The 236,551-nt window shown below is 40.2% G+C and overlaps 5 protein-coding genes and 2 non-coding genes across 16 annotated transcripts; 2 read left to right on the forward strand and 5 right to left on the reverse strand.

The window, feature by feature from the left end:
* Window positions 1–7,209: 7,209 nt before the first annotated feature.
* Window positions 7,210–137,377, reverse strand: maml3 (mastermind-like transcriptional coactivator 3). 2 transcript variants are annotated; one of them, XM_041982376.1, is made up of 6 exons: window positions 136,147–137,377; window positions 71,530–72,267; window positions 69,852–70,784; window positions 15,799–16,065; window positions 13,106–13,193; window positions 7,210–11,322 (listed from the first exon to the last, which is right to left on the reverse strand). In XM_041982376.1, the coding sequence occupies exons 1-6, from the start codon at window positions 136,516–136,518 to the stop codon at window positions 10,229–10,231; spliced, it is 3,492 nt and encodes a 1,163-aa protein (XP_041838310.1). In that variant the 5' UTR covers window positions 136,519–137,377; the 3' UTR covers window positions 7,210–10,228. The 2 variants fall into 2 exon arrangements, with proteins under 2 accessions (XP_041838310.1, XP_041838311.1); XM_041982377.1 differs by having other exon boundaries at window positions 13,106–13,187; window positions 136,147–137,376.
* A 35,587-nt stretch (window positions 137,378–172,964) lies between these two features.
* scoca (short coiled-coil protein a) lies at window positions 172,965–180,976 on the forward strand. Of its 6 annotated transcripts, none has more exons than XM_041982492.1 (4): window positions 172,965–173,159; window positions 176,515–176,586; window positions 176,677–176,754; window positions 179,304–180,976. In XM_041982492.1, the coding sequence occupies exons 2-4, from the start codon at window positions 176,568–176,570 to the stop codon at window positions 179,444–179,446; spliced, it is 240 nt and encodes a 79-aa protein (XP_041838426.1). In that variant the 5' UTR covers window positions 172,965–173,159; window positions 176,515–176,567; the 3' UTR covers window positions 179,447–180,976. The 6 variants fall into 6 exon arrangements, with proteins under 6 accessions (XP_041838426.1, XP_041838424.1, XP_041838421.1 ...); XM_041982490.1 differs by having other exon boundaries at window positions 172,969–173,159; window positions 176,674–176,754; XM_041982487.1 differs by lacking the exon at window positions 172,965–173,159 and adding an exon at window positions 175,388–175,522 and having other exon boundaries at window positions 176,674–176,754.
* Window positions 180,977–181,596: 620 nt separating this feature from the next.
* Window positions 181,597–191,762, reverse strand: clgn (calmegin). Its single transcript, XM_041982485.1, has 15 exons — window positions 191,528–191,762; window positions 188,922–189,176; window positions 188,773–188,846; window positions 188,613–188,671; window positions 188,309–188,450; window positions 188,130–188,211; window positions 186,973–187,165; window positions 186,700–186,889; window positions 185,488–185,601; window positions 185,228–185,384; window positions 184,898–185,113; window positions 184,650–184,766; window positions 184,396–184,546; window positions 184,160–184,308; window positions 181,597–182,376 (listed from the first exon to the last, which is right to left on the reverse strand). The coding sequence occupies exons 2-15, from the start codon at window positions 189,174–189,176 to the stop codon at window positions 182,302–182,304; spliced, it is 1,974 nt and encodes a 657-aa protein (XP_041838419.1). The 5' UTR covers window positions 191,528–191,762; the 3' UTR covers window positions 181,597–182,301.
* Window positions 191,763–192,727: 965 nt separating this feature from the next.
* On the forward strand, window positions 192,728–199,545 carry exosc9 (exosome component 9). Its single transcript, XM_041982486.1, has 12 exons — window positions 192,728–193,036; window positions 193,882–193,976; window positions 194,219–194,338; window positions 194,472–194,574; window positions 194,665–194,802; window positions 194,885–194,967; window positions 197,387–197,519; window positions 197,667–197,755; window positions 198,744–198,890; window positions 198,965–199,143; window positions 199,220–199,295; window positions 199,402–199,545. Exons 1-12 carry the CDS (start codon window positions 192,971–192,973, stop codon window positions 199,463–199,465), a joined length of 1,293 nt encoding a protein of 430 aa, XP_041838420.1. The 5' UTR covers window positions 192,728–192,970; the 3' UTR covers window positions 199,466–199,545.
* Window positions 199,546–200,276: 731 nt separating this feature from the next.
* On the reverse strand, window positions 200,277–200,348 carry trnaq-cug. Its single transcript has one exon. It is a non-coding gene; the product is annotated as a tRNA-Gln (tRNA).
* Window positions 200,349–200,547: 199 nt separating this feature from the next.
* On the reverse strand, window positions 200,548–200,621 carry trnai-aau. Its single transcript has one exon. It is a non-coding gene; the product is annotated as a tRNA-Ile (tRNA).
* Window positions 200,622–205,160: 4,539 nt separating this feature from the next.
* On the reverse strand, window positions 205,161–220,571 carry LOC121639075 (high affinity choline transporter 1-like). 4 transcript variants are annotated; one of them, XM_041984255.1, is made up of 9 exons: window positions 220,285–220,571; window positions 215,471–215,679; window positions 215,265–215,378; window positions 213,898–214,053; window positions 210,955–211,103; window positions 209,758–209,901; window positions 209,397–209,550; window positions 209,106–209,323; window positions 205,161–208,097 (listed from the first exon to the last, which is right to left on the reverse strand). In XM_041984255.1, the coding sequence occupies exons 2-9, from the start codon at window positions 215,652–215,654 to the stop codon at window positions 207,558–207,560; spliced, it is 1,659 nt and encodes a 552-aa protein (XP_041840189.1). In that variant the 5' UTR covers window positions 215,655–215,679; window positions 220,285–220,571; the 3' UTR covers window positions 205,161–207,557. The 4 variants fall into 4 exon arrangements, with proteins under 4 accessions (XP_041840189.1, XP_041840188.1, XP_041840191.1 ...); XM_041984254.1 differs by having other exon boundaries at window positions 220,281–220,571; XM_041984257.1 differs by lacking the exon at window positions 220,285–220,571 and adding an exon at window positions 216,094–216,737.
* Between the last annotated feature and the right edge of the window lie 15,980 nt (window positions 220,572–236,551).

Raw genomic sequence — 236,551 nt, forward strand, 5'->3', positions numbered from 1 at the left:
TAGAACTCAGCGGCATGTTGGCCTGCAGCTGTTTTTGGTTAAATTTTTTTTTATCATTGTTTTATTATAATTTATGTTGCATAAAAGTGTCTTATTATTGGTTTAATTATTTGTGAGAAAGGGGCAGATAATATAAGATTTTCTTCTTTCTGCTCCATTTCATTCAGGTATAGATATTTTGTTGTTTTGATTGTTTTGTTTTTGTTTTTTTTTTTGTGTTTTTTTTCTTGTTATGAATTAAATTAATATTTATTTTAAAAAATGCCAAGACTGAATTGGGTCGGTAGCTGCTAAAAAGGGAAGGATCAAACTTGGGATTTTTTATGAGTGGATGGATGACAGCATTCTTGAAATGATCAGGGACTTGACCAGACATCAGGGAAGAATTAATAATTGTGAGCACACATTGATCAATAGACTGGAAGACATCTCTGAATAGGGATGTACGTAACAGATCAAGAGAACAAGAAGATGCCTTCATCGTGCTAACATTATGGATTTTTTTTAGGCATTTAGGAGTTAAAATAATTAAAATTAAAAAAATTTAAAAAATTAAGATGAAAACTTGATAATAATAAAAGCAAGAAGGCATTGGTTCCTATGTCAATAAACTTGATAAACTACCAATCAGAATTGGGGTGGCCACAGGGGTGACCAATGATATTTTAGGGGATAACTCGATCTTTTATTCAACCACAAAGTCAGATTGAGATTTAAAATCTCTTTTACAAGGGAGGCCTGATCAAGATAACAGCCACACAACTTTAACTGTATAAAAAAGATCGATTATAAATGGAACACAAATTCCAATACACCAAAATCTGCTTCTGATTTCTGTTCCTCTCACGAACTTCAGATATCCCTTCTGGTTTAATCGAGCACAATCATCTGTTCTGTATTTGAGTGAATTCATTGCTTTAGTTTGTGGCAAAGTGTGTGTGACATTTCCACTACAAGCCTCAACAATTCCCCAGTCATTGGCAGAACAACAGACTATATTTAATTTTCATTGATGATATTTTAATGTTTTGCTTCCAATGACCCAGACTTTCTCTCAATATTTTAAAGTGGTCTTTAATATTAGATGTCCAGGTTTTCTTTTAAAGTTTCTCTTTGCACATTGGCTGCTGTTTTACTCACTCATTCACTCATTTTTTTTCTATACTATCATTTTATTTTTAAAACAGGCTTTGAGCAGGTATCCACTGAGATGTAGTGCTCCTCTTTCAGGTCTTTAAGACTGAAAATGTTCTTTTGATTTTTGTATTTCACTCCCACAGACTCATGGTGGGATTCATGTCTCCAAAATGTTAACATAGTTTTTCTGATGACAGTTGTTTTAGCTCTTTGCATAAATGATTCTGAACCCTCTAATTTGAGGAAAGTTTAGTCTTAATCTTGAGATATCTGGATTGACCAGATTCATCATGATCGCCTTCATGGTGATCAATTGACCCTGCAGGATTCTTGGAAAAACAAAACTGAATGTTGGGCATCTAGATATAGATAAATATTTAAATATTTAAATTTAAATAATTTTAACCACCTCAGCGACCCCAGCCCCAGAAATGGGAGAGCCAACACCAGGGTCCCCAGACTCTGCTTGCTTATCGGAAGATGTGTTGGTGGGATTGAGAAGGTCTTCGAAGTATTCACTCCACCACCTCACAACCTCCCGAGTTGAGGTCAGCAGCCCCCCATCCCCACTGTACACAGTGTTGATGGAGCACTGCTTTCCCCTCCTGAGCCACCGGATGGTGGACCAGAATCTCCTCGAAGCCGTCCGGAAGTCATTCTCCCTGGCCTCTCCAAACTCCTCCAGTTTTTCCTTTAGCGACCTCCAAAGCTACGCTCTGCTTAGCCAGCCGATACCCATCAGCTGCCTCTGGAGTCCCACAGGCCAAAAAGGCCCGATAGGACTTCTTCTTCAGCTTGACGAAATCTCTTACTGGCGGTGTCCACCAACAAGTTTGGGAGTTACCGCCACGACAGGCACCGATGACCTTACGGCCACAGCTGCGGCTGGCTGCCTCAACAATAGAGGCACGGAACACAGCCCACTCGGAGTCAATGTCCCCTGCCTCACCTGTGACATGGTTGATGCTCTGCCAGAGATAAGTGTTGAAACTTTTTCTGACTTTTTCCTAACCCTACTTCGCCAGACGTTCCCAGCAGACCCTCACAACATGTTTAGGTCTGCCAGGCCTGACTGGCATCCTCCCCCACCATCTGAGCCAACCCACTATCAGGTGAGTTGGCCCAAGACGTGTGTCGAGGTGAGTCCAACTAAATCTAGCCAGAACCGCTCAACCTCGCGCAACAGCTCAGGCTCCTTCCCCGCCAGAGAGGTGACATTCCACGTCCCTAGAGCTAGCTTCTGCAGCCGAGGATCAGACTGCCAGGGTCCCTGCCTCTGGCAGCTGCTCATCTCACACTGCACCCAACCCCTATGGCCCCTCCTGCAGGTGGTGAGCCCACGGGAGGGGGGACCCATGTCATCTTCTCGGGCTGAGCCCAACCGAGCCCCATGGGCAAAGGCCCGGCCACCAAGCGCTCGCCTCCGTGCCCCACCTCCAGGCCTGGCTCTAGAGGGGGGCCGCGGTGACCTACGTCCGGGCAAGGGAAACCTGGGTCCATGATTTGTCGTCATCATAGGGGTGTTTTGAGCCATGCTTCTTCTGGTCCCTCCCCTAGATACCTGTTTGCCATGGGTGACCCTACCAGGGGCATAATGCCCCTGACAACATAGCCACTAGGATCATCAGGACATGCAAACTCCTTCACCACGATAAGATGGCGGCTCAGGGAGGAGATAACTGTTTTCATTAAAGCTAATTTATAAAAAATAATGACCTAGCTAAGGAAAGCCAATGAATTGCATCAAATCTTGACTTTGCTTCGGCCTACATCTTGAGCATGCAGAAGGTGGGAGGTGACAGTGAAGAAGGGAAAACTCCCCCTAAACATGAAGGAAAGGCCTGGTTCAGGGAGGGCGGCCATCCGCTTTGACTGGTCAGGGTGGAGAGGACAGGAAAGAGAGATTAACAAGCTTCGCAGCTTTTAGCCAGAGCAACCTGTTGAGAGAGAGAGAAGATAAATACAAGTTAAGGATGCCAATAACGTCATAAGTTTATACATTGAAATAAAGAGCAGAGAGACAAAAAGGAAGGAAGTGTTCAGTGCATCATGGGACGTCCCCCAGGGAAGGTTTAAGGCCTAATCTAGAGAGCGTCTGCTTCCTGAACTCAAACTGGGAGATGGTTCCAAAAGAGAGGGGCCTGATAGCTGAAGGTACTGCCTCCCATTTCACTCTTAGAGACTCTGGGAGCCACAAGTAAAACTGCAGTCTGAAAGCAAAGTGCTGTGTTGGGAATATATGGAACTATGATATATTTGATACACAATAAAAACTGGTCACTTAGAGCTTTATATGTGAGGAGAAGAATTTTAAATTCTATTCTGGATTCAACAGCAAGCCGATGAAGTGAAGACAAAACTGGAGTAATATAATCTTTCCTTCTAGTTCTCGCTGCAGCATTTTGGATCAGCTGGAGGCTTTTTGTAGCATTTTTTTGCATTGTATTCTGTAATACAAAAACAAAGTTAAAAGAATATTTGCAGCATGTAGTCATGGTCCAGACTGGCCCCAAACCTATCCATAATCTGCAAACAGAAAACCACAGAAACTGGAAAAATATCCTGTAACATTTTTAAGGAGTTTGCTTGAATTCCTGTTTTACTCATAATGTAAAAATGAAAATATATGCATTATATATATATATATATATATATATATATATATATATATATATATATATAATATTTATAGTTTATTGGCACATGGCATTAAGTTTCACATTTATATTACTTAAAGTGATGAACTGAACGAAGCAACATTTCCATTTATAAAGACTATTCTCGTTTTGCTGGTTTGACTGGATTTGTGTTTAAAGCTTCCATGCTGCAGCTGCAGTCAACAGTTGCTCTGCATTTTCACACCAGTAATGAACATCTTCACATCACTTTCCAGAAGATGTAGGAGTGTGCACTTAAAATTGTTGCAAACACCTCCAACTGATGCTGCTCTCCGCCTCCCCTCATCCCTCCCATCTTCCTCCTGTCCTGTCCTTCATCCTCCCCCTTTACTCTCATTTTTTTCTGTCCTAGGTGGTGTCGCTACTGAGCATGAGTAATGATGCTGTCATTTCCGTAAGTCTCCATTTATCAATGTCAAATGGGAGAGCAGAAGTGTGTTGGATATGTGTGTGTGCGTGTGAGTGTGTGTGTGGTGATGGTGGGTGGGGGATCGAGAGGAGAAGAAAAACAAGGCAGCTACAGAAAAGAGAAAGGAGAGTTGGAGCAGAAATAGGAGAAGAAGAGGTAGAGGAAGGGGGCCATGATGATGCAAAAGGATGAAGAAAAGAGGTGTGGCTGATGGAGGATGAAGAGAAGGTGGATTGTGTGGAAGATGAATTGAACAGAAAGGTCTCAGCCCTGCATGTGGCCCGTGTGTCTGTCTGTCTGCTGACACCAACAGGGAGCCAGTGATTCATTGTCTCCATTACTGCCAGACAGAATTAAGGCTCTGTTCTTCAGCATATGCAAGTCTAATTATGCAAATCAGATCTGTTAGACAAATCATTACTGGAGGAGTTAGTCAGTCTGGTTTTAAGTGCTTCATGGTTGTGTGTACTTGTCTCTCCATCAGCCTTGAAATCTTAGTATCTACTAACACAGTAAGTATTAATAGTTTCTGTGTTCACAGTCTGAATATATGAGTATCAGTTGTAACCCTGAGACATACACTAATCAACCACTTTATTAGGTATACTGCTTTAATTACTTGTTTACATAAAATGTTATTAGATTAGATTGGGAAATAAAAGGGAATTGAAGTGACTTTGAACGTGGCATGGTTGTTGGTCTGAGTATTTACTGGGAATTTCAGCTTCACATCCAGGTGGTAGGGTCAGAATTTGGTGGAAACATGATAGCATGGATCCATCCTTTGTTGGTTCAATGCTTCAGGCAACTGCTGGTGTAATGGTGTGAAGGATAGTTTCTTGACACACTTTGGGTCCCTTAGTATCCACATGGCCTGGTTTAACCACCACACCTACCTGAGTATTGTTGCTGACCATGTCCATCCCTTTATGACCACAGTGTAGCATCTTCTGATGGCTACTTCCAGCAGGATAATGCACCATGTCACAAAGCTCACATCATTTCCACCTGCTTTCCAGAACATGACAATGAGTTCACTGGACTCCAACGGCCTCCACAGTCACCAGATCTCAGTCCAGTAGAGCAGCTTTGGGATGTGGTTGAACGGGAGATCCTTATCATGGATGCAGCCGACAAACCTGCAGCAACTGTGTGATGCTGTCATGTCAATACGGAACAAAATCTAAGAGGAATGTTTCCTACATATTGCTGAATCTATGACACCAAGAATTAAAGCAGTTCAGGAGGACAAAAGGGTCCAACCTGGTACTAGTAAGGTGGGCCTGAAAAAAACGGTCATTGAGTGTGTGTACAATATGTTATATATTGATGCTCTTAATATCTTGGTAAGATTGAAAAAATAAAAATGTGTGTAAGTAAGTGTGTATTTATGTATACTGGGGATGCTTAGCAAGTTTTGTTTTACAATTTTTTTTCAATGACAATAAATTAATTCATTTTGCTTTATTTACATCCCTCTTTACATTTTGTTGAAAACATTGAACTTTGTTTTTGGCACATATTCGCTATGGCGCTGTTTTGGTGAGATTATGTAAAGTCACAATATTCATTTCAGAGTTATATTATTTATCACTGAGATCTTACATATATGTGTGGGGAAGATGGACTGATGTGTAGTTTTCAACAGCACATCCCAAAGATTCTCAATAGGATTAAAGTTTGGAGTCTGTGGTTTCCAGTTCAGTCTAGTAAAATAATGTCTCATGATCCCAAAATCACTGTTTCACAGCTTGAGGCCTGTACTGTCCATCATGGTGGGAATATACCAAAACAATAACAAAAAAAAACAAACAAAAACAAAACAACAAAACAAACAAATAAAAAAAGCCCCCCCCCCAAAAAAAAATCAAAACAAAATAAAAAATAAAGTATCATTTTATGGTTGGAAAAACAGAGTTATTTATTATATTTAGGCATCAGCTTATCCTAATGTCTTCTGATAACCTTGCTGAACCTAAACCTAACCAAATGAAGCAAACCTGATCACTTTCCTACTTAAACCTACTTAGATTTTGTTCTTCCAGGTAATGCACAAAGCACATCGAGGAGAGGTTGTTCAGAAGGATGGGGGGGAGGACTTTATCATTTTGTAGTTTCCAAGTTACAGAAAGTTTTCATCAAAAATTATATTCAAAATGATCAAAGAGTCCAGAAGACTTTCTCTCACAATGCCTAAGTACAATACTGGTTGTCTGTTAAATTGGGACCATCGGGCTACGCTGCATTAACAATAGACAGTTCTGTGGTGGAAATCACTGCGTGAACTCAGGATCACGTCTAAAAACTATTGCCAGTGAACATAATGTCACTGCAAACACAAATTAAAGTTTAAACAACCAGAAAGTTAAAGCATAGATGAATGAAAGATCCAGAGAGCTGCTGCCTCTGAGGTCGAACTCATTAAAAAGAACTGAGCTGAAGAGTAAACCATCCTGAGGTCTCAGGAATCCAAATTCTGAATATATTTTTTGCGAATCATAGTTTTTGCATCCTTCTGTTAAAAAAAAAAAAAAAAATCATTAAACTTGTAATTAGTACAGAATGCCAGCTGTGATGGGTGTGCTTTTGTGAAGAAGGCACAAGGAGCCTGCACATCTGTGATAAGATGACCATGAAGAGAACCATCCAGAAGATGCATTATTCAGAGGATAATGTATGAACAACATGGCCCCTAAATAAAATCTACTAAGCTGACCTGCCATTAACTGAAAAAAATTCATGCATAATACAAACAAAACGAGATGCTGAACTGTTGAGAAGTCCAAAACTTAAGTAAAAGATGATAAACATTTCATTTTCATTATTTTTATTTGATATATTTGCATCAAAGACTCCTTATCTCAACAGCGAAGTGCAGATTCATCCAGGTTTCAGTCTGTTTATTGTACTGAAAACACTACAGCTTGTTTTGTGACCAAAACATTTGCAAAGTGATGCATGTCAAAGAGAATAACACTCAAAACATTTACTGAAATCATGGTCGAGTTTATTAAGTTAACATTTGGTTTTGTCATTTATATGTTGATGCAAACATGTTTACTGTTTTGGGGGATTTTGATGATGCAAATGAATCCAATGAACAACAAAAACGTTTCATATGATCAGCGAGAACAATCTCTCTTTATTGTATCTTTTTGAAAAACAAACAAAGAAAAAAAAGTCTTGTATTTCTCTTTTGTTAACATTTCAGTATTCTGTACAGGATAAAAAGAAATAAGCACTGCTTAAGAACTGAGTCAAATCTCAAATTAGGAAAAACAAAAAAAATCCCAAGAACAGATTGGAGGTTTACGATACAAATTAGTAGTAAGACATTGTCTGAAGTGCAATGGCATAGCTCAGATGGGTTAAAAGTGAAACCAAAAAACTTCAAAATAAAAATACATCTCTATTTTCCAACAAACAGTAAATTCTTTACAGAGTAGAGACTGTATTTTCTGATGTATTTAAACCTGTAAAAACATATTTACAAATAGCCATTATCTTTTATATACTTTTTCTCATAATCACATATATGTCAGCACCAGTTAAAAAAAATAAAAGAAATAAAACAAAGAACATCAATAACAATTGTTGTTAAAATGTCTACAGACTTGGTCCCAATACATGATATTTGGAGGAAGCTTTCTTTCTCTGCCTGAAGAGATTTCAAACCTTCACGTTTATAAAAGACAGATGGACATAAAGGTGTTTCGACACCTTCTTGCCTCCACTTTTGGGGGTGGTAAACCCCTCAGGTGTTCTCCCACGTACAGCCTCCATTTCACTGGTACTACACCGAAGCTCTGGGACTGTGAACAGAGGAGGTTTTTCTCTGCAGAGGGCAGATCAGACTCAACAGATCAAGGATTTATCCAGCAATGCAGGGTATAAATGATTTGACCACCTTTCCTTGATTAAAAAAAAGAAACAAAACTCGGGGCAGCTACACACATGTTCGGCCTTGATGTTCAGACTTTACACAGTGAGAGAACCTCCCGAAAACCGGACAAAAAGCAAAAATACACAGCCTGTTGTGCAGGTGCTGCTAAAATTGCAGCAAAGCTTACAGGACGACGCGTGTGGTGGTAAAAAAGTTCTATTTAAAGGGCTGGATTACACAACACCGACAGCAGATGATGATGAGGAGTTAGTCTGAAGAGAAGAAGGCTTTTTGGTTTTGTTGATTACATCATCGTCTCGAAAACTCTCACTCCGATGAGCTAAATACAAAGTAATACAGACACTCTGTCATCCATCTTTGACCCAAGATTATAAAACAGTTCAAGATGTAAGATGTCAACAAGATCGACTGTATTTAAAACTCTTTTGACACATTAATCACTCAAACATCAGGGTAAAAGAGAGATGAATGAAAGACATAACGCATGAAGCCTAGTTTCATACAGGGGAGACGCTGACTTCAGTGGAAGCACTATTATCGTCACCCATTAAGCCAAATCAGCTGTTTTAAGCTTTTCTACAAATTCAAGGCTTAGCAATGATTTATTTTTCTAGTAAAGCACTGGAAGAGGGGGGCGACTTGTATTTCTTCACAGTAGTGTTACAGTATAGCACAGTTGCAGTTTGGAGCGAGCTGTGGTAGAAGAGAAGCCATCAATGGATGGGAAGGCTGTGCTGCCACAGGAGGACAAACAAGACTTTCATAAGACAACACAATCCAATCAAAGGCTAATTTAAAGTTGTTTTTTTTTCCTTTATTTCTCCATTAATGGACAAAGACACAACCAGCATTATTCTTGAGATAAAAGAAGCAACAAAAAAAAACAAAGTAGTTGGGCTTTCAATTAATTTCCTTAAAAAGAAGAAGTCACTTGTGGTGCTTGAATACATTCAGTGCCCAGCGATCGCTTTGCTTGGTGTCACTCTGAAGCATGTGATGTGGCTTGTGTCAGACAGAAGGTTTCATGTCATATTAGCCCCGTTAGCTGCCTCACACACATCTGCACACCTTCTCTGGTTGGTGCTTTTTTTCCCATTTTTTTCTGTTTCTAGTTCAAGTGCTTGCTTTAGCTGCCTATACTGTCCCCCATCTTCCTGCTTTTCATTCCCTTTGTCTTCCTCTACATGCACACCTATCAGCCAGAGTGATGCAAAAATGCAAATTAACCCCTTCACGCGAACACCTCCCAAAAATGCCAACCCAGGTTGGTCGCCTAGCAAACACACGAGACAGTAGAGTGCACTTGTGTTGCACAATAGAGGAAAATCATTTGTTCTATGGTGATGTGCACAATCTAAACAGAGAAAAGAAGTGTTGAGAGCAATGAATGAGTCTCCGGAGGGAGGATGAGACAGGAGGATGGGATCTCTTTGAGAGAGATCAAGATAGAGAGAGATTTGTGTGTGTGTGTGTGTTGTTTATATATGGCGAGCACAAATCTGAGACAGGAAATGGGAGCATCAAGAGTGCTTTCTGCTCCCTTCTAGCTCCTCACATAGCTAAGAGATCTGAAGCGCTGAGCTGGGTGGCACAAACACACAACAAATAAATTGCTGTCTTGAGAACAAGTCTTCCTTCCTCTTCATCAGTCTGTGGTTTTCAATCAGCCCCGTCTGAAGCTCAAGCTCAAAACGCTGCGGTGTAAATGGGCTCGCTTTTAAAAACACTAGAACACGAGAAAAATTCATCCCCTGGAGAAACAAGTGAAACTAATGAAACATACCTTTTAATCTCTATATTGGTTTTTCATTAATATGCACAAGACATATGAGAGCTCTTTCCATCTCAAATACACACACACATACCACACACACACACACACACACACACACACACACACACACACACACACACACACACACACACACACACATACATACACATAAAACAACACAATAAGTCATTTGTAACCTTTGTCATGTTTTAAAAATGAAAACATGCCAGTCCACATGGTGTCATCTTCTCTGTTTTACTTTCTCAGGATTTAACATTTGCCCTTCTGCAATGTTTGGTTCCTTTCGAAAAAATATTCCCCATCGGCTATTGGCTTGGGAAAAATTCTTCCATCCAACCATCACTTGAGTCCAGCTCTGGACCTGAGCCATCACCCAAACCAAAGGCTCCCCCACCTGAGGGCCCGCCCCCATATCCATAGGATGACATGTCCTGATTGGCTGTCCTCTGGTAGCCCTGTGACTGACCTCCAACCCCTGGTCCATAGGGTCCACCTCCTCCTCCACCTGCCCCAATTCCTGGCCCTCCAGGACCTGGTCCAAACCCTCCCATTCCAGACATGCCCTGGCCCATCACCCCCTGGTTCATACCCTGGTTCATGACCATGGGTCGGGGCTGGTTGGTCCTGGGCTGACCACCCATGTGAGGGCCCATCATTGGGCCACCCATACCTGCAGCAGGGTTGCCCACCCTGGGGTCCATCCCCTGGCTCATTGCCTGTCCTGGGCCTGGAAAGTGTTGCTTGGCCATGCGTGGAGGCTGACCCGGCTGCATCCCGTAGCCCTGGGCAGAACTGAACCCCACCATGTCTCCACCCCCTCCTCCTGTAGTCCTTCCGACTCCTCCCCCCATGGCCTGCAGACTCTGTCCTTGCTGCTGCGGCCAGCCGCCAGCTGCCATACCCCCTCCACCTCCTCCGGCTCCCAGCATGTTTTGCAGTCTCTGAGCTTGGACTTTGGCATTTGGTGGGCCTTTGAGGGTCTGTTGGGTCATGGAGTTCATTAACATTCCTTGTCCTCCATACCCTCCAGCTCCACCACCCCCAGGGCCTCCAGGCATGCCTCCAACCCCTGGACCTGCACCTGCCTGCCGAGGCGGACCTCCGGCAGGATTGTGCTGTGGTGGAAGACCCATGGATGCTTGAACGCTTTGGCTCTGGTGCTGCTGCTGGTGGATCATTTGGCTCATGGAGGGGTTAAGCCCATACAGGGAACTCTGATTGGACCCCTGTGTGCCATATGGTAGTCCCATATCGGGTTGAGGTCCAACAGAGCCTCCCTGGCCCTGAACAGAACTCATCTGGACCATTTGCTGCTGACTGTGCTGCTGTTGCTGTAGGAGACGGGTGGCCCGAATGCTTTGGAGAGGTTGGCTCCTGGATGGGATATCCTGGGGAGGACCTATGAATGGAAATTGCAAAGAGTTAAAACAAGGAAACAATAAAAAGCATCTAAAGAGAGAAATCACCAAGAAGCTGAACTCTCAAGTTCTATTATATAACTTAAAGAATCACTACATAACCTTCTGACCTTAAAAGTATGTTTCAGATTTGTTTTGTTAGCACAGTGACTTTTATTATGTACATTCCCAGAGCCATCGTTGTCCCGCAGCATCAGGCTGAGAACCCACACTTCCCAACTTTTACTTCTGGGACGCTGCATCAGCTTACAGCTGAGTTTTGTTTGTGTTTTGCATCACATGCTAGCAACTGGATGTCAACACTCCGGCTGTTATGAATGCACACCCTGGCTGCTTTATCAAGGAAACACAAGAGGACATTATCTGAGGAAGAAAGGAAAAGAAAGAGAGAAAGGGAGAGAGCAAGAAATAAAACATAGGAGTTTTACTGTTACGTCCCTGAACTCTGCTTCCATCAAGCTCTGGGTAATTCTTGTGCAATAATTTTTGCCGTCCGTGCAATGTTAAATGCATTTCATCATTATTTTATCAGTAGTCTATCTATACATGAGAGCTGTTACCCCAATTTCACTGTACCCTGTGCAATGACCATAAAGTAGATTCTGAGAGAGCTCTGAGAACAGGTTGGATGCAAGATGGATGCCGAATTAGCCGTCATTAGGGGCACCTCACTGAGAAAATCTGTCCAAGTTCAGTAGTGCTTCTTTAATCCATTCACATCATAAAACAACTCATAAATCAGATTTAATAAATTAGTGGTGAGGCACAAATTTATGTCCCAAGACTAACTGTTTACTCCAGAACTTAAGGTTTTCCCACCTAATTTCGTTCCCCATAACAAAATACAGCTGAACACACTGGAGCACCGAAATCTCATTTCCACAATTTTTCCTATTAGATTCTGTGTAGTATCAGAGCTGAGGAGGTCTGCAAGTGTGGAAATGGCTCTAAATCCTCTAATAAACCCACTTCTGACATCATTCCACTAATCCCTCACCTTACAGCTTTGACTGGAAATGCAACGAATGAGTGAGAACGAAGTGAATCATTCACTCCAGACTCATAAGTGGGAGAAAGTGAGCAGAGTTGGAGGTAATGCAGCGCTGCACAACTGTGAAACACATTCTACCTGTTAGAAAATGCAGTGATACACTCACACACCGCAGGACAGCGGAGCTTACGGGTACGTTTTTTTTCCACAGACTTTCATGCCGATGCCTCCTCTTCCTCTTTATCTCGTAGACTTTCAGATTGACTGATGGCTATAAATGGCTTTCGACTTGACTCCCTTCCTCCGCCTCTGTACTTTCTTCATCTTCCTCTCACCCACTCATTTCTCTCTTTCTATATTCCCGACCTCATGCTCTACCTACAAGACCATCTACTTCTTCATCCTGCTACCAGTCCCCCCTCCACCATTTCCCTTCTCTCATCCATCTCACTGACTTCACCGGAACTCTGGGGGATCCAGGACAGACACGTTGCCGTGGTAACAGGCAAAGTAGGAATATTCTTCTTTTTTTTTCAGGGAGAGAGTGAGGAAGAAAAGATGAGAAAGAGGCTAAAAGCATCTAAGTGGTGACTGATATGTATCTGACTGAGACAGTTTGGATGAGACTCAGCCTCAGAGTGATGTTTGGTAGGTGCCTGCTGAAATGTGGCCCAGAGTGAAATGCAACATTCAGATACAAGCATTAAAATCTTGACTATGTTTACCATACATCCAATATTATATCCACAGATGCATGTGTTTGTGTGTCTTACCTTGGTATTGAGTGACTTGTGGATACGGGTTCCTCTGGCCTTGGCCCATCTGTCTGGGAAGATGCTGCTGCTGCTGCTGCTGCTGGAGCTAAAACAGAGACATACACAACCATCAGATCAAAAATGTTTTTGGTTTCTTTTTATATGCTACAAGAAGTATGATCAATATGGTAAATGGCCTGTACTTATATAGCGCTTTTATCCAAAGCACTTTACATGTACGTCACATTCACCCATTCACACACACATTCACACACTGATGGCGGAAGCTCCCATGCAAGGCGCTCAACCATGACCCATCAGGAGCAATTAGGGGTTCGGTGTCTTGCTCAGGGACACCTCGACATGAGCTCTCTGGGTTGGGCTCGAACTGGCAATCCTTGGGCTGTAGGACGACCACTCTACCCACTGAGCCATGCAGTACCATCAATATGAACCATGAATGTTATGCTTGTGGTTTCTGCTTTGAATCTGCAGAACAACAATTAGTCTTAGAAAGGTAGGGCAAGCCTTCATTTTCTACGCAGGACATTGGAGAACCTAATCCTGAATACATGTGGGGTGAAAGTTTACAGATATACAGTAGAAAAAAGGTGGAGAAGCTACCAGGTGTGTATATGTTATTTTATTAAAGATAGCTGACCTGAAATGTATAGTTTAGGGTTGTGTTAGAACAAAGAGTTTGTGAGTGCCCATGTCATATCTAAACATGCTAAACCACAACTGAAGTGGATTCAGATGATTTCTTTTTAAAATATAGCAAATATTCCAAATAATAATTAAAAATTAGAGCCAGAAACAGCTAGTCATACCTACTCTTAAATTATAAAGTGAGGTGAAGCCGACAAAAATATCTAAATGCACAATTTTGACAAGCACAGATTAATTTATAGGGATTAATAACATCTGGAGTGGGACTTTATGTTGTAATTGTTGTAACTGTGTTACATGTCCTCATCAATTTAGGATTTGCTGTCATCATAAAATGGGACACAGTTGAATTGATTGTATTAATTAAAGAGAATTAATTTCACAAAAGCTTTTTAAAGGGACTTAATTATCATTGGAAAATAAATTTCCAGAAGCAGAAAGGATCCTACATTCCCATTTTTCTATTTATCAGAGTCAGACATTTCATAATTGGATTTAAATATATTTCTGAGTCGCAGATCATAAAATATTAAACATTTTAAGATATTCTTATCTGGCACAACGTGTACAGGACAACTAATGTAAATAATTAATGACCTTTATGTTGATATACAAAACAGCTGACTTTGTTAAGGTGGGAATGGTCTCAGTATACACCAATAAAACTGTGTTTATTGTTGGGAAAGTCAAGACAGAAGTGTGAACAACAGATTTTGGTACTGTGGAGGTTAAGCAGATGTTAAGAAACAGTAGATGTTGGTAAAGTTTAAGTGAGCAGGGCTTTGGTTCAGATTAAGTAAGACAGATGTTTGGCACAGCAGATGTTGGTAGTGTTGAGGCTACACAGATGTTTAATACAGCAAAGACAGATGTTGGTACTGAAAGGATTAGACATATTTGGGGCAGTATTTAGCAGATGTTGGGAAGATTAGACAGATTTTTTAAAATATAAAAACTGATGTTTCTGTTGGATTTACGCAGATGTTGAACATAGAAGACACACAACTTGTACTGATTTGGTTAAATGTGTAGTGCAGACAGATGTTGGTGTGGCTGGTACAGTATAAGTGAGACAGATGTATGCTTTCTGAATTAGTATTGCATTACATGTAAACAGCTACAGAAGCCAGCACACAATCTGGCACAAGTCAAAGATGATGGTTAATCTGTCAACACATGAACAAAAGTCTTCATTAAAAATAAAAACAACCTTATCTGGCATTTAAAATAGTCAAATTACCCATTTACACGTGAATATAAGATACTGAACTACAATGAAGTTGGTCAGTGAAGATGCAGTTAATTACTTTGCATTTGTACTTGTTAAATAAAGTTACGCTCTTAATGCATTTTAGAAAATGGAGTTTGCTTTTAAAAGAAATGAACACAATAATAGAAAAAATAACTGATACTTTGTCATAAAAAGAACTTTAATACAGAAAAAGGTTGCTGCTGATAGTCAGTAATAAAGCCTTTGCCAACCAGTACCGAGGTAGAGCCGATTTCATTGTGTATCCCCAGAAAAAGGTAAGGGTTTAAATGAGATTACATTAGCCAGGAAAGAACATACACTAGAACTACACAGGGTGGGTTTAATTTCACACACCTATATTTGAATGTTTTCGCAGATCCAATTAAAAGCAACATAGTGGGATTTGACTTCAGAGTTCAAAACTCTTTAACACTTGATTCCCTCACAGAGAGAAAAATAAGAAGGAAACATCACATTATCACAGCAGGTGGCATGTGCCACAAACACACACATAGATGTACAAACACACACATTACAGAAACGAAAAGGGAACGGCGAAGAGGGGGCTGGTTGTGGGTAATTATATGTGCAACCAGACAACAGTAAGGAAGAAGGATTAGCTGCTCATCTGAGCTGCAGACACACACAGATATACATTCACGCACAAATAAACAAGGCACACCCACACATTAGAAATAAATGCATAACAACTGGATCACACAGGCCTTCTTCTTTTTATCGCCACATTAATGTGAAGCTAACGCTGTGTGTAAACTGAGCATAAACTCACCTGTTTTGCCAGTAGTTGCTGCTGCTGCTGTTGTCTCTGCTCTCTAAAAAGCTGCTGTTTCTGCTGCTCCATCATCTGCATCTGCACCCTCTTCTCCTGCTCCATCGCCATCATCTGCTTCATCAGGGCCGCCTGCTGTTGGTTGCCCACGTAGCCTGGAGGTGGACCTGACCCCTGGTTGGGCCCCACACCAGAGGATACACCCCCAGCAGGGTGAGGAGGTGGTATGGCACCAGGTGGTCGTGACATTCCCACCATGCCTTGTTCCTGGACACAAAGAGAAGAGGAGGCAGCAGACAATTAGTCATATCATACTTTACCTCTGTCACATGTCACATGCAGAACCCACTTAATATGATGCAAAAGTCAGCATTTAAAACTAGAAACTTTTCTCTGTCTACTGCAACATAAAAACTGCCCTACGGCTGCCTGAGAGCTCTTTACCATCCATATATCACTGTCCCTGGAGTCTTGTTTCCTGGCAAATGCTATGAGACAAGACAGAAGTCAGGGCACAAAACTTTTCCCCTCTTACCACAGCTGCATGTCATGATAATTTTAAATCTTATTAAAGCCAGCCTTTTCTTGAACAACTGTATAAAAAATGCAATAAAAGGAAGAGTGTCAACTTAGATGTGCACTGTAATTTGTTATTATTTTTATCAGTAGTACTGATAATGTCTGGTTCAGTCTGACCGAGCCATGCAGAAGCCATTTTATTCCCTGTGAAACAAACAATAGAAAAATTATTTTAAGCAATTAGTATTTGACCTTTGCGTAGCATCATCGCACATGGGCAAGGTTTTGTTGGTTTGTTGGAGACCTGTGGTCAACTTGTCTCTACAGCTTCTAACCTAGTTTAAATCTCACATCTCCTTTCTCTGCTTTGGCAGAGCCCTACATAAACCAGCATGAATGCTTTTTACTGTTATAAACCAGCTTGAATGGGGAGCTGACAGTAAAATCTTTCTCAGTCTACAAACAGCCAGCCGGTGCAACCTGTGTTGGCCTGTAGATGGCTTCGTCATTTTCCACCATGTCATTTTAGGATTTAGGCAAACTTTATGTTTCCACTTACATCCACAAAGGTAAGTACCATACATTATGTGTTACACTTCAGTATGTTAGTTGATACTAGGACAGTGATGCAGTCTGTGACAATATCCCTGAAGCTATATAGTTCATCTGAGTTTCAAACAAGAATTCTCCAACAACAGAGATCATTTTTATCGTAGGGCTGAGTGCTACAGATTCCTGTGCAACAGACTCCATCAAAAACATAATCTTGGCTTTATTCCAGCCATAGAGAACCCGTCTGCACATCATTCTCTCAAGCTTTGGCTTTGAGGAGAAAAAATATTGGCATTGAAACAAACACACAGTTATTTATGGTACTATTTACTTACTATGTTCACAAAACCAATTCTAAAATGGCTTGTTTTGGCACCACAGTGTGTGAAAAATGCCTTCTTCACTTTATTCCAGCCATAGCAGACTATTATTTTTGTTCTTTTGAGACAGACATAGAACTTTCTTGTCACGTGTTGATCATTGGCTGCTCCTGATCAGACACTACTGTCAATTTAAGCTCTCTGATTGGTCAAAGGTTTGACAGGAAGTGGCTCCATCATGTTTTCCGGGGTCAGTAGTGATAATGATGTTTCTTTTTTTTAAATTAAAATGTGATGAATAAATGGTGTTATCATGACCCAGTCAGTTTCCATATAGTATCTGAATAAACACCAATTTATAAACCTCCTGGATGGGATATAAATACCTGAAAAACTTCCATAGATCACCTAAAGGGTAAGGTATTGATCACAATTCATCCCACACAATACCGTTCCTGAGAAATTGTTGACAATATAAGCGATGATACTTTGGGGTGCCAGCCATTTAGTAGCGTTTTAAGGGTTAAAACCCATCTTATTCATATTTGTACACTCAAAGGCAACGGGCAAAAATAAATAAATAAAAAGCAAGCAACAAAAAGCTAAATTAGCTTCTGATCATTTCACAAATTAATTTCAGACTTGGAAAACCGCCTCTTCAGCGCCCTTGTCGCTTCTCTTTATTGCAAGAGAATGCCACACATTAAGATGCAGGTGCAGAAGGAAAGCACATACAATATTTTCTCAGAGTTGTAGGTATATGCAGTCATAGCTTTACACAGTCAGTATGTGGTTTTCCAGTTCACAAAGATGGTCCACAGTAAAGAAAGGCAGGACTGCCTCAAGAATCAGCAAGTCGGCCACCCTATGTCCTCCCAGTGGGGCACTGGTTTGTCCTCGCTGCATATATTATCTCTTCATTAGCATATAAAGAGCACTTCCCTCTCCACTCAGCCGTATGCTAATCTCTAATAGGATGAAATGGCCTGCTCTGACCAATGGGAACGGTGCATTTACGGATCTGTTAAAGGTTAGGCAGCTGAACGAGTGTGGACCTCGTTCAGGCCCACCAGCAAGAGAAAAAGGAAAACCTGAGTGGAAAGACAGAAAGAATCTATTCAGGCCAATAAAGAGTGTTTGCACACAAAAAATACAACAACACACAACCACACAGAAGGACTGACAGTGTCCAAGAAATCACATTTAACTGAAGGGAGGAATAAAACAGCAAAAGCAGGATTAGAGAACCAGATCATGGTGTTGACCACATCAAAGCCTCATAATCCGTGTTGAGACTCTGCTCCTCTTAGAAGGGAGTTATGGTGGAGATAAACCTCATATATTAGCACAAAAACACCCCGTAGAGCAATCAGCATCGGCCATTTAAGACTGGTTTACCAGACAGCCAGACCAGACTGATCGATGTTCAGAGATACGTGTCTCATCTCTGGTTGGCATGTTCCTGCCTGGATGACAGCAGAGCAGCCAGACGATGCAAGAGAGGAGAGAAGAGGGAGATGTTGTAGTGTGAGGAAACAACCAATGGGTGGCAGTGGTGATCTTCAAACTGGTGTACGAATCTGCCTCCTCTCAGCAGATGGCTCAATCATGACGGTTCTGATCTACGTTCTCTACCTCTCCCCCACTCGCTCTTCCTCTTTTCTTTTCTTCCCTCTAAACACACACCCCCCACAAACTCCTTTCTCTCCTCTTTCTTTGGTTCTCTCCATCTGTAGAAAAAGGTGGCTCTGAGTTATGTCCACACAACTGCAAATGAACAGAGGATAGATGGATTAGGCAGGAAAAAGGAGAGAAGTCTCAGGAAAAAAGCAGATTTTGGTGGAGGTGGTTTACGTGTGTTGTTGGTTAGCTGTAGAAACAAAAACTTCAACAGATACACGCCGTACTTAATCAAATGAAGTCATGCAGAGCAGAAAGGTAGTTTAAGATAGAGAGGAAAAAGTAAAAAGACTGGTGGCAGTATTAGTGTTATCTCAGCATTAGCAGCTCTTTGCTGAAGCATTGCTAATATACAGTGAATTGAATGTTACGCCAATAATACTTATTGAATAGGAAGCAGGTATCCTCTTCAGAGTGAAAAAGCAATTAGACCAACCGAAGTGAAGAGGAAGCATGTGTGGGTAGAGAGATGAGGGAGGAGAGGAGCGTAAGAGATGCAAGAGGCAAATTTGAGAGTTGATCTTGTTTTTGGGAGAAAAACCAAGAAGAAGCTAGGAGGTGATGAGCCATGGAGGGGAGGAGAGCAGGTACCCTGGCAACAGTTGCTGCAGGGAGGAGCAGATGGCGCTTGGAGAGGCAGTGATGGCCGCCGCGCCTGGTCACCCTCCAAAGCGTTGGGCAGACCCAAAACAAATCACAAATACAGCTTACAAACACACCAAGTTATCCAGCAATAACACAACTTTTTTTCCTCTCTGTTTATCAGATGTTCATCCAATCTCTTTGTCTTTATTCACAAATATACAGTAAAAAATTCTTCCCTTTTCTTCAAAGCAATTAAGACTCCCTTCTGATAGTTCTCCAGGCTTTCTGAAAGTCTTAATGATTTTCTTTGGACATTGGTGCTTTCACTCATTTTCAGTCCAAATCTTGTCAGACCATTTCCAGATATACATTTTCTTTTTTTTTTGTTAACGCCACTTAATACTGAGGTATGAATCACTGCAACATAAAAAGTCCATAAGTCAAGCGATCAACCAGTTTTGAGTCAACACACAAGATAAGATTTACCAAGGAGCCAGTTTTAAATATCTTTAGGTACTGAGTAGCTGCCTGACACAAAGACAAATAATCTGTTCCCATTTCTTTTGCTGCATATATGAAAAACACCAAACATTGTTTCACAGACAGCAAACAGAATTTTTGAAGCAACAAGGTGATTGGTTTAAAACCTGGCAGTTCTCAGCATGGTGTCCAGTGAGTCCTTAAAGCATTTGAGAACAGGACAAGTGAAGGAGAAAACAAGAAGTGTTGGGGCTAAATAAAACTATCTACAGCAGATGACCAAGATCTAAAAGGGATATCCTAAAGAAATAGGAACAAATCCAACAAAGACCTGACACGGGATCAGAGAGATGCATTTGGATTATCAGTTGATCCATCTACTGTTGGCTGAAACCCCATCAGAAATGGTCTACATGGAAGGGTAGCTGTCTTAAGGAAGGGATACAGGGGGAAAAAGGCTGAGGTATGTGACACAAGAACTGGACTGAAAATCAGTGGCAACTGGTCTGATGGAGGGATGAATCCTCCCCGGAGACTGGACCTCAACATCACTGAAGCAGTGTGGGATCATCTGGACAGAGAACAGAACAAAAGGCAGCCAAAGAAGAGCTTTGGAAAGTCCTTTACGAAGTCTGGAGAAGTATTTTTGAAGACTAATTAAAGCAATGACAGAATGCTTGTCTAGGAGGATGCAAACATTGTTGAAGGAAAAAGCTGCTCAGACCAATTAGAATAGCTTGTTAGAATTATACAAACTCTGTTTTTGACTTATTTACTGCATTAAAATTCACATTTGGATGTGTTTCAGTATAACACAGCACATATTTCTTGTTTTTCCTGAAAACATTTGAAGAGATGAGGAGTGGCTCATGGCTTTTGCACAGTATTGTAGTTTATTAATGTATTAAAGAACATCCAAAGTGTATTTTTCCATCCCTGTCTATTCAACTCTTGGTCTCAGTTTCAGTGCCCACCCCTGAGACTCTTCATTCTGGCACCATATATCAGTTCAAGCTTCTGCAGGGTACTTTTTGGTAGGTTTGAGGTAGGACAAGATGAAGGGAGGATAAAATGAAAGGAGAGTTTAATGTATTACAGGTCACTCCTGGAGGATGTGTGTTTGTTTGTGTGTGTGTCCGCGTGTTTGTTGGAGCCTGTCAGCTTTATTGGGTTAGGGGGCATGGAGCACCCAGGTGATTACATTACGCTTGCAGTGAGCGGAAATCATTGTGTGTGCATGTGAGAGAAACTGCCCATGCGCCCTATCACAGAAATACTCGTCCACTGTGTTAACTGTATGTTTAAAGATACATCAACACACAGAGGTATGATCATCCCCTCTGCAGCTGAGATGAATCCCCACAGGAGTGAGATTAAAGGTTGCACTTACTAAGAATTTAAACACACCTAAATACAGGCAGCCACAAAGACAAACACAGACGACAACAGCACAACATGACGCCTTACAATTTGCGAATAAAGAAACATGAATGCACACAGAGCCTGTAGGAGCGGCGGCGGCTGGCAGCAGAGCTTTGGGTGTGTGTGCTCTCCTGAGTAACTCACATCTGTCACCCACTTGTGTGAGAGAAGAGAAAGGAAGGGGAGGGTGTGAAGAGGAGAGAAGAGATGCAGAGTGAGGTTGGATGGATGAGGATGCTCTCACAAAGACTACGGCTGTAATCAGACTGAGACAGCGAACAGGAAGTGCATCTGCCGACATCATGTTTTAAGTCTGTATCCAGACTGGCAGGAGAGCTGCAGCTGACATGCAGCTGCTGATGGGTTTCTGCTGTGGGTGCATGGAGCATGCTGAAGCCGTGTCTCTGGTTACTGTGGCCAGCTGAAGGTCACACATCTCTTTCACAGCCAAAGCTCATCAATGCTTCAATGTCCTTCAAGCTCACAACTTACACTCTGACCTCTCTGGTAATATCTGAGATCTGCAGAAGTATGCTAATCCATCACAATGGCAGGAAAATGTGACCGGCTTCTGTACCGAGTGCGTTTTCGCTGGAGGGATGTTCAACTCTAACGCAGACAACACATATCAATGCATATGTAATTACCAGAAAAAACTAATTATCTCTTCAAATCTAGGAAATGTGTAATGATCTTTTAAGATATGAAGTCAACTACATTTTTTTAAATAATTATGACTGATGAATATTTTTCCGTAATTGTTTACTCAGTTAAAGCAACATTAGCAACAGGCTCATAACCTTTAAAAAATACAGAGACATGCAAACACAATTTCACATGCACACACAGTGAAATGGTTTTGTATGCATCATATCTGGCACTGTTGGCTGGGACTTTTGTTTTACTGCAATTAAGACCAAAAGGTTACAACTGAAGGGCAGAAGTTTTGCACAGATGAATCCTAAGTGCAAGGAGAAGGGATCAAATGAGAGAGTTGGATATTTATATGGGGCAGCATGGCTCAGCAAGGTAGAGCGGTTGTCTTGTAACTCGAGGGTTGCCGGTTCGGTGACCAAGTCGAGCTCATGTCGAGGTGTCCTTAGGCAAGACACCGAACCCCTAATTGCTCCTGATGGGTCGTGGTTGAGCGCCTTGCATGGCATCTTCCGCCATCAGTGCGTGAATGTGTGTGTGAATGGGTAAATGTGATGGTACAGTAAAGCGCTATATAAATACGGACCATTTACCATTTGTACAGTATCTGAATAGTCTGAGGTGAAGTAGAGCAGATTTTTAGTCTAAGCAGGGACTTTTTGATTGTGAGGGCAGACTTGGAAATACAAGAGTTTAATATTTTAGTTAAGTGCGTTCTAGACAGAAAAAAAAAACAAAAAACAAAATGTCGCCATAGCTTAATTTGATTAACAACTTTCCAGGGACACAACTGCTTCATCTCACATAGAACCACCTATTATAAATGGGATTAGTGCTAAGAAATACATGGAAATTCAAACTATAAATATAAAAATATGATACAAGAAATTAGATTGCACACAAATAATCATGCAGCTTTGCTATGTAAGATATGTGCTGATCTTCTCCTGAAAGGATAACAGTAAATATGCGCCGCTTATTAGGATTCATCATGCAGGTATGTTTTCACCTGGGAGAACAGAACAACTTCCAGTGCATGTTTAAATGTGTTTAATGTGAGGAAGGGAAGTCAAAGACTAAATGAGCGACTTGATACATAAATAACACATTTCATAAAAACAAGGAAAAAAAAACCATGTAGCATATTGGAGCTCATGGATAAAACATTAGCATTACGCATGTTATGCACCTGCTGACGGATTTATGAAGTCGCATGCACATATGAAAACACACAAATGCACTAACCCCAAGCAGATGGCATAGCCAGACCTCACAGAATTAAAGCATCCCCACTGCGCCAAAGGTAAAAAAGACATCACTCTGACACTCACACACACACACACACACAAAGTTGTGTTTTTATCACATCAGAGGGTTTTTATATTATGTTACCGGTATTTTCCACAGACCTGCCCCAAATATAACTTTAACCTAGTGTGACCCGAGCTCTAGTTTGAGTTGCTATTTTTGGTTAGAAGGAACCAATAAACATATTATTACACATATTTTAATAATTATACATATTTTATTATACATGATGAAGATATAAATATAATTTTAAAAAGAAAAAAACATCTCTTCTGACACCACCAAATGGTAGTGTAAGTTCAGTATTTAGTATTGTGGTGCAGACAAGTAAATATGAGGATGGTAAGTCTCATGAGGTTAAAACATGCCCTCATCCTAAAGTATAACTGGTTACATAACATTGGCTTCCTTTTATGTCATTAAAAAGTGAAGAGGACTTCCACAAAGTGACCGTGAAAACACATTCAGCAACACACAAGGAAACGCACATATGCAGACAATAGCTGGCTTTCTATTGCAGTTTTTTTGTGTTTAAACAAAGTGTATTAAAAATCTGAATGTAAACAGTAAACAAATAATTTTAAAACAATCTTTTGCTGATGTATGATGGTGGCGTTTGTCCTGTTTTAACAAAGACTTGATGCAGAAAAATAAAAATTAAATTTGTGCTATTCCTCAAATTTTCTCTTGAGGATGTCCAGACTTTCTTTTTTTTTCCTCTTTGGAATAAGAGGTCAAATTTCCACTTCTTCTGTGGTAGGGGTTGCAATTTAATCTTAAGTTGGCCAGACCAATAAAATAACAGCATATAAATTACAAAAAAACTCCAGATTTCTCCTTCCTTCAATTTACAAAACATATGAAGAATCCACAAGTGCAATTTCAACTATATTTAGCTTCATTTTGTCATTTACATTTATCATTTTATGTTTATTACAATTTACAGATCACAATGAATCTACAAATTGACAATACTTTTATTCAGTTACTTGGAATTGGAAAAATACAGCATTTGACATTATGAGTAGAATAGTGCGGAAGCTGAGAGCGATGAAAGCATGTTTTTTTTTTTAAGACTGTGGTAACGGGATAATTTATCTCGAAAAAACAAACTTTGTTTTCTTGAGATAATGGATTATTCAAATGCAGAGTTGCGAGGGGCCGGAGCTGTTCCTTGTCCATCACAGAGAGACAAACATTCAATCAGACTCACAGTCTCTGGTAGCCTGAATTTAGAGACTCAAATCAGCCAACATGCTTGTCTTTGGACTGAGAGGAAGCCGAGAGAGAACCCATGCATACAAGAGGAGAACATGCAAACTCCACACATGTTCCCTCCCAGAAACCTACTGGTTGTTAATATACAAGAATAAAAAAAAGTTATATTAAGTACAGTATGTACATGAATAAATTCTATTGGATTTTATTAAGTGTGTTTGTGGTCTACTGGGAGACTCTCAGACCTCATCCAAGCGCTCTTTCATGCTTTGGATGCAGCAGTCTGGCTCTGAAGGAGCTCTGCAGGACTGTCAGTGTTCGCATGGGGATGGGGAGATGAGAGCGGTGGGGATAAGAGCTTAGCCATTATCTTCTCTCCCAACTCCTCAACTGATGGATCCAAGAGGCATCCCAGTACAAAGCTGCTCTGTACTGGGATGCCTTAGTACTGCAATGGACGCAAGCTGACGTCAGATCGAGCAACCTCCGTCACTGATCAATACATCTGATTTTTCTTCTATCAAGTCTGACAAAGGCTGAAATTGCAACGTGTCTAAGTTTTACCGATCACTCATTTACATAATTACACCATGATGTAGTTCCTCCAATCAGCTGTGATGAGACCTGATTTGATCATTGAAATCAGGTGTCACACACTTACTTTTGAGCACACCATAATCATCTCCTTATGGAGAAAAAACTAACTTTGTTTTCTCGAGATAATGAGATAAATTATCCCCTTATCACAAGAAAGCTGTCCTTGTTATCTCGAGATAATGAGAAAACTAACTCGTTATCTTGAGATGATAAAAAAAAAAAAACAATAATAGCCAATAATGGCTGCTCGCAGCTTCCGTAGAATAATACTCAAGATGCCAAAGATTTTTATCCTGAAAGCTTCAAGCCATTTGTTGTAACTTTTGATCCACCTGTTTTTTTTTTGTTTGTTTTTTAATTGTAAAAATACATGCAAAAACACAACCATTTAGCAGCATAAAGGCCAGCCGGAGCAAGAAGAAAGACTTTATTACTAACAGTACTAACAGTAATAACACACAGATCAATGGTGACCAAGCCTTTACCCATCTGATTTCAGATAAAAGATTTTAGAAGTTGTCTTAAAAATGCATTATATAAAAAAATACAAACTCCTGTGGGAATATTAGAAATTGCAGTTAATGCCTTCTATATTATTTTCACATTTGCCAAATTATTCCACAGGCCAGATCGGACCGTTTGGCGGGCCAGTTTTGGCCCATGGGCCACACGTTTGACACCCTTGTTCTTTGGATTTAACATAAACGAGCATCATCGTCTCTACCCCCACCATCTGGCAACACCACATAGCAAGATGGTTCACTTTAGACTAGTCTATAGCTTCAGATTTACTTTTCTCGTGAATAAAAGTCCGAATACATCTAACTACCTGGACCTCACTCTCTAAAACACACACACTCACACACACTTACTCCGTTTCTCCCACAGGAGAGTTATATTTAAACTGGAGGAGAGGAGTCTTGCTCTCCACAGAGGTCTGTTTAATCTCTAACATCTCTCTGCTCTAAACCCTAACTGGCCTATTTCTCCTCAGTCTGCAAACACACACATTTCAGGGTGCAATGTCAAAGTGGAATTCACTGCAAAAATCTCCCGTCACAGACTGAAAAACAAAGAGCTGGGCTAACAGGGTTTTTTGGGATCATCCTGAAAGCATAACTGAACAGACATGATGCCGTGCAGGGACACTGTGAAATGCATGTAGGCATGCAGGAGTGGATCAGTTTAAGTAAATGAATCCCTGCAGCATGAACACTGTTTGGAGGCACTGGGCTTAACAAAGTGATTCTCTGCAGACAGAGGATGCCACCCACAGACAGCATACAGCCTGGAATGTCACTTCACGCTCGTTTGCAATCATGTAGCATGAAATTCTTTAAACTATGATTTCCACAACAACAATCACATTGATTAATGTTTATTTTTACAGCCAGTGAGAAGTGACATGCACACACACATAATATACACACTTAAGACAAATGTATTTATTCATTGCTAAAAATTATTTTCAACACTTGTCCCTTGATAGTGTCAGTGTTTTTATTGTTTGTTTTTTTTTTTTTTAATACTGTAACTTGGCTCCAAGAGTTCCATTCAAGAAACATCCACTTCACTCATGATAAAATAAGTTAATATTAATATAATTCCCACAACTCATTATGTTGTCATTTGATGTCATCTGTCCATCTAATTTGTGCTGGTTCTCCTGAGAATAATTGTGATCTTTGGTGAGCGTGAACTGACATGCATGTGAGCCAATAAGCGTGATCGATAAGCAAATCAGACATGAGATTCTTGTACAGCTAAATATAAGTCACATGATATTGGTTTGGATTCACGACAGTCCACAGACAATTGTGGTGTTCTTTTTCTGGGCTACATGTTCATCAGCTACTTTTTCAGGACGGCCTCCTATTCAGCTGCTTGTAAATACAGATATCTAATAAGCCAATCACATGGCAGCAATGTAAGTTGCTTTGGATAAAAGCGTCTGCTAAATGACTAAAATAGCAGCTTTATTTTTATTTTTTAAGTTGAAACATTTAAGTATTTTTACAATAAGTTCTCCTGGAAATGTCAAAGTATGTTGTATATGTTGGTGTTAGTCTAAGTGTGATAGAGATTTTCTCGGTTCTTGGAGATATTTTGCCTCTCATCTGAAATCCTTTATTAGTTCAGACTCGTGGAGAGTTTTAAGTATACCAGCTGCTGTTTTTTTTTTTTTTTTTTACAAATGAACAACAAACCGTGTGTCAAACTGTGTATGAACTTTTTTTTACAAAGTTAGACCTTAAAAGGCCTTTTGGATAAGAGGTCAAACCTCTTTAAGAACTAGTAAAAAAGGTCCACTTGTCCTCTATCTAAACACTTTATATTTAAAGTGAATGTTTTTATGCAAGCCGCTAACCAAGCCACTGGTAGTGGTGACTGAAAACTTAGGGCTCCACCCTACTGGCCAAATATCGTCTCTTTTGGCTCCAAAAAACAGTAAGTCTGTGACACAAATTCAAAACACATCTTTATCACAGCTACACCAATATTTTATTTACAAAACCAAACAGATTAAAGATGTGAAAGCTTACCATGAGAAGAGGGAAGCAGCAGTCGGAGGATTTCTGCTTCATTAATTAACTCAATACTTAACCAGTCATTTTCTGTTAATTATCTCATTAATTAATTGTCTGTTTCAGCACCACATTTCAGCATTGGCGGGATTTTGTAAAATATTTCATAAGCTAAAGAGTTTCCTTATGTGAGGACATAATCATGTCTTCACCATCCATGATGCGGGGTGGATAACCGGTAACTGAATATGATGAGCAGAGAGGAGACAGAAGATGGAGAGAACCGTGGTCATGACAACGAGCTGGGAGGTTAAAGACGACGACGAAGCACGAGCAGAGCAAAGGGATGAGATCACTGGTGGCCAGGGAGCGATTGAGGCAAGCAGACGAGCGTACCACCCTGAGAGGGACCAGGTGCTACTGTAAATCACCCTGGAAACGGTTGCCATGGAGACCTTAAAGAAACAACAGGGTGGGAAGCTGTGTAAATGAGTGAGAGACGTAAATGTGTGTACTTATCGGAATGCGTGTGCATGATAAGGAAAGGGAGAGACTGATGTGTTTTTGTGTAATCTAATCATGGCGGCTGTGAGTGGAACATCAGAGCGACACCCTCCAGCAGCAGCAGGTGGACTGCTCTTTCTCTTCTTGCCTCTCTCTGTAACTTTCCTTGTCTCGTGCTCCTTATTTCACAACATCCTTCACTGGTGTTGTGTGTTTGTGCACATAAATATTAAGGAGGAGGGAATACACCGCGTGGAGAGTGTGGGCATCCATGTGTGTTTATGTATGTAAGGTTATCACATTGGTTTGCCAAGTATTTGGTCTCTTCCCAGAGAAATTTCCCAACTAGAGGCATTGAATTATTCACAGCTGCAATCAGCGCTATTACACGGCTGTTAACGGAGATGAAGATACACTTCACACATCCGTCCATCTTCTCATCTCTGCTCCCTCCCTTCTCCTCCTCTCCCCTCTCAATGTTACAGAAAACTGCCCTTTTATCCATCCAGCAACCTCCTCTTCAATTTCCTCCTTTGCTGTCGCACCACCCTCCCTCTCAATCTCCTCCTCACCTGATTGCTTTCCCACTGCTCTCCCACTTTTACTTCTCCACCCCTTGTCGCCCTTCCTCCCTTGTTCTCCATCCACCCTTCAGCTTCCATCCATCTTCCCCTCGTTCCTCTCCTCTTTGTTCACCGTTCTCAGCTGCCTTACTCGCTCATCAGCTCTCCTCTCCTGCTTTCATTTGTTATTCTACCCGTTTCACATTTGTTTTTCTTCATCCCTGCTCATCCATCTTTATTCTCGTGGTTGCTTTTTTAACGTCTGCATCCGCTCCCTGCTTCAGTGGCCATCATTGCCCTCCCTCTAACCATCTACTATTTTTCACTCTCTCCTCCTGTTTTTTTTATGCTCCATCTTCAACCTCCACCTCTCTTTGCCTCTCCCTCCATCTACCTCTCTAAATCTATGTGCCTGTGTCATACCCCTCTCATTATGCCTTCTCCTCTTCTGCTCTCCTTTCCTCCATCTCTTTCCTTTCCCCTCTCCAGAGAAGCCATTAGGTGCAGTTGTAAGGCTATCACTCTTTTTCTCTATCCCTCTCTTTTCACTCTCTGCAATAGTCTCAGGGCAATAGGTCCCCCATCCCTTCCCTCCATCCCTCTGTCATTCCTCCTCAGTCTCTCCATCTCTCCCTTCCTGTGTTTCTTTAGGCGCTCTCTTTTCCTCCTTGCTCCCCCCTCCGCCTGCCTTCACATCCTCTGACAATCTGCTTCCATCCTCTTCATCTTTCTCTCCCTCCATCTAACTACCCCCACCTTTGGTTCTGTCCTACCATATTCCAGTGAGATAATCTTTTTTAGCTGTCCTATAGATTTTATTCTGTTAGGCTCTCCCATAGTGGAGAGGTGGCTATACCCATTATTATTATCACCATTATCTCGTCAGCTAAAATAGAATGAAATCAGATTTCACAGATTCCACAACGATGCCTTGAAAAATCCAAAGTATTTAGTTTAAGGTATTTAATTAAGAAACTGACTATTTGAGGTGCTACAGAGCAACATAAAGGTAACCTTTCTGCTTTCAGTTTCCAAGCTGATTCACAGTTAGAAGGTGATGGGAAAAAAATATAATGAAGATACTTTATTGGTTATGAGGAGGATGGAAATGTATTTTGCATGTTTGTTAGTCCTCACTGATGTTGCTGCAGTGACATTTAACACGACAATGTCTTTGTCTAGTGTGCAGCATTCTAACATGTCTCTCCCTTCCACACGTATCCAAACTTCTGACTTGCGTCACCTCTGCTGCAAGCTTGATTTATGGTAGCACACATATATCTGTTTACACCCTAAGTAAAGCATTATAGCAGGGGTGTCCAAAGTCGGTCCTCGAGGGCTGCTGTCCTGCAGGTTTTCAATGTTTCCTGCTTCAACACACCTGACTCAAATTAAATGGATCCAACAGCCAATTAAGTTTTGCACAATTACTCACTAATTTGAGTTAGGTGGTTTTGGAGCAGGGACACATTGAAAGCCAGAGGCTAAGGACACTGGATTTTTCTTTTTTTTTAACCTGTCCAACATCCTAACATACAGAACGGTGGTCTGTGTGCCATATTTTGCTTGACAGAGACACTAGAGTTTTGCAGCCTGTAGCGGCTAAGTCTACAATTAGCCACAGAGGGGGTGTTTGCACTGATGCACTTGCCATGCCACTATCGTGTCTTTACTTCTTTAAATGTATTTTAAGTGCTGTTAGTCTTTAGCATTGTCTTAATTTTTTCCTATTTGATGTCATACAGCTGCAACATTTGTGATGAGACCCTGAAACACCTTCTAGAAATAATATTCAGCTTTGTATAATAAATTTTTCTCTCTTGTCAGTTATAGTATATTCACAAGCCTCTGGTAAAGGAGCCTGTTGTAGCTGACTGTGTCAAACAGTATGCAGTCAAACAGTGCTGCATCCACAATGTTGACTCATTTGTATTTGGCCCTTGTGTTGCCTTATTTTGGGTAGCAAGCTGGGGGATGTGTCTGTGGATTTATTGTCACTGTCATCTATAAAAGGCGGATTTATACTCGGATGGTATCTACGTCTCCGCCGTAGGTGCTGAGTAGCTCTGCAGAAATGCGACGCACACCTCTTCCAGACCTGTTACAAGTACCCTAGCTATGCAAACGGTTACACGGAAGTACTCCCTTGTGATTGGTCATTTTGGGATTACGAGTTTCCGGATTTCTGGATTTTCTCGCTGAATTTGTATAATAACCGCCATTTTAAAAAACAAGACCCAATGGATCAGGTTGATGAGAAGCTGATGAAATTATTTCTTCATTTTTATCCAAAAGCTAATAAAAGACACTGAACTATGGTGGCCACCACTGCTGTATTAAAACAGAAAATATGTACCGGAACTGAAGTGAACCATTAAAAGAACTCTGACCTGGTGAGTTTACCGGTCGAAACCACCTCTGCTGCCATCTTCAGATTAGGAGGAGAAACTGCGACATCACACCAAAACGACGCGCACTCCCTACGCTCGAGTGCGAGAGCAAACTCACCAGCGTCAGCTACGCCATCACCGACCGCATGCAATCCGCCTTAACATTTGTGATGTAAACACACTTTCAAGTACAGGTTTTCAGATTATTTGGAGTTGTGATTGTCATTTTAGGATGGTTGTAATTCTTCTTTTTTCCTTCTTTCTTAGCAACATAGCAACCATACCTTTAGTTTACTTTATAAAGAAGCCACAAAGGGGTGTATTAGTTCAAAATTTTAAAACAGTGCCTGATGCTGGTCCACAAGGCAAACTACTTCTCATGGTCCATGCATCTGTCTATACAGCTGTTGGTCTGAAGAACTTAGACTTTTTTTTTAAAAACCTGTTACTAATATTTCAAGTTTGACATAAAGTGATAGCCTTAATGAAAAACAAAGATATTAGGTGCTGTGGACAATTAATCTTGTACTTTAATCTTTCACTTTAGTCCTACTTCACTACAAAGCAGATCTTTAAGGGTTAAATGTTTATTAAGGGCTTACTATTTTATTTTTCTGTAGCTGGGTATAGTTACACACGTTTTAAATGAGGCCCTGAAGTGGCAGCAGAAAGCTAAAACTGACTTTATCTTAAAATAAAAAAAATAAAAAAACAAAAGCAAAAACATACCTGCTTTTAAAACAAAGCCACAGATAATGCATAGATCCATCAGCACTATTCAATTCAGCCGATTTACGGCAGTCATCTCAAGGCACCTTTTCAATCAAATTCAGTGTAGTCCAAATTTAATCCAATTAAAAGAAATCCATTATATGATCTACATTACTTTAATTTATAACAACTGTGTTTATATCAGTCAATTCATAAAATAAAATAAAATACCCTAGCTAAGGAAACAAATGGCATTGCATTGAATTTTCTTTTCGATTCAATCCCCATAATGAGCATGTGCAAAGTGGTGGGTGACAATGGAGTGGAAAACACTCCCCTTTTCAGGACAGAAAACCTCCCGCACAACCAGACTGAGGAAGGGTAGCCATCTGCCTTGACCAGTTGAGAATAGAAATAAAAATAGATATTTAACATACTGTAAAATGTTCTGATGGTTTGCTTTTTCTGGAGAAAGAATATAATGAGAAGCAAATCAAATTTTCTACTGCACTTATTGTATTACAAGCAAACACTCACAAATCAGTCTGAGCAGGGACTAAAACAATCCACAGGACACAAACCATCTTCGTGTCCTTTTGTCTTCCACATTAAGCTGTCTTTCCATGCACCTTCTGCTATCTTCATCGCCCTCAACTCTGCCCATCTTTGTATGCCATTAATCTCTCCTCCTCCTCCTTTATTTCCCCTGCCTTTTCCTCCCCCCTCGAATGCAGGGGAGACAGAGACAGAGAGAATGACCATTATCCAAGCCAGCATCTCCAATAATTCCACAGCAGCCTATTATCCACAATAGAGCCAAAATGGCCTTTGGTAATATGATGAAATCTGCTGTAAAAAGTAGAAATGGGACTAAAAGCGTCAGAGTGTAGAAAAACCTCCATTCCTCAGCTGCTTTATCACATTACTGCATTCAACTCATCTCTGTCTGCAGCCCTCCTTCCTACACTCAGTGCATCACTTTGTCTTTCCCCAAATTCTCTTTATTTCAAAGTGTTAGTCTCTTTTATTTTGTTTGCTTGCTGATACTCCTCCCATCCTCTGTCACTGCGTGTTTCTATCCATTGCCTTTCTTGTCTTCGTCTCTCATGGTCAGTGTGACTCCCAATGAGCTGACTTGTGGTCGAACAAAGTTTAGGCCTTGACCAGTTGTTGTTTTTTGGTCTTTTCCAAATATAGTTAAAAAGTTAATCCAGCTCAGACACACACAGACATGATCAGGGGCACATGCACACAGAAAAAGGACCTTGCAATCAGCAGTGTGCTACAAAGAGGTGCAGGGAAAATATTTTGCAGCCATTTTTAACAGCTGGTGGTGTGTGCGTGTGGAGTGGAGGGTGTATGTGTAAAACAGAGCAAGAAAGACGGTCCGATCTCTTCCCTCGTTCTTCTCTCCCCTCCTCCACACGCTGTCCCATGAGAGGTGGAGAGGTGATGTATGAACCCTCTCCTGATCGCACCAAATCAGCAAAGCAGATGGACAGAGAGGCAGACAGACCAAGGTTTACTGTAGTAAACAGAACAAAAGTATCATGATTGCATGTGCGAGGACCGAACATGCTGGGAGATGACACGGTTGAAGCTTTGAACCATGGTGTTTTTTTTGTAATACACTTGTATGGTGGGGTTTTTCTAAAGGGGTATTTGGTGAAGATGTGCCTTCGTCTGGATTTTAAACATCATGTTGTGAGAGCTCACCTGGGGTATTAGCCTTTTCCTGCAACACTTAAAATAAGCATTAGACTACTAGTGTGATAATCTACTTTGGCTTTGAAATGTGCGCAATATTAAGGACACAAGAAATACATTTACACTCTTTGTCTTCACTCAAAACACTTCCAACTCTAAAGTTTTTTGTGACTTAGGAAGCAAATAATGCCTGAACCCATTCAGTTTCCTGACACACTTAAACACGACCCATGACCAATGGCAGAAAATCTGATTCGGCTGAAAATGATAATTTTGCACCAAATGGACCTCCAGTGAAAACAGTGATGAAATACTTTCCAGTTAGGTGAATGAAGGAAGTGCTACGGTTGCTCCAATTTTTAATGAAATGTTGCTTGTGTAACACATATCACCATCTATGGAATAATTTAAATATTTTATCATGTGTGGGTTTTATTTAAGGGTTGTAAAATAAGCTAAATGTTTACAATCTGTCTCTTTCTTTGACATCCGTAGAAACATGTGGCTCAGTGGGTAGAGCGGTCTGAGGACTGAGGGTTGCCGGTTCGATCCTCGGCCTGTCGAGCTCATGTCGAGGTGTCCCTGAGAAAGACACCAAACACCATATTGCTCCTGATGGTTCGTGGTTGAGCGCCTTGCATAGCAGCTTCCGCCATCAGTGTGTGAATGTGTGTGTGAATGGGTGAATGTGATGTATGACGTAAAGCGCTTTGGGTATCTTTCCAGGTACAGAAATGCGCTATATAAATACAGACCATTTACCATTTACCATCTGCATTTATTTGGGCAAAGTCCAGCTGCCACGTTGAATGAAAGATTAATTATTCTCTCTATTTCTGAGTCTGTTTTTTGGTGTTCACTAATTGCTGAGACATAGCTGTGTGTGCCACAGTGTTCACCGGCTGCTTGCTAACTTTGTGGTAGTTTGTATTTCATATTTTTTGTTTACCGCAAGCAGCTGCAGACAGTCTGAAATGAACAAGGTGAGATGAGAACCAATGGAGTGATGTTTCAGACTGTAAAACAATCATTTAAAATAAGCTACCACACCCAAAACTCCTAAAAAGTACAGGTATTTGTCAGCACAGGATGCTGATTAGGGCTGCTTGATTAAGGATAAAATCATAATTATTTTGGGTCAACATGTTAAGCTTTTTACATTTTTGTGTCTACAGTCTACATAGACATTAATATCTAATATTGCTTTCTTTGCAGGGGTGCTTATTTTGGCACAACACCGGGCCGCCTGTGAGTGTTTTGGGATGTGAATAATAACAAATGAAGATCAAATGTTTGCTTGTCCAAATATGTCAGAGAAAAAAAAAAGTGGACATTCAACTGGATATATTTCCTTCTTCATGCCCGCAGCTCATGCACAGGAACGGATGCCAACACTAGATCATGGAGTTCTGGTAGAGAGGCTGCTAACTCAGATTAACCTCAGGACTCTCCACACAAACACAGCGCCAATTATCAGGGCTGTGACCAGAGACCCTGCCTCCTCTCACCGCCTTGTGTCTACAAAACAAGAGCAATTGAGGAGTGCTTAAGAGGGAGGAAGAGAAGCAACAGAAAGGTGGGTGGAGGAATGACAGGAGGAAGAACGGAGGAAAAGCTACTGATGAAGAAAGGGAGCAAACAAGTACCCTGAGGAGATGAAGAGAAGCTGCAGGAGGAGGGAGGGGGGAAGAAAGGAACAATATATGAGGGGAAATCGTTTTTGAAGGAGCGGACTGTCGGCCAACCTAGAGGAAGAAATAGATGTGTAAACAAACACTGGCTGTACGGATAAACAAGATTGAGCCAGAGTGAGGGACAGGGGAGGGAGGGGAAGATGGAAGCAGAGTGGGAGGAAGGAACGGAGTGAGAAAACAAGCTCGACCATGTGTCTAAGTCAACAGCGGCAAGAGAAACCTCAATAGAGAAAAAGGTGTGGGCGGGAAAACACTCCATGGGGAGAGAGCAGACAGATGTAGAAGTGAAACAGGCACTGTGAGATGTAGAAAGAGACAGAAAAGGAAGAGGATGTCTAGAAATTCAGGGAGATGCAGAGAAAAGCCAATGAATGATAGAAGAGGAAATCGAGACAAAGCTGAATGTTTAGAGGATGATAGAAACGATGAGTGCAGAAAGTTCCCGTAGCTCAGTCACAGAGCTGAAAGATGACAGCAGAAAATTTAACACAAGATGGGAGGAGAGGGATGGGGTGATGCGGGGTGGTGGGAATTAAATGACAAGGAGAAAAACTAATTATTCTGTGATTCTGCTAATTAGCTCTGGCTTTACTGACAACTCTGCAAGGCACCAGACATTTACCGAAGGATTCTCACAACACTGATGGCCCGAGCAGGAGGGGGCAGGAGAAGGAGGGATGACGAGAAAGGAAAGATGGAGGGAAGGAAAAAGGAGGCGGACAGGAGGGAGGGGATGATAGAGGTGGACGGAAGAGAGAAAATAGAGGAGGGAAGGGTGAGGAGGTGGTAGCGATGTGGGTCTGAAGTTATCTGAAACCACTCCATTAAATGAGAGGGAAAAAGAAAGCGTGAGCTGAACCCCTGGGGACAAACCTGTGACGTCTGTTTACTTGTGCATTGAGCCGCTTTTACATAAACCAACAATCAAAAAGCCTCATTTAGGCTTTTACTGCCTCAGATTATGCACACACTGCATGTCAATAAGCAGGAGTCATTGAAAGTACACTAGAAAAGCTTAAAAAAAACACATCCAAATCATTCACAGTGTTTACTCCGTCAGATTTCTCTCTCTTTTTTCTATTTTTGTACAACCTGTGTTAGATAACTCTCATAACTGACCATTTTCTAAGACTTCTTTTGTTTCTTGTTGTGCTCTTCTTGTTTAGGGTTCTTCTTCTTAATTATGATCTTAAATGGCATCAAAATAATAGAAGGAGCCACTCAAATGCAGTTTACAGTTTATTATGTACTTCAAAGTGTATCAACATACTGTGTCAGCTTTATAAACTGCAAATGAAAGCAGGCATCAACAGGAGATGGAAACCTGTAAGCCACGTGATGGATAATTTAATAAGCTGTTAATAGCTAAAGTTATATATATAATATATAATATTTAAAAGCCTTAATATGACCACAAACACCCTTCCAACCATCAATTTTCTTTTGCTTATCCGAGGATGAGTCATGAGGACAACAAGTTCAAGAAGGAGACCCAGACACTCTTTTCCCTAAACAACACTCTCCGGCTCCCCCTGAGGGATCCCAAAGTGTTTCCAAGCCTGAAGGGATATACTGTATAATCCCTCCTGGATCTGCCCTGGGGTCTCTTCCCAGTAGGACATGCCCAAGAAACTTCGAAGAAGAGGAAAACATGAGGCCTTCAAATCAGATGCATGAACCACCTCAGTTGACTTCTTTTCATACTGAGGAGCAGCAGCTCTTCGTCAAACTCCCCCCGCATGTGTGAGCCCCTCACCTGATCTCTCAGACTGTTCCTGGCCAACTCCGAAAGAAGCTCATTTTAGCTGCTTGAATAGATGGACCAGTAAATCAAAAGCTTGTACTTTTCATCTCAGCTCTCTCTTCACCACAAGAGACCAGCAAAGCATCCTCATTACTGTGAACGAATAACTGGTTCAGCTGTCCATCTCTCACGAACAAGATCCAGAGATACTTGTGACAAAAACTCCTTCCCAACCCAGAGGGAGCACTCCTTTTCTGATTGAGAACCATAGCATTAGACTTAGATGGACAGACTGTCATCTTGACTGTTTCACCTTCCACTGGAAACCACACCGGTGTGTGCTGATGATTTTGGTCTGAGGAAGTCAACAGAATCACATCATCTGCAAAAAGCAGGAACGAGTCTGACTTTGTGCCAAGTACGTCAACATAGGAAGGACTAGTAAAGCAAGAAAATTCAGTGTAATTCTGATTATGCCAGTGTTTTGTCTTTGTCTCACACTATCATTTCTTTTTAATGTAATGTAGCCAAGTCTTTGCGATTTTAGTCTTTGTTACAGTAGGCAGCGTCTCAACTTCTCCTCCAATGAATAATTTCCAATGAATAAACCTTCTTTTCCAGTAAAGAGCAAGAAGGATTAGATCTGAGAAAAAAATATTTGTTTGTCCTCCCCAGAGCCCAGACCTCAACATTATTGAAGCAATGTGGGATCATCTGGACAGAGAACAGAACAAAAGGCAGAAACATCCAAAGAAGAGCTTTGGAAAGTCCTTTAAGAAGCCAGGAGAACTATTCCTGAAGACTAGTTTAGAAAACTAAAGAAAGTTTGTTTATGAAGGTTCAGACTGAGTTCAAGAATAAAGGTGGTCATTACCAAATATTGACTTTCAAGCTCCTTAGAACTGTACAAACATGTTTTTTCTTTAATAAACCATTTCCAAAACAACTCTTTCAATGCAACTTTGCATCTCTGATGCGTTTCGCCACCTGCATTTTGGTTTGCAGAGTCATTTAGAGTCTATAGATTAGCATTTGTTTATTTTCCAGTAACATTTTGGCCATGTGATGGACATATCCTTCACATGTCCAAATAGCCACATAACTGTATTTTTCAAGAAATCTGTATGACGACATTCTCAAGATACCTCAACATGTGTTGGATCCCAGTTCCTGGTAACTTAATCCAGGGAGCTCTAGAGCAAACCTATGTGACTGTAAACATACTGAAAACTACTTGTGGGTTTACAGGTTGTGCCAGAGGAAGAGGAAGAAGGTTTTTCAGCCAATGCTGAGAGGTTCATTTGCAAGTGAGGTTTGCCACGTGCCGGGAGCGTGGTGCTCGACAAAGCATTAGCTTACTGCTCACATACACACAGGCACACTGCAGCTAATGGTTACTGGTAGATGCAAGCACAAGTGAAGGGGCAAAATGAAAGAGAGGGGTTAAGTCGCTGAGTATGGAGGGATTTAGACCTCAAACAGTCAGAGGAGGAGAGAGAAAGAGATGGAAAGGGGGAGGGGGAGAAAAAGAGTGCTGTGAGTGACTCACTGAGCATGTAAGTGTTTAACTGTGCTGTACGGGTGTTAGTGAGTGGTAGAGAAATCTGCAGGGACCAACAGTGAACGTAATGCTACCAGCCCTGGTTCCTGCTTTGCTGTTCCTTGCCGAGCTCAAAGAGGCGCAGGAAGAAAAGATCACAACGTGGAAGGAAGAGGGGATATCCCTGCAACTCAATTCTCTCCTCCTTGCCTCCAACTTTCTATTCTATTTTTTCCATCTTGTGCCAAAAACAGCTGCTGCTTAAACAGATGAGATATCCCAGATTATTGACCCGATGCATTGATATGTTTCACATTTCTTTGTGTGCACGGGTGTGCGTATTTGTCCTGGGAGACTGAAGCTATGCCTCCAGTTTCTGCTGCAGAGAAATCGATGACAACGCAGCCCTCCTATCTTAGAAATCCAATGATGGGGTGCTTAGCAACATGTGTTTTAGTGTGAATGTGTGTGTGTAAGTTTATAAATGTTCATATTAGCTTGTTAGTGAACATTTGCACATCTAACACCCCACCTCCCCATAACACAGAGGGTTGCAACCGTGATATTTAAATTAACTCTTTCAAACCCAGAGGTGCTCAGTAGCCCTGGTTAACGTTAGCGAGGTGGGCTAATGCATCAGGTCATTGCACAGACCAAAGAGGACCATTTACACCGCGGCTGCCGACATCGATTAGGGGTGGGCGAGAGAGGAATATTGTAGCGCTGTTAGCCTTGCTCATTGACCATATGGAGATCAATACTTAGAGCAGCCCGAGGACAGTCAGAGACACAAACACACATACATAAAATAGTCACACAAACATTCTTCTATGGACAAACATGGGGGAATGAAACAGAAGCACTAACATCCACAAGCAGCCTGTGGTCTAAATAACGTTGATGATCTGACCATTAGGAACGAGGCATTAATCGGAGTAATGGATCTACCGATGAGTTGCGACGCATATTTAAACACGTAGCATACAGAGCAAAACACATGTATGAAACTTAAAACATTTTCCTTCAGTAACACAACCGAGCACCTGAGCAGTAAAGACTGAAGGGAATTTCATCTTCACACCACTTAAAAGCAACTCTGAGAACTAGAAATAATGTCTTAATATGTTACAATTACCCTCTCCAACTAAATACATTAAAATGCATGAAATAGTCTAATTATTTCAAAATCTTCAATGTATATTTAATATTTAAAACAAAAAGCCTGCCATTAATTCACACCTGCAATAAACTTTGGGTTAATAAGGCCATATAACAGCTTTTGCTGATGGGACAGAGCTCATGGGTGCCGTTTGTTCAAATAGAGACTATAACTAAGTCATTATCATTCCATTTTCATGTACCAAGCTGAATATGAACAGTCTCTTCACCCTCCGGTGATCTCAGTCATTGTTATATACAGTAAACCAGGACACTAGCAGCATGCAGTACTGTGCAAAATCTTCATCTCTTCCTCATTTCTTTATATTTAGCTTCCAAACAACCAAACTTTCTTGTTTTTTTTTTCTTTTTTCTTTTTAAACAAATCTTGGACAATAGTTCTCCAGACTTTATAAGTTTTTCTTTAGACAGTGGTCTATTTTCAATCCAGTCTTTCAAACTGAGTATTTTCAAAGGAATGTGTGTTTTCATTTGTTAAACTGCATAACAATTAATTATAAATCATTTTAGCATAAAAAAAGCTCCTAATTGAAGATGGTTACCAGTAGCCTGTCACTAAGACACGTCATTTGTTCCCATATCTTTAGTTGCAAAAAAAAAAAAAAAGTTCAGGATAATACAGTTTCACCAGCATAAGACGGCATTTTTTAACAAACGAGCTGATTTCCAAACAGATTAAAAACTTGCCGTCAGCATGGTGTGCAGTGTGTCCTTACAACATTTGAGGACCCTGGTCAAGTTGAGGACAACACAATAAGTATCAGGATTAAAAAACTATCCACTGTACAGGAGATAAATGAGAACTGAAAGTGGGTCCTTAAGCAATAGGAATTAACGCAGGAAAGACCTGGTTCAGGACCTGAGAAATGAATCTGGACCTCATGAGAAATGGTGTCCATGGAAGGGTGGCTGTCAAGAAGCCTGAGAAAAAGGCTGAGGTAAGCCAAATGATACAAGTACTGGATGTATGTCTGATGGAGAAACAAAACTACAAAACTAGGAACCATCTCCAAAAACTATTTTCAACTGTTGCCTTTTTATGCTAGCAAGTATTAGTTGATTGGTTTATTTATTAGACATGCGATATGTTCAGTGTTAGAACTTAGACGTTATTTCCATTTCTAATCATGAGCATCAATTCTTCTACCAAAATGAACCATCAACTCTTACCTACACACAACATACAAGCACAAAAAACTAATAGAAACATAAGTCACTGTTAATCAATGTTAAATAAAAGTTGAATATTTAACTTGGAGATTGAAAGAAAAAAAAACGGTAAAGGCAGCAAAGTTTTATATACAGCGGGAGCTTTAGGGTCCAGGTTAGTCTCAGGACATGACACTGTCTATTTCTAATCTGCAAGGAAGCAGAGAAGGACCAGGGGAGGAGAAGAAGGAGGAAAAGAAACGAAGGCTCTAAATTTAGCTTAGTGCGACATTCCAGAGAAGAATAATACAGTTTCCTCATCCTGCTAGTGCTGGCGTTGGAAGACAGAGCGAGCGAGGGAGTGATCGGGACTGTGAAAGAGAGATGATGATGATCCCGTGCATTTTACAGGCCCTAAACTCAAACCAAAAACATAACATGAAGACAACAGAAGACTAATTCTCTTGGTTGAAAACAAACATGAACAACATGAAGTTTCTCATGGCTAACTTTTTGGTGAATGTGGAAGCTGTCGTGAAAGCTATCATGTGATTTTCTGTACGTCCTCGTATCCCTGACCTTCCGCAGAGGGAGGGAGAGGAGAGCGAAGGGAGGAGGGAGAATGCTGGGATAGAAACAGCTATTGGAAGTAAAAAGAAAGGAAAGATGAGAGGGAGGCAAGGATAAAACAGACAAGGTAACAGGGATGAAAACATACCCCCACATCCTCCTGCAGGCTCATACGAGCACACAGAAATGAGCTCAGTGCAGCTCTGACAGAGTTTGTTGATTCTCGCAACAACATGCGAGCGATTCTTCGTTCTCGTCCAATCAGGTTTCACATGAGCGATCACACAGCTTGTGACCCAGTGTGACCCACCAGGTTTTTGCTCATATCAAAACAGCTGCTACAGGTGTGGTGACGAGTGTTGAACTTGACCTTTATATGTCACAGTATTTGCATGTACGTGTGTTTATTCTTGCAAATTAGTACACACACATGTTCACTGGGATGGCAAACTTTCCAGATAACCCACCATCTGATAGTCTTGAACACTGCTTCCGCCAGAACTTGTGGTCTGAAATGAGCTGACACACTTCTGTTAACAGGATATGTTACTTGTTTTTATTTCTTTTGTAATTACTTGTTTGAGTTGTGAGACTGTCGTGCTAAAGTCGCTTGTTTTTAAAAAAAAAAAAAAAAGAATAATCCTGCTTCTCGGTCTGATTTGTTTGATTCATATGCATAAAGAAACAATGCACAGTTTCAGCGGGAGGTTGTTTACCTTTACCGACAGTTGTTTCATCATATTTTTATGGAGCATCTGCATGAATTAAACAGATAAGACAATGGTTGTGAATTTTGGAATGGAAAATGTGAGAAGGTGACAGGCGAATGGATGAACAACCTGCCTGGTTGGTAAGTCAAAGTTCTGTTAAAACTTGGCAAGATTAAGAGCAAAAACATCTTCAGTTCTGGTATAACTCGTGTTTCAGGAGTGCTCAGGCTAAACCTCATCAGGTGTAGCTGTGGCTAGCTTGGCCCACATTATTAAACCTTAGTCACAAGCCTGGATCAACCAAAGCTAATTGGAGCCAAGATGGTTTGTCAAACAATCAAGAACAGCTATGTTTCTAAATATTGTACGGAGCCAGGTGAGCCAAAGGTGTCCTGATCTTAGTCCTTATGCTAAGCTATGCTAAATATCTTCGTGTCCACGTACATCAGGGCCTATGAGGGCCGAAGTACTTCAGGTTTTTAATGAGTCAATTCTGCACAATGACTCATTAATTTTAGTCAGGTGTGTTGGAGCTGGGATAAACTAAAAAACATGCAGGATGGCTGCCCTTGTAGGACCAAACTGAGTAGCCCTGGTGTACATATATGGCAAATTAACACTGATAACACATTCCAAAACTGAAGATGTGTGCTCTTCTTCTTGTCAGGGTGCGTGGAGGATGAGGAACAGGAGGGACAGGAGGCAGACAGATGTGGGAATGAATTGTTTAATGGAGATAGCTAAAGGTGTTGCACAGATACTACAAATGAACAAGGCTGGAAAACCAAAAGTAAACAAGAAACCTTAAATGACACTGGGGAAACAACAACCATCTTGCAGAGAACAAATTAAACAAAGGGGAACATTCTATCTATCTATCTATCTATCTATCCATCCATCCATAGTCTTCTTACAATTCAGCTACATTACCTAAACGTGTTCATCCTTCAGAAATCTCTCATCTACTCTTCATACACTATGATTAGTGCATTATGTTGTTGTTTTCATCAGGTAAACAGTTTAAAAAGGCAGTAAAGTTTGCGTTTCTGTTCTTTGACCCCCTGCTGAGTTATGTTTGATAGTGTATGGAGGCTGGAAAGCAGCATGGGGGCCAGACAGTGCTGTGGGTGGTTGTTGCTTTCTTAAAACTTTAACTTCAGACTATTCTAATTCACCAGCAGTAATCCTGGTGACATTCCCAGGAAAACAAAGCCACAACTCTAAAACACTTAAATGTGGAATGTACAAATTTGAAAAATTAATGATTAAGATGACTTAAGACGGATTTATACTTGCGTGACGTCTGCGTAACCACCATAGGCACCACGTAGGTCCGCAGAGGCTCGACACGCACCTCTTCCAGACCTGACGTGCACCCCTGCAACGCAGACGGTTACACTGAGGTACTCCCTTGTGATTGGCCAGTTTGGGATAATGTGTTGCCGGATATCTAGATCTTCCCGCTGAATTTGTGTAGTAACCACCGTTTAAAAAAAACAAACAAACCAGTCGATCAAGTTGATGAGAGGCTGATCGAATTATTTCTTCATTTTCTTCCATAAGCTAATAAAGACACTGAACCATACTGGATGCCATTGTTGTTTTAAAACAGAAAATACCTACCGAAGTGAACCATCAAAAGAACTCCGACCTGGTGAGTTTAGTGGCCAATACCACCCCTGCTGCCACCTTCAGATTAGGAGGAAATACTGCAACATGACACCAAAACGATGGCACCCCAAACTCACCAGCGTCAGCTATGGTGTAGCTGACCGCATGCAGACGCTGCGCGAGTATAAATCCGCCTATACAGGTTGAGGCATCGTTACTTTTATTGAAGTAGTGATGTTGGGGTTAATTCAGTGAGTGAGGGAACAGAAGAAAGTAACAAAAAGAGATGGCGATGAAGGCAGATAACCGGAGGAGGGAAGGCAAGTTTTCTGCAGTCTCAGCAGGAACTGATTGTACTGTTCCAGACTGGGATGACATGACAGCAGAAGACATTAAACAATCAGTTTTTCCAAGATATAAAGATCAAACTGCTGCTCAATTAAAGCCATTTTTCAGCACACTTGTCCTAAGGCGAGGGGTGAGGTGGGGGTGGAATTCCAGGTAGTAAAATAGCAGAGATGATTGAAGATTCAGTGAAATTACGATGGGAGGATGTGTGACATCTTTGTTATGTGTAGACCAACAACCCCACCCCTGTTATCTCCTTTCTCTCTCGCCAAGGCAGAGCAACGTCAGAGCCCGCCCACGACGAGGTCAAAGGGAGATTTACTTCCTTATCAATTGGACCAGACAGCTGCCTGTCAGAAGACAGGGAGACGGAAAGATGGAGGGAAGAAAGATGGAAACATGGGCGAGATGGAGGTCACTTCTCCGTGGAGATTTTATGGTGGCATATGATCTTGAAGGAGACACAGATGCACACATCAAGGTCTCTTGTTCAGAGAGTAAAAGACAGGAAGAGGGTGCGACAGCAGCAACTAAAAAAAAAAAAAAAGGAGGGAGAGAGTGACAGATGGAAAACAAGACAGATTTGGTCTGTGGTACAGCAGTGATGGAGACAGTAAAGAGCTCTGTGTGTGTGTGTGTGCTGGTGCAGCCCTCCTCTGCTAGATTACAGAGTGACGTAGTGTTATCATTTCTCTGATAGGAGCTCTGCCACAAGAGGAGGAGGAGGAGGAGGGTGGAGGGAGAGGACACAAAGGGGGAGGAGTGACGGGTCTCATTGCTGGAAAAATGGTTTGATGGCCAAGAAAAAAATGAGGGAGGGAGGGAAAAAAGAAAATCGAGAGAGAAGAGATAGAGACATAGTGCCACACAAAGGAACAGAGCAGACACAAAGAAAGACAGAGACAGCCAGAGGAAAAAAAGAGGGCAAAGGAAAGAGGGAGAGAAAGAGGAGGACAAAAAGACTGGAAGACTGAAAGGAGGAGGTCTTTGTGTGGAAGATCAGAGTGCAGAGGCAAAGTTAAAGTAGGAGAAAAGCAAAACAAAAAAAGAAAGAAAGAAAAAGTAGAGGTGAGAGATCAGTGACATCAAGGGGGGAAAAAAGAAGAAAGGAGGAAAAATAAAAGAAAGAGAGAAGACGGTGAGGCGCCCTGAGCGACTGGTGGGTCAATACTCATGCGTGCACGAGCGTTTGTGCATCCGCACGGCAAGCAACATTTACAAAGAGGCAGCTGTTCCATTAGCTACTGCCATTGTGTCTAATTACATCCTAGTCTCCTTAGACACACACTCACACACACATGCACAAAGCATATGTGCATATAAACACACAAATGCTGCTTCTCCAGCCAACCAAGAAATCCCTACCATGCACGCTAACAAGGAAAGGAACTTGGAGCGACAGAACCAGTGTGTGTGTGTGTTTTAATCACAGTGTCATGCACACTCCCTTACAACCCCACCCCCCTCTGTACAAGGCAGAGAAATGACACTTCAGATCTACCAATGTCTGTGTGTGTGTGTTAGCCAGCATGTTTCTCTCTCCCCCCAATCCCCTGCCCCCCCAGTCGTTGAAGAGAGGAGGATCTAAGGCTTTCTGAAATACCAAACATACCAGAGAAGCCACATGAGAGGGAAAAGGCTGCTTTTGAGAAACCTCAAAAGACGCACACTTACACACACGCACACACACAAAGTGAAACATAGGTCTTCTAGTTGTTGGATAAAGGATGCATGGTGCACACAAAAACTCACTCCAAGCAAACATGGCGTGAAGGTAGGCTGACAAGCACAGCCTCACAAAAACTAGACACACACGCGAGGACTTCCTCCCTAATCAGCTCAGTGGTGTAGCATTTGGATAAGAAACGCTCCTAAGACTCCTTGACAATAGTGAGACAGGAGAGCTTACATTGTACTAAACCAGACAAACCGTACACAAGCATCCTTCAAGCTAAGCAGAGAGAAGAAAAGCTCACCGAGGTGTGGACCAATCAGAGTCAAGCCAGGTGAAAACAAGAAAAGTTAATTACAGAAAGAACTCAAGATGGAATCAGGAAGAGGATTTTGTGTAAATTACAAATTATCAAGAGGTGTTTGTGACGTTGTTCCGCTAAAATACAGAAAATCTTCCTATACTTGATTTTTATCAGTCAGACTCATAAAAAAAAGAAGAAAAAAGAATTAGAAGAAATAAATAATGCAACAGCTTCGTATGAAAACTGGTTTTGGCCTTTGTCTTTTATTCTTTTAAAGTTATGTTTAAACGATATTAAAGCCCTTATCAGAGGCAAGACACATTACATTAAAGGTGCAGTGTGTGTGAATTACTGACTACTGACATCTAGTGGTTAAGATAGGTATAAAAATGACTTCAAACACCAAGCACAGCTGTGAATGGATGGTGGCCATCAGTGGCCATAATTCTTTCAGACATAAACATGTTTTTATCTGTGAGGGGATCCACTGGCCTCAGGTGCAGCAATGACTGCACTACAGGTAACTACTTCAACATTACATACTGTCTTCTCCAATGGTCCTTTTAAGACATGACTTATCCTAAATGGTGGCCTAGCACCTATCAAACAAAGCCGGTACTGCAGTTTTAGCCCAGAGGGTTCTCACTTCACACATGGTCGTTTGTCCATTTAGAGACACCGTAGACAAATCGAGGCACAAATATGGAAGCGTCACAACAGCTAGCACTATGGGTACCTGCTGATTTTATAACCTGGCTCGAGCTGTATGAATGGCATGTTTGAAAAAACAGGAGGGATGCAGGAAGGGTTTGTGTGGTGGTTCATCTGTATGACACGTCTAACCCATGAAGGTTTAATAATTCTTATTTAATAAAAATATTATAAAACACTTCAAATTGGAACAAAAAACATGAAACATGCAAACATTTAAAACCGAGTCTTAAAATTTAGCGCCCAATCTTCTAAAATCTTAGGTTTATACCTTGAAGTACTTAGAGAAAAACACACCTCAGACTCTATAGCCCCCAGTTAGCATGTTAAATGTTAAAGTTCACGACAAGAAGAAAGATTAAAAGTCATTTCTCAGCTTCAAACAGCTAAGTTCAAAACTAAAACACAAGCCAGAAATCTAAGAGCAGTCATGGACTCAGACCTGAATTTTAGCACTTATATTAAGACGGTTGTGAAGTCGGCCTGTTATCACTTAAAGAACATATCGAGGATTAAAGGACTGATGACTCAGCAGGATTTAGAAAAACTGGTCCATGCATTTATCTTTAGTAGACTGGACTACTGTAATGCTGTCCTCACAGGTATCTCTAAAAAGTCCATCAGACAGCTGCAGTTAGTCCAGAACGCTGCTACTCGAGTCCTCACTAAGACCAAGAAAGTAGATCCTAGAACTCCAGTCCTCACTAAGACCAAGAAAGTAGATCCTAGAACTCCAGTCCTCAGATCTTCACACTGACTTCCTGTCTGTCAAAGAATTGACTTCAAAATCCTGCTGTTCGTTTACAAAGACCTGAATGGTTTAGGGCCAAAGTACATTCAGGATCTTCTGGTTCATTATGAACCAACCAGATCCCTCAGGTCATCAGAGTCAGGTCTACTTTCTGTTCCCAGGGTCAGAGCTAAACGTGGAGAGGCAGCGTTCAGGTTTTATGCTCCTCACACGTGGAACAAACTTCCAGAAAACTGCAGGTCTGCTGAAACTGAGAAGTTTTAAATTAGCGTTAAAACTTTTCTCTTTGCTGCCTTTTATCAAAGCAACTGTTAATTTCCCACACTGGAACTTTATTTCTTGCATTTTATCTATATTTTCTGCTTTTATTTAATTTCTTTAATGTGTTTTAAAAGTTTGTTTTTAATGCAGTTTTTATTGCTTCCTGCACCCCGCTGTAATGCTTTTAATGTTTTATGTAAAGCACTTTGAATCGTCTTGTACATGAAATGTGTTTTAGAAATAAACTTGCCACGACAGTGCAATTAATGAAAGACCGAACAAATATGGCTTGTTTTGAAGGGCTGTTGTAGAAAACATATTTTCTCTAAAAAGAACATGGCAGCACAGTTTAGGTTTATAAAGCTGCATAAATGATTCCAAAGACAGCAGCAAATCTACAACAGGATGGCTGAAAAAGAAAATAAGAGTGTTGCAATGATGCAAAGTCCAGACCTCAACCTGATAAAAATGCTTCAGTGGGACCTTAAGAGAGCGGTCCAGAAACAAATGCTGCAAACCTCAATGAACACACTAATATTAAAACGGGTGGATCAAACTTCCCTCACAATGTTGTGACAGACTGATTACGTCATACCAAAAACCATTACTGTACTTAAAATTATTGCAACTAGAAATAGTTTTTAAGCTACTGAATCATAGGGTTTACTTAGTTTTTCACTCCTTTCTTCATCATTTTGACCACGTTTAATGTTCAATAAATGATGACAAAGTAAAATATGTCATGAACTGTTGTTCACCTGAAGTTGTATTTACCTAATTTTAAGACTTTAAAAGAAGGTATAGTGTCTTTTTCACATTAATGTTTTAGTTCATTACAATTAATGTCAGCTGACAAAACCTTGGCTGCTCCCCAGATGCCAGAACGTGGCAGCCCACTGCTGTCTGTTAAACCTAGAGATGGGTAAAATGCAGAGCCCTTCCAATCAGGAGTAAAAATGATCATTACTATGATCATTATGAGTAGAGGACTACAGGGACCAGGAAGTAACTACATTCACTCTTCAAGTCCCATGCACCCGTTGACACTGTGCCAGGAGGCTTTTGCAAAGGGAAGTCAAAAAGAAAGCTGCATCACATTGTTTAGTAGTACCCGACGCCTACGTTATTACAACATTAAGTCAGATTACTGACGTCTGGAAGTGCAAATCCAATCTAAACAACTGCAAATAATAGTACAGACAGTCTGACTTAAAGATCTGATTACAGAAACAATCCTGATTTCCTTGTAGTCTGAATATAGACATGCAGTTAGGCAGTTGTCTGGGGATGTGAGACTGACATTTAGCTAAATATAACTGGAGTGAGAGTAATGCATTGTTTTTTCTGTCAGTCTGTGCTTACACCAATTTTCATGCTTTTCAGGAAGTCTCAGTTTTGATGTTAAATGGACAGTGGTGCCCACTTCAATGTGCACAGAGATCAAATGGGACCCCAGTGGGAAATTTTGCAAAGTCAACAGGATAAGAAAAGGACTGAGAGAGACAGAGAGGTGAAAAAAGATGAGGCAGGCAGGTCACCTCAATGAGCATGCCATCAGCAAAACCAGACGACAATCTCTCTGCCTCACACATGCACCACAGGTCGCTCTTATCTCACACCTGGGAGGGGAGGGCACATCGTCCATTACAACTCATTAGCTTCCTAAATCGCTATTCATTTTCAGTGGGGTGGTCTCTGGTCTAATCCACTGTGAGAAGGAAATGGGAGCCCTTAAGAGAGATCGGTCATGTCATGAACAAAAAGGCTGGCACCATGTTGGCGTCAAGCAAAGCAAATACAAAATGCACACCAAGTATGAGCTTGGTCAAACAGTCAAACACTCACATACACACAGTCTTTATTCCCATCCCCCACCTTGATTTATGAGCTCAACCTGGGAGATTGCTTTCTACGAGAGAGAGAGAGAGAGAGAGAGAGAGAGAGAGAGAGAGAGAGCGAAAGCAAGAGAAAGAGAAACACACTAATCTGGCTTTTGAAAGGCACACACACACACATGCGTACAATGTCATAAACCCAGGCCTGCAGTCCATGTCAAGGTGAAATGGAGTAGGAAAACAAATAGATGTGCTCGTAGCAAACCACTGGTCCACTGAGCAGTGAGCCTGGAACAACTGTCGGACACACACACAGTGGAATGATTTGTTTTTTTTCCATCTACCTCCAGCAATCAGGGCGGAAATGAGAATGAAGAGGTGTGCAGGTTTGCAGGTAGCACACGACCTGAAGATGTTACAGTTTCACTTGGTCACCATTTTTGAACTCCCTTCCTATTTGTTTTAATGTTCTCACTTCATTTTAATGCTGTCAGCTTAATCTTTTTAAGTTGTGGCAGGCTGAAACATGTACGGATTGTAGGAAAAATTCCTAATCTCTGTAACTGTGGAAGAGGCTCTCAGATTTGCTAGATTTTGTAGTTGCAAGCCTAGAAGGAATATCATAAATGTGAAGGTAAAACATGAGATCAAATGTAATGTTTTTTTGTCTACTCATGGTGTATGTTTCTATAAGTTGTTATGCTTGGTCAGCAGCTGCTTCTGCAACATTTCTATTTCAGGCGTTAAAAGATGACATTGAGATACATGCATCCAAGTGTGAGTGTATATTTCTGTCATGCGACACTGTCCAAAACCGGCCAAAAGAGACCCAAATGCCCTTGTGTGTGACGCAAAATATAGCAATTGGCCAAGAGTCCTTGTGTCAAACCGTTACTGAAGACTGATGGGGTGTGTGTGTGTGTGTGTGTGCTCTCTCTCAAAACAGACACATATAACCTCCATTGCTCAGAAATAGTCTTGTGAATGATAATGTCAGCACGATCTATAGTCTAATCTGCTCCCGGCAGGAAGCAGGATACTGCTAAGCAGAATTTCACTCTTTAACAGTGGAATGTGCTGCTGTGGATTAGCCTACATAACCGCACATGTATTAAAGGATGTATTGCAGGTATTTAGTATTTCAGGATTCAAAGCTACTCCTGCCTCGCTGCTGTCAGGACGAGGGAACCACATTTTACTTTCCACCTTCAGAATTTAACCATTGGTGGGTTTGTCGCTAAACTCAACCACAAAATATTAACATGTCCTCCTACAAGTCCAATCACTCACCATGGGAGAAGTACATTAAATTTCTATTCATTCTTGTCCCTGCAGCTTATATTAAGTAGCCTAATTCTCTCCCCTTCCTGCTTAGCGCCACTCCCAACGCCCACAAGCAAACACTTCGTATCCACTAGGACAGTGTACAGTGTGATCATAATTGCTGTTTTGCTACCTGAGTACAGATCCATGAGGAGATAGCTGCATCTCACCTACCAGCTGCTTTCACGTCGCAATTTCAGTTTGAATGATCATTTTAGTAAAGCACAAGTTGTTCAGCAGATCAGGATTGAAACAAAAAGCTGCAAATGAGGAAATTTAATCTGCAATAGGAACATTCATTTAAAAAGAGACAATATGGGCATAGTGTGGTCACAGGTAGCAGCATGTTAATCCTCTGTTAAACTCAGGTAAATCATTTATAACATTTTGTGTCAAAGCTGCTGGTTATGGTGTTGATGCTGGGACCACCTGGGATGTGGGAGCTGTTCTGGGGGTGTTCACTGTTGTCGATGTGCAGACTGCCAAGATTCCCAATCCTAACAATGACAGAATATAGCCTGACCCCGGAGAGATTTGCTAGTCTACACCCTAAGATTTTTAAAGGAAACTTGGCATTAAATTTGACTGTTATTTATATATTATGACTTTTCTTTTCCTGTATTTTTCCATGTTGATAACAACATGCTGCAGAAAATTAAACTGTTAAACAGTTTTTTTTTTCAAACAAGCACTGAGTAACTTGGAAAAAGTCTGCAAAATGCCCCAACACCTCTTTATGCAACATGTTCTGTGCAGCATCCCAAAGTAAAAATGGACGAAAAAAAAGAAGGTATTAATAGTCAACTTCCATTTTCTCACATTAAAGTGTGTGTCTTCATGAAAGGTGAAACCTACACCCATTTGTGTGAAGCAGAGCCACACACAAATAAGTACAGGTATTGTTTACTGTACACACACGGTCACAGAGGAGAATACGTATGCAGGACAGTACACACACACACACAAACACACACACACATTTACTGTTTATGGTGCAGGTAAAGTTGTGCTTTCCCAAGCAGTTTGAACTTAATGTGAGACTGGCAAACGTCCCTGTGTGTGTGGGGGGTAAGCAGATTTTCTGCCTTCTTGCACAAAAACTACAATAAGAGAGGCTGAGAGGGGTGAGGGAAGGAAGGCAAAGGGAGGACGGGGGGATAAGAAGAATGACAGTGTGTTTTAGTGCTTACCATCAACAAAATGATGGTAGATGATGGAAAAAGGTCAAGAAATACAGTTTGTGGGGAAGGCGAGACCTCATTGGTCGACCCATTTCACCATCTTAGGGATGGCAGTGGCACAGAGTATATTAGCTAAATCATGTGACAGTGGGCCTGCATGAAGACATTTCTTAGCCATTCACTCTATATTGAAGTGTAAACAAAGAAGATGCAAGAACTAAAAAGCAGAACAAGAAACTGAAACATGAAAGCTTATGAAGCCAGTTACAAAGGAAGTTTCCCTGTAAAATAGGACTATTCACTAGATAGTAACCTAAATAACATTCATATGTTTTAACAGAGGGAAAAAATGCATCTAACATGCATCAGCGGCTGCTGATTATTTAGTTAGCTGCAAACTTAACAAATGTTAGAGCTCTGTATTTTATAAATTTTATAGCTGGATGTGTTTTTGTTAATAAGACGGTACTTATGCAACAGACCTGAAGCCCTACTATTACCCCCCTCATCCACTCACTCACCCATAAGTCACTAACTTTAAACAAGAACAGTAAAATATGCAGAAAACAGTAAAAATAGCAACTGCAAACACATTTAACACACTCATACACACGCGCACACACGGATACCAGACAAATGAGTTTTGCTGCTGCAAAGAGCCACAGAGAGCGACATGAAGCATGTGACACTGACGTTCAGCACCGTCAAATTGATACTCTCTGTCTAAAGCGAATTATCTTTGGCTCGCTGGGGCTGCTTCACTCCCCAGTGTGTGTTTATGTGTCACCCCCCTGAAGTTAAAATGTGCATGTGGGTGTGTGCTTTCAGTGTGTCCAAAAATTAGTGTGACAGCACATCTTTCCTGGTAAGGGTGTGTGCGTTTATTTGTACAGTTGGAGAGGATGCTGGGAAGCTTGAGAAATAGTGATATAACACAGAGAAAGAGCTGGGGAGGGGGAATTAAATAAATATACACTCTCATACTTACACAATGGATTTCTTTTAAAAGGATCTGTGACTAGGCCGAGAAAAAAAACACCTATCTGACACAATCAAAAACAGCTAAACATTGCAAGCCCAGACAATTTTCTCCTGTAAATTGCATACGTGTCACGTTCTCCTTTCATTTGCACAACTAAAGGGGGAAAAAGGATAAATCATTTGCGCTCTCATTTCATCCTCTACAGATTTAAGACACTGGCTTGTGTTTGTGTGTGTGTTTATGTATTCAGCTGCACATTTATGTCTGACACTTCGTCCAGCAGGTGTCAACATCATAGTTTTCCCAAAACAGGCCTCCTCTATTTTTCCCTGTGTTACTTATCATGGAGGACAGGACAATAGGACCCCTGATAGGTGTCCTGTGCCATGCCTGATAACGCTGCCTCCCTGCACCGCAGCTGTCACACCAGTTGATAGATGGTGTCGTTCGGTAAAGTCGCACACAAAACAAACCTGTGGTTGGGTACACATGCACACAGACAGAGGATGTGTTTAGCAGCAGCAAAGCAATAGTTGCAGCATGTTGATGCTAACGTGATGTCTTGGACAAGCCTGCACAGAGTTGACCGTTTATTGCTTATTTACGATGTTTAATATAAATTTTCTGTTACCTAATATTACTTGAGAGGGTAAACTCACATTTATCCAAATTTTAAGTCACTGAATGAAAAAATGCTTTGTCAGACATGCTAGATGATACCTACATGAGACTTGGACAAGGCCATTCTTCTTTCAGCAGTTTCTCCTGATAGCAGCTTCATACTATTAGGACATTTTACACCTTGTCCAGGGACAACAGTTGAAAATTAGCTTTACAGCTAACACTGACACATTTACAGAAATGTTCATTTATATATACAGTATATATACACTGTATATATATATATATATATATATATATATGGCAAATTAAATATTAAATTAGTCTATTTCTTAGCTTGTTTCAGCTTCAGTTCTGTAAGCATGAATGTCAGTATCATATCAGTACTGGATGCCAGCTAAACAGATTTAACTAACAACTTCTACAAGCAGAGCATTGTTATGTTAGCATGTCTGCCTGAAAACTCTCATAAAAGTCAAAGCCTAATGGCAAAAACCTGTTTTATGATTTTGTTAAACTGTAATAAATATAAAGTTGGATTTTTTTTTTTTTTGCAAAATCTATATCATATTTCTTTGAGAAACCACAAAACTAAACAAAATAATGTGAAAAATAAGATCATACCATAGAAACATTTAATTTTTTTCAAATGTATTAAGACAAATAAAGAATCTAATCTCTTTTATATATCATTTATACAGATAAAGCACTCAATTAACAAATTAGTCACTAATTACACTTATCACACTTACAGATTCACAACATTTAAATCAAAGTTCCACATTAGGGGGAAAGATTAGCAACTCATTCTGGGTTAATGCTTCTCTTTTCCATTAAAGTGTGCAGTGTGATTGTGTCCTATTATGTCAATAAGTCAGAAAAAATAATTAAAAAGGTTCACTTAAAATTTTATTTAAAATTATTGCTCATCTGCTTGAAATGGACTATCCCAGAAAATCCAGTCCGAAGTATTTGAGGATATTTGAGGATCTGTAGGAAACTCATTTAAAAGTCAAGGTCATAGTGTTGCATCCACAATCTGTCAGATCATTCACATATTTGATCTGTAACCCCTGACCGGTTAAACACGTATAATTCCGCCTTTATATCGGGTGCGTGTGCGGCACGATATGGCTGCACCGCCGCCTTTGCTGCTATTCGTGGCCATTTTAGTCGATGGTTTGTTTTATACCGGGTGCGCGGCAGCACGTATCAGAAGCGTCTCAGAAGCGTGTTGTCACGGTGCACCGCTAAATTTACGCACCAAGTCTATTTTTGACGCTTCACGCACCCAGAATGCGTCAATGCTGCAGTTCAGATAGGGGCAGACAGGAAAACAGACACAGGAGAAGTTGCTTCCGGTATTTTTCAAAATAAAAGCCCCCGTGCAGATTTGCGCTGCTGAACCATGAAAACATTTCGTGTTTAACCGGTCAGGGGGTCAGTGTTTTTTTTTTTTTTCTTTTTTGGTCATCATAGACGACGAGACATTTATCCTGGAAGTGGAGAATCACAAGATTATCCAGAATCACAAGATCAGAAGAATCACATTGGAGAATCACAAGATTCTCCACTTCTCCTGTGATTTCGTGATCTCGCGGTGGACTGCACTCGTCGGCGCTCCACATCTGGCACGCTCCTGGTATAAAATGCCGCGCCACACGGGTCGGGACAAAACCGTGGCGTAGCCGTAACATGACGCACACACACCCGGTATAATCCTGCCGTTGGGTAACTGTGTGTCAGGACGCCCGCACATATGTTTTTACTTATTCTTGTTGTTTTGGCATAGTGTTCAAGTGGAGCTGTTCAGGAAATCTGTGATGCATCTCAATCAAAATCCGTTCTGTGACTGTCAAGAAGACAACGATTAAAGAAGAAGACCAGACATCATGCAGGTGCAACAGATATTAAAGCTGCTGGTCGTGAATAAGCAGCACTGGTGCAAAGGAGGCTGGACCATCAGGTTTCAGGGATATAGATAAATAAAATAGAAGAAGACAGACATGGAAGAAACATGCAGAAAAATATTCACGCTGCCGCTATGAAGCACCCATGTTTATCTGGAGGCAGCAGATGAGGCAGTAGTCAGCATTCTTGTCTATTTAAGTACATTTTAGTTGAGTTATGAGATAGATGCAGATGCAAATATTGCTGCGTTCACTGAGTGGGTCAGTTGCAATATGAACTTTTATGTGCAAATGTTGCAAATTATTACTTTAACCAACTAAGTTTTTTTTTATTTTTATACCAACCGACGATTTTTATTATCGTAAGCATCTGAAATCACTGTTCATCTTGTAGCAACCACTCAAGTATATAAAAATGACTTACATGAGCTTTGCTGTACCCTGCAGACCCAAATAATTAATCAAACTTTACAAACTGCATGTGTGTTTGTGTGTGTGTATGAAAAGAAGCAATAGCAGCAGTGAGGAGGAGGACGAGTGGGTAGTGACTGTGGGAATAAAGACAGGAGAAAGGAAAGAGATGGAGAGAGGGAGCTTTGTGCAACCATCAATCACCTTCTTGGGGTTCAAGTTTATTTGGCTTCATTTTTCTTTTATATACACAGCAGAGGGAGAAAACAGCATGTGGGAGGAGGTGGGATGGAGAGGATGAGGAAGAGGTGGATGGGGGAAGCGTGTAAGGACGTGTACAGGAAAGAAAGCAGAGCAAAGAAGGGTTAAAATGTACCAACATGTCGGTAAATAAGTGTAGAGAATGTTTACAGCTGGTACCAATAAAAGCAGGGTGTGCAGGAAACATAAAGGCTAAAAAACAGAAGATCACACAGCAAACACACGAGACAAATCTATAGAAAGTATGCTGGACTAGAGACGTGAGCTAAGTGCACAAATCAGGTGAGTTTCCATGTGTGTCTGCAGCCTGTCTCACAGCTCTAATTGGAGACCAGAGCGACCTCCATCCTCCATCTCCTCATCACGACTCCGTCCCTCCAGCTTTCCGCCTGTGCCATCATTGTGCTTCATAACAGTTTGGACCGTTGTATCTAGGTTACTTTAACATTTTCAGTATTTCTTTTCCTCCCTGTTTTGTATGAGCATCTGATGTTGTGATCAGTTTCCAGTTCTCCATGTTCTGTGACCTAGAAAATCTAAATCCATTAGTCCAGCTTCCCCATGCTCTCATCCAATTCTCTTTTTCCAGTGCAGACTGTTTCTGTCATATTTCCCTGCTAGCGTGTGACTCAATATGACTTTCCGTTCAACTCCCTGTAGATTATCTCTTTTCACATTTTAAATCAACCAGTGCTGCTCCTGCAATCTCCCTGTTAAAATCTTCATCTTCAGTATGTTTTCAGTGAGCCAGAAAAGCCAAAATGTCCATTTTTAATTTAACCATATCTGCCATTGTGGAAGTTCCTGCCAAAGACAGACGTGCCTTTGAGAGAATTAAGAGATGGATGATGAATGATGACTGAATATCTCCTCAGTGACCTTTGGCCGTGAATGATGATGTTTTTTGTTCCAAATCCTGACTTCCCAAATGGTGAGTTTTACAGAACTAAACAATCATCCTTAGAGATGGTTTAGAAAAGAGGAGGTATTGTCAAAACAATATTTAATCAGTAATTGGATGAAGAATCTATCAAAACCATGACCAAAGTTCAACCAGTCAAATGAACCAAGCAACAGTTAACAGAAGCCAGTGATGATGATTCCTGGTACACTTAGACGCTGCCCATAGTTACCAGATCAAGGCTGCCAGTTTGAAGCTGTGGAATATGGATTCTGGGAATCTAGATGTCTTGCAAGGATGTCCAAAACAAACAAAACTTGGAGACTTTTAACTCTTCGAGCAGGGGTCAGCAACTCCTGCTCTGAGCTACCGTCCTGCATGTTTTAGATGTTTCCCTGCTGCAACATACCTGATATGAATGAAATAGTTCTCCAACAGTTCTGCACCAGCTAGTTAATGACCCACTGATTTGACTCAACTCTGATGCATGAAGACTCTAGCTCTACAAGGAAAGTATTTCCCCAGATACATATTCCACCTGTCAGCGTCACAGCTGATATCCATCACACCACCCTCTGCTCTGTTTTGACGTCCTATTCCACATAAAAGAAAGGAAATAATTAATTTTAAACATGCATCTCTTGCACATGCCAGATTTTTTTCTTTTAAAAAAAATGGGTGTTGGTAAAGTTTAACAACTAAAAATAGATGTACCCTCTTTATTTCTAGATGTAGAAACAAACAGAAAAAAGGAATAATCTTTTAAACCACTCGTGTTTGACTTGTTTCAGTCAATGCACAGTGCTTTGTGTGCATTAAACTTACTTAACTTGTCCTGTCCAGCATGGGTGATAATCTGATTTATTTATTTATTCTTATTTATTTATTTTGAATGATGGAATCTATGTAATCCTGCTGGACCGGACCGGAGGGAACAGAAAAAGAAGGAGAATAATGAAGAGAAGTAAAAAGAAAAGTAGAAAGAAGAAAAAGGAGACAAAGATACAACAGATAGAAGACATTAACCCTTCAATCCAAACAAACACCTGCTACACCTGTACAGAAACACAACAGAGAATTTCCTACAACTTTTACAGAAAAACAAAGCTGACAGTCATCAGGAGTTCCTAAAAAATAACCAAAACAACAACAAAAAGAAAACCAAACATTTATCACAACAACAAAGTACCAGATACACACATGCAAAAATAACCTAAACAAAAGTAGGTCTTAGTGTATCAACCCACTGGACAACTCAGTGACTGTCAACATGCAGAGGATGAGGAATGAGGAGTGATCAAAGATGAGTGCAAATGCGACAACGCCTCTATGGAGGTTAGAGGCAGATAAGGGCGGCCCAGAGACCCGAGCGATCAGCAGCAATCCCGGAGCACGAACCCAAGCCACCCCACCATGTAGACCAGTCTGGATGCACCCAGAGGGTGGCAGAGAAAGTCCCCAGCCAGAGCCCCCGGCGGTCACGGACCACAGGCCCCAGTGGGCCAAGATCGGCAGCTGCCAACCCTGCCAGTCACTGGCCATCTAGAGTGGCCAGAGCGAAGGCCCAAAGAGCCCTTTCCCCATCTAGAAGTGCTTACAGGGGGCTGGTCCTCGAGCTGCAGGATAAGCAGATGTTCTCTTTTGCTCCATAACCAGCCTGAAAATTAATTGCGTTGCTACTGACTGATCACAGCCTGGCTAACAGTCAGATATTAATGCCTTTTAATGTAGACTGTAGACAAAAATAAATAAAAATAAAAACCTAGTTCTAGAATTACCAATTCAACTAGGAGACCGGGTCAGTATGGCCAGCCAACTTGCCCACAGAGAAAAAAAATCTGCATAAATTCAGCTCCATGTTGAGCTGGAAATTTTCTACTTGGACCATTTCTAATATCTGTGCACGCCATATTTGATCTTGTGTATGGCACAGAGGAACACATCTGTCTGTACATATGCCTCTCAAACACCCTCCCTGCAGTTTCCCCGAGTTTTTCTGCCTTCCTCCTGCCACTCTCCTGCCTCTCTTTCTGTTAGTATCAGGTACAAGCCTGTTGGATTAGGCTCCTTTAAGAGCGGATTAGCTGTGTCGGAGCCATTTGAGGTAAATTGCTCCAAGAAGTCGATCTGCCCCCTTCGCCACCACCTCCTGTTTCCTCCTCAGTAAGACAGAGTAAAAATTCTTAACATAATCCTCAAAGAGCCTTAACACACCTCCCCTCCTGTCCTGCACCCCCTGTTCTCTCAATATGCTATCCTTCCTCATTTCACTTTTTCCTTCCTAATTTTCCCAATGCCTTCTTTTTTCATCTCACTCTAAGGAATGATGAGGATGGGAGTAGGGGCAGACCTGCCAGGCAGGATGAACTAAATGACTTCACAACAGTGGTTGCTTTTGTTGTGTGGGTTTACCTGCTGAAGCAGGTCACCAAACAGCAGAGGGTGGTGTTAATGGTAAGCGGCAGCTCGTCCAAGTGTGTGTGTGTTGGCATCTGACTGAGCAGATGGGGTGGGATGTGGTGCATTTTAGGGACGAGGGCAGGGTCACATCTGTGTCACCCGTTGGATTCATCTTTGTGTGTGCCACTTGGCATGGTGGCCACACAAACAACGTGATTAGCAAAGTGAGACGTACATGATTGCTCCAAATGAAACGACTGACCTCTCGTGATATCCATTTGATCTACGCTTAAGTCCAATTTCTCCAACACCAAACACACTTGTTATTGAGATCTGTGGCCAGGCCTTGTGTCGCATTCATTACAACCATACATGAGTTCAACAGTTTACAGCCTGAAATGTTCGGAAAAAGGCAGGCTGATACACGTATGCACGCACACATTGCATACCCTCTTCTTAGAAGTTGCCATTGATTTGGGCTGCAAAGTGCTGTGGGCAACGGTTGCTATGGTAACCGGCAGCCCAAGTTTCAGCTGCTGGCATGAGGGTAGCGTGCACATCTCTCGCTTTGCCTATGTGCACACTGTTTGTGTTTATAAGCGGGAGAGCAACCAAGCATGCATTTTAGCGCGATTGTGTGTGTGCGCACGCGTGTGTGTGAGGTGCTGGCGGGGTGACAGCAGTCTGTTTAGTATGCAGCCCTCTGACTGAATTTCCCTTCCTCCCTCAGTTTGGCCCACAGACACAGCATAAGAATGACCCACCCCTTTACACACACCCAACATCATGAACACACTTGGCTGTGGTTCCTCCTCTGCATACATACATACTGGCAGCCACACACACACACCCTGCAGATGCACTGCCACTGGTTTTCTGCACTGTGAGGTCTGCAGGTCACCGCTGCAGATGAGATTAATATTAAAACTGGGCTCGATTACAGACACACACACACACACACACACACACACACACTATGGTAATAAACACTGTGTCACACAGTGACATTTCTCTGGAAATCCAGCCTGTTAGTGGAGGTGAGTATTGATATTTCCTCTCTAAGCCTGAATTCACACCTCCGGGGCGTGTCGAATGGGTGGGGATGGTTTGTCTCAGTGCGTTTTCTCTGCTGTGGTCGACAGTAAACCAAACACCTTTGGTAGTGCGCATGTGTGTGTGTTGTGAGGAGGTGAGTCGGAGTCCCCTGGGGAATCTTTTTCTCTCCTGCTGCTACTCATGCTCCTCCATCACTCACACACAGATAAAACACAATTACCTCAATGTATGTTTTTACTCAATAAACTCACAATCGTGTAAAATACACACTCTTACCCTCAACACATACATATATATGTAAACTCATATATATTTATAACATATAGAAGATACACAAGTAATAACACACATGCACAGATTATTGATCGGGAAAAGTTAAGTGGAGCTCAGCAGCAAGAGCCCAACAATCCTCTGTGAGCGCGGGAGAGGCAGAATGGTTAAAGAGATGAGGTAGAGGAAGGGGGAGGGAAGAAGAAGAGGAGCAATGAGGTGACAGGAAGGGAGAGGAAGCCATGAAAGAAAATAAGAGGGAGAAACGGGCAGCAGGAGCACAGAGAGAGCCGTTTGTCTTAACATGAAGCATCTTAAAGGAGCCAGAGAGCAAATATACACAGGAACACAGCAGTCAACCTTCTTCCCCCTCTCCACCTCATCCCATCTTACTCCTCCCCACCCATACAAGCCCCCCTCTCTTTCTCTTGACATCCCCGGAGTCTCTCCATAGGATCTGAGAGCAGCTCAGCTCAAGCCTCGACACGTGTGGCTTAGAGGAAGAGATGGAGGAGTCGGAGTGAGCAGCATTCACTTGTTTGTGTGTGGGGGTGACGGAGTGAGCTGGAGATAAAATGTGTTTATGTGAGGGAGGGAAAGTAATATCTCCTGCAAATAAATGGAGGAAAGGGAAGGAAATTACTCTGGGGCTGTGCTGCTCACACTTCGTCACGTTTTCCTCTTCGGATCGCCTTTTTCTTTCTCAACACAAGATTTGTAACCGACCCCAAAGAAGGTCAATTACAACTGATATTCCAGCCATGTTTAAGTCTTGAGCCACCTTTCATTTCTTTATAGTTTTCCAGTAAATAGGAAACAGCGGGAAGCACAGGTGTATTAAGAAGGCTGTATTCCAATTAGAATAAGTTCTGCTACTGTGCATGTTGTACAAACCACCAGCATGCACAAGTGCAGAAGTTAAATGAAGCCCTCATTAATACACCTGAGATCAGCACCATTTTTCTGCCTCCTGTCTGAAATGAAATACTCAAAATAAGTTAAGTGTATCTTCACAAATAAAAGCTCTGTATGTGAAATGTTGGTCTCAAAACAAAAGCTGAGACAGGTGAGATTACTATAGAAGTGTCAGAATCATGTTATGTGTTACTGGAACACAGAAGAAAATGTAAATGGTTATCTCCATGTAAAATAAAACCACATTACTTTCAGTGAAAATCAGGAGATAGCTCTGTTCATCTAGGAATGAGTAATATCTGATGAGGAACTGTGCTACAGTAGAAGCTAAAAAGTGAACCTGAGTTTTACAGATTTTTTTATTAGAGGTGTTACATGGGTAAATATCTCAGAAAACCATCAGCCAATGATGAAGATTGACATCTCTATCAATGGTCAGAGTCAGAAGAATCCAGGGTCAGACCCCAAATTCACCTTAGAAACACCACAAGGATCCAGGAAGAAGTGAAGCCCATGATAGTATATCATAGGAGGAGTAAGTACTTCACTGTAAAACCTCCTTCATCTCCATAGAAACCAGCAGGACCTTCATGATTCTTTTCAAACAAAGGTAGAGTCATAGGAGAACACATTACCAGAGTTTTTTTTTAAAGCAGGAATAAAAGCAAAAGCAAAACCTGATTTATGATTTGTGTTTTTGTCACAGTGAGACAGACATCTTTGTAACCAGCAGTCTCGGCTCTCATACGACACCTTGTTTGTGTGCTTTGCTTCAAGTGGAGAAATTAGCAGAAGCTCTAAAATGGACAGTGCTGTTCTCATGTTTCCTTATATTCCCATACAACTGCTTAGGGTCTGAATTTTGATTTGTTTGAATAGCTAAGTTTCTCCCCATTATTCTGGTGTGCTGTGTGTTAGGAATGGTGCTTCCTAGTGTGTGCAAAGATCAGGTCGTGGCTCTGGAGCGGATTTGTTGCCCCATCAAAACTGTTGCCATTGATTTTCAGTCCAGTCCAAGATTACAAAAACGGGCTGCTTTGAGGAAAACACATTAAAAAAAATAAGGGCGACTCAGTTCTTTAAGAATCTTTTTTTCTGCTTTCTGTAAAATAAGAAGGTCAGGAGTTCAACCAAATTCTTATTGGGAAAAATGAAATCCAAACAAAGAACAATGGATGTGAATAAATCTTTGGGCATCTTTAGCTCATCCTGAAGGCAACCCATGGGGCTGCAGCAGCCACTTTGCACCATTTGTAATATTTGAAAATTAATGATTCTTCAAACATCCGCTGCTTGGGGCACAGCCTGCTGCACGTTTACTCTGCAAATTTAAATTCAGAAAACTACAGATTAGTGATTCTAGTTATGGGATTCAAGCTTCAGGGAAACAATAATATGTATATGAATCAGGTTAAAATTAACAATGTGATCATGGCCAAGACCATTTACTGGCTTAATTTTTGCATGTTTGATGCACTACACAGGAAACTGGCTTTATATCTGTATGTTAGCATGTGTGTGTGTGTTAAGTCTGCCATGGGTGAGACTTGATGGAGGTTAGGACAGGGGCGCCAAACTCATTGCAGTTCAGGGGCCACAAATTGAACAATAAAATGATTACTGATGCACTTTCTGTCCTGTGACTTTTTGACTACCGCTGCTTTCCGAGTGGAAACATGTCATGTGGTTTCTCATATTTGTTGTGACAAATAAAAAAGAAGAAAACTCGTTCATCTAAGTTTTCTCCACGTAAGAGCAAAACATGGAACTGGATCAGATCCTGGGCATCTCAGGTTGATTATATATCAGTCAGAACTGCCACTTTCTTCCACATCTGGCCACGGGACATTTCTCCCGGCCAGAGTGGCCTATTGTCCTGCAAGCTCGTATGTTTTGATTGCGTTTACCCACAATGCCCTGTGTTGAACCCACAATGACCTTTGTAGTCCACTTCCTTTTTTTGGTTCACTTAAAGCTAACCGAGAGCTATGTATGTACTGGACTTTCTGAGCAAACAAAGCCACCCAGAGAGGCCAGAATACTTCTGCACTAGCTGTTAATGAGGAGGGTACCAGTCTGATTTCACGCTTAGCCATCATGTCCGTTATGTGCACACCACAAGTGGTCCAGATGCTAAACTCTCTGCAGTTAATGTCTACTTTATCAATTTTACATTTAATAAATCCATCCCACAGACCAGACTGAACCTTCTGGGAGGCCAATTTTGACCCCCAGGTTAGGCTCTTTAGTAAAACAGGATGGAAAGAAAGACTGAGGAGATTACAAGAGAAACCTTATCTTTGGAAAGAGGGGTGGATAAAAAAGAGGGAATTGTACCTGTGGGTGTTTCACAAAGCATGCTCATTTGTTGTGCAGGGCTGACTCACAAGGCTATCAACACACAGAAAACTTCCTTCATGCTTCACAGTCAGCATATGACACCATGGTTTCTTAAACGAATACTCATCCACACATACATGCATACAAACCTCCCGCTTCAATCTGTCAGTGACACCAGAAGCCTTCCTCTGAGCCCAACGCCTGTCAATCCGCCCTCATCCAATCATTACTCAGACAACCCCAGAGACCCGCCCACGAGCTGCAAGCTTCACACATCTGCACACATGCTTGTGCAAGAAGCCACATCCGTCTCACAATCAGTCTCTCGCTCACACACAGGCGACCACATCGTCCGTCACACACAGACAATCTCACAAACATCTTTCGCAGGCTCACGCACGCGCCTTTGTTGCCCCACTTGCTGCTTCCACTGAGACATCCACCACCGTAGCGACGGTAACCGCGACAACGGGCATAAATTAGCGTCATGCCGATATGCAAAGCGAGGGAGCAACAATTAAAGCTTGACTAACGAGCTTTTGAGGAGCGAGGCTGAAGTTTCCCTGAGCAGCTGCTAACTGGATTAGCCTACACACACAGAGAAACAGAGAAGGAGAGGATGGAGCAGAGAGACAGTGATGTCTCACAGGTGGTGCTTAAACACACACACACAAACACACACACACACACACTGAGAACAAGTCAGGGTTGCGCCACCTAAACACAAACACCTGCCAAACTTGTCATGACACATGAAATCAAACTACTCCTTTCATTAACCATGGATGTACACAGTTTGATGCAAAAATATAGGCACCCTGAGACAAAATTTCACAGTTTTTTAAAGCCCACAATTAACTACAAGTACCCTGCAGCAAAGGTGTTAAAATTAGTTTGATTTTTTGTTTTTTCGAGTTTGAGCATCATTGCTTCCATATAACCAGTGTTGCCTTTATGCAACAGAGATAGCACCTTAAAATAATGCTAACCGGTCCCTACTAAGATGATTAGACTGAAGGTAAAGGTTGTGGCTTTAAGTCTATGAGACCTGTAGAGATGTACTGTGTTATACAACACCAAAACATTTGCTGCACATCTTTTAAATTCAACATGTAACAGCTGCATCAGAAGCCTGAATCTTCTGACGTTGAGCCTGAGCTTTGAAACGTTCATCCTTAGAGCAGTAATTTCCCTCCAGGTCATTTTTATTATAAGAAGGATACAACACTCTGTGCAATGATTCTCCTGTCACTCCTGTTTTTGTGGGGCACAGCAAGGCATCCCCAAACCAGCCTAGAGATATAATCTGTCCAGGAGGAGACATGTCCAATACACTGACATCTGGAAAGCATCCTGACCAGATACCTGACCCAGCTCACCTGGTACATTTCAATTCACTGGTGTAGCAACTCTCCTCTTAGCCTGTTCTAGATGACCAAGTTTGTTACCTTATCTATAAGCGGGGGAAAGTTCATTTCAGCCACTTGCATTTGTGATCTCATTCTTTCAGTTAAAACCTACAGCTCATAAAACACAGGTGAGGGTTTGAACGTAGACCTACTGGTAATTTAGCCGCTTCGCCTTTACCTGAGCTCTCTCTTCGCCTACAGACAATCCACCTCTTTCCAAGCAAGATCTGTGGCTCTAGGATTGAACCTCTTATCACATTCTGTTGCAAATGTGCTCCAGAACTTGCAGAAGATTTCCGCCTGATGAAGCTTACAGCACCACATCATCATCAATAAGCAACAAAAGCTGAAAGTCTCTTTCCTTTTGGCTGCGCCTAGAGATTTTTGTTTTCCCCATAAATGTAATAAAAAAGAATTGGTAATAAAAGGGCAGCCCTGGACATTAACTACATCATACAAAAATATTTATTCTTGGTAAGCTGCAAATCATCCACCAATGTTAGCTGCATTTTTCCAACCGTCAAGCAATTTTGCTGCACTTTTTCGAAATTAAGCTTAGTTGAAAAAGTTGAGCACAGTCGAGCTTGTGTCTTGAGAAAAAAAAAGAGATTTTCATTCATTTGTTTCAGCTGGAGTTCATTTGATTAATTTTTTTTCATGTTATCAAATATTGGCCAAGTTTCTTCTCCAGACGTAGAAACAGCTGATTGTTCAATCAGACATGTGTGTGGCTGACTACGGACTGCTGATACCAGAGGCTTGAGACCATGTGAAAGGCTTTTAATCATTAACTATACAAACAAAATCTCCAAGACGTGTCAAGCATCTCAGAAAAGTTCATGTTTTAGAATAATCTTTAAAGTTGTGAACAGATAGCACAATTATGGTTACATAATTATTTACAGCTGCAACTTGCACAGTTTAATGTCAGGTGATGTCTGATTGTCATGTTGTAGGAAGTTTCCTCTGCTCCATTTACAGCATTCTTCTGAAATGGTTCAGCTTAACATTACACAGAAATATTAATGATGCATTTTGATATTATTACATAAATTATGATTCATTATTTTATGTTTTAGCAATTTATTATTGGTCAGCTCATCAAACCATTTAATATTTATTAATCTTTAAATGAAATTACATTTTATACAAGCCACAGAGCCTTTTTATGTCTAAAGTGTAAGTTCCTGAATAAAAGGTATTTGTCAATATTAATGTTTCATCTTTATTTTTTTATCTCAAAATATAAAAATGATCCAATATTCATATATGTGTAAATAAGCAAACAAGTAAACAAGCAACAAGTAACCAATATAATCATTTGAACACTAGAAGCACTCAGAGTGCAGACCTCCACCAAACTATTGCTTTTTTTTTCCAGTGTTTGTGGGCATTATTTTTGAGTTAAAAGCTCTAATGGCAAAATTATCCCCATCTCTCCATAGTAAAGAATCCTTTTAAAAATTCCTGGATCCAGGGTGTGATCCAGATTACCCCTAAAATGTAATCACTTATTCTATTTATAAGATTTCCTGAAAATTTTATCAAAATCTGTGTTTAGATTTTCTGTGTTTTATCAAACTTTCTGAGTTCTGTTGGTAACAGACAGACATACAAACCAGCGCTGCCAAACATAACCTCTGCCTTGATGGAGGTAATTTTCACAAATTTTCCTCCACTGACAAAAGCATCTTTGACTTGTCACCAAATACAAGAAACCTGTTCATTAATTTAATACATTTCAAGCCAAGCTAAACACCCTATTCTCTTCCTACAGCTAATTCACGGCTTACAGTGGAACCAAGACAAAAGACATCTCTCTATCTATCCTGTGCATCTTTATTTAATACCCGTTTCAAATTCTATAAAAGTTTGGTAGCAGCAGATTATAAAACTTCTATGTTACCCTTTTTTTTCAGGGCAGAGTAACATTGACATTCATTCTAATCTGGTCCTCCTCTACAAGATATCACTAACATTTATATATATTTATACCATGGTCTGAGTGAATATTCTGATTGGCTGTAGAGTGTCCATTAAAAGTGTTATAGATTACCTATAAAAAGAAGTTCTGGTTAAATAGCTTTATTGTTGTAAATTATTGCGCTGGCTAAACGCTAGTTGGTAACCGTGGCAACAGACTCAGACGCCGGGCTGGAGACACGCCAGATCACGTCTGTGACGGCGCATCGCTGTGAAAGCAGCTTGCAGGCTTATTGAACGATGTAGGAAACTATCTGTGGACTTTGACTGTTTGAAACAAAATGTCGCATCATCCTCTGGACACACACAAGCTGTAAGAGCTGCACCCGCCCTCCGAAATGTGTCACGTAATATACCTGCGGCCGACGGAGCTGCATGTTCTGTGTCAGAGCCGGTTACCTTGGCAGTGCGTCACAACGAGAGATAATAAATAGTCCACTCAGCCGCTTCTTGTGAAAAACTTATGATTTTAACAGTAAAAAACTAAATTAACATAATAATAATTGATTTAATATTTATTTCTTTCATAAGTGACCATGGTATAAGCGGGATAATGCCCTTCTAGGTGTCCATTATCATAAATTAATGAACTTCGCGGGTTCATGTCAGACGGTTCACGCCTCTTATCCTTTACCTTACATATATAAACACTGGTTCTGATGTGTACAATATGTGTAATTTCTCTTTAAATGTTACCACATCATAGACATATTGACTTTTGAGAGCTTAATCATGATTTGCTTCTGTCATTGATGCATGTGGTGATTAACTGGACGCAGCTCAAACAGACTTAAATACTTGAAGAATAAATGCCATTTTGCATTTCAGGCACTCCACTCTGCATTGCTCGCTTATGTTTCTCTTTCCAGGCTCTTGACTTTCTTTTTAATATGCTCCATCCTCACTCTACAATAAATCTCTTGCTTTGTGCATATTCCCTTTCTCCCCTCTTTTTCTTCTGCTCATGCCTCCCCTTTCTCCTCCAGGTCTCCAATTCTCCTCTGCTCGCAAATAAATCTCTCCACCCTCCTGATACACCTCCCCAAATCTATGAAACACACTCAAACATACATGCGAACAGAGTTGCACACAAACACACAGCCCTCCAGGCAGCAGCCACAAAGGCCTTATATTAATAAATCTGCTCCTTTATTGGTGCTGAGTGTCTCTGGCAGAGGGAGGCAGAGAGACATAGAGAAAGAGGGAGGAAAGGGGGGAGGAGGAGGAGCATGACAGCAGACGCAGAGATCACCAGAGGGGAGGAGGAGGTGACTGACTGACTGTAGCCATATCATCAGCACAAGAAAAGCAGAATGAGAGAGACGAGAGATAAAGAGAAAAGGACAAGTGCATCATCAACAAGCATGCACGTACAATTTCTATTAACAGTCAAAAACAGCTCTAAGATAATGAGCAATCCTTGTGTGGGTGCTTATGTGTTAGATTCAACGCACCCGCACTGTAGCAGCCATCGTCCGGTGCGTTATAAAGGACACCTGACACCTGGCTGAACCACCGGAGCATTCAGAGTGGGCTGTGTTGGTCGCCGGGAAACAAACTGCCTGAGGTGGGCTTTCGGTAATGACAGCAGCTAGCTTGGCTTAGTGGTCCAATCTCAGCCATCAGTCAGCTGTGACAGATTGGGGATATGAGCTAAGGAGCCGTTTAGCTTTGGTGTTTGCCTGGTGTGTGAGTGCATGAGCTTGTGTGTCTGGGGGAGGAGGCTATCAGTGCTGCTAGTGTTGCAGAGGCATCAATACACTCTCGACAGGCCATTTTCCTATGCCTATTCCCAGCCCTGGCTTGTTGCTGGGGCAACTACCGCCATTTTACCTTCTCTGGCTGCACCTCTGGAACATTTTATAAAAAGAGAAATCTGAAATTTGTCCCAAGCAACTGCTTAAAAATCTAAGATTCTGCCATTGGGTATTCTTAGTCTAAAATGAAGTACAAACTAATTTAAAAAAATAAAAAAGAAACAAAGAAAAAAAAGCCCTTCAGAGCTTCAAATATCTCTTCAAGCATAAAGTCATACGATAACTCTTCCCCCTATAAAAATCAAGGGAATGTGAGTTTAGATGCACCCCTACCCTAAACAAGGATCATCGCAACAATAACTGAAATTGGTTTTCATCCATGGAACGATCCAAACTCTACAGGCTACAGAAAATCAATAGATAACGAACAACTTCTGAACCCAACAGGATCAACAACACTTCATCTGCACTGCAAATAACATCAGTGGGACATTAGAGACCACCAGACTGTTCGCTTACCTGTCCGTGAGGCTGCATGGTGCTATACGGCATGTTCTGGTTCAATGCTTTCTGCTTCATCATCATCATCCTCTTCTGCTCTTCACTCAGGTGTGCCGTCTGCCCTGGGATTGGCCCCTGCGTCTGGCCCGGCCCCGCCCCTTGGCCACCGCCTCCTGCACCGCCCATGTAAGGCGGCATCATGGGGTTCTTAACCTGATTATTTCCTCCCATGGGCGGAGTCATCCTCTGGCCCATGTGATCCACCCCACTGCCGCTGAAGTGAGTCAGCGGTTTGGTGTTGTTGTACGACAACATGGCGGCTGTTTGCTGCTGCTGCTGCTGTTTGGACAGGGTGTTCTGGTTTATGCTGTTTGGCTGTTGTTGACCCATCATGCCCATGTGGTTGTGAGGGAGGTAGTTGTTCATGGGGGCTTTAGGCCCATTGTTGGGCGTCATCCCAGCCACTAGAGGGCCCTGTGGTGTGTTAAAGGCTTGAGGTGGGTACATCATTGGGCTGTTGGGTTTGTCTGGGTTGAAAGGACCAGAGTTATAGGGACTAGTTGGGGCCCCTGCTGGGGACCAGTTAGCTGCTTGTTGCTGCTTCTGCTGCAGTAGTTTAGCATGTTGCTGGGCCATTGCTTTAAGCTGCTCCGCTGGAGAAAGTTCAGGTGTCACTGGCCCTACAGGCTGACCCCCAGAGGTGACCCCCGCTGCTGCAGGTCCGGTCCCCGCCTGACTGACGCCTGGACCTGGGTTCATCATGTATCCATTCCCTGGCCTGGGCACTGATTGTGTCTGAGCCTGGGTTGGAGTCTGAGGGGAGCGAGCAACACAGTTGTGCAATGGTGAACCTGATGCCATAGCAACGGCTGGAGACTGCTGGAGAGGTTGCTGAGGAGGGGTTCCATTGGCAGTGGTTGCAAACTGAGGGCCTGATGATGATGGTCGCACCTGAGGAAAAAAAAAACAAAAACGTGAACCACAAAAAAGTCTAATTAAATCAACAACTGTGTCAGACGTTAGCTGACCTGTTTTAGCTTTAGCTTAAAGATTTAGAGCAGCTAGTCTTGCTCTTACCATTTTATAAAAGAAAAACCACTGATGTCTTAAATATGTGTTATATTCTATAGTAAGAGCTGGATTTATTTGCAGTGAATAAAAACGTCTAAAGCTAAGGAAAAGGCTAACTTTTGGCTGTTTTTTCTCTTAAGTTTTCTGGAATATGCAGATGTATTTATGACAGAACAATACACCAACCATACTAAAGGAAAAAATAAGATGGGTTTGGTCTAGTTTGGCCTGGTAGTGGCTTTTCCACCCTCCCGGCACACTATGGTCTCAATGTGGAGGTTAAAATATTTTAATGAAGTTGCAGCAAATTCCAGAGGGAAAAAGATAATCACCTATCAGAGATAGAATTAATGGACTTTTGGTTGACTTGGATATGAATAAACACAGATATGGAAACCAAGTGTGGTGGAAATTTCTATTCTGTGTGTTATGCAGGGTTTTATAAACTAATATAACTATACTATGCAAACAAAAATGCAAACAAAGCAGCAAAGTTTTGACATTTAACAACTTGCTGATATGATTTATCAATCACAAGTAAAGACAAGTAAATAACACCTAGAGAATGTTTTACTAATTAACATATATAAACAGGATCACCTAAGCTGGACTTCTTAAAACTGACCTGTGGTGAACCAATGGGAACCTGTGGTACTCCCTGTGGGGGCTGAGGAGGAGGAGGCAGAGCAGTCGACGGTGCACCCGCTCCAGTCGCCGTCGTATTCCCAGCTGCTTCCTGTGGGCCTGGTGTCTGATTGTTTGCCGGTCTTCCGAAGTCTGCCTCCTTCTTGTCCTCAAAGTCCTCATTAAAGAGGTCGTGCATATCGTCCTCTGGCACAGTGTTAGCCAGCTCATCGATCAGCTCCTGCCACTCCTGGTCATTGAGGTTGATGTCAGAGAACAGTTTGTTCTGATTGGACAGAGACTGGGAATCAGAGGACTCCATCCCTCCCCCATCATCCAGTGGCTCCTGTTTCAGTTCTTTGAGGAGGCCGAAGCTGTCCTCCAAGTCCAGTGAACCATTCAGCTTCATGTCTGGGACATGGCTGCCACCGTTCTTCCCGAGCTCATCTGACGCCCGGCCCGAATGGGTGCCATTGCTGTTTGTAGTGTTATTCCCAGTAGAAGTGTTGGGCCCACTGAGTAAGGGTTTAATGTCCATTTGGTGATGCAGTGGAGAGATGGGCGGCACATTGCTGCTGTTGTTGTTAGGGAGGCCTGTTAGTGAATCCAAACCACCGGAGCCCTCCTTCCGTACCCGTTTGGTAGTCGGCGAGTAGCTGCCTCCATCACCGATGCCATTCTGGTCTCCATTCAAGGGTGATCGTGCACTATCCAGCTTCCTCTTTACAGTCTCCTGGAGCTGTAAGAAACAGAAAAAAATTACACTAAAGTTTAAAGCCAACAGACACCACACATGTTAGCAATGGAAACTTTTCTGTGGTCCTCAGGGTGCTAATGATGGAACAACACAAGGTACAAATCAATAAGGCAGCAGCCTGCTCTTGCCTAACTCCAGGAATTGTCATGAGAAAGCAAGAAGAGTGCTGAAAAGACAAATCAATTAAATTTTCAGTCTGCAGTCAGTCTGGCTAAACATTGACCACTCCAATGAGTTCTCACATGGAGCATATCCTCAGCACGTTACACACAGACATGTATGTGGAAACACCAGAAGGCTGGATGCCCTCTCAGGGAGCAAACCCAGCAGATGTACATGTGATTTTCTGAGGAGAGACAGTAAAATCAAAGGAACAGCTGTAGTAATCTCCACATCATTAACATCACCCAATGAGCAGATGAGCTGTGTCTGTGAAATCCACAGCCCGTTCTCAGCCTTACTGTGGGCAGCCACCACACATCCTCTGAACTTTACTGTCTCGGCTCGGCTGTGGCACAAACAAGATAACAACCAGGTGCTAACAAACTACGACTGGCAGTTAAGGTAATTACTGTCATACAGATGGAGAAGGGGAGGAGAGGAGGAGTGGATGGACAGTAAACTGTATCTGAGACATGACAACAAGACCTGATGCAAAGTAAAGAGCATGAAATAAAGCTCACAATATAAAATAAAAAACACAAAACTTTGAAGTTTGGCTTTTTATAAGCCTTCAAGTTGTAGACCTGACAGATAATTCTTATTTTAATCATCAGCAGTGGTTGTTTTATAGTCGTACCACAGACACAGGTTGACACTTCAGTCACTGAGGAGAGCGAAGAAAAACAATGATCTGTTAATCCAAACTTCTGGTCAATAAATATGATCATGTCTTCATTTTTCTTTTTCACACTCTGCAATCCATGTCCTCAAATATCCTTAATTTAAGCTTTAAACTTTCTATCGAACTTTCAGATGACTTAATGGAAAAGGAAGTCTGTCAGTGTGTGCCAGCAGATGTAGAGCTGTTTACATCCACAGCTGATTATTCTTTGATTATTCAATGCTCTGCAGTGTTTGAATGTCACTTTAAGTCAGGGGTCCCCAGTCCTGGTCCTCAAGGGCCACCGTTCTGCCGGCTTTAGATGTTTCCCTGCTGCAACACACCTGACTCAAATTAAATGGCTTTCCAACAGCTTGTAAAGCCTTGCAGAAGCCTGTTAATGACCCATTAGTTTGTTGCAGCAAGGGTCATCTAAAACCTGCAGGGTACTGGCCCTCAAGGACCAGGATTGGGGATCCCTCTTGTATGGTATCAACTCAATACACTTGGAACCACAGCTGAGGTAGAACAGAAAAAGCATAGGAAAGGTATGCCGAGCTGATGCTAAGCAGTAGAGTACCATATACTAGAAAAACACAGAATTAGGCCGATTCAGATTTTCTTTTTAAGTTTTACCAATCCAACTATTCATTTTTTATTACCACTTATTCCAGTGCAGGGTCTCAGGGAGCTGGAGACTATCCCAGCAGCTAGTAGGCAAGAGGCAAGGTAGACCCTAGACTGGTCGTCAGTCCATCATAGGGCCAACACAGAGATGAACAACCACTCACACTCAGTTCTAGGGAGAAATTAGAGTGACCAATTAACCTGCATGTCTTTGGACTGTGGGAGCAAGCTGGAGGACCAGGAAAGAACCCAGACAGAAACGAGGAGAACATGCAAACTTCACACAGAGAGTTCCAGCTTGAACCTGGCTCGATCACCTAATCTGATCACCTGTGTGCCAAAATTTTGTCGTCTTAACAGCACTACCTACAAAAGATGAAAGCTAAATATTAGATTTACAGTGTTTGAGATCATGTTGGTTCAGTCTGCAGTAGCTGGCTTATGTGTCTCAGAACATTCATATGAAGAGACTATGCATGCATTTGTTGGGCCTTCGAGTTCAACAAGTGGCTTGCTCTTTCTGTTGATACAATCCAGTAAAAACAGGCATATTTCAGGCATAGTTGCGAATGGTGTCATGATTAATTTGTAAGCTGTGATTAATCTGATTAAAAAGGTAATTATTTAACAGCCATAATCTCAACGTATGGTAACATTATACATCAACATCTAAATTGTGTATATGCAAGATAATGGGTAAGAATGGGAGTTAGTTTACTAGATCTGCTTCTGGACTAGGTCGTCATTGTAAATAAGAATTGGTTCTCAATTGACTTCTCTGGTTAAAATAAGGTTAATTAAAAATATGATTTGTGCTGTACTGAGAGTGATACAAAGACATTACAGACTCCAATCTATTAAGATTGTTGTCACAATTTGTTTGGGAAAAGCACCTGGGTGTTCATTTGTTGAAAGGGTCTTCATTGTTGCATTTGGGTGGATAACATTTAGACTCCGGTGAATAATGAGAACATGCAAAAATTAAATTAGTTGGGGGGAGACATGGTTGCATGATAATTTGGGTATCTGTGCAATTTTTTTGCAATTTAATAAACCCTCAGTCTCAATTTTACTCCTAATGAAGTTGGCAGGGAAACAGCAGATGCTATTAAAATGACAAATGGGAAGCAGGGACCTCATTTAGGAAGGTTCCCAGGGTACAAATTTGATGCTCAGTCCCAAATCCAAACCAAAGTTTAGGGCTTAAACAAAGAGGTGATTTTTTTTCTTCTTTTATTAGCAGCAATGTGTGAAATGTCTTTATTTTTATTGTCCCAAATTTCTTTTATCTTTTTGTATAATAGATGTTATTTTATCCATCCATCCATCCATCCATCTATCCATCCATCCATCCATCCATCCATCCATCCATCCATCTACTGCTTTGCATTAATAGCTTTATATTGTGGTGGTTATTGTGGTAAATTGAGAAGACAAGAAGACGAGAAAAAACAGAAAACAGTTGTCCTCTCATTCAATGTCAATCCATCATTTAATCAACCACACAATCAAAAACACACAAGCACACACACACAAACAAGCAAAAACAAACAAAAGACTCATCAATAGAAGCCATTCACAAGTCATATGTATCCCTCTCATCTACATTTCTAACAGCCAGCTGGAGAAAAGAGGAGCTCCGAAGCAGATAAATATTTTGTAAAATCCACACTTTCAGCTGTCAAACGTTGAACACACACAACACATACACAAAGGAAGCTCCTTACACTGATACGTGTATGTGTGCAAATGCACATTTAGCTCTTTGTTATTCAGATGGAACAACAGACAAAATATATTCAGATTGTATTCTGACCTGGAGGTGGACCCATTCATGCTGGTAGAAACAGAAACAGACACACACACACACATACACACAACTCATCCTCTAGTCTGTTTCTCAAATTTTTCTTGATTTACTGGAGTGAGAATGTTTTTGTTCACCACAGTGACTTACACTCAGCCTCATTATCTTTATCAAATTATAATCTAAGCATTGGCGGCTAAACTACAGTGAATGCATATATGTGTGTGTGTGTGTGTGTGTGTGTGGGGTGAGACTTGAACTCTTGAGCTGGTGCAGCCATTAAAGATCAAGACATGAGAAAACACACACACACACACATACATGTATATATATATATATACACATACACACATATACGTGTGTGTGTGTGTTATAGGGTTTCCCTAAATGCCAGTGACTCATGTTGATAATAACAGACTTGCCTTTCAATGCCCGACTATAAAAACTCCCATAATTGTCCAGGTGGTGTGAACTGTGGCACCCCTCCCACATGGATGCATGCACACACTCACACAGGTTTTGAACACACACCCACCTATAAACATTTTCCATTTAACCTTCATGATAAAACCCTGGATGTAGAGATAGAAACAAAGAAAAGGAGTCTGGGGAAAGAGGGAGAACAAAAAAGAAAGGAGGATTGTGGTTCTGTCTGCTTGGTGTGAGTCAGCGTGCCACAACCGGAGGGATGAACAAGAAACCTGTTAGCTACTACAGAATACCTTCTATTAACTCCACCTAATTAGCTTTTTATTTCTTTTAGCACAATTAGCAGCCTAATTGCATCTCTGAATTACTGTAATATGCCTGTCATGCACAAACTTAATCTGACAACATTTACATTCTTTTAAAACAATGAAGAACCTCTGAGGTGAGCTGAAATCACAGGATTGAATGTTTACGCATCCGAGAGCAACGATGCAACATCAGGGGTCGTAAGACAAAGAATTTTGAAGTAGTTTTATCAAGCTGGAGTTCTCAGTGAGAGCTGGTGGGAAAAAGAGCATCGCTGCAAAAAAGGACAAGAGGATGTAAAAGAGCAGACAGAAGCGAGCGGCTCTGGTTTCCCCTCCTGCATCTCTCTGTGTATTCTTTGACATAAACACCTGCTGACTGCTCCTCTGACTGCTGCCACGACACACAGAGAAGACGCACAGAGACAAAGGTGAAACCAGAGAGATGCACGCTCGCGAGGTGGAAGAGGGGGGGATTCATTTGTCGGCAGATGGTCTTTTTCTTTTGAGTGAAGATGAGGAGGAGAGAGGGTGAAGCAGAGGAGATGTGGAGTTGGGGGGTGGTTAGGTGGCTTGATGGAGAGGCATAGCGCGCCAAATGACAGCAGGGAGCAAACGATGAGAGGGTGATCAGAGAGGGAGAGGGAGGGAGAGAAGAGGGATGGAACCACTAAGGTGCTGTTGTTATAGCAACCTGCTGCTCTGGTGCTTTGTGTGCTGCATCCTCCTTCTTCCTCCTCCTCTTTCTCTCACTCACTTATTCACTCTCCAACAACCTGCCTTCTCTTCCCTCGTCTACTTCTCTGCATCCTTTCCTCCGCTTCCCTCTCTCTCTGTGTGCTGAGCATCATATCGATCACAAGTCTCGACATTAAAGGAACAAGTCGATGTGGAAGCATCTAGCAGATGCTTCCTCTCAGGGCAATGGTCAAATATGAAATCCTTGTCCATAAATGACACCTGCACAGTTTAAAATCATAAAGCTAATCCGAAGCAAGGCAGTATCTGCAAGAAAAAAAAAGAAAATATGGCAATGGAGTTCATCCACACGGTGCAGCTGTATGCTAGAGCTCAGAAAGCCTCTTTTCATCTTTTTTCCTCAACTCCTAACACAACACAAAGTCCTTCCAGTAAAAGGCAAAAACAAAGTGTGATGACAAGTCTACAAGAGAAAGTTAATTCAGCGTCCCGTGTTTGTGGTTAATCTTTAAAACCCAGAGCCATTTCTTTTTTATTTAGCTATTTTTGGTCTGCTTGTTTGGTCTATTACTTTAGCTATAAGATTATCAATGGATACAGCACCATAAAGGCTAACCAAACAAAAAAAACTGAGTTTATTACTAACAGTGCTTCGTAGAAATAACACACAGACCAAGCCGTTTCTCATCTGCATATCATTCTCTAGAGTCTTTGCTTTCAGGAGAAAGATTATTGCCACCGCAACAAACACACAACAGAAAATATTTACATATTTACACTTTTTCTTCCAGCTGGTTTTTGGTGCCACTGCGCAGCAACATAGAAGCGATAGTGATTTTTTTTATTACAAAAATGTGATAAATAATGATGTTATGATAAATCACTCATTGTGGATTCAGTCTCTGAATAAACACTACATTTAGGGGCTCTGTTGTAAACCTCCTGGAAGGGAAATAAATGCCTGGAAAACTTCCATAAATTACGTTGAGTAAGTTAACAATCACATTTACCACACAGAGTTCAACACTACTAATCCTGAGAAATAGTTGTCGATATAAGCAACAGCACTCGGGGTGCTTCTAACAGAGCTTTAAGGGTTAATAACATCACACACTTCCACATCAGGCTCCTGATGGCAGAACAATCATGTGGTGTCAACACATTTGGATTTTAATGACCTGATCAGGAGGAGCCTATCACTGCGTAAAGAATACTACGATCAAATGACAATGAAAATCTTGTGGTGTGAACTTAGCGTCGGCAACAGCTGGTCTTTCTTGAAAATGTTATCTGTATGCAAACAAAACGACACTTAGTTTAAGAGCCTCCATGCAAGACGCTGTAGCCAGTAACCACTGCATAGTGTTCTGAGCAAAAAAAAGCCCCCCCGACGTTCCCCAAAAGTCTGTGGAAGCTGGATCTGCTAAGAGCTTGATGATAAATGGCAACTTTTCCCTTTCCTATTGCATACAAAGGCCAGATTTGCTGGGTGTTTTTCTTTTTTTCCTCCAACTAAAAGGGTTTTTAGTTTATTTTGTAAAGTAGTTCATCGACTACCGCAGCAGGCCTAATCGTATTCTTGTCTGATATGACTTCTAAATAAATACCCCTATTTATGCTAATGCCAGATGCATACTTCTGCGAAAATGGGACATCCTTACTTTTAATGCTTTTGACATAACTAATCATTGTGTGGAGGTGCTGAATGAGGGGTTCCTGTGTGTCTGATAAGAATTTTACAATGTTGGTATTTACACCTGTCTATGCAAACTAAATAGGGGAGGAGCATATCTGCACCATTTTTAGTAACTAATGGGGTTCGACAAGCTGTTATAATATTTTTTCAATATGTAAATTGATGATCTTTCTAGGGAACTAAATTTTGTAAGCTGGGCAACTGTTTCATGTGATGTATGCAGATGACTAGGCTACTCTGACCCACTATAGTGCTGGTTTACAGCAAACTGCTTCAAGTCTGTGCAAGTTATGGTTTGCAGCATGACGTCATATTTAACTAGAAAAAAAAGTGTTGTAATGATTTCTAAAACTTTTTATTTTAGCAGATCAAGTGTTTAATGTGGTGAACAAGTCAGCTATGTGGGTGAAATAATCAGAAATTATTGATGTGATGATGCTGTCCATCATCAGTGCTGTAAACTGTTTGCACAAGCAAGTTTTATATGTGCACAGATGATGTTAAAATAGCCCTCATGGCTAAAACTGAAAACACTTCAGGTGGCGCTTCATGACATATTCAGAATATTGCTTTTATTTTCAAGATGGACTATAGTAAAAAAAACTTCATGTTTGTATTAAAGTCCCTTTAATTGATTTGAAAAATGTTATTTTTCAGTTTTTATTGTGTTTTAACTTTTTATTTCTGGTATAGATGAAATAGAGTTTTTCTTTTTTTATTTAATGAAAAGTTAAATATAAGAACATGATTACTTTTAATTAGATTAGGTCAGTGGTTCCTAAACTATTTTCCTTGAGGAAACCATGCTGGTTTTATGCTTTCAAAGAATACAGTATTTATGGTGAGATTCTCACCATAAATACTGTATTCTGGCTGAGTTCTGTCCTTCAATAAAGCCAGTTAAATTAACAACATATAACACTACTTCTCTTTCTTAAAATAGGGACAATGTTTGGACGTTAATTACAATAACTGAATATTCAAAGCCTCTGAGATCCCCTGTGCTCTCTGAGGGACCCCACACCCCAGGTTGGGAACCACTGCATTAGATCCAAGGAAAGAAATATATACCACCATGATTGTTCTGTTTTAAGTCAAAATGTCTTATGTGATGTTGATTTTACAACAAAGGCAAATTTTTGATATTTGGCGAAGTTGTAGTCTGAATATTGAGAATCCAGATCAGGAGGTTTATCAGCCAATATAACAGAATCAGCTGTTGTTTTTTTTTTTTTTTTTTTAAAACCACTGTCACTGATTCCATTATCATAGCAGTAGTAAAATGCATTCAAAATCATGTAGTCTACATCTGTTAACAAACCTTACAGGGTCATGTAAAACACGAGTCTAAAGACGAATTACCGCCCGTGAAGCAAGAATGTCTGAGTAGTTATTTATATTTTATCATCAAAGCCCAAGCATCAAATCAAAGATCCTGCATCCATTTCGGTTTTACACACCCTCACAAACAGACACACACATTCATTTCAGTCATAATTTAAATTTCATTTGGCTTCCCTGGTACGGGCCAGTATGTCACACACTTTGTGTGTGTTTGCGTATGTGTGGTTGTTCCTGGGCTGGCCCGCCAGACTGTGAAATGAGTCAATTAGATCAAACAGGTCTTTAATAAGTAAATGTGTTTGCCTCTGTGTGTGTGTGAGTATATGAGTGACAGCGCTAAAAGCTCCAGGTTAGAGCTGCACATTTAAAGTCATAATATGTTGAAAAATACTCCTGCTTAGTGAGGGGCTTCCAACATGTGAGAATAGCTGCTTATCAGGAAGTTAAAATTCTTACTTTTTATGAAATGCTCTTGAATGTGTTTGTTATAAGCTGTTTATTTATCAAATATAAAAGTAAAATTATAGCAAAAGACCACCAAAAAAAAACATCCTGCATCTTTGCTTTCTCAACTGCTTGTTGGATGAATATTGAGCTGAACCCATTTAACTCAACTCGAAGACCACCTGATCTTCTGACTTGAAGCAAGCTTGAGAGTTAAACATTACTTTTAATACTCCTCCATCTGCGAGCAGTTTCTGTAAACTTTATGACACATTCAGCTGTTTTCTTGCCGTACAGCCGAAATACCTTCAACAAAGAGAGTGACTGAAAAAGAAAAAAGAAAAAACAGGCAGGGCCATCACAGTGTGCCCTTCAACTCAAGGACACCGTTTCAAGCACGCGTCAGCAAACATCCATCCTTGCTGAAGTGTCCTTGAGCAAGTCACTGACACCATGCACAAGGGCTTTTATGCAAATAATCCTGATGTACAGAGTCTATGACTTGGTCTGAGCTTAAAAAAAAAAAAAAGAAAAATTAAAATAAAATAGGAAACAAGATATTTGATATTTAATTGATTGTTTTTTCCTACATTTGGGAGAAGATGGTGAGGTGGACTACAGTCAACTGGTTTGCCGTTAGCAACATATACCACCAGATGTCATTTAATGAACCTTTAAAGGAACAGTTGACCAGTTTTGGTGATTATTTCCAGTTGGTATGTTGACACGAGCCATGATTTATTCTGACATGTTGCTACATGTAAAGCTAGTTGCATTTCAGGGAGGAAAAAAAAACTAAAATAAAATAAAAATACACTGAGGTTTCAGGTAAAGATTGAGAATTGAGGTGAATCTATAAATCAGTACATTTACGTGACATTATAAAAAATAATTACTGCACTAGTCTGACGAAAACCTAACGATTAAAAATACAAGTAAACATACTGTATAGGTCTGACTGGAAGCATACGTAATCAAATTTTTAATCTAGGACTAGCACAGACAGATAATGCAGCTGGAAATCAGATTTCTCCTGTATGTGTACCGTCAAGCTGCCTGAAATTAGCTTAGATGGTCTGGACATGCTCCCTGGTTCCTGTTCTGGGCTCTGACCCAAAAGTGAACAAAATGAGCTGGTACGAAGAAGAAGAAGAAGGAGGAGAAGAAGAAGAAGAAGAAGAAGACGAAGAAGATGACGAAGACAAAGAAGAAGAAGAGGACAAAAAAGACATGGACAATGACGATGAAGAAGACAATGAAAAAGAAGAAGACGAGGAAGAAGAAGAAGAAAAAAACAGCCTCCCACTTGTAACAGAAACAGCATGGCATGTAAGGACTATACACCCATAACACTGTTCAAATCAAACCTTTGATGGTCAGTTATTTTAGGCTACGTCACTGAAGTGACCCAAATCCGATTTCTTTTGCCCCTATGCGACCTGTATCTGATCTTTTTATGACAGCCGCATTTTTCAAATGCGACCCAGGCCACTTGGATATGTGGTCCTAAAGCCGATACGTATATTGATCTTTTGCCATGCGACTTCAGTCTGAACGGCCAGGTCGCATTAATCCGACCTACACGTCATACACATCATTGTTTATAAACTCTTATCTGTAAAGGTGCTCACATCACTCTCCCATCACTCCTGACTGCGACTCCTTACTCACGTTGCTGCCACTGCTCCACAAAATGCCATGGCCAGAATTCAGAAATTTATCGGTTCGACTGTTTTCTGTCTACTGTTTGTTTTTTTTTGTTTTTTTTTAACCAGTGTTACATATGAATAAAAAACAACTTCACTGATCCCGAAGGAAACTGTTGTTCCAGAGTACAAGAAAAAAATATAACAAAAAAGACTATTGCACATTTGTGATTTCTATGATTTAGAAACAATTGTTTAGCCCTAGTGTGAAGCAGAAAGTTGTCATTTCCGCTGATGTGAAAGAGTGAACAAGGTTGGGAGGGTAGTTTTGAGGAACAGCTGGTTGAGGTGGAGAGGGAGGACAAAAATCTATCAACACATGTAGCATATAAAGAAACAGATACCGCCACGTGCACGACCCTGGCCGGCCACGGATGAAGTTTCTTGTGAAATATGAAACAACCAAACCAAATCTAACTTTTTTCTAACTTTTTCTGTTTTTGCCACCTCGAGAACAAGAACTTCTGTGTACTTGTGGAGTATGGAACTAGTATAAAACCAACTTCCTGAAACTCAGCCTTTGCAGGCTGACGGTCCGGCCTGGCTTCTCCTGACCAGATCCCTAAAAAACTGAGCAATAAAAGTACAAAATGAAAAAACAAAAGCATTTATGTGAGTGAAGGACAGAAAAGTCCGAGTGACAAGAGGAAGGTGCAAACAAAAGAAACATTTGGCTGCCGTCCCAGAGACTGTGTGAGAAAGCGTCTGCCAGTCTGCCTCCTGTACACAGGAGCCCAGTACACGCCTGATTTGAATACACGCATTTCTAATCCTCTAAACAATAACTCCTCATCTTTTGTAAGTTTTACATAACTTTGCATCTAAATTATTTTTTTCTTGGCAAGTTTTAATTTTATTTTTACCATTCGATGACTGAAAAGTGTCCTTATCTTTCAGTCAAATAGTACACTATGTAGTAACGGTTCTAGCCTAATACTGTGTGTGTTGTGCAACATTACAGCTTAACACACACATGCACACTATAACCACTCTTTCCTTTTTATCCAAAATGTGTGTATGTGCATGCACGTGTGCAGAAAGAAAGAAGAGTGCAAGCATGTACGTGTGTCATCAGCAGTTTCAAACCTGCTGACCTGACATAAAAAGCTAGTGGCTAGAGGACCATCACTGCCCCCCTCCACACTATCCCCGACCCTCTGACTCAATAACATAGACTTTAATATATATGTGTGTGTTTGTGTTAGAGAGGGCAGGAGAAGAGGAAAAGAAATAGAAAAGCTGAGAAGGCTGAGGAGCAGTGTGTGTTAACAGACAGTTTTACAAACCATTAGCATTAAACGCACGGCTAATTATCTTCCGAGTCAAGGACGCTGTGTGTGTGCGTGTTTGCGCGTGTGGGATTGTGCCAGCGTGTACGTTTACGAGATAAGTAAGTAAGTAAGAGAGAAGGCGAGCAGAGAGAAAATGAGGGGATGAGAGAGGGGAAACTGTGTGTTTGTGTGTGGCTCCTGGCTGAGCAGCTCCTCTCTATTTATAGAGCTGCGGCTCCTTCCTGTTTCTGGAGCTGTACCATCACGCCGGGGGGGGAGGTTGTTGGAGGGAGAGGGGAAAGGGAGAAGTGAAGAGAGGAGAGGGGAGGAAGTGCGAGTGGGTGTTTGGGAGTGGAGACTGGTCTTGTTTGAGTCTTTAGTAAATCAACAGATCCACCCCTCTCTTTCCTCTTTCGCTCCATCACTTTTTCTCTTCTTCCTTCCCCTCCCCTCCCTATCCCTCCTTCATCCCCTCCCTCACGTACTTAACATAGGCTCAGCCAGCAGCTATAAAATAAACTACACACCAAAGAAGAAAACTAAGGAAAGAAGCAGACAAAACTAAACGGCATAATTAGGATATTTTTGCATTTGATGGTGATTAAATTAGAGCTTCTTCTCACTGGGATACCGGTGATAAAAACTGACTGCTGACATGAAACAACACACTCTATAAGCACAACGTGTTAAACTATTACCCCAATAAAACCAGGATTTTTGCAAATAAAAACCATGTGTAGAAGATGTTTTGATTGTTCTGTAATTTAAGAAACACTGGGGATTAAATCTAAGAAAAACAAAAATCTAACTGAGACTCGGTTGCTGTATGTTAGCACTGTGTTGGTGCGCGTGACTGTAATTCAAATTCAAAAGCACTTTAGTTGTCCCCAAGGGGGAATTTTTAAGGCACGCAGAGTGGAGTGATAAAGGAAACAGGAACTAAAACTAAGCAGAGTAATGAACTGTAAAGAGTTTCTGACATCAGCTGCACAAAGACAGGCATGAATAGAGGGGATGGTATGATTAACCAGTGCAAATCAGAGCTTGATTTTAGCATCAGTCATGTATCTTCATGATTAAGCAGATCCCTCGATCACAAAAACTGTGTTTATGTAACCGTTGTCCTTTAAAATCAGGTTGGTTAAGTATTTGTATGCAGCAAATACTCCACACTGCAGGCAAAAGTGGCTCAAATCTGACTTCTTCGCCCACATGCGACTCATTTCTGATCCTTTCATTACAGTCTGAACGGCACAAATCCATTTTTCAAATCCGACCCAGGCCACTTTTATATGTGGTACTATATATGACTTTTTTCAAAGTTACCTCAGTCTGAATGGTCATGTTGAATTTCACTCGAGTTACATCATTGACTTGAGACAGATGTCATGATTCTTTGCTGGAGGAGGCGGTATGCGGTAAGATCAAATGTAAACAATGGACAGAAAAAATATCATTTTGATGGTTCTAATTGCAGAAAAGCTTTGAAACCGAGATTTACATTTTGACATGTAGTGTCCATATTTATCTCCAGAAACACAGTGTGACGTCTGCGTGCGACGCCTCGTCTTCTTCTGTGCATGCGGGTGACTTCAGGGTCAAAGACTTCAACCTGGAGTCTGATGAAGGTTGTATTAATTTATAATGTAAACAACCCCACAATAAATAAAAAAATGTAAAAAAGTATCTTTGCAAAAAGTCTGAATTGAGCATCTAGGACCTGCAAGAATAACAACAAAAAACAAGTTAGACACTTTAAAGCCCATTTTCAACTGCAGGAACTTTTTTCATTTATCCAGGATTTTCAAAAACATCAGCACATTTCCATCGACATCACCCGGGTAAAAAAAATGTCCCCTCAACCCTAATCTTTCCCTGAAAAAAGCACCTTGTTGAAGGAGAGGACTTTTGGTTGTATGCTGAAGAATAATGGTGGAATCAGTCTTATCGGTGGAACATGGCGGCTGCAAACGTTTTTATTTTACTTCCACAAACTGGACTCCATGTTTTGATTGTTTGAAAAATGGAGTTATGAGAAGCGGATGGACGACGAAGTCCAGGCTCTTTGAGATTATTCACTGAGGACGACATTCAGTGCGACTTTGAGTCAGTAACTTGAAGCAACAGAGTGTCTGGAAGAAAAACCGACTAGCTGGTAGAGCTGAATGTAGCTCTCACACAGAAAAAAATTCTAGAAAAAGTTTAAGGAAGAAAAAAAAAAAAGTTTAAAGAAGCTGAAGGATCAGCCTAAGTAAGTCCGACCATCGCACCAACAAGTAGTGTCAGCCTGACTAGAATAAATTTACAGAAACTTTATTGTGCAGTTGAAATGTAAACCATGCAGATTACCAAGAATTCTTTTACCCTGGTAAAAAATACTGGAAAATTTCTGGAAAATTCTGTGGAAAATCCCTCATTGAAGACTTTTAGTTACAGCATCTATTGTCCAAATCATTGATAAAGATTAGTAAAGCTGAGTGTGTTGGCTTTGATGACGTTCAAGTTATGGATTAAATATACAACTGTATATCCAATGAAGTAACAAAATGACTCCATGTTCATTTCTAACTATATTTATTTGATGGTAGCTTACCAAATGCAATCATCATGTGATACCTCGGGCTGGAAAAAAAGGTGCGAAGTACAGTTTATCAGCCTTGGAATGCTGCAGGGCAACAATGCTTCCAGGAATAAAATGTCACTGTGCCATCAAAACGAGTCCAAAGCAGTTTTAAGGTCAGAAACTTATCTAGTGTTGCTTTCAAGAAAAGTTAAGAACTTTAAATAAAACAAAGTAATTCTGTATAAAAATGCCATGTTCTAAAGTCCTGTTTTACACAATATACCACAATGTGTCCTTGGTCCAGCAGTGATGGCTCTACTGGTTATTATGGGTAAGAATAAGAGTGATTTTTATAAAAGTTACACCTTCCTGGTGACAAGTGACAACAAGCAGTTGGTGCCACCCTGTTTGAGTCTCACATACAGACACTGCACAGGTCAGCGGTAAGTTTTAGATTAAATAAATTAATAAATTAAAGGATGCTCATGCCATGAGAATCAGACAACTGGGGAAATTATTAATAAAGAGTTGTTTGCTTTGCAAGAAATCCACTGTTTTCGTTTCCCCTGTGCAGAGAGTATTTACAGCCTCTTTCATGTTTCATTTAGTTCCAACTACTTCAGCCTTCTGATCCTTCAACAAGCTAGTTAGTAAGTTTAAAATTCAATCTTTCTGCAAATGGTTTGCCTAATTTATTGCCTATATCATGAAACATGGGAAAAGAAAACGAGTCCTGGAGGTGGAGAGGGTGGGTTGGGGGGTTACTCCTGGCTTCATGGCCAGATGGTCACCAGGAGGGGCCTGACAGCTGTGTGTGTGTTTGCATGTGCAGGTTTCAGTGTGCATCTGCACAAGAGAAAGAGATGAGACAGATTGTGTCCAGCACCTGTCCTCTCTGGACACAACAACAAAAGAGCGAGCATGAGAGGCCGTCGGACCTCAACACGGGGAACATCAAACACCAGATTGGAGGTGAAATGGGGACGAAGGAGGACGGAAAGAGTGATTCATGTATGATAAGAAGACAGATTTCCACTTTTCCTGACGTGGAGCATTCTGCCGTCATACATGTTGATATTCAGAGCCGCATGAAGTTGGTGTGAAATGTTAGTCAGCCGTTGTGTATGTGTCCCTATATTTGTGTGTTTCACTGGGACTTCTCTGATTGGCTGAGTTGGGCGATGTGCCATCGAAGGCAAGAGTGCGATTGGCTGCGTCCAAACTCAGTCGGCTTCTGCTTCTGCCAGAGCCTGTCGTGAGGGCAGACTGGTGCACGCATACACAGACACACAATTTATGGATGCTCTCGTGGCAGAAAAGACAGTTTCTTTTCCTCTTTTCTCCACTAGTTTTTGCTCTCTACCCTCTGAGCTGAGGGGGGAAGAGTGAGAGTGTGGGGACTACAGAGAGGCAGAGAGGCTGCTATGGTAACAGATCACTGTGGCAGCGAGTGGAGGGGCCCTGATGGCTATTTGGCAGAAAAGCCAGAATCTCACTGGCTGCACACACACACACATCAGTGTGAGCAAGAGAGAGTGTGTGTGTGTGTGATGGCCAGAGGACATGCTGAGCCTTTCTGGGAGGAATGAACCCACTGAGCTGTGTGTGAGCATGTGTGCTCTGTGCTCCAGATGTCTTTAGTCGTGCAGATCGATGGTCGCAAGAGAGCACATCCCACTAACTTGAGTCACGACACCCGTCTCCTTACTCCTTGCTTTGTCTCTTCCACAGTTCTATCAGCCTATCTTCATATTTTGCTTTCAAGAGGCCAGACTTTTACTTTTTAAAATGATCTTTCTAAAATAGTCAACATTTCTCCAGGCTTTCTGAAGGTCTCACTCATTTTCAGCCAAACTGAACTTTTTTGTTTGTTTTTGTTTACTCACTTAACACTGCCCTATAAATTATTTAAGCATAGAAAAGGCTCCTAACTCATGGGGTTTAACCAGTGTTTTGTTCTGCAAAGAACTGATTCAAATGATATTAAAAAAAAAAAAAAAAGCACAGCTGAACTTCCGCAATGAGGCGCCCCCTAATGTTGGCTAATTCAGCATCCATCTTGCATCCTACCAACTATGTCTATGAGCTCTCTCCAGGGAGTAAAAGTTAGTCCGATGTTGACTCCCATCTATAATTTCTTGATCAATCCCTTTCTTTCTTCTTTCCCTCACTTCCTCCAATAATGTCCTCTTGCACTTCGACTTTGATCAATCAGCCACCGTGAGCGTTAAAAACAGCCAGTGTGATGATACCCAGTTGCTGGCATGTGTTGAAGAACGCAAAGCGAAACTCAGCTGTAACGTGACACAGCATCCTAGAAGCAAAAGTCGTTAGACACGGTTTCCAAGTGTCGGGATGGTGCAGAGCAATGATGACTCCTGGAATGTGCACAATAAGTGTCACTGTGTCATTAAACGAGTCAGTTTTAAGGTTGGAAAGTTACATAGTGCTACTTTAAGAGACTTTAATACTAGCAGTCTGTCACAAAGATGCATAATTAGTTTCCTTTGCTGAAGTCAAATCTGTTAAAATGCCAAAAAGTTAAGTTTGACAGAAAGTAGTATTTTTACAGCAAAAAGGTGATTCCACAAAGAGCTGCAAACTTGACTTATCTTAGCATGGCGTGTCTTTAGAGTCATTTAAGGAAACTGGAAACGTGAAGGACAAAATAAAAAATGTTAGACCTTAAAAACAAAAACACACACAAAAAAATATCTACGACAGAGGAACGGTATCTGAAATAAATAAATTAGGAATAAATCCAGCAAAGACCTGACAAAGGACCAGAGATGCACCTTCAGGTAATCTGTTGGCCGAAGCCTCATCAGAAATGGTCTCCGTGGAAACGTGGCTGTCAAGAAGCCATTCTTAAGGAAGGCAAACAGGGAAAAAAGGCTGAGGTATGTCACATGACACAAGAATTGGACTGAAAATCAGTGATAACAGGTCTGATAGAAAGATAAATCCTCCCCAGAGCCCTAACCTCAAGATTACTGAAGCAGTGTGGGATCCTCTGAACACAGAACAGAACAAGAGGCAGAAAGATCCAAAGACGAGCTCAGGAAAGTGCTTCAAGAAGTCTGGAAAGCTATCCCTTAAGACTACTTAAAAAAACTACAAGCTTGTCTAAGAGGGTTCAGGCTGTATTAGAATAGGGCAGCTTAAGACTTTTGCACAGTTCTCAAATACTCAAACGCTTTCCTGTGGACCGATCGCCTGATCTCATAATTTCCACCCTGATATGTTCCTGCTGAGGCACCAGCAGGATGTTGTGTAAATGAAACACTGTTGTTTCCATCCTCTCTTCCTGGTTGTCTTCACGCTCTCCTTCCTGTAATTTTTCTGCCTGCATAACTAGGTCATGCAGTAGTAGATCGCTGTCGTCTTGCTGCTGTGATTCTTCCAGTGCACGTGTGTGTATTTACACTGCCTAAACACACATTTCATCTAAACCCTGAAAGAACAAAGTCCAACCCAGAGTGCAAGCAAGATACAAGTATACAAACATACAGAGATGGTGTGAGTGAGTGAAAAACTCATTTGTCTTCTGTAATAGGTTGCCATGAGGAGATGGTAGTATACCTGTGAAAACACCATGTGTGTGTGGTGCTACACACTCTTCTCATTGTGTTTATGTATTACTGTACATACTGACACTGAGAACTGAAATAGTAAAGCTGCCGTTATTCTATAATTGATCTGGCCAAATGACTGCAGGTAACATCACACTTCATGTTAAAAGCCATGATTATGTTGAGTCAGAAGAATGGAGGTGAGGGGAGAGATGCTTCTGTTTGGGAGCATTTAAGTCACTGAAAACTCAAGAGAGCAGCTGAGTTAATGTTTTAATCAATCGTGCAAACACGAACAACACGAAACACAGAGGAATGAGCAGCTGCATTACTTGAAATATGTGCAAATAAATCTTAACTATTGACTGAAACTGAGGAAGGTGAGTAACAGGGCTGATTTCCCTTTTTCTAAAGTTTTTGATTTAGTTGTTTTGCCTGTTGAAGAAGAAATCAGTGTGGCAGAAACAGCTCATGCTGGCATTACGTATCTCCTTGGAATGGATCAAATTCAAGTTTTCCATATTGTTAACTAAAAGAATGACAAATTTCCCATTTGGAAATCATAAGTATCAGTAAAGCAAGGTTATTTATTCATTGTTCAATGATGCAATGAACAAAAATTTGTTGAAAACAAAACAAGACTATTTATATATACAAGACACTTCGCTAGGTCCACTCCTTTAACTGCTTGTTGACGCAGGTCTAATCAGCCAATCACGTGACAGCAACTCACTGCATCTAGTCATGTAGACATGGTCAAGATGACTTGCTGAAGTTTAAACTGAGCATCAGAATGAGGAATAAGAGTGACTTTGAACGTAGCATGGTTGTTGGTCTGCGTATTTCAGAAACTGCTGATGCAAAGCAGCAGAAGACCACCCGGTGCCACTCCTGTCAGCTAAGAACAAGAAACTGAGGCTACAATTCACAGATTCACCAACATTGGACAAAACAAGATGGAAAAATGTTGTGGCATCTGATGAGTCTCCATTTCAGCTCCACATTCAGATGCTAGGGTCAGAATTTGGTGTAAATGTCATGTAAACATGGATCCATCCTGCCTTGGGTCAATAGTTCAAGCTTGTAGTGCTGGTGTAAAGATGTGTGGGATATTTTCTTGGCACAAGTTGGTCCCTTAGTACCAATGTGGCCTGGTTTAACCAGCACAGCCTACCTGAGTGTTGTTGCTGCTGACCATGTTCATCCCTTTAATGACCACAGTGTAGCATCTTCTGATGCTACCTCCATCAGGATAATGCACCATGTCACAAAGCTTAAATCATCTCCAACTGGTTTCTAGAACATGACCATGAGTTTTACTGTAGTCAAACAGCCTCAACAGTCACTAGATCTCAATCCAGTAGAGCAGCTTTGGGATGTGGTGGAAGTGGAGATTCTCATGGATGTACAGCAGAAAACACCACTCGTCGTCTCACTTAAACAACAAAACCTAAATACGAAACAAGCAGTCAGAACTGAAAGTGGAGTCGAACTTGGAGCCCGTAGATCTCTGATTCAGAAAGTAAAAAAAAACAAAACAATGTTGACTCTGGTCTAATCCCTTTTTATGGGTGAAATTTTTGCTGAAGAATGTGGTTTATTTAATGGACTGAAAGCTGAATTCAGCATGTGAATTCAGCTTTCCATCCATTAAATAAATGAAAAATATTGCATTTTATGTCACTTGTGTGCCATGTCACCAGTAGATGGGAACTTTTGAAGGAATTTCTCATTTGGCCATTGTTATAATAATAATATTGATGTTGAACTGGAAGCAATATGCAAGTCAAATGAGCCAAAACCATGAAAAATATTAAATAAAAAAATGTAGGTGTCTAACGCACTGCTAACAAAAAGCTCAGTAGTTTGCGTCAAGCACTTTGAATTTATAAAAAGAATTTTACAGAATGATTTGCTATATTTACTTAAATGATTTGCCTAATTGCAGCAGTGTACACTGTAAGTGAATCCCTGAATATATGTCTGCCATGAGTGTGAAAGGAAATCTTCTGCCTAAGGGCATGAATCATGATTGAAGCCATGAGACTGTAACGCCGCCCAATCAAAACCTTGACAATACTCCTCCTTGTCAATCAGTCTTCCTCTCATCCCATCGCATGGCAGTGTGATCTCCATTTAATGAAACAGCAAGTCTGTTTTCTGTCTTTATATGTGTGGTCACTTCACTCACTTTATTTCATACTAAAACAGACCTCCGCCAATTCCATCTCCGTTCCGCTTCACCTCCCCACAGTGGTCCACGCTTTTTCAGCATCTATCCTTTCACTACATCTCCCTCCATCAATCCCTTCCTGTGTAATGCATCATTTCAACTGTGCAGGGCAGGCAGACCCTTCATTACCCCAGCATGCAAGTATTGATCCACTGCCCCAGTGTGTAAGTGTTATTTTAAGATGCTCAGACCTGTAATCAGCATGTTAATGATAGTTATCGCCAAAGCGACAGGATCCATGTGGTTATTGCAGCCCTGTGGAAACCAGCGAGAGGCTGACAGCCCGATCAAACGCGTACACACACCCACACAGGCGATTTGAGGTTTGGCCGGCCAGTGCTCTAATGAAGGTAGGGCGCCTTGCAGAATATGTCCTGCTCCTTCCAGAGATCAAAGTTCTTGCACATCTTCATTATCTCCTGCATATTCTTGATGGCGGCCATGTCTGAAGAGTGGTGACATCATCTCTGTCCATGAGCTGGAGAGTCTGTGGCTGCATGACACCTGACACAAACAATGGCATTTGTGTGGTGTGTGAGTGTCACTATCCATCGGTGAAAAGGGAAGCAAGGCTTTGCGGCTGTAGACTTTGACTTGGTCTAGACGAATGACTTCTGCATTTCCCCCAAAACATGGCAATTTCACATTCTTATCAAACAAAAAACAAAAACAAGCCGTTTTTCCTAAACATACACACACACATGCAAAAACTAATGCATATAGATACAACTCATCTTGATATATTACAGAATACAGATGTTGCAGCCCCACACTAACCCTCGAAAAGGAAAACCCCTACACACACACACACATACACACACAGAGCTCTGCCAGTATGGATAAGCCCTATTTGGCAGTGTTGAAGAAGATGCATTTCAGAGGTAAATGACATCATTACCATATAAATGACTTCCAGCAAAATACAGTATATCTGCTAATGTGGCTGACACACACACACACACACACACACCAAGAGGCAAATATGATATGGGTTGTGCATACTTTCAGTGCATCAGACTCTCGTAGTGCACACACTCAACACAAAAAAACCTTAACCTCACACGCTGCCGCTGTGCCATGTAAAAATAGACAGAGTTGGCACTGATTGGGTTAATGCTGCAGAATGGGAGGACTAGAACTGAGCTTAAAACAACACCTACAAACAGCTTAAAGAAAACACACAGGAACATTGTGGTAGTAGGTAGATGAGTCCACAGCACCAAATCAGGTTACAAATTCAGGTAACTACTGTTGTTTTTTCCTCTTAATGGGGAGAGAAGGCTGAGTGAGAATATAAATGCTGCCCAGCTTCTCATTTACTGTAAAAACCTTCACACCTTGACCTGCTCAGAACTTATTTTTCTATTAAAGGTTGTTTCTAGTTCTTCAAGCCGCAAATAGGAAGTTTGTTTTTCTTCTGTAGTCCAAGACTCAGGTGCAGAGCTTTGACTCCACGTGTTGCTTGGTGCTGATTGAGGGACTCGATGGAACAAACTGGGGCTGCTTCAGCTCTTTGGAAGTCTGCTAGAGTAATGGTGTAGTAGTTTAAAATGTGCATGTATTCTCTGGTATGACATTAAAAATGACAGCAGTAATACTTCATAGATGCACACAAGTACAAACAATGACTTGCATTTAAAGTTTATATAAAGTTGCAAAGAAAAAAAGCTATATAAAATAGCGTAATTAGTCTAATATTGACTGATTTAGCTATAACCATTAAAATTGACAGTAGTTATACATCAAAGATGGTAGATACATTTAAACTTTTTCTAAAGTTGCAATAAAATTTTTTTTAAAGTATTTAAAATACTGTCAATATTCTACTAGCATCTTAATTGTGGATTAAAAAATAGCTGTTTTTTTTATAGAAGTGGGATAAAACTTAAGCCGTTTACACAACAACATTGAGACAGTAAACACAAATGTTTTGTTGGTTCTGGCTTCTTGTTGACACGGTAACAGAGTTTTGGGTGGATAAAACTGCAAAGATTTGACAACTGCCTCCAGAGTGAAATTTTCTCGGAAGGCGAGTCCCGTCAGTACGTGGAATCTTTTAGCAACGATGACGTATTTCACGTCATCTTGCACTTGCGCACTCAGACGCAGCTTCACCAGCAATGACAATGGCGGACCTCCTTTCTTTTTTTAAAAACTCAAAGGAAAAATGTTTGTGCTTTGTGTGGTAACAGTGTTGTGTAAACAGGACCTTAATGCCAGGACATGCTTCTGATTCAACACATATGTAAACAATATTTGCATTTGTCTGCATTAATCATCATTTACATCCATTTTTGCTTCCTCTTTCTGTCTTTGAAGAAGAATCTCTGCATTTCCCTGTTTGTTAAAAGTCTCGATCACTGGTAGTGCTGGGTGGTTTGACTAAAGTTTAATTTCTCAGTATTTTTAAAAAATAGACATAAACTGAAGTGCGGGAACTTATTTATTTCTGTACTTGTCTTATAGATGGGAGCTGAACAGTCTTTATTAATAAAGCACAGAAATAACAGGTGCACTCTTTTAATTTTTTATTATGTACTTTAAAACTGTAGATACATCATTTTAGATGTCATGAATTTGACACATTCCAAACGACTAACAGTGGTAAACTCAGGAGAACACACTTGCAGCTTCTTACAATGTCCATATATAGTGTGGACTGAACTCTCTGGCTAAAGACACTTCATGGAGGGATTTATAAAGATTTATTATGTTTTCTTAGTAGATCTCATCACATTTCCTCTGCTGAATACTTTAAAAGTGGAAAGAAAGAAATGTAAGCTTTAAAAGGTAAACTTTAACAGAAAAAGTTAATTCTATCTATTGGTAATGAATCTTACAGAATAACTCTTCTTCTAACTTCAACCGTGTTAAGCATGGGTCTGACACCACACAGTAAACGACTGTTTTCAGAATCATCTTCTGCTGCCCAGAACAGAGACCAAGAAAAATCAAGTTCTCCAATGGATTTTTCAACCAAAGTGGCTCTAGTGTTAGTTCAGAGCCCAACTTAAAATCAGTTATTTCCGTTTTCCCATTTAACGCTAAGCACATGAAGCAACAACACTATGAATAACCCAAAGTGAGCAGAAACAGGGCAGGATTTGTCACGACGGGTCTTAATCCCAAATGCTTTCACTCATCTACACACCAAGGAGTTATAAACTTCCAAGCTTTTCCATGTTTTCATCTGCTTTGTTTCATCTGAAGCGCCAAACAGTTTGAGATGAGGAGGAACTGAACTGGAAGGTATTTCTCCAATTTACAGCTTAAACGTTTAAGTCAACTTGCAACTAAACTGTGAATCACCTCTGACAATGTCGTACATCTTGCTTGTACTTTATTAACCACGCTGGTTTGTTTGACCACTGTTTTATTTGCCAGAAGTAAGTGGGCCTGCAAAAATGCTTCTTGAATTTAAGCTTTTGTAGATAGAAACTCACTGAACTTAAAGATCTGCACAAACTCTACTAGAACAGAGAAAATTGTTGGTTTTCTCAAGGTAGCAAAGTCAATTCTGGCCAGGATGTTTTATACTTTAAAAGGGATCTTGTGGCGTTGGGTGGTGTCCATGTCTTTATATGTCTTACATCAGCCTTACTCAAACTGGGGGTCTCAAGATAATTTTAGGGGGTCCCCAGCTCATTGTAAAAAAAAACAAAAAAAAAAAACATTCCTATATTTATCAAATAAATTTGGGATTTTTATTAGGGCTGTCAAAGTTAATACATTATTGCAAAGAGATGTGTTAATTTATTTAAAACATTAATGCATAAACAAAGTTATTACTCATCCCATATTTAAAATCTGAATTCAGTTATGTTAGTGAGAGAAGATTATTTTGGGCATGTAGGTGCTTTTACAGCGGTGAACCAAATCCACTAAAAACCACTTTATCCTCTTTATTTATGACGCTTCTGACAATTTTCAAATCTTACAGTTTGAATTTTTTATCAGCTGATGTCCAAAAACAAAGTTATTACCGGTGCTACTTTAAAAATCTGAATTTAGCCACAACTCGGAAAGAGAAGCTGAATCTTGCCATATCGGTACTTTCTTACAGCCGTTAACATAATCCACCAAAAACCACTTTATCCTTCTTATTTATGAAGATTCTGGCAGTTTTCAAGTCTTAAATCTAGAGGATGGCAGCAGGATGACCTATTCGATATGTCACAAACACTAACATACTGTATGTTGTCTCGGGGGTTGTGGCTCAAACGTTTAGGAACCACTGTCTTACATTTTGTATTAAATAGATTTACATACATCCTCATCCACCTCGGCCAGCTGTTCCTCAAAAACAATCCATTCACCCTTGTTGAATCATTTGTGTCAGTGGAAAAACACAAATGACAACTTTTCTCTTTCCACTCTTTTTCATTAACCACACCCCCTTCAAATTTCTGACTAATCACATGGAAGCTCGGCCCAGATGAATGACGTCATTAGTTTTTTGCAGCCCGGCAAGCGAGAACAAATTTCTCTGTTCTTGCAGAGTATGAAACATCCTTAACGTAAAACTCTACTTTGTCTCCATCGTCTGTTTATGATTAACTAGTTCTATGCTGCATGCATCAACCAACCAACCAAAGAATTATCTAAGTTACAAAAAAACATTGTCCCATCATAGCAATACACTGATCAATAGGTCAATGGAGATCAGGCAGATTTATGCACTTCAAAGGATCAATCAATTTTGTGAAGTTTCAAAAGTGGCAAACAGCAACTCAAGAGTTTCAAGATGGAAAAAAAAGAATAATTCATGTTGATGCATAGTGTATAATCTTGGATTACTTCTTATTTCACAGGCAGCTTGAAGTTTGTGTGCCACCTGAAGACGAAGCACGTTTTTACAGATTTTGCTGTTGATTTTCGTCGGAAAAGCAGCAGCTTGGAAGCATCAAAGCATTCGGGTCAGCCCTATTTCTATAAATTAAATCTACAGCATGTGAACAAAGACGAGTGCTGCTTTGTACTGAGATAAAGTAGCTCACAGTGCTGCAGCTGCCTGTGTGAGGTGGCTGAGGGGCTTAATGTGACACTAAGATCAGGTAGGGAGCGCTACTGCATGTTTTCAAACAGCTGCTGTTTGCGCAGCGTTCACATGAAGCTGGAAATGCTTCCTAAACCTCCAACGACAAGAGTCGGCAGGTAGGCGATGCTGAATGCAAAGCTGTGATGGCCATTATTGTCCTCAAGACTAGGACAGCTTTTATCTGCTTTTCAGGCTTACAAAGAGGAGAGGGGGAGAGGAAAAGAGGGGTGGGAAGAGTTAAAGGGAGAGAGTGCACAGTCTGCCTGCAGGCTGCTTTCAACATCTCAATGACTACATGAGTTTGTCTTCCTCCCTCCCTCTCCCTGTTCTCCTCACTGCGCCTCCCCTCCCTCTATATATGTGGCTCTGCCTCTTTCTCCTCCTCCTGCTTGCCCCCCACCACCACCACCACCACCACCAACCCAGCCATAAACATCACACACATGCCATGAAACACAATGAACACACACACACAGATCACCAACACTGAGGAGCACCAGCAGTAGGCTTTGTTCCACAGCGCTAGTTCTGAGGTCCTGAAGAACCATTCATGCAAAAAGTGCAATGCATGTGTGTGTGCGTGCCTGCATGCACACACACAACCTGTCCTCCCGCCCATACTGTCGCCTCCTAACACCATAATTTATTCATGTGAGTGAACATTAGAACAGGACTCTCCCCTCTGTGTAGCTGTCCCTCCATCTTGCTGCAATGTGTGTGTTTTTCAGGGATGAGGAGGCTGCATGTTATTCACCGGTGTGTGTTTGTACACACTGCACATGCAACGTCTGAATGGGCCCCTGTACGTCAAGAGAAGCAGAGCTGAATGTGAAGCTTTGTGCGTGTGAGCGATGCATGGGAAGTTATTAATTATTTTAGCTCCTATTAGGAGGAACACATTGAGCCGATACCCCTGGAGACGTGTCATGAACGCCTCTCATTGTTCTCCAGCTGACATACGCTGCTCTTCTTCTCCTCCTCCCCTCTCTCCTCTCCTAATCACATGAATCTCTCCCTTCCTCCTCTCCCCTGTCCTCCCTCTCGTTTATCCCGGCAGTGACATGCATGTCTCGCCTCCTACCGCCTTCATTTTCTTAGCTTTTCCTTGTGCCGCTGTGTCAAACATCACTAATTCTCCAACTCTGCTTCACATCTCTGTCTTACTCTCATTTTTTCCTCTTCGTTTTCTCGCTTTTCATCTAAACCAGCTCACCTGCCCTCTTCCTTCATTTTCATTAAAACTTCCTCTCCGATCTCTTCCCTCATATTCACCCACACAGATCATTCAGCGCTATCACACAGATTTGCTTGTGTGTGTGCGTATCTATGTGTGTGTTTGCATTTGAGAGATCATCTGGAAACTCGTAGCCTGCCTCAGCTCAGAAGCCACCTCGGCTTTTATCTCCTGCTCAGCCACACTCACTATAACCCGCCCACAACCCCCTGAAGCATCCAATGAGAGGACACAGAGGCACTTCCTCAATTCAAAAGGCACGTGGTTTAAAGAGGTACAGGATAATAACACACAGCAAGAGGAAAACAGACTGAAAACAAAGAAAAGAGAAAATCTGTTTCGACAAAGAGTTATTTTTAATATGAAGCATCTGTTGCATGTGTGCCCCCTTGATGCCTTTTATTTTTAATTTGCTGCAAACTGTTTCTGGCCTTTTAATTGTTTTTCTTTATTTCCAAATAAATGATGCTATCAATTTTTATTTACTAATATTCATACATTTATATATATATATTTATATCATTTGTGTTTATTTGTTAATTTTCAATATTTAATTGTATTTTGTTATCTTCCAGTCTTTTTCTTTTTGTTATTTCTACGTTTGTTTTTCTGCATTTCTTTTGTTTTTATACAATTGCAAATAAATGTAGGTGTTAAGGGGTTAATACAGTAGATGAGTGAAGGACCAATGACAGCTACAGTATATTTTAGATATGACTAGAAGTACAGCACACTATAATGGAAGACAAAACATGTTAAATATTTTGTCACCAAGCAGGTTTATTATAACACATGTTGAGATAGATGAGGAATGTCAGGAGAGAATGAAGAATTGAAACTTGTCAAACAGCTTTTTTTTTTTTTTGTAGTGGTTTAGTATATCTTAAGAGCTTATTTTGTTTATTTAAATGGATCCCCATTTAATACTACTACTACTACCAGTACTAGTATTCCTGGGATTTTATTCCTGGGGTCCAGACTCTAAACTATCAAAAACAAGCATTACAGTCTCAAGTACAAAATAGAATAAACATAAAAAAAACAACAAAAACACACAAGAGAAATCGGAAAAATGTTAGAGATACAAAGAAAAGCGTAATGAAAACCATTTGCTACGTTACATTTCTGGAAATCAGAATTAGAAGACCATCGCTGTTAAAGTGTCACATTAAATTAACCAGACGATCACCTACACAAACCATCAAAAACCCCGGAAGTTACAACTACTCTGCACTTTCTGTCTGACTTCTTCTAGAGCTCCTGCCATGGTGTTTCTGCGACATTGTCTCAGAAGCGCCACCTATTAAGAAGGTCCCTTTTTGTTTGTTGACAAAGCTGACATTCATATATGACCCCAAAGCCATTCTTAAAAATAATAAAGGTAAAAATAGTACATGAACACAGAAAATTCCAACCAAAAGACTTGGCTGTTCTTTAGTGTGGTTTTCTGGCAAATGAATGCGATCCATTTAAGTTACGAGCCAGTTTAATGTTAGCCTTTGTTGGCTTTACTGCATTTTTTTTGCTTTACCTGCCTGAAATCTTGATGGAATTCAGACAAAAATTGTATTTAAAAGGGTAAATTAGTTGGTAATTTCACGGGTTTTAAATTTTGCCAGTTTAAAAACACATGTCCAGAAACCAAATTTAAAGGCATTTTTTGCAACAGCCGTGTTTAGTTGACAGAATCACATCAAATCTTTTAGTATTTAGCTACATAATAAGCCAGTCAGCAGCCAGAGGGACTCAAGTCAAAACAGGAGAAATCTTTGACCTTGAATCTGTTTGGAGTCAACAGTCTAATGCACAAATGAGACACTAATTATCTGTGAGCACACACACAGTGACACTCAAGCTGAAGCACGATGGCAGAGATAAAAAACTGGGACTTTATGGATGTCTACGAACGTGCACGAACACCCACACACGGCTTTTTATTGTCCCCCAGACAAAGATGGGAGTGCACCCCTGTGCAAATGCCCCTGGGGGAGACCTGATTCTGCACCCACCCCTTAACCTCCATGTGAATGCACACACAAACACACACAGATATGAACCCACCCCCATGCTTGATGGCCTGTTTTGAAGAGTTACAAACAGGCAATCAGACAGAAGTGGGGGGTGGTGCAAAGGGGTCCCGCTATGGTAACAAGGGCATTATAAGCCAATTATAAGTGCCGCCTGAGTGACTGACAGACAGGGTGGAGAAAGTGTGTGTCTTTGCATCAAATTGCATTCCTCTCTCTTATAGCTAAAGCTTTGGGCTAAAGGGCTCTAATATGTGCACATAAACAGAGTCTAACACACACACAGGGCAAACATCCACATGATCCCCTCCCTTGAGGTCCACCTCCTACACGCGAAGGCATTCAAAAGATCTCTTTGTCTCTTTTTCGTGCCAGAGGAATAGAGGAGAAAGAGGAGAGACAGGGAGGGGAAAAAAGGAAGCATAGAGGAGAAAAAGAGCAGCAAATGGGTTTGCAGGAAAGCAGGGAGGAAAGAGGGAGACCTGGAGGAGGTGGAGATGGGGAGAAAACATGGAGCAGGAGACAAGAGGAAGAGGAGGCGGAGCGCAAAGGAAGAAGACCAGTAGAGAGCAGGCAAAGAGATGTAAGAGAGCAAGAGACAGCCGGGCTCCAGCGCTGCTCTGAACTCGTTTGATCCAGTTCGTCTCGCCAGGCGTTCCTCGAGATACATTCCTGTGGCTGGCTGGGCGCAAAGCGAGAGAGACAGAGAGGGTGAGACCAGCAGAGATTGAGAAAGAGACAGGAAGAAGCTCGTAGGTAATTTGTATCGAAGAAGAAAAAAAAAATGCCGGCGATAGTCAAAGCAAATTAAATGACACACATGGAGAGAAACCAATACAGAGGAAATGTTTTCAGGAGAGAAGCAGCAGAGAAAGCTCCCCTACAGTTACCTGCTGCTGGAGTTCAACCCTCCAACCCACCCACTTTCACTTTGTGTCCTCTTACAGCCTGAAACCTGAGTCCCTCGGCAGGGTAGGGTAGAAATAAAAAGAAAACACAAAACCCTGAATGAGATTAGCAAAGAGGTGCAACACTGGCAAGGAGACAGGTTTTGTCATGTTTACATTCACTGAAATAAGTCCCCGATATAAACAACAAGCAGATATGAGAGTGGATGGGGAAAAAAAAGCAGTATTTAAAACAAGAGGAAAGATTCATGAACTCAGTTAACATGACAAATACAGAAAGAAATAAAATTAAACAGTTTTATTCACATGCACCAAACTAGAAACAGTCCACACAGCATCATCTCTTGTAGATAAGAAATCAAATAAGCTGAGTTTATTGTGAATCACCCAACACACAGGTGGTAGAATACCCTCAGTCTATCACCATATGTGAATAGTTAAATCCATGTTGACCATCTGACTTCAAGTCTTCACATTCATCAAATGTGATTTATAACCACAATTTAAACATTTTCCCCTTAAGTTAAGTTTTAAGAAACACTGGCAGTCAAACTATCAAAACTGTTGCAAACGAGGTAACAGGCTGGTAAAACTGGTTCACGGTTCATAGCTGAGGAGCATTTGTGCACTTTGAAGAAGAGATGAGAGGTGACAGGAAGCTTTGATCAGTGTGATGTGTCAGTGACCAAACAGAGCTGCAGCTGTCTCAGAAAACCACTTACACTTACACACCTGCAGTTCAGGCTCCAAACATGAAGCAATTTTACTCTCCATGTACTACATTTATGACATTGTTGTCATTAATTTGTGTTTCTTTTTCTAAAGTAATGGTGTTTGTCGACCTCCCTGTCTGGACCTCTCCACCTCTAACCAGTCCAGGCAGATGACTGCCCTTCCTGATTCTGATGGAGGTTTTCGTTCCTGTTAAAGGGGAGTTTTTCCTCTCCACTGTCACCTCATGCAGCTCAGGATGGAGGTTTGAATCAAAGGGAAGACTCAATGCAATCTGTTGGTTTCTTTAGCAAGGTAATTATTTATGATTTGGTTTATAAGAACAGTTATAAATTGGGCGAATGTTGATTGAAAATCCACATTTGCATCAATACCTTCACACATATGAAGTACCTATCAGCACTGAAACCTTTCATCGAATTACAATCCTTATAAATTGGAGGTTTTTGTCTTTTTTAAGAGGTCATATACTAGTCAACATCATCTCCACTTACATAACTTACATCTAAAACTGGGATTAGGCAGCAAAATCAATGATAACACCTTTTGAAGGTATTCAATTACCATATAAATCTGGTCTTCCAGAGGAGGCAGAGCGTGTTATCGGTCAAATTTAGTCACTAGGGTTGATCATAGAACCAAACTCCTCAGCAGACGGTGCCAGCAATGCACTGCGTTGTAGTTTTCCAGTTTGTCTTTAATGTAAAAATCAACCAAACGCAGTGATGTGAAATTAAAAGGATCTAATCATTCCCGGTAGATCGCAGTCTTAGTTACATGCTGCTGAGAGACGAAAGTGAGCTACAGATTCTGCTTCTTACATGTCACTTTTTCTATAAGGTGATGACACTCATCAGCTCAAGTCCCTGTGGGCTCAACTCGGCCTTGCATTTTTCAAGAGAATCAAGCTTCTTATCTGTTTGCATTCCCCCCACATACACCCTCACATCTTTTCTTTTTTTTCTTTTGTCTCCCACTCACTATCTGCCTCTTGTTCTCACATGGTGACAGGTCAAAGAATGGTCATCGATTGCGTGTTAGTGTGTATGCTAGTCGTTGCACCAGTGGGTAAAGATGGTCTAATTGCTGGGATAAAGAAGAGAAGACAGAGATGGGTCAATTACGGCAGGAAATGGAGATGGAGCACATGAACAGAGGTGGGGGAGGGTTTGGTTGCCCATTACTTCCTTCCATCAGGATTTCTTTTTACACACCTATAAAAACGGCTGAGCTGCTCTGAGACCAACCCACCTCATTTCCTGTGAGTTTTCAGTGCCACCCCCATGTGGCCATATCACTTTCGACCACCATAACTGTGCACACTCACAAATGCACATGCATTTATGTGCATGAGCTTTGTTTAATGCAAGCGTTAACCAAGGGGCTGTCCCCACGACCCCAGATTGCAATAAAACCGTGAAAGTATTTTAGCAAACTACCCTTTCATCCCCACGAAGCCAGAGATTAGCCTCCATGAAACCGACCATGTCTGAAGCCAGGTACCAAAGTGTATAGGTTTGAGTCCTCTACCGTCTGCGGTACTGTGCTGACAGTGTAAACGCACCACTAGAGGATATGACGTCAATGTGACGAACACGCACCGATTTCCAATCCACCCTTCTTCTAGTTTTTTATGCTTTGTAGTCCAGAGTTTTTTGAAGAAGCAGCTTGGCTTCTTCATTAGTCCAAAGAAATGTTTTTTTTTTTTAAATGTTTTTTTTCTTTCTTTTGCCTCGCATTGAATCCTCAACTATCTTCTCTTCTCTGCTTCCGATGTGTACTACGTGCAACAAGCATTGAGCCTTTATCTGAGCATGCGTTGTTTTGCTCTAGCTTTGGAGTGTTACTCTTTAGCGCCCCCACAGCCTTGTAATATGTACTACAGCAGGCGTCATGGGGATGTTGAAGCCTTTCTCCTAGTTTTCACACCGTTTTCACACCTGAACCAGTTTCGGTGCCATGTGGACATAACCCAAGTCTGCTGTGCAGTCAGGACGGTTTGACGAGGTTTGGTTCAGTAAACCCTGATTTCTGTTGCGTTTCAACAGCTAATCAAAACCTTACTTGGTATGTGGGGTATAAGCCGAACAGCAATACATTAATCAGCATCAAAACGGCGCAACGCCTGCCTTGAATTACTGCGAAAAAGAAAGGAGGAGAATAGTGGACATCCACCAGTTTGTGTGCTTGCTTCCTTGCAAACCACACAACCTACAGGGACAGTTCGGTGGCGGCGAATTTTCTGAATTTGCAAGAGATGTGGATTTTGGTCATGTAGGCCAGGGAAGTCCTGCCAAAACAGAAAATCCTTTTGGGCAGTGAAGTAGAAGTTTTAAGGGAGCATGGCCTAAAGTTCACAACAAGCTTGAATACTAAAAACAACCAGAAAGCATATTATTATGCTGGAAAAAAAAAAAAGAAGTTGCCCCTCCTAAAAGCCCAGACACTGATTCTGAATAAATGATAAACTGACTTGTATTTATATAGCGCTTTTCCAGTCAGTCTACTCAAAGCGCTTTACACTACTTATCACATTCACCCATTCACACACACATGCACACTCCGATAGGCACATTGGGAGGCAACTGTGGGTTAAGTGTCTTGCCCAAAGACACTTCGGCATGTAGTCAGTGGAAGCCTGGAATCGATCCGCCTACCTTCCGGTCGAAAGACGACTGCTCTTCCTCCTGAGCTACAGCCGCCACAATAAAAGAACTGGAAAAAGATACCTTTGCGTTTTTAAGCCATGCCGAACCTGAGAGGCACAAACATGCAATGACTGCATGGAGATATCCATCACAGGACTGTAGCTGGTAATGCTATGTTGTTTGATGATTGAGAGCATAATTGTTTGATTTGAGAGCAAAATTTCTTGCTTTTACGCTCAAATATTTTGCTCTCAAAACTCTGTCACACTCAAAAAGTTCCTTCTAGCTTTCAAATACATTGTTCTTTGTTTCAAAACTCTGCTCCTCTTCTCAAGTTTAGTATTGCAGGTTCAAATCTCCTGTGCTGAAGCTTTGTCTCTGTCCCTCAGACTCATTCTCTGCTCTCTCAAAACTTCCACCTTCTTCAGGGTGGAAGATATATTAGTCAAACATCAAAAAGAAAATTGATTTCCCTCCACTGACTGGTGCAAAAGTTTCCAGTTGCCATTGCTGGGTGCTGCTCAATCCCCATCACTTTGGTGTTTTCTGAACAGCTGTGCACCTCCTAGTTTGCATATTTCTGCATGTGAGCTACAGCTATGCATTTGTAAGCATGAAGGAGCTGAAGGTGTAAGAAAGCAGTAACACAGAAATCCCCAAATGGCTCAGAACTCCGATGCAATACCTGATATCACTTTCTACTCCCTGTAATTCTCACACCACTTCTAGCTGCTCCAGCAGTTTAGATCTGCAGTTTTTCCAGAAATACTTTTTTTTTTTAAAAGCTGAAACTGCAGCGAGTCAAACACACCCCATACACTACAAAAAGATGTTACACTTTATATACACCACAACGTTTTAGTATGACGCCATCACAACATGAATTCCAATGATTTGATCTTCCCCGGCACAGATTTATTACGCTGGTACTAAAGACATAATACCCCTTTATTAATTTACTGCCTGCTGTATCACTAAATTTATTTGAGGTGAAAACAACATGAAATTTAATAGGAAGTTTAAAATTTGCTGCCTTTTCCCTATACAAATTATTTAAAAAAAATCCTTTAAAATGAGTTTAGAATTAGTTTGTATTAAGAAATTTTTGTTTAAATCTATATATCTGTTTGCTATTCAGATATATAACTTTAAATATGCCCAGATTGTGATTAACCATTTACTTCTAACGAAAATGAAGGATATGTTTATGTGAACTTTATGTGAAAAATGCAGCATGTCAGGACAACTTCAAAAAGTATGTGTGCTTCAAAATAAAATCTAAGTAAAGTAAAAACATCTACCAGTTTAAAAGAAAGTACAAAATGCACATTTTAAATAAATATAAGCTTGAACAACAGCAGTTTGATCCAGGATTTAATATTGTGGTGCTATTGTGAAGTTGTGGGAGAAAAGGGAAATGAAAGAGTTAAACTTAGTAGTGTATCCCATTACTATAATGGGATTGAGACATATAAGTTTATCCTACCTACTACTTTTCAGACATGTGAGGTAAAGTAAATATAAAGGTGTAAATGTTGGAACATGTTTGAAATAAACATATTTATGTGTTTTTAATGGAAACCACACAACCCCATCCACTGCAAACATCTTTTACTTTAGCAAATCTTATTTCCTAATAATAAACTCAAAGAGGACAAACCTGCTTTCCTGTTTCTTGTGTTAACCATCATCTACTGTTGCAGGTGCATATAAAGTTAAGTGTGTTAGCATCTAAAAGCAAGTGAGCAGCATAAGACCACTATTGCATAACACCAGCTAGATATTCTCTGCACATTTATGTTTGTAGTCCACAGGTAAACCTGCATGAACCGTGACAAACGTCTAAGGCTGTGTATAACCGGGATGGACATTTACACGTAACTGCATGTGTACTTTCACAGCTATATTCTCGACCTGTGTGAGTGAGTGTGCAAAAGTGTGTCTGTGGACCAGTGTCTTTAGTAGACTTCTGGTAATCCTCTTAGCGTATGCTGCTTGAAGCTCAGAGCACATTATGTAACCGCTCTAATCCAGCACCGCATCAAGAAAGACAGCACAAGACCACAACCAGTCCTCCTTTACACACACACACACACACACACACACCACCAAATGTTAAACTCAGTTTGTGTAAAGTCGCTAAACAAACCAAAGCTGATTCTCTCTCTAAACGGCAAGTGAGTGTGTATCGGAGTCGATATCGATTAGCAACGCTGTTTTTAGCGTTTGGTTTGATGAAACTGAAACACACACTTTCTCTTTATGTGTCACCACTGCCTTGTTCACAGACTCTCCATCTCTCCCTGCTAACCTGAACATCCAACAAAAAAAAAAAAAAAAAAGGGAAAAAAATTTCTCCTTCAGCTCTCCACTCTGTTTCCAGGGCAACAGTGGCCATCTTGCCGTGCCCCGTCGGTCTTGGGTACACATCACAGGCTGGTCATAAATGTGGGATGACAGTCAGAAGGAGGAAGAGCAGAAAGAGAGAGAGAAAGAGAGAGAGAGAGAGAGAGAGAGGAGTGAAGGAAAAAGAAAGATGAATACAGTGGCTGGCCAAGACGGAGATTCTCACGTTGTCTCTCCTGGTTTAACGAATAAAAACCTAGAAGGGGTGGCCATCTTGTCTTCACCTATCATCATCATCATTATCTGTACTAATCAACTCATTGAAGATTAAGTACACATAGAGATTCTACACAAACCCAATATTATTCAATACCTTCTTAATTTTTCCCTACCTACTAAACTTAAGAGATTTTATACATGAATAAATAAAGAATGAAAACAAAATAATCTAATTAGATGTTTGTGATGTGTTCGAAAAACTGGAACCCAATGATTTAAACTTGGTTGGTACACCAATTTATAATGAAAACTTGTTTTTATTTGGTCATGATATGAAAGTGTCTTATACCACAATCACCAGTTTAAACAGCCTAAAGTACATATGGAACAAAGTGCAGCAGGAAACAGTTTGAGGGGGGACCTTTTTCACTACTGCACCACTAAACATGTGGCTGCGTTACCGAAGAGGTAGAGCAGTGAAAACTGATGGAGAAAATTCAGAAGGTGAAGCCTTAGCAGATTTTAAAGTTGAACACAGTAACACAGAGGAAAAGTCGTATCTGTTTGGTGGCGATTATTTGGTTTTAAAAGGTCGGACATGGACTAAACACTATTTACTGCAAATACTGTGAAGCTAAACTTGTAAGTGCTGGAGATCGCAACATGAACAAGTTGCTGGACCACCTCAGCTGCAAACATACTTTGGAGTACAAAGTATATATGAAAGTAAGATCAGCACTCTCCACATCCTCAGGTAAGTCAGATGTAAAAAAAAGCAAGCAGTGGATAAAGAAAACCAAACCATGACAATCCATACACCCAAAGAGGATTCGGCTAGTTATTGTTGAGAAAATAGTTATGTAAAAAAAAAAAAATCAATTCTCAGATACTAATCCTTAGTATTGGTGTTAAATTTTAAATTTTATCATCATGACAACCGTAGGAGACACACAGATTCACTGCTATGATCAGATCTGTCGACATTAAGAGACAATCTGTTAGTTATTGTTTAATAAAAGGTTTTAATCCAACATGATTCTTTGAAGGTAAATGTGGACAGTGGAGCTACTCGGAGAGCTACAAAACTCTGAAAGCCTTTGTCTTTTAATGTGCTCACACCATTAATTGGAGCAATTAAGTAATAAAAGGTTGTTGAGACTAAATACTTCTTGTGTTTCCTGTGTTACAGATACTGTAGGCTCAATAAAACCTGGACTCCACTTCAACCCATTTTCCTCCAACTTAATAAAATTCTTTTTGGAGGATTTTTATTAACTAAATTAATCTTTAGTGGCAGAGACAGTCCTCCAACTGTTATTTAAAAAAGTAATCTTGTTTTTTTACATTTAGAATTGGTTGTTTCACTTGCTAATGCGAATGGCTAACTCCATATACTTCCACCACTGTGTAACTAACAGTATTTTGTTGAGCCAAATTTTTGCAGAACAATGATAACTTTCACTGAAATTACTGCAATGTAGAAACATTGTCAAAAAAATGGGGAAAAAAGGAATGTTCTATACAATCACTGAACAGAGTAAAATATGAGAAGCCTTGAAAGCAGGAAAACATCTCGCTCCATGAAGTTTACTACTTATTATTAAAATTTACTTTATAATATAAATTTCGCTAGTAATTACATCAACAAACAGACTCCCGAACTGAAATAAATGTGTAAATAAATTAGTTGACGGTCCAATTTAAAAGCTGGTTGAATTAAGTTTTTGTGTTTTTTTGTTTTTTTTTTACCATAGTTGGATTTTGATTTGAGTCAAAGTCACAAGACTTGTTTTGGTTCACACCTCATTTAATCCTGAGACTACATAGAAAAGAAGAAAAACAAAAACAAAAAACAAAACTCCATGATGATCAATACGTGAGGGCTGCTGTGCACTTATTTACAATTCCCAAATCTCCGGTGAACGAAGTCTGCAGGAAAATTCACTCAGAGTAGGAAACCCAGCCATGAGCTTAGTTAACGCACACATTCAGGCATACCAAAGGGGGCCTCATACATCTGTTGATGGAGCCAAAACCTGAGCTGCACTGAAATGTTAAAGACCCATACAATACCATATTTCCACCGCTGAATGTTCATTTTGTTTATTGTGTTTGGACATAAATATCAAAGTCGGAGCAGCTTGACACAACTTAATACAGGCAGGAACATGACGTGGCTCGCAGCTAACAGCAAAGTGACTTTAGTCTGGCAACTTTGGGCAAAACACGGTCCTGATGGTGTTGAGACCACAAATGTGAGAGAAGATACTTAGAAAAGCCAAAGGTACAAAGACAAGAGTGCGAAACAAACTTTAGAGAAACTAGCGAGAAAAAAGGCATAAAGAGGAGAAAAGACCAAAGAAAGGAGGGCAAGAAAATCCACTCATAAGCAATAAGCAAGAAAAATGAAGGATAAAGGACGGGCTCAGCGAGGGGTTAGAAAATAATAAGTGTTCTGGTGCTTCACTGGGTAGGGTGTTAAGTTACCGTTGTGCACAAACACAAAAGATGAGTCACTTTCTAACACACACACATATACACACACCTTTAGATAAAGACTGATTATAGTCAAACTCACAGCAAATCTCTCTGCAACCATCCAGCCCATCATTCACCACAAACGTGCACAAGACAAACTATTACCTTTTTCTTCACTGCAACATTTCCCCAACCTCCTTCCTAAAGCTCAGGGAGCTAAGATTATTTTTTAAAGGAGGCTGTAGTAAATCCCCCCTCCCCCTCTTGTTCAGCAGTTATAAATGTGTGTGTGTGTGTGTGCACACACAGATGCCAGCTTCTTCTTTTTTAACATTTTTCTCTGAATTTTTGTCATCTTAAAGAACACTAATTACAGGCTAAAACATGCGGGAAACTGTAGAGAACACAGGCGCACTCCCACCCTCCCAACTCACTCAGCTAGTGAACATAATTAAAGACTTGAGAAAGCTATGAATGAGCGGGAGGAGGAAAAAGATGGGGGGAGGTGGCGGAGAGGAGATTAGAAGTTTTAAAAGTTTATCTTAGGAGCTGAGGATGAGGAGGAAACTTCACACTGAGTTCTTCTACTTCTCACTTTTAGACCACCGTTTCCTCACAGCGGTTTTTTAGTCCACGCTAAATATGATTTATAGCCACGCAGCTATCTGCACCTTCTGTGTCAGAGCATGACACATGAATGCTGCTTCAAACAGGTGATCCATCACTGTAAACAGTTGACTGCCTGAGATGTTGTCAGAGATCTTTTAATAAGAAGGTTTCTCAAGCTTTTTTCAACAATGCAGTCCCCATGGAACAATTTTTCAGCCATGTGGCTCCTACACTTTTTAATGCATTTTCCTTGACAACGTAATTATGCGGTGGTTAGCACTGCAGCCTCACAGCAAGACGGTCGCTGGTTCGAGCCTCGGCTGGGGGGCGGTTCAAACAGTGGCCATGGATGTTAGCATAATTGGTCACTAAATTCTCATGAGGCGTAAGTATGCGTGAGTCTTCCGCGCAACCCTTAATTGGACTTAACTATAGAAAACAATTGGACTATAGAGAATTAAAGGACATAGTTAAAACCAAATCAGTGGCAGAAAGAATTATTATTTCTCTGCTACAGAGGCTTTTCAGACAGATACTACTACTACTAAACTAAAACTACTACACTACTAAAGTGAGGTGAGCATTTAGTGAAACATTTGCCAGTTTAGTAGTTCATTTGTAAAGAAATCATACGTTCATTTCACTTTAAATTATTTCCAGTCGCTCTGCGCATGCTCGTTTCCTTGTCCTGTCACGATGACGGTACGGTCCTCCTTCTCCTCCCCATGCTAGTGTCGAGTAGCTGCTCAAAAATGTAATCAAAATCTGAGCAAAAACGGTTATTATGTGGCCTTTCATGTTGTAGACAAAACAAAAGGAAGCAGGAACTGAAGTTTGTTTTCTTCCGGTAGACATAAATACATCACATCCGTCCCCTGTCCAATCCGAACCCTTCCCAACCCCCAGATCTAAAGCGGAATTAAATGTGTTTTCTATGTAAACCTCAATTCGGAATTACTATTTTATAAAAACCACCATGTAACTGAGGCCAATGTTGATCATTCATGACTAAATTCATGGCAATCTTTGGTCTAAAGGTTCGGGCTATTTTCATGGAAAAGTGTGTTCACATTAAAAATGTCCTCTCCTGCTATTTTTCTGTCCACACTTGCAGAACAGAACTTGTTTGTAAATATTGTCATTGTCAACATGTCGAACAAAATCAACAAGTGAGACTTTCCACTCACATCTGTGGTTTCATCTGAGGTTTCCCATAATCTCCACAATGTCTGTTCAGGTTTTATCTGTCCTGCAGCAAACTGCAGATTTGGACACAGATTTGAGTTTTTCTGCTGTTTTTGTCAATCATTACTTCTACCAGAACAACATCAAGTCTTAAGATTTTTTTAGGCCTTACGGCGTGTAAAGACACCACATAAAAAGCCTCCAGGGCTTTTGATGATGTGGTGGAGGCTTTTTACATCGTGTCTTGTGACGACCTGAATTCAGCAAATTTCCTACAGAGAAAACCTCAGTGTCAGGACACGTGGAGGCTGAGGACTCAAATGCAGGGTGAAGACGCAGGAAGACATAGGAATTGATGGTTTAATAAAGATAATAAAAGGTGCTGCACATGCAGGGTAAACAAAAAAGTAACATAAGAACGTAAAACCAAAACTAAGATGCAGATTAAAGGACACAATGATACCATAGAGGGAGACAACAAGGTGGATGTGGCAATGAACAACAGAAACCAAGCGGTATATATACACTGAGGGAACTAATGAGGGAACGAGATGAGGAGCAAGTGGTGTAATCAGCCAACAGAAACCAGGTGTAGTAAACATGAAATGGACACAGAAAGGGATAACTTACAGAAATAAAACAGGAAACCAGGACAGCAACTGAGGAACAGACAGAAATCCATGTGATCTAAATCAGTTGTGTTAAAGAAAAACCTGCAGGATAGCAGCCCTCGAGCTCCGGAGTTTGAAACGCCAAAGCTACAGCTTCCAATTGTCAAAGCAAATGAGGTGGCAGTGGACAGCGGAACTCCTACACCTCCTCTTTCCAACAGCGGAGGGATGGTGGAGACACTGCTAGAGCTCTAATCCCGAACCCACTCAAACAGCTAACTGGAATGGACCTAAACTCGTGCAGGTGAGGCCCCGGTTCTTCAGTGTCTGTGGTGGTTGTACCATTTAGGGTTGAGTTGACCTTCCGTACAGAGTAGTTGGGTTCCCATTGCACCGATTTGCATTTAGATGCAAATAAATATGGGAAAAAAAAAAATAAAAGACATCCACTGATGCACAGGAAAAAAAAAAAGATTTACCAACATTTGAGAATATTTCCAAAAAGACTTGAGCAAATAAAAAGTTTTGAAATAACGTATCTGACCTGAAAAGGATTTTTATGATGCTGTTTCCAGTCTGGTCCAGCGAACAATAAACTCACATCACTGACCAGCATCTTTCCAGACATGGAATAACATCCCAAACATCCCCAGACATCAATAATCCTGGAGAATTCTCTGCATGTCGCTCCTGTGGAATTCTACTCTAGTTTTCATTCAGCTTCGATTCTGTCATAAATGACAGATTTGGGTTTGTTTTTATTTCTGGGTGCTGAACAGCTGGGGAACACAAACTTGTTTTCAGCTATAAACTGTTTTTGATACTGATTGTAAACACAAGGACAGATCTTTGCTGATGCCTCGTGAAAAAAAGTGCTGATCAACAGGCTATGATAACGTCTGGTCAATAAGTTCAACAGTCAGAGTTTATTTATAACTGAGATACTAATTCTCTTCTGTACTTCTTCTTGTTTCAGGTAACTCAGTTTCTAATCAGTCAGTGCAGACCGTTGCACCATGACAACCTTTCTGATCAATGACCCTGATTTTTACTCCTTTAACCATAATACAAGCGTTGTTACAGTAATTGTGTGTCTATAATACATATTACTGCTTTCAATGTTGTTGAAATGGAGGCTCTTGAAAAGTTCCAAATTTACTTTGCTAAACTGAGTGAAATCTACTGAGGAGCTTTAAAGAAAACTGAAATTATTTAGTACGCCATTTGTATAAACCTGTGACACTCATGATGGGCGATTATTTAAAATTAATTACTTGATTGGATAAAAAATTGATGCAACTGCTCTGAAGAGATCATCTTTTTTATTCTGTGCCCTGACATTGACATCAGTGACCGTGTTTTATGGCTAATGTGGTTTAGCGCCTCTTCCTCCTTCAAATTTTTGTCTTTTTTCCAAATACAAAGTGTTGAGACTCAAATTTAAATAACATTTAATTTAATCGAGCTTCATCCACAACAGAAAAGGCTTCATGCATCTTATTCCACAGCAACGCTGCACTCGTCACACTTGTGAGCTGAATATTTTGAATAACTAGAAAAGTGCCACTTAAAATATTTAGACTGTCTCCATAAATTATTAAACTGCTGCCTCAGTTTGAGGATTTAAACAAATTTATAGCTTGTACAATAATCTAAGAATTAACACCTAAAACTCCAAGCAATTTGTTAGATATTTTTGTCCACCTGTTTTGCAATGTAAGTAAAAGCTCAAACCTTTTATTCCTAGTCAACATCCAGACATTATTGTTCCAGGACAGCCTCAGTTGGTGCTATTTACCTACTATCCTCACAAACTCAGCTTGTTGTGGTGCCACCGTGCACTGAAAACATCTCTGTTTTATTCCAGCCATAGAGGACCATTATTTTTGTTGTTTTCAGACATAGACTTCCTGCTCACTTGTTGATCTTTGGCTTCTCTTGATTGGACATTACCATCAATTTAAGCTCTCTGATTGAACTAATGTTTGACAGGAAGTGGCTCCAACATAATTTCTGGGTCAAAATAGTGGTCTCTTAGCAATATAGCAGTAGTGAACTTTATTTATATGATGAATAATGGTGTCATCATGGATGACTTATTGTGGATTTACTATAGTCTCCAATTTAACGCTACCTGTTGTGGCTGGATTTTGAACCTCATGGACAGAATATAAATGCCTGGAAAACTGTATATCAGATAAAGCAGGGGTGTCCAAAGTCCGTCCTCGATGTGCTGCTGTCCTCCAGGCTTTGGATGTTTCCATGAATCAGTTTGATGGGTCAACATGCTTGGGCAGAACTTAAGTACTCAGGGGCACCGGAAATCTAGCAGAATTTTAGGGTTCAATCAAAATTTAAAACAAGCATTTCTTTAACTGAACTGTAAAAGCTTATTCTGTTTTAACTTCATTATTACAAACATTATTGATTTTGGGCGTATTTTTCCCAAAACAAGCTAGCATGCAACTGGCACCACTTAAAGTGAGAGAAGAAACAAATAAATAGTTGTGTTTTTTTTTTTAAACCAACCTTACCAGAAATGAACTCACACTACACCGCTTTTTAAAACTTTCTTTCTTTGTTTACAACTCAAACTGCTCTACTACCTCACTTGATCCTCTCCTGTCAGTCTTTTTCTATATTTAGCCCTCCCATTCGTAGATTAGCTTCCTAATAATAGACCAACCCCCCCTTTATGATGTCCAATGACAGGGTTCTCTGTGGGTGAATGCTGGCGTCACAAGTATTCACAGACCTCCCACTTGGCAATAAACCTAACCTCTCTCTTTTGCTCTTTCCACCTCTCTCTGTCATCCATCTAGTTCCTCCAACCCTCTCCTCCTCTGCTGTCTCCTTCCATCCAATCCCCAGATTCTCCTCCTCCTTTTAAGCCCCCCCATCCCTTACCATCTATACAGGGTGGCTACTGGCACGGAGCCCACACCCACAGTGGAAACTTTTCACACAGGAAAGGGCCTCATGTCACCCCCCCGGCTGCCTGACAGAGTGTGCGAGTTCAGAAACTGTATCCTGCTAACAAAAAGAGAAAGTAAAGACGAAATATCGTCCTCCAAACTTCACCAGAAATATCCACAAACTACACGATAATTCTGATCTAATCTCCACTTTTTGTTTAGTTAGTAGTGTGCAGTGGCATGCAGATGGACAGGATTTTTCTTCTTGACTCCCCCTTTTTAAAAAAGACATTACATAATTCTCCAAACACTTCCTCTCACAGGAGAGTGCACCCTGGTGTTTTATCACATGCACACACACACACACACACACATACACACACACTTGACATATCCAAGCAGACAGGCAGCCTGTTCGGGCTGTCTGCATCACAGTCGCTATGACAACGCCAAGAGAACAATCCACAAAAACAGCCACTTGGTAAGAGGAGGAGGGGAGAGACAGACAGACAGACAAAGAGAAAGAGAGAGGACTAATGTGAAGCTCATGTGTACGTGCAGCTGTACCAGCTCGGGCTCCGTTCCATTCCCCTGTCAGATTCATAAATCTGTTTCCTCCTCAGGAAAGAGAAAGGTCTCGCAAACAGAGGAGTGACATTTCATTCTCTACATTTCCTTCTCCCTGTGGCTCCGTGAGACAGAGTCAAAAGCATCAAGACAGGAATCTCATAAAAATCTAAATATTGCTTTTGCATCTTTTCCTGGCTGCTGTCCTCACTGCCTTCGAGTCACGCTAAAGGCTGCAAGACCACGTCATATTCTTAACACAACAAACTGATGGGTCACTTTGATGGAAAATCAGTCCCTCCAAATCTGAGGCTGTGATTCTCAACAGGAAAAAAGGTGGAGAGCTCCCTCCAGGTCAGGGTGGGTCTTTGCTTAAACCGGAAGAGTTTAAGTGTCTTGGGATCTTGTGATGGGCCGACGGATTGAGCTTCAGCAGCGTTAATGAGAGCTGCTGTGGATTTACTGGTGGATCTACGTTCTAGCTCTTACCTGTGGTCATGAGTTTTGGGTAGTGACTGAAAGATTGAGCTCGTCATTAACAGCCTCTGAAATGAGTTTTCATCAGAAAGCGACTGGGCCTCAATCTTAGGGTGCATTCACACCCGGTAGTCCACTAGAGTCGGTTTAGTTGGGAGATGCAGCATTCTGACGAGTTTGCGTTCGCACTGCACAACTAAAATTAAACGGACCTTTTAAATAACGTGTTCCCGTCCTCACCAGAGGCGGCACTACATCAAGAATTACTGAGAGAAGACCAGACAAACAGCAAAAATTAAACCTGGCTAATCTATTGGTCCATGCAGGACAGCTTCTGTTTCCACCACATAAAAATATGGAGATGCATCAAATCTAAGCAGTCTTAAGCTGCTCACGTTTCTATAAAACCTTCTACCTTGTTCTTCTACGTCTGACCATTATACACTTCTCCTGGCCAGAATCGCCTATCGTCCTGCAAGCATGTACGTTTTGCTTGTGTTAACCCATAATGCCTTGCGTTGTAGTTTGTTTCCTGTGTTTGGCTTACTTGAAGCGGACCAAGAGCTACATTTTTAGGTGGACCAGAGTCAGTTTCTTAGATCCAAAGTCATGAAGCATGAAGTAAGTCTGTAAGTTATAAGTATGAAGTAGTCACACCATCATTCATCTTTAAAATCTTTCTACTCCCCTTTGAGAGCCTGCAGTGGTGCAGAAGCAAAGAAAGCCAGCTGCTCTCTGAATGGACAGTTTGACTTTTCTAATCCTTTTCTACGTATTTAAACTTAAAATTTCTCAAGCAAGGTTATTTTAAAGGGAGGCAAAAGTTGATTTACAAATACAAACTGAAATTATTTACTAACATTCATTTAAGGCTGCAAAATCTTTATGGCTTTATATTGAGCCCATTTATATCCACATAGGAGCAGACCCCAGGGCAGGTGGATATACAATCCCACTGCGGGAATTATGCAGTACATCATCAGGATCACCTAGGCAGAGAAGGAGTTTTGTTGATAGTGACGTCTCAGCAACCCAACACTGGAGAAACACTGGTCCACAACAGAAACTATGGTTGTCTTGAACACTCAAATTTGGCGTAGCTATTTTCTTTATATATCCTAAATTTCCTGGAATATGTGGGATATTAAAACATATCAGACGATTTTGTTCAGTTTCTTGTGAACAGTCTGACACGCATGGAGCATTTTGTAATGAGGTTTTCCAGCAATTGGCGGGGTTAATGACTTCATGATACTTACTAGCCACCTTGCTAAGACAACCCCGCCCACACTGAACGTGGCCTCGGTTGCCCTCTATTGCAATGGGAATAATCGAAAGCGGGGTGGTGTGGTGTCAGCTGATTTAAGGTAAGGCTAAGTGGGTACCAGTGGGACAGGGCCATCTGAGAAAGAAGCCATCTTGAAAAAAAAATATGAATTATGACAACAATTATAAATCAGAAGTCTACAAGCTCACGTCACGTTGCAATAACCACACAGATGAAGTAAATATAAGGCAGTCTCAATTCTTGTGATCTAAGAAATAATCTCTTTCTTTCTGTCTTCATCTGTTATTACGCTCAAAGCAGCTCATCTTTTTTTCCAAGCCCATTTGCTTAGCACACAGGTGTAATGAACTGGAAAAGCAATGGTGTGAAAAATATACAGCTAATGTTCTAAAATATTAAGCATATGTACATAACGCAGATTTGGACTTTTTCATCTCTCCAGGGAGCTCCGCTAACCAACAGCGAGGATCCTCCAGGGGTTTTCTCAGTTATGTTTTGCATTGCAGTCATTAAGTAGCCATCATTACCAAAGAAAAAGAAACCTCAATGCCTCCTTTACTGTTGACAGGCACAGAATAAAACAAGAATCCTAGAACTGCTTGAAAAGAGCATAATCACAGCTCTTCCTTTTGTTTTAGCAGAACTGTTACATATTTAACTACCTCTGACTTTCAGGAAATGATGACTAAAGATTTCAACTGATTGTAAACCCCAAAAAGCTCGCTTGACAAATGTTATGCCACAACTGACCCAAATCTGCTCAAATCTTCAGGGAAATGTAGTTTTTCTTGGCTATTTTTACATCTCTGCGTTCATTGTGCGAGTTCCAGCACACTGTGTAATACACTCAAGCGAACATTTTGTGACGGCACAGGAGACAGTCGATGTTTTCTCCTGAGTGGAGTCCACAGTTTCTGCCAGAAGAAACTTGACAAAAGACAAAGGGAGCAGAGGATGAGAAGGTGGTGGGATGTACAAAGGATGATGGACAGAAAGAGAGGAAAGAGCGTCGTTGCATCGTTGAAAAGAAAGAAGTTACAGACTATTTCAAACAAAAAAGAAACACACAGAAAGACAGAGGAGAAAAATTCTCAGCAGCTTCCAAATCAATACTAAACACCTCCACAGTGGAAAAAAGTACCAGAAGTATCTCCGTCATTATTATTAAACAACACATTGACACTCAAACACAACCCCTGTCACACATTATAAAGAAATTAAAGTTTTCTTAAGAAGTTGTCCCTTTTAATGGGGTGGATTCACATTAAAAAATCTCAAAAATTTGTTAAATACAAAGACAAAAAATCTCCCAGCAGTGTATGTTGCTACTGAGGTGTTGCTGAAATCTTACGCCAACAGTATACCTGCTTTAACTATGCGTACATGTGTTAATCATGGCTGTCTCACGTATTTTGTAGTCTTTTCTGCAAATCCTCAGAAATTAGCGCTGCGCATTCGCAAGCTGTAATATGGAAGTAAAGGGTAGGGGCAGCGGAGGGACCATTATGACTAGATGAAAGTTCACAGGGTCGACAGAAGTGAAAAATAACAGAAAGTTTCAAAGACAAAACAGGGCATGCTTGTTTTCGTGGCCGTACATACCACCTACGATACGACTGCTGTTGCTTTTTCTGCAAAATTACTGTAGCCGGTTGCTTGCGAGAACGTGAGATTAAAAGCCACTATATTTTCAGCCTTGCACAGAGCCAGGCTGTTTCTTTTGTATAAAGTCTATATGCTAAGGTGAGCTAAGCTAACAGGCTGGTGATGATAGCATCTGATCTTCCAAACAAACATGAAACTGCTAAACTATTGGTTTTTTTGTGTTTGTTTGTTTGTCTACGGCTACAGGAATGTGGTTGAGTCTTGTGGTTTCTATGTATTTATTATATTTAGTTTTCCAGATTTACCATGCAAGGTAAGGGAACGCTGCCATTTTTGTTTTCTTGTGGGTCACTTTCTCCTGTTCATGCTGACGCTAGGGTAGTTCAGCTGTAGATTTGTATCCTTTTGTTTTTGTGGATAGGTACAAAAGTCGTCTTTTTTATTAATAGTTAGAGGTGCTATGTTTGTTATTTTGGCTTTCCATGAAACTTTTGTGTCTTTCTGTGTTTTAACTGACATTCTAACATTAAATGTAAGAAACTTAAGACCATCAGGTCATTGGCATGCCCTACACCTGCCTCGACGATGTCACACACTGTCAGTATCTTTGGCAAATTTTTCTTACACAAGTGAGAAATGTTTTCAAAAACCTTTGTATTTATTCTACATACTGTAATTTTATAAAGTAAAATAAGAACAAACAGTAAAGTGAAAGGTTTATTTTTAACCACAGATCATTTTGGTGCAAATATGCCACTTAAAAGTAATATCCCACCAAAATTATTTTATATATTTTTCAGTTGTTATTTATTTTATGATTAATGAATACCTTAACATTCATGATGCACTAAAAAAGTAAACAAGGCTCGATAACTCTTGGTTGACTGTGTTCAACGCTGGCACCACTGCTGATAAAATCCATTTAATACTCAAGCATGGGGAGAGACGAGGCTGAAAGCGAGTGTGGTTTTGAAAGGCGCAGCTGGCATGTTTCCTTGGTTGTGATCGTTGCTGCTGCTATTTTAGGAACCATTCAGGAAGTGATCTGCAGACAGGCTGCTGACGGAGTATTCAGCCCAACAAAACAAAGCTCAACGCATCAAGACCAAAAACAAGTCAATGCTACAGGAAGATTTCAGAAAGAGGGAAAAATGATCTGATGCACATGTTTAATTGGTTTAAGTTACATGTCTGCAGTCATACTAACACAACATATACTGCGTTTGATCCAGATGTTTTACTCTGTTCTTGATTTCATTTTTAACAAATTCAACCTTTCCTTCTCATAACAAATAAACAAATTTTCCAAGATTATCTCTGATAAATCTTATAACCCTTTGCTATGTCACAAATCTGTCTAGAAAGAAACAAAAGGTCATAAAGTTCAGCTGTAAACTGGCTTACATTTTACAAAATCTGTGTCACTGTGTTGTATTCAGATACCGCTCTGAAGTGATTTAACTCCTCTTTGTTATCTCCATTTTATCTGATAGTTTCAGTTACAAGTTATTTTCAGAAAGAAGGTTTCACACAATGGACAATATGACAAGCTTTGAAGGTACAACACATTATTAAAGACTGAAGCGGTGGTTTCCAACCCTTCTGCCTTTTAATGTTTTATAAAAACAATCATTATGTCGTCTGGGTCACATTTCAGGAGTCTGAGTTTACTTTTTCCCTCCAAACTTCCCACATGATTTAATTGAAGTAAATGCCCAAATGACCCAATAACCCATAAAGATGTCAGAGAGGGGAAAAAAAAAAGCTCCAGAACATTAACAGATCTGTCAGATTTGTTCATTTATTTATTTTCTTTTTTTCTCTCATGGTAAATAATCTATCAGTCCTTTAAATCTTTCTATTTTAAACCTAATATAAAGAAACTACAGACAGAAGCTGTAACTACCACAATCTTGATTATTCACCCATACTTAACCCTTTGAGCCCCAGGCCCATTTCTTATGCCTTTGCTTTAAATTAGCATATGCCTCATTATTTTTGCAACCACACGGTCAATTTAAATACTTTTGGTGAAATAGTACAGGGAAAACTTGGTGAAGATGTATAAATATCAGTATGAGTTGCAGGTGAAGAATTAATGAAAATGGCATATAGTACAAATGAAGAATGTTTCAGACTGGCCTATAAAAAACAAGAAGAAAAAAAAACCACACACACACTTTCACGTAGGGCTGGACAGTTCAACGAAAATTTATGGAAACCAACATTCAGAGCCAATAAGCAATGTAACCTTGCTCATGTCAATTATTTAAATAATTTCTTAAAAGGATTTAAAAATATTCACTAATTGACCATACATACTTAACTCAACTGTGTGTGTGTTTCCTTTATAAAATATAAAATCAATATCTGCTCTTCTATTATGAAAATATTTGCAACACAAACTTTCAGTTAGCTATGAGGACTAAAAATAAAATGGTACTAAAATAAATGCTAATTAACTTTAATTGAGATAACATGTTTAGTAATGGTGACCTTGATCTGGGGACATATCGCCTACCCTACCTACTTTCACGATGAAGATGAAGATCCCTTCGGACTGATGCAGCTGTAACTCTACACTTCTATCAGATCACATATGATCTACGTGAACATTGTCTCTGCAAAAGCCAACTCTGAAAAAGCGAAGCAAAACAAAATTAGAGAGCTTTTAAGACGCTTCAAAATGGACATTTTGGTATTTTGGCACCATCTGTTCAGGTTTGACTATAGCTGACTAAAGCTAGTCGGGTTTTAAAAGGTTCGTTGTGTTGTAAACTGTATCAAAGGGACAACCTCACTTTAAGACTTCCAACTACACTTTTCCATTAACGATTCTATTTCATTTTTCCTAATCAGCATCAGTATCTGTACATTTTGGTTGCCACATCCACGTGACGCAGGTCTGCCTAGTTTTTCCGACATTCACAACAAAACGAGGAGAAAAATAAAACCAAGAACTTTAAGGATGGAGTTGAGCTTAACCTGAAGAAACTCACCAAAAAGAAAAGAAAAAAAAAATACTAAAGCTAGAAAAATGTGTGTGCTGTTCAAACAACACATTCACACAGGAATGAATCACCTGCTGCACATGGTCAGTGGCGTGTAAAGTTTTGTATATTTCTCAGCCACTATGCTGTTTGTGAAAGGGGGATGCCCCTAAACCTGAATAAGCTAAACACAGTTAACTACGAAGCAGGTTCAGCATATCCCGGTACTTTCTGCTTAAATGGGTGGTGACCACACAAAAATCTTGACTCTACAAATCACTTTTACCCATCCACACACACACACACACACTATATATTTTTTTTCCTAATACATACCCACACACTCAAACTGATGAATGCATCAGAGGAAATTTAATGTGTGGACTGAGAAAGTCGGAGATCAACCCACCGACTTCTCACTCAACCTGGATGATTGGATGATTAACAACAGGGCTTTTCACTAAATGTGTTTGTGTGTGCTGCAGGTGAAATGCTGAGGCATGTTAAATAGTTTCTTCATTTTTCTATCAGATGAGAAGGTGGAGTCAGCAAACTGTTTAAATCAGTCGGCACATCCACACGATGGTCTATTCAGTTCCAGCCGAACAAGCAGAGCGTCCACACACACCTCGATATATATCGATAAACACTTCAGGGCTGTTTGAATGCCAAACAGTAAGGTGAATAAACTCATTATCTCTGCTGAATGTTTCATTCCAAGTTGAACATCACCCCCCAAAAAGTTTGTTAATGCAAATAATGACACAATAGAGTTAGACGGCTTTGACAGACCATGGTTAGAAGATGGTAACTCCTTCTGCTGGAGAAGGTTTTCCATCTATTTAAGAGATAACCTCCTTCCCCATCACTAGACATCACTTCTAACCAGCTCGCGTGCCAGCTTTGTAGGAAAAAAGCAGACCAACTCATTAAAAAAAAAAAAACATCCATCAGAATGGTTGAAATCAGCCAGCAGGCACATTGTGGAAGCTCCCGGCAGCCCAGCTCTGAAATATTAGACTCAATTTTTTTTTTTTAAGGATTTAGACATGGAAGTGAATGTAAAGACATGATTTGAAGCACCATGAAAAAATGCAAGTAAATCTTTCATATAGTGATGACTTTAAGAAAATGGGCTTTCTTATTTGTTGTAAGACAAAAGGAAAATCTGTAGAGTAAAAGGTCTAATGTCGTCTTTTCCTTCTGCTGAGAGACGTCTCATGAAGATGCTTCTCACTGAAGGTGAAGAATCTGAAGAGAACAGACTCTTCTATCATTCATTTATTTATATATTTGTTCTTTTAAGAGAATGAGATCAGGAGGCCGTGCTTTTACATACGTTGATCTCTAATCTGCTCCAGATCAGGTAAGGTTTCTAAAATAAGTTGCCATGGTGACACAACCAGGTGAGGTTAACAAGCTAAAGGTCAGTGAAAACCCAGACTTCAACCTGAAGTTACTTCATTAAGCTGCTAATCCTGCATCATAGCACAGACTCAAAGTAGCAGTGTCACTTTTCCTAATTAAGGTTTCAGAAAGCAGAATGTTTCTTTTGTAGAAGTAATAAAAATAAAATATTTTAAAAATCATATCATAACCAAGAAACTGGTGTACATGTAAATGAAATCTGAGTTGAGGCAGCTCTAACACAATAGGCTGACAGTGACAACATCCACCTTGGAGCCCTTGTTTCAGACAAATGAAGACAGTTTCATGCAATCCTCAACAGCCAGAAGACAATCGCTGCCATCTCTAGGTCCCTCTGCGACACCAAAGCAGGGCTTCCAGCCTGCAGCCACCTGGTTGAAATAAGTTATTGGACATAGGCATAGCAACCATGTGGCTAACAGTCCCAACACACTGTCAATATCCTCCCTCACACTATCCTGCTGTCCCACTGTGCCCTCACTCCATCTTCTCCTCCTTATTGCCCTCTGCAGTATTATCAGCTAAGGTTTTTCTTTTCCTTTTTTTCTCCTGCCTGCACTGCAGCCACTGTGGCAAAATTACCACAGCTGCTGCACTAATGGCTATTGATGCAGCTGAGGGCTCCTCATGCACACACATGAACACACAAACATTCATAAAAAATTCATGACGCTGACTCAATAGGAAGGTGTGGAGGATCTGGCCAGCCTTAGGAAGAACAAATGCCATCTCACAGAGGTACAAGATGCAGGTTTCTGCAGCGAGACGACAGATAAATATAAATCAACATAACCACAAAGATCTGTCAGCTGTCATTAAGTGTGCACATCTGTGGGTGTGCAATTAAATCATGCGCATATGAGCCAGGGTATGTCTCAGGAATCTGTGCGGTAGGTAATTCCCTCTTAGCACAGGATTTCTCCCGGCCACCGACCTGCGCCGAGAGAGCTTTAGAGCGCTAAGCCTGCTAGCCAAGACTGAACCAGGGATCATCAAAGACATGGAGAAAAAGAGATGGTGGGAGGAGTAGAAAGCCTGGCTGAGGCTGAAGGATGCAGAGGAAAGGAGGGAGGACAGATTACAAGGAGGATAAACAAAAGGTCAAACGGAGGAACGAACAAAAGGCGATGAGGTGAGAAAGGATGAAACAGAGAGGAAACATGACGAAGATACGAGCATTAGCAGAGGGCATACTGTGATGGATAGAAATTCATGGAAGGAAAAGAGAGAGCGAATGAAATGGGGATAAATTATTAAGTGCAACAATATAATTTTCCAGTGAGACTGCGAGTTTAAACAGACAAAAGAGAAACAGAAACTAACAGGCAACTAACAGGAAGCTGAAAAATGGCCGTCACAGATTAGTGTTTCACTATATGTGATGAACACTTTTAAAACACAACACGGCATTATAGATAAACAAAAGCTTCGTTTATACTTTAAGAAGAAATATCAGAAAACGTATTTTACACATTTAAAAACAGAGAAAAAAAAAACATTTTATTTTACAGATTTTTATTTTTACACAAAACTACACAAAAATACCTCTAAATTATCATTAAAATATAAGTTTTCAATAGTTTTTATGTTCAAGAGACATTTTTATAGTTTGAACAACTGTCAGAGACCCAGAGACATGAAACCGGACAAACTTTCAAAAAGGAAAATGAAAACAGCAAACGAGGAATTTTTTTCCTCTTCAATACTAATCATCTAATTTATTAAAATTTTCATATAAACCAAATGGCCCAACAACATTAAAGTTGAACATATTTACCTGAAACAGTAACAACGGTGAAAGGCTCCTGATGCTGCCAACATGACTGATTAATTGTACTTTTTTCTTATTGTTGAAGGAGCAAAAGATTTGATTCTTTTTCATTGTTGACTAGAATGAAACAGTTCAGCCAGAAGTACTTTCGTTCGACGGCCTCAAGAGAGACATTATCTACCAACCAACTTGCATGAGAATGAACTGAGGACCGTTAAAAATATCAAAAAGGAAAAAGAAATAATAACGACGATTTGATTTAAACACAGAATTATAAGTTTCCCTTAAAACACACCTCGTTTCATACAACACACAGATGAGAAACACACTGAGAACTTCATACAAAAACTGTACTAAGTTAGTATTTCTACTTTCTTTTAAAGGAAATAAAATGCGATCATTATCGATGTAGTTTGGTTTTCAAGTTGAAAACAAACTGAAAGCAATAATTCCACTAGTGCACTAGTAATTCTGGTAAAATTGGGCTAGTGAAAATAAGAATTATAATAACTTCAAACAGCCTCTGTCATATGTAAGACAACAAACATGCATGTTAGAAAAGTCACAATATAGCTGTACTGACTATAAATTAGATAATAAAGGAATTAGATATTGACGCTGATATGCAGAATGTCGTGGTTTGACCTCAGCAGATAAAATCAAACCATTATTAACGACAGCCCTGGTGTATCTGAAACCAAGTTGTAAACAGACTTGAGTGTCACACTCTGTTTTTAAATCTTCTTCTCTCCTGGCAGTCAGAAGATTTTAGTTGGTCTGCTCAGGAATCAGTCATTGTTGCTGAACGGCTGACTCTCTTGCTACTGGGTTTAATCTATGGCTGTTTTCCAAACCGTGTACAATACCAGTATGTCCTGATATTTCCAAATTGTAGTGTAAAGAAGTAAACTATTGCAAAAGTCTGCAGTATGTGGAAAGTACCTGGATAATGTATTGATTTGAAATATTTCTCCAGTATCCATCTGACCAGGCTATGTTGCAAACTGTATCCCACAATGCATTGTGCGTTGTGTCAAAACTGAATCTATTTATTGATTATTATCTTCATTTTTATTGAATTACCACCACTTTCTCTTCTATACATTCAGGCAGGTGTCACCAGTGTTGCCAGATATACAATAATTATAGTATTTATACAGTAATTGTAGGGTCTAGACAATATACAATTAATACTTTTTAAAAAGGTCAAATATACAGTTCAGTCCTCTACATCACATCAGCAGTGCTAAGATCATGTTTGTTTGCACTGCGACAAACTTAGAAATAAGTGAACATGAATTTAGAGTCAGAGGAACTAAAAGAGTCCAGAGAGAAAACAAAAGCCCCGTTTCCACTGAGCGGTTCGGTCTGGGACGGTACGGTTCGTTTCACAAGTTTTAGACTAGTCCAGCCAATTCAGATGAGCGTTCCTTCTGCAAGTCAGACTGCAACTGGGCATGCGGGGTTTAGACCAAATGCTTAGTGTGGCGTCATACTAGTGCAACGACAACAAACTTGACGATACAAACAATGGAGGCCAGTCAGCAGCTCGTTTTTGTTCTGCTTGGCTTTTGGTTCTTTGTACGACCAGACCTTACTCTTGTTTGCAGGCATCCTTCTTCTATTATCTTTCCAACGTTCAACTGAACACAACGTTGAGTTTGTTTCGCGCTTGCTTTTGTTGTGGGCAGTGCCTTTTTTTTGTCCGCCAATTAATGGATTTTGTCCTTAGATGCCAGTATCTCCGCCTTAACCGTACAGTAACAATTTCCTATGGACCTACAACTGAAGAGGGTCCATAAATGATATGATATGGTTCATTTGTATGGGTCCATTATATAATGGAAACACACAAACTAGTGTACTGGACTGCACCAGCCTGAACCGAACCGCTCAGTGGGAACGGGGCTAAAGCAACCCCAGCAGGTACAGCAGTTTCATCTCCCTGCCTGGGAGTTCGACCCTACATTTAAGGGATAGCTTCAACCTTTTGCTGCTGCTGCAGTATTTTAACAATGTCAGACAAAGTAGTTCTGAAAAATCCTGCTAAAGAAAATAAACACATGAAATATAAAGTCTCTGGCTCCTAATCACATCTCCGTTGCCCAGTGTTCAATAAAAAGCAAAAACACGGCCAAACAAACAAAGTTAAGCTAACAGTATTTCTGGCTAAAACTGCCTTGAGATTAATGAACCATGGACATGGAAAAGCTTTGTTTTTAAGTGCACTGGCCTAGCCTGCATTTAATAGTTTGAGTCAAAATACGATCATTTTAAAGCAACTGTACGATACTAATTCAATTCCCATATCACCCCTCTGTCCGGTAAGTAAATAGTATTCTATCATAAAGATGTGTAATTTTAAAAAATGTATTCAAGATAAAACACAGCAATGCAACTTTTTACTTCTGATTTCTAAAATGAAAACTGGCTAAAATATGACAGCCTTCTACGAAATTAACCCTCTACAATGGTAGCATACTACATGTTACCCACTAAAATAATACGCAATTTTTACTGCATATTGTATAGTTTTGTAGTAGTTATTTTTATACCTTTGCTTGTATTTCCTGCATCTATTTAACTAGCGAAACTTATCTAGGAGGTCTTCCGGCTTCCTTTGTCACAAAAACCCAGCATTCATCTCTGAGGTAAGCAGGATTTATTTTTATTAGTTCAAATGTACTTGCTGCGAGCCAGCGCTGGAGCCACCATGGTCAAAACGAAGAGACAGATCCTTACAAAGGGATGCAAATTAGATATCTACCTGGAGGCCACCAAAGGTCTCAGCCATGAGAATAACAGAAGAAGAAAAAAACACTGAACGATCTAAATGGTGTGGTACTTGATGCAGCACTTTCAGGAATCCTCAATAACACACATGAAAATGTTAATGGTGAAAAGACAAACAGTTGCTACGAAAAACAAAGGAATTATTTCCCTCAGCTTATCTGTAGGTTAGCTCTGACATTACTTTATTACAGACAGCATACACAAACAGTACTACTGAGACTACAGAGTTTTCCTTTTTACTAGAACCTGATTGGAATATGGAATCTAGGATTTCTGACTCACTGATGTGAGTCATCATTTAAGAAACACTGCTTAGCTGTGGAATAATGTTGTGTTGGTGTAATTAACAAGTCAGAATCCACATTTTACCTGTTAACTCAGACTTCATGGAGGGAGTAAACACACTTACTTTCTCACTTGCATACCTAAGTTCTCAACACATCCTGGGTAAAAGTCAAATGCAATGCATACCTGCACATAAGCTCACACACAGTCCAAGCAGCACCGATAACCACCTCATTCATATTTTATCATGTTACTGTCTGTGCAAGTACGTAGCAGAGGGGGGGTGGAAGCAACAAAGATGGCTTTCCTCCATTCTGCTATCAATAATGCAAAAACTAAACTGTCATTCAGTAGCTTCTTAAACACTTCAGCAGTTGCACAGGGGAGGTTGCTAGCTGCCGTCTGACAGAACACAAACAAAACGACGGCACCAGCATGCGAGCCGAAGAGATAAGACGGCAGCACTTGACATCCGAGTGTAGCTGCTTGTTAACTGTTACTGGACAATGTTTAACCTCTTAACAAAACAATAAAGAGTAATAATAGAAAAAGCAGATAAAAGTTAAGCCATGAACTACTTGTCAGATCAAGGAAGGCCTTGTACTTCACTGGGCTGCAGTTCCTGTACAGTCAGACTAATAAGGAACCAAAATACAGTTATAGTATTTGCTTTGGCCAGTACAGTCTGAAAAATAAGTAATCAAAAATAAATGTGATTGGTCTTAGATAAGAGGACAATAATTTGTGCTGCAGCCCACTGGATGTTGGAATATCAAAGCATATATCACCCACAAAGTGAATCTGCTCATAATAATTGATAGAAATCTGAAATTTGACATGACTTCAGAGCCTAATCTAGCTGTCAAGTTTAAATACTTGTTATAGCAACAGAGTTCATGAATACATGATTCAGCAGAGTTGATTTTAAGGTTGAGGTTTACATTATGTTTACCAAGTCTGGTTTTGGCTGGTTGGATGGGCGGGCAGATGTGGGTCGGTCTTGTTTGATAAGGTTTGAGACAGACGTACGTTGGCAAATGAGACTTTAGTGCTTCTGAACATCTCCCACAGTATCATACCTTCCAGTTTTAGATTTTCACAGCCACATGGAGGCAGTGCTCAAAATATGGAAAAGCTTTGTTCCTCCTGTTGGTTGTGGCTCTGATTTCTGAATTAGCTCATTAGCTCACATGGAGAAGGTACAAATTGTAAACCCAAAAAAAGCATGGATCGCCGTCAGGGAACCCTGTTACAGGTGATGCTTTTGTGCTCATTTCGGCTCGTGGTAACTTAATTCAGCAACTGATCAGCATGTTTTATCGGCTCCACAGGCTCTGCACTGTCAGCTTTAATTTTTTGGATTGCACATCTGTCAGTTTGCATCATAAAGTTCCTTCAGTTTGCAGGCGCTGGAAGCTACGCAAACAGAGACCAGTGATGGGAATAACGGAGTTAAAATAAACGCCGTTACTAACGCCGTTGCCTTTTTTAGTAACGAGTAATCTAATTAATTACTTTTTCTATCGTTACAACGCCGTTACCATTACCAAAATGCCGTTACTACAAGTTACTGAGTGAAGCTACGAAGTGGTCGTCCCACTTGGTTTAACGCTAGCTTGGCTCACAGACACAGGAGCTCCAAATGTGTGTGTGTTTTCCCCTGTAGTGAAAACAGGGGTAAGCGATTAAGTAATGATGATTGGAGGAAAATTTTATAAGCCAATCAGAGACACCAGGTGGGCGGATGTTTACACACAAACCCAGCACATAGAAGCACACACACAAAAAATCAGAGATGGCGAGTCCGGAGTCTCAGGGAAAGACGGCGTTTTCGAGGTGGAAATGATGAAGAAAATTCTTGAAGTACAGTTGTACCAGTTGTGGTCTTTTGAGGTGCAATAAATATTGAAACCTCTGTTCAGGTACCAGTCTTTGCTGTTCTACTCTATGCACCTGGCCTGTGAAACCTGTTCTGAAAAAAATCAAACTTCTTTGACATTTTTAAACTTTAAAAAAGTAATGAAATAGTTACTTTCCCTGGTAACTAGTTATTTTTATAGTGGAGTAACTCAGTTACTAACTCAGTTACTTTTTGGGAGAAGTAACTAGTAACTGTAACTAATTACTTTTTCAAAGTAACGTGCCCAACACTGACAGAGACATACATGAGAGCAAAAACCAGCTGTTAGCTGCTACTTCATAAGTGATAGCATTTGTAGCTCAACTCTCTTCCACGCTATTCATCCTTATTACTTTGGGGAAAAGATGTTGCTTCATCCTAGCATCCACACATTTCTTAGACAAAGAAAGCATTTATTTCTGACAGAAAATAGGTTATTTTTTGTCATGTGTAGAAAAATTGGAACTAGTAGGAGGTGAAACAGCTACAGCAGACATGCACTCTTAGAAGAAGCACTGTGGTGCTCAAGATAAGCAAAATGCACCAGTCCAGACTAAAATGATCAAGGCTGCATTTCATTTCCAGGCTGACGCTGTGGACGAGAAAGGTAAACAAATCATTTCAATGTTTCAAAGATAACAGATGAATGCCTCATTGGTTATAACACCTCACCTTGATCTGTGTTTCTAATATGGTTAATAATGTACTCCGAGTGGAAGTGATCACGTGTGCACATATAAGATTAAAACAAATTGTTAAGAGAAAAGCCTTTTCCACCTTTAAGAACATCATTAAGGAGCAGAGTTGGGTGAAAGACGTCAGATTGAGTATGAATTCCCTGTGTCACATGTCACCTCACTCTCTTTCATCCTCACATCGCGCTTCACATCATCGGAAAACTGGAACAAAAATGTCCCGGAGAAATCAAACAGAGGTGAGCTGAGAAATTGTGAGACAGATTGTGACTTCACATAGCAGCTGCACAGCACGAGCATGTGTAAATGTCCTTGGCTGTTAAAGCTAGCAATAAAAGAGATAAAAGCTCAATAAAAGTAATTAATTGCACGTTTTAAAACAATATTTTAAGCAGACAAGTACAATGTAAAGCTGTAGGAGTAAAAAGCCACAAAAAATAGAATAGTTAAGGAAAGATCTGAAGAAACGTGAAGAGAAAGTAGCTCCGGATCAGTGATTGGGTTTTTAAGTGTATATAAGAATGAAAGAGAAGGACGTCTCTCTTGTGATGATTTACTACTGGTAGCTTTGAGCCTTTCCAAGATGCTGAAACTTTTTGACTCACGTTTATGAAAAAAATTGCTCACTTGCTTATTCAAGGGTCTGCTCTCAAAGTGTGTTTCTGTCGAACATGTGAACAAGCGTGGGAGGAAGGGAATGTGGTTGCAGCCGCCCCAAATCAAAAACATCCAGTGTGTGTGTGTGTGTGTGTGTAAAGAGAGACTGAAGCTAAAACAAAAAACACTGGCAAAACAAAAAACCCAAATGTAGTGCACATAGGAGCAGAGAAGGTAAAGGGCAGAGTTTAGAAGACACGGTCAATAAAAAACAGAGGGAGCCAGCGAAACAGGCGTGTAATGAGTCAAAAACAGCATGCCTGTGATGTCACGCAAGCTCGCCGACGTCACGCGCTGCATGTGTGCGTGTGCGTACTAACGGGTGTCAGCTTCACGCCAGCTCAGTGGTTTAAATATAGCAAATGGACAACAGTCCCAGCTGACTTTAACAATGCCATCCCTACCAAGAAGACAAGCCGCGCCACATTAGCACTGTGCTAACTCTGAAACCAGAGAAGTGCTGAACAGAGTGAGGAAGAAGAGAAGAGGAAGGGAGGGAAGGCCCCAGATTCATGAAAACTCAGCCGCCCACACTTTGGCCTCTCCTGCCAAGAATTGGGCAGGACAACAGCAAGAGAGTGAGTGTGTATGTGAGTTTGTGTGTGTGTGAGACATTCCTCTGCGAGGTGGATGCCAAGGAGTGAGCAGAGCAGAAGACAGACCGTCCTGAGCTACTGTGTTTTAGTGGAACTAACGAGCCCCTCGCTGTGCACGCCGGCTTCGCAGCTGCAAACTTGTTAGCGATTAGATAATCAGATCTGACTGGATGTTTTGTCAGAAAAAGTATGGGTCACAGTTCTGCTTTGAAGCAACATCGTGGCCTGTTGGGTCAGAGACACGTGCCTGTAGCTGAAAGGTCACGGGTTTGGATCCTGGCAACAGTCCCGTTTGTTTCAGGATCTGAACAGAACTCTGTTAATACATGACAGCCTCTCCTGAACACGTTTCTTCTTTTATTTATCTGTGGTGAAAAATAAGCTACATTATAGAAAACCGGGCAGAGCCAAATAAAGTTAATCTCAAAATGACTTTTAACATCTTAGACCAACATTAGTTGAATAAACTTTGGGGAAACATAAGTAGAGTCTATATCTAACAAAATCAAAGTACAATTATAAAAAAAATTAATATATAATTAGAAACTGTGTTTCTATTGGTATCTAAATCACTTTACTATAATAACTAATGTTTTTATTCCATTAGAATGAAACATTAATATCTACTTGCTGTGGCTCCACTTTCATGGCAGCTGCCATATTTGTGCCAGCAGTTGTCCATTCAGAGACAACAAAATAAAAACAGCCGGTTTTGTTTGACAGGTGCTAGAGCACCGATAAGCAAAGCCTTAAAAGGCCCATAGAAGACGTCAGTACCAGTGTACACAGTTTTGAAGTAGTTAACTGTAGTGTAGTCATCTCTGCATCTGAGGCTACTGGATCCACTAGCAGATGAAAAAATGTTTGTCTGGAAGGATTTTGGCCACTGACAGCCACCGTCCATTCACAACTGCGTTTGGGATTTGAGGTCATTGCTATGGCCATCTTTACCACTAGATGCCAGAAATTCTTACACACTGCACAAAACATGGGCACAGCTCAAATGAAGACTCTGAAAACAACAATAACTCAGACAAACGCATCTTTATGTCCTCTCTGCCCTCTGTGGGTGGAGCTGATGTCCATGGCAGATAATGTTAGTGACACTCCTGTCGGTTTAACCTGCTTCTGCTAGCAGGTTTACATACCTTGTTTGATGTAAAAGCCCCACAAAACAAAGCTAAACCAACAACCGGGAAGCAGGGAACACATCACGGACTCCAACTTCACGGTCCATTACCGGCTAGTTTGTAAAAATAGTTACTGGAAGTTAAAACATGACCCCATCATTTAGCTTCTTTCACAGAAGCATATTGTCCCCAATAATCACAAATAATCTGACAGCAATTCAGCATCAGTGCTCTGTTTGAATCGGCATCCTGATGCTTCTTCACTACAACAACCTCACCTTGTTAAATCAGCCTGTTTAAGCTGAACATGCAAAAACATGAACACTGTTGTACGATAGAGCCAAAGCTACCAGTTATCACCAATAACCAGTGAAACCTGCCAGTCATTTCCTGAATCATACTTTACTCTGCAAAAGGTCAAACACACAACATCATCATGTTGGTTGCAGCAAGAACGCTTAAAGCCAAAGATATTTCATTTAAACAAGAAGAAAGCTTCACATGTCAGAAGTTTGACCTGGAGACCTGCTTACAAAAAAAGGACTTAATCAGCTGGTATACTTCACAGTCTGAACAGTTCTGATGTCTGCACTGGTATAATTAAATTGTAAGAAGCTACAACTTCAATGATGCGAGGTATTTTGGATATAAAAGTACTGACTGAAAAAGAAAATATAAACCAATAAAGAGTTAATGAGCATTAACCCCTATCCCCTATGTCACCTTGTTTCCTATTACTCACCTAGTGTACTATATAAACAATAAAAACAGTGCCATGGTTTGAAATATGTAAAAAAGCTCCAAGAATATACGAGTGTTAACCATGCATCGTGTTTACGGTTTCCAGAAAGCCAACAAAGATCTGTGTTGGACCTGTGAGGTACTCGCAGGTAATATACTGGACCTAATAGGGCCCCTTTGTGGGGTCAGGGTCATTCCAGTATGGGGAAAGTGAACCTGCAGTATCACCTCCTCTGCCCTGTTTATATGTAACCTTATTGGCTGTTAAACTACCTAAAACTGTGGTGAGAAAGACAGAGAGGGTTCCCAGTGTCTTCTTCCCCAGTCTGACTAATACTTAGCCCATAAACACAAACACACACTTTCCATAATTACAGGCTTTGGCCCCTGCCCTGACGTGGGTGTGTCTGAGAACCATTAGACCAAAGCATATTGTACTGGGATGCAAACAGAAAAGCAAGACGCTAAAAAAAATTACATTTATTTCTATTTTAAGTTACCTCCTTGTTTAAATATCGTTTAAAAATACTGATTTTTACACCTTCATCCGTTTCTTTTTGGAGCTTTGGTTTATGAACATGATGCTGAAGATTATCATATTGACACAGAGAACCACCCATCTGTAAAGCAGCAACATTTCCCAGCCAAAGAGCTCAGTTGTGTCATTTTAGCTTCATGCTGTGAACTTTACATATCCAGCCATGACATAACCGTATCTCCCGCTGCATTTCTTTAAATGTAAGAGAAGGTGTATTCAAACATCATCTGCATGCCGCATACTTCAAAGGTCAGTCAGTAACACAGACCCTCCAGATTACAACCCACTGGGAATATTTGTATGCATGTCTATGTAGTCACATCAACAGCGTACTCAGCTTTCCTAGAATGCTTGCTTCTGAAGCGACTACATACAGCCATCTAGCTGCAGCTCTGTTCTTCTGAGGAAAAACCAGGAGCAGGTATTGCAGGCTTCTCCCTCCTTTCATCCCACTTACAACCCCTAGCTTACACATTGCCAAGAACTTTCAATGTAGCATAAAAAAAGGGCACCAACAGGCAGATCTGTGCGTTTCAGCTACTGAATGTGGTGTTTGTGTACAAGTTGTCGCCATCAGTGACAGGGAATGGAGCAGAGAGGGACAGAGCAAAGGGATGCCTGCGCCACTGTGTCTTTAAGCAGTAATCCCTCCATTCTCAGAGCATTTGTTGCAGGCCATCTAATGGGCGGTTCGGTTTAATGTCCACAAGGGCCGCTGGGAGATCCTGCACTATTAAAAATCACTCCCGCTCTCTCAGGCTGGAGCTGGTCTGGCTTGTGCATCTCTATAATAACCACCAAGGCAGCCTCAGAAAATTAAAAGACGCTCTGATTTTGCATTTCAAAAGGGGAGGAACTGCAGCAACAAAAGGGATAACAATGTTGACATTCCCGACATGTATCCTTTGGTGTTTTCTAAAGGAAACCAGAGTTTGCCCACAGGGAACACGGTGTGAACAGGGGGACACAACGCAGTTTGCCGCTGTCTGTCTCCGTGTCTTTCATGCAGCCAGCTGGAGCCGAACACTGGAAATGAAAATCCGATCTGCAGCAAAGTCAGATCCTCGTAGGACAGCCATAAGAGACTCGACAAACCTCCATATGTTACCACTGCCCCCTATCAACAGAAAATCACAGTAGCAATCTCACTGTAACAATAATGGATGTACAGTATTTAGGTTTTCTGTTTGATATTGCTTTTTATTTTTAAACAGTGGACCCACTTTATTTGTATTCACTGTTAATTTATTTAAAGAAAGAAATAACAGTAGTGGCATCTGAAGTCATTTCAATATCTAATGGCAGGTTACTTTCAGTGAAAAGGTCGCTGCAAAATAAGTGTTTGCAACTCTGTGGGCACTGCTTGTTGATTTTTAAGAGTAAGTTACAAAGGTTACAGGTCTGACTGGAGCATGAACTGCAGCAGCTCAGTGCAAGGAAGCAATGTTGCAATGCTACTGCTTGCCTATCTTGCAGAACATCCACCAAAAAAAAGAAAGAAAGAAAGAAAGAAAAAGAAAAAAAAAGAAAGTTTTTACTGCTTGAGACAAGTTTCTGGGAGAAAAAAAATGAAAAATTAGCCCTGCCTCCCAAACTTCTCCACTCCATTTGAGCATCTAAAACACTTATCTTGCAACAAATCAACATAGCAGCTGTCAAGGCTTGTCATTTCCAAACACAGCGGAATTCAAGCCTGTTGCCTCCAACAAGGGGCTGAGCTGCTTTGTAAACAAACGTGATAGTTGGCACTCTTGTTTAAAAAGTTAAGTGTGCGCTTCGTGAGTCTGTCAATAAGTTTAACGATGAACGTGTAGTTCTGCTACTATGTAGATATTAAGCCACAGATATAACCAAACTGTGTCTTGTGATTGTAAGAGAGTACTGGGGACTCTAATGGCACACCTGGCCCAATATTGAAAGCACGTCCTTACCGCTATGAGCGTGTTATTTCTCTGCTCCGTGGAAGACGCTGGGTCCGCATCCGGCTGCTTGCTTTGCGGCTGTTTGCTGCTGCCACCGGCGGACTTCTTGGCCCTTTGCTCCAGACTCCGCTGGTACAGGCTGACGGTCTCCCTCCGCTCTATCTCCAGAAGCTCGGCGTGGGCTTGCTGATACCTGTTCTCGCAGTTTACATGGTGTCTCCGGCAGCCCTCTATCCGCTGCCTCAGCCTCTCCACCACGGTGCTGTGCTTAGGTATCCCCACCGCTCCGGCGGGCACCACGCTCCCGCTGGCCGGGTTCATGTTGTTGTTGATGCAGATACTGCCGTTGGGTCCGGCAGCGGGGGAGGCGAAGTCCCCCATCACTGCACTGAGTGGCTGCTATTTTGGAAGAACTTTTCTCCCAGTCAAGCCAACCGCCACCGCCGCCACCTCGTCTTCTTCCTCCGGCCACCTCCACGTCCACCACCTAGTGTCCTCTCTCTGTGTGTGTCCTCCGCAGCGAAAGTTCCAAAAACAGCCGGGCGACTGGCGACAATAGCCGCTGAAGCGGGAGACAACTGGGGAGGTTTAAAGGGCTGCGAGACTAGTTGTTATACACCTACAAGGAATCGCGACCGACCTCTTCTCCTCCTTTCCCCGACATTAAACAAACCGCCTGAAAATACAAACAACACGCAGGCAGAACGAGAGCCAAACAAGCCCCAAACTGAATTCAACAATACGGCGGCTGCCACGCTGTTTAGAATAATAACTCTTCTGGAAAAAATAATAAAGGGAATGTATAAAGGTTAGCAGGCAGCCAGCCTTCATAGACAAACAAACCGTCCCGACAAGGAGCAGCAGCAGCAACAGTCCACTCGCACCTCTACAGTGTTGTCCTTTGAGAAAAAGTTTTTCTGCCTAAACCGAACAGGCTCCGAAGTGTCCCAGTGAACTTGCATCTCATATGGTTTGGGTTTGAAAGAAATCCCGGGGAAGATGTCGCAGACTTAGGGAAAGAGCACAGGCGCCCTCGGTAGTCCGGTTGTGAGGCAACTAGAGTGGCCCAGACGGCGTAAAACGCGGATATGAGAAGCAGTGGCGGAAGTCTGTAGTCACTGACTGCCGCCTGCCACCATCACAATAATCAGGTCCGCTTCTCCACCATGCCAGCGGAGTGATATCAGGACAGGAGTTGAGTAAAAACCAGCTAAAGGCTGTGCGGAGCCCGCCGATGGACACCCGGAAAACCCGGAGCAGAGTATGGGGTAAATCCCGGAGAGAACCGGGGACGCTTCTTAGAACGACCGGAAAACTGCCGTCGCCCGGAAAATTCCGCGCGCTGAGCACTGGCAAAGCGCGTGCAATAAAAGGATAATTGTGAAAACAGCGTTCAGTCCACTTTAATAAAAACAAGAAAATGCCAAAAAAGAAAGATAATACAAAAGAAAGAAAGAAAGAAAGAAAGAAAGAAAGAAAGAAAGAAAGAAAGAAAACTCACAACAAATGAAGTAAATTTAAATAAGAGAAAGGAAAAACTAAAATAAAGCACAACAAAACACTATGCAAATGGAGAAAATATATAAGTTGTTTATCATCATTTGCATGCACTTTTCCAAATAACAGAAAGCTCTTTTACACAACAAACAAAAACAACCCCTTTTCCATGGAGGGTATATGGAAGCCTAGAAAGGCCATGCATGCAATTATTTACTTACTTTAACTTAAAGTTGCTATATTATGCTAATTTAAGCCTAATTTATTATAATATGCGAGTCCACAAGGGCAGGAATCAATCCAGCATTTTTCACATACCCCTTTATTTATTTAATATGGATCCTCTGATCAGCTTCCTCTAGAAACAAGCACAAGGAGACTCTTCCGCCCTAAGCCCCGCCTCCCCATGATGCCGGCTGCCTCTGATTGGCCAACTGCCAGGAGTAGTTGCAGGGGAGCACACTGTTTTCATCATAAAAACAGTGGAGGAACTTGTAAACAAACCGAATTAATATACTTATCATCTGGGTGTTTTTAGCCTGGTTACTACGTTTGTAGCATTTGAATCTATGGTGTTGATCGCTAACTTTTTGGTCATCATGACATCTGATTTACCTGCTGGTAGCGATCAGGTAAAATAAGTGTAAGTTAATTCCTTTAGTTTGACAGTTGCTCACACACTATCGAAACAAAACAGACGACTGACGAAGCATTTCTTGTGTGAAATGTTGACAAAGCATTGCAGTGTCCCCCGCGGTGTCTGCCACCTTATACTGAGCAGTGAAAGTGGGTGTGCACAATCTAGAGAAGATGACCAATAACCGAGTCGTCCCCCTCCGGGATGTCACTAAAATATGGAAGTAGAAAGAATTCTCTAAAATGACTGTTTTCAGTGCCATGGAAATAATGTAGAGACACACAGGAAAACTCAAACATGCACTTATGTGATAAAAAAAAAAAACAGCGCCGCTCACCTGTCTGATGAGTATCCAACACTGTAACACTTTAGAAAAAAAGACAAAATAAATTGTAATAATAGGACTCCTTTATTACAATTATTTTAAGACCTCAGTTAATTATTTCATTATCACAAGATAGATAGATTATGGTAAGTTAATTTTTCTTAATATCTCAAGAAAAAAACATTTTGCTTTCTCAAGATAAGCCCTAAAGCTGGATTTATACTTGCATGGTGTCTGTGTAGGGCTGGCATAGCTGATGCTGGTGAAATGTGCTCTCCCACTCAAGAGTAGGGTTACAACATCATGTTGCAGTTTGTCTTGCACGTTTACCACACAAATTCAGCCAGAAGCTTCAGAAATCCAGAAAGCACGAAATCAAAAACCGGCCAATAAGAAGGAAGCATTTTTGCAAAACCGCACTGGAAGCAGGGATGCACGTCTGGTCTGGAAGAGGTGCGGCGTGTGTCAAGCCTCCACCAACCTACACAGAGCATACGGTGATGGTGCCATACGCCGTGTGAGTATAAATCCAGCTTTACTGATTGCTGATTTTTTTAAGTTTCATTATATCAAGATTAAGAAATAATTTAAGTGAGCTGATGAAAAAAACAAAAACAACAACAATGAAAAAAAACAAACAAAAAACTGAGTAGTTAGCATGCAATTTAATTTAGAATTGTTGCAACTGGTCAGAATCTATAACACCAAGTTAACCCTCTGGGGTACAATTGGCCATAACTGACTACTTTTCATTTTAACTTTACATTTCGCCTTTAAAACTGTCTACCTTGTTTTGTTTAGTATCTTTCTTTTTGACACAACAGTTTCTTTTTTTCATTTTCTCATAGTGTATTACTACACTAGACCTAAAATCACACAAAAACATCGGTTCTTAGTGGGAAAAGTGAGATTTTATTTAGTGTGAAAACCACAAAAATGTTTAACAAACTATTTTCATAACTTGGAATGCCAATATAAACGGTTATTCTTCAAAACTAATGTGCAAATTTAGCAAACAAGAAAGATACTGTTTGTACAACTTTTTACATCAATATGTTGAAAATGGCTAAGGCATTTTTTGTACAGGTTTTTAGAAAATAATCAGGTATCACCATAAATTACTTGTTCCACTCCAACAAACAGTTTCTGTCCACCACAAGACAGAGAGGACGTCACAGGTCTGACATTTACAGGATGTGTTAGTCCTCCTGTCCACCAGGAGGCAGCACCTCATTTTGGTCGTTGTCAGTCCAACAGCTTCTCCTCTTCCTCAGTAACCAGACATGTCACACTGTAAAATAATGTTTTGATTGATTGATTTGATGCATTTTTCCACCAAGTTTTTGTTTTATGCCTTTTTTTTTGTGAGCATTTTCCCTAGCATCACCAATTTTTACCATTTATTTCTGCACCGAACAGTAATATACTAAATAAAGTAAATTAGTATATTATATGTAAAGTATCATAACTCTGGTTTTACTTAGCCCATCAACACAATTTAAAAACTGGTATGTTGTTTGAAACCCACATTTTAAATTTTGTAATCTTAACTCGGTCATGTGATTTGGGTGTACCTGCCTTGAACCCAGAGGGATGAGGAATGCCTGTGTTACAGTTCCCTTCCTGGCAATGGTTTTCCTGAACTAACAAAGAGACCTCTTTGATTAATCATAGTTAAAAAAAATATCCTTTTATCTGGAGAAAATAGCCCTTGATATATTTAGATAATAAGGTAGTTAATCAATTATCTTGAGATAATGATGTAAATAAAAAGGTTTTAATCATGGTGGCATGCACACGATATTAAAATACTTTTACTTAGGAAACTTTCTCAGAATTCATAACTGTGAAAATAACTTACAAAAAAGTACAAGGATTTCTAATGTATAACAAAATAAGGATGAATTACAGCTAAAATATGGTGAAATAGTAATTTACTCAGTGCTGATAGTATTTATGTGCGAGGTGTTCTGTCTCCCAGCTTTTGTGATTGTTTTAATTGTTAAAATGTATTACTGTATGACATAATGCAATATATGAGAAAACCCACATTTAGGTCTTGTTTCTCACTGAGCATAACAAAAGAAGTGTGCTGCAATAAGGCTTGGCTTCATTCAAAGAGCCCACCAAGGAGGAGATATAAGTAAACTAAAATATTTTGCACTTTTTCAATGTAACATTGTTGATTGGAGGAAATTTAAAAACAAACTGTAATAAAAAACAGAAGTTAAGAACTCTCTCTAAAATTATTCATATATTACCTGATAATAGTGAAAAGATAATACATTAAATACAAAAAGCTGAGAAATTTTGGTTTTTGAAATTGATCTTGGTGCCAGCAACAGTTTAAAAAATTGTTAGAGGTATATTTACCACCATGTTGTATCAGCTCTTTTTATTTTTTAACCACACTCTGTAAACATTTAGATGAACTACTGTAATGCAGAAAGTAAAAATGTTCCCATTCTTGCTGGATGGAGCATATGAGCTGCTCAACCAGTGGTGCCACACTTTGTTAAAAGTTTAAAAGTCATGTTGAAATAAACTACCATTGTTCAGCTTTCATTTTGCTTGTACCTGTTTAAATTAGGCACAGACATAAATCTATATTTTACACAGTGTTTGTGGTTGTAATGATGATCTATACACACATCAAATGCTTTTCAGAGGTGTTCCTTAACCCATACAATGATTTTCACTACATGATCTGGTCTAATGCCTAGATGCCTCCGGGTCCCGTCAATATTGGTTTTCAGCAGCGTTCCCCAACATCCAGAGATTTCTCCAGATTGTTAGAATATCTTAAGGATAAAGTCCTGGAATTATGTGCATTTATATTATGTAATCTCTGGTCTTGGGGCATCAAGTGAAGGCTGGTTGTTTCCAAAATAATCTCTAAATCTACTGATGATGCCTCCGGTTCCAAGGCAAGGTAAGGTAATTTGGGTAGCACATTTCATGGACAAGACAATTCAAAGTGCTTTACATAAAACATTTGAAGCATTACAGATGGTGCAAAGAAAGTATTAACAAATAGTAAAATGCACCAACAAATAGCAGAAAATCACAATAAAATCACAATAAAATGATAAATTACATTAAAATGATTAAAAGTAAGATAAGTTCAAAGTTACAGAATTCATGCATAGGTGCACGGGAAAAGAAATGTTTTTAACCTGGATTTAAAAATGTCTACATTTGGGGAAAGTTTCATCTCTACTGGAAGTTTGATCCACTTGTTTGCAGCATAACAGCTAAATGCTGCTTCTCCATGTTTAGTCTGGACTCTGGTCTGGACTAGTTGACCAGAGTCTTTGGATCTAAGAGCTCTGCTAGGTTTATATTCTCTGAACATATCACAGATGTATTCTGGGCTTAAACCATTCTGTGATTTCTGTGGTCAGCTTCTTGTTACAGCTGTGTTCATATTCTAAGTAGTAGTGAAACTGATTTAAGGTCCACATCTGTCCGTCCGTCTATCTGTTAAGACTGTTAAAATTATCGTGTAAATGCAAACAGATACATTTGTGAAATTCGTGCAATCGTTATTTTAACACATATGCAGGATGATCCATTTGATTTATCACACAATTAGCCACTCAGTCGTTAATTCTGACATTCTGGTCCTTGCTCCTAAATGGTTGGTGGCAGTAATGCACCAAATCAGTGTGAACCAACCGCCATGAAAACAATAAATTCTATTCTATCAGCGGTACAGAATAAAATCAAGGAAATGATGAGGTGGAGAGTCTGCTCCCAACATTTACCAGTCAGTAAAATAAAGTCAGTCTCTTGCCTCACCCTCTTCAATCTCTGCTGCAGCACCGCCGATCCACCTGGAGCACCCAGGAATTATAAAGAAAAAATTTTAACACTAAATAAACTGCTACCAATCTCAGACGCCCTAACTGGAAGGTGTTCCTGTTCACCCCTGTGGGATTCGAACTTCAATCTCCCGCATGACAGCTCTACCAGCTGAGATATCCAGCCGCATATTCCGATGCCTCTGGTGTGTCTTGCCTTCTGCCACTGCGATAACAGCATCTGTCACCTGCTACCACTATTCTGCCTTTCTGACACCAGTAATGCCCACGCCGTGCCCACCAATCAAACATTCTTACATTTTTCAACATGGTCCATCAGGATCTGAGTCTTACATCCCCAAAAATTCTGCTTCTTTTTCCCTTCCGAGCCATCATGCAAATGATGTGACGAATATGTATCAAAAGCGTCCACCTGACCGTTTATAGCCACCATGTGGGCGTGGGAAGGCGTTCCCTCAGATGCGCCTGCTTTAGGGTCGATTCTGATATATAAACGGAAACAGGCGTGGGACGTGCATGCGCATGCTTTTATAAATCTGAAAGTTTTTGTGCGTCGCATTTCCTTTTCCTTTTCGCACCACAGACGCCACCTGTAGTTTGCTGTGCTATCACAGTTTTATAAATGAGGCCCCAGGTTTTTGGGATGTGGTGGAACGGGAGATTCTCATCATGGATGTGCAACCAACAAATCTGCAGCAACTGTAGGATGTTGTCATGTCAATATCTCCATATTGTTGTTCCTCTCCATACCCTCAGATTCTCTTCATCTATTTATCTCACTGTCCCTCCTGTTCACCTCAGCACAGTGGGGAGAGAGCCGCTCTGCCCCCACTGCTGTGGAATTCACTACCCCCCAGTCTTTGCTATGTAAATTCACGTTCACACTTTAAGTCACAGCTAAAAACCCACCTGTTCAGGCTTGCCTTCTCTCTATGAGTGGGCAAGCCTGGACAGAGTCTCAGTCAGTTGATGTTTGATATTTATTCTATTTTTAATTGCTTTGTCGTTATTTTTTTTTTTTTTTTACTTTTTTGTAAACTTTTTTTTTTACCTGTATGATGACCTTGAGTGTCAAGAAAGGTGCCTATAAATAAAATGTATTATTATTATTATTATTACACCAAACATTAAGGTAGTTCAGAAGGTAAAAAGTGGGACCAACGTGGTACTAGCGAGGTGGTCTTAATAATGTGGCCAGTGAGTATATTTATATAAATTAAATAGAAATATTGCAGCGTGACTTTGTTCATGTTTCATATAGTCATTAAACACATCTCTGGTGTGCACACCCTGAATGTGATCCTCAGTGTTATGTCACGTAAGAGACCAACTCTCTCTCTCGCTCTCTCTCTCGCCCTGCCATTCTCTGTCTGCCTCTCTTGCCCATTTTTATTTTTATCTGTGTCATGTGGGAGTCCTGAGCTCCATCCCCGACTGTTTGGGCCATATGTGCTCCCATGTCTCTTTCTAACATCCCACCGACACACACACTCACACACACAGTCAGTCACCCCCCCTCACATACTGTACACTGACACAGACATAAGCACACACGCTATCACGCTGTCTGCATGGCAATAAACAGCATGTGTCAGTGCTTACACCACATTGGCTGTTCTGTATTTCTGCCTCTTCTTTCTTTTTTTGGGTCTCTTTCTGATAAGATATCAGTTCATTGCATATTTTTAGTATTTGCTCTTTGCAAAGAGTTACTGAACACCTCCAGCACTTTATCATGTTTGATGGTTTAGATGATGTGTCAGCATTCAGACATATTTTATTCCTCCAAGAGTGTTTTGATGCCAGGAATTATTTGTGTCAAGACAGTGCTGAGAGGGATCTCCAACAGTGATAACATACCAACACTGTCTGATAGCAGTCTGAGAAGCTGTCACAAAATGTAATCCAAATTCTAATGTAGATGAAAACAATTCTAATTGTTTGGCATAAATAGACAAATTATCTTGGAGTCCTTTGAACAGGTCACAGATCTCACTCTCGTGCTTAAAATCCAGGTTTACTGTGGTATTATTCCTCTCAGAGGCTTAAGCCAGAACATAGTTTATATGATGGAAGTAGAGATAGAAGTCTTTTTCTCTCATGGTCATAGCTATAATACCACAGAACACAGCAGCTTGGATTAAAACACAACTGGAGAGTGACTGTGTGTAGTGATTTCCGGGGGAAGGATGAGTGTGGACCCACTCACAGGCAGTTGAGGAAAGGAGGCAGAATTGTGCAGATGATGAGTGATTTTATTCCAGCCCAAAACAACAAGACTTGACTTAACAAAAGTTCAAACTAAGACTAAAAAGAAACATGAAAAACTCAGACAAACCATAACAGGTAAACCCAGTGAAACCATGTAGAAACCACAAGGACCTGACAAGGAATAACACAAACCCAGGAGTATAAATACAAACACAAACAGGTGAAAGGAATCTGTAATCAGCCCAGGTGTCCTAATGAACCTGGATCCTGAATAGAAACCCATGACCTACCTACATACTAATTGAAAACATAGTAACCTGAGTAACACAAATTCTTAACTTTACTTCAACCTAGAACCAGAACCTAAAACATGATCCTAACAATAACATAACAAAACCTGACTATAACACAAAAACCCCAACATGACATTATAAACCAAGAACCCTGAAGCCATAATATAAACAAAAACCCAATACACCCCACGATCCCAAAACAAGGTCTTAACTAATTTAAACATAAGACCCAAACATATTTCATAATCATGACACTGTGCTGACTATAATGTCACCATATTCTCACACATACATTCTCATACATCACTTCTGTGATTTTTTTCTGATATTCTGTTGTTTTTAGTCTATTAGGATTGACAGGGCTTGACTTTATAGGTTGTTTGCTTGCCCTGTGGCAACAAATTATGTGGGCAAGTGGAAAGTCTCATGCATTTGTCCAGTCAGTCAAGCGACAGCAAATATGAGGCAATAATTTATTATTTATCTTATTGGTGCTGATTATGAGTCATCCAAAGTTTGCCAATTGCAGACTGTTTTCACAACATGTGAGCCAATCAGACTCTTACTCTTGTGCTGTGGGATTAAAACTCTCGAACACATGGGTGCAGAATTGGGTAGGGATGGTAGACATGTCACTAACAATATACAGCTGCTCCTGAGTAGTCTCAAACATTTTTAGTAGTACAAACAGCTGAGAGATCCATAGCTCTACTGGAAATTTCGCTGCTATAAGTCCCGCCTTTATAACCCATCTCAACTTTTATGATTGTTTCTGCTCTTTTGTTTCTTTTGTAGCGTGATTGGCTGTTCCTGCTGCCACTCACTCTGTTGAAAGAGCATCTGCTTCTGGTTAGCAAGTGGCAGAGAGCAACACAGATATCTACAATATCTAACAAGTTATGGTTATTTATAAATTTCATGCACTATTAAAACAATGTTATGAGTGACTGAGCTGATTGTGGCAAGATGGCCGTCAGTGCGGACATTTGACTCCATTGGCTAGCAGCGCAGTTGAGACATCTAGTCTTTATTGTAGATCTATGGAGAGCACTGCTAACAGTGGCTATACCTTCAACCAGAACTTCTGTAGTAAAGAAAAAAAGGTTTGACCTCAAGAATTATTTGAGAGTGAGGTAACATAAAGGTTTAAGGCACGAAAAAATTATTTTTCAACTGCTATTTAGTCTTTAATGAGGATAATCACTTAGTCACTAAGTAAAAGAACTTTGATCCTTAGCATTAATCGAGGAGCCTGTTTACGTGCACACCAAATATCTGATCATTATCTGATTTCTGGAGTTATCAGATAATTCAAGTGGTCATGTAAACAGCTAAATCACATATCCTTTATCAAATAACTTCCATTAGAAATCAGATTTACACACGTGGATTTCTCCCCAATAGAGAATTTGAACCAATGTCACCACACAGAACTGTGGGAATGATTTGCCATTTTAGAGAAACCTACGTCTTGTTCACGTCATCAGTTCAGTAATGACTCTCGTCTTATTGATCTCTGTCTTATTAATAATCTCTGATAAGTATTCTAAAAGCTGAATATCGTCTTTTTTTAACAGTTTGACAAATGTTTGAGGGGGTCAAAAAGGTTTTTATTGCTCAGACAAAATGAGCAGAATGATGAAGGTCCTCAGGGGAATCCACAAGAAAATCTAAAGCAAGGCAGCAGTCAGATATCCAAATCAACATGAAAGGTCAGCACCCATCTGGCCCTGAATGAGTGTGACACCAGTGCTTAAATACAGAAGGGGATGTGTTGACATGCCCTAGGGCCGCTGCTCTGCCTCTGCCTGCAGGAACGGAGGAAGAGGAAAAAAAATAACATTACAGCAGCAACCAATACATGAACTAAACTGAAAAAAACCCCAACAAATATCTTAGCAGCGGGAAACATCTGTGATCTGTACAACATGACAAAACAGAGACCACCCCTGTCAAAACAACAACAAAACAGGGATCTTCAAACCTTGTTTGTCTTTGCACAACAATCCCATAAATCATAAAAGTGCCAGTTCATATGTTTCTGACTATTTCATCATTCCCCTGCAGCTAGAACTGAATTACGAGGATTTTCTTGGAACATACTGGCTTTTACTTTGCTTTGTAGACAGAGGAGAGGCTTTGGTTTTCGACAATGCAAGTGAAACTTTTTTTTACTGTGGAAGTAACGTTTGTTGATGTTTAGTTTATAGCAAACACATTGTGGTTGGTGACAATAACTGCACAGGCCAATGAAATATCAAATAAATTACAAAAAAACAAAACAATGTTTAGATCTGCCTCTAAACTGAGGTGAACTATGGTTTTAAAAGCCTAAAAGATGATTTTCCTTATCGTAAACATTTGGTTTTGTCTAACGGTATCTGACATTCTTCTTCAAAATGCTGCAGGGATGCAGATTTCTATTGTGTTGTGGAGTGGTGGCATGTAAGAAAGCAAGCATCCCATCTCTTGACTTCTTTGAGAGATTTTTCTATTCAGCACCCTAAGCTAATGTCAGATTAGCCAGTGAGACAGTGTGTGAATGCAGCAGTGCATCTTCTGCAGAAATTACTGCTTCTATGTGCAGCTGGTGAGAGATACCATTACTCATTTTTCTTTGTTAGTTATCCCAATCAAACAAATCCAATACTGCACTTCTAAAACCTAGAGGGTTTTTATTTCACACATCTTTCAGAGACACTGCAGTAAAACTGGTGGCACAAAAATGACAGCTGCCATGTATGCAGAACCACTGCAAGTGGCTCATTCTAAGAGAATGAAAACATAACAGTTACTTAAGTGTAGTGATTAGATATCAACAGATACACAGTTTTTAATAATATATGATTTGTTTTTAATCATTAATCTTTTAATTTTTTGCCTTTAAGTAAAAATATGTGAAAATAATAATGTTATTGAAGCAGCATTATGGTATCTTTCCATTCTACGTCCCTAGAGCTAGCTTCTGCAGCCGAGGATCAGACCGCCAGGGTCCCCGCCTCTGGCAGCCGCCCAGCTCACACTGCACCCGACCCCTATGGCCTCTTCTGCAGGTGGTGAGCCCACGGGAGCGGGGGCCCATGTCACCCTTTCGGGCTGAGCCGGACCGAGCCCCATGGGCAAAGGCTCAGCTACCAAGCGCTTGCCTCTGTGCCCCACCTCCAGGCATAGCTCCAGAGGGGGTCCCGGTGACCCACGTCCAGGCAAGGGAAACCTGGATCCATGATTTGTCGTCATCATAGTGTTTTGAGCCGCGCTTCGTCTGGTCTCTCCCCTAGACACCTGTTTGCCATGGGTGACCCTACCAGGGGCATAAAGCCCCCGACAACATAGCCATAGGATCAGGACACGCAAACTCCTCCACCACTGTAAGGTGGCGGCTCAGGGAGGAGTCTGCAGTGATGCGGACTCTGCATCGGTCTGTCGTGGTGAAGAGGGAGCTGAGCCAAACGGCAAGGCTCTCGATTTACCAGTCGATCTACGTTCCTACCCTCACCTGTGGTCACTAGCTGTGGGTAGTGACCGAAAGAACAAGATCGCAAATACAAGCGGCTAAAATGAGCTTTCTCTGCAGGGTGGCCGGGCTCTTCCTTAGAGATAGGGTGAGAAGCTTGGTGATCCAGGAGGGGCTCAGAGTAGAGCCGCTGCTCCTCCACATCGAGAGGAGCCAGATGAGGTGGCTCGGGCATCTGGTCAGGATGACTCCTGGACGCCTCCCTGGTGAGGTGCAAGACCCACCGGAAAGAGGCCCCGGGGAAGACCCAGGACACGCTGGACAGACTACATCTCGCGGCTGGCCTGGGAACGCCTCGGGATCCCCCCGGATGAGTTGGTGAATGTGGCCCGGGAGAGGGTAATCTGGGTTTCCCTACTTAGGCACGGGCCCCTGCGACCCGACTCTGGATAAGCGGCAGAGGATGGATGGATGGATGGATGGATGGATGGATGGATGCCATTATGGTATCTTATATTGAGCTTTAAACATTGCGAGTGATTGAAAGTTTACCTGGAACAATTTGACAACTGTCCACAATCCACAGCAATTCAGATACGAACAAGCTGCCAACTAGCATCATCCATCAAAAATGATGAGATGATAATTCACATTGTCTAATTACAAAATACTGCACATAATCTAAAAATGATTGATCACCTTACAAAAAAAAATCACTTTTCCTCATTTACTTCTGCTCTAAACTTCAGTCACAGCTTCCACATCAGCTTCTATTTAGTATCTAGTTAGATATTAATTAGCACGGGTATCGTTACTTAAAGGCCATTTTGGCATCTGCTGGATCAACGAAAGGACCAGCCACCTCACCCATTTTAAAAAGGCTATGCAGCGGGCAGCCAATCAATCAATTAATCAATCACACTTTATTTATTAAGCACTCTTCATACAATAAAATGTGGCACAAAGTGCTTTACAGATTTTAAGAGCATTAAAAAGAAAGGCCATCAACCCCCACCCTCCCACCATACACCCACCACCACATCTCCAACACCACTTCTTCATCACCACACACACCTATATTCACACATACACTCAGATTAATATGTGGCTGAGAACAGAAGGGCCAGGTACGGAAACACTATCGAAGGAACATCTGCACAAGGAGTTGACCGGACCACAGCCACCACGTAACCGACACGGGCGCCAGACAAAAGACCAATACCATGGAAGGCACCCCGGCAGGCATGGCCGACATGACCCCTGGTGCAGAGGGCTCCCTCTGAGGAACACCTGAAAATACACAAAAAATAATAAATACATAAAAATAGAAAAAACTGTAAAGACTAAAAATAATTTAAAAAAAGAGGTATGATGAAAAGTATTATTAGTAAAATATAAAATGCATTAAAATAACATTAAATGTCCCTTCTTTTAATAAAATACTTCCTAACTCCTTTTTTGACTGCTTTCATATTTTTACTGCTACTTTTGCTTAAACAAGATGTATTAAATGAATTGATCCTGCATATTTAGACATAGACTTTCTGTGTGGAGTTGGCGTGTTCTCCCCGTGTATGTCTGGGTTCTCTCCAGGTTCTCTGGCCTCCGCCCACCATTCAAAGACATGCATGTGTTTCTGTGTCAGCCCTGTGATGGATTGGTGACCTGTCCAGGGTGTATCCTGCCTCTCACCTATTAAAATGCTGGGATAGGCTCCAGTTTACCTGCAACCTATAATAGATTAAGCAGTATAGCTAATGAATGAATGCTTTTGGATTTGTGGATTTGGGCTGCTAACCTGGCTCTGACCCTGCTCATTCTCTGAGTATACTATTTGGAACTGGGTAATCTGTTTGTCTGCTTTGGCTTCTGGACCTGACTAACTTTCTGGATTAAGGATCTGGATCTTGTCTAAGATATTTACCTCTGTTCTCACTACTTGGATCCTGTTCGACTCCCAATACAGCAGCCTTGTTTTATCTCCATTAGCCTATTTCCTTCAGTTCTCCCAGCCATCCCACCTTACCTGCTCACTTCTGGACCCCAGCTTAACTATCTACCTGCACTAGCTACTTGATAATAATTAGTGTTTTTGCACCGTAAGGACTCTCCTTCGCTCTTGAGCTTTTTCGTGTTAAGGATGTTCCTTTTCAGCATGTTTTAGACATGTTTTATTTTTCCACAGTTTACTAGTGAGAAACCTGGAAGTGTAGACACAAACAGTAGCCGGGTGCCCCCAAATTGGCAGAGAAAGCTGCGGTTCCATCCGTTCCGTTTGTAGAGAGTACAGATCTCCCAGTTGTTCTGTGCAACAAAAATGGTAAGGACAACTCGGGAGATGCTAGATATTTGTAGGGACAAGTCCATACCGTCCTACTTTGTTAGGAACCTTGCGTTGGGATACCAATCTAATCAACCAGAAAGGGTGGAGTTTGACCCACTGCAGTCCATTGTTTGGTTGAGGAAAAAAGGTCACTTCACGTGCGACCTAGCATAAAAACGAAGCAGGAATGGTTCCTTGTTTAGAGCAACAGATTTTCTTTTTGTTGATTAAATCTCAATTTAAAATGGCGTTAAGAAGCACCTCCAAGAGGAAAGAACACAAATGTTGGATGACCGCCATTCTCCTCCTTTGTTTCTGAGTTAAGTTTTGGTTATACTTTAAGGAAGGCTTCACGCTGCGATGGCGCCATGCTGTTACGTAGCTGAGGCATCTATCTCTACCCGGCTGAAGTTAATGATTGGCTGTCCCGTCCCAACCCACACCCGATGGTAGAAACAAAGCTTTACAGTGTTTAACTAGTGTTTTATTTGTGTGTGTGTGTGTAAACCAGAGGCTTAAACTGTTGCATCAATAGTTTTAAGTTAGCTAGTAAACATAATTAGCTAAAATGTCTTTTTTTTAATGTAATGTAAGGTTTTTAATTTGCGCATGATAAATATAAAACACGTCAAATCTGATGTCTTTATGACTGAACCAGAGCATCAACCATCAATTAAAGCATCATTATTAAATTATCGTTCCATTTCAGATTAAGCACAAGTTTCAACTAAATTTCTATTGCACCTGTCAGATGGCCATCTTTAAATCCAACTACAGATGCTGGCAAAGCTGAAATAAGTTTTTACATGGGTTTAAAACAAACAACCCCTCCTAACTAATTATTTTTGTTATGACATTTAGCCTTGCATCAAAGAAGTCTGCAGTTGCCACGGATATATATTTGCTCTAGCTTAAACCTCACATGGAGGATCTGAAACTAACACATGGACAGACAAGATTGATTTTAAAATTTTCAGGAGAGCTGTCAGACAGCTGTCAGTCCTGCTGCATGAGGCTAGTATCTGTGGTTCAATCAACGAAAATTAACTAGCCTATTCATCTCAAAATTGTACTTTTTAGAAACTGTAATCAAAGTCTGCAGGACGGTGTAACTTTACCCATTTCTGTTGATGTAATCCCTTGGAACCAGTTCTAAACTGGTTCTGATTACATTGTCACCAACACTGAAGTAACACCATACTACTGGAAATAGACAATTTAATCAGCTTTGTTTAGTGAGTGAACTTGCTTTTATACAGTTTCTTAATATTAAAAGTAGCATCGCTAAACAAACATTTAAATGGTTTAAGGTTTAAAGCATTAAACACAGATTACATCTGCAGTTGATGGGATTATCATTAATTTTAAGTAATGGCAACAACAGCTAAGAAGTTACCGTGTATAGCTGCAGCTCATATCAAGGTGAACAAACATGTCATGAACAAACCGTTCAAAAGCCATTGAGAACATTCCAGAACCACGTCACTATTAAAATGGACACTGCAGTTTTTAATTAGCTGGTTGCATTTTACAGCATCAGATGTAGAAACTTCTGCAACAAACATGTTTTACAAAGGGCTCTGCAGTCTAATTAAACGTTCGATAGCTGTAACCATTTGGAAGTGCAAGATGAAAATTGAACCAGAAATTTTCATGTGTAGGTGTTTGTACAAGTCATGTTTTTCTGGTTTGGAAACTTGGACCTTGCACTCTTTTATTTGCTTTTCATTCAGTGCAACTTTAAGACCAACTCAAAACATGTCTTGCAAATATTTGACCCTGGCCTGACTTATCACTATAGCTTCCTCTACTACTCCCCTGTGCACTACAACCACATTTAACACTTTGCATCACATCAACCAGCGAGCTCAACATGCAGTTTGATTAAAAAAAAAAAAAAAAAGTGTGTGTGTGCGTGTGTGCGTGCTTGTGTGTGTGTGGCTGTAACTGGTGCTCTGGTGCTGCTAGCCACTCTGGACGGCTTACAGCTTTAGGAATGTATGGAATGTTGTTTTACACACACACACACACATACACACACACATTTGTTTTAAAGTGAGATGGTTTTACTTTTCATCCATTTTGATTGTCAGCACAGACACTGTGGGAGTGGATGGATGTTTGCAGGTTTTTGGGGGAGTCTCCAGCTGTAGCTTGACTCCAAAACGGCTATTGTTAACCTAAACGATGGGTTTCTCTTCATGAAAAAACTCCAGTCCGAGCTCTCTGTGAGGCATTTATGCCTCCATATCCATGAACACATGACAGGTTTACCAAATGCAACACCCTGCAAAGGTCTAACAAAGCCGCAAGAAGAGTTTTGCAATCGCAGTCAGTCATTACGATTGAATCAGTGAGTTGATTTAAAAAAAATGGAGTGCTTAATAAAGCATGTTCTTTGTCGTTTCCAGAGAATCTGCAGTGCACACAAAAGATAATTTGTTGTTCATGGTTGTGCAGAGGAGAAATGTATTCCTTTTTTTCTCACTGTCATGCCGGTTTGGCTGCTCACGACTTCAAGTGTGGGTGGTAAAGAATGACTTTACACACAAGACACGTATGTAAATACACACTCAAGGTTTAGAGCTGAGAGGTGAAAGGAAGTGTTGGCTCTACAAATTTGCCTCATCGGCCTCTGTGTTATTGTAAATTATAAAACAATCAAAGAGACTCAGACCAAACCCTCCTGACGAGAGAAATGTGTCCAACCTAACTTGAATGTTTCCTCCCACACTGACACCACATATATCCTTCTTTGAATCCATGTAGTCTCCTCTGTCTTCCTTTCAGCTGGCCACATCCACTTTTTCTTTTGTTATTCAGGCCGCACTGTTAACTCTGTGATAAACCTCTTGACACATATTGGTGACACCATGGAGCAGAGTGGGGTTTTCCTACCCTTTGGACTTGTATCGTGTCTTCAGTCCTCAGAGTATCAGAAAGAAAGAGAGAAAGAAAGAGCTTCCTGTCTTTCTTTGTTATTCTTTTTCTCATTGGAAAGGTTGCTGGGTTGTTGCAGTAGACCGTCTGCTTTTAATATTTAATGTGCTCAACACTGCCTCTGAAAGTGAGATAAAGAGAGAATAAGGGTGGCTGATAAATTGATGAGCCACAGGGATGGCAAAGAATTCCATAGAGGAAGGGAGGAGGGGTGAGAAAATGTGGGATTCAAGGTCAAAGGAGAGACGGCCTCAAGTGTTTGCTATCCACATATATCTAATTTTTATTTAAGATAGCCACAGATGCGCATAAAACGTGTCTCCACATTGTTTTTTGAAAGGCAGGCCATCTGTAACCTTAAAATGGTGTTGGTAAGTCAAGTCAGTTTATTATAATTTAATATAACAAAGTACAAATGTCTGAAAGTCCACAACATTTACCTCAGAGTGAAACTTTGTGCCTGTGTAGATCCTCATCCTTCGAAGCTGCGTGAGTGCATGCTGGTTAAAGCTGATGTTCAAAGTTTTTTTTTATGCTCATGTATGTTACTTCCCACTCCCTTATTAATACTGTAGAAAGTTCAGATGCATGAGGAGCTGACATCTATCTGTTTTCCATACCAGCTTTATCCTGGTAAGAGTTGCAGGGGCTGGAGTCTCTCCCATTACCACTGGTCACCAATACATCAAAGGGCATCATCAAAGACAAATGAGAAAAATATCAATGCACACACAGTCATAGCCACGGATAATTTAGTGTCACCACTCAACCTAAATGAAAGTTTTTTGGATCAGTCGTTAGGAAGAACAAACATGCTTACTGCTGTGAGTAAAACATCATGTCCATTATCTTTTGTGCTGTCCACAGATCCCCTCCCATCCCCTCTCTCACATTTCCAGATATGCGTCAGCAACATTTTATTTTCTTTATTTAACTTTTATTTTACCAGGTAAGTCCCAATGAGATTACAAAATCTCTTTTTCAAGGGAGCCCTGTTCAAGACAGCAGCAGTCCAAATTCAATTACAAGCAGTAATCATTAAAGCCACCATGCAAAGAGCAAACAACATAAAAAAATACTGCATTAAACATATAAAATATAAATCTAAGAGGGCAAGAGAATGGGGGAAGCATAGGGGTTCCCCGTTTGCTGGGGGTAGCTGGACCAGCAGCTACAGACACCTACTGAGCATTTCTCCCAGCTTATTACAACATCTGTAAAAACTAACTGGGACCAGCTCCTGCAGTTTTAAGTCAGTTTGTAAGCTATTCAAAGCTACAGGGGCAGAGAAATTAAGCCTTTTTGCCAAGTTTAGTGTGAGATTTAGGGACTGTTGGAAAAAACAAACAAAAACAAAAAACTGAGTGATAACAATAACAACAATAACACTTTCTCCTGAAAAGCTGTGTGCTTGTCTGAAAAGGGTTTATACCTCACATAACTTGGTAAGTAATGAAAAAGGAGGGTTCATCAAAGTTAGTGTGAATGAGTGTATTCAAAGGTGGCTGGGTTATTTAGTTAAAAAAAGAGGGTTGCTTTGCAGTATGCGTTGCTTTCTGCTTTCATTGAAAGTATACAAAGAATAGCAGAATTTTTATTCATTGGAAAGCCTGTAAAAAAGAAATGTGAATAATTTTCCATTAATGCCTTAAAAAGGGGGTTTTTATAGATAGAAGACTTGTTGTGGACCCACTATTTTACTGGACTACTTTTACTGGACCCTTACTGATGTAACAGGAGGGTTTGTTGCATATCAACTGCTACTAGAAAACAGTATGGCTTCAAAGATAAATTCCACTGGCGACTGATCAAAAGTAAATGTATCAGGCGACATACAGTAGGGTGGAGGTAAAGGCTTCTTTGCTAGTGATTGTAATTCAATAGGAGCAGCTGTCTCAGTCAGAAAACAGTTCTTGAGGAAGTAAACACAACAACTGGAATGAACCAGCAAGCTTGACTGAAAGCACCTAAATTTCTCTTCTCAACAACTTTGAAATGACTCGTGAACCGAAAACTCCTCATCAAGTTAGAACTGAAAAGGCCTAAATGAAAATGAGGATAAATGTATTCAATAAGAAAGAAAAGAAGTCCAGTTGCCTTTTACTCGGTTTCAGGCCATTTATAATATTTTAAAAACATAAATTGGTGCGTCCATTTAAAACGTCACAGGAAACGCTGTTGTTGTCTATTAATACATCCACCAGAAAGCAGGCTCCAGAGTTTGCCTCAGTTCTGATGACAGCGTCAGGAAATAGCAAACTTGGGGACAGTGGATGAGATCATAATAATACGCATTCTCAGAAAGAATCATTAAAGGAGGCAGCACAGCAGATGGCAGTGGTTTGTGCAGCTAATTAAATATGCTATGGTTTCTTGTTACATGTCAGTTGTAAATGTATGCCAAGCATAAATAGGCCTTTAGATGGTGCACTCACAACAGGGTATTCAGGGGGCTTGATTTATTTGGATGCACTTTTCTTGGGGAACAAAATCACTTAGACAACGTCACACAACTACTCACTAGCAGCAGTATAGTCCAAACTGACCACTGACCAACGAGAAAAAAGCAGGAGGAAGAAAAAAATCCGGCTCGCTGACTGCCAAGGACCCAAAAGCGGCTCATCCACAGCAAGCAAACAATGAGGCAAGAATAAATGTATGCAGTCTTATGGTTTGTTTTTACTTTGGTGTTCAAACCTAATCTGGTTTTTACAAGAATCAGTCCAGTATGAGCAGTAGGGGATGCAGCACGCTATCCAGCATGACACAATCAACATCACTTCCTCACTTTCAATTCAATTCAATTCAATTCAAGTATTTATTGTCATTGTCACAGAAGAACAACGAAATTACGTTTGGAGCATCCACGTGCATAGTTTATAAAGTGAAATACCTAAGTAACCCCTAAATACCCTAGTGTAAACATTTAGCACAGTATGACATTAGTACAGTAACAGTATTGGCAGCAGCATAAGGGCATGTTGTTAAAGTGCATATGAGAGCAGGGACATTCAGACAAATACACGAGAATAGTGACATTATGCAGCAATGCAAAACCAGTTCAGTGCTATTGATGGTGGGTGTGGTTATTGTCCATGAGAGGGGGGCAGAAAGGGGAGGGGGGCAGTGTTCAGTAATCTCACAGCCTGAGGATACAGGCTGTTGGCCAGTCTGGATGTTCTGGCTTTTATGGCCCTGTACCTTCTCCCTGAGGGCAGCAGGTGGAAAAGGTGATGAGCAGGGTGGTGCTGGTCCCGCAGGATGTTACGCGCTCTTTGGTTCACTGGATGGTCCATTTGCTTTCACACTGTAAGCAAACCCCACCAGGGTTCACTTGCAAGTGAACCGAAACCCCTAATTTCCAGATGGACCAGAGTTCGCTTCTTTGGTTCACACTATAGTGCGAATGAGTGTTCACACTGCCCCAAATAAATCGTACTATCCATGGGCATAGAATTGGGTAGGGATGCTAAGGATGTCCCTACAATTATCCAGCATTCCTGAGTTATCCTCATTTTAGTCTGTCACCCAGAAATGAGCAGAGACATCCGTGCTCTCTATCAGCAGCATAGCTGCTATAAGTATTGCCTTATAAACCATTTAAACTGTTCTGATTGGCTCTGCTTTTTTGTTTCTTGCTACGTGATTGGCTGTACCCGCTGTCATTCACTCTGTATAAAAACCTAGCGCTTGCCAGTTCCGGAGATGGAGCTAATGGTGGTTGTGTCTTTATTTTGAAGTTCAGGAACAAAGAAAAGAAAGGAGGACATCAGGAGTGCGAATCACCTTTAAAGTTTAAGTCACAAAGAAATCAACTGCCATTGTGTCATTAGCATACATCAATAACAACCAAAGATGACAAGTGGAGAAGGAAGAACATGCCGAGGTAGATGAACTTTAGTACTCACTGTTGTGACTTGGTCTACATTAATCAAAATATAATCAGAATCATAATATGGTATATTTAAGTTTTCACATAATATTGTACAAACTAAAACATATATTTTTGTTTGGTACAGATCCCTGCTAAAAAGGACCATAATTAAAATGATTTTCAATTAAAATGAGGATAATAATGTAGAAATGAACATTTCAAACATAAAGAGTCAAAGTGATCACACAGATATTATTTTTCAATTATAGCGATAAGGATGATGATGTACTTCGTAGCAATAGTTTATCACTGTTTATAATTCTGTTTTTTAATAAGAACATTTTCCTTCAAAGTTTCATTAAATCGATTTAAGTTGTGGATTATTTGTGATTAAAATACATTTATGTTATTCGTAGTAGTCTGCACCAGTGCAAACTTTCTTGTTTGGACAAAGCTGATTTGAAACTAATATGCCAACAGATGACTTCAACTCATAAAATCACAAAAAGTACAATAATCTTGTATCCATTTTACACAAAAAAATAAAATAAAACAAAAATCTTATTGTCAGTTGCTGAATAGAGTATTCTGTATTATACAATTCTGCTTATTCGGACGTCCTTTTCACTCAATTATATGATATTGCAAAAGTATAAATATTTTTACCACACAGCCAAAGCTTTATTAACCGGTAGTTTAATGATACCAGCATCTAACAAAAACCCTGTTCACACCACAATGCTGAGACAGTAAAACGTTTTGTTGCATTGTGGCCCTTTTGTTGACACGGTAACAAAGTTTTGGGTGGAAAAAACTGCAAAGATTTGACGAGTGACATTTTCTTGCAACACAAGGTGAGTCCTGTCAGTGTAAACTGGACCTGGAATCTTTTGGTGATGATGACATGTTTCACCTCATCTTGCACTTGTGCTCTCAGACCCTGCTTAACATGTCATGTTTGTGCTTCTGCATCTTTTTAATTTATTTGATCGGTTGATGAATAAGACCTGGGATGACAAGATGCTGGTGCAGCAATTTTGAGAATTGTGTTGTTGACGAGTTGGTATGGAGGTCGCCATGCAACACTTCTGTTGTTGTGTTGTACAGCTCCTCAGCGCAGCTAGAGCTGGTTCAGATACTCCCCCGTTTACTGTGTAGCTACTGGTTCATAAAGACCACTAGTGACCACAAATCTTAAAACAATGACTATAAAAAAAAAGATTACCAGGATATCAGTATTGTGGTTCAGTAACCACTTATCTTGTGTTAATAAAATATATAATCAGATATGTAATATTCTAAAATTGTGTTTGATAAAGTCTACATTTTCGATCTGTTTTGTGTAATTTAAATATGTTTTAGGTTCCTTTATGTAAAATTTAATTTTTTAACTTTCCAGTTCTACATTTTGACAATGCATAAAATACAAGCAAATATATTTACAAAAACATATGCATACAAGTGGATAATTAAGCACTCTGTGTGCTTACTGTGCAGTGTGACTGCAGTCTGATAATAGAAATGGACACATTGTTGTAGCTGCAGCTTTTCATACAAGAATACCATTGTTACCCACAAGCACATCACATCAGTATTTAACTCTCTGTGCACGGCGCTGTGACCGTCCAAAAGCGCTGAATGGGAATGAAATAAATGGGTGGTGAGCACACTCACCATGTAGGCTTTAGAGGTGAAGCTCATTGTTTATAGTAGCATAGACTATTACAGAGGAGCAAGAAGAAAAACACAAAGGATCTGTAGAACGGGTTTCCAGTTTAGAAAATAAATGGAATTGTAGACTTAAGGTTTAATAATGAAGGTTTCTGTCAGTGAGATATTTCCATAAGGTTGAAAATTGAGGAATGCATGGCTAAAAAAAAAAAACAAGAAAAAAACAAACAAACAAACAAATAAACAAAGGTGAGATGTACAGACAACAAGGGGCTGGAATGATAATGAAAACACTAAGTCATGGAAGAAAAGCTCTCATGCAAACACACAAACACTAACACAGACTTTACAAGTGCATATCATGATCACAAAGGATGCTTGATAATTATGCAAATGAAGCTATAATGAGATGCACATGCCCTCTGTCATTAAGAAACAACATCTTCTTTCCTTTCAAAATATGTAAATTTTTTTAAGGACCATAAATTCTCTAAGGGCACATACACACACACAGTTCTGACCAGCACATCTCCATCAATGGCTGAACGCATGCACAAAAATTTGCACAAAGACACACACAACCAAACACAAATGTCATACATAAAAAAAAAACACACGCATAAATTAACACAAGATGTTATTTGCACATGAGACTAATAGACCCGCGGAGATGATGGGGATTACATGGGCGCAATAAACATCACTGGGACACTTAATTTTATGGAAAACAAACATACGAATACACACTTTTATGTCTCATAAATCAACAAAAAACAGGTGAGCCAAAACATTATGATGAGTCAGAGGGGAAGCAAATAACACAGATTATGGCACATAGAGAAAACACATAAACCACAAGGAATGTCAATGTGTTGGAGAAAAAGCAGAAGCTCTGTAAAAGGCAGATGACTTGTGTCCAGTTCCAATCCTCCTGGCCCTAACACTTGGCCCTACCTCTCAGTTTGTCTGGGGTAAGGTGCCACTTTTCTTTTAGGCTTTACCAATTTTCATCTTAGCAAGGCAGCTAGTAAGCATCATAATTTATTGCGCTAGCCAGCTTACTATGGAGTTTTTTTTGTTGGCCAACAAGCACAAAAAAGTCTTCGACCCTGTGTTGGACCATGGTGATTGTTTTTAAAACACTGTCTCTGCTAACATTGTTGTTATGGGGTTTTAAAGATGGCGGGGTCGGGAGTTGCTCTCATGACTCATACCATGAAGAACTGGGATTGGGCCTTGGTCAGAGCATCTTGTGAGATGCTCCTGGTCGACAGAGGCTATTCTATTCTATTCTATTCTATTCTATTCTATTCTACAGTCATTTAGCAGACGCTTTTATTCAAAGCGACTTACATTTGAGAGTAAGAACAACACAAGCAAGAATTCAAACAAGATGGTACATCATAATTAAGTGGTAGTCAGATACATCTGAAGGTTGTAAGACATGTTGATCATGGTAACTAAAAATCCAGTGGTGGCAAATGAGAGAGTAACTCATTTTGACTGGGCGATAACTCGTAACTCAGCAACTCAGTAGATCGTCCATTGTCTCGGTTGTGCATTAGCTAAGCTAATGACTGCCATTTCTGACCCACCAGGTTAGCTAAATGCTAAACCAATTGTCATGTGCTATACTGGTTGCTTTTCAGGAAATAATCCAGCACAGCTTGCTTGTCTAACCTTTATTGCTTTTCTTTGTTTTGTTTTTTTGTTTTTTTGTTTGCTGTTGATCCCAGCTGCCACACATGCCACATAAAACATCATGTAAATTAGAGACGTGACCAATCAGCGAGAACAGAACTTATCACAGATCTCCTCTCTGATGCTAAGTACTGCTAACTAAATGCTAGCATTTGGCTTGGTATAAGCATTTCTAGACTGGCAATCCTCATACCAAGGTTTAGACTGGTTACTGCAGTCTAACCTTCCATCATAAACTAGAAAACAACATATTGAGATAAACAATAAAACATATTGGATCTCAGTGGGGCTTTCTGGTGAAATGAACAGGCAAAAATGGTAAAAACCCTTCATTTTACTCATCATAATTAATAGTAGTAGAGTATGTTTTCGTTTACCTTCCTTTAGTAGTAATGTGACTAAATCAAATATATTAAAAACATATTTGTTTAAAGGTGGCATTAAAATTCTGTATTATTTTATATTTGTGGATTTTTAAGAGGTTAATGAAGAGTGTGTACCTGCTGGAAAACAACAGCACCTCGAAATTTTATTTATTTTTTTTACATTATTACTCGGTTGGTGTTAATGTTCACTAAAGTTTCCTATGATATGCAGACTTAGGAATTTTAGAGGTTTAAGTGTTTCAACGTCCTACATTGCTGCTATGGGAAATTCTCATTGGCTAGGAAGGCTGTCCCATTTCACGAATGGTGAGCGGCTTCGGAGTGCACAGACTACGTAGGACACTTCAGTCTACATAGTCTGTGCACTCCGAAGTGTGTAGACCCTGAACTGGGACACAGCTGCCATGTATCTGCTGAGTTTGACTGTAAAGTAATATTATGATTTAAAAATGCGATTTAACTACAACCTTTAAAGAATCTTTAAACCTTTAAACTGTGCTTCTGACTCTTTTTGATGGCACAGCAACTACACATCACATGACAACTGCTTTTCACTTTACAGCACCGTGTCACATGCCAGCAACTGGATATCAACACAACGCCTGTTTGTAAGACCAAAGTGGGAAAATCTTCTTAAGTTTGGTGGTGTGTCTGTAGAATAGAATAGAATAGAATAGAATAGAATAGCCTTTATTGTCATTATACAAGGTAGAATGAAACTTAAAGAGCAGCTCCATAAATGTGCATGCACAATACTAGCTATAGTAAAAAGTATTATATAGAAAACATATAGAAAATACATATAATACACAATTAAAATGACTGAGGTAACTAAAATAAGGCAGTGCAATGGTCAGTGCAAATAATTTATGTTCTAATGGCAGTACACTGCAAGTACTGCAAGTTTACCTTCAATGTGGTGACAGCCTTGGGAGAGAAACTGTCCCTGAGTCTGTTTGTTCTGGCCTTGATGGACCGAAAACGCCTGCCAGAAGGCAACATGAATGTAAAAGATGAATGACATAATACAATGGCTAACATGCCTCTATTCCAACTTTCATTATATATTTTTCTTTATTGTGTTGTTTGTTTATATTTTCTAGCTATCATAGTCAATCAGTGAAGACCCTGTACAAGATCAGCACACACAAGGGAAAGCTTGCTGAAATTAAACGCTTTATTTGTAACAGCATTTTGAAACAAAACAAACTAAATCCTGTTGAGATTAAATCCTCCATGTCTGCTGTGAAACAGCTGAGCTTCATATTACAACTTCTAAATTTAGCTTTTAATTTCTGTTTTTGACGTTATGACTAAATCAAGACGTGTTCACACAGATCAGCTGGACAATCGCAACCACTGACTGATGTCAATGGTCCCAACACACTCACACACACTGACTAACTCACAGCAAATCCTTTAATAACTGTTATTTGACACTTTTTTGCCAAGTCATCATGATGCACAGCAAAGGGATCGATTAAATATGACTGTTTTTTATTTAACCAAAAAGAAAAAAGGTGGCACCAACTGTAGCTCAAATACAAAACATATACATTTTTTATTTTTTATTTTCCGCCTAGATTTATTTATTTTAATGACAATCCTTTATAAGCTGTAAGTGGATGTAAAGTTTGGTGAAAGTCATTGTACAGATTTTAAGGTGTTTTAAAAAAGGTTTTATGCTCAAGTCTTAAAAAAGTCTGTGTTCTTAATATAAGGAAAGCAAATGACAATAAAATCTAAACCTCCCATGAAATACACCACAATCATGTTTTTAATGAAAATGTGTGTGAAGCATTTTCACTCACTCACTACTTCACACACAGCTGCCTCCTTTTGTCCATCTTTACTGTTTCTGCGTTGCTCCCCCTGTGCTCAGAAAAACCTTTGTGCAGGGTTTGCTTCTATTTTTATTCTGAATGTACAAATCCCTCTTTTTATTCCCTCTCAGACATATTTGTTAACTGAACAAGAATGGCCTTTTAGATAAGTTTAAACATACATCAGAATTGTTGTGGTCATGCTGTGGGAGATAAACTTTCATTTGGTTGAAGTCACTTCATCATGCTGCTGATATTGGTGGGTGAATTAAGCCCCAGGCCTCTGACTCAGAGGGGCTCTAAATACAGCTGTCTCTGCACTAAAAAAAAAAAAAAAAACCTTTGTGATTTTAAAATGTCAACTTTTCAAGTAATGAGATGAAGGGACTTTTTAAAGCTAATCTAATATGTCTCATTAAGTCAGTCTCTTGCCTCTGAGGGAGTTCAATGAGCCAAAATGTTATTAAAAATAACTAGATTCAACAGAGGACTCCTTCCTAGAGAGAAGATGAAAAGCATCAGCGTCAGATAAAGGGTGAGCATGAGGAACTAGAAGTCCCTTCCCTGGTTGTGCTATTGAGGATTTAAAATGGTTTTTGCTGTTTAGTTTGTTAAATTATGACCATCTCAAAAAAAAAAAAAATTTTTAAACATTTCCAGTGTCTGGACTGCTCAGGAAGGAGAACCGAAACACTTTGGTTTTGTTAACCGCTCAAGCAGTAACAGACGCTGTCATGACAGCTAGATTTGAAAGGGTCATCTGAGGGTGTGCGGACCCTGCTCCATGAATTATTTGATCAATACACTACTGTTCAAAAGTTTGGGGTCACTTTGCCATGGGATTCAATAGGGAAGTGACCCCAAACTTTTGAACAGTAGTGTACATTGTTAAAATATGTTATTTTGTTTGATTATTATACAAGTCATCTTTCAATTTACACTGAAATGGCTGATGTTCTACTGTTTGCTATTTATTTTTAGTCTGTTATTTTCTAATATATGATGTGAAACAGTGGCTTTATATGTATGTACGCGTAATAAGTTGCAGAAGAGTGAATCAATGCAAGTTTTTTAATGTAATAAGAAGACATGAGTAACAGAAACAGGCTTTACTTTTGTGACAACATTGTGAGGATCTTCGCACTGGAACCACAATTCAATAAACCCTCGGTGAAGAACTCTACCTGAAGAACGAGGACATTGGGTCTTCATATCAAGATAAAAGTGAGTTTAGTGGCTGATGAATCAGAACAAGAAGCTCTGCTGAAGCAGAGTTGAGTCCTGAAGCAGCAATAAGGAGGGAGTTAGGAGTCTGACCAATCAGGACTATTTCTGCTGCTGCCACATAGATTTTTGATGGATTAATAGCAATTAGTTATCTGCAACAAGTGTTTTGTAAAAGTTCATTACATCACGGATGAAACACATCCTTTTTTAAATGGCTTATTTTTTAAAGTTCCATGGTTACGTTAAAGCAGCACTACTGAACTTTGCAGATTTTCCTACTTTGGTGCACCCTAACGATGGCTAATTCAGCATCTTGTCTCTTCTGAGCCGTCTACAACCAGTAAAAGTCAGTCGGATTTGACTCGTCACTTTCTTTTCCATCAAGATGTCCTCTTGTGTTTCTTTTTCTAAATCATCCACAGTCAAAAGGCAAGGCAAGTTTATTTGTACAGCACATTTCATGTACAAGACAATTCAGTTTGCTTTACATAAAACATTAAAAGCATTACAGTGGGGTGCAGGAAGCAATAACTAGTGCATTAAAAACAAACTTTAAAAGAAACCAAACAAATGCAAAACAGAAAGAAAACAAGCTAAAATAAAATGGATAAAAGATAAAAGGCAGCAAATAGAAACGTTTTTAACCCTGATTTAAAACTGCTGAGAGTTTCAGCAGACCTACAGTTTTCTGGGAGTTTGTTCCACATGTGAGGAGCATAAAAGCTGAACGCTGCCTCTCCACGTTTAGTTCTGACTCTGGGAACAGAAGTCCTGATGACCAGGTGGATCTGGGTGCTTCATGACAAACCAGAAGATCCTGAATGGATTTGGGTCCTAAACTATTCAGTGCTTTGTAAACTAATAGCAGGATTTTGAGGTCAATTCTTTGCCAGACAGGAAGCCAGTGTAAAGATCAGAGGACTGGAGTTCTAGGATCTACTTTCTTGGTCTTAAATGGTAAATGGTCTGTATTTATGTAGTGCTTTTCTGTAACTGGAATGATACCCTAAGTGCTTTACATTATACATCACATTCACCCATAGTGATGCAAGGCACTAACCATGACCCATCAGGAGCAATTTGGTTCTGTGTCTTGCTCAAGGACACCTCAACATGAGCTTGACAGACCAAGGATCGAACGGGCAAACCTCATGCTACAAGACGACCACTCTACCCACTGAGCCACGGCGTCTCACTGAGGGCTCAAGCAGCAGCCAGTGAGTGATATCCAGTTGTTGGTATGTGACATGCTGCAATGTTGTAAAGGAAAACAGTTTCCATCGATAGTGGAGGCATCAGACCAGAGCAGCACGGTTACTAAAACTTTCCTTTGGAGTATTTTTCATTTCATTATTAAAGAAGTCATAATGATGTCATGACTAATCCACTAACTGATTTTGGTTGGTCTGACTAGCCAACTTGAAAAATCACCTAAAATGTCCACCCTTATTAGATATGTAATTTGTATTTACAGTTTTAGTGGTACTATTTCCACTACCGCCCCCAGTGAGCCAGGGTTGTAACTGATGTTCGGCGGTTTGCTAAAGCGCATTGTAAAAGTAAACCAAACCACATGAAGGTTTGAATGGCCAGGAAAGGCTGTAAAATGCTGACCAAGTCCTCTGGACTATCCTGGTGTGAATGCACTCTTAATTACCCGTAGATTTTTGTTAAGATAATCTCAGAAATTCATAAAATATAAATGGAATTTATTTATTTATTTCTAAGTGAATGCAGTGCTTCTGACACCAGGTCAAAGTAACAGAAAAGTTTTCATTAAATCATGAATTTGATTAAAAAGTTTTTATGCTTTTCAGGGCTGTTAGAAAAACATGCTAATCAGTTCTGATGTAGTGAACATGATTCTAAGGTGAACAATCATTTTCCATCTCTGCAACATGAATGAATAACCACACCATACCCAGTTAAAAAGAGTTTCTGCTTCTTTATTGATATTTTCTCTCATATATGGTTTATCCAGTTCTGTCTTCCTTCAAGTTACTTTTAACCTGATAGGCGACTACACATTAAGAGAAACTCAACAATTCCCAGTTGCTGTCCAGACACTCCAGCATCATATCATTTAGAAGAGAATGAGCAAAAGGAACTATAATAACGACACTCTTGTCTGGTAATTTTATTGAAAACCACATCTGCAACTGTGTTTTTTCAATCCAGTCACTTCTAAACTGTCTCTCTTCTATTTCAAGTCGGTTTTCTCCACACAAGAAAAACAATCAGGGCAGATTGTTCAACAGACTGAAGGTGTGTTATTGTTGTAGCCAGTGGAGCAGATGAGGCTGATGAATCCACAGCTCTGCTCCGTCCTGTGGTTTCTGGCAGAGACAGTAAATAACAATGGCAATTCATAGTGCAGACTGCCGCTCTGCTAGCTTTGTGAACATGTGTCTGTGTGTGTGTGTGTGTGCAGCACTCCTCCTGCACAGTATGTGTGAGTGGGATGAGACTGAGGAAGGAAGAAAAAGAGTGAGGAAGAGGAGGGAGAACATGCATGGTAAAGTAACACTGTAGCCTTTCACGGCTGCCTGCAAACCCTGGAGTGGACTATAGATAGATAGATAGATAGATAGATAGATAGATAGATAGATAGATAGATAGATAGATAGATAGATAGATAGATAGATAGATAGATAGATAGATAGATAGATAGATAGATAGATAGATAGATAGATAGATAGATAGATAGATGCTGAATTATAAGTACTGAAAATTTCCATTGACACTAAAAAATGTATTTAGACTGAAAAAAGCTGCACTGATTAAATATAGATATTAATAAAAGAAGGATCATTTTAACATTTAAAGTATTTATGCTGGCACTGTTTTTATACAGTATGTTGACTTTTTTTTCTACACAGGTTTTTCTTTTTTTTACATTGACAGTTTTATTTCAATAATGTGATTTTCAGATGATGACTTAATTAAACGGAAACTATGCAGAACCAGGAACAGAACTAACAAAAGGCCAAATTAAGATGACTGGAAGACTGAAACAGGAAACTATAACATGTTTGCAGAGGGACTGATTATAAAACAACAAGCAGGTGTGACAATTAAAGGGGTAGTGCACTCAAAAATGTGTTTTGTGAGCTGTAAACAACACAGTGTTACTTAATTGTGATGAAAACCACATATAGTATTGATAAAATTAGTATTTTTAAAATTTATTTTAAAAAACGGGATTTTGTCAGTAAAAGATGGCTCATAGCGCCCCCTACAGGGTAAAACCAGGTTTGTTTGTCGTAATGTAATGTAAGGTGCTTCTCTACACCATGACATGCAAACAGGTGGGTCCTCGCCTTGCAGCATAGAAAACCACGCCCACCAACGCATATGAAGGGATGTCAACTTCTCTGCTGTAGATTTGCTAGTTTGACACTTCTGTTCTAGTTGTGCTAGTACACAACGGAGTGTGGTGGAAAAGGATGTCCTCCTTTCCCACTGCATCTCCAAGGTGTGGCTCATATGGCACTGATTCCTGGGCGGAGCACAGTGCCTTTATACCTGTGCAGGTGTTGCCCCTCAGGATGTGTACTTAGTGGTTGACGGCATGCTGGCAGTTGGTGTGGCTGCTATGGCCTGGCAACTCTGCTACATTTGCAATCCATGGCAGTCCGCCGGCCATCACGGCCGCGATGTAAGCAGTGTGTGTGTGAAGTAGTTCACTTTTTGCGGATGGGTTGCCTGACTGCTCCAGTGGCAGGTGAATTGGAAGCTCAGCCCTTTCAGCATCTTTCAGCTCTTCTCTCTGTCTTCCTGGGGAGGGGCTGCGCTCGACCGGTCATCTATTGCGCATTGCTGTGCGACACGCTCAGCGCTGGAGGACACACTGCTGTTGTGTCCCGGTCAGTTTTTAATTTATTCAACTGGACCCCGCCGTTCAGTTATCCTACCTGTATATCTACCTGTACTGACCGTCCACTCCAATAGTATCTGAGTGTCGTGGGTGGGCTTAAACTGGCTGTTACTAGGAAATGCAACCTGTTTGTTTTGTTAATGTAGAGGGCATTATTGTGTGAGTTTGTTTTATATTTGCTTTTGTGTATTAACCCTCTTTTTGTTTCCAGGATTGAAACCTCTGGTCAAAACCCGACCATTGCACTTTAGTTCTATTTAGGAGTGATTTGCCAGTTTTTATTTTAGTTTTAACCTTTTTGAATGATTTTATTGTTAATAAAATATGGTTTTATTTGTAAATCCGTCTGTCCAGGGGGGTATTCCATGAAGTAGGATTAGGGGAAAGCCGGGCTTATCTTGATAAGTCTGGCTCATTTAAGCCAGAGTTCCGTTCCATCAACGTGGCTTATTTGAATGCCCGCTGAGTAACCATGGTAACTAATGCACCAGAACTAGCCTGCTCGGGGGCAGGCTAACGTTCAAGCTAAACTTAAACTTAGCTGTGTCTAAAAGGTCTGATACAGAGTCCCAAAAGAAAGTTCCACCTGGTAGAATGCTGCGCTCCCGACCTGCACTGCCTCTGGTTGGCTAACAGTAAAACTGGGATCAGCTGAGCCTCATCCATACAGGCTGAGGGTATTTAAAGAGAGAGATAGAGAAAGCTAATCTAAAGAGATGGACAGAGAAAGATATAGATAGAGACAGAGTTCCTTTTTGGTTACCATGGCTTAACCTTTTATTAATGTCCCTGCAGAGGGCGCACGCTTAATTCAAAGTGCATTCAGGCCACCAGCCCCACGGGTTTTCAGGGACAGGACCCCCACCAGTAGCAGTGGCCTCTGACGTTGTCTTGGTATATTTACAGCTCAATACATGTTTTGAACAAATACATTTCTTCAAAGGCTACCTCCCACTCTGAAGTATGTTCTTGTACTTTATTTCCACCTGTAGTTACCCTCCAGTTAATCCGGAGAGGAGGTGAATTCCCATAAGCTCCGCCCCTCCCACGCCCCCTGTGCCAGAGCAGAGACTGAAAGTCAGTGAAAGAAAATTTTAAACATATAAAAACACAGTCAGCATACACACGATTTTAAATAGTTCTTTTCTTAATATTTTTATTTTATTCCTTTCAGTCCAACTTCCTTCAGTCTGAATAGATTTGTTTAGTATTACCAGAAAATCTTAATACTGATGATTTAAAACCAATGTTTCCAAGATTTATTTTTCAAAGGCAAATCTTATTTTCAGCATCAGTATGTACCATCAGTGTTTTAACCCCACTTGAGGGTAAGTTAATCTTCATTTGTTTAAAGTTAGAATTAAATCTGGCTTTTCTATCTTTCCTTGGCTCCTTCTTCCATCATTTCCTGTACAGCTTTACAAAAAAACAAACAAAAACAAAACTTTTGTATCACGTTCCCAAACACACTGCAGAAATAAGTGACAACTAGTTTCTACAAAACCATCAATTTTGGGAGACAAAAGAATTCAATAGGGACAGTACACCTTTATTTTAAGTAATTGTATTCTTGATAATATGTCTGCGTGAGAAGAGAACAAAGGTTGAAATGTTGATGTCATGCTCATGAAAATTGTGAATTAGCTCTCTTTAATCTCAATTATGCTGATTAAATCTATAAATAAATGCAAACATGAAAATCTGGGAATTAAAAATCTGCATTTAAAAGGTTAAACAGTGAGTTTAAGTCCATCCAGGAATTCCTGGATCAATCAGTTTTAGGCTAAATGAAGTTTTTCTATTTTATTTGCATGTTTTCATGTTGCAGGGCCAAGCTGCCTGCATGCAACGCCGAGGGCTCTGCAGGAGACACAAACATGCTGATGTGCTCAGCACCAGAGTAGCTGCATGAGTGTGTGTGCCCCATGTCTAACATAACACTGGCAGAGCATTGGTGCCAAAGCCGGCATCTGGTCTGTGGACTATCACAGAGGAGAACAGCGAGAAAAGAACACAGACTTTTTTTTGTCCACATCTTCTATCATAGATCTTGCTTTTTTGGTTGAGTAACAACATACAGCAATAACCAAATACACACACATATAAGAATAAGCAAAGAAAAAAAAGTCGTCAAGCTTGTAAATGATCAACAATACAGATGATGCTTGTTTTTTTCTTGTAAAACAGGACAAGTTATAGCCACTTTATTAGGTCCACCTTGCTTGTATTGCCTTCAAAAATGGACCTAATTCTTCGTGGCACTGATTGTCATGTTCAAGTAACCACTTAGTGAGGATCTGAGCTTTGTGACATGGTGCATTATCCTGCTGGAAGTAACCGTCACAAGATGCTACACTGTGGTCATACAGGGATGGACATGGTCAGCAACAATACTCAGGTAGGCTGTGCTGGTTAAACCAGGCCATGTTGGTACTACGGGGCCCAAAGTGGGGCCAGAAAATATCCCACACACCATTACAACAGCAGCAGCCTGAAGTGTTGATCCCAAGCAGGATGGGTCCATACTTTTATGATGTTTCCACCAAATTCTGAGCCTACCATCTGAATGTGGAGCTGAATTGGAGACTCATCAGACCGGCAACGTTTCTCCATCTTCTACTGTCCAGTGATGGTGAGGCTGTGTGAATTGTAGCCACAGTTTCCTGTTCTTAGCTGACAGGAGGCGCCCAGTGTGGTTTTCTGCTGCTGTAGCCCATCTGCTTCAAGGCTGGACATGTTGTGTGTTCAGAGATGCTGTTCTGCAGACCTTGGTTGGAACCAGTGCTTATCTGACTTCCTGTTGTCTTTCTATCATCTCCAACCAGTCTGCCCATTCTCCTCTGACCTCTGACATCAACCAGACATTTTCATCCAAAGAACTGCTGCTCACTGGATATTTTTTCTTCCTCAGACCATTTTCTGTAAACCCTAGAGATGGTTGTGTGTGAAAATCCCAGTAAATACTCAGACCAACAACCATGTCACGTTCAAAGTCACTTAAATCCCGGTTCTTCCCCATTCTGATGCTCAGTTTGAACTTTATCAGGTCATCTTGACCATGTATACATGACTAAATGTACTGAGCTGCTTCCTTGTGGTTGGCTAATTCGCTATTTGTGTTAATTAGCAATTGAACACATGTACCTAATAAAGTGGCAAGTGAATCAGTGGAGTGTGTTCTGACAGAGGATTCTTTATGTCTCCTGTAACAATAAATAGTACAAGAACATTAACTTGAACTCAATAATATTAGATATGAATTTCAATCATTTAAAATAAAAATACACCCAGTTCAACACAACAATTTCCATTTGGGGATTAATTCATTACTTCATTCATAACAATTCATTCTTTTTATTTCTCTGTGGTAAATGACTGGCAGATGTTAGAAATGTGTGACTGGGCAAAGGTCAGTAAGGCAGAAACATTCATCCCTGGATTAATAAAATTATTTTTCACATAATTTCATTTTCACAAGTAAGAAAGACTCATTCAAGCTTAACATGTAGGTAAATAATAATAAGGATAACTTTTTGGACTTACTTAACAGCCAGCTATCATTGCAGTTGGGATCTTTACTGAGCTGTGATTCCAGCTGATGAAGACATGTGAATATAAATCTGTTTCCTCACTTCTAAGCTAAGAGAAAATCAAAGGTAAAATGTAAATGATGACATCCAAGCTACACAAGTTGTGATGTGTCCATCAAAACAAAACAAACAATCAAGGAAAAGAATGTGAAACTCTGCAGAAAGCTTTGGTTCAGCAGGTGTTGTGTTATTCCTTCTAGTTCAAGTTTCCAGGTTGTCTTTCAGCTCCTGAAGTAAATTAAGAATACGGTGGCTTCACAATTAATAATATATCGTCTAATGTCTTCTTCTAGCATTGCAAAGCACACAGAACTTCAATAGTCTGAGGTTTTTTGTCCAGAAGCTGAACTTTATTTCAGCCAAAGATCGGTTTTATTTCCCTTAGTGGGGACATTGCTTTGCTGCAACAGTACAGGTGCAGTAAGCAGAAGCAGACAGGTGGTGTCAAACAAGAACACACACATATACACACAAATAATAAATAATAATATGTACAGTATATGGTCTGACAGGGTGAGTATGTCCAGTATATAAAGATGTATATATAAATATATATAAACTTATGTAAGCTTGTTACTTGTGGTGAGGCCAGTTGAGTAAATCAGGATTTTTAACATCCTTGTTCACCTACAGCTGTTGTACTTTACAGAGGATGAATTATAGGCTGGCTTACATTTGGACACTTTGAAAATGTTTTCGTTCATGACCATCATGTGCTCCTGTGAGCTGCAGTGTTAATGGACGATGCTCTCAGCTGAAACATCTGCAGTGTTTGGTTTTAACCAGCAGTGGGCAGATTGCTCCCTCTGATCTGATGCAGCCATCTGAAACTCTGCTGGAGATTTCTCTTTGAACAGGATGAAAAATAATTGTTTTTAATCACAATTTCTGTTTAAGATCTATACTATACTGTCAGCTACAGTAATGTAAACTGTTGGCTGTTTACACACCCCCCGTAACACAGCTCTTAATGTCAGGTAAGTGTGTGATTTTGTGTCTCCTTTATGGCCCAGTTTCACACGAGCTTAGTGGACTTTAATCTTTGACCCCTGGTACTTCTCCTGCAAGGGTTTTTTTTTTTTATGCATAGGGGTTGCCATGGCGACCCATTCCCATGACAGCTATGTAACCTGAGCTGCCAGTCAGGTAGAGCAGGTAACCGTGACGATGTGAATGACTTGAGCAGCAGGTGAATGAGTAGAGCCAAAGGAAAGCAGAAACAAACATTAAAGGCTCAAACGAACGTCTGTATGAGATAAAATTTACAAAAAGTCCGACCTGGAGGACAACAAAGAGACCCAGGCCCCAGAGGCTGCAGTGGACGAGGATGATGGGACGTTCACGACCATCTCGCTTGCAGACGACGCAGGTATAGCTGCTGTTTGGTTAACTCTTTCCGGTTTCATTATAAGGAACCAAAGCAAACACTAACATAGATTCTTACAGCCAGGCAAAACAATTTACTTAAATAATTTTCTCATGTAAAATCAAATCTCTCATGATGTATCACTGTGTTATTTTCACAATCAGTTGGATGTTTGCCTTTTAAACAGGAAAAAGTTCATGTGTGACGCGCTCCTCAAGATGTGAGGTGACTGTCCTCACACAATTAAACTGACCACCTCGTTGCATCCTTTTTATTTCTCTGCGGTAAATGACTGGCAGATGTTAGAAATGTGTGACTGGACAAAGGTCAGTAAGGCAGAAACAAGTTTTTTAAACCATTGTGGTTCTGTGGGTGCGTTGTGCTGTAAAAGCACTGAGGTGTGGCTTCTAACAAGGCTTTGCTTTTGGTTTTCATTTGCTTACACTAAATATGTTTAAGAAGTGTGGAAATAAAGCTTCTCTAAAACCACATTTCGAACCACACCACAACCCTGAACCATTCATACTTATCTTTCATGTACATTTTCTAAGTCTTTGACAGTTAATGAACCATAAACATTCTCTTAATGCACGCAGGGAATATTACGAGTAGAACTGTGCCTCTAGATTTGAGAGCAGCAGAGGACATTTTTTTAAACTTCTATAATAAAATATTCAGCACAAATAAACCTGTACATTTGCTGCTGAACTTCCTTCAGCAGTTTTCCCAGATGTTTTGAGAGTGACTCTGGCTTTCTGGACATCTTGTAGATGTCTGAGAAAACAGAATAATAGTGAGCAAACCTGCACAGTCAGAGAAAAGATCAAACTAAAACAATCCAGGCATTGATGTTTTGGATAAACTTGCAAGATTGGATGTTAATGCAAGGCCTTGTTGGTATTGAGCTGTAGTTTAACATATTTTCGCTAATTAGCATGCATTTACACAAATTCCTAGATGTTTAATGATAACTCAGCCTTGACCTGTTGAGAGCCCGTTCATCCATCCATTTCACATCTGCTTAGTCCAGGGTCGCAAGGAAGCTGGAGCCTATCCCAGCAGTTAGCAGGTGAGAGGCAGGTTACACCCTGGACAGGTCACCAGTCCACCACAGCTGCTGAGAGCCATGACAACAAAAAATGTCAAGTTTTGTATCATTGGGTGAGCTAAATATTTTTAGAACAACCAAAGAGATTATGGAGAGCAAAAAAAATAAATGAATAAAAAAATGCATTTAGAAATCCTGGACATTTCCATGTATCTTGTCATTATAAAACAGTAATAAATACATTTTTTTTTATAAAACTTTCTATACACTGAGGAATGCACACAGTAAATATTCACTTTGCCTCAAAATGAGCATTTGCAACATTCTATGTGGGTTTTCACTGGAGATAAAATTTATTAAAAATGATAAACTACTGAATGCATCTACAAATATTCTGCTTTGACACTAATGATTCATCCTCACATTAAAATACAATAATAATAGATATGGTTCATTAAATGTACGCTACAGGCGTCAATGCACACAATAACATGACCGAGTTTATTAAATAAAAAGCATATATTCTTCTCCTCTAGACTACAAAGTATCTAGACTATGAAGTGTCATGTTAAATACTCCTCTGATAAACATTAAAAATAAATAAATAAATAAATAAATAAATAAAATCCCATCCAACAACTTTACTGTAGTAATATTTCTAGACTTCAGGTGCATACAGTTAGTGTCTACATATTTTATAACTCATATTTCTAATGTTTTGAAAAATTTCTTTGTCACTATAAAGCATAGTTCAGAGGAACTTAGGAAGTGTCAAACACACACAGAACAAAAGTAAAGCAAAAGAGGTTTAAGACTGAATAAACTGGGCAGAGACTGCTGTTGGCTGGACAGGAAGCATCCTCAGGGGTTGTCTTGGCCAACAAACAGCAGCATATGGACTCAGAGTGAGCTGAGGCGCAGAGGCTGCAGCAGGAATACTACACATAGGCATGCATATATTAATGCTCAGAGCAGTCAGCAAACTCTACATGCATGCAGTCAGGCAGACTGGGAGATAATAAAGTATGCACAACAACAGATTTTGTAAGCTGAAACTGCTGGTCAGGTTTCCATTTCCAACTTCTGCTATCAAGCATTCGAAAAAAAAAAAAAGTAAAATGTTTATTTTAAGGGATGCAGTGTCTGTGTGTTTTAGCTTAACCGTCTATGTACGGTGTATTGCTCCCCCTATCGGTCGGTGGGGTCATGTACGCACAGTGATGAGGTCAATTGATGAAGTTCAGCTGTTATCATCATCATCATTTTCCTTCTCTTCATCAGCACAGTAGTCTGTTTACAGGAGACTCGTTTTTTTATTGTAGGTGGGTAGATTTACAATTAGCTCATTTGTTTAGAAAACCGAGGGGGAAAAAAATCCCTGCTTGCTTTTTAAACTTGAAGCTAAAGCTAGCCATTAGCAGAAGTGAGCTTTAACTGTTAGCTGTTCTTCCTCCAATGTCCGACGATCCTATTGAATGTAGTTAGAATAGAACCGCTACTGAATGTGTTGCTGTCAAGATAATTACTTTTTGTTGCCACTAGTGCGAAATTTTTCACGTATTTAGTGTCTGAAGTCGCGTAGAGTTCAGATCCGTTAGCATGACTAGCCGCTAAGCTAGTTAGCTTATATGCCTAATGTACATACACCCATTATCGGACAAGGATGATACGATTGAGTCTGTTATGGCTGGTTGATGATGCTATCAACCCTCGCGGTGTGTCGCTCGTGTAAACAGCATTAAACTTTTGCTTTCAATTGCTACGTTAAATAATCTTATTAGAAAGTAGACGGCGTCAGCTAAGTCTAAAATGTTATTGATTCTTCAGCTGGTCAGTAGCAGGCAGCATTACCTCACACGCTGGGTGTGGTTCCTGCTACTGTTGTCACCTATCCTGAAATACTGTTCACATTGTCTTTATCTTTAATTTAGTTTTGTTTTAAAAAACTGTTCTTTTGATAAATAGATGGAGGATGGAAGTGTGTCGCTTCAAATCATGTGCGTTATCTAGTATTATGTGAAAGATGTCCTGTATCCATCATGCTGTGCTTGATTTAATAATAGTTTTTATTATATTCTCTATAAATAACTTCATTCTGTTTTCATGGTGTAAGTTTGACTGTCAATCTGACAACCTACCACATCTGACATAAAGAATAACACCCACATTTTTCAGTATATACTTGTCATAGAAGTAGAAAGCAGTGTAAAATCTCTGCCTATATGTTTAACATTAGCACCATCGTACAGCATCATGCTCCCAGTGTTATCACCTCTCTGAACTTTGTACTTTGTCCTTTTTCTCTCACAGTGGAAAGCAGATCTGCAGCCCTGTATACTAAGCAGGAGAACGAAGTTTTCATTATGAACTGCGACATAGACGGTATGTTTTATAACACAATGAACGCCTCACATGTTAATACATGTTTTTTTTTATTCTTGTAAAAGTAAAAGTCTGTGTGTTCTTCAGGAGACATGGAGAACCAGGTGGAGATGGAGGAGAAGACAAGGTTGATAAACCAAGTTTTGGAACTTCAACACACACTGGAAGGTAAAAAAAACAATCCTTTCATCCATTTTAATTTTTAGTCTGCCAAGACTAGATTATACAAAGTAAGTTTTCTATAGAGATGCATTCATCGCAGCAGATATACAAAACATTATATTACATACACCTGTAACACTGGCTCATCGCTTACCAATGCAAACCACCGAAACAATGCACGATCATACAAGAGAGCGCACCTCTAAAACATGTTGCAACTTTTTGTTGTTGTTTTGCTCCATCTACTGACTTTTCAGAACCTTTTATTAACATTTTTTCTTTGTGTTGTTTTTATCCAGGGATTCCTGTAACTGATGCCTTATAAAAAATACAGACATGCTTCAGATTTAGAGGCAGGCAGTTTGACCAGTAGAAGTGTGAAAGAACAGAAAGATTAGGATGTTATGTTTTATGTAATTATGTGAACACAGACTTTTTTGAGGTAACTTGAGGTTCAATACTGGGATTTTCCTGTATTGAAGGTGGTTCACTCCTAACTGGGATGTGTCACCATGGCAACTTGTGTTGGAAGTTTCCGTGTAGACATAATTTACTCAGTTCGGGATAAGAAATTAAAATATGTAAAGGCACCATGTCCACTTTTTAAAACATGCACTAAAATTTAAAAACAATTAAAGGAGAAAAAAAAGAGTTACAGTTAAAATTTCCAAACACACTCGCATACAGACTCCACACAGTGTCATAAGTCAAAGAATGTCTAATATGTTTACATTTTCTAAGATTAAATTTCAGTACATTCTCAAGTTTTTTTATATGACTTGTGAGTAACGTGGTATTGATGTGGGATTGGTAGCACCCTGTGAAATCAGTTTCCTCCCGAATTCTGTTTTACTTTGTAACCTTCTTTTTTCCAGGGGTGTGTGTCTAAGCATGCGTAGGATGTATAAAATTTCACCACTTCAATAGGAAAATATTTTCCTATATATATTTTTTTCTAAAGACATTATTATTTTGGCCCTTTGACACAGTTGCAGGACTATATTGTTGTTTTGAGCTTTAGTACCACTATAAAAAATAGCTGTTAAAGGGGTCAAAGCCAGAGGGGGAGGCCTGCAGCAATGCTTTTATTTTAATACTCGGCAGTCTTTCCTACGAGTAGTTTTGTCAGTGTCTACCGATACGTTTCCCCACTGATCTGCTTCAGGAACTCAAACATTCGGGGAGAGCGAGTCTGATAGACGCTCCTCCTCGGTTCTAACTCGATCACCAAACACAGAAGCAGCTTTTTCATTTTTTCTAGAAACACCCATGGCAGCATTTCTACATTTCTTGGTCAGTTTTGGTGTTTCATAGGGGTCGCTGACTTTCTGAGGGAGACTTGAGCCCTGCCAGCTCAAAACCAAAGTAAAAAAGCTTTCAACCTCGCTTTCATTTCAGTTGATAAAGGTCATTTAATTTAGCTTTTTAAAGTATTTCATTCTAATTTTAGTTGTATTTTATTGCTTTATTTTGTTATTTAATTCACCTCTATAATTTATTTTTCTTAATTTACTATTTTTTACTCTGTTTTAATTTTTTAAAAACCTATTTAGTCTGTTTTAATGTATATAGTTATATTTACCTCATCTCTGTTTTTTCCTCTCTGATAGCACCTTCAGTTCTATACTTTCGGCTCAGATTTGTGTGTGTGTGAGAGAGATTGTGTGTTGTATTCTCAAAACCTGCCTGCATTTTCCGCATTGCGGAAATCATAGGGCCCTGGATCAGAATGAGACTGTGCTCTCGAGGATGACACTCAGACTCTTGACCTTGACCTGAGGGGAGGAGGAAACGGAGCAGTTATCAGCTGTGATGTGGAAAACTGTCAGTTTTGGATTGTGTAGATTTGGTTCCTATCAAAATAATTCAGTTTTATCATCAACACCTACATCTTCAGAGTCAGAGTTCCTGAGGTGACTTTACCACTTATCTCCACCTTCATTGTTAGTTAGTTAAACCAAATAAACTAAACGTATATGATGAACCTTTCATATAGAAGAAGTCCCAGCTTTCACCGGTGAACCAAAAACGTGTGGACATCTAGATAAAAAAAGGTTTAAAAGAATTAATCATTTGATTTAAATCGAATCAGACTTAACCATTCAATTCAATATAGATTTATAAAATTTAGAGATTAACTTTAAAAAATAATTTTTTTTCCTTTTCTGTTGACAACAGTGACCTTTCTCTTGTGTGACTTACCGATAGCACATATACACGACTGATTCACCTTAGTTTGGTGGTGATTCCAGCCCTACATCTAGAGAAGGAACGAGGTTGAGGAGAGCTGGAGCATAAAACTCATGCAGACACATTTTTCCTTCTGGTTTTCCAGGGTGTGTGCACAGAAAAATAGGATGTAGTTTTTTTTTTTCTTAAATCATTTCTGTGCTAAAAGTAGCTGCAAGACTCACACATTTACTTTCTCTAAAGTGCCCTTGTCCAACATTTTTGAAGTGCATTTAGATTTCCTGTTCATCATTTTTGAGATGAAAACCCAGACGGGAAGCTTCAACTTTGAAGCGGTTTCAGCTCTCTCTCCTGCTCTGTTTCAGACCTCTCTGCACGGGTTGATGCAGTCAAAGAGGAGAACTTGAAGTTAAAGTCTGAGAACCAGGTCCTGGGTCAGTACATCGAGAACCTTATGTCAGCATCCAGCGTCTTCCAGACCACCGACACCAAGGGCAAGCGGAAGTGAGAAAGTTTCACAAGAAAACCCGAAGTCTGGAGCGCGGCTGGGAGAGAAAACCCACCGTAGAGACGGGTTTGTTCTCCGTAACCGCTTAACTGAGTCAGAACCAACCATGTAAATAGAAAAAAACTTAAACGGATTTAGTCACCCAACCAGTCGACTCGGATATAAATATTAAATTAATCTGGCCCTCAGTGTTCCTTTCTATACTACAGACATCACCCTTTAACCACTAACACACAAAAAAGATGTATATTTGGTGGCTGAAGGTTATTTGTCCTTTCAAAATGTCTCCTTTTTGCTTCAGATAGTGGTTACATTTGAGACATGCAGATGTTCTGTTTTCACATTATGTTGTGTCTCAAACACCGTTGAAGTTAATGTCATAAATATAACAAACCATGTGACCATGAATCTCATATCAGCAGTAATTTATTCTTTTTTTTTCTCAAGTATTTTGTGCAGCAGTCTGATCTGAGACCTCAGTTTAAACGGTGGTAAACTCAACAGTGTTAGAGAATGTACTTAGATGGCATGTATAAGTAATATCTCAAGTGTTTGTTTGGCAGATTAGTAGATCTAATGAAAAATGCTATAAATAATAAGCAAGTTACAGACTGTATAAAGCCACTGAGAACCTGTAAGCAATAGTAAATGAATATGTGTAGAGCTCAACAATAAGTAAAGCACAGAAACTAAAAGTAAACTAGCACCGTCAGATGTTTTAATTGCAAGTGATTAATTTAAATAATCACGTTCTTCCCTCCATTTGAAGTATTTGCAGGGTCAGAAATTGTAAATGTCTGATTCTCATGTTAATGACAACAGGTCAGATATGCTGGAGGAACAAAGACAGTTAAAGAGACCTTGAGTGGTATCGATCCCATCAGGGCTGAGATGCATCATGTGCTGGAGGATGGGTTTAACACAGGATGTGCAGCAGTAAACAGGGTGTGTTCAAGATGTCTGCTGCCTCAGATGATGAGGATGCTGAAAAGTAATCTGAGCAGAATTGGACTCCATTAAACCCACTTTTCAATAAAAAGCTTAAACAATTTTGGTCTTTTTTAACAAGGAATAAATTATCTTTAGTGAATATCGGATATGACTAAGGTGGAGGTCATGTATTTGGCGGTGTTGGTTTGTTAACAACACAACTCTAAATGTTTTGGATGGATTTTGATTACATTTTCAGGAACTCAAATGGAATAAGGAGCAAATTATTATGTTTTCGGGGTGATCCAGATCACCATCTGAATCCAGGATTTTTTTTAAAGGATTCTGTACTATGGGGATATAATAATTTTGCCATTATAGCTTCTAACTCAAAAACAATGCCCGCAATCATTGGCAAAAAAACGACAGTAGTTTGGCAGAGGTCTGCGCTGCCCAGTGCTTCTACTTTCGATGTTTTAACAGTTGTATTTACTTGTGTGGCATGTGTAATGCCCCGTCTACACATGATGGGATCTTGTGTGTAGACACTCTGCACCTTTGTCTTTTAAATATTTTTGTTTTAATAAAAATCCAAGATCACTACTCTCTTTCAGTCTTTAATCACCTGCAAAACATGACACAAAAACAGAAAATAATTCCCAAAATGGAGATAAACTCATCTGATCAAACTTTTGAGTCTCAGTCTTTTTGTATTAAATAGTTTTATTTCCAAGAGCAATGTACAATTTGCAAACAAATGTAAACAGGTAGATGTGCCAGCATCTGGCAAGAGGGGGAACTACAAAAGCTTGAGACAAAAATAAAAATAATGTCTTCCTTAGCAAACTAAGATGTGACCTCCAGTTTTGAGACGTCGTGGGAAAGCACTGCCGTGTACCGACTGAACGAGGCATGTTTGATGTCCAGCTGCAGAGACCAGAAGAATTCTGTCCTACAACTGATGGCCAAGGCAATTAAAATGTACCTACTTGTGCAAACATTGACATGTCACTTTTTTTTTTAGCATTTCGTTGACTTTGACTCAGCGTGTTCTTAAGTTGTCTCAAGTCTGTCAAAACACGGCAATATCAAAACCTTCATTCATACTCGCAGAAAAGAAGACTAAAACCAATAAATAGGGTTATAAGTGCTAATTATGAAATTTCTATAACAGTATATATAAAAAACAATGCAAACAACAAACTGTTTTTTTTTTTTTAAGTTTTTATCTAAACAGAAAAATCCATTTTAAGGAGGTAATCTTAACCCTAAGCTGAGGTGAATTTTCCTGCTTACTCTGCAGTAACATCTCCTTCAGCCTTCTCTCACAGTCCGACATCCTCTCCTGTCCTTGAAACCCAAACTATTTCCAACGAGACAGGAACTTTTTCCCCACACAGTGTCCTCAACCATGTTCTTTGAAACAAGGACACAAGAATAAAAATCTAACTTTAGAGATGTAGCCCCAGTGATATGCTGTAAAATGACACTCTGCCGTCATCACTGAAAACTCGAACTGCTAGATATACGAAGCTTATGTGCAGAGAGGAGACCGACACTAGAGACGGGGTGAAGACGTGGGTTTTTCAGGCTGACGGGCGTTTTAACAGTAACAGTTTGTGGAACAGAAGAAAGCATAGACGCTTGAGATGGAGGAAAGTGGTGAGTTAAATCTCCAGGCAGCCCATCTGAACGAGCAGACGGGAGGAGGAGGAAACATTATGTGGCGTGACGCGGGATGTGGTTGCTGAGATCGCAAACCAGGGTGGGTGTGGACGTGGGATTGGGGCAGCCGGGTGACTGCAGGCTACCAGTTAGGTTGGAGGGAATGCATGCTGCTCCGCTCAGAGAGGAGGGAGCAGCAACAGGGATTCCACCTCCTCTCCATTTGAAGAGAGAAGACAGCCGATGAGGAATTCACCTCCTCAGTCTTTCCGTACCCTCCTCTTCCTCACAGCTTGTTTGTGGCTCTCTTCGGCAACATCTCCTGCATCCTTCATCTGTGGGTCAGAATTTAACACAGAGAGCAAAAAGGCCTTGATTAACAGAGACTCCGGCACTCCGAATAACACGTCGCCAGCCCATGCTCAACTCGAGTCAAATAAATTTCCAGACATTTTAATCCCAGAGAAATAAACCTCCGTGGTTACAATGAAAACATGAAACTGCGTTTCACTGTGGTCATGCACATGTCATTTCAGTCATCCTGTAAGATTCTTGGTGCTGAGATAATGCATTTAGAAGAGTTTTAAAGATTTTATTTATAGATTATAGAGCTTCCTGGCTTCTTAACATTAAAGCGGAGGGTCACAGCCAACAATGGGCCACACTCACCAACCGTTCTCACAAACTTGTTTTAAAGTCCTACTTATAAACTTTATCCAAAGATTGTGGCATTTGTGAAAATCTTTGTATAAAGGCCAGATTCTCTGCTGAATATCTGGTGAATAAAACCACTGACTTTCAGACTAGCTTGGAAGTTTTAATCCATGAGATGCACAGGTGTAAGAATTTCCCTTTAGCCACTACACCGCTTCTTTAAAAAGAAGACGAACAGGTTTCTGGGCGCGTCTTTATTATAATTTACTTTTATTAATTCTTTCAGCATTATGTTCTGTCTCCACAGATGGTTTGTAAGTCTTGACATTTTGTGGGGTTCATATGCAAATTACAGCCAGCCAGCATGTCCTTTTAACTTTCAATCTAAGAGGGAAAATGTGAACAATTTTACGGTCTACGAACAGTTCTGAATCGGAGGTTTTCTAAAGTTAAACGAAAGATTTGTAAGAAGATACCGGTGAATGAGGCCTAGTGAGTTTAATACCTGCGAAGTTTGATGAAGCTAAGATATTAAAGAAAGCATGCAGGTTGTTACTGTCGTCCTGAAAAACTGATCATAAAAACAGAAATGGACTGCATGTGTAAAAATGTGGCTGCAACAAAAAGAGGAGATGCACTGACAGCAGTTATGTAGCAGGCTGACCTGTCAGCTGATTCTCACTCTTTTAACTTGGAAAATAGTTTTAATAGAGAATTAAAATAAAAATAAACAAACCTCAACTACTTCAAGTTGCAGCACCTCATTCAATGAACTTAGAAGTGTACAAAGTTGTTCCTAACCTAGTTTCCTTTAAGAGCCCCGTCATGCAACTGCCATGCTTGAAACCATGTTTGGCTTAATGCTTTCCAAAGTTAAAGTAACAATGTATAGTCTTACTTTTTTTTTTTAATATGGACAAATCATCGGCACTGTGGTGTTTCTCAGACATGTTTCATTGATGAAACGGTGCAAGAAAATCAAGGTTACCAGGATAGACATTACAACTACACTACCGTAGCTCGTCCAGCTCATTGACCTCACCAAACCACAGCAGCACATGGACGAAAAGTCACTGGATGCTCAATGTGTGGCCTACTAAGTATTTTTTCTTAAGGATATGTTTTAAAATATTATTGCATAGCAGATTTTATTGACCCCCATTTATTCAGTTTGGGACCTGGTTTAAAAAGTTCATGTTTTAAGGCTCCAAATATTCCAATGTCCAATGATAAACTTCACTGGATACACCTCAACTTGACTGTTGGAACATGACCTTAATATTTAAAAAATAATTTACCTTGTTCGAAAAATCAATGAGGTTTGAGTTGATATAGAAGGCAAAGTTTTGAAAATGTATGTTTCTTTTCTATTTCTTTGTTTCAGAAAATCTACAATCATGTAACTAAAAAAACAAAACAAAAAAAAAAAACGTATCCAGCTCTGGTAAAACTAACAACACAAACCTCGTCTTCTAATGTTGTCTCTGGAGCTTTGCTTGCCTCCTCTTCTTCCTCCTCTCTTTCCTCCTCCTCAACCATCTCATCCTCCTCATCCTCCCCCTCTAGATTGTCCCCTCCTGCGTCATCATCCTCCGCCTCTTCCTCTTCTGTGGCTTTAAACAGAACAAAGTAAAAGGTGGGGATGGTGAGGATGAAGAAATATGTTGCCCAACAGTCTGGCCACTAGATTTCTGTCTCACCTGCAGCTGGTGCCTCCTCTGTAGCCTCAGCTGCTTTTTCTTCCTCATCTGCTGCTGCTCCCTCTTCATCCTCCTCCTCCTCTTCCTCTTCTTCTATATCTGCCTTGGGAAGATCTACCTTTTTGTACACATAATCGTCATCATCCGGTTTCTGGAAAAAAAATCAACAGCTTTGGTCAGGTTAAGAAGGAACGGTTTTTATGTAAATGGTGGATATGATCAGAGGACAGTAAAAATCAGAACACTTTTGGTACCTTTGGCCAGCAGAAGAGCACAGCCAGTCCTATAGGCAGGCTAACAGTCAGTATGTAGACCACCCAAAGCCACGGTCGCTCCTCTGCTGCCATCATTAGCTGTGCAAAAATCCCTGGCTGTTGAGATTAAGAGGTGACAAAAGGACAAACGAGCAGAGATCAGGTTGTGAGTATTTTCTGTACATATACCTAATAACGCAGCAGGTGTTTAGTTCAACCCTCTGGCAACCATTAGGCTGTACACTGACCTCGTTAGCACTGGCTACCAGTTTCTTCAGACCCCAGCTGTCAGAGGCCCAGCGATCAGCAACCTCCTTGTGAGAGGTGATAATGAAGTTATCAAAGTAGATATCTGAGGTCATGGACCAAAGCTCCAATCCCAGAGCCTTGAACGGTGTCATCTTAAATGGCTGCAGGTCCTCAAAATAATCTGGGTTATCGATCTTGCGGGGCTTCCAGACTCCCTTGGGGAGTCAAAGAAAGTGGAGGACATGATGAGAAGAAAAAGGCCTTGGCTGCTCCTTTATTGATGTTCTAATAATCACACATCCATGAAAATAAAGCAAGTTATTTGTTACCTGATAGTTAGGATTGTCCACCAGAGGGGCTTTCCATTTGCCCTTGTACTGAGGGTTGTTGATCATGGGACGCTTCCACTCCCCACAGCCAGGCGCCGTCTCACAGGCTGGGTTGGGAATCTGCGGAGCCTCCCACTCTCCATCCATCTCCTCATCCCTGCACACATAGATTGTAGCACATCAGTGAGCTTTTAGGCTGTGGCTTTGTTCCGTTGTATAAACAGCAGAATTCACAGGCTGCTGAATGTGAATGTCTTCACCAGTCTTCTGGCTTCTCAGCATTTGGGTCAGGAACAAACTCTGGTTCATCATCCAGCCAGTCTTCTGGCTTCATCGCATCAGGGTCCTCGATCTTTGCAGGCGCATCTTCATCCCTTGAAAACACAAACACATTACAGGTTGATGTCTTTACATTGAAATATGTGAAATCTGAGACAAAACCTTCACATGATGAACAAGTTTTTATATATATATATATATATACACACACACACACACCTGCTGTTGTACAAATAGAACAGACAACAGGTGGAATGAGAGACAATTAGCAAGACAACCCCTATAAAGGAACGTTCCTGCAGATGGGGGCCACAGACCATTTCCCTGTCGTGTCTTCATCCTTTCTGGATGGTTTTTGTTCAGGTGTGCATTTTGCCAGTGCCCTCACCACTAGACGTAACATCATGAAGCGTCTGCCACCCACAGAAGCTGCTCAGGTAGTGCAGCTCATCCAGGATGGCACATCAATGCGTGCTGTGTGGGGATGTGCTTAGGCATGTCAATTTATTATTATTATTTTTTTTTAATGGAGTTTATTCCGCCCAGGATTGTCTATTTAAACACAAAACATTCTAAGTTTTTCCTCTTTAAAAAATTACAGACTGCTCAGTTTCATATCAACTTATCTGCCATTTGGGCTCCTGACAGTAAGAGACTACAGATGTATCAAAGCTATTCATCAATACCAAGACAGGTCAGATGGTGGCTAAAGTACTCAGTCTGAATGCAATAATCTCAAACAGGACCTGGTCCGGTCGGTCGGGTCTACATGCAAACACACAAATAAATAAAATGAGCTTTATATGCATTTTCATAAATAAATACAGGTATGACAGAAACTGCGTTAATGAATCTTCATGCTCTGGTTTTCCAGACCCAAGCCCACTATGCTACCACTCCCCCTATAAATACTTGATGTAAATAATTAACACTATTATTATCATAGAAGGTCTGCGTGTCCCAGGTTATGCTAGAATTACCAATCATTTTGAGTAAGGCCTTACTCAGCTTCTGATTGGTTGGTAATGTGTTTGGTTGAGAGCAAAGTTGTGTTCCTCTCACACCATTGGTAGATGAACTCAACATGACTATAGCCCCTTTAGCAAGTTACCAAAATGTCTCCACATATCCAGCATGCTGCCAGAATAATTTAAACATTCGCTTTGGTTTACTAATATGGATGCGACAGTCACCAGTCATCAGGCTTCACAGCCTCGGGGTCGGGAATCTTGGCCCTTTCATCCCAGTCTTCTGGCTTGGAGTCGTTTGGGTCATCGATCTCCTTTTGTGGGTTGACAGGAGGCACCACGTCAAGCAGCAAGCTGCCGCGGCTCACGCTCGACTGATCGATGAACATCTCGTAGCTGTTGTCTGGGTTCAGAACTGATAGCAGACCAAAGTCAGCAAAGTTAAAAAAAAAATTAAATAAAAAAAAAATGATTATTATTTTCTATTAGTTTACATACCCAGAGTGTAAAGGTGAGTTTTCTTGTCAGTGTAGAACTTCTTCAGGTCAACATCAGCCCTCTTGGCATGCTTCTCCTCCATGTCTTTGTTCAGAGGATTCTTGTGGCGGAAGATAAAGTGCAGCTTGTAGTCCTCGCCACATTTGTCAGGTCCAAACATGATGGTGTAGGATGTACGGTCATGGAACTGCTCCTACAGCGCGAAGCAGAGAAGAAACACTGAATATGATAAGTCAGTCTTGGATCTGCTGTTAAATAAATCCCTGTAGCTGTTTCCTGTTTTCCTGAAAGTACAAACAGTATATTTTTTAAAAAACGAGGGGTAGCTCAAGACTTTCATGCAGAACTGTATGTTTATATTAGAGGTGTTGTGATTACTTAATTTCAGATGCCATGATTAATTAATCTTAAAGATCAATATTGTCCGTTTCCATAAAGAATTAAGTCTGAACCATATTAGATCATTGCAACTCGTACATGAAACAAAAACAAAGTTACACAACATCCGTGAGTTACTGCTTGTGTTGCTTTGTTTTCATTCCATGTTAGTTGCAGAAGAGGCGTGTCAAGAGTAGAAAATATGGCAGAGGAAGTTATTCCCTCCAAACAAAGGGATTAAGTCATTTTCCTGCAGGATAAACACCAGCTATGCACACTAAAGTAAAGGTAAAAGCAGAGTAACAGGGTTATATTAACGTTTACCCAACCCACCTCACTCTCCTGACCAACTCATAAGTCCCTTATTTATCTTATTTTATTTCTAACCTTATTTTAATGTGTACATATGTAAAACATTTGTATATTTGTAAATAGCCTTTTGTTTGTTTCTTTGTCTGTTTGCAATCTTTGCTTTGTTTTTTCACCTGACACCACAACAAACTCCAAGCACTGTAAATGCTGTTTACAGTACCTGGCAAAAAAAAAACAAACAAAAAAAACAACTTTGATTCTAAATAAAGGTGACATCTCTAGTCTACGCTTAATGTCCAAATACATATTAAATAATAATATGAAATATTTGGATCCAGCCCTACTGGGGATAATCTCATCAACTGATCTGGTGACATCTTCCTAAGCTTATTTGGAAATAAACAAAACAAACAAAAAAACAAAAAAAACAGCTTTACTAAGACGCAATGCTGAACATGTATACCAACCAGATTGAGATTGTCAACATCTGACAGCAGTTTGATGTATGCTCCTCCACAGTCAATACCATCCTGGAAATTTACCTCATACCTGGAACCAGAGGACAGACAAACAACTTGACAGGTTAATATCATTATTTTCTGAACATCAAGTTAAAAAAGGGTCTGTGCTTGTGCACTGAACGCACTGAACAACCAGAGTTTCGTCCTCAAAGACAAAGGGTTTGTCCAGCATTGCAGCAATGGCGTGATGCTTGGCCCGGGACTTGAGCACCAGGCCCTGGTCTCCTGGAACCTTGTTCTCTTTCAGCTGTTCCACAGACCACTTCCCTGCCATCAGAAAGGGCAGAGATGGACAGTTCATACGTAGTAGAACAAAAATTCAACCTTCCCTTGCAAATATCTTATCTGACTCACACATGACACGCGACTGTGCGACGATAACACACACCCACACATCTGGATGAGCAGAGGGGGAGAACACACACTAACCGTCGTATTTGGCGATGTCATCATCTGCGTCCTCCTTCATCGTCTTTGACAGCTTCCACCTACAGAGATAAAATCACAAAGTTTAACTGCGCAGAACCACTGACCTTATTTTATAGCATCCATAAAACAGATTTTTTTTTAGCAGTGTGTCAACTAATACCTGTCCAATGAACCATCGTCAAATGTCTCAGCCAAGTACACGTCTCCAGTGGGGACAGGAGTCTTATAGGTTACCTGGAATGCATGAAAAGATACGATGATTTCACAAGTTTAAACTCCAGACAAGATGATTTACGGCTGGTTTCTGACCTGGAAGGAGACATTGGCATCAGTTTCAGTCGTTACAGATCCTTTTTCATCCGCGTCATTAGACTGCTCTTCATCCATCACTGTTGCTTCCTCATCCTCTGCCATGAGAACTTTCAATTCTTCCTCGTCCAAGCCCATATCATCATCAATATCTGAGACGTCGGTCTCTGGCTGCTTCCCGTGGGCCGCAATGGCTGCCACAGCCAGGGAGGACAGGAGCAGCAGGCGCCACATCCAGCCTCCACCCAACTTCATCTGAGGAGGGGAAGGGAGTGAGCAAAGTGTGAGATAAACGAGGATGAGAGGGGCGTGGTAGGGAGGATGAGGGAGGGGGAAAGAGAAGAGTGCCAGTGCGACTGAGATAGGTTTTATTTATGGAGCACAATGAACTGTGTGTGCTGTGTCAGTGATATAAATAGCTAAAATAAGTGTAAAGTGATGGAGGGATGAGTGTGTGTGTGAGTAAGTGACCTTAAAAAAAAAAAAAAAAACTGCAGTCACATTATTGTATCATGTGAGAAATGTGAGAACTGTGTCCTTGAACGCATCCTTATCTCATGTTTATGTCAGGAGCCTTTCAACTCCAGACAGATCTGTGCTTTAAAAATCTGTCTAACACGAATGTTCTCACAGAACATACAAAGGAATAATATGCATTTAAAATCATAACAGACAATCTCTTTCATAAAGCTGAAATCAGAGCGCTGCATTATGACATCAAACAGCAGAATCAATAAAGCCACTATTGATCAGCCCACACCGCCTTGCTCTTTGTTGAGATGGAGGAAATGAAAAGCATCAACGCAGACAGAACAGCAGCAGGCTTCCCTCAATTCCTGCTTAACATTCATTTTCATTCGGTTTGCATACAAGAGTATTAATAGTGCTGTGAGAGACCATACAATCAACCAGACACAAAAACCTGTCAAAATTATACTGTTTATTTTTAAAAGTAAAATCTTGACAATAAACCATCCTGATCAGACTCACTAACAGCCCTGATTTTTAGGTATAATTTTTTTATATTAGTCACTGAAAAAAGACAACAAAAGCTTTCATACAGTCAAAATAAAATAAATATAGAAAATGTATGCTGGAGATAGTTTATGTTATCCCTCCTGATTATTTCAAATCTATTTCTAAAAAAAACAAAACAAACATCAAAAAAAAAAAAAAAAAAAAAAAAATCTAACAAAACAATTCAGACCGTGAAAGTTATGACATCCTGTATCCATTTATTTCCCTTTTTAATGCAAATGAATGATCATGGTTATCTCAAATAATGATAATAAAACAAATAATACCTGACAGGCTGGTCAACTGTTACATTTTCTACTAAAGTCATAAATAAGCTGAAAGGATTAATAAAAAACATGTTAATTGAACATTTCATTAGACCCAGAGTCACAAAAGGAACGGAGTTTGGTTCTGCTGGATTTTCTTTCCTGTTTAAAGGATTTTTTCTCTCCACTGTGGCCCTCCTGTCCCGAGCATGCTCAGGACGTGGGACCGAATCAAAAAAGATTCAATGCAATCAGTTGGTTTCAGGCAATTGTTTTTATGATTTGACCTATACCTTTACATGATTATTATAAAATGGACTAATGAGAATCATATAATGGATTTGCTTTAATTGCAGTATAATTGGACCACAATAAATTGGATTGAAATTGACTATATTGTTAACTGTCATAATGAATTGGCACAAAACAAATTAAGTCTTTGCATTTACGGTGTACGCCGTTGGTTTTGAGGGTCACTTAAAACAGCATTTGAACTTGCAGACAGGTGTTAAAACTGACCATTTTATGACTCAGTTGCAAGAAAAAATTAATACGTAAATAAAAAATTTATAAACTGAGTCACTGAGAAGACGAACTGTCTGCAATGTGGTCCCACTCCCCCCCAAAAAATTAGTTTTTAGCTGTGCAGCTGTCACTGTCATTACATTATTCTGCACCCCAGAGCCATTATACAAAGCTTATCATGACAAGACAAATCTAATCCAATGAGCTTTAGTCTCTTTCATCAACAGCCTGAGCTATTACAGGCTAAAAAATAAAAAAAAAGTTCACCCCAACAACTAAAATAATTTAAGTTATTGTCGTCCTGGTTAACAGTTAATGCGCTGGTGCAAGCATCTCATTGATATTAAGCACCAAAACAGCTTTATCATCGCTTTCTAGAACAAAAGTATAGGCCTTATAAAATTATGTAAAATAAACATCATAGGACATGACTGTGAAGTTAACATGGCTGCCATCGAGCACTGCAATATCCAAACTCTTATATGAATAGGTCAGTCCGCAACACCTGCTCCGTGCTAATGCTAGCTACTGTAGCAGAACGGCGCGCCAGCAACAGCAAACGTTAGCATAACAAGAGTTTAGCTAATAACTGAAGGGCTAAAACAGAGAGTTCGCTAATCAAACACGTCATTACGTTTGAAACGGAAGCTGGAAATGATCAAGTTGAGGTAAAAGACGTTATCTAAAATGTTTTATTAGAAAGCAGAAATTAATGAATAGCAACCGCTAGCTTGCTAACAGCAGGAATGTCGCACAGGAGGGGATGGAGAGAATCAATGAACGCGCGCACACACAAACCTTGCGCCTTCTTGTAACTGCAGGGGGAAAAGCCTTCCTTAAAACTGCTTCTTCGCGCAAAAAAAAACAGCACAAGTTTCTTGTGCAGTTGACCTACTGTGACTCCCAATGAGAAAATGTAGGGAAAAACACGGGAATCAGTTGGGTATAATGGACAGTGAATAACTGCTTGGCCGAAATAACGGTGTGCGGTTGAACAGTGCAGCAAAACAGGCTCTATAACGGCCGTGCGCAGTTTGCGTAGATGGAGAGCGTGAAAGATGTCTTCAAGTACAGTCGAAATGGACTGCTGAAACGTGGGAAGAAGATTAGACATCAGACATCTAGGCACTGATTTATGAAGGATTATACCTGAAGTAATCAGAAAAAGTATGGGGGTGTGTGTTGTAGGGTTATATTGGAATTGAGCCTAAACAACAAAACCACATTTGACTCTAAATTATAAGAAATGCGCCTTTCCCCTTTTCCCTCAAGTTTAATATTTTCTGATGATAACTCCTCCTAGGTGTGTCATTAATTTTATTTTTGTGTGTATCTTAATTTTATAGAAATAGACGGGAAATACCTTCACTCTGCGTGAGGTGAGAAGATATAACCACGAATATTTAAATGGGCCCTTAGTAGGCGTTTAAACGTCCAATTTCCCAGTTAACATCAAATGCAGCATGAGTCGCGCCTTCGCTCTCAGTTGTAAACGGATAAATATGTCAGTTGGATAGTAACCGTTTAATAACAGACTAAACTGTAGATGTGACCTGACAAAATTAGCAAATAAGTTAGGATCATAACCATATGGTTTTATTTGTATTTTATCTGTGTGTACTTTGTACATACAAACAAACAATCCCAAACAGATATTGTCTGAATTAAAATGAAAAATAAAATATTTCCACAGGTGGAAATTAGCCGGTGGCTAAATCTGGTACAATACATCTTTTCACTTCTCAAAGTCATGGGGTTTTTTGTGCATAGTCTTTGACAAATAATAAATAAATAAATAAATAAATAAAATTAAATATTAAACAGCAATACTGCTACAAATGAGTGAATGAATTATTACTTAGGCAATACAAGGAGGAGCATATTATTATTATTTTATTTATTTATTTATTTTTTCATAATCGTTCATTCATTTATCTTCGATATCTTTTAGTCCAATTGAGGGCTGCGGAGGGCCCTCCCAAAAATTAACAGGCGAGAGGCAGGGTACACACTGGACAGGCTGCCAGTCTATCGCAGCAGAAATGGGTCGTTTTCACAATATTTTTCGGATAAAAATATTCGCGACACTTCTCACAAAACGAGCTCCAATAAGTGCCGTAAATTGTGGGCTTGTGCGCATGCGCGCCTCACGAATGGGTAAACATTGACGATACCCACATGGTGGTTGAGAAGTGAGTTAAATCAGATAAATAGAGCTACTAAGAGCGATAAAACAGCGGAATGAAGGACACACCACTGTCCAACTGTGAGAGAGACTTCTTGCTGAAAGCCATCGAAGAGAAAAAGGTGATTTCTCAACTTTACTTCTCTTATGTCTGATAACCGATGCTTCATCTCATCACCGCATCTGTTTATGTCCCCGCTTGTGTGTTCTTAAGCCTTTAACAACATCGTAGGAAAAAACACATTGTCTGCAACTCAGATCTGGTGGCAGACTTGTTCTTTTTCTTTCCACTATGTGCATCGGTTTCCTGATCGCCATTTTTTGTGTCCCCTCCCTCCTCAGCCTTTAGCCTCTTATCCAGAAATTAATATAATCAAATTATCTTGATGGATGTTTCAATTGCTAAAATCCTTCTGGAAGAGACAGAGGAAACTGAATTTTAAAGTTTTTAAAGGGGGTTGACACATCAATGACATAGTCATCAAGTAAAAACATAATTACTAAATGCCACAAGTATCTGTGATACTCATTTAACAAAATAATCAAATATAGTGGTACACACAGAACAACAGACATAATATATCAGCGGTACACTTTTTACTTTTAAATGACTGGTTTAGAAGGATATCTGTTACACAAGGATGCCTCTTTTTCCCTTTTCATGTCCTCTTCTCCATTTCCCTGGCAATCAGAAATCAGCCTCAGCAATATTTTGATGGCTGTCTCAAGTCCTTAAATGGACCCTGATGAGAGAGGAATGAGGAGCAAAGAGGGCTACTGGAGGCTATAAGTGAGGATGCACTGGTGCCTCCTTTGCTTAAGTTTTACAGTGTATGTGACATCTGAAACTGCACTATGAATTAAATAATTATCTACACATCTTTGTGACTTGTCTTCTGTGACACAGCTGCATCTTTTTATTTGGATTATGTTTTCTTGTCTCATTTACTTTTTTGTCATCCCTCAGCGGATCGATGGACGGCAGACGTATGACTACAGGAAGATAAAGATCAGTTTCGGGACTGATTATGGATGCTGCTTTGTGGATCTGGGACAAACCAGGTGAACCTCTAGCCAAATATTTTCAGTCCATTTGAAGTACCTGTTAAGTAACCACATTCAAAATATATACTCACTTAATACATGAAAATGGAGTGTAAATCTTTTCTCCTGCTTCTTAGGAAAAGGTTTGTCATGCAGACACTGTCGATGCCAGCTTATGATGAATTTGTGCTGGTGAAACTGCAAAGGGTCTTTTTTAGTAAATAAACCAGTTCCTCAGAGTTTTTGTATTTGCCCTTCAGGGTCATGGCCCAGGTGTCGTGTGAGCTGGTGTCCCCTAAAGAGAATCGCCCAAATGAGGGCATCATGTTCTTCAGCATTGAACTATCACCTATGGCTTCGCCAGCGTTTGAGCAGGGAAGGTGAGGACAGATTGGACACACTGTGTGCTTTTTTTATTTTCCCTCATGTTTACCATGGTGTTTTTTTCACTTCAGGGGTTAAGAAAGTGTTTATTTTCGTTTCACTTCATCTGTCTGTTTCTTTTCTCTCCAGACAGTCTGAGCTGTCGGTGAAGCTGAACAGGCAGCTGGAGAGATGCCTGAGAAACTCCAAGTGCATTGATACAGAGTCCCTGTGTGTGGTGTCTGGAGAAAAGGTGACGGACATGCATCTGTAACACTCTTCCTTACATCCACTGTGACCCCAGTGATGACAACACTAACGATGTATATGTATGTGTGATCAGGTGTGGCAGATCAGAGTGGACGTCCACATGCTGAATAATGACGGGAACCTGATGGACGCTGCCAGCATCGCTGCCATCACAGCTCTGTGCCACTTCAGACGCCCAGATGTCGGCATCCAGGGAGAGGAAGTGATGGTGGTGAGTCAGCAGGCACCCGACTCCTACCTCAGCTTTGCCTCGCACAACAAGCTAATTGTGATTTTTTGTTTTTTCTCCTCAGTACAGCTCGGAGGAGAGAGACCCCATTCCCCTGAGTATCTACCACATGCCCATCAGTGTCAGCTTTGCCTTCTTCCAACAAGGGTAATTATGAACAGAAAATGTACTTCACAGACGCAGGTGCAGAAGGTCTCCCATCGCTTTGCCACGAGGAGCTTAAAGGAGGATATAAAGCTCCTCTTGAAGCTTGATTGTTGCTCTTTATTTGTGGAAATTGCCAAGTTACGTTTTAATGCTGGACCCTACAAGCGGAAACAAGGGTATGTGTAGAGATAACAACTGTACTACCAAAACAGAAAACCAGCAGCTACACCTGTTGAGATATTTAACAGCTTCTGTAAGAAAACAAAGCAGACAATCATTGGGAGCACTTATATGAAGACAAAAATTAAGAACAGCAACTCGAAAAACAACCAAACCAGCAATAAGACTGCAAAACATAACTGTTGGTATTTAACCTAAACAACACAGTAGCTGTACAAGCGTGCACGTTCGTGTGAGCGTAGAATAAAGAGAATGAGATGTGTTCATCAAAAGCAACAGGCCCCACAGAGGCCCTGGGCACAATGAGATTAATGAAAAGCTGTGACTTCCTCTGACTCTGAGTGTCCAACCAAGCTGATTTATGAGGATTATATAAATTCTTCAAATATAAAGAGAGAGGCAGAAAAAGGATACCATTAGGAAGCTCACCTGCTCATCAATTATTGAGGACAAGGATGACATCCCAGCTGCCTACAAAGTGTTTCTGTAAATGAGCCTAACATGGCGTAAAGCTCTTTGTAGAACCTGGATAAAGTTAAAATGTGCTTTTTTATTTCAGACCCTTTTATCTTTTTATGTATTTTGTACTGAGTGACTATAGCACAACATCCAGATCAAATCAAATACCAGAGTTGAATAATAGTAGTAATTCTAAAATCACATCCTTATATTATAGAGCAGGGCTACTCAATTCAGTCCTACGAGGGCAGCAATCCAGCAGGTTTTCCATGTATCCCTGCACCAACACACCTGAGTCAAATTAATGAGTCATTGTGTAGAACCTGATTGGCTGTTTGAGCCACCTAATTTGACTCAGGTGTGTTGGTGCAGGGATACATGGAAAACCTGCTGGATTGCTGCCCTCGTAGGACTGAATTGAGTAGCCCTGCTATAGAGCCTAAAACCTTAATGAATAATCAATAAACAAATCAATGGCTGTGGCCCTCAGTAACCCAGTCTCAGTCCATCGTCAGAGTTATGTTTGGTAATGTCCTCTACCTCCATCACAAAACTGGATGAAGACACTTTTAGGACAGGGCAAGTTTGGTCCTACAGAGCTGCAGTCCTGCAGGTTTTCAATGTTTCCCTGCTCCAACACACCTGATTAAAATGAACTCCAACAACATGTATGTATGCTCAGTGAACCATTCATTTCAGTCAGGTGTGTTAAAAATATATATACCAAGAAATTACAAAAGAACAAAGTAAACAAATTAATATAAATATATATATATATCCATCCTTCCATCCAGCCATTTTCTTCCTCTTATCTGCTGATGAAACAGATTCAGGAGGGAGGCCCAGATGTACCATGCCAGCAACATTCTTCAAAGCCTCCTGGGGTATCCCAAGGCAATCCCAGTCTAGAAAGGATATATAATCCCCCAAGGAAGTCCTGGATCTGCCCCAGGGTCAGAAAAGGAGGCAACCTGTGTGAGCTCCTTATCCGTTCTCTCAGTCTGAGCCCAGCCACTTTCTGAAGGAAGCCCTTGTCATCCACTTCTATCCATAATCTCATTCTCTCTGTCACTACCCAAGTCATGTCACCATGAGTGAGGGTTGTAGATTGATTGATTAGAAAATCAAAAGCTTAGCCTTTTGGCTTACCGCCCTCTTCACCTCAAGAGACCAGCAAAGCATCCTTGCAAACAAGACCCAGTGTTACTTAAACTCCTCCGCTTAAGGCAAAGACTTCTTCCTAATCTGGATGTAGTACTCCACCCTTTTCTGGTTGAGAACCAGGGCATCAGGGCCACTTCATCTGTTAAACGCAGGGATGCAACCATGAGGTTTCCTAACCAGAACATACAATAATCTAGCAATGGTGCAACTGATTGCTCCCTCACTTTTTATTGCATTATAGTTGTTAATTTTCATTATTTTTCTGCTGAATCGTGCATAACTTAAGACTGTACCATCTTCACTGGAAAAAGGTGGTGTTTGGATTAAATGAAGTTCAGCAAACCATTTAAATGGGCTGTCTCTGCCCCTGTTATCCTCTGAACAGCCAGCCAGGGAAGTCAGGATACAGGTTACTTGGTGGTTTCTTTGTCCATCCTGATTCTGGCAGATGTAGGCCAGAGGAAAACAGTGTTCATGGATGAAACTCTGCAGAGATCTATCAAAACGCAATGGGACTGTAGTGAAGGAATGGAGGGTTATACTCTGTTATGTTGATCATGCCAAAGACTTCCCCAGTTTGTTAAAAAAATTAACCAGCCTGCGATTTATGTCACAGAACGTATCTGCTGGTGGATCCATGCGAGCGGGAGGAACGAGTGATGGACGGCTTGCTGATGATCGCCATGAACAAACACAGAGAGATCTGCTCCATCCAGTCCAGCGGCGGCATCATGTTGCTTAAAGAGCAGGTGACTGGAATCCTGATTATGCTGTCAGCTTTGTTTAAGGCTGTTCTACTTACAATATTCAAGATTATCATTTTCAGTATGAGTGATGGTACCAGATGAATCTTGAGTAAATTTCACCATCAACTTAATTTTTGGTTTGTGTTGAAGGTTATGAGATGCAGTAAAATAGCCAGCGTCAAGGTGTCAGAAATCACAGAGCTCATCAGCAGAGCCCTGTCCAACGACAAGGCTGCCAGGTGAGGAGTTACTGAATGCCACTTGTGTTTTCCATGGAATGCTGTTTAATGAATATTAAATAATTGGATCATTAAATATATAAACACTTGGTAGACCTACATTTTTCTTCTAGGTATTCTTCCACAAAATGTAGGTGCAACCAAGTTTTTCACAGCGTAAACAGAAATTCAGGAAAATGTTTCTCTTTGTTTTAAGAACAAACTATTTGCAAATATTCTCAGAACATAAACAACACATCAGCTGTTGAAACAGGCATTTTACTATTTCATGTAAAATATTGGCTCATTTTGAATTTGATGACAACACATCTCTAAAATATTGGAACTGGGACAACACATGGCTGGAAAAGGAACTGATACCAATCAAAACCAACTGGAGGAGCATTTGACAACTAATGAGATTAATTGGCAAGAGATCAGTAAAATGACTCAATATAAAAGAAGCATTTCAAAGAGGCAGAGTCTCTCAGATGTAAAGATGGACAGAGGTTCACCAATCTGAGATGAACTGGAACAGTTTCATAAAAATGCTCCTTCAGGACTTTGAAGATCCCACCATCTAGAACAGTTCAATCCTACGGGGCCGCAGTCCTTCAGGTCTTAATTGTTTCCTGCTCCAACACACCTGACAGAAACTAATGAGCCATTGTGTAGAACTTGATAGGGTGTTGGATCCACTCTTTTTTTTTATTTTTATGTTGGAACAGGGACACACTGAAATTGTATAATTAAATAAAAGTGCATTGAAGTAAATTAAGATGTTAAGTAGTAAAATAAAATATTTATTCATTATGGTTTAGATAGATTTATTTCAGGATTTGTTCATTTAATTAGCACATTTGTTAATTTCTTAAGCGTGTTTAATTCAGTGGCTTATTCATTTTTATTTAAGTATATATTCAATATTGATTAAAAACAGTTTTTTATTGGTTTTGTTTTTTATTTTAGAAGTTAGAGTGATAAATGTGCCTTAATGCAACATTTCCAGGAAGGCAGGTGGACGGTGTGGTTTTGCAGAGTCCATGCCTCAGGAGAGGATCACAGCTCTGAAAATGGACGAAACGGTGGTGGAGATGACAGATGTGACTGAAACAGCTGGTGGAATCATCCAGAAAGCTGAAGCTCCAGCTGCCATGTATCCTGAACTGAGCTTGATTTTTAAAAACGTGCATTTTTATTTCACTTGGCTTCTTTAACTGCACAAACCAGGGTACCATCCCCAGTGGTGCCTGCCCCCGGTGTAGGCCAGGTAGGCCAGGGTCAGCAAAGCACCTGGGGCTTGGAGGATGATGAGGATGAAGAAGAGGAGGAATACAGTGGTGATGAGAAAATGGAAGAAGTGACAAAGAGGGAGGAAGAACACTATCCAGAAGATAAGACCAAAACAGGTTATTTGCTTTTTTTTGGTCTTACATTAGTGTAAGTTGTTGATTACACGAACTGATAATTCCTCATGTCACACAGTGGACGTAGTGGAGTTATCAGACAGCGAGGAGGACGAGGTGGTTATACTTCATTCAGAGACAGCAGAGACAGCAAAGTATGTGCACCAATCGTTTTATATTTTTGTTTTACATAAAGAGAGAAAAGAGATTACATTGTTTGAGATGATTGAACTGCTTTTAATTGCTTGTTCATTTCCACAGAAATACAGGGTTGAAATCCCACCAGAAGGGGGCAGCAACATCCAAGAAAATGGATAAAAAATGACAGAGATCCAGTAAACAGCAGCTGTAAAGAGTGAAAGAAAACCTGTAAATGAATAAATCAATTAAATATTTTTTCTACGATATGTCTGATCGGGTTGAAAATGTAGTGTTTGTGGTGTGAATGAAATCTGAAGAAATGAAATTCTTTAGATATTTCTGATTCTTTTTATGAAAGTAAAAAAACATTCTTTATTCTTCTTTTATTGCTTTTAGCAGTGATAATCTTGGACGTATTTTCTAGTGTTAACGCAGATGTACATCTTGTGTTCGGTACAACTCATGTATGTCTTTTGTAGCTCAGATCATCATCTCTCAGTTTATCCACCTTCTCTGGTGTGTGTGGGGCTCCTAATCTGCACACGAATGACTGGTTGCAGGATCCTTATTTATGAAGACTTACCCCACTAGTTTTCACTTCGCTAACTTAAACATCTTCATGAATGGGAAAATATAAATAGATAAAATGTACCAAAAATGTGACTTTAATTATTTCCTCTTACCATAAAGTGTGCTTGCTCCTATTGTAGCCTTTTTCAAGGGAAAACACTGAAAAGGCTTAAACTCTTGAAATTCCCCTATAAGATCAGATATTACTAGAAAGTCCGGGATGTTCTTTTTAGAATACAAGAGGGTGTAAGAAAGCATCTCAAAAGGTAAAAAAAAATGGGTGTATGAAAAATATATCCAATATAGATGGCAGTAGTTAATGAATTGAGTGTAAGGAAGATGGTTAAATGCTAATCTATGATAGCCGTTTATCAAGACAAAAACATTGAATCTATGTGGGGAAAAAAAGAGAAAAAAAAAAAAGCAGGTTCCACCGAGATTTGAACTCGGATCGCTGGATTCAGAGTCCAGAGTGCTAACCATTACACCATGGAACCAGTGGTGCAACGTGTAGCCACATAGTCTTCATGTATTTTCCGGTGTCTGTGTGGATGTGTGTTTTGTTGGTTTGTCTGTCAGGGGACCACAACAGCCAGAAGAGATGGCGTACCGTGACGTAATGTAGGAGAACGTACCTGCTTTCAGCAAATTTAGAAAACTGATCCGTTAGCAAATAACAAAATGCAAAAAGTAGGATGGCCCGTACGGGGATCGAACCCGCGACCTTGGCGTTATTAGCACCACGCTCTAACCAACTGAGCTAACCGGCCACAACTACACCGTGTTTTCAACATGTCTCTTCACGATGTCTATGAGAGATAGCTATTTTGGAGATCCATGTTTTTAGACGTTAGTAAAATTGTCAACATCTGGAGGAGTAAAACTTTTACAAAGTTAAGGGGATTGACTATTTTTCTATTGTGTGTTACTATTATTATATATTCTCGATACATTCTTTAAATAACCACAAATTGGGAAACCGTGACAAGACAAAATACTAAATCATACCACATTACCTGCAACCAGGTAAAGCAGTGGATGACGTGGAACAGGTAAAGTCCGTCTTTTTGTCCGTCTCTGCTCTAATTCTTTATTCTATCTACATACCCACGCAGATTGTAAATAAACATTTGGCCCTTACAGACTGACATGTTTTTGTTCATAGTATTAAAACCTTTTCTAGAGCTTTATTTTCCGGGGCTCAGAGACACTCCCACTGATGGCCATGTGTGGACTGAATTATTGGGATCAATAGGAGCAAGAATCCTAATTTCTGACAAGCTTGTTACTTTTTAAAACTTGTTTTACATTTATAGTAAGAATACTTAGTTTCTTTTTTAACTTTTATTTATTTCAGATGAACAAAATAATTATGAACAGTGCAGTAAAATGTTAAGGGGTACTACACAAAATGTTTTATTGACCTCATCATCCATACAGTGTCCTTAAACAATTCCAGTGTACTGAAATAAGATATTTCTCTTAATAATAAAGCTCACAGAGTATACATGTAGAGTGATTCAAGTCTTGCTGTTCGTATAAAACCCACATATATACATATATAAGTACATACACAAATTTGTACTGTTTCATCACTGATCTTTTGCAGTTATACTGTAAAGTAAGATATTAATCTAGTGATCATGAAGACGCTAGACTCTACTACGGAACAGACAGCAGCGATTGGATTACTGAGGGTGGAAACTAAATAAACAAATACACGTTTGTCACTGAATGCATTATTATGTTAATGTTAATTTAAGTGATGATCAAGTCATGTTTGACAACAGATTAAATAAGAGTAACCACAATCATTTCATACATTTTTGGAGGGAAATATTCACCTCAACCAAAGAGCTAGCATTTATTAAAGCTAAGACATGATGGTCCTCATTAGCCTCTATATTTCTTACTGCTAACCGTCCTTACAATTCACCTTTGTAAGGTTAAATGATTAGCATGCTAGGGTTTACTTTCATCTATTAAAGCCAGCCATGTGGTAGCATGAAATGTCCCAGCAGTATGGACTTAAAGTCAAAGACACAATGCAGACAACACTGAAGATCCCCTTCATACAAGACTTTGTCTCTCAGCTGCATTTCAATGGTTTGTATTTAAAAGTCCAAATCTGCACCATCTCTCTTAAGCTGGATTTTTAAAACTTGATCATGCTTAGTTTATGTTCTTCCCTTATTGTCTTTTTTTAAATTATGCTTCATATATTCTTATGTTTTTAATGCTTTTGTAAAGTCCTTTGAATCAACATGTTGTTGAATTGTGCTGTACAAATAAAGTTGCTTTGCTTTGAATGTAAAAGGAAATGTCTCACTGATTAACAACTTGGTTTAACTTAAAAACTCACCTGACCTACTGGTGGGACTGGCACATAAGACTGGAGTCTTATGTCATTATGTCATAAGTTCTGGAGCAAAGACCGGAGACGACAACATGTCTGATTTATTGCAATAAAGTAATTAAATCAGTTACAGTGTGTATAATGAAATGAAAAAATAAACCTTGGGGAAAGGAAAAATGACAAACTGATGGATGTCAATGTTCCTGCCTGCTGCTCCTGAACATTTTTTTGTAAATGACAGTAATTGTTAAATTAGCCACAGAACGTAAATGTAGAACAGCTGTAACATGAACCAATATCAGTGAGTGTTACCAAATAAGATATCCCAACACGAAAAGCCACAAAACACAGACCACTGTATTTCTTCTGATGGACACAAATTATGCATTTTCTGGCACATGGCACCCTGCATGTCTTTCACCAGTCCAGTCTCACCAGTAAATGTATATTTTGTTCCACTGCTTGCTTATCCAATACCCAGTAGCATCACAAGATTATAAATTGTGAGACGGTAATGCTCTGGATAAAGGTGGCTGCATGTTAGATATCTGGGATCTAAATGTCCCATCCTTGTCACTTTCCTCTCAGAAGCTATCCCATATTCCTCAGACCTGAGCATTGTGAAGGAGCCTGGAAGTTTTTAATCATAGATACAGTTTAACATGTACCCACCTAAATCCAGATCATGGATGAGGATGGCGATTTCAGTGTTTTCAAGCAGTGAATGTCCATTTATTCTCATCCTAACCATGCATCTCTAATGCCTGAAGATTTGCACATATTTTAACACACTCTCTGATTAGGGGCTTTGCAAATGCATGTCTACGGGTTATCCATGTAAAAGATTTGAAAGGGACCAATGAAAACAAAAAAAACCAGACTGTGATCGACTGACCTCTGTCCTGCAGGACATTCTTGGAATGACAAGAAGCTTTCTAAAACATTATCATCTCATGCTGCAATAATAACAGATTTGACTAATCCAGTCCTAAGGCCAAAAAATTTGCCAAAAAATCAAAACAAAATGCACTGATTAGCAAATCTCACAAAGCCATATTTTAATCCCAGTAGAACATCAACAACATATCAGATGTTGAAACTGAGACATTTTACAATATTAGCTCATTTAGCTCACTGCGGTTGTAAATGCAAACATATGATGCGTCAAGCTAAAGGTTTGATAAAAGACGGATAAAAAAAAATAATAACTGCCTCCATGAAGTGCTTTAAATGTCACTTCCAGCAATGAAACGTTTAAAGATAACTCATGGCAGTGATGCAACCCACAATGTGAAGCTATAATAGAAAGCGCTGGTTTGAAGCGGGGTGGTATCAGCTTGATTCCTTCCTCTCCAGGAGGAAATCCTGACCCTGGTCAAAGAGCCTCGATGTCAGCTCTCAAATGACCACAGTGAGTGGCATTTCAGACAGCTGTTAACAACCAGCAGACACTGGGGCATCTTTAGGTCAAGGCCAGGGAGAAATAAAATTCAGATGAGACAAGAACTGAAGTAAACTAGATAACTAGTTGAGACTGCTTGTTGCACAATAACAATTTCCCAGAAAGGACGTTGCCTGACTGGCCAACAGAGAAATACTCCCAACAGGTTTTTTTCTGCCTCTTTTTTTTTTTTTTTTTTTTGCTTTCTAAAGAGATAATACAGCAAAAACGGAAAATGCTCTTCATATCAGTATCTTAAATGTACTCCATGTGTCTGAATGGGTTGTGACATTTGTTTTTCATGGAAGCTGCTTGTAATGTTTGGAACTGCTGTTAGTAAGAGCTGAAATATCCCTTGCTTTGAAACCTGAACTCCTTCGTCCTAATTAGAGGAGCTTATTAATTGCATCCACCAGCTGTAAACTGGACGAAGAGGAAAGGAAAAATCTGCTGCTTTCACTGGATATGCAGATGCTTTTGTATTATATCACATCCACACTGCTCTAAATAAAGGACTCTGAAGTTAACCAAATCATCACTCTAAGCAGATAAAAACTTTTACAGTTATTCAATTAATGTTGAAGCAGCCAAGATATTTCCCCACTGAGGCACTAATAAAGCTTTTCTTATTCTTATTCAATGATGTAAAAGGTTGGGAATTTGTTTGACAGTGGACTATGTTTGATAAGGCACGCCTCTTTGACACTCAAGTTCCTTCAGTTTTCCAGTCCTGAACGAAGCCATGCAGACGATGCATGAGGAAAACACTCAACATGGTTGGTTGTTCAGCCCCAAGCTCAAATGTCCTGTAAGAGGCAAGCTGCTGGACCAGAAGAGATAAAACGAAACATGGTCACATGAGAGCTTTTGGACTTAAGCAGTCTGTATTAATAGTTCTGTTTGGGACATTGATGGCCACCAGCCAAGGTACTGGCCTTTTTGTTAGCACGCTTCCTTCAACAACTCACCTTTTGTTTCAAAGACCTGATTCGTGTTTATCGATTAACAATAGCTGGTTTAAGCTGCACCTATCTGTACTTGATTAGTCATAAGAGCCATATTTGTACATTTTTAAATTATATAGCTAATACTTCTGACTGAATCAGTTATTACATCACAGCCAGAAACACAAGATTTATTCAGTTTTATGCTGACTGATAAATGATTAGTTTTATTTAGACTCTGAAGTTGAATCTATGGAGTTTGCTGCTCCATATTTATTATCTATTATTGTGACAGTTGCACATAGATGATAAAAGTCAATTTAACAAAAAGTAAAACAGAAACAAAAGCTTCAAAGTTGCAAAGCAACTGTATACATAATGACCTACCAATGAAACAATAATTATCACACAGTTTAATATGATTCACCTCTTTGTCATCAGCTCACCTTGAATGAAGTGGAACATTTCTCAGAACGCTTGTATTTGAGCTGCCTTGTTTCCACTGAGACGACTCAAACGGTTAACAGGCAGTAATTTGCTTTCAGCCTTTATTCATACAGAACATCACTCAATGGGTAGTTTTATTTATTCATTACAAAGTAGGACCTTGCCAAGCGGCAAGAGAAAACATCCCTTCAGAAAGGTTCAGTATACAGACAACAATGACAACCAACATGCAAAATAATAATAAACCAAAACATATTAGAGGAAAATACACAACATAAGAAAAACATTGCCTATTGCATGTGCACAGCATTATTTATGTTGTTTTCTTTTGTCAAATTTTATTTGGAGGCAATATTTGGTGATTGTGGGGTCAGCACTGCTTCTGCAGACATGTTACAGTAACAGAGCTTCTGCCACCACGGGGGGAAATTCATCTCTTTATTCATGTTCTGCAAAACTGAAGGCAAATGTATTTTGCTTTAAAAATGGCTAACTTGAGATAAAAACAGATACTCTGCACATTTTACTAAACTTAGATAAAAAAAAGGGTAAATATACAGTAAAAAAGAATAATACAGGTGGAAATGACACTTAAAAAGATGCGTGCATCGTGTTCTGCACGCCCACTGAGATATACTGAGATTCACTCAGTATGCTTTGGACAGAAGCAAGAATCATATCTTAAAGTCTTTTTCTCGGTACTTAAAATCCACAATACCACTGCATGAGCTACTTTTACAGTAACTAGAGTTTACCTGCATGTAACTAAGTCCAGCAATGAACCACTGAGAGTGGGGTGAGAATGGCCTCAGTGATAGAGATATTAAAGGCAGTAATGTGTTTGTGGAGTGTTTTCTGATCTTCTCACATTAGCTGAAATATCTTTGCACAGCAAACTAATATGCAGGCTCAATAAAATATTATATACATAAAAAAATACACAAGGTTTTTTTTTTTTAATCTAATAATCAACAAAGGAGAATTTATCATATGGTGAAGTATAAGTTCTCAAGTTCTTAGCTGCAGGAAAAGTGATCCCACTGTAGTTCTGCATTGCAAATAAAACAAAACAGTACAAAAATGAGTGACAACTAAAAGCACATTTCTTAAATGGACAGGCGGAGAGGAACAAAGAGGAAAAGGAGGAATGGGTGAGGAGGAGAAAGGGCAGACTCCAGTGTTGTTCTGTGGCAGAGCGTTGAACAGTCAGGGTGGGACTCCTCAGGCATCTATACCACTGTGGTTTCAAATTAGTCAAAATTTGGTTTTAAAAACAAAAAGAAAATCAGTCCAAACTTTTCGGTGTCTTCTAAACATTATCCAGGAGCTGGAGATACAAGTTGAGTTGTAAAGATTTGCATGCAACTCTCAAACTTCACATATTAAATATGCAATAATCTCCAACTACGGTCTATACGTACAGTTATTTACAGACTTTTATAAACTTTAAAAAAATTAATAAATAAGAAAAAATTAAAAAACCCTCCTGACTGGACTAAAAACAGACATTTGTGATATTTTACAGCTACACACTTTGGTGACCAGAAAATAGCATTTTGCACATTGGTTAATGAGCTTTGATTCTTTAAATATAAAAAGTTAATAATTGGTCATTAACTAATAACTCTAGGATAGTTACAGTTGTTGAAAACAGAGCTCATTGATCAACATGGGGGGAGAAGAAATCAGATTACATTTAAAGAAAAAGTAAAAATGGACCTCTTACTAATGCACCATTTAACAGCGCAAGCTGTGCACTCTCTTTGCTCTACAGGTTACATTTCTTTGTTCTGGTGTCAAAGAGAGCTCTGTACTGCTGCAAATTATTTGCATAGGGCCACAACGAGAGAGAAGCCAGATGCGCTTGCATCACACACCTCATTACAGATCATGTTTCCTTGTTTCCTAACGGCCACGCCAACAGCTGAATTAGTGATCATTCAGGTAAAGATTATAGAGGTTTCTGAGAGGGCATGTGACACAATGATGTGTCTCATTAAAAGCAAAATCCAATAAATAAAAGCATATTTTGTCTGTTAATTATATTATTACCATTTTGGTGGACTGATCATCCCTTTGCGATGAACTTAGTTTCTTGTGCAACTGTCTTTTAATGTTTTGCTGCAGCCTCGTGGGCTGTCAGCACTGAAGGTCTCAATTGGTCAAAGTTGCAAAAATATACAAATGTACAAAAGGCAGCTTTTTATTAGGTATCTAAATAATGAAAAAGTTGTTTTACCTTAAGAAATGTGCTAAAAAGCTATATATCTTCTTTTTTCCCTCAATTTTCTTCAGGACATTCACTTAAAATGTTTTTTTTTTTTTTTTTTTGGTTTGAACTTGATTCTTTTGAGGGGACTGCTTTCATGTGTGGAAGGGCATGTAATCATAAATTCACTGTGCATAATGTTAAGCCTTTGCCGCTGTTCCCCCTCTATGATGCTTTGCCTCTGAGGGAAATGGACATGTTCGCCTCCAGCAGTGCCCATCTGGTCTTTCTTTCTCTTTGGAAGCTTCCTCAGCAACTGGTCGTGTCCATTAGCTGCTTCTCTACAGATGGATCTTCTCTGGTGTTGGCCTTCTTGACAATGGGGGCCCTGGCTGCTGCTTTCTGCTTGCGATTGATATCAAACACATCCCATTTCTCCGACAGCAAGCCTTTGTTGAAAAGAAGGGATGCTAACCATGAGAAAAGCAGAATAGACATGAGAGACATGACCATGATAGTTGTGCGGATGGGGAAGAACTGGGTTAACTTCCCCTCCTTGTCCAGCCGGCAGCCGGGGAACCTGATTGCAGGTGGAAGGCCAATGAGGGGCTCGCCACTCAGCACCCTCATAACCAAGCCAATGATGTAGCCAACAGATGCTCCATAACCATTAGACACCTTGAAGAAGAGAATGCAGACTAACTGAGGAAACATGATGGTGTAGGACATGTCCACACCCACGAGCCAGAAGACAAGGACGCTGTTGTCCAGGAAAGTAAGGCCAGTGCCAACCAGACCCACCACCACCACTGAGATTCGGATCACCCACTGCATCTCATAGTCTGAAGCCTGTTGGAGCAGAAGGAATGAGCACAAGTCAGACAAGTTTCACCCTTAAACCTTGTTATAAAATCTCTGCATCAAACAATTATCTGGTTTTACGGCCCCGGGGCAAGAGATCACTAAAAAAAATCCATAGTAAACCAGCAATGAAGTGGGTCATTGTGTGGAAACTTAAAGGAATGAAAGAGTAAAATATCCATTTTTTTTCCAGAAAACAAAAACAAAGCTCCATATGAGACTGTAGGCTGTCTGTACAGTATGTACGGAACAGCAGAGAATGGCGACTTTGTTGGTGCCTCCAACTGTTGTTTTGAGTGTACAGTAAAACTATACAATGTCTGATTTGTTAAGTTTTGCCTACACAACTGTCTCTGCGAATAAAATTACATCAGAGACACAGACATTGTAAAAAAATCTACATAAAAAGTTTCAGTTTAGAAGATATAAGGTGCTATCAGAGTAGAAAAAATAAAGTGAAACATTTTATGAGCTACCATCCAAAACCATGAGGATGGATCCTCTGGGGAACACAAATTAGTAATACAGTTTTTTTTTTTTTGTTTTGTTTTGTTTTACATTTTTGTTAAATTCTAATTAGTTCTGTCCAGCATTGTGACAACAACCAAAGTATCAATGACACAGAAAAAAAACAAAAACATAAACAAAAGTATCTCTTAGTGTATAAACCCACTGGACAACTCAGTGACTGTCAGCATGCAGAGGATGAGGAAAGAGGAGTGAGCAGAGATGAGTGTGATTGTGCAAAAGAGGAGGGAGCAGAGATGAGTGTGATTGTGCAAATGCGATCACGCCTCTACAGAGGCTAGGGGCAGACTAGGGCAGCCCAGGGACCCGGGCATCAGGGGCAAACTTCAAAATTTATGAAATTACCCTAAATCTTCTCCTGTTTGTTTGTGAATGTGATTAAAACAAATAAACTGTGCAGCAAAATGTGTTACACCCCCCACTTAACATATTTTATTAAGGACAGACACATTATTTTAGATTTCTCACCTGCTTCCTAATGATGTTTTTGTAGATATTTGAGGAGAACAATGAAGCAGAGGACAGCAGGGCCGAGTCCATTGAGGACATGACAGCAGCAGCTACAGCTCCAATGCCAACAACTGAGATGTAGACGGGTGTGAGGTACTGTAGAGCAACGGGCAGGATGGACCCTACCTGTCCACGTTCATATGGAGTGGGCAAACCATATGAGGTAGAGTTCCAGTCTGGAAGTGTTTAGAGGAGAATACTGAATTTAGGAATTTTAGAATTTTAGAGGTGTAAATTCAGAAGGCAAACCTGTTGATGCAGCCACGGCCCCAACCAGCACAGACGGGATACCCAGCACCAGGCAGAAGGCTGAAGAAGCAAAGCAGGTCACTTGAGCCTGGGTGTAAGATGATGCGGACAGGATTCTCTGGTAGAAGGCCTGGTAGGCCAGGCCACCCAGAGCCTGGCACAAAAACAAGGTTCAAACATAATGACTGGGAAAAGTTAACACAGAAATACAGAACAAGAACAACACTATCAAAACTCTCCTGTTGTTGTGCTTAGCTGTTAGCAGCTGGGCTAAACATTATTTAACTTTGTGATGGAAGCTGATGGTATGTAGCTCTCTGTGTGTATGTTTGTTTATAACAATCTCACCAATTTCACTCACCAGAAGCATGAAGTCATCAAACCACTTGCCGGCCTCATTGTGCTCAATCGTGCCCACCCAAGGAGCCTGGAAGGTCTCGTTGTAAGCCGTTAGTGAGATGTCCACAGAGTGAGGGTTGGTCAAAAGGAAAGGAACACACACCCACTGTATACACAAAGACAAAGACACAGTTACTCTAATTAGGCTCAGTAGGGGAAGTTTTCAGATCAGATTCTTGCAATTAGAAATTCGGGGAAAAAAAGGAAATAAAAAAGAAAAGCTGCAATTGTAATAATAATTGTAATTATAAATAATTAATTAATTGTAATCTAATTGTAGCTCAGTTTACCAAATGAAATACAATAGTCTTAATGTCATGTTTAGGCTCAGAGTTTTTTATAGTCCAGAAATTAGCCTTGACCCATACTGCCTTTATTAGCTTTATTGCTGTCATAGACGTTATTATAAGTATAAACTGTTTTTAAAGGTTGAGAATGAATTTTGTTATGTATTAAGGCTGATTAGCAAACTGAAATTTAACGAGTCTACATAAGATTTGCTTCATTACCTTTTAACTTGACCAACTAGCAAACATATCGCTAGCATAGCTTAGCATTAACGTATCTTCTGTCAGAGTACAAACTGCGCATATTGAAAACAATGTGTTCTGAGGATAGCTGGGACTGAAGTCAGTTGTGAAAATATGTATTTTTAATAAAATGTGAACTTTTTATCCACTTCTATATAGTATAGTTAAAGCCTGTAGACATTGTGAGCTAACAATGCTATTACTGTAGCATCAAGTTATCTCCACGAGCTACACTTGTTTTACCACTACAACATTCTTAATCTACCTTCTATCATTGAGCCTCTAGAATAACATGTTTACAGTACAAGTTTTCAAGCTGAATTTTGTTTTGACATATCAAAGATCTAACTGGTTGTGATCTTTTGTTTGCTTTTTTGGATGGCATCCATTTTTCCACACAGCAGGTAATTTGACCAGCCAGCATTGTTATGAAGCTACCTTTGGACCCTTCGAAATTTTACCCCTTCATATTGTTGTCATCCATATCTTTCTTTTCTGTTGATGTCTAAGTAATCTGCTAGGCTGCGTGCTTGATGGATGTTTATTACTCCATAGAAAAGTGGAACTCTAAGGTTCTTACCTATTGGTTTAAATATGGCCCTGTGTAAACATGTCAGGAGTTTACGCACCAGGCTGACAAAGATGAGGATGAGCTGGATGACATCTGTGTAGGCCACAGAGTACAGTCCTCCCAGCAGTGTGTAGACTATAGCTACCACTGAGGAAATGATAATGGAGTAGGCATAGGGGAGGTCCAGGATCACACTCATAGTCCCACCTGGAACAAAACAGTAGAGCAATGAGTATTTTTGCAGCAAGTCAACTAATGTACAGATGATTGGTCCTACAGGTACATGCAAATGCATGTCAAATCAAATTGTTTATTAGGGTCTCAGTCTTTCTCTCACACACACAGGCACACACATGCATCCACTCACATGTTCTTAGATTTAGTAAGGAACAAGACACTGTTAAATGTTTATTCAATGAAATGTAGCATTGACACATTTTAAGAACAAAACAGATTACATATGATTTAGACCAAGCACGTTTATTTGGACCTCTGTGACTTTAAGGAGCATCAGAGATCTTATATAAAAGAGGCCAAAGTAAAAGATAATGCCAAAATTATGACAGAACCATGGATGAAACACATAACAGAGGTATCTTATTGATTGTGACTCCAAAACATTCCTTTTCCACCTTCTTGGATGAATTATCGCTGTTTCAATACTCGTGATTTTAATAATAAAAAAAAAGTAAGGTGGTAAAGTAGTGAAACTAGAGTAAAAAATGAAAAAGTAAACAAGTGAATTAAAAAACAGACATCTGTTACTCAAACAAGGCAAGCAAAAATATCACTACCTTCACTGTCTCTTCTCCCACATTGCCAGGGATCCCCCTGCCGCTGCCTGCAGCCACACCACAACAATGCCCTTAAACAGAGAAGTATCAGATCTGCACCATCCATTGCCACTCACCACCCTGCTGACTTCTCACCCCCACCTCGGTGCCCCCACCAGCCGTAACACACCTGTCTCAACTTTCTATCTTCCCCACTGACTTTACATCATCATGAAGAGACATGCAGTTTGACCCTTTACTCCATTTCTTTTATTTAAATCTGAGTAGGTATTGTAGAAGTTTTATGACAATAACTAAATCCCCCCCCCCTGCTTCCCCACCATTGTATCATCTTATATAAACCACTGATGGGTTTCTCCTCTTCAGAAAGACTTATCACTTCAAATAAAATGAAGATTGCGTCATGCAAAGTTTACTTTAGACTGATTTTTGTGCTTTGTGTAGTTGTTTGGTTACCTTTATTCAGATACTTGAAAGAATTAGTTCTAATTTATATATAAAGGTCATCTAAACATCATTAAGAAAAAATAACCCTTCAAATCCTTCAAAGAAGTTGCTTTTTATTTTTTCATGCCATTTTTTTTTAGATTTTTTTAAACCTCTTTTTCTTTGCAGCCTTGCTACGCACTGTGAGGAGAACAACCACAAGAGGGCGTTTTGCCAGCTGAATTCCAACTAAACCTGGACTTGACTTGGACATGTCCAGATGCACCTCTGCATGTCTGCATGCCTTGGTGTTGTTGTATAGTGAAGCATGAGGTTACATAATCACTGCATCGTAAATAATTCCTGGGTGGTACTCGATCTAATCTGTCCTGTACTGAGCTGTGCTGTTCTCATGCTAAATTTAGGAAACAAAAATTATATTCCAGGGCCTCTAGGGCTTAATGGACAGCACCAGGGATGGGCCTACGTCCCCCTGTGCTGTTTTTAGATTCTTGCCCCACTTACACCTCATGCATGTGTCCGCATGCACAGACACACATACAAACACACTCCCTTCTAATTCTGCTCCGTAACTGATGTTATCTTGGCATAAATTTGACCATGACTACAATCACATGAAAAGTGTGTTTTAAAAGTTAAATCCTTTCTGGAATTGAGCTACCACCACACAAACACACAAACCCTCAAGCAGACCATAAGCTCAGTTAAAACTACCCAAACACGGTCTCCTGGCAACGGTGTGGTGGGTCCAATACTCAGCGCACTCTCTTGGGTGTCAAGTGTTTCTGTGCATGTGTGTGTATTTGATGCCGAGTGCATGTCAGGGATGTCTGCTTAACTGTCCTAAAAATGTCAGGAGGTTTACTAAGAAGTGAGGTGTTCCCTGATACTATATTTGTTTAGCAGGTTTAGAAAACCATGACAGGAATATTTCTACTTCCCAGTCCTTTTGCAGCGAGTCAGCAAAACTTAAATTGACTCCAACATCATCAATGAATTTCACTGCTTTTCTTCAAGGCTTTTGAAACAGTATAAAATAAATTATGATGATTTGCATATGTCATGTATTCCTGTCTGAGAGTTATAGTTTCAGAATAAATTATAGAAAAAGAGTCTGACAGAACAACCTGTTCTGAATAATATATCACCTCTCACAATTAACAGTTTATCCACCAACATTGGAAAAGAAAACAGTATTAAAAACACCCACAGGAAAACATTGTGCATTCACACATATGCTCACTCAAGCACACCTACAAGCACACATGCTTGTTTTTAATAAGGACATAACAAAAGAGGAATGTTGTGAAATAGATTCATGAACATGAATGGAGCCACTTTAACTTCACAATTCAAATAAGCCATCTTATCTTCTTAGTAATGTTTACACTTAAAAATAAATATCCACACATATAGTATTACTACTGTAGTACTACTTATCAGCAGCTGTGGTTATTTTCAGCGACTGAAACTTGGGTTTATGGCAATGGTCAACATATGATTAAAAGAAGAGCCACAAAGACAAGCTTGTAACCCAGCATGTTACAACAGTAATGTGTTAGTATTACTAGCTATTAGCTACCCTAAAGCTTCTTATGCACTAAATATAAAAAATATATCACTGAAAATACTTACAGATTTTAAAGAACTGTAAGACAACTATAGTAGTATATTGTGTACACTTATCTGACGCCAGCATGACTGCACAAGTACGTGTGACCACCCATTGTAGTGTCAGACCCTTTTACAGCCTAACTTACCAAGACTGACAAGTGTGCGTGCCACCCACAACACGTCGGCCACAAGTGCAGGAAAGATCAATGCGCTGCTCAGGACGTTCCCATACTTCCGCTGGAACGGGTCCATCATTGTCATGTACTGGTTCTCTCTCATAGGCTTGGCAAAGAAAAAGCCACCTGTGGAAAGCATGAATCCATTAGCTTTAAGACAGGGCATTATTTCTCTCATTTAAAATCGCAGGTAAGAAGGAAAGGAAGAGGGTAAGCAGGAGAGTGAAAGAGCAAGTGCATGTGAACAATTGTGAAAACAAGTGTTCTCTATAACACAATAAACACCTTGAGCTGAGCTCATGGGTCTACTTGGTTAACAATGAACAAGAGCAAAACAGAGAATGTTATATTTTTTTTATCAGAGATCAGAGTTTCCAGTTCCCGTTGCTCTAAGACCACACAGGCTATTGTGACAATGGGGCCGGATTGCTGATTATTTCACCTATTCCAAACATTTGCAGATGAACTACTGAGTTTGTTGCCAGATTTAGGGGTGGGTTATTTTAGCTTCTCGGTGAACTGATTTCTGCACCTGTTGCCTCGAATCACAATCCTAAACGCATTTCTCATGGAACTATTTTTAACATGAGCGACGCTTTTATTGGTGTGCAGAGTCAGATGGGGGTAGAGGGAGAAAGGGAGCTGCACTGCTGGTCAACAACACCTCAGCTGAAGACTGAAGTCACTGAGGTTCCTTTAAATCTATGTTACACACTGAAGAAGCTCATTGAAATTTATCTTCCTGAGGTGATTTTGCACTCATGTTATAGTTAAAATAATAATTTCAAAGACCATTGCTATAAAATTGTTGCTGAGTTAGTAGAACCATTTTCTCAAAGGACTTTTTAAAAGTAATGAGTCTTTGCCAATTCACATCTGATTCTGATGTTTTTGTAATCAAGAAAACTTGCAGTTTGCTCATATTATTGTTAGATATTGTGATGATGATATAACTTGCAATATATAAACAAGTATTTTAGTATATAGTACGGATCTCAGGTGTGTTACTTCTACAACTGTGCATTCACACTCAAAACAGTGGGTCAGGTGTGTTGCAGCAGGATAACTTCTAAAACCTGCAGGACACTAGTCCTCAAGGACCAGGACTGAGGAACCCTGCTGTGCTTAACATCAGAGGGTCCTCTTATTGGAATGCAGCCTTCATTAACACACCTGTGCAAGACATGAAACTATCCTGACTACAGACTCTAATATTCATCTATTTTACATACTCAACCATCAAGACATAAGTGACCAATAATAGAGTGGTCAAGCTTTAGCCATTACTTTGCTAACATGCTGGTCAAGCTACACTTTTTGAATAGATGGCTACTCACCTAAGAAGAAGGTTAACACGTAAGGTACAGGCATGAGCGCCCAAACTGCACCTAGTGTTGGGTTGTATGTTGCCTCAGCTATACCCAGGATGAAACCTCCACCCACCCATGTAGCTGCAGAAAAAAAGGGAAACAGACTTCAATAACTTGCATTCCACAGACTTTCTATCATATAGACACACCGGAAAACTCCACAGCTCCCTCACCAGTGAGAGTAAAGATTCCAACAAGAAGGTTGATGTTGCGTCCAGCCAGCAGCGTTATCTCCATGCCGTCTCCTGAGCACTTTTTCTCTACCTTCTTGGAACGCATGGATGCCCAGATGCCAGTGCCCAGAACCAACAAGTAGAACACTGCCATCACCACCAAACCAGGCACATTGAGAGCCATTTTGAACTACTTTTGTTTGTGTTTCCTGTTGAGAGACAGAATAGAAAAAGACATTAGAATCTGAGTTGAATTTATCCACAAAAACCAATATAAAAGACACTGTTTCCAATACAAAAAATAGGACAACACAGACAAAACATTACACAAAAAAAACATTAGACAAGATGGAAAGAAAAAGAGGATGCATTTGTACGAACTAAAAAGAAGTTTGTGTGGTGAAAAGGAAATTCTGGATATCCTCTCACAGAAAAGAAAGTGAATGAAAGGGTACAGAGGAGAAAAAAAACAAAACTGGACAGAAGCAGCAGCATCTCAGATGACCTGCTCTGCTTGCTCGCCAGATGAGTAGATGGATTAAGAAGAAGAAAGTAAGTTGGGGTGGAGAAGGGAAAAAATAGCAAAAATGGGGCGAGGGATGAAGAGTCGAAAGGGGTCTCACCATAATACTTGGCAGCACTGACAAAGATGGCGGACAGATGTTGTCCCCCGTCTTCAGTGGTTGGACAGCCCTAGTTTGGATCCCAAAATCGGGAAGTGAACACACCTCAAAGCCAAGTTAGTTTGTACAAACGTGTGTGTTTGTGTGTGTGCATATACTGTAACCGAGCAGTGGGCAGATAACGTCTTTAAAAAAAAAAAGGCTAGAAGATGATGAAAAAACCCTCTGCATCCATCGTTCACGGCTGCTTTTCAATCAAATTTATGGCTTCAGCTGATCTTTCTCCATCAAATGTGTAATAGCATTTAAGCAAATGTGAAGAGCTAAAGACAGACTTCCTTTCAACAGTATCACATTTTCACAGTTTATCTTAATCATTCTCGTCATGATCCGTGCTTTTGCCTTTTCACCCCCCTGCTAATCTGTTTCTATTCTCCTAACCCCCCCTCACATGTAAATGCACTACCACTACTCCACTGCCAATTTTCACCTTACGCTTGTGATATTCAAGGTTCCACTTTGCACAGTTGTCTGTTTCAGCCCGCTTGGTTTTTGCTATCTTGATTATTGTCTAAACTGACTTTTCTCTCTGCATGTGTCATGCATGTGGGTCCATGTATCTGACATCCAAACAGTTTCTAATAAACCTTTTTTTTCTTTTTTAATTAAAAACAGATTTTATTATAAACATCCATTTTCATGATTAAAAAAAAAAAGACATGGCCTGTGAAGTCACATTGGTTTTACAGAAAAATTTTGGCTCCAATCATAAAACTAAAGGAAGAAAGGATGCATATGGATCCAATTGGAGAATTAAAGAGATAAAAAAGAAATGTCTGTATAAGAATTGAGCTGAAAATTATGGGTCTGAGGCAAACGTGAATGTCTATGTGAACATGAAGGAAGGAATGGGTGCAGGGCTGTGGGGAGGGGGCTGGAGTGGCTCAATGTCAAAGTCAAGAAAAACCTGAAAAGTTTACAGGCGTACAGCAGATGAGTTTTGCTGTGTTCTTTAAGCGTTTTTGTGGACACTGTTACAGCCTGTACATACCAGACATTACAGAGTTAAAACCGCATCCTGCAAATTATAACACTAATATATATTTTATATTGTTATTTACAACTTTCCAAGAAGACTTAATCATTGACAATAAATATGCACAATTTGAGTTAATGAGACATATAAGTGCTGTTGTTGATGTTGATTAAGGCCCAATAAACAATATTTGTAACGGGCATTTGCTTAGTTGTTGGAGCTGTTTGTGTTTGCTCTAGGTCATGAAACAAAACAGAAAAATAAAATCAATTGAGTTAAAAGTGGATGATCTTTTTTAAATGTAAAATGTTGATTGATATTATTAAACTCACTTGTCTTTTTTGTTCTCTAGCTTCCAACAAAAGAATTGGGTTATTTAACATGCATATTAGTAATTTTTCATTTATCCTTTTCCAATTTACTCTCCCTGTCCTTCTCAGGTAACTATGATTTTCACAGTCCAGACTGTTTTAGTGGGCCACCTCTCCTTCTGGCAACACTATGCCAGACATTTCATAGACCAGTGAGAGACCTTGAGTCACTCTTTGGGGATAAACAGTAAATACCCACTGACCTACTTCATAGATTGTGGGGAAAGGTCTTTTTGACATCTCTCTTGCTCTTCAGACAAACGCACTGAATCTTTTTGGCCTTTCATGTAACATAATGTCCCGAAGGACCCGTCCAGTTCTTATATTACCAACCTCTAGTTAAAAAACAACAGAGGGAGAATACTTATTGTGTGTCTTGCTATAAGGTTGAAGGTCTGGATTCAGTACGAGCCAAATTTCTCCTATATATTTGCTTCCTGAGCCAGCTCAGTGACATGTTTGACTTACTAGATGTTAATATTTAACCCATGTGTGCTATATGTAATGGAGAATTATAGAAAGAGCTGATAAAACATAATTGGCTCTCCTTTGAAAGACCTTCAAACAGGCCGGCTACAGCACTAAAAGTCATGTCATGTCAGGATTTTTAGATTTGGTCAGATTAATACATATGTACATGATCAACATAAAACATGTCTGAACAGCAGCTTCAAATTCCCATTCATATCTTTTAGGTATGCCCATTAATGGACCATAAAGACGTGGAAGAGAGGTCCATCATGACTTCTTATTATATGTATAAAAACTATACACGTCTAGGTGAAAATTAGACAGTTGCAAAACTCTATAGACACATTTTACTGTTAAACTATGGTTTCCCGTTGTTCTATGTAAGTTCTGACCAACAGGAAACAGGAGCTGTAGGGATAAGATGCCTCACAGTTTACAACCATGGATATGTGGATAAACATACTACTACAAGCTTTCTGGTGAGGCTGGCCTTTGGTAACACATAAAAACTTTGTTTATGAGTTGTTTTTTTGCAGCTACAGCAAAACTTGTGCATTTGACTATTTACCTCATCATGCATCACCTGAGCTAAAGAGCTGGTTTTATTTGTAGCTGAAATATGATCTAAGCAAATCAGAAAGAACAACTGTAATGCAATCTCACGCAACACTATCAAAATTATGACTGAATAAACATCACAGACTTACAGCCCTGCCTTCCTCTGGGAGGTCTGCCGGACCTCACTCACATAGACATCTCCATGTGAGGCGTGTGTGGTGAAGGACAACACCTGACAACAAATTTATCTCAGCCTTCCTGCTAGCATTTCTTGCTGGCTAAACATGCATTTATCTTCACCTCACACAGACACATTTGCAGCAAGAGTGTTATATAGAAGTCTATCATTTTCCTGCCTTATCGTGCACAAACACAAAACAACCCCTTTCATACCAGAAGAAGCTCTATCAGTCTTAATCTGCATGAAGCTGTTCTTCCATAAATCCTACTTCTGCAGACACCTCAGTTACCTTTCCGCTGCTCTTTCTATGGCCCACTCATGAAAAAGGTAAGAGTACTGAATTTTCACTTTCATTTGGTCATCTGGTCTTGATGCATCTTCCCGATGATGCAGGCATAACTAAGCATTTAGTTCCTCTAAAGAACAAAGTCTGAACACATGTCATACAGACAGCTGCAGGTTTTGTCAGCACCTGAGGTTGTCTGAGGGCTCTGAATTTAATCTTTATCTGTGTCCAGCTGACAGACAACAAGCACAGGAATCTTGTGTCTTTGTTTAGAGAAAAATTTTTGGACATGAATGCGTTCTCTGTTTAAAAATTCCTCACATTGTTCTCTTTCATGCAGCTTTTTATGAATATTAGCATAACTGTGTCACACACCTCATCTCCATGCCTCTCAGTACTTTTCCCTTCAGACTAACTCTTGTTTGCGGTGTGCATGCTGCAGGTGCATGAGTCAAAGTTGGAAGAGGCAACTAAAGACTTAAAAAGTACACTTTATGGTCACATAAGGCAAATCAAAGAGGATGACCTGTGGCAGATTTCCATCTTTCAGGGAGCTACTAACTTTTAAAGTTCATTCAAAGTTTTGAGGGTGAGGCTGTGTGAATCAGACCTCAGTGAGGATGATTTTGTTTAGGACAAATAGGAATGACTTGACTGATTAAGCCAGAAGAGGAAGTTCAGGGTGACAGTAAGGAAGTACTTTAAAAAATTAATTTAATGCAATTTAAAATTAGACCCATATGTTATTAATAGAACAGAGCTTTACAGAGAAGTAAATAAAAAACTCTTTACAGCCAATACAGTCAAAAATCAGTTAGTTTGGACCACTTATTCAAATAGAAACAATAAAAAAATAAAAAAAACTTTTAAAACAACAACAGCAGTTAAACTGAATTAGGAGCCAGTTTGAGTCTAAATTCAACATACACAACAGTTTGATTATATTATATATATATTTCAGTTCCTGCTACTTTTCCATTCTTTGACATGGTGGAGTGGAAAATTACAGTTTATCAGAATCACTAATAGGGAAACAAAGATAGGTAGATGTGGTCCAACAAACCACCAGAGCAATTTTGGCTCCTCTGCCTCATCAGATCCATTTCTATGACAGGCATGCACTCACACTAGTGAGTCCCAAGCTGAACATGTTTTATAAGCTTTACAAACTAAACAGCATGTGCATGCACACTCATAGGCCAAACAAAATCATCAAAAAGGTGTTACATGCAGAAAACAGAATGATAAAAACAAAATCTTATCACATATTCTGTGAATACATACCTACAGTAAAGAGTGGGTCAGTTCTTAGTGATGTGAAGAGAGGAAGTTTTTCTCACAGGTGATAAACTCAGTCCAGGAGGAGAAAAAGTCATTCAAAGCTTGTCCAAAATTGTTAAAGAAGCGTGAGGCCGGCAAGAGACAGATGTCAAGGCCCAAAAGTAAGTAAAGAAAAACCTGCAACACCTTTGATTCAAGAAAAAAAGTTCATTTCAAATGAGCTTTTATTCTTTAAAGAAAGTGCTCTGCAGTGAAGAGAGGGACCTGATGTTCAGAGCGCATGGGGCAGCTTCAGTGAAGAGGATGGAAGGCTCTAGAATCAATCTTCAGGCTTCCCTGGTTTTAAAGCTCACATGGAGGGAGGGGACAGACAGCACACAGAGGAAAAGGAAGCTGCATTACTGCCACCTGATTGGTGCCTCACTGCTCTTGTCTGCAACCAATTAGCTGTTCCCAGAATGCAGGGGGGCAGCCCCGTCTGCACTGGTACACAGGAGGATGGTTTAAGTGTTAGGGCCACACTGGCACCTCCAGCAGCATTCGATCAGCTCATTTTCTGTCCCACTCATTCTGTGTTTGTTCAGATGCATAATTCCTCCTTGTCTTTTTAACATCCCACCCGGTAAACCCACTCCCTCCTGCTCTCTCTTCTCATCTGCACTTAACATTTTATTTGCAAAGATTCACTTCACTTTCACCTTCCACCTACCTGCTGGGTTTCACAGAAACCATCCACCCAGTGTGGCCGATGCCACCAAGATCTTCACACTCAAACAGCAAAGGTAGAAAAACATCTTCCTCTCCTGTCTGTACTCTTTATATTTTTCCTCATTTTTATTGGTGTTTGTACATGAATGAGTGTGGGTGCCGGTGCAGAGTGACTGGCTCCTCTCAATGCAGCAGCGGCTCTAACAAATGGAATCAGTTAAGCCTAATTAGAATCTTATAATCAGGGTCCACCCTGATCAACCAGCACCTTTGCCTTTCTCTCTGTGGCCGGTGGTGGTGGATTTGACCAGTAGAAGTGATACTCGTGGGATAAGATCACTACTTTGTCATCATCATCATCCTCGTAATCATCATTGTGACAGTTATATTATGGAATTGTGGGATCATCTTGGGCTGCTTGGAAAAAAAATCCAAAAAGAAGAGTTATTGCAAAAAGAGACAAATAAATAAATAAATAAATAAATAAATAAAACAAAAAATAAAGGAAAAAAAAACTTACAAGGAGGCAAGGCAAGTTTATTTATATAACAACTTTCATGCACAAGATAATTCAAAGTACTTTACATAAAATATTAAAAGCATTACAGCAGGGTGCAGAAAGCAATAACAATTGCATTAAAAACAAACTTTAAAAGAAATTAAAGCCGCAAGTGGCATCCATCGGGTCCGAACGTCCTGGACCCCGCCACCCGTCTCATACACCTTTTCCTAGCATGGTAGGTAACCTGGTAAAATCGTAGGTAACATGGTAAAACACCCAGTGGAGAATCTGAAATGTTGATATACCTAGTTAGCATTTTTTGCTTGCATGCTAATTATGCTAGCTAACATGCTATGTTGCCATGACAACAGGTGGTGTAATGCGTTAAGGACCCAACAAGTATGAATCCTGTCAAGTTTGGTGCAGTTCCCATATATTCCTGTGGAGATATGAGCAAACCGTGTTTCATGGCGAGGAGGCTTTTTCCGTCGGTTGCCACAGTTACAAGCTTTTTACTATTAGAAAAATTTGAATAGCGTTTGGTCCCCAACTTGTCAGGAAGGTTCCCAGGAAGTTTGGAGTCAGTCGCACGAATCCCCTCAAAGTAGTTCGTTCAAATACGATGCATATATCCAAGATGGCGGGCACCCCGTTGCCATGGCAACAGGTGTTCGATTGACTTCTTTGTTGGACTTGGGCTGTTACACGTATGAATACTGGCAAGTTTGGTGCACATCCCATGTATTCCTATGGAGATATGAGCAAACCGTGTTTCATGGCGAGAAGGTCATTTTCCATGTGTTGCCACGGTAACACGCTTTCTGCTATTAGAAAGATTTGAATAGTGTTTGGTTCCCAACTTGTCAGGAAGCTTCCCACCAAGTTTGGAGTCAGTCGCACGAATCCCCTCAGACTAGTTTGTTCAAATACGATGTGTGTAAAGTATAAAAAATGGCAAAAAAATGGACGTACACGCCAAGATGGCGGGCGCCATGTTGCCATGGCAACAGGTGTTCGATTGAGTTTTTTGGTCGACTCGGGGTGGTACACGTGTGTGGCGAGTTTCGTCTTCCTATGTTGAAGTAGACTTTCGGGGCCCCATTCATTTGGTGATTTTTTTGGTGTCTAGGTGGCGCTGTTGAGCCAGTTTTGCATTGAAGTCTATGCGGACCTTATAATATCCGAGTTACGCCGGGCTTGAGGTCTGTGCCAAGTTTCACAACTTTTCATGGGTGTTTAGGGGGTCAAATTTGGCGTCGAAATGCTTAGAAAAATAATAAACATTTCAGGAACAATAGGGTCCTTCCATACTTCGTATGGCTCGGACCCTAATAAAAGAAATGAAACGAAAACAGAAAGGAAAAAAAGCTCAAATAAAACAGATAAAAAGCAAGAAATAAAGTTCTACTGTAGGAATTTAACAGTTGTTTAAAGGGCATAATGGTTGAAAGGCATCACGGCAAGTTTGTCAACTTAGATTTTTTATATAATGGCCTGCCAAGAGAGACTTCCAGGGCCATTTTCCATTCTTCTTTTCCTCCTCTCCCCATGCAGGGCCATGTGCCACCCTCTGCTTTGCACATGGATTATTCTTTGGGAGATTTAGTCTCTCTTATGTGTTCATGTCCTTTTCTGTGCTGGCTTCTTGCCTCTTATCTGCCTCAGCATTGTCCTCTTCTGACTTTGTGTAGTCTGCTCTCTTTCCAGGCCTCCAGGGTGGAATGGACATGGCTCATCTTTTGAGTTATAACTACAAATCATTGTTCAGTAATTTTAGGCTGCTCTACTTGTTTATTTGTAGATCTTCCTGGAATTTCTCCCTGGTTTTATCGGAGCTGTTTGGTATACTGAAGTAAATCCCCTCCAGACTAAGTATTGATTTGTGATATCAAAGCTCTAAAAATGTGTCTGACTCTACACCAGCTCTTGAGGAGAGGCACACTGAAACAATGAGCCCATGCTTCAAAAACCAATAAGCCTCCTTGTAAAATCTAAAGCTGCCCACACATGCACTAAACAGACCATACACACAAAAAAAAAGAGACAAAAAAGAACGAGACAGTAAGAACTGATGAATACTTGTGAGAAGAAAAGAGCATGAGAGCACAAACACTTGGTTCAGAATCTGTTTACAGGAAACATAAAACAATCCAGCAACATTCTGGTCCAGGTATAAAGCTGTTCTCATCTCAGATGAATGGTTTATCAGTTGAGATAGACTTTACTTCCCATGACTCTGAATCATTTGTGAGGATTAATCGTCACTCTCAGTTAATGTTAAAGTTTTGTCTCTGACAGTCTTTTTTCTTTTCAACATTTGGCACATAAAAAACCCTGACTTTAATCCAAAATGTTTCTAGCAAAGGGTGAGAGATATAAAAATGAATATTGGGGTTGGTACAAGTTTGTATTTTTCCACAGCAGCACTATCTTTAGCAGACAGTAGGCAGACCATCTCAAAAGTACAATAAAATAGGCTTCTTGGTCTCAGGATGTTTAATACTGCTGTTTTGTTAAAGCCTCTGGCATCCTTTATGTAACCACAAGGAATATTTTTGATTCGTTACCATGTCTGTGACAATATTAGATACTAACAAGCAAACTGTTTGATATCCTTTTAAATGAATTAATGCTTAACTTGCCTCACGAGAAGCAAGAAGGTTGCTGGTTCAAGCCTCGGCTGGGGGGAGGTGACCTTTCTGTGTGAAGTTTGTTCTCCCCGTGTGTGTGTGGGTTCGCTCTGGGTTCTCCGACTTCCTCCCATCGTCCAAAGACATGCATGTTAGGTTAACCGGTCACTCTAAATTCTCCATAGGAATGAGTGTGTGTGTAAATGGTTGTTTGTCCCCTATGTGTCAGCCCTGCGATGGACTGGTGACCTGTCCAGGGTGGACCCTGCCCCTCATCTGTAAAAATGCTGGGAGAGGCCCCAGCTTACCCGTGACTCGTTATGGACTAAGTGGTACAGAGAATGAATGAATGAATAATGCTTAACAGGCAAAAGGGTTCCCAGTAATGAGTTGGAGTATGTCATATGGGGTGAAGAGCTAAGGAAGTGGATTCAAATACAGTTTTAATGATGAGAGCAAAAACAGCTGAAAATCCACTGGTGAAATATTGAAACACTAAGAACAGAAAATGACATTAAAATAATCCAAGAAGAGTCAAGTGAAAACCAAGAGTCTATATACACAGGGAAGCAAGAACAAAGTGAGCCGCAACAAAAGAAACCAGGTGTGATGAACAAAAACAGAATACAGAAAGGGATAAACCTTAAAAATAAAACAGGAAACAGGACCAGCAACTAAGGAACAGGCAACAAACTCAACAAAAGCCAAACCGAGACCTGTACACCATGACAGAAGAGAGGTGGCAGAAAATCTCAAGACCAGTTTGAGTCAGCAGCTTAAACGTGCTTTCACTGTTTAACTTGCTGTAATGTGGTTGGAGTCAACATGATGTCCTGGTTAGGTTTAAGTAATAAACTCTTTGGTCAGGTTTAGGAAAGAATTAGGGGCTGATTTAAGGTTGTATGTTTAGCAGCACTGGCTAGCTGAACATCAAGGGGGTATCTCCGTAATAGAGGCTGAAAGTCCTCATGATGGTTCAGTGTTGTTGCTTTTCATCTCTTCACTGATCAAAAGCTTCTTAGAAAATGGCAGGAAGTGATGCTGTTGTGTGGTATAATAGAGTAAAATTATAACAAGAAAAAAAGAAAATAAAAACTTTAGAATGGCTGACGTGGATATGAACTTCTCACAAAAAAAACTGAAAGCAGCCCAATAAAGGTATTTACTGCAAGTGGAAGTAGATGTGCAGTACATAACTGACCTCTTTGGGCAGCATACATACACCTAAAGCCTGGTTCACACATAACGATATTTTTTTAATCTTATGAGATTTTTTTATCTGGTCGAGACCTCATACGTGAAGATAAAAAATGTGTGTGGTGTGCTCCAAAAATGTAATCACAGAACATACAGATAACGATGCTGTCCCGCAACTCATCTACAATCTAGTCCTCTGAGACAAACGTCGAAACTTAGAAGAAGAACCATAGCAACAACCGGCGAAGAAGAACCATAGCAACAACTGGCAAAAAACGAAGAAGAAGAAACATAGTAACAATCGGAAAACACAACACACAGCATGGAAGAGGATATATAGGACGAGGGAATGATGGTGGTCTTGGGACTATTGTTAACAGAAAAATACAGAAATGAAAAAATTAGCTGACTGGAGACGGTGTGAGCACAGACTTTGTTTACTTCCTTGTTCCCCAGTCAGTCCGCTTTCTGATTGGCTACATTCCGGCTCAAGTCAGCATCCACGCAGTCACAATTCACGAGTCGTCGGCGTTCCTCAGAAATCGGCTCTGAAATATTGAATATGTTCAATATTTCCGATTGTCGGCTGCGACCACTTTCGGAGTGGATTATTGGGACAAATCTGCTCGTAACACACCACAGACCAAATGATAACTGTACAGAAAAATCTTATAAGAATCAGGATAATCGTGGGTTTGCTGTCCGTGGTTGGGAAGAGGCAAAATCGGGACAAAAACAGCACAAAAATCGTTATGTGTGTACCAGGCTTAAGGATCCTGTGACCTATCGAGAGTGTTTGTAATGTGAATGTACAAACAACTGAGACACTTCTTGTTGCTGCAGTGATACGGTTTTTGTCTGACGCCATTATCAGCATTTTCTGTGACCTTGACAGATTCACAGCTCGACTTCTAAACCTAAACAACAAGCTGCGGTTATTGTCCACATTTGCATTAAATCATTAGGTTTTACTATATTTATCAGCACCACACCACATGTCATCCCTCATGCTATCTTGGTCACATAACCCATTTATGTTGCCCATTTACATCTATGGTTTAAATAAATCTGCCATAAATTACATTTTCATTATCTCCATGAGTTCCTTATTAAGATCGTTGGAAGAAATGCAGTGTATAAGACATCTGAATGACTCCCCCTTTGCTTTGACTCCTTGTGCCAGCTCTGTACCCCCAGAACATCCGCGACTATCCTGGTTCTGTGTGTTTGATGGATACTGTGACCTGTCAGCTTAAAGGGTGGTTGTTACCCGACATTCTTTTCACTGAATTGTAGTGTTTAGGTTTTAAAGTTCTTCTCATAGATAAACAAAAAAGAACAACCAGTACCAAAAGTCCACTGGCAGGCTAAATCATGTGATATCTGCAACATAAGACCATAACAACAGCTAATATTAGCCAGACAAAAAAGCATTCTTCCAAAACACCCAAGCCAACCCCCCCTGCACCCCATGCTGTATATGATACAGGTTCCAAGTGTTTCCATAATAGTCTGTTATTCATTTGCTGTCAACTTGTAAATCACATCCAATAAGATGAAACATAAAAGCTGAGTTGCAGGATAAAGTATAGTAATTAAAGGCTTTAAGATGGGCCTCTTCATGTATTATGTAATGAATAAAGCTCTTTGATAGAGTGACCACCTAAAAGGTTTTCTCCTGATGGAGGGATTAAGTTTACTTTTAAAAAGACTGCATAAGAAGTTGGTTGTAGGTGTACAAATATGAACTAGATTTTACCTTAAAAAAAAAAAAAAAAAACTACACAGAAAACTGTGGTTTGGGTGAGTGTCAGTCGAGGGCATCTGAGAGAGTTAAGGCAAATAAATTAACATGCAAAAAAAAAAAAAAAGAAAAAAAAACTATATATATGTTTGCCAGTGCTTCTTTAGATTAGATAGACTGTTGATATTGTTATTTTTAAAAAATATTTCTTGTTTCTCTTTAGTCTGTAGTTGAAGTGTGGAAACACACAATGCAGGAACAACTCATTTAGTCATCATTCCCATGATTCTATTGCAGGGAGATGGTTTCGTATTATACTTAAAAGCTGCCTTCCACAACCTGCAGATGAAATAAAGGCCTTATGCTCAGTGCTAGAGGGCAACCAGACAAAAGTGGATCACTCCAAGTCACTTTCTGTCTCTTCTTCTGTCAATGCTTTACATTCTGAAGAAAACTGTAAAGACTTGAATGCTTGCTCCTGAGGTGACACAACAAGGTGCTGTTGTTTTCAGCAGCGTCCCTGTCAGCAGTGAACACAGTGCCAGCTGGCTCAGTCTGCCATGCCACACATGAGAGCTCCTCTCAGTGTTTTTCCATGACGTCTCTGCTTTGTGAGTGCTTGTGCAGTACATTTCCTCTGTTACGTCAGCACACTATTGGCCATAAATGTCTGGCTTTTTGTATTTTGAAAGCCAGTGGGTGCATAATTGACTATAAAGATGCAAAACTATGTGACATTATTAACCATAAACCTGAAACAAGTGGTTAAAAGGAGGAAATACTAAACTTTCAATGCCATGCACAGACAACTGTGTAAACACGTGGTAAAGTTGCATAAAGATGTTTACAAAACTGGTATCCAGTCTTTTTGCATCAGTTGTTACTTAGAAAGCAGGTAAGACATTTTTAAATCAAGCAAAGCCAGCTTCCTTACAGAAGATCAAGAATTTTCATTATTTGGTGACTAACAACAAATTAGGTTTTGGGATTAAACACTTTCTATGAAGTCAATGCAAAAATATACATTTTTGCACATTCACCAGTTCACACACACACACACACACACACACACCCGATAGGCACATGGGGAGGCAAAATGGGGTTAAGTGTCTTGGCCAAGGACATTTCTATATCTTCAGGGAAATCCTGGAATCAATCTGTCGACCCTCCGGTTGGAAAATTCCTCCTGAGCTACAGCTGTCGTGATAAATTTTATTGTAAGAACATAAACACAAATTACTGTATGTATATGTTGTTGGGACCTAGAATACTGTGAGTTTTAATCAAAATATTTATTAAAATTTGCACTGATGTCGCTTAGGTTTATTCTTTTTATTTTTAAATATTTATTTATATTTTTATATATATATTGAAATCTTGTATAGTAGATTTCATATAGGTAAATATTTTTTATTAATTATTATTCTTGTGTATCGTGAGTTTTTTGCATTACTAAATTGGGTGGAAAATTTTGGAGCAAAGTTGTTTTGCATTAAAGTTAATTGTTTATTAATAGTTTTTGTTGTGCTGCAAAGTGTTTTGGTGAGGGAAAATCCAAAAATGTGATCTCACTGTCAAAGCATGGGGATTTGGAGCCACCTTATGCAATGATTAGAATGAAAACACTTTTAAGGCTGCAATGTCTGTTGTGAGAAGAAGGTGCCACAGTGTACTCCAAGCATCATTGTACAATCTCTCCTTGTGTCAACCTACTGTAGTATGAAGTACAACTTAATCCCATCCCATAAATTAAACATTTCTCTGATCTACAGCATGCACACTTTGCTGATTCAAAGACGAATATGATTTATATTCCATGTTTCATGTTTTTACACTAAATTATCACGTTACAATGTGATAAGGTCTCAATTTGCTTTCTTTTTTTATTTATTTTAGTGACGAGCCTTGTAAAGGAATACTTTGCCCTGCACAAATAATTCAAGCCAACAGACAGGACTGGTTCCAATGCAGGATACAGATACACATGAAGTGTATTAAACAACTGTTAAGTGGCTAAAATCTGATTAAGTTTATCTTCGGCTCATCACCCACCTGTGGAGGCAGCAACAGCCCCAACCAGGACAGGAGGGATTCCCAGAATGGCAATGACAACTGCAGCAGCGAAGCAGGTTAGCTGAGCTGTAAGTGATGAGGAAGCAGACAGCATCCTCTGGTGGAAGCTCTGAAACGAAACGCTACCAAGACCCTGGCAAAAATATGGGCAGAAGGAGAGAAAGAAGATGCACAATGAGGGCCAGAAAAGATATGAATCAGAGAGACTGACATAAAGCACTTCTCTACCTGACTGAGCAAAACAAGGCTGTCAGTCATCTAAAATGTTTCTCTCAGGTTTGTTCACACAGTCCCAACGAAGAGCTGCAACCCTCCACAGACAGGCGGCGCTGGGCAGCAATAAACCTAACCCCATTAAAACCGCCAGATTATCAGTCCTCCATCTTAGTCCAGTTCAGTCCGGCAACACCAGCTTTCATGACCTGTTTGTTAAAAAAAATCACCAACATACTGAGTACAGACTAGTTTTAAATACACACCTACTTCCCATGTCTGTCTGTGCATACAAACTCTGATCAATCAATAATGTTGCTCAGTATAAGCAGAACCAGTGAACTTTGGAGGTGCAGTACAATGTGTATGATTCTGGATGTGGATATTTATTGCACTTTTCCTTGCTTCAAGTCTGAGCTGTTACAGTTTTTAGGATGATTTGCACAATTATAAACACAATATCAACTTAGCACTTTTTTTGCACAACACTTTACACATTAATCAGCATGTGACACAGAAAGATGTCTTGATGTAATTCCTTGCATTTCAAAGCCATTCCTTTTCCAATGACCCCACCTATGAGCCAGTTGGTTTGACACATCCACCACACGTGTGTTAAATTGAAAACACACCAGCCAAATCTCAGCAGATCTGCAGGGGCCTCCATAGACCGGACATTTTGTCAGGACACAGATAAAACTGATTTTCTCCCTCTGGTATAATAAATTAGCTATTTACATCAGCACTTTCCTGACATCTTACAGTAGGCCGTGTACATATTCTCTTGGTCTAAGTAGGATTTAGGGTCTAGAACACCAAAATGGGAGGAGTCTTGTGTTTAAAACATGGTTTTGGCCGGTAATACTGTCAGAATGGGAGAAACTTAAGCCAATGTAATCCGTGATCACAGTTTTTACATTAGTCAGGTCTTTCTTTTGCCCACATCCTTAAAAGAAAATCATGTGCAAATAAAGTAACTTTATTGAACTGAGGGTGAAGCTTCTGCAGGGTTGGATTTGGAATACAAGAGGTTCTTCCACCATTTTTCTTTCTCTGTCTACACACAAAGGTTGCTCCGGCTTCCACTTTTACTGATTTGAGTATATGGTAGGAAATATGTGTTTTCATCAAGCTGCAGTGTCTGTGCAGCTCCTGCTGAATTTATTATTCACTAAAGCTAAAGGTGTTTTATATGTTTATAACATCAGTGTGTAATAGGTTAAAAAGGATTTAATTTTGTCAATGTCTGTTGATTTGGTGACAAATATTGTTTTTATTAGTGTACTTTTCTTTTCTTTTTTTTTTTTACAAAAGGGTTTAATTTAGCAAAAGATCTGGATCTAAACGTGTTTCTTTAGACTGATGCAGTGGAGCCAAGGATTTCTCATCTTGTTAAGGTACCTTTTGTAGGCAACATTCACAAATGAACTGAGGAGGACAGGTAAGTGAAGGTCAGTGGTTTTATTTACAGGTAACTGTCTCAAGTGAAACTTCTGCTGGTGAAAAACAAATATTAGGAGGCAGGTTGTGAGTCAAAACTTGACAAATACCAGTAATCCTGATACAGTCTTTTCACACTGACGAGAATAACGATCTGGCAACGAGAGAAGGGAAGACTGCAACTTAAGAAGCGGGCAAAGCCAGGTGAGCCACAGGTGCAGGGAATGTGCAAATCACGTCACCATCAGACGTTTGGACCAAAATGTGCACGAGGTCACCACCACACCGACCAGACACAGACAAACAGAAACCATATGGAAGAAAAATACCAGCAAATATCCTTATACCCTGACACATCTGTCAGTTTCAACCCTCCATCTCTTCCTCACTGATGAATAAAATCCCTCTTCACCATCAGAAACAAACACATGCAAACAACTACTGCAGGGATACTCAACCCTGGTCCTTGAGGGCCGGTGTCCTGCTGCATCACACCGGATACAGACTCAGACTTGTGCAGAAGAAAAAAATCTAAAACCTGCAGGACACTGGCCCTCAAAGACCAGGATTGAGAATCCCTGCACTACTGCAACCAGACAGGTCTGGAATAATCAGGTTAGAACAGGAACCCACAAGCAGGTATTTGTAAATTTGTGTGGATGTAAACAGATTTAACACAACAGCTATGCAACCACACTCCGGTATCCTAAACAAAAACAGTCATTGAAATTTACCCTTTTCTACTTGTGTTGAAAGCTAAAGAGAAGAGGTGAGACTTAAGCAATGGTTTAAATACATCAAAAGTCTAAAAAGAGTGTCTATTGAAAGGGAAACAGAGATTTAATGTAGTCACTGTAAAGGCTCAGTTACCCCTCAGTTTAAATCTGGATCCTTGGCATCCAAGAAAATTCAAGATTCATTCAGCTTTATTTATCCACAATAGGCTATTTAATTTTGTAGTCTCTCTAGTAAAAGAAGATAAAAAGACTAACATAACATAACATTAACCACCAACAGTGAATAGGGGGGCATGATGTTGTGACATCATATTGCGGAAATGTGGACAGAAAAGTTCTTTTTCTGATCATTTGTCACTTTTTCTCCCACTGCTCAAATGTAGTGACTGAAATTTTAAGAGGAAAACATCACTTCCTCCCTCATAATCCAGACGTGCTGAGACTAATCCTGCTTTGTGTCTGTTGGCTGGAAAGTCAGCATCAGATGTCGTTCCCGCTGTGTTTAGTAGGAAGGCAGTCATTCAGTTTAGATATTTATACTATCTTTTAACAAATAAAACCTGAGATTTTCATCCTTCCTTTGATTTGATTTTATTATATAAATAAGTTACAATTTATGAGAAATATGCAAACTGCTACTGTGTTAAAGGGATGCAGCAGTTTATTTCTTTAAAGCTTTTGAAGTGAAGTCTGTTCATCAGAGGACAGACTTTAGAGTTCTGCTGCTGGTCTATAAAGCTCTGAGTGGTTTAGGACCAAAATACATCAGTGACCTCTTAACCCAGCACTGGTATTGCTTTCTGCACCCTGCTGTATTATTTTTATTTTATTTTTTTATGTAAAACACTTTGAGTTTTCTTGTAGATGAAATGTGGTATACAAATTTGCCTTGCCTATGACACTGATGATGATTTTCCTTCTGTTCTGGTTTTAATATCTACAGTCCATCTGGAAGACTGTCCTCTGAGCTCATGTATAAAATCAGGGAAATGAATTTTCAAGGTCCTTGTTCACACCTGGCATCATCTAGCTTCTCGATCCAATCATATGCACACTTCAACAGGTGCAGGACATCTTGAGATCATTGATCAGATGAGTGTAGGAACAGATGTCAGGCCACATCTGAACATTGTTCATAATTCATATGAAATATCTCCTTATTTCAAACTATGTTAGGAAGAGTCCTGCTGTGGTCTGGAAGCTTATGTCTTTAAAAATAGCTAACCAATGACTTCACGCCAAATATCCAGCGTAGATTAGTAAATGCAGTTATTTCCATCTGCGGTCACTAATCTATCCCAGCAAACGTGACTTTGTGCGCGTATTTTGTGTACGTAGCGCAGTAAAAATGTGGTTACTGAAAAAAAATCTGGTATTACTGTGTACAGTTTTTTTTCTTAGATCAGAAACAGAGACAGAAAGTTAAATGAACTGTACTAATAGCACTTTTCTAGTCATCACGAGAGCTGCTGAGAAGATCGCACGTGCCTCACTCCCCTACCTCCAAAACATCTACACCCCTGGCATCACCCGTAAAGACCTCTGCATCGCGAGAGACCCCATCACCATCACGCAGCTTCTTCAGCCTGACGGCGTTGTGCCATAAAGTGATTAAATGGCCGCGGAAGCGCGCGCAGCCTGTTAGCGCCGTGTCACTCAGTTTCTCTGCGTCTGTGTGCGGCTGTTCCTTTCGGTAAAAGAAGAGAAAAAAACCGACATAGCACGCAAATGCAGGTGACAATATGTCAAGATGAACAAAGAAAGTCTGCTTCTGCAAGTGCTTTAACGGATTAATTACAACTGCAGACGAGTTGTAACCAGAAACGATGTCCAGGCACGTTGCTGTCATGGCTCACGCTCACTTCCATTCCCTGCTTCCTGCTGACCATATTTGGATCACCAATCACTGCTATCAGGACAGCGCAGCTGGAGGACATCAAGGCATCATTATCATCTCCATATAAACCTCACCCGGACCTCCAGTCATCGCTGGATTATACTACTCATCGTGGTAACCAGTCGTACACGTTATCAGATTCTGTTGTGTCTTCCTGTGACTAACCTGTTGACGTCTCTCTTCCAAAGAACCAGTCCGTGCCTCGCCTGCATCTTGGAAAACCCTGTCTGCCCGCTCCAGCCCGTCCGTTCAGTGAACCCTGCCAACCTCATCTGCACCTTTCAATAAACTGTTCTTTGTCATTCTCCAAAAGCTTACTCCTTGGATCCATACACCACATCCATGACAGTTGCAGGTTAATTGTTTAGGTTTCACGTGTTATGCTTGCCTTGTGCTTGTTTATTTAAAGTATGTAAAGTCCAATTAGTATATGATTTTATGTGTTTGTTTAGAAAGTTTCATTTCCACTTTACATTGTTTAATTGATTACAGTACATTGAAATGCAGAATCTACATTTCATTGACAATGCAGAGCCACCCATTGGCTCGTGAGTTTTTGCTGCTTCCATCAGGGCACAGGTACATCCTACCAAGATGCAGGACTTAAAGACACAAATACTCTTTTGTCCCTGCAGCCATTGCCCTGTTGAATAAATAGCTCTACTTTTGTTTTAGTTCTTTTAGATATTTATTGTTTGTGTGTTTGTGACTGACTGGTTTTACTGCTGACTGTACAACAAATTACTCTCACGGGATAATAAAGATTCCTTGAACCTTGAACCTTGAGAGTGGTCTGATTTCATTCAAGAGCTACAACCAACAGATTACTGGCCAACTAGTACCTCCATCACCCCTTTACCCTTTGAAATTGGAAGTGGGCCAGTCGTTTATAATTGTCAAAAAGTGAAAAAAAAGTACATGGCTACAGTTTCTTCAGGTAAGACATATTTTACAGATTACTGGCTGGCTAGTTCCTTACATCCACTCCAAAACCCTTTAAGGTGCAATTAGGTCATATATTAGTGGTTTTTGCCTGGCAAAAATTGATTAGGGACTTGTAATTGTCAATAAAACAAAAAAAAAGTACCTTTAAATGGCTACAGTTTAGTCAGGTAAGACATATTTTACAGATTATGTCTCACTTACTTCCACAAACTTACCTGAAGACTGCTGGAGAATCTGAGTGACTGCAAAACAATGATGAGATGTTCATCAGAAAACAATGTCTGTTCGTTCTGAAAATTCTCTTCTTTATAAATCACTGTGCATTAATTTAGCTTCTAAATGTCTGGAATCGTGTTGGTGTGGACATCCCTTGTCTGACAGCTGCTTCAGGTGGGAAGACGGGTGGAAACTTGGTTTTTTTATGTTGAACCTGCCAGTGAGGTTCATCATAAAGTCAAAGTCAGTTAAAGTCAAAATCAACTTCATTGTCAATTCTACAGTTCTTTTAAACCCTGGTACACACACACACACACACACACACACACACACACACACACACACACACACACACACACACACACACACATATAAGCCAATAAACAAAGCAAACAAAACAAGTACTTTTTCTAGGTAACAAAGCTGTCCCTTAGTCTGCTGGTCCTGGCCCACTGTCTCCGTAATCCCCTTCCTGATGGCACGAGGCTGAAGAAGCTGTGTGATGGGGGGAGTCTCTTGCGATGCTTTACGGGTGTAGATGTAGATGTTTTGCAGGTAGGGTAGAGAGGCACCAACGATTTTCTCATCTGCTCTCATAATGTATTGGATGGTCTACCTGAAGGAGGTGAAACAGGCGCCGTACCACACGATGATGCCGTTGGACAGGGCGCTCTCGATTGTGCCTCTGTAAAAGGTGCACATGATGGGGGCCAGGGCTCTAGTTTTGCTCAGTTTGTGGTGGAAGTAAGCGCACAGGTTGGTTTCTTAGCCAGTGATGTGGTGTTGATGGCCCAGGAGTCTCTGTGAAGTGCACATCCAGGAACCTGATGCTGCTCACTCTCTCCACCGTAGCACATTGATGGTTAGAAGTGAAAGCTGGAGGGTTCACTTTACAGAGTCTGTTACCATGGTAAAAGACACAGGGTAAGACTTACCTCGCTTTCTGGAACGGAAAGCTCAGAGTTTACCTCAGCTCAGGGTTACCATACTCTGAGTTTCAACATTAAACTAAAACTGTTTTCCCTGGGACTACACCCCATCCTCTGTGACTGGCTCCAGGAACTTCTAAATGGCAGGCCTCAGTCTGTCAGGATAGGGAACAAGACTTCAGCCATCATCATCACTAACACTGGCACAACACAGGGGTGTGTCCTCAGTCCCATCCTCTACACCCAGTTCACCCATGACTGTGTGGACTCCCACAAGGACAACACCATCGTGAAGTTTACGAACGACACCACTGTGATGGGACGCATCACTGGCGGGGATGAAGCAGCCTACAGGAGGGAGGTGGTCTCTTTGGTGACATGGTGTGAGGACAACATCCTCACCCTCAACACGGACAAGACCAAAGAGATGATAGTGGACATAATGAAGGAGAGGAACCCTTATCAGCCACTGCTTATCCGCGGGCTGGAAGAGGAGAGCCTGAGCAGCTTTAAATATCTGGGGTCCACATCAGCGAGGACCTTACCTGGACACTCAACACCACACAGCTGGTGAAGAGAGCTCAGCAGTGGCTGTACTTCCTGAGGAGGCTGAGAAAGTTTGGCATGTCACCAAAGATCCTCAGAAACTTCTACAGCTGCGTCGTTGAGTCCATTCTGACCAGCTGCGTCACCGCGTGGTACAGCAGCTCTACTGTCACGGACCTCAAACGCCTACAGAGAGCGATGAAGACTGCATCCAAGATCACCAGGACTCTGCTGCCATCTCTGCAGAGCATCTACCAGCAGAGACCATCATCAAAGACCCCACCCACCCCCAACATGGACTGTTCACTCTCCTCCCCTCAGGCAGGAGATAAAGGAGTCTGAAATGCAGGACAACTAGACTCAGAAACTCTTTCTTCCCTCGGCCATCAGACTCCTTAACAGCTGATAGGAGTCTGTAACAACGGCCTGTACCTGCACACTGACTTTATATTGTCAACCACAGTAAACAACAGTTTATGCTTCTTATTATTTATAAT

The sequence above is a fragment of the Melanotaenia boesemani genome, chromosome 4 (assembly GCF_017639745.1).
Source record: "Melanotaenia boesemani isolate fMelBoe1 chromosome 4, fMelBoe1.pri, whole genome shotgun sequence".
In the NCBI taxonomy this organism is placed as follows: Eukaryota; Metazoa; Chordata; class Actinopteri; order Atheriniformes; family Melanotaeniidae; genus Melanotaenia; species Melanotaenia boesemani.

Bases quoted from the DNA above. Each gene is read 5' to 3' on its own strand.
- scoca (XM_041982487.1), top strand. From the start codon at position 175,438: ATGAAGTTCAGCTGTTATCATCATCATCATTTTCCTTCTCTTCATCAG. The intron at 175,523-176,514 runs GTAGGTGGGTAG...TTTCTCTCACAG, and splicing joins AGGAGACTCGTTTTTTTATT to TGGAAAGCAGATCTGCAGCC. The intron at 176,755-179,303 runs GTAAAAAAAACA...GCTCTGTTTCAG, and splicing joins ACTTCAACACACACTGGAAG to ACCTCTCTGCACGGGTTGAT.
- exosc9 (XM_041982486.1), top strand. From the start codon at position 192,971: ATGAAGGACACACCACTGTCCAACTGTGAGAGAGACTTCTTGCTGAAA. The intron at 197,756-198,743 runs GTGAGGAGTTAC...CAACATTTCCAG, and splicing joins TCCAACGACAAGGCTGCCAG to GAAGGCAGGTGGACGGTGTG. The intron at 199,144-199,219 runs GTTATTTGCTTT...CATGTCACACAG, and splicing joins AGAAGATAAGACCAAAACAG to TGGACGTAGTGGAGTTATCA.
- clgn (XM_041982485.1), bottom strand. From the start codon at position 189,176: ATGAAGTTGGGTGGAGGCTGGATGTGGCGCCTGCTGCTCCTGTCCTCC. The intron at 188,672-188,772 runs GTATTAGTTGAC...TTATCTCTGTAG, and splicing joins GACGATGGTTCATTGGACAG to GTGGAAGCTGTCAAAGACGA. The intron at 188,212-188,308 runs GTGCGTTCAGTG...CTCTGGTTCCAG, and splicing joins GACGAAACTCTGGTTGTTCA to GTATGAGGTAAATTTCCAGG.
- LOC121639075 (XM_041984255.1), bottom strand. From the start codon at position 215,654: ATGGCTCTCAATGTGCCTGGTTTGGTGGTGATGGCAGTGTTCTACTTG. The intron at 209,902-210,954 runs GTGCGTAAACTC...TTGTGTATACAG, and splicing joins TCCTCATCTTTGTCAGCCTG to TGGGTGTGTGTTCCTTTCCT. The intron at 209,324-209,396 runs GTTTGCCTTCTG...AAACACTTCCAG, and splicing joins GGCCGTGGCTGCATCAACAG to ACTGGAACTCTACCTCATAT.
- maml3 (XM_041982376.1), bottom strand. From the start codon at position 136,518: ATGGGGGACTTCGCCTCCCCCGCTGCCGGACCCAACGGCAGTATCTGC. The intron at 13,194-15,798 runs GTGAGTTTATGC...TCTCTGTTTTAG, and splicing joins AGCAACTACTGGCAAAACAG to CTCCAGCAGCAGCAGCAGCA. The intron at 11,323-13,105 runs GTAAGACACACA...TTCCATTCATAG, and splicing joins ACAAGTCACTCAATACCAAG to GTCCTCCCCAGGATATCCCA.